This window comes from Somniosus microcephalus, chromosome 1 (genome assembly GCF_052327205.1).
Source record: "Somniosus microcephalus isolate GS21.2 chromosome 1, FLI_Smic_1.0, whole genome shotgun sequence".
Lineage (NCBI taxonomy): Eukaryota > Metazoa > Chordata > Chondrichthyes > Squaliformes > Somniosidae > Somniosus > Somniosus microcephalus.
The window spans coordinates 183,965,457-184,209,249 of record NC_140987.1 but is presented as its reverse complement, the minus strand read 5'-3'; the positions used below and the strand labels follow the sequence as shown (position 1 = coordinate 184,209,249).

General features: G+C 44.6%; 1 protein-coding gene across 3 annotated transcripts; it reads right to left on the bottom strand.

Moving 5' to 3' along the window:
• Positions 1-970: 970 nt before the first annotated feature.
• Positions 971-199,418, bottom strand: chd1 (chromodomain helicase DNA binding protein 1). Of its 3 annotated transcripts, none has more exons than XM_085987895.1 (38): positions 199,184-199,418; positions 198,073-198,270; positions 182,420-182,482; positions 119,492-119,702; positions 115,545-115,649; positions 114,446-114,522; positions 102,431-102,553; positions 94,271-94,533; positions 93,079-93,304; positions 92,182-92,282; positions 73,123-73,301; positions 71,359-71,486; positions 69,990-70,206; positions 69,106-69,195; positions 66,895-67,085; positions 63,377-63,565; positions 62,788-62,950; positions 55,671-55,823; positions 43,237-43,308; positions 40,494-40,643; positions 40,007-40,155; positions 33,016-33,112; positions 29,255-29,350; positions 27,569-27,736; positions 24,727-24,884; positions 23,914-23,955; positions 23,624-23,751; positions 20,655-20,793; positions 19,052-19,202; positions 18,113-18,232; positions 16,197-16,331; positions 15,440-15,703; positions 13,581-13,712; positions 12,241-12,419; positions 9,889-9,988; positions 6,799-6,850; positions 6,367-6,583; positions 971-5,490 (listed from the first exon to the last, which is right to left on the bottom strand). In XM_085987895.1, exons 2-38 carry the CDS (start codon positions 198,123-198,125, stop codon positions 5,106-5,108), a joined length of 5,466 nt encoding a protein of 1,821 aa, XP_085844021.1. In that variant the 5' UTR covers positions 198,126-198,270; positions 199,184-199,418; the 3' UTR covers positions 971-5,105. The 3 variants fall into 3 exon arrangements, with proteins under 3 accessions (XP_085844021.1, XP_085844030.1, XP_085844038.1); XM_085987904.1 differs by having other exon boundaries at positions 114,446-114,519; XM_085987912.1 differs by lacking the exon at positions 182,420-182,482.
• Positions 199,419-243,793: the final 44,375 nt, after the last annotated feature.

The following is a 243,793-nucleotide window of genomic DNA, read 5'->3' as shown; positions in this document are numbered from 1 at the left end:
ATCTATCTTCCCTTTCCTAATCAATCTTTTTGTTATTTTTTGCTGTCTTTTAAAGTTTTCCCAATCCTCTATCCTCCCACTAGATTTGGCTACCTTATATGCCCTTGTTTTTAGTCGAATACTATCCTTAATTTCTTTACTTAGCCACGGGTGGCTGTCTTTTCTGTTACACCCTTTTCTTCTCAGTGGAATATACTTTTTTTGGAAGTTGTAAAATAACTCCTTAAATGTACACCACTGATCATGTATCGTCTTACCCTTTAATCTATTTTCCCAATCCACTTTGCTCAATTCTGCTCTCATACCTTCATAGTCTCCTTTATTCAAGCTTAGCACGCTTGTTTGAGATACAACCTCCTCACCCTCTAATTGAACATGGAATTCAACCATGTTATGGTCACTCATTCCAATGGGATCCTTTACTAGGACATTTTTAATTAATCCTGTCTCGTTACACAGGACCAGATCTAAGGTTGCTTGCCCCCTGGTCGGTTCAGTTACATACTGCTCAAGAAACCCATCCCTAATACACTCAACTGTTTTCTATCCCTTAGCCAATTTCGTATCCATGCTGCTACTGCCCCTTTTACCCCCTGGGCTTCAATTTTGCTAACAAGCCAAATATGTGGTACTTATCAAACGCCTTGTGAAAGTCCATATACACATCAACTGCATTGCCCTCATCCACCCTCTCTGTTACCTCATCAAAAAACTCAAATCAAGTTAGTCAAACACGATTTGCCCTCAACAAATCTGTGCTGGCTCTCTTTTAGTCAGTTTATGTCCTCCGGACGTCTACTACTGTCCTCCTTGGCTCTGAAAATCAAGAAGTAGAATCAGCTTGGGTGGAGCGAAGAAACAGCAAGGGGCAGAAAACATTGGTGGGAGTTGTTTATAGGCCCCCAAACTGTAGTTGTAATGTAAGGCAGAGTATAAATCAAGAAATTAGAGGCGCATGTAACAAGGGTAATACAGTAATCATGGGAGACTTTAATATACATAGAGCCTGGGTAAAATTTGCAGTAATAGTGTAGAGGACGAATTCATAGAACGTATGCAAGATATTCTAGATCAGTATGAGCCAACTAGGGACCAGGCTATTTTAGATCTAGTATTGTGCAACTAGAAAGAGTTAATTAATAACCTTGTAGTAAAGGGGCCTTTAGGGAAGCATGACCATGATAGAATTTTATATCAAGTTTGAAACCGATTGTCAAATCTGAAACTAGGGTCTTAAATCTAAACAAAGCAAACTACGTAGGTATGAGGGGCGAGTTGGCTAAGGTAGATTGGGAAACTACATTAAAAGGTATGATGGTATACAAGCAATGGCTAGCATTTAGAGAATACATAATTTACAACAAATATACATTCCTTTAAGGAACAAAAACCCCCACAGGAAAAGTGGTCTAACCATGGCTAAAAGAGGTTAAAGATAGTATTAGGTCAAAGGAAGAGGTTTATAATGTTGTCAAAAATAGTAAGCCTGAGGATTGGGAGAATTTTAGAATTCAGCAAAGGAGGACCAATAAATTGATAAAGGGAAAATAGAATGAGATTAAACTAGCGCGAGGCATAAAAACAGACTGTGAAAGCTTCTATAGGTATGTAAAAAGGAAAAGATTAGCGAAGGTAAATGTGGGTCTCTTACAGGCTGATACAGGAGGAATTATAATGGGGAATAAGGAAATGGCAGAGAAATTAAACAAATACTTTGTATCTTCATAGAAGACACAAAAAACTTCCCAGAAATAGTGGAGAACCAAGGATCTAGTGAGAATGAGGAACTGAAAGAAATTAGTAAAAAAAAATACTGGAGAAATTAATGGGACTGAAAGCTGATAAATCCCCTGGACCTGATGGCCTACATCCTAGGGTTTTTGAAAGAGGTGGCTATAGAGATAGTGGATGCATTCCTTGGTTGTCATTTTCCAAAAGTCCATAGATTCTAGAATGGTTCCTGCCGACTGGAAGGTAGCAAATGTAATCCCACTATTTAAGAAAGGAGGGAAGAGAGAAAACGGGGAACTACAGACCAGTTAGCCTGATATCAGCAGTAGGGAAAATGCTAGAATCTATTATTAAGAACGTGGTAACAGGACACTTAGAAAGTAATAATAGGATTGGGCAGAGCCAACACGGATTTATGAAAGGAAAATCGTGTTTGACGAATGTTAGTTTTTTGAGGTTGTAACTAGCAGAATAGATAAAGGGGAAACAGTGGATGTGGTGTATTTGGATTTTCAGAAGGCATTCGATAAGGTGCCACACAAGAGGTTATTAAACAAAATTAGGGCTCATGGGATTGGGGGCATTATACTAGCATGGATTGAGGATTGGTTAACGGAGAGAAAACAAAGAGTAGGAATAAACGGATCATTTTCAGGTTGGCAGGCTATAACTAGTGGGGTACCGCAAGGATCAGTGCTTGGGCCTCAGCTATTCACAATCTATATCAATGATTTGGATGAGGGGACAAAATGTCATATATCCAAGTCTGCTACAAAGTTGGGTGGGGATGTAAGTTGTGAGGAGGATGCAAGGAAGCTTCAAGGGGATAAAGACAGGCTAAATAAGTAGGCAAGGACATGGCAAATGGAATATAACGTGGAGAAATGTCAAGTTATCCACTTTGGTAGGAAAAATAGAAAAGCAGAGTATTTTTTAAATGGAGAGATTGGGAAATGTTGGTGTTCAGAGGGACCTGGGTGTCCTTGTACACGAATCACTGAAAGTTAACATTCAGGTACAGCAAGCAATTAGGAAAGCAAATGGTATGTTGGCCTTTATTACAAGAGGATTTGATTACAAGAGTAAAGACATCTTACTGCAATTATATAGGGCCCTGGTGAGACCACACCTGGAGTATTGTGTACAGTTTTGGTCTCCTTACCTAAGGAAGGATATACGTGCCACAGAGGGAGTGCAACGAAGGTTCATCAGACTGATTCCTGCAATAGGGGGATTGTCCTACGAGGAGAGATTGAGTAGACTTGCCCTATATCCTCTGGACTTGAGAAGGATGAGAGGTGATCTCAGTGAAACATACAAAATTCTTACAGGGCTTGACAGGGTAGATGTAGGGAGGATGTTTCCCCTGGCTGGGGCATCTAGAACCAGGGGTCACAGTCTCACAATAAGGGGTCGGCCATTTAGGACTGAGATGAGGAGAAATGTCTTCACTCAGAGGGTGGTGAATCTTTGGAATTCTATACCCCAGCGGGCTGTGGCGGTTCCATCGTTGAGTATATTCAAGACAGAGATCGATAGATTTTTGGATATTAATGGAATCAAGGGATATGGGGGATAGTGCAGGAAAGTGGTGTTGAGGGTGAAGATCACCCATGATCTTACTGAATGTCGGAGCAAGCTCAAAAGGGCCAAATAGCCTACTCCTGCTCTTATTTCTTATGTTCTTATGTAATAAGAATATCATTTATCCAGCCCTTTAACAGCACATTAATGTATCTATTTTATGGAACTACAAAAATACTTTTTGTTGTACCAAGTAAAATAATTGCGTTGATCATTTCTCCTTGAAGACACATTAAGGGGTGGGAAACATGAGATTGAATGGCACAGATCACAGATTTTTCAGATCGCAATATATTTGCATATATAAACTATATATACACACATCTCTAACAGTTTATTCTGTGTAATTATTTATTCACAGTTGTGTTGTCTACTGCATTATCACTTGGCACAACTGCCAATGCCTACCAATTTAAACCACACATTTGCATGGGAGTTACAAAATTACTTTATTAAAAAGTCTGTGATACGTTCTGGCAAAACAAAGGGGATGGGAAGAGAGACTGGTCATGAATGTGTTGGTCTGTACAAATCTGACATTTTTCTTGCATGGTGAAAAAAGATGTCAGAAATCCACACATCATTTCTCTGTAAATTTAATTTGTAATATATAGTATATATTTACATTGGTGTGCATTATAACAGCATCTAGTTTCTCCAGTTTACCAATACATTGGAAATTCATCTGACTGCATAGCACATCATTTCATATTATTGCCCATTTTAATAGGGAAAACAAGAATAGGGAAGATGTTATATCAAATTCAGCTCATTTTATTGTTCTTGTTGCAGGTGGGGAGGGAGAAGTTGCTGTCTGTTTATAAAATGTATCTCAAACTATACTCTGACATCATCTGGATTGGTAAGGAATTTCTTCTCACTATTTAGTTACTATAGCAATCACAACACTGACTTTTTAAAGTAAATAAACACATTTCTAATACAAGTTATCAATAAAAAAAGCTCTACAGGACTAAATATAATGGAATTGATCTTCCCTTTCCCCTTTTACATTCTAAACAGCAATTTCATCAATGACAATTCATTAAAAACTGTAGTTCACGGATTTTATACTCATGATGTGAAGGCCTGAGTTGGTGGGGAAAGGAAAGTAGTCAAAAAAGCCTGAGAAGAAAAAAAGCTCAGATTCGATCCACTAAATTTACAATAATTTACAGTAGTACATCTTCAAAGGCATTACAATTGAACAAAAAAATATTTTACAGTTGTAAGTACAGTATTTAAATATTCAAGCTTGCCGAGAACTGGGCAATGTGGTCGCAGTGTAAAATGTAAACAGACTCAATACAAATAACTTTGGAAGGTGAACCAGAGTCCTCTGCCTTTTGAACAGTCTACTTTTTTACTCCGTTCCCAAGTTCCTGCATAATGTTGTGTTAAAATGTGTTTATAGGGATTTAAATTTGTTGTTCAACACATAATTCAGGTTGATTAGGCTGAAGACCTCCAGATCTGAGAAGAATGAATACTATGATCCAGTGCGTTTGGGGCAGTGTTCCAATATATGCAGTAGTAAACATGTCCATCTCTGAATTAAAAAAAAAAACAGGAACAAAACATGCCACAGAGTTTGTAGCACAGTGCAGCATTAACCTCAATACAAAAATATTTTCTTCTTGAGATAACAACCTTGCAACCTGTAAGGAGGAGTAACAATACTACTGCTCGAGAAGCAGCTCCTGTCTGCATGTTTTAAGTCACATAAGGCATTTACTGTGTTCACTTTTTTTATGGCTGCATTGGGTGAAGACACGGCATCACATGCCCTGTTATGTTTTACGGCTGTTCCAGATGTGCTCTGGGGTACTTTTGTGATCAGAGGAGTATTCAAGGGGAGATCTGTGTTCCAATGGTGATCTGGAGTCATAAGGGGACCTCTGGTCCAAGGGAGACCTTGGTCCACTACCAGATGGCCTATAGTCCACTGGCCAGTCTGAGTGGTATCTGTAATCCCTGGAAGATTTATGATGGCCTGAGTATTCTGAACTGGATCGGTGATCTGAATGGGATCGATGCTCTGAGCTGGATCGGTGATCTGAGTGAGATCTGTGGTCTGCGTGTGATCTACTCTCCTTTGAGCTGGCCTCTGGACCGGACCTGTGATCTCGACTTCTGTGATCATCAAGTTTTCTGTGTTTGCTTTCACTGTAGTACCTGTAAAATCGGAAGAGATCAAGTTTACTTTCTGGGTTCATGTAAATATACTTATGACATTGCCAGACCAACCAAGATTCATTGTAGTTTGTGGGACCTTACTATGCGCAAACTGGCTGCTGTGTTGTGCTGCATTACAACAATGACTACACTTTAAAATGTAATTCAATGACTGAAGTACTTTGAGGTCATGAAAGGCACTCTTATAAATGCAATCATACAGCCTAAATTCACTAGGATGAGAAAATATAGTTATGAGGACGGACTTGAGATTCTGGGACTTTTTTGCTGAAGCAGAGAAGGTTAATAGGAGATTTAATAGAGGTTTTTACAATTATGAAGGGTTTTGACAGGATGAGTAAGGAAACGCTATTTCCTCTGGTTGGGGTGTTAATGAAGGGGGGTCATCAATTTAAAATGATCAATAAGAGAATTAGGTTAGGAGAAATGTTTAGAGTTATTACAGCATGGCCTGCTTTGCCACATGAAATAGTTGAGGCTGAGACCATTGCATCTTCTAAGGAAAAAGTGTTATAAACATTTGAAAGAGGATACAGAGCTATAAATTTACGTGACACGGACATGATGGGCTGAATGGCCTCCTCCTGTGTTTCTATGTACTGTAGTTGCCAAGTCTTTAACCTGCTTGAGTACTAAATTGTTCCACTTACAATAAGTGAATACACACAAATCCACCTAACAACTTCTAAACTGTTCCATGCACTTTTACTGCTGAATATTTTAAAGCAGAACAATTTTATATCAAGTCTTTTCCACATAAAAATTAAATAAAAACTGGTAAGATTCCAAAATCCTCAAAAGCTAAAGTATTTTATAATTGAAGTGGTACCTTTTAATGTAGTTGCCTCAACCTACCTGCTATCTGATCGGTAATGATCTCTGTCCCGGTGATCTTTGCCATTGCTAAATGAGGAATATGGTCTCTTTCTCGAGGAATCGCTTTTCCGATAGGAATCTCCATGGTGCCGATCTCTGTGATGGTCGTGATAATGTGATGAGTGGTGTCGTTCAGATGAATGGCTATCCCTACTGCTATCGTCATTGTGAGAATTCTCCTTCGGTTTTTCAGATTCTGTTCAATAAAAAATAGAATCACGATTTTGTCGTCAGATACAAGTTTCACAATTTCTTACTCTGCTGTGGATTTCTTTCACAACAATAAATGGTTCTCTGTATCCATGAAGCATCTAAAGATCACCCCTGACCTTTCATTGGAAGCTGTGATTTACTGTAGAGCGAATTTAATACTTTTCACAATTGGCATGAAAAAGTAATCTGCAACCTTACCTGAGTGTTTGGCATTGTGGGTGTTGAGGCTACTGCTGTGCTGATCATTATGCTGCGGAGACAAAACACAGATGAAGAAGTCAAAGAATGAATCCAGACATAGAAACAGAAAATGCTGGAAATACTCAGCAGGTCAGGCAGCATCTGTGGAGAGAAACAGAGTTAACGTTTCAGGTTGATGACCTTTCGTCAGAACTCATGAAAGGTTCTGACGAAAGGTCATCGACCTGAAACGTTAACTCGGTTTCTCTATCCACAGATGCTGCCTGACCTGCTGAGTATTTCCAGCATTTTCTGTTCTTATTTCAGATTTCCAGCACCCGCAGTATTTTGCTTTTGCATTAATGAATCCAGACAAGTTGACAGTAGAGAGGCTCTCATGACACTTCAATCCCAAAGATATTTGAAGTATTAACAAGTTATGCTGTTACATCAGAATTGCTTATCTTTCAAGAGCTGCTTGTTAATGTTCAGGAAGCTATGTATGTGGTGTCAGCTTGGCTCAGTTGGTAGCACTATTCCTTCAAAGTCATGGGTTTAAGTCCTACTCCAGGACTGAGACACATGAGCCAGCTTGACACTTTGGTGCAGAACAGAGGGAGTGCTGCATTATTGGCAGCGCAGTATTTCGCTTGAGACTTTTAGCGGAGGATCACGCTGCTTGTCCTGGAGTTCAGGTGAATATTAAAGATTGCATGGCAATATCCAAAAGAGCAGGGAGTTTTCCCTGTGTCCTGGCCAACACATCAACACATCTCCCTCAACCAATGTCATCAAAGCAGAATTACTTTGTTCCTGTTCGTGGCATCTTGTTGAATGCAAATTGGCTTCTACATACACACTGCATTTCAAAATAATTAACTGTACGAGGAACACTGTGGCATTTTGGAGAGATGTAATGTGCAAATCTTTCCTTTTTCTATGTTGATATACCTGTAGACCTCTTGTCTCGTGTCTAATTCACACACTGGTATCAAGAGTTTTGATCACTTTTGTTAAGCCTCCCTTTGCTCAGTGGTAACACTCTCATCGGAGTCAGAAAGTAATGGGTTCAAGCCCCATTCTAGAAACTTGAGCACATAATCTAGGCTGACATCATTGCAGTACTGAGGGATTTTTCAGTCAGAGGTGTCATCTTTATGATGAGACGTTAAATCAAGGTTCTGTCCGCCTTCTCAGGTGGATGTAAAAGATCCCATGGTACAGTACTATTCAAAGAAGAGCAGCAGAGTTTTCCCAGTGTCCTGGCCAACATTTATCCCTCAACCAACATCACAAACAGATTCCACTCCTTTCCTTTCCCCCCCCCCCCCCTTTCCTTTTGTTTCTCTCTCACACCTGGCAGCTATCTTTTGCCCTGCCAGTACACTTTACACCTAATCACAGCCTATTACCATCTCGTCTAGCTTCTAATCTCTTTTACTTCTTTTGGTTCTTTAATTCTTTTGTCCGATCGCAGCCCTGCCTTCGATCTAGTTCCTTTTCTCTCCAGTTTTGAAGAAGGGTCAAACCCGAAACGTCAACTCAAATTTCTCTCCACGGATGTTGCCTGACTTGCTGAGTTTTTCCAGCATTTTCTGTTGTTATTTCGGATTTCCAACATCTGCAGTATTTTGCTATCACAAACAGATTATCTGGTAATTTATTATATTGCTGTTTGTGGGACCTTGCTCTGTACAAATAGTCTGCCATACTTCCTACATTACAACAGCAACTACACTTCATAATACTAATTGGCTGTGAATTACTTTGGGATGTCCCGAGGTTGTAAAAGGCACTATATAAAATGCAAATTCTTTCTGTTTTTCTTCTTAAAGGATAAGAAATATCTTAGAATTTAAGGAAACAAAAAATTGCGTGGGCTGGGAATCATACTTTTATTACTCATTTTGGCTTTTGTAAGAGAAACAGAAAGGATAGTTTGTAGAACGTGATCCTGAAAATACTTTAAAAAAATCTTAGAATCCCAACTTGCCTTATTCAGTCACTAAACCAGGCCTAAGAAAAGATGAAAATGTTGGAAATTTGAGCTATAAATAGAAAAGGTTAGAAATATATAGCAAGTCCCTCAGTACCTGAAAAAAGGTCAGAATAGAGAAACCCTTTGCTTAGTAATATTGCTGATTTTACGTACTGACAGGTGCAGATGATTACCATGGCCACTGGAACCATGAAAATGCTGTCTGGAATGTAGGTCATATTAGGTGGATATCCTGATGATTTGCAAAGCAATTTCACAAAGCTAGTGGTTACTTGGCTCTGCTAAGAGATTAAGTATTATTCCATAGAATAGACGAATTGTAATAGGTCCATGAAATAGGCTTAATTTGTCCAATTCTTTTCTCTCTCATTCGGTACTTTCTTATATTCTTAACACAATCATTTTCTAAATCAATGTGACTCTAAACACTTGCTTGCTCATTTAAGTCATTTCAAATTAGAACGGTTAATAACACTTGACCCTTACTTCAATTTACTGGTTACATGCTTGCTTATTGAGCTTTGTGGGCCACCAATGAGTTTACCCTTCTTTCAGCAGTCTTTCCTGGTTTAATGCAGTTTTACACGACCAAGATTGACCTGACCACGCACCATGTCCCCAGGTTAATATTCAGGCTTTTATCTTTAATCGGGCGGGAAAGTGGCGTTGAGGTTGAAGATCAGCCACGATCTTACTGAATGGCGGAGCAGGCTCGAGGGGCCGTATTGTCTACTCCTGCTCCTAATTCTGATGTTCTTATAAAACCACCCTTTGAATGCTGTTTTCACCAATGAAAGCTCAACTTTAGAAGTTGCTCTCACCATCAAAATGAATAAGAGACAGCAGGAAGGGTTTTAAAGTTACTGTGTTTTTAAAACGAGAGAAAAGATTAGCTGAAAAAAGTAAAATTAAAGTTAAAACAAAAAGGACACAGGAGAGAGAATGGTGGAAGGGACTGATGGGAGAAGCAGATGTAAAGTGCATAAAATGTTTTTATTTAAAGGAAAGCTTAATAAACCAGTCTAGCACAATGAGATCAGTTTCCTGAACCTGCCAGGAGTCTAATATTCTGCTAAATATTTTTTCCACACGCCTCAATGTTCTCATACCCGAGAGTTCTCCAGTCGTTTCTTGATTGCATGCTTGTAGAGTTTGTGTAGCTTTCTTGCATCAAATTCGGTGAACTTTGAAACAAAGATCCAGAGATTTCTAGAAATAAAAATCAGAATTATGTCAGATTAACAAAAGACAACATGAACAAAGTCCATTGCTATCTTTACTGACTCAGTTGGGGACTAATGAAGTCTTGCAAGCAGAAACTTATAACCTCCACTGATTTGGGGGATGGGAGTACTGGTCCTTCACCTCTGGGAGCTGGGTTCAAATCCAGCCCATATTGGTGGATGAACAGTCTCTTTGTTTACTATCTAAGGATTCTATGCAAAAGAAGCTTGGCAGTCTTTACAGTTGCTAGAGGGCTTAGAGTGCAAAACTGCCCCATATTCAACGCTAATTGACAACATCACTCAGACAGGCTAAGTATGGCTGATGGAGGAAATGGGAAAAAAATGCCACATTGGTGCAAGTAGAGGTACTCCTCTGATGTTGGGGTTAATGCACATTGTTGGAGCAGAGTGAAGGGCACTTTGCTCTGCTCTAGCTGTGCTTTGCTCGACCTGGGAGGGGCTTGATGTGGACACTGGGTATCTGAAATGGAAAAAATTCCAATCCCCAGAATTTACACCCCTCACCCGATGAGCAGAAAAAGAGCCATTTAAAAAAAACGACACTGACTCGCTGGCTACAAGGGGAGGGGGGAATGACATGAACAATAGAAACGGTAAATGTACATATATCCTTTGACATCCTGCTTACGGCACTACCATTGATATATAACTTACATAACTGACAAGTAATACATTGCTTATTAAAATAAACACTGAAAGGTTCCCTTGGAGAATAGTATGAAGCAGTGGACGGATTCGCAGGCTGATTAACAGTCTGCGATGTGAACACTCCTTCCATGGTCGTAACCATCTTCAGAGCAGCCAACAAGGTGATTAGTCCTATATGACGAGAGGGTTTTATGGGCTCCCGCAACCCATACGGTGAGGGGGGTGCCACACACACCCAATGGGCGCAACTATCTCGCTGGATAGCAACCCAGAATTGAGACAGAGCTTTGCTCTCCAGGACGGTCTGCAGCGGGGTTCAAACCCTGCACCATCTGACTTAGTGTCAGCCGTGGCTCCGTTGGTAGCACTCTCGCCCGAGTCAGAAGGTTGTGGGTTCAAGTCCCACTCCAGAGACTTGAGCACAAATATCTAGGCGGACACTCCAGGGCAGTACTGAGGAGGTGCCGTCTTTCGGATGAGATGTTAAACAGAGGCCCTATCTGTGCTCTCAGGGGGACGTAAAAGATCCCATGACACTAATTCGAAGAGGAGCAGGGGAGTTTATCCCTGGCATCCTGACCAATATTTATCACTCAATCAACATCACTAAAAACAGATTATCTGGTCATCATCACATTGGTATTTGTGGGAGCTTGCTGTGCGCAAATTGGCTGCCATGTTTCCTACATTCCAACAGTGACTACACTTAAAAAGCTACTTCATTGGCTGTAAAACGCTTTGGGACGCCCGGTGGTCATGAAAGGCGCTATATAAATGCAAGTCTTTTTTTTTCAGAAGTGGAAATGCTACTCCTAAGCTCGCTCCTCACTGAAAGGTTATGTGCCATCAATATTGTCAAATTTAAGTTGCTTGTCCACTCTATTCTTAATGGACTGTTCCACTGAGGTCATGGTGAAATTCTGCCATATTCCTTGCATCTATTTAAACAGTTATCACTATCAGAAGACCAGCTACAATAAAGAGCAGCCAATCACATCTCAGATGCAGGTTCAAGAATTTAAATACTGGATTTTAATAAGACACCCCTACTTGAAGTGCTAACATTTATTTCAACTTAAAAATCACAACAGGAACTGTCTACATATAAACTATGAGCATCTTTGTTCATGAGTATGCAGTACATTATTTCCACTTCGACAAGTGTCATTTAAAAAATGCACGTAAGCAGCACTTTACTGAAAAATAAATTAACTCGTGACTTCAGGGGTATGCGGGTTGTGATATCACTCAGTTCTCGCTCCCTCCCTCACCATAAACACAATGCTCCCTGCTGTTTATCCTGTATTATTCAATTGTCATTATTGAACGTGTTTTGCTATTGTTTTGATTATTGTCAAGCTGTCCCAAAAGTGTCTCTCGTCATGAACACGGAACCTTCCATGTAACTTGTCTTCAAGGTTTGTGATGAAAATACTGCTATGAAAATAAATACATTGTGTATAATTTTATGAAACTCTCAACCTTAGCAGGGATTTGTTCCCCATTGACTACTTATCTCTTCAGTAGTATGTGAAGATGAATGAAGAAATGGTTGTAATGACTTACTTTCTCCATTGTTTGATTTGTTCTGGGTTTGAGTACTCTTTCAAACACTCAGTGATGTGGTCTCCAATTTTAATCAGGCACTGCCTGGTATGCTCTAGCTGCTCTTTTTCTGAGAGGCCCTTCTCAGGCCTGTCCAACTGTTTCAATGCCGCCTTTACAGGCCTCATTCTTTCTTTACACTGAAAAAAGCACAAGTAATACATTATAATAACTGACTCATGAGTTATAGCAGTGCTGGACAAGATATAAAATTGTATTCCCCATTTTTATAGCATACAAACATGTGATGTGGCAATGGCTACCTTAAAAGTACTCTCTCTCATGTGTGACTCCCTTAAAGGATATCTGTACTCACTTTCACATGTGACTCATTTAAAAGGGGTCTGACACTTAGGGTTGACCTGGGACTTGATAGGAAGCCGACTGTCCCAAGAAGAACACACTACCAGCTGAGGACTACTACATATTCAGCTAGTAGAAATCTTTCTGGAGTTGGTTCCCAGGCCAGTTCAAAGTGCCCGTCCTCAATTAAGTAAGTAGGTACTTGAGTCTTTCGTAATTAAAGTCACTGAAATAGGTAATGAGGAAATGGTTCTAAAATGGCTGATTTCCACAAGGTTGCAACTTGATCATATTTCACTTGGGACAGCATATATTTTTATTACTACACCCTTTTCAAACAGAACTGGGAAAGGGAAGCATAGAACTTCTTCGTACAGCAATAATTCAATCAGCATGCTCCATTCTGCTCTTTTTAGAAGAAAAACAGTCTTCATAATATAACTAAGTCCTGTATTTGTAGTCTTAAATGCTGATGTCCCTTTGGATGCAGGCACCTTAGACTAGCTGCAATATTCTGTACTCAACTTGACTAAGAGAGGGCACCTCTTGTGATAAGTTACTTGGTGCAGACACACAATTCTCGGGGTGCAGGTGACATGGCAAAGTCGCAATTATTTCCCACCCCTAACTGCGAATACTAGAATCATAGAGCACAGGAGGCCATTCAGCCCATCGTGCCTCTATTTATAAAGCCAATGATCCATATGTTTTTTTTAAACTGCCTTATCAACTTGCACTGCCACCAAAGATTTCCAAACATTTACAAACAATATGCAAACTGCCAAACATGCTCCATTAACTAGCTGCAGCTGGAAACACAATTCTCACCAATTAAATAAGTAGCAACAGGAGTAAAAGGGGAAAAAAATGCCCAAGGGAATAGAATTAAACTAACACTGGTCATGGCACAGCTGAGCATTTTCATTTGGAACCCTGAGAAACAGTAAACTTTAATGTATCTTAAATTGTCAGCAGTGGCCATCAATACTTATACTTACAATACTAAACGTGTTTTGATCAAGTTCTTCTGCCTCTTCTGTGATAGGAACTGGATCATTGCTTGCGGTAATATGAACTGGGACATCAGTCTTTTTAGGCTTCTCCTTCATCTCTGGTTTAGCTTCAATTACCTACGTCAACCAGAGTTACCCATTAGTAGCAGCATTAGTCGAAAGAAAAAAGCACAAATTTCACAGAAATTACAGCACAGCAAGATGCAGCTGTTAGCATTAATAGCTCTTCACTTGGAGCTCTCAACTTTCAACCCATTTCCCTCCTCTTTCAGTGAATCCTTTTATATATTTCAAACACATCCAATTACTTTTCATTGTTATAATCTCTACATCGCTACCCATTTATAGTAAAGCATTTCATGATGCAAAAACATTGATTTTTTTTAGCTCCCCTTTTGTTTTGCTTAAATATTTTTATATTTTTCATAGTTTTGTCAGCATTATCCCCTATATTTATCATATGCCCTTTTAAACCTCAATCTCTCTACTTTATTTATCCATGTATCCCCAGCCTTTGATGCTTCCCCATTACTTGAAGTCAGTATGTATCCATCCTGTATTTAAATCTCTCTCACTGCTGCTCTGCTGTTTAATCTGCCATTCTTCCCAACCAATTAATGTGGGCTAGGTCCCCCTTTACCCCATTTAAATGAGCTAATTCCAGTCCAACACCTTTATCTTTGATGTATCTTTTTTTAATATTCATTTTCAATGTAAACTTAATTAGGTTGTGATAACTATTTCCAAGTGTTCTCCAATCTTTTGGTTGCTTACTTTCCCTGCTTTGTTCCCCAGAACCACCCTTCCTTATTGGACATACAACAGCCAGATTAAGAAACAGTCCTGGATGCATTTTTAAAAACCTTTCCCCATTTTGATCTCAAAACCTGTCTTAGCCCAGTCTACTTTAGGATAGTTAAAATCCACCATTGTTACAATCTTGAGTTTCTATAAATTCCCACAAATCTCTGCTCTATTTCCTTCTCGCTTACAGCGGTCTAGAATATACTCCCAATATGGCAACAGATCCCATATTATTTTTGAACTCAACCTAGACAGACTCCATCCAAGCACCACCACCAATAGGAACGTTCCTTTCTTCAGCTGTAGTTGTGACTTTAATTAATAAAGCCATCCTATCTTCACATTTTTCCTCCTTCATCGCTCCTGAAAATGTTATTTAAAGATCCTGGTCTTTCCTTGGCTGAAGCCTAGTTTTTGTCAAAGCTACCTCGTCATGTCCCTCCATTCGAATTAGTGCCTCTAGTTCTTCAACTTTATTTCTAATGATTTTATTTTACATTTGCAAATAAACACTGCAACCCTCTTCCATTTATACTCAATTTGCTTTTTTTTTTCTATCCTTCATTATCCTCTTTAACCGGTTTCCTATTTGCCTATGGTATTTCTCTCCATACTCACCCTTGAGCTTTCTATTTGAGACTGCTTTTCCCTTTCACTTTTAACCCCCTACCCCTCCATAGGCTCCAATAGTTGTACCCCCTCCCCTGCCAATATGAGCTGTTACTCTGCTGCATTTATTCACTTGGAAATTGAACTACTATAAAATTGAGTGGATAACAAACTCTCCAATTCACGTTTGCCATTTGGTGAAATTCCTACAATTCCACACTATACAAAAGCTGCAGCACTATATTTGGAGGGATAAAACACGTATGAAGGCGCAACTTACCGGTATGCAATTGAACACAGCAAACATTGGACTACTTTTTCTGGAAGTTAGGAGGACTGATTGAAATTGACTAATTAATGCAAATATAACATCTACAGTAAAATTTTGCATACATCCACATCAACAACCATTTTGTTAAATATAACTTTACCTTCTCTTCTTTTACTTCTTTATCTTTAAAAATCGGCTCTTTATCCTTTTCCTCCTTTTCTTTCATTTCTTTCTTGACATCTTTCTCTTTTGTTTCTTTCTTTTCCTCCTTTTCTTTTTTGTCTTTTCTGGTTTCTTTTGCCTCTTTTCTGATTTCTTTCTCTTCAGCTTCTCTCTTGATTAAAATTTCTTGTTCTAATTTCTCTTCATTTTCTTTTTCTGTTTTCAATTTCTTTTTTGTGGGCTTTGTGCCTGCAGAATCATCCTATAAATAAAAGAAAGAAAACTCAGATCATCTAAAACTCTGCTGCCCGTATCCTATCCCACACCAAGGCCCGCTCACCCATCACTCTTGTCCTTGCTGACCTACATTGACTTTTGGTCCCCCACCGCCTCCAATTTTAAATTCTCGTCCTTGTATTTAATTATTTTCATAGCCTTGCCCATCTCTTTAGCTCAGCGTTGAGCAGGATGTCAAAGCAGCACGTTGTTGTGTTTAGCTTGAGTGAGCAGCAGGGGGAGAGAGAGAGAGGGAATGAGTGGTGAGAGTTCAGTGTTCCTGATGTCAATCAAACAGGACAACTTTGGTCTTGTCAATGCTTAGTTAGAGGAAGCTCTGGCGCTTCACAGGTGATGTCAGACAGGCAGCTAGGTAGCATGGCAGGCAGTTGTGGAGTTGAGGGTGGAGATGGAGACGTATAGCCGGGTAATAATTTTCCAGTTTAATTAAAAATACCATGATCCATTTGAATCCTTACTTTGATCTCTCCTTCTTCATCTGAGCTTTTGACTGAAGGTGGCGGTGATGATGAGTCACTTTTAACCTCTTCTATCTTCACAATTTTTACAGCTTTACTCCTTTTATTCCTTGGCTTCCTTTTTTTCGAATTAGCCTTTTTAAAATAAAGCACAAAACCAGTGTAAGCAAGTCGAGTTCAACATGAATCTAACATGAAAATTTCAAGAACTAGGATCATCATCACCACTACTGTTTTACAATGATCAAATAAGTTAAATGCCATTTTTTATTAAATGGTGTGCCAGGATTTTTGGGAATCACATTCTGTCCAATTTTCTGTGAAACCTGTAAATCAATCGCCTTGAATGCATCCTGCAACTGTTCAAGAACTGACAAATTGTACCACTATTATACAAGAGGCCAAGAGTTTTACATATCGAAGTTTGGGCGCCAAGGTGGGTGCTTCATAAACATTTTCCAAATTAAGAACTGGAATTTATTCAGCACGGAATTTATTCAGCACCTCATCACATCCTCAATGTGTTCCAAGAGCTTCATAACCAATTTATTAATTATTGAAATGCAGTGACTTATGTAGGCGAATGCAAGCCCAGTCAACTTGCACACAAGGTCCCACAAACAAATTAAATAAAGAACCCGTTAATCTAAAGTGTCAAATAGATTATGTGCCTATGTCAGGAGTGCAATTTAAACCCACAACCTCTGACTTAAGAGTGCCATCAACTGAACCATGTGCATTAAAAGGTATACTGCACACAAATTTCAGACATTTTACCTTTATAACGGTTCAAATGTGGCACCTTCAGCATTATATTTTAGTTGACATTGCTTAAATTAAAAATGGGGGAAGGTACCTGTACAATTATGGTTTTTAATTCCCTCTTATTCCTGTCATTTTGTACATGAAAAGTGTCTGGAAACAACCATGTATTTATAACTGTCCCTGATGTGGAGTTGTGAATTTCCATTCCAGGAACAATACGATTGGGGAGCATTGATCACTCATTCCCTGGTCGAGATCATGGTGGCGATTGCTGTATTGGAAGCCGAGGTCACCGCACAGGCAGAATTCCACTCAAAATGCCAGTTCCCAGCTCGCCTCTAATGAGGCACGGTGTAACAATGAGCTCAATTTTAATCTCCCACGACCTGCCTGTTGGGTGGGAACGGTGCGTGGAATGGGTTAAAATTGGGCAAGACAACTTGCCAACACCCCCAGCGGCAACTTTCAAGTTGGCCTAGGTTTCCACTACAGGCAGGTAGGACTCTAATTGAAATGTAAAATTCGTGGCCCGATGAAATAATCGGTGCCACATTGCTATTTTCAGGGGAGGGGTGGGGAGAGAAGGCGTGCCTGGTGGTAAATGCATCAGAGAAACCTGGCAGGAGGCAGCAGAGTGGTTATTAGAGGCCAAGGTAAATTACTTTTTAATTTTTGGAAGGATTCCTTGGGGGCCAGGAACTGTAGGAGTGCTCCTCTGGGCCCAAAGGAATCCACCCTCCACCTCACTGTAATCTTTCTTCTACCTCTTCTGGCTGGCATCAGATGTGAACCCCCCCCCCATTAGTAGTTGACTTGCAATCACACATTTGGCTCTACGACACGGAAATCATGGAATTAAGCACCAGAACATGTAACGCTGCTCCTTTATTGTCAAAATCCTGGAATTATTTGTCTAATACCATCGTGGGAGCACAAACACTGCAGTGGCTTAAAGAGAAGGCCCACCAGCACCACCAACTCAGGCCAACTAGGGATGGGCAATAAATGCAGCCATGTCAGTGTCGCCCACATCCCAAGAACGAATAGGGACTTTCATTAGTAAACACACCACCTTAACCATCTTCTAAAATAATGTACAAATACATGTGGCAGGAAACTTGAAACAGTGAATACTATAATAGATCATGTACCTCAGCAAGCCTTTGTGCCTCTTTCCTGGCCAGGTCTTTACTAAGTAGTTTGATGAGGTAGTCAGCTCTGGTCTGCAATTGTTTGGCCTGAGGCTTCTTATCTGGATCATCAGGCAAAATCTTAAGGAGTAAGAAAATGTTGCTACAATTATCAAAAACAAAATATCAAACTTTTTCCTAATGGGAAATGGCAGCATGAGCCAAGTAGAAAAAAATTATCCCTTCATTTGTACAACTGGTCGAAATTATTATTCTGTTTTTAACGTGACAAACCACTCAACTCCTTCAAAGATGGCATCCATGATTCAAATCAATTAAGTTTATCTCAAGACTTCCAGCTATCCCTGTTACACAGGGACAGCATAAAGTTTAAAAAAAATATATTAACGCTACTGCTATCGCCCATTTTATATTCATCTTCCAAGATGCAGAACTGCTTTCAGCAGCTGATCTGGCTGGAATTAAATCATCTGTTTATGCTACAAGGTGATTTTAACACCAACCAGGGTCAAGAACCCCCCCGGGACAGAGAGTCAGCAGAGGTGGGACCTGATTGGAAACCAATGAACTCAAAATTGGTCAGTTTTCAACAAACTATCCGGAACAAATTAAATTCAGCTACTGGGAAACAGATGTGCTCAAATTGAAGTTGTGATTTATAAGAGTAATAAAGAGACACACAGCAGATTACAAATGCAGAGGCTTGTAAATAAAATTAGGACTCAGGCGGAGATATTATATCTACACCTAAGCATCATAGTTGTACCACAGAAGCAATGTTTAATGCAAGTTATTGTATTAATTTATAATGACGATCACTTAGTAATACATATCCAACTTTACAAGAGATCCAAATGCTATGCAAATTATTTTGACTTTTGCACAGTAGTTTTGTATGAAACTATCCAATTGATTGATGTTCAATGATCAATCTTGTACCTTGTGCGTTAAATTGAGGTCAGGGTCCATTTTAATCATTTCCCAGCTACCATAGCCATATTCATAGATGCCTATTAAAAGATTGGAGTCATCTTCCTTGTTCCACTCCACATCAAAGTGAGCTGCTTTAGTGTGACATGGGATGGTGTACCTGTGGTAGAAAGAAAAAAATAAATACATGAAATTGCAGTTAAGAGCAACATATTTAAAGAGTGTACTTGGTTTCTACTACCTAACACTGTTGGTCCAATACTTTTTGATTAAACAATTACCATGAATTTTATAAATTGTTTCTGTAAAAGATGTGCATTCTCTGTAAAGTACCAAATAACTTGTGTACAACTGCAATAGGCTACAAATCTACATTTTACTGTTCTTTTCAGGGAAAGCCAGAAACAGTTATTTGTGTACTAGCTGGGGAGCCCCGCGTTGCGAGGGCAATTTTGGGTCGCTTGGTCTCCCTGCCCGTGTGTCCCCCCTCTCCCTGTCATGTCCTCTCCCTGTCCTATCCCTCCCTCCCCTCCCCTCCTCCCCTTCTCCCTCCCTCCCTCCCGTCTCCCTCCCTCCCCTCGCCCACCCCCACCCCTACCCTACTCCCCTCTGTCCCTCTCTCCGGCCCCTCCCCCTGCCTAGCGCCTGAGGTCCGGTGGCGTTGCGATAGCGGGAATGCTGAGCGGCGGGGGACAGATATCGGGACAGACAGAAGAGCCGCTTTATATATATAGATGTGGTTTATGAACAGGGAACGTTTGAGCCTCTATATTGTATCATCTCAATTTATTAATAAAACACAAAATTGAGATCAACCTTCATATTTATATATTTTTTCCATTTGTTCTCAGGATGTGGGTGACACTAGAGATGGGCAATACATGCAGCCATGCCAGTCACCAAGGTGGTGGTGGACCTGCTCTTGAACCATTGCAGTCCATGTAGTGAAGGTATTCACCCAATGCTGTTAGGTAGTGAGTTTTAGGATTTTGCCCCAACAACGATGAAGGAACGGCGATATATGTCCAAGTCAGGATGGTTTGTGACTTGGAGGCGGTGGTGTTCCAAAAACATTGCTATTCCTGTCCTTCTTAGTGATACAGATCATGGGAAGGGTAATACTGGGAAGGTTATATTTAATGCCCATCCCTAGTTGCCCTAAGATTCTGGTGGATCTTCGTGAAGCAGTGCAGTCCATGTGGTAATGGTGGTCCCTCAATTTGAAACATATCTCACGCTTCATTTCTATTGCTCCCCCTCCCAGCAGTCATAGACCATACAACTAGTGTGTTAGTTCAATGGAACCAATGCCTGTGACTTTTTTTTATGGTTTATGCAGATGACACCAAATTATGAAATGAACCAAACAAGGATCAAGAGAGAAAAACATTTTTGTGAAGCCTATTTTTCTCTAGGTAAAACCAACTAAAGCAGCACAATAAAATAATCTGTTGAATACCAATATCACTCCCTTTACACATCGCATGGGGATTTTTTTTGTGAAGCCCAGTTTCTGTGAGGTACATGATAGTTGTTTAGGGATGTGAAGCACTGATAATGGAGGCAGTAATACTAATTCATAATAATGTGTTTAAATAATATAAAAACTTACTTCTTCCTGTCCTCTGGATCTGGTGGAATGGATTTGTGCAAAGGTGCCAGTTCTTCTTCGTGAGCAATGACTAGCTTAGCGTTCACCTGAACACCCGAGATGCGGAACGTAGGTCCCTTCACTTTACCACGCCTGGCAGCTGTTTCAAAAATAAAATTTCAGACACTTGCACTGCAGATGCAGAACACATGCAAAACAGCAAACACAATATTTGATTTATATTAAAAGGAGGAGTGGCCTTTGCATGGGTTTGAAAAGCAGCAACAGACTAGCAATAATTGTAGAAAAGTAAAATACTGCGGATGCTGAAAATCTGAAATAAAAATGGGAAATGCTGGAACTACTCAGCAGGTCAGGCTGAAAGTGTCTAAAGGTCATTGACCTGAAACATTAACTCTGTTTCTCTCTCCACAGATGCTGCCTGACCTGCAGAGTATTTCCAGCATTTTCCGGATAATGGTGCGATGATACACATTCAATCCTGAACGTCCTGTAGCCGTCAGACATTTACATTTTTGCCTTAGCTGCTCTTACCTTGCCAATTATTGGCCAGGCTGCTTGGTGGATAAGGCGAGGGTAGCAGTATGGACAGAAACTAGATATTTGTTGTATTTGTTTTAAAGTCAGATAGGGAAGAGAACAGGAAAGAGAGGTGGCGACTGAGGGAAAGCCTGGTGTTGTTTCTTAATTTATTCTTGGGACATGGGCGTTGCTAGCATTTATTGCCTATCCCTAGCTGCCCTAGGAGGTAGTGGTGGTGGACCACCTTCTTCGTGAAGTTGTTAAATTCAAAATACTTCATGCCAATGGGTCAAAGATTGATGGACATACTGGAGAAGCCTAAACCCAGAACTCTCCCAGCTACCAGAAAATGCTGTATTCTCAGTTTTTATTTTTGAAAAAAAAAACTCCCAGGAATTTGAGGGACTTGCATTGGACTTTTCCAGAGCGGGTAAAGTCAGAACGAAAAATGCAAAAGTTAAAAGTTTGGTGGCAATTGGAAGCCAGAAGCAGCATTTCCACTTCACATCCAAGTGAAGTCAATGTAAAAAAATGTTTTTTTCATTGGAGCACAAAGAAAGGCAAAACAAAGGTGACAATAAGCTTTTCCCATCATACGGAAACAGTAGTTGGGCAGAAGACCAAAAGCTTGGTTGAAGGGGTAGGTTTTAAGGAGCACCTTGAAGGAGGAAAGACAGGTAGCAAGGCGGAGTGGTTTAGGGAGGGAATTCCAGAGCTTAGGGCTTTGGCAGCTGAAGGCATGGCCACCGTTAAAATCAGGGATGTTCAAGAGGCCAGAACTGGAGGAGCGCAGAGATAACGGAGGGTTGTAGGACTGGAGGAGATTAGAGATGGGGAGGGGCAAGGCCATGGCAGGATTTGAAAACATACAATTAAACATATTGGCCTAGAAATTGGGTTGTGGCGCCAAGTTCGCCTGGGCGCTGATTTTTGCACAGCGTTCGGAGCATTTGCGAACGTCAGAAATTCAGTTTCAGTGCCCCTAGAGGGAGACGGGGCGAGGCTCGAGGCGCTCCGCGTCCCTCTTAGGGTGCTGAAACTGAATATCGCAGCTCAACGTGCCGCAGCGCCACACGCTGCGGTGCTGCAGGCCTTCCTCCCATTGTTAAGGGGGAGGGGCCTGCAACAGCGCGATCCCTGATCGCGAGTGCCGGCAAAAGAGCCCGGCACCGAGGAGAAGTGCCAGGCTCTCGGGAAACAGCCGGCAATGCCGCCGGGGGGGGGGGGGGGGGGGGGGGGGGGGGGGGGAGGTCAGGAGGCCAGGGATGGAGGTGCTGGCAGGCGGCCGCCCCGCACCTCCACCTTAACTTACGCCACTGCCGGCACAGCAAGGCCCCGTGAACCTGGCGCGGGTAGCGCTACCAAATATCGCGATCGGGCACTACGCACACCGATGACGTCATCGGTGGCGGCGCAGCACAACAGGCTAACGCCACCATATTGCGGAAGGCGCGGCCAGTGGCGCTAGCCACTGACTGCCCTCTTTAGCCGCTAATAGGTGGCGCTACATACCCAATTTCTCCCCCATAAACTTTAGGGATGAGTAATAGACATTAGGACTATGGTTAGATTTTTATAGTTAGGGGTTGTGGATTACGTTAGTGTTTCAGGTTAGGACTTTACGGTTACACGTCAGGGTAGGGATCGCGGTTAGTTAGGATTTTAGGTTTAGGGTTGGGGCATTCTGAAAGGGATGGGGAGCTGGCCCTGACCAGTCACCATTTCCCTTCATTTACAGATGCTCCCTGACCAGTCACCATTTTTCCTTCATGTACGCACGCTCCCCAAAAGTTCCCAGCACTTGCTGTTGCTCCCGGAGTTTGGCACTTACACTGCTCTTTTCGGCCGGGGGGGGGGGGGGGGGGGGGGGGGTGGTGGAGGGGAGGGAGAGAAGAGATCCCAGGAACCAGCACCCCGCTGCTGCCCCCCCACCCCAAAAAAAACCAGGTTTATTAACCCATTCCCTCCAGACTTCTTTCTTGTTGCGTCTGTACCAGCCAGCACCGCCCACACAGGCTCAGCTCACACTGTCCAGGTGATTGACGTGAGCTCCAGACCTATAGGAAGAGGGACTGGAGGACCAAGTGGGTCCTCCAACCAGAGTATGTGAGGGGCGGGATGTTGTGTAGAATCTGGTTATTTCTGACGGACCCCATAAAACCTTCTGGCGGATCCTGGTCGAGAACCCCTGATCTAAAAGACAGCACTGCCAACAGTGCAGTTCTCCCTCAGTACTGTACTGAAGTGTCAGCCTGGATTTTGTGCTCAAGTCTCTGGAGTGAGTCTTGAATCTACAACCTTCTGATTGAGGCGAGAGTGCTACCCAGAGCCACAGTAACATTTATATTTTGTTCAAGTTTACTATATACACATGATTCAGGACTACTGCTTCATAATCCTGTCCACATCAGTAAGTCTGGGAAGAATTATGAATTATAAATTTATACCTGTCTTCTCCTGCCCCGTGGACTCTCGTAGAGCCTTAATACAACCATTATGCACCATCTCTCCCAACCGCCTGAGGTCCACTTCCGACTTATCTACTAGTTCAGCATCTCGTGCAATTGCTTCTAACCTGTAGAACAAGATCCAGTAGGTTAGAGCACACAACAGTTTTAATTAAAATTTTGCAACTAAAATCATACTGTTATGGGTAATGGGAGAAAAGTAAACAGTTCACACAGGACTGGTTATTCCTTATTTTCTGCTCTAAACTGTACACAAGCTGGCAGCATACCTTTCCAGAGGTCCACCAAACTTCTTGTAACTCTTGATAAACCTAATGAACACAAAATAGTATTAAATTGCTATATTGAATTGATAACTTCATTAAAGTGAATCAATGCTTAAACCTCAACAGTTCACAAGTAACCCAATGTGTACAAAACAAAAATATAAGTGCATAGGTCACATTCACACTTTTTAAACTGTGATAACAAACAAGTGACACTGCCACATGAATTGCACCAACAGTCACACTGCCGTATGAGTGCAAATCACGAAAAATTAAATGCAAGTGGGTTACACAGCATATTTCACAGTCTATGTACTGTTTGTAGTAGTGTTTTATGGTACTGATTTTTCACCATTTACTAGCAGATCTCCCATGGCATCGCTCATATTAAGCTAGATCATATACTGTTTAATAAGGACAGTAGTGTCATACCATGTAATTCACAATGTATTATTCTGCTACGGTGAAACTGTGTGCCTTTAGTCCAAATTACTGTGAACACAGACTCGGGACAATCGGAATTTAATTGTTGTTTGGCCAGGAAACTGCAGATTGGAATATACTTATCGGTTTCAGGTGAGCAGCATCTGGCATTTTAGATTGTGTTGTCTGTCACAAAGTGAGATGGCTGGGCATGCTAGTCAAATCAATTCTCATGCATTAAATGTAGATGTATATTTTTGCTACCCTCCAAACCATTAATATTTTACGAAAGGAGCTTTAGAGTTTAGTAGATAAAAGTAATCAGTGTGACATAGGATGAAAAAGAGCTGTTTCATTACATATAAAAAGTATAAATTATATTTTAAAGCATACCTTCGAATCTCAGCATCACTAAACCCTTTAATATTTTCACGAGGAATTGTTCGAGGTCTCCCACGTTTTTTAGGGCGCTTCCCTTCAGAAACTGAGTCACTGTCCGACTCTGAAGATCGCCTCCTTCTGCGCCTCCCTTCACTTCCGTTGAAACTAATCTGAGGTAGAAAAAGAAACATTAGCAAAACCCTAATGCTACATTCCATCTCACCCAAAGGCAAAGTGCTTTTCCAGTAGATGAATAAACTATATAAATATTGCTGAAAATATGCAACACTCTCAGGAATTGTATTCTTCACCGATTCTGAAAAATTGGCTGCTATTCCACTTTCCAAGCAAGCTAGAGAACATTCTGAAGGAAGTGTTATTTGTCTTGCTGTTTAAGGATGCATTAATAATTGACAAAAAAGCAGCAAGATTGAAAAAAAAATGCAAACCTGTTTGTGCAATACATTTTTTAAGCCACAGGATGGCAGCAGTCGTAGAGTACATTGCATTTTTGGGAACTTACTGTATCAAAAGACTTACTTGTACTTCTTCCAATTTTGTATACTGTATTCGCTGCTCACTATGTGGTCTCCTCTACATTGGGGAGACCAAACAGAAATTGGATGATCGCTTTACTGAACACCTTCGTTCAGTCTGCAAGTGCGACCCCGAGCTTCCGGTCACTTGTCACTTTTAATTCGCCGCCCCACTCTGATCTCAGCCTCCTTCACTGTTCCAATGAAACTCAAAGCAAGCTCAAGGAACAGCATCTCATCTTTCTATGAGGCACTTTAATGCTCCTGTGAAGTGCGTTGGGACGTTTCTACATAAATACAAGTTGCTGTTGTTGTTTACAACCTTAACATTGAATTTAGCAAATTTAGATCTTGACCAGCGCTTCCATTTTCTCAGACAGCATGTGCTGATAATGTTGGATGGCTGCACCAGAGTAACTGGGAGTGGAGGTGGTGTGGGCTGGTGCTTGGGGTAGTCCACACCCCTGGGGTTTACCCACCTTTCTCCACCACATTCCAGGGTCACAGGAGCCTTCTCCTCTGACAGATTTTCCATGTTTGGTCCCCACCCCTCTGCTGTTCTGTCAAAACCATTTATACCTCTCTTGGACACGTTTTGTTTCTTTACTTGTCCCATTATCATCCCTTTTTGTCTTGCACAATCATTCCTTTCATCATTTAATCACTTTTGCCCTTCCCACCCTATCATAGATCTTTCCTTTTGTTCTTTCCTCCCCCTCCCCCTTTTCTCTGCCTCTGTACTTGCTTATAAACGCTTACATCTCTAACATCTTCCAATTGTCTTTGGCCTGAAATGTTAACTCGGTTTCGCTCTCCACAGATGCTGCCTGAGCTGCTGAATATTTCCCTGATTGACACTTCTGTATTCAGAGATACCTCAGTTCACTGGTTAAATTTCATTCCCAATTCACTGCGAGGTGGAAATTCACGGTCTGCAGAATCGTGCATATAAAATTATCAGAGAGCCTCAAAGTACTTTGGTATGTTGTCTCAAATACAGTTTGACAATGCCAGTGAGAATTAAGAACTGTTACTTTCAACGTGATGATTTATTCTTGCTTCTGTAAAAATTTGCACAGTATAATAAATTCAAATTAGTAGTTTTGGTCTGAGCTGCTCATTTATCAGTATAATGTTCGTCCATCTTTTGAGAGATCAGGAGTACACTATGACACTGTATAACCCACAGTATAGGGAAAATTGTTCAGCCTGCTGTATGCTATCTCATATAATTAACCTAAGAACATAAGAAACAGGAGTAGGCCAATTGGCCCCTCGAGCCTGCTCCGCCATTCAATAAGATCATGGCTGATCCAATCTTGGCCTCAACACCACTTTCCCGCTCTCTCCCCATATCCCTTGACTCCCCTGCAGTTCAAATGTCTGTCAATCTCCGCCTTGAATATACTCAATGATTCCGCCTCCACAGCTCTCTGGGGTAGAGAATTCCAAAGATTCAAAACCCTCTAAGAAAAAGTTCCTCCTCATCAATGGACAACCCCTTATTCTGAAACTATGCCCCCTAGTTCTAGATACCCCCACTAGGGGAAACATTCTCAGCATCCACCCCGTCAATCTCCCTCAGAATCTTATATGTTTCAATAAAATCACCTCTCATTCTTCTAAACTCCAATGAGTATAGGCCCAATCTGCTCAACCTTTCGTCATACGTCAACCCCTTCATCCGAGGAATCAACCTAGTGAACCTTCTCTGCACTGCCTCCAATGCAAGTATATCCTTCCTTAAATATGGAGACCAAAACTGTACACAGTACTCCAGGTGCGGTCTCACCAGCGCCCTGTAAAGTTGCATCAAAACTCCCCTACTTTTATACTCCATACCCCTTGCAATAAAGGCCAACATTCTATTAGCCTTCCTAATTAATTGCTGTACCTGCATGCTAACTTTGTTTCATGTACGAGGACCCCCAGATCCCTTTGTACTGCAGCTTTTTGTAGTCTCACTCCATTTAAATAATAATTTGCTTTTTCATTCTTCCTTCCAAAGTGGATAACCTCACATTTTCCCACATTATACTCCATCTGCCAAATTTTTGCCCACTCACTTAACCTATCTATATCCCTTTGCAGACTCTGTGTCCTCCTCACAACTTGCTAACCCACCTAATCTTTGTATCATCAGCAAATTCGGCTACAGTACGCTCGGTCCCTTCATCCAAGTAATTAATGTAGATTGTAAATAGTTGAGGTCCCTATGTGTGAAGTTTCAGTTCATTAATTGCACGAGTTTGCCCAACCCTATTTTTTTTGTTGAGTACCAGTGAAGAAACCCGAATTACAATAGTCCTACCACTTACCTGTTTGGCACAGTTGCGCATTCGAGGAAGCAAGTAGATCTCTTGAAGTTCCTTCTGCCGCTCCTCCTCTTCCATTCTTCTCCGTTGTACTTCTGGAATGATGTCATCCCAGTCCCTGATATTGCGCTGAGGTTCAAGATCATCGTCCATTGTGGAAAAATTTGCCACCTAATGGCGAGGGAAGAAAGTTTCAGAATGCTTTCTACGGGAGCGCACAGGTAAGGAGAAATCAATGAATTGAAAACAGCAGTACAGGCAACAAACAGCTAAACCCATAAATAAAATTAAACAGTAAATCTTAGGTCAGTAGTGTTCATTGTGTGCCACAGGGGGCTATTTACAGCCCAAATTCCCTTCTCCATTGGCACCTTGGCAAGCTTGCTGCTCCACGTGCCTCGAAGATCTCCAGTGGCTGACTGTGGGGTGTCAGCTGAGCTTGGATCCAGCGCTATGCTCCCTCCTTTCTTGTGCTCCAGCAACAGAAAGCACATTATAATAAAGAAGTTGAAATATTTTTGATAAGGGACAGGTAGATGGTTAGATTCCTTGTCCTCCAACAGACAACTTAATCTTTTTACACCGTTTTTTTGCTGTAATTTGTACATATTATTGGTTAGGCTACAGTTGGAGCATTGTGTCCGCTTTGGGCAACTTGGAATCAGACAAGAGTGATCACCCAGAAAAACAAGGAGCAAACTTCTCAAACTTTTCCTGAATTCAGTGCACCCGAGATGGGCTTCTCTGTTCAGCTTCAATTGCACGTATGAGCCCCCCAAAAAATCAGACAAACAACCGCATTCAACTAACCTCCCTCGCCAGTTTGTCATTTGGCATTACAGATTTGATATTGTTTTTGAAGCAACCACATACCTCATTCTCACACCCACAGTTTGTGGTAAGTATTAGTTTTTAAAAGGGAGGTGGATAATATGGGGAAAAAAAAGGTATGAGGTGGGGAAAGGGCAGAGGGAATGGGATTAAATGGCTAGCTCTTTCAGAGAGCTTCAAACGCTGCTATGGGCCTAAATGTCCGATTCTAAAGCCTGTGAAAGGGTGATACTGCTAATCTTTACACGCAACACACATTAAAAAAATCATGAATGTTATAGCTCTGAATGCTTTGAATGACAGTAGCTTACCCCCCAACTGATGCACCCTGATGCTAGCTAACATATATCAAGAGTATTTTTACAAGAGCACTATCAATGTTATATTACTAAACAAGTCAAAAAAAAGTTTTAAAGATTTTACTTTTGGTCTCCATCTTCCACTCTTCCCACGGCTCATTTTATGATATTTCATGTTTTAACTTTTCAATTAATTTTTGTTTTCAAATTTAAATTCTCCATATATTTTTTTTTTCATGTGCCCTTGGAATTTCACAGTTCATTCTGGACTGTAATCCAACCTGTCAAAAATTAAACTGCAATTGGCTAAAAACCAGATCCGAAAGCCAGTTCTTCAGCTAGTCAAGGTTCATGATACTGTTGATTGACCTGGCCTTCAAATTGGAACAGCAGCAATAGCAATTTTTGTTTTACTGTTTGGTTAGGTGCTCTCCTTGGTCTGATCAATGAGTTGTCCTATCAGTATCCCAGCAGCACAGGTGCTCAGTAAATCTCAAAAGCTATGGGGCTGTGCACAGGTTAGCAGATCCAGCTAAATGTATCAAATGTTTTCCAGTACCTTGAATTGTGATAACAGTTCCTCTCCTACAGTGGTAGGCCCAGGTTCATTATCACGAGTTTCAGCACGGCAAAGAATTTCATCAATATCCATTTCCTATAAACGCAATTTATATTTTAAAATATAAATATAACTGAATTGTTAGTAAAGTGTTCATTCTGCTGTTCATTGGTGAAGTCAAGCATAGGTCCCTTGCAGTCAGAATCAGGGGAATTTATAATGGGGAACAAAGAAATGGCAGACCAATTAAATACATACTTTGGTTCTGTCTTCACAAAGGAGGGCACAAATAACCTCCCAGAGATGTCGGGGATCATAGGGTTTAATGAGAGGGAGGAACTGAATGAAATCAGTATTTGTAGGGCAATGGTGTTAGGGAAATTGACGGGATTGAAGGCCGATAAATCCCCAGGGCCTGATAATCTACATCCTAGGGTACTTAAGGAAGTGGCCCTAGAAATAGTAGATGCATTGCTGGTCATCTTCCAAAATTCGATAGACTCTGGAACAGTTCCCATGGATTGGAGGGTAGCTAATGTAACACCACTATTCTAAAAAGGTGGTAGAGAAAATGGAATTATAGACCGGTAAGCCTGACATCGGTAGTGGGGAAAATGCTAGAGTCCATTATAAAAGATGTAATAGCAGAGCACTTGGAAAACAGTGACAGGATCGGACAAAGTCAACATGGATTTACAAAAGGTAAATCGTGCTTGACTAATCTACTGGAATTTTTTAAGGATGTCATTGGTAAAATAGATAAGGGAGAACCAGTGGATGTGGTGTATTTGGACTTTCAGAAGGCTTTCGATAAGGTCCCGCATAAGAGATTAGCGTGTAAAGTTAAAGCATATGGATTGGGGGCAAGGTATTGACTTGGATAGAGAACTGGTTGGCAGACAGGAAGCAAAGAGTTGGAATAAACGGGTCTTTTTCTGCGTGGCAGGCAGTGACTAGTGGGGTACCGCAGGGATCGGTGCTAGGACCCCAGCTATTCACAATATATATTAATGATCTAGACGAGGGAACTAGATGTAATATCTCCAAGTTTGCAGACGACACAAAGCTGGGTGGGAGTGTGTGCTGTGAGGAGGATGCCAAGAAACTCCAGTATGATTTGGACAGGTTGGGTGATTGGGCAGATGCATGGCAGATGCAGTATAATGTGGATAAATGTGAGGTTATCCACTTTGGTGGCAAAAACAGGAAGGCAGATTATCTGAATGGCAAGATTGGGAGAAGGGGAAGTGCAACGAGACCTGGGTGTCCTTGTGCACCAGTCGCTGAAGGTAAGCATGCAGGTGCAGCAGGCGGTTAAGAAGGCAAATGGTATGTTGGCCTTTGTAGCGAGAGGATTTGAATACAGGAACAAGGATGTCTTGCTGCAGTTGTACAGGGCCTTGGTGAGACCACACCTTGAGTATTGTGTGCAGTTTTGGTCGCCTTATCGGAGGAAGGATGTTCTTGCCATGGTGGGAGCGCAGCGAAGATTCACCAGACTGATACCTGGGATGGCAGGAATGACGTATGAGGAGAGATTGGGTCGATTGGGCTTATACTCGCTGGAGTTTAGAAGAATGAGAGGGGCTCTCATTGAAACTTATAAAATTCTAACAGGACTAGACAGACTAGATGCAGGAAGGATGTTCCCGATAGCAGGGGAGTCCAGAACCAGGGGTCTCAGTCTAAAGATAAGAGGTAAGCCATTTAGGACAGAGATGAGAAGGAATTTCTTCAGAGTGGTGAACCTGTGTAATTCTCTACCACAGAAGGCAGTAGAGGCCAATTCATTAAATATATTCAAGAAGAAGGAGTTAGATATTTTTCTTAAGGCTAAAGGGATCAAGGGATATGGGGAGAAGGCAGGGACAGGGTACTGAGTTTGGATGATCAGCCATGATCTCATTAGGTGGTGGAGCAGGATCGAGGGGCCGAATGGCCTACTCCTGCTCCTATCTTCTATGTTTCTACGTGTTTTTTAAAACTACTTTAAAACACTTCATCCTATGCCTATACAAGCAGCCTTAGGAAGCAAAAATGATGAGGTAAAAAAGAACATACAGGTATTTTAAAATGGCTTTAAGTATTGGAGAGAAATCAAGTATTTGTCCAGTGAAATCTAAAGATAACCTACCCGTTTCCACATGTTTCTGATTAATTTTATCTCTTCAAAAACCTAATTCATAGCTTGAGATGTACGAGTCTAGATTTTCCTCTATATTGGCATCACCACCAGAATTGTGATGGGGTGGGACACTTTGCCTGCTCCACAGCTCTCGGTGGTATTTCTGCCTCCAATGGATGAGGAGAAAGAGAAGGAAGAAAGGAGGCATGGAGAAATAGATGTCACTGCTGAATTTAATGCCTGAAGCAACTTAATGGTACAAGAATCAGCAACAGAAAATCTTTTTTTCTGGCAAGCGGGATTAGTTGTAAAATGACTGAGTTCAGCTGCAACGTACAACACCAAGATTTTCAGAGGCATCCATAAAAGTGCTGCTAATCCAAATTCTGATGAGGAGGGAGGCCTTGACTGTGCTCTCGTGTTCCACTCCCAGGTTGATATGCAAACAATCATGAACCATTTTGCAACAGCTTGCCTTCAATTTGGCATGGCTTTAAAAAGATGCTGGTACTCTTCCAACCAGCCACAGGCAAGGATTACACTCCACCTATCATCACTATTGGTGATCACATGCTTCAGGATATGGTCAGATTTACCTACCTGGGTAGCTCTCTGTCTAAAGACGTTCATATCAATATGGAAGCATCCTGCAGAATTGCCAAAGCCAGCTTTGCTTTGACAAACTACGTGAGCGGCTCTGAAACAAGAGAAGCATCAGCCTGCAGATAAAGCTCAAGTCTACAGGGCTGTCGTTCTGATGACCCAGCTTTATGCCTGTGAAACTCAGCCAACGTATCCACGCCACATTAAGAAACTGCATCACTCAACTAAGCTGCCTGAGATGAGTAATGAAGATCAGATGGCAAGCTAAGATCCCTGACAGCGATGTTCTTAAACAAAGCTTGTATGCCAAGCATAGATGCTCTGATCATGAAGGCACGGTTATGCTGGTCACGTCATGTGGTGCGAATGTCTGATGAACGAATCCCGATCTTTTACGGTGCACTGACAACTGGGAAGCGATCCCATGGTCCTTGGCAAAAGAGATACAAAGACTGGTTTAAAAGTGACTTTGAAACAGTGCAACAAGACCTGTTCCCAAGTAGGAACAACTTGCTCAAGATAAGAAAGCATGGCGAAAAACTGTCCATGAAGGCACCTCTTACTGTGAGACCTGCCGCAATGCTGATGCCGATTGTAAATTCCAGCTGTGGAAGTCTTGCCTGAAAAATCAAGACCCCCAACCTGGTGCATCCGGGATCCACTGTTCATTCTGACGACACTCATTCCAAGCAAAAATCGGTCTCATCAGTCATCAAAGAACTCACTGCAGAATATATGATATTTTGGCTGTCTTCTGTGATGTCGAAGGACTAACGAATTGGGCAGCAAACATAAACTTGATCTCAAGCAACTCGGAGCTGCTTACAGGAGAGATCAGTAATGCTAACTCAAGAGTGACGAGGATAGACCCGAAATTTGTAAGGCAGACACAGAAATGACAACCAACCAGTGAACATACCATGAGTGAAGGAGCAATTCCAGCAGTTTGATTAATGAATTTTTAAAAAAATGTAAATTTCAGAAAAGCATTATTATGCGAGTGTACAAAAGGTCACCCTAATGGTTTCGCTACCTGTGGTTCTTGTTCCTCTCCTTCTGGTTCTTTGAAAAGTTCCTCAGCTCCAAACTTCAGGATAGCTGCCAGTTCTTCTTTATTAAAAGGAGTAGAACTGAAATTAGAAGAGAAAAGCCAGATAAAATGCTACTTCTTGAATCCCACAGCTACAGGTGTAATGATTCCTACAAGTTTTTCGCTGCATATACAAAGATGGTGTCTTCACCCATGTAAAATGAAGGAATCCAGTGGACGCATATTTATCAGGCCATTGTTTCCAAGACTGTCACTGACCTCATCTCCTCTGGAGATCTTCCCTCCATGGCCGCCAACCTCAGTCCCCCAACCCCGCACAGCCCGCTTCTACCTCCTTCCCAAGATCCACAAACAGGACTGCCCTGGTAGACCCATCGTTTCAACCTGTTCTTGCCCCACGGAACTTATCTCTTCCTATCTCAACTCTATTTTTTCTCCTTGTCCAGTCTCTTCCCACCTACATTCGCGACTCTTCCGACGCCCTCCGTCACTTTAACAGTTTCCAGTTTCCTGGCCCCAACCGTCTCCTTTTCACTCTGGGCGTCCAATCCCTCTACACCTCCATCCCCCACCAGGATGGCCTGAGAGCGCTCCGCTTCTTCCTTGAACAGAGGCCCAACCAGTCCACATCCACCACCACCCTCCGCCGCCTGGCTGAACTTGTTCTCACATTGAACAACTTCTCCTGACTCCACTCACTTCCTCCAAATTAAAGGTGTTGCTATAGGGAACCTGCATGGGCCCTAGCTGTGCCTGCCTTTTCATGGGATATGTGAAACATTCTTTGTTCCAGTCCTATTCAGGTCCCCTCCCTCACCTCTTTTTTCGGTACATCGATGACTGTATCGGTGCCGTCTCCTGCTCTCGCCCTGAACTTGATAAGTTCATTCACTTTATTTCCAATTTCCACTCTTCCCTCACATGGTCCGTCTCAGACTCTTCTCTTCCCTTCCTTGACTTCTCCGTCTCCATTTCTGGCGATTGGCTTTCGACAAACATCCACTACAAGCCCAGACTCCCACAGCTACCTGGACTACACTCCCTCCCACCCGGCTTCCTGCAAGGACTCTATTCCATTCTCCCAGTGTCTCCGTCGCATCTGTTCTGGCGATGCCTTCCATACCAGTGCGTCAGACAGGTCTTCCTTTTTCCTCAACCGGGGATTCCCCTCTACTGTGGTTGACATGACCCTTGACCGTGTCCGTTCCACTTCCCACACTTCTGCTCTCACCCTTCCCCTCCCTCCCAGAACCATGATAGGGTTCCCCTTGGCCTCACCTTTCATCCCACCAGCCTCCACATTCAACGGATCATCCTCTGCCATTTCCACCACCTCCAACATGATCCCACCACCAAACGCATCTTCCCCTCACCTCCCCTTTCAGCATTCCGAAGGGACCGCTCCCTCCGCGACATCCTGGTCCACTCCTCAATCACCCCCAACAGCCCTTCTCCTTCACCTGGCACCTTCCCGTGCAAGCGCAGGAGATGCAACACATGCCCTTTTACCTCCTCCCTTCCCACTGTCCAGGGCCCCAAACACCCCTTCCAGGTGAAACAGAGATTTACTTGTACTTCTTGCAATTTAATATACTGTATTCGCTGCTCACGATGCGGTCTCCTCTACATTGGGGAGACCAAACGCAGATTGGGTGACCGCTTTGCGGAACACCTCCGTTCAGTCCGTAAGGGTGACCCTGAGCTTCTGGTCGCCTGTCACTTTAATTCACCGCTCCACTCCCACTCTGATCTCTCTGTCCTCGGCCTATTACATTGTTCCAATGTAGCTCAACGTAAGCTCGAGGAACAGCACCTCATCTTTCGATTAGGCACTTTAAAGCCTTCTGGCCTCAACATTGAGTTCAACAATTTCAAACTATAACCCCTGCCCCCACTTTTACAAAAGCACAGTATGTTCCTTCAATTTCTCCCCCCCGCCACCCTGTCTCTGCACCTGCTTAATATCTGTTACATATCCAGCTTTTTCCAGTTCTGATGAAGGGTCCCAGACCTGAAACGTTAACTCTGTTTCTCTCTCCACGGATGCTGCCTGGCCTGCTGAGTTTTTCCAGCATTCTCTGTTGTTATTTCAGATTTCCAGCATCCGCAGTATTTTGTTAGCATATTTATGATTACTCATTTACAGTACATTGTTATTTATATACAACTTTGATTTGTGAAACATTTTACCATTTTATAGGACAATGGGTTGACAGAACAAAAAAAATACACTAAAGAAAAACATTCTGAAATAACTGTCTTGTTCAGTGAATCTGTGAGCATCCTACTAATGCAAACATATTAAAATAGAAACAACTTAAATTATGTTTTTCATTAGAAAATGAGGATCAAAATGTATTGTTTTTTTTTTGCAATGGCGAGCTTTCAGCTACACCTTACACTGGTTAAGATACAACTACATAATGGTCAGCCTGCTCTCAAATACATCAGCACACGGAGAGCAATAACCAGATGGTGGCGGTTACTCTAACACTGCATATACTCTCAGTTTAACAAAAAAAAGCTAGACTTCAAAGTTCCTTATCCTTATGCATTAAAGAGAAACTTTAAATGGAATATTAAAGTTTAACCAAAGCAGAACACCATAGAGTACTCTTTTAAAGGGATCATGTCTAGAAACTGCTGATGGCAGTATCAATATTGTCACGAGGATTTCAGTAAAACATAATATTAGGTGCATTAAATCTTCATACTGTGCCAAGTTGGATTGAAGATTCTCTATGGGTGGCAGTGGTGGGAGCAATTTGATGGCTTAACTGTATTATACAACATTAAAATGTATTGATTTAAGTGGAATTATTCCTAAAGTGTGTGCTTGAATCTGTGCCGGACTGGTACCAATACATTAAAAAAACAGTAAGAGTGATTTTTAACACTTAGTTCTACAATGCTCCCCTGCCACTGTAACAACGATAATATCTGAGCTCTGATTAAACACAATTATTTGGATAGTTTATGACAATTCTATTCTGTAAAATCATACTTTGCATTGAAACATTACAACCACTACAAACAATTTTTTTTAATACATATGCAAGTCTGAGATGAGTTTCATGATTACTGTGGAGCATAGTTAAATGAGGAACGAACCTTATGCCGGCTTCGGCAGACAGTATGACCACGCCCTCGACTTTGCAGCCGTTTTGGGCAGAAGCTGAAGGTCGCCCCCCAGTGAATCAGCAATTCATGACATTGGGAAACATTCTAATAGACTGCAACATTTATTCAGTACAAGGTGAAATGTGACCCATTTGTACACACTCTCAAGAGTTACTACAAAGCTCTTGGGTGTTATGCTCCGGTTGTCTGCTTGCTCAGATGGATATAAAAATCGCATTCGCAAAAGAGATGGGGAATTCTCCGGGTACCCTGACCAACATTTATCTCTAAACCAGTATCACTTACTGCTGCTTGTGGGACCTTTAGGCAAATTGGCTGCCACATTTGTCTACATTACAACAGTGACTACACTCCAAAAGTACTCCATAAAATCAAGTTCCTTCTTTTCATTACACAACCAGCAGTAATTGTGGAATCCCATTACTGGTATGGTAAAAGCCAAAATATCACGCAATCAACTGCCATCTAGAAAGAACGCTCTTTGTCACTATACGAAGCAAATCATAGAATCATACTGCACAGAAGGCAGCCATTCAGCCCACTGAGTCTGCGCCAGTTCTTTCAAAGAGCAAACCAGTTAGCCCCACTCCCATGCTCTTTCCCCATATCCCTGCAATTTTTTCTCCAATTCCCCTTTGAAGGCTACTATTGAATCTGTATCCACGACCCTATCAGGCAGTGCATTCCAAATCCTAACCACTCGTTGCATAAAAAAGTTGTTCCTCATTTTGCCTCTGGTTCTTTTGCCAATCACGTTAAATCTGTTATTGATCCTTCAGCCATTGGAAACAGTTTCTCTTTATTTACTTTATCTAAATCCTTTATGATTTTAAACACGTTTATCAAATCTCCTCTTGGCCTTCTCTGCGCCAAGGAGAACAAACCCAACTTCTCCAGTCTATTCACTTAAATGTAATCCCTCATCCCTGGAACCTCTCCAAAGCCTTCACGTCCTTTCTAAAATGTGGTGTCCAGAATTGGACACAATACTCCAACTGGGGCCAAACTAGTTTTATTCAGGTTTAGCATAACTTCCTGGCTTTTGTACTCCATGCCTCTATTTATAAAGCCTAGGATCCCATATGCTTTATTAACTGCTTTGTTAACCTGTCCTGCCACCTTTAAAGATTTGTGCACATATACCCCTAGGGGTCTCTGTTCATGCACCCCCTTTAGGATTGTACCCTTTAGTTTATTTTGCCTCTCCTTGTTCTTCCTACCACAATGCATCACTTCGCACTTTTCTGCACTAAATTTCATCTGCCACGTGCCTGCCCATTTCACCGGCCTGTCTATCTCTTCTTAAAGTCTATCACTATCCTCACCGTTCACTATACTTCCAAGTTTTGTGTCATCTGCAAATTTTGAAGTTGTCCTTGTCCAAGTCATTAATATATATCAAGAAAAGCAGTGGTCCTAGTACCGACCCCTGGGGAACACCACTGTGTACCTTCCTCCAGTCCGATAAACAACCGTTTACCACTCTCTGTTTCCTGTCACGTAGCCAATTCTGTATCCATGCTGCCATTGTCCATTTTATTCCATGAGCTTCAACTTTGCTGGTAAGCCTATTATGTGGCACTTTATCAAACGCCTTTTGCAAGTCCATATACACCATGTCAACTGCATTGCCCTCATCAACCCTCTCTGTTTAACTCATCAAAAAACTCGATCGAGTTAGTTAAACACGATTTGCCTTTAACAAATCCATGCTGGCTTGCCTTAATTAAGCCACACTTGTCCAGGTGACTTAACTTTGTCTCGGATTATCATTTCCAAAAGCTTCCCCACTACCGAGGTTAAACTGACTGGCCTGTAGTTGCTAGGTTTATCTTTATACCCTTTTTTGAACAAGGGTGTAACATTTGCAGTTCTCCAGTCTTCTGGCACCACCCCCGTATCTAAGGAGGATTATGGCCAGTACCGCCGCAATTTCCTCCTTAATCTCCCTCAGTATCCTAGGATGCATCCCATCTGGTCCTGGTGACTTATCAACTTTAAGTTCAGACAGTCTATCTAGTACCTCCTCTATCAATTTTTAATCTCATCCAGTAACTCCACTACCTCCTTTTTCACTATGATTTTGGCAGCATCTTCTTCCTTGGCGAAGACAGATGCAAAGTACTCATTTAGTACCTCAGCCATGCCCTCTGCCTTCATGGGTAGGTCTCCTTTCTGCTCCCTAATCGGCCCCACCCCTCCTCTTACTACCCGATTATTTATATGCCTATAGAAGACTTTTGAATTCCCTTTTATGTTAGCTGCCAATCTATTCTCATACTCTCTCTTTGCCCCATTTATTTTCTTTTTCACTTCCCCTCTAAACTTTCTATATTCAGCCCGATTCTCACTTGTATTCTCAACCGGACATCATACGCCTCCTTTTTCTGCTTCATCTTACTCTCTCTTTCATCCTCCAGGGAGCTCTGGTTTTAGATGCCCTACCTTTCCCCCTAGTGGGAATGTACCTTGACTGTACCCAAACTATCTCCTCTTTAAAGGCAGCCCATTGTTCAATTATAGTTTTGCCTGCCAATCTTTGATTTCAATGTACCCAGGCCAGATCTGTTCTCAACCCCCTGAAATTTGCCTTCCTCCAATTAAGTATTTTTACTCTAGATTGCTCCCTGTCCTTTTCCAAAGCTAACCTAAACCTTTTGATACTATGATCTTATCCAGTATCCCAGCAACCTCCTTTTTTACCATAGTTCTGGCATAGTCCTCTTCATTGGCAAACACCGATGCAAAGTACTCATTTAGTACCTCAGCCATGCCTTCGGTCTCCAGCAATACTTCTCGATTTTGATCCCTAATTGGCCCCACTGCTCCTCTGACAACCCTTTTACTGTTAATACGCTGATAGAGGACCTTTGGATTCCACTCTACGTTAGCCAAGTGGAAAAAAATACCGTAACCTCTGACCAAACACAATGTGTGTGTGTACTGGGCAGCTTGCATGAATAGCTCCAGCTAGATAGCTTCATTCATCAAACTGGCCTACCCTTATTAAAACACAAGGAAGGCTAAGTAAGTGGACGCCAGTTTTCATTCTCAAGTATTGCACGTTAATCTTACTCTGTGGCATTAGGGTAACTGGAGGGGTGTATTAGTCATGGGGAGAAATATTAAACTCCACAGAAACTCCTTTCTGATATTTACTTTTAACTACTTTTGAAATGTTTTCACATTAGGTGCTACTCTTTAAAAATCCCAAGTACAGAGTAAATAAGCAAAAGTGTGCCTAAATTTAACCGGTTTGAGTCTCTTACTTTGCACCTTCCCTTCCCAATGTGACATGGACATGTTGCTTCTGGCCAGCTAAATACAAGTAGAGCAGACTTAATACAGATGTTTCTTTATAGGAAGTTTGGATTTTCTTTTGGTTCTGGTTTTGGCCTCCCAACTTTTGGCCGAAAGCAATTCATTATGTGAAGTGCTTTAAACATGAATGCTGTGTTCAATTCAAGTATTTCTTTTTAGAAATTAAAACAATTAATTATGACCATTTTTCTAAAATATTGGGAAACCTAGGTTCAGGGCGAAGGCCCATATTGTGGGTTACCAACAAAGTTGAATAATAAAAGATGAGGTAAATCAGGAAGTAGGTATTAAGTGACTCCATGTCTGGGCTTTAAGAATCTGCAAAAATGGGAAATCTCTTCCTTTCTCAGTGAGTTGTTAGTGCATGATGACACCCTAATTGCACCAACAAGCAAACTGAGGGCAAGAGATTTAGTTGAGTTTCCTAATAATCTTTAATAAATGACTTTTTTTTAAAGCTACTTGTACTAATACCATAAATTATATCTCACAGGAAAATGCAGCTACGTACTTTGTAGGATTGGAGCCAGTGTGTAGCACAGTTTTCCCTGTTGTATCCATTCGCTGTATAACAAGGTGATCCAGCACCATCTTCTTCTTTGCTCTTTCAATGATCTCCTCTTCTACTGTTCCCTTTGTAACGAGCCGATATATATTAACCTGATGAAAGACAAATTATATCCATTACATCCTCGCGAATGAATTTTGAATCAAACTTTTAAATTCACAAAGATGGTGGTTAGAAAGAAAAGTTCAGATAAAGCACAGAAGTTTCTAAACATGGGGCATCTTTGATTAGACATAAAGCTATTTTTGAGTTTGGAGTATGACTTTTTAAATGAGTGAAAGGAAAGTGTGTGTAAATATTTATGGAGAACTTTTAGAAGTTAACAAATTGCTTTCAATATGGTTATAATCGAGTCCCACTACAATGTTGATCATAAACATTAACATGAAGTGAAATACTGTACTTTGACCAGTAGCAGAGAAATAGTTACCTGTCTTTTCTGACCAATTCTGTGAGCTCTTGCTTGTGCCTGTAAATCATTCTGTGGATTCCAGTCTGAATCAAAAATAACTACAGTGTCTGCAGATGCCAGGTTTATACCCAACCCTCCTGCTCTGGTTGACAGCAGAAAGCAGAAGTCCTGTAGTCATAAAGAGACAAGTTCCTAAAACACAGATTCTTCTCAATAGTGTATCAGCAACATCCCCTCGCCCAGTAACCAAAGGTGAAAATTATATTCATACATTATGCTCTCATGTTTGAATAGCTACAACTAGCTAGACATTCTAATTTTCTCTCCCTTCCTACTATTGTAAAACAGAGTTCAACAAATCCCTATGTACAATAATATGTAGAAATGGACAATGCTAGATCTACAGAATTCTGCAATACCGAAAACACAATTAAATAACAAATTAAGCTTACTTTAATAATCTCTCACTATGAACAGTCTCAAAGATATAGAAGTTGTTGAATACTATGCTTATTTCATAAATGAAGATAACAGCAAATTGCAAGTGTATTATCTGAGGCTGTTTTGCAGGTGAAACAAATGCCCAATTCAATATCCGCCCATGTAGGACTCTATATTCATTTGATGCATGGGTTTCATTTTTTTTAAACAAATTTAAATAAATTCTGCTTTAGATGTTGAGTTTGATCAAGTAGGACAGTCTTTCATCTTTGAGAAGCAGTACTGAGAATGTCATGCAGGAGTCATTACAGCATATGATTACCACTTGGAGGATGGCGAGCGAGGGCGTGGTGAAAGGGTGCTGCTGGTTATTGGGGCAGATTTGATTTATTTCATTTTCGATTTAGTGACAAAAACGCTAAATATATCGCAGAGTGAGTGGTCATTATTTTACTTTTATTTGTTTACACAATATTCACATTATAAACCTTTATAAATCACTGGTTCGGCCCCAGCTGGAGTATTCTGTCCATTTCTCGCACCACACTTCATGAAGAGGGTGCAGAGGAGGTTTACTAGAATGGTAACAGGGATGAAAGACTTCAGTTACGTGATTAGAGATACTGGGGTTGTTCTCTTAACAGCAGATTTAATAGAGGTGTTCAAAGCCATGAAGGGCTTTGATAGAGTAAACAGAGAGAAACTGTTTCTAGTGGCAGAAGGGTCAGTGGCCAGAGGACACAGATTTAAGGTAAAAGAACCAGAGGTGAGATGAGGAGAATTTTTTTTACGCAGCGTGTTATGACGATCTGGAATGCACTGCCTGAAAGGGTGGTGGAAGCAGATTCAATACTAACTTTCAAAGGGGAATTGGATAACTACTTGAAGGGGAAATGTTTGCTGGGCTATGGGGAGGCGGCAGGTGAGTGTGACTAATTGGATAGTTCTTTCAAGGAGCTGGCATGAATGGCCTCCTTCAATGCTGTATCATTCTATGATTTAGAGAGAAGTTTTACATTGCCTTATTTCTTCTGCCATTACTAGAACATTTAAAAAGAGGTATTTCAGGATTTTGCCGTTTGTTATGAACTACCACAATTTAACTGGATATTTGGAAAGTATATGTGAATGCCTTTATATGCCACAATACATAAAATCTAAATGAAAATTTACATTCCAAGATAATCAGTTTCACTGCTTCCGCCACACAAAATTGTTTGTTAAATGATACAAACACCATAGAAAACTTGATGACAGTTATTGGGCTGTTGTTGCTGTGGGTGTATCTACAAGTGGCTTTGGTTATGACTTTCTCAACGGTTGATCGCTTATGGGAAAACAGTTTATGGTTATCTTGTCACATATGTGGGACCAACTCCACTTCCCACGTACGTGAGAACAATGATTAGCTACACTGGTCATATAAATATCACCACCTCGGTTACAAGCACAGTTTACAACTTCCACGCTAAGAGACTTAATATGGGCTCCCGGAGACAACATTGGTAGGGGCTGCTGCATTTCAATATATTTCTACATCAACTGTATTGAAACTTTTGCACTATTTAATCAAACCTTTGGTGTAGCTAAATTCTCTCTTGTGGCATTTTTCTACAGCTTACGGCAGTGAGTTTCCTTTTGTAGAGAGTGTGCAGCATCAGCTATCGCACATACAAGAATCTCTAAACGGTCAGAAACAATGATTTCACTAAAACAAGTAGACCTGGGGCAATCTCACAACAATCACTAACAGTAACTACACTATCATACTGAAATCTGAAATAAAGACAAAATGCCAGAACTTCACTTCTTATCTGAAAGAGAAAGATAGGTCAACATTTCAGGGATAACCCTTCATCAGAACAGTTCTGATCTCGAATAAAAATGACAGGAAAATGTTTGTAATAGTCATAATTAGAATTTTAAAAATCTGATACGACCCTTTCTATCTCATTTCAGAATTAAAATGATAGGTTCAGAAATTTCAAAATTGAATCACTTCCCCCACCTTTCTCTTTGCTCGCTGTTCAACAACATAGTAGTGAATGGAGGATGAATTGAGCTATGGTCTTGCCCCTCAATCAATGTCAGTGCCAGTCTGTAACTGGTTTGAAGATAATGCAGCAACTCAATGATGTACATCATTTATCCCTCAAACGGCCTGGCTACGAGCAGATGAAACTCATCTGAACAACATAGGCAGAATTGAGTCCTGGGACTCAAATCCACAGCCATCTAATCAGGGGATAAATCTCTACTTCTTACCCAATTGCTCTCTCTCTCTCATGCGCAGACACATGCAAAAAAACTTAAGTCTTACATCTGATCCTTCTGCATTGAAATGGTCCAGTGCTTGCTTCCTCAGCTCTCCCTTAATGGATCCATCTAGTCGCTGTAAGAGAAAGACCAATAACCATTATTGTAAGGCACACGACAGTGAAATACAGAAAAAGTCTTAAAAATGGCAGCATCCTTCAGATTTTTCTTCTGCTCATGGACTCATGTTCTGCATTCTAATGAGTAACCCAAGTGAAGGATGAGTAAAGGCTATTTGGCCCAAAGATTGGCCTTTTAATACTCAAACGTTCCCATTGTCACATCAAATGTGTCACATATAAACAAGTTTAAAAATTTTTTTTTACAAGAAGCAAATTTGGATAAACTATATAAACAAAAAAGACATATTGCAACCAATATGTATGCTGGGTACCAGTACAAAGCTGGATTTGAGCTGGGAAGTGAATCATATCATTTCATACCTTTGGAATATGAGGTCAAACAAGTAAGGGGAGCCAGTTGGATCATATTAAGTATGCTTTATGACAAAAGGAGATTATGAAAATTCCACCTTTATTCCTAACCTCTTAAATTCAAGGTTACGCGCCCATATGTTTGTGCTCATAAAAAGGTATTTCTTTGTGATTGTCACATCAGAATACAGAACATGCAAGAGTTTGACCGTCACAATTCATTAGTACCAGGGCTTTGCTTCGTGAGTGGAGATCCACATATTAACATGGTTTTGGGCAGAAAACACTCGGTCCATCTAGCCCATCTTTCCACAGTATTCCCTTGGTGCATTTCTAATAACCCTGATAACAGTTTTCCTGAAACTCCAAGATAAGGTGTTTTTAAAAAACACAAAAGATTAAAAAGCATGAGCGCTTGGAACAAAAATCTGGCAAAACCGCTCACTCTGACTGTATAAGTCCGCAGCAAAAAACAAATGATGGAAGGACAGGGATGCTAATCTGATCGGAAAATTCTGTAAAATTCAGCAATTTGCTGCACCAAATAAAGTGTGCATTTATTACAATTGCACTCTGGAATGAATTTGTAAGTTACAGCAGTGATCCTTGCAAAGGCTAAAGACTGAAGGAGGCCCAGAGGAAACAACTAATGATGTGATTCGCAGGCAAGCTATCCTGTGTTTAGTGGTCATTATAACCCATACCTTTCCAAGAAGAACAGCATGAAGTAGTGTTAAGTGATATTTTCATAGCTTTACAGCATGACTTAGTACTAAGGGACTTCCAGATTAATCCCACAGTGTGGAACAAGCATGCCATGTGAAAATTCCATTGAGTGAGATCGGCTCAGAAGTGGAGAAACAATCTTTAGCAATCAACATTTCTCACACTGGAAATGAATAAACAAATTCTCCATCACCATCCCTGGGTATGTCCTGTCCCACCGGCAGGACAGACCCACCAGGGGTGGTGGCACAGTGGTATACAGTCGGGAAGGAGTGGCCCTGGGAGTCCTCAACATTGACTCCGGACCCCATGAAGTCTCATGGCTTCAGGTCAAGCATGGGCAAGGAAACCTCCTGCTGATTACCACCTACCGCTCTCCCTCAGCTGATTAATCAGTACTCCTCCATGTTGAACACCACTTGGAAGAAGCAGAGAGTAGCAAGGGCACAGAATGTACTGGGGGGGGGGGGGGCGGACGACTTCATGTCCATCACAAAGAGTGGCTCAGTAGCGCCATTACTGACCGAGCTGGCCGAGTCCTGAAGAACATAGTTGCCAATCTGGGCCTGTGACTGGTGGAGAGAGCCAACACGAGGGAAAAAACTACTTGACCTCGTCCTCACCAATCTACCTGTCGCAGATGCATCTGTCCATGACAGCATTGGTAGCAGTGACCATCTCACAGTCATTGCGTGTTGTGTGGCACTACCACCATGCTAAATGGGATAGATTCAGAACCGGTCTAGCAGCTCAAAACTGGGCATCCATGAGGGGCTGTGGGCCATCAGCAGCAGCAGAATTGCATTCCACCACAATCTGTAACCTCATAGTCCAGCATATCCCTCACTCTACCATTACCATCAAGCCAGGGGACCAACCCTGGTTCAATAAGAAGTGTAGAAGAGCATGCCAGGAGCAGCACCAGGCATACCTAAAAGTGCAGTGCCAACCTGGGGAAGCTGCAACACAGGACTACATGCATGATAAAAAGCGGAAGCAGCATGCTATAGACAGAGGTAAGCAATCCCACAATCAACGGATCAGATCAAAGCTCCACAGTCCTGCCACATCCAGTCGGGAATGGTGGTGGACCATTAAACAACTAACAGGAGTGGGAGGCTCCATGAATATCTCAGAGGGAAGGAGAGAAGTAAAAAGAAATCGAAGTGTGACGTCACCAGAAAGCAGGTAAGTGATTGGTTGGTGAGTATTTCTCTCTTTTTAAATTTAAACTCTTTGGTTTATAGTTTCTAAGGTGTGCTATTCATCATCTAGAATCGGGCAGAGGGTATTTAAAAATATTAATAAATTTAATTAATTACATAGAATGGGAGAGTAGGTGATGTGTTACTGCTGCAATATGTGGGAGCTGGTGGACACCATTGATGCTCACGGTGATCACATTTGCAGTAAGTGTTGGCTGCTCGAGGAATTCCGGCTCCGTGTTGAAGAGCTGGAGTCCGAGCTTCAAACACAGACACATCAGGGAGGGGGAGAGTTACCTGGACTCTGTTTCAGGAGGTAGTCACACCAATTAGATTAATTAATGCAGATGTAGTCCATGGCCAGGGACAGGATGGTGTGACTAGAAGCGAGGCAGGTACGGGGATCCAGGAGGTAGTGTTGGAGGAGCCGCAGCCCTTGCTCTTGTCCAACAGGTTTGAGGCTCTTACTCCCTGTGAGGATGGGAACGGGGACTGCGGGGAGGATGAGCAACCTGGCCACAGCACCATGGAGCGGGGGGCCATTCAATTGGGGGGAATTAAAAGAAATGTTGTAGTGGTAGGGGATAGTATCGTTAGGGGGATCGGTAGGGTTCTTTGCAGCCGAGAGCGAGAGTCCCGAAGGCTGTGTTGCCTGCCCGGTGCCAGGGTTAAGGGCATCTCCTCTGGGCTGGAGAGAAACTTGGAGTGGGAGGGGGAGGATCCAGTTGCCGTGGTCCATGTTGGTACCAACGACATAGATAGGACAAGGAAAGAGGTTCTGCTGAGGGAGTTTGAGCAGCTAGGGGCCAAATTAAAAAGCAGAACCACAAGGGTAATAATCTCTGGATTACTACCTGAGCCACGTGCAAATTTGGCTAGGGTAAATAAAATGAGAGTGTTAAATGCGTGGCTCAAAGACTGGTGTGGGAGAAATGGGTTTTGCTTCTTGGGACACTGGCATCAGTACTGGGACAGGAGAGAGCTGTTCCGTTGGGACGGACTTCACTTGGCCAGTGCTGGGACTAGAATCCTGGCGAATCAAATAACTAGGGCTGTAGAGAGGGCTTTAAACTAATTAGTGGGGGGGAGGTTTTAAGAGAGCGAAAAATAAAAATGTCAGTGGAGAAGGCAATAGAGCAAGGTAGCAGTGGGGGAATTAAAAACCAGAGCGTGTCAGGAAGGGACAGAATGTATAATGATAAAGGTAAAGTAGTAAAAGGGGTAAAAGCAGGAATAAATTGTCAGAAAACATATTTGAAGTTCTTTATCTGAATGCACGCAGCATTCGTAACAAAATAGACGAGTTGACGGTACAAATAACTACACATGGGTATGATCTGGTGGCCATTACGGAAACATGGCTGCAAGATGATCATGACTGGGAACGAAACATACAAGGGTATTTGACAATTAGGAAGGACAGACAGGAAGGAAAGGGAGGTGGGGTTGCTATGTTAATCAAGGATGGAATCACTGCAATAGTCAGAAATGATATTGGGTCAAAGGATCAGGATAGTGAAACAGTTTGGGTGGAGATAAGGAATAATAAGGGGAAAAGTCACTAGTGGGCGTAGTCTATAGGCCTCCTAACAGTTGCAACTCTGTTGGTCAGAGTATAAATCAGGAAATAGTTGGGGCTTGTAATAAGGGAACAGCTATAATCATGGGGGATTTTAACTTTCATATTGACTGGACTAATCAAATTGGGCATGGCAGCATTGAGGAAGAGTTCATAGAGTGTATTAGGGACGGGTTCCTTGAGCAGTATGTAACTGAACCAACCAGGGGGCAGGCAATCTTAGATCTGGTCCTGTGTAATGAGACAGGATTAATAAAAAATGTCCTAGTAAAGGATCCCCTTGGAATGAGTGACCATAATATGGTTGAATTCCAAATTCAGTTTGAGGGTGAGAGTTGGATCTCAAACCAGCGTACTGAGCTTAAATAAAGGAGACTATGAAGGTATGAGAGTAGAATTGACTAAAGTGGACTGGGAAAACAGATTAAAGTGTAAGACGGTACAAGAGCAGTGGTCTACATTCAAGGAGATATTTCACATCTTTCAAGATAAATATATTCCACTGAGGAAAAAGGGGAGTAAAAGAAAAGACAGCCATCCATGGCTTAGTAAAGTAATAAAGGATAGCATCCAACTGAAAACAAGGGCATATAAAGTAGCCAAATCTAGTGGGAGGATAGAAGATTGGTAAGCATTTAAAAGCCAGCAAACAATAACTAAAAGATTAATTAAGAAAGGGAAGATAGATTATGAAAGTGTAATGAAATCTGTTTGTCTTGATCTTGTATTCGTTTTGCACTCATGTATATTACCCTCCCCCACTGTGTATAGTTTCACTTCCTCTTTCCCGACTAACCTGGGAGGTTCCAGGTCTTGGCTCTTGGCTCCGCCCCTGACTTCTCTTACATAAAGATCCCAGGATCTGTATGACTCATTCCTGTGAACCAGTCAACGTGTTGAGATGTTAGCTCTGATCTTAGTGATTAAAAGCCAACTTGTTTAAGTCTATAACTTCTAGTTTTGTGGTTATTGAAGGCCCATCAGAAAGTAAACTAGCAAAAAATATAAAAACAGATAGCAAGAGTTTCTACAGCTATATAAAAAGAAAAAGGGTGGCTAAAGTGAACGTTGGTCCCTTAGAGGATGAGACCGGAAACTAGTGGTGGGGAACATGGAGATGGCAAAGACGCTGAACAAATATTTTGTATCAGTCTTTACAGTAGAGGACACTAAAAATATCCCAACACTGGACAAACAGGGGGCAATGGTGTTGGCGGGGGGGGGGGGGGGGGGAGGTAGGAGCTAAACACGATTAAAATCACTAAGGAGATGGTACTCGGTAAAATAATGGGAATTAAGGCGGATAAATCCCCTCAACCTGATGGCCTACATCTTAGGGTCTTGAGAGAAGTGGCGGTAGGGATTGTGGATGCATTGGTGATTATTTTCCAAAACTCCCTGGACTCAGGAAAGGTCCCGGCAGATTGGAAAACTGCTAATGTAACACCCTTATTTAAGAAGGGAAGTAGGCAAAAAGCTGGAAACTATAGACTAGTTAGCCTAACATCTGTGGTTGGCAAAATGTTGGAGTCCATTATTAAGGAAACAGTAACAGAGCGTTTGGATAAACATAATTTAATAGGACAGAGTCAGCATGGTTTTATGAAGGGGAAGTCATGTTTGACAAATTTGCTCGAATTCTTTGAGGATGTAACATACAGGGTGGATAAAGGGGAACCAGTGGATGTAGTGTATTTGGACTTCCAAAAGGCATTTGACAAGGTTCCACACAAAAGATTACTGATCAAGATAAAAAATCACGGGATTGGGGGTAATATACTGGCATGGGTGGAAGATTGGCTATCTAACAGAAAACAAAGAGTTGGGATAAATGGTTCATTCTCGGGCTGGCAATCAGTAACCAGCGGTGTTCCGTAGGGGTCAGTGCTGGGACCCCAACTCTTCACAATCTATATTAACAATTTGGAGGAAGGGACCGAGTGCAACATATCCAAGTTTGCCGACGATACAAAGATGGGAGGGAAAGCAGTGAGTGAGGAGGACATAAAAAACCTGCAAAAGGACATAGACAGGCTAAGTGAGTGGGCAGCGATTTGGCAGATGGAATATAATATTGGAAAGTGTGAGGTTATGCACTTTGGCAGAAAAAAATCAAAGAGCAAGTTATTATCTAAATGGAGAGAAACTGCAAAGTGCTACAGTACAAAGGGATCTGGGGGTCCTGGTGCATGAAACACAAAACGTTAGTATGCAGGTGCAGCAGGTGATCAGGAAGGCCAATGGAATCTTGGCTTTTATTGCAAGGGGGATGGAGTATAAAAACAGGGAAGTCTTGCTGTAGTTATACACGGTATTGGTGAGGCCACACCTGGAATACTGCATGCAGTTTTGATTTCCATATTTAAGAAAAGATATACTTGCTCTCGAGGCAGTTCAGAGAAGGTTCACTTGGTTGATTCCGGAGATGAGGGGGTTGACGTATGAGGAAAGGTTGAGTAGGTTGGGCCTCTACTCATTGGAGTTCAGAAGAATGAGAGGCGATCTTATCGAAACATAGAAGATTGTGAGGGGGCTTGATCGGGTGGGTGTTTCCACTGATGGGTGAGACTAGAACTAGGGGGCATAATCTTCGAATAAGGGGCTGCCCTTTCAAAACTGAGATGAGGAGAAACTTCTTCACTCAGAGGGTAGTAAATCTATGGAATTTGCTGCCCCAGAGAGCTGTGGAAGCTGCAACATTAAATAAATTTAAAATGGAGATAGACAGTTTCCTAGCAGATAAGGGAATTAGGGGTTACGGGGAGGGCAGGGAAGTGGACGTGAGTCCAGATTTGGATCAGCCATGATCCTATCGAATGGCGGAGCAGGCCCGAGGGGCCGTATGGCCTACTCCTGCTCCTACTTCTTATGTTCTTATATGCCAATCCTCAGTGATGATGGAACCCAGCACGTGAGTGCAAAAGACAAGGCTGAAGCGTTTGCAACCATCTTCAGCCAGAACTGCCGAGTGGATGATCCATATCAGCCTCTTCCTGAGGTCCCCACCATCACAGAAGTCAGTCTTCAGCCAATTCAATTCACTCCATGTGAATACAGCAAAGGCTGTGGGCCCCGACAACATCCCGGCTGTCATGCTGAAGGCTTGTGCTCCAGAACTAGCCGCGCCTCTAGCCAATCTGTTCCCGTACAGCTATAACACTGGCATCTATCCGACAATGTGGAAACTGCCCAGGTATGGCCTGTCCACAAAAAGCAGGACAAATCCAATCCGGCCAATTACCACCCCATCAGTCTACTCTCAATCATCAGCAAAGTGATGGAAGGTGTCGTCGACAGTGCTATCAAGCAGCACTTACTCACCAATAACCCGCTCACTGATGCCCAGTTTTGGTTATGCCAGGACCACTCGGCTTCAAACCTCATTACAGCCTTGGTCCAAACATGGACAAAAGAACTGAATTCCAGAGGTGAGGTGTGTGACTGCCCTTGACATCAAGGCAGCATTAGATCGAGTGTGGCATCAAGGAGTCCTAGTAAAACTGAAGTCAATGGGAATCGGTGGGAAAACTCTCCACTGGCTGGAGTCATACCTAGCGCAAAGGAAGATGGTTGTGGTGGTTGGAGGTCAATCATCACAGCCCCAGGACATTGCTGCAGGAGTTCCTCAGGGCAGTGTCCTAGGCCCAACCATCTTCAGCTGTTTCATCAATGACCTTTTCTCCATAAGGTCAGAAATGGGGATGGTCGCTGATGACTGCGCAGTGTTCAGTGCTATTCGCAACTCCTCAGATAATGAAGCAGTCCATGCCCGCATGCAGCAAGACCTGGACGACATTCAGGCTTGGGCTGATAAGTGGCAGGTAACATTTGCGCCACACAAGTGCCAGGCAATGACTATCTCCAACAATCGTGCATCTAACCACCGCCCCTTGACATTCAACGGCATTATCATCGCCGAATCCCCCACCATCAACATCCTGGGGGTCACCATTGGCCAGAAACTTAACTGGACCAGCCACATAAATACTGTAGCAACTAGAGCAGGTCAGAGGCTGAGTATTCTGTGGCGAGTGTCTCCCTCCCGACTCCCCAAAACCTTTCCACCATCTACAAGGCATAAGTCAGGAGTGTGATGGAATACTCTCCACGTGCCTGAATGAGTGCAGCTCCAACAACACTCAAGGAGCGTGACACCATCCAAGACAAAGCAGCCCACTTGACCGACACCTCACACCTCATCCACCACCTTAAACATTCACTCCCTCCACCACTGGCGTACTGTGGCTGCAGTTTGTACCATCTACAAGATGCACTGCAGCGACTCGCCAAGGCTTCTTTGGCAGCACCTCCCAAACCCACGACCTCTACCGCCAAGAAGGACAAGGGCAGCAGGCACATGGAAGCACCACCACCTCCAAGTTCCCCTCCAAGTCACACACCATCCTGACTTGGAAATATATTGCCGATCCTTCATCGCTTGGTCAAAATCCTGGAACTCCCTCCTCAACAGCACTGTGGGAGTACCTTTACCACACAGACTGCAGCGGTTCAAGGCGGCGACTCACCACCACAATAAATGCTGGCCTTGCCAGCGACACCCACATCCCATGAACGAATAAAAAAATATATATATATTTGCATGAAATAGCTCAAGTGCATGATTCGGTGGGTAGGAAAATTGTTGGGAGTTGTTATTTAGCTGGAAAAGACTTAATCCTGCCAAGTAAAACCAGAAATTAAATTGGTGTAAATATTGCAGTTCAGTAATATTAAAATAAGATCTTAGAATCATACAGTACAGAAGGAGGCCATTCGGCCCATCATGCCTGTGACGGCTTTTTGAAAAAGCTTTCCAATTAGTCCCACTCCTCTGCTCTTTCCCCATAGCCCTGCAAATTTTTCCTTTTCATGTATATATCCAATTCGTTTTGAAAGTTACTACTGAATTTGCTTCCACTAGCCTTTAAGGCACTGCATTCCAGATCATCATAACTGGCAGCGAAAATAGAAATTCCACTCATCTCCCCTTTGGTTCTTTTGCCAACTATCATAAACCTATGTATCCTTCATTAAGATGGAGAGTGAAGATATGTGAAGAGAAAAAGACTGGTGAAGTCAAGCGTAGGTCCCTTGCAGTCAGAATCAGGGGAATTTATAATGGGGAACAAAGAAATGGCAGACCAATTAAATACATACTTTGGTTCTGTTTTCACAAAGGAGGACACAAATAACCTCCCAGAGATGTCAGGGAACATAGGGTCTAATGAGAGGGAGGAACTGAATGAAATCAGTATTTGTAGGGAAATAGTGTTAGGGAAATTGACGGGATTGAAGGCCGATAAATCCCCAGGGCCTGATAATCGACATCCTAGGGTACTTAAGGAAGTGGCCCTCGAAATAGTAGATGCATTACTGGCCATCTTCCAAAATTCTAGAGACTCTGGAACAGTTCCCATGGAATGGAGGGTAGCTAATGTAACCCCACTATACAAAAAAGGTGGTAGAGAGAAAACGGGGAATTATAGACCGGCAAGCCGGACATCGGTAGTGGGGAAAATGCTAGAGTCCATTATAAAAGATGTAATAGCAGAGCACTTGGAAAACAGTGACAGGATCGGACAAAGTCAACATGGATTTACAAAAGGTAAATCATGCTTGACGAATCCACTAGAATTTTTTGATGATGCAACTGGTAGAATAGATAAGGGTGAACCAGTGGATGTGGTGTATGTGGACTTTCAGAAGGTTTTTGATAAGGTCCCGCATAAGAGATTAGCGTGTAAAGTTAAAGCACATGGGATTGTGGATAAGGTACTGACTTGGATAGAGAACTGGTTGGCAGACAGGAAGCAAAGAGTTGGAATAAACGGGTCTTTTTCCGAGTGGCAGGCAGTGACTAGTGGGGTACCGCAGGGATTGGTGCTATGAGCCCAGCTATTCACAATACAGGCAACTCTCGTTTAAACGGCACCTTAAATATTGGAATTCTCTATTAACGGGCAAAATTCATACTCCGAAAACAGCTCAATAACCAGAAATGTTGCAGAGTCTGAGTCTGAGTCTCCCGTGGTGGCCGGGTTAGTCAGTGTGGGTAGTTCTCCAAACTGCCACTACTCGGCTTCTTGCCACGGTCAGAAGTCCGAACACCTCAATAACAGGAGTCTGACTCTTTGATTGTTAAAAATAGCCTCGGTAGAAACCCGCTCCATCATCTGGAATTTTTAATCAACCGGCAACACGCCGGTCCCGTCGGTGCCAGATACCAGAGAGTTTCCTGTATATATTAATGATCTAGACGAGGGAACTAGATGTAATATCTCCAAATTTGCAGACGACACAAAGCTGGGTGGTCGTGTGTGCTAGGAGGAGGATGCCGAGAAACTCCAGGATGATTTGGACAGGTTGGGTGATTGGGCAGATGCAGTATAATGTGGGTAAATGTGAGGTTACCCACTTTGGTGGCAAAAACAGGAAGGCAGATTATCTGAACGGCAATAGATTGGGAGAAGGGGAAGTGCAACGAGACCTGGGTGTCCTTGTGCACCAGTCGCTGAAGGTAAGCATACAGGTGCAGCAGGCGGTTAAGAAGGCAAATGGTATGTTGGCCTTCATAGCGAGAGGATTCGAGTACAGGAGCAAGGATGTCTTGCTGCAGTTGTACAGGGCCTTGGCGAGACCACATCTTGAGTATTGTGTGCAGTTTTGGTCGCCTTATCTGAGGAAGGATGTTCTTGCCATGGAAGGAGTGCAGCGAAGATTTACCAGACTGATACCTGGGATGGCAGGAATGACGTATGAGGAGAGATTGGGTCGATTGGGCTTATAGTCGCTGGAGTTTAGAAGAATGAGGGGGGATCTCATTGAAACTTATAAAATTCTAACAGGACTAGACAGACTAGATGCAGGAAGGATGTTCCCGATGGCGGGGGAGTCCAGAACCAGGGGTCACAGTCTAAAGGAGTAAGCCATTTAGGACAGAGATGCGGAGGAATTTCTTCACCCAGAGGGTGGTGAACCTATGGAATTCTCTACCACAAAAGGCAGTTGAGGCCAATTCATTAAATATATTCAGGGAGTTAGATACATTTCTTAAGGCTAAAGGGATATGGGGAGAAAGCAGGGACAGGGTACTAAATTTGGATGATCAGCCATGATCTCATTAAATGGCAGAGCAGGCTCGAGGGGCCGAATGGCCTACTCCTGCTCCTATCTTCTATGTTTCTAGGTATTCTGGTTACCGACCCTTCTGCCAGTGGAAAGTTTCTCCCTAAACCTTAAAATTTGGAACACCTTTATTCAATCTCTGCTTAACCTTCTTTGCTCGAAGGAGATCAACCCCAGCTTCTCCAGTCTCTGCACATAACTGAAGTACCTCATCCCTGGCATGATTCTAGCCAATCTCCTCGGTGCCCTCTCCAAGGCCTTGACACCCTTCCTAAGGTGTGGTGCCTAGAATTGGACACAATACTCCAGCTGAAGCCTAATCAGTGATTTGTAAAGGTTTAGCATAACGTCCTTGCTTTGTACTCTATGCCTCTATTTATAAAGCCAAGGATCTCATGTTTTTTTTAAACTGCCTTATCAACTTACCACCTTCCAAGATTTGTGTACATACACCAGCAGGTCTCTGTTCCTGCATCCTTTAAAATTGTGTTAGTTTATACAGCCTCTCTCCATTCTTCCTACCAAAATGCATCGCTTCACAATTCTCAGTAAATGCCACTGCAAAATGACTAGATTTTCTTCCCAACCAATGCACCCATTCCTACCATGGAGGAGAATACATAACCTACTCCCACGCCTTTTCCATTGTTGTACTGTAACTAGTTACTTGGATAGCTGAAAGAGTAACACAGAGTTAATTTGGTTCCTCTCGAGATTTTCCTCTTTCCTCTGTATAGAAATAGCTAACATCTGCTCAGTTCAGAGCTCAGATGAGCTCAGGCGATCTCTGTATGGTGAATCACAATGCCATCAATGACCTGCTGCAAAAAAGAACCGTCTACAAGCATGTAATTTGGATTATCAAAGGGCGTGGCAATAATGAGTCTGTTGGATCTGTACAATGGCAATTATGAAAGTTTTCATCTTTCTAATCATGCTAGAATGTTTAAGGCTATGCAACCTCTCACCTGCCAATACTTTTCTCCCTTGCAAGTCCTTTTTGGATCCTGCACTTCCTTGGTGCCTGCTCCTAGACCACCAATGCTACAACTGACTACATGCAGTGGGGAATGCAGGAAACTCATCATCTGATTTTCATTCAGGAAAGTTGGTTGAGATTGGGAACACAACAGAATGGGCGTGGGGGGGGGGGGGGAGGAATTAATTCTGTATGCTTTCATTCCATGATACCATATGTTAGCACTCCAATGTGCCACTGTGCTCTGCAATTTTGCTCTATTAGCGTCGGTACACATTCCAGTATAATGTGTCTGAAGAGGAGGCGATGTGCAAAACCAAATGCATTGCTATCTACAGCTTTGTATAAATTTTCCCTAATGCTTTATAAGTTCAGGGTGAGAAAACTAACCTGGAAACAAAATTGTCGGCATTTCAAATATTCTGCTAGAATGTCCAGCATCCGAACCATTTGAGAGAAGATAAGAACTCTGTGGCCTCGCTCCTTTAGTCGACAAAGCAGCTTGTCCAACAGTATCAGCTTTCCACTACTACGGATCAAATGCTAGGAAACCAAGGAATCAGGGAAAAAATGACTCAAAAAAAGACACATATACCCTTTCATAGACAGTTAAATGCATAACCAATTAAATTACCTTCAGAGACCATGGTTAAATTCTGAGAACGTTTTGTAGCATTATAATTACATTACAGGAAACTTTGGTTTATCCGGAGGTTATATGTCCGGAACACTCGATTTAACGGCAAAAATCAGGAGCCGTTTTCTATATGTTTTTTTAGTTCTCGTTGCTTTTTTTCCCCCCCAGTCAAGCACTGCAAGGTCTGTAGCTATAGCAACAGCTTCAGCTACAGACGCTTGCAGCTGCAGCCGATTGTTTTGAAGCTGTTGCTAAGCAACAGGGTTTATTGATTCACACGGAGCTTCTCAGTTCTGTATGTTTAAACATTAACTCTGGTATGTCTGGCACTTTTGATGTTACGGCACCAGCTCAGTCCCGTCAGTGCCGGATATCAGAAAGTTGCCTGTAATTGCAAATTTATAAATGGAAGCTGCAGATTTTCTAACTTTTCTGTTAACAGTTAAAAGTGAAACTAATCATAACATGCATACCAATATTTTGAATATCAATAAAGCATAGAAACATAGAAGATAGGAGCAGGAGTAGGCCATTCGGCCCCTCGAGCCTGTTCCGCCATTCAATGCGATCATGGCTGATCATCCAAATTCAGTACCCTGTCCCTGCTTTCTCCTCATATCCCTTGATCCCTTTAGCCTTAAGAAACATATCTAACTCCTTCTTGAATATATTTAATAAGTTGGCCTCAACTGCCTTCTGTGGTAGAGAATTCTACAGGTTCACCACTCTCTGGGAGAAGAAATTCCTCATCAGTCCTAAATGGCTTACCCCTTATCCTTAGACTGTGACCCCTGGTTCTGGACTCCCCCGCCATCGGGACCATCCTTCCTGCATCTAGTCTGTCTGGTCCTGTTAGGATTTTGTAAGTTTCAATGAGATCCCCTCTCATTCTTCTAAACTCTAGCGAATATAAGCCTAATCGACCCAATCTCTCTTCATACGTCATTCCTGCCATCCCAGGTATCACTCAGTCTGGTGAATCTTCGCTGCACTCCCTCCATGGCAAGAACATCCTTCCTCAGATAAGGCGACCAAAACTGCACACAATACTCAAGGTGTGGTCTCACCAAGGCCCTGTACAACTGCAGCAAGACATCCTTGCTCCTGTACTCGAATCCTCTCGCTATGAAGGCCAACATACCATTTGCCTTCTTAACCGCCTGCTGCACCTGCATGCTTACCTTCAGCGACTGGTGTACAAGGACACCCAGGTCCCGTTGCACTTCCCCTTCTCCCAATCTATTGCCATTCAGATAATAATCTGTCTTCCTGTTTTTGCCACTAAAGTGGATAACCTCGCATTTATCCACATTATAATGCATCTGCCCAATCACCCAACCTGTCCAAATCATACTGGAGCTTCTTGGCATCCTCCTCACAGCACACACGCCCACCCAGCTTTGTGTCGTCTGCAAACTTGGAGATATTACATCTAGTTCCCTCGTCTAGATCACTAAAATATATTGTGAATAGCTGGGGTCCTAGCACCGATCCGAGGTACCCCACTAGTCACTGCCTGCCACTCGGAAAAAGACCCATTTATTCCAACTCTTTGCTTCCTGTCTGCCAACCAGTTCTCTATCCAAGTCAGTACCTTACCCACAATCCCATGTGCTTTAACTTTACACGCTAATCTCTTATGCGGGACCGTATCGAAAGCCTTCTGAAAGTCCAAATACACCACATCCACTGGTTCTCCCTTATCCATTTTACCAGTTACATCTCAAACAATTCCAGTAGATTAGTCAAGCATGATTTACCTTTTGTAAATCCATGTCGACTTTGTCCGATCCTGTCACTGTTTTCCAAGTGCTCTGCCATTACATCTTTTATAATGGACTCTAGCATTTTCCCCACTACCGACGTCAGGCTTATTGGTCTATAATTCCCCGTTTTCTCTCTACCACCTTTTTTAAATAGTGGGGTTACATTAGCTACCCTCCAATCCATGGGTACTGTTCCAGAGTCTATCGAATTTTGGATGACGACCAGCAATGTATCTACTATTTCTAGGGCCACTTCCTTAAGTACCCTAGGATGTAGATTATCAGGCCCTGGGGATTTATCGGCCTTCAATCCCATCAATTTCCCTAACACCATTTCCCTACAAATACTGATTTCATTCAATTCCTCCCTCTCATTAGACCCTATGTTCCCCGACATCTCTGGAAGATTATTTGTGTCCTCCTTTGTGAAGACAGAACCAAAGTATGTATTTAATTGGTCTGCCATTTCTTTGTTCCCCATTATAAACTCCCCTGATTCTGACTGCAAGGGACCTACGCTTGACTTCACCAATCTTTTTCTCTTCACATATCTATAGAAGCTTTGAGTCAGTTTTTATGTTCCTTGAAAACTTACTCTCATATTCTATTTTCCCCTTCTTAATTAATCCCTTCGTCCTCCTTTGCTGAATCCTAAACTGCTCCCAATACTCAGGTTTGCTGCTTTTTCTGGCCAATTTATATGTCCTCTCCTTGGATCTTATGCGATCCCTAATTTCCCTTGTTAGGCACGGTTGAGTCACCTTTTTTGTTTTATTTTTATACCAAACAGGGATGAACAAATTCTGTAGTTCATCCATGCGATCTTTAAATGTTTGCTATTACCTATCCACCGTCAACCCTTTAAAACGGTGGCATAGTGGTTAGCACTGTTGCCTCACAGCGCCAGGGACCCGGGTTCAAATGCGGCCTCGGGTGACTGTCTGTGTGGAGTTTGCACATTCTCCCCGTGTTTGCGTGGGTTTCCTCCGGGTGCTCCGGTTTCCTCCCACAGTCCAAAGATGTGCGGGTTAGGTTGATTGGCCATGATAAAAATTGACCCTTAGTGTTAGGGGGGATTAAATACGTGGGGTTACGGGGATAGGGCTTGGGTGGGATGGCTGTCGGTGTAGGGACCGGGTGCTAGGGTTTGGATGATCAGCCATGATCTCGTTGAATGGCGGAGCAGGCTCGAAGGGCCGAATGGCCTACTCCTGCTCCTATCTTCTATGTCTATGTTTCTATGTAACGTTCCCCAATACATCCTAGCCAACTCTCGCCTCATACCTCATAAGTCATGAGGTGATTATGGTAGAGTTACACCTCACTTATCTAACAGACATGTATGTTTCATAGAAGGCTATCCAGAAAAATTATTTAAACTTGGTAATCAATATAATTTTCCCATAGAACAGGCTTGAGCAATAAAAAGTTGCAGATACACAACTTATATTTATATTGCGCCTTTAACGTAGTAAAATGTCCCAAGGCGCTTCACAGGAGCTTAATCAAAAACAAAAATTTTACATCGAGCCATATAAGGAGATGTTGGGGCAGATGACCAAAAGCTTGGTCAAAGAGGTAGGTTTTAAGGAGCGTCTTAAAGGAAGAAAGAAGTGGAGAGGTTTAGGGAGGGAATTCCAGAGCTTAGGATCTAGGCAGCTGAAGGCATGGTAGTCAATGGTGGAGCGATTAAAATCGGGGATATTCAAGAGGCCAGAATTGGCGGAGCACAGAGATCTGAGGATTGTTGGGTTGGAGGAAATTAGAGATAGGGAGGGGCGAGGCCATGGAGGGATTTGAAAACAAGGATGAGAATTTTAAAATTGGGGCCTTGATTAAATGGGAGCCTATGTTGGTCAGCGAGCACAGGGGAGATGGGCGAGCAGGTCTTAGTACGAGTTAGCACACAGGCGGTAGAGTTTTGGATGACCTCAAGTTTATGGAGGGTAGAGCTAGGGAGGCCAGCCTGGATTACATTGGAATAGTCAAGTCTAGAGGTAACAAAGGCATAGATGAGGGCTTCAGCAGCAGATAAGCTGAGGCAGGGGCGGAAATAGGCTGTCTTAGTGATAGAACGGATATGAGGGAGTTCAACTCTTGATCAAATATGACACCAAGGTTGCGAACAGACTTGGTCAGCCTCAGACAGTTGCCAGGGAGGGGGATGAAATCGATGACAAGGGAACGGAGTTTGCGGCATGAACTGAAGATAATGGTGTCTTCTTGATATTTAATTGGAGGAAATTTCTGCTCATCCAGTGCTGGATGTCAGACAAGCAGTCTGACAGTTTAGAGACAGTGGAGGGTTCAAAAAGAGGTGGAGGGGAGGTAGAGCGGAGTATCAGCAGCGTACATGTGAAAATTCACACTGTGTCGTCGGATGATGTCGAGGGGCTGCATGTAGATGAGAAATAGGAGGGGCCGCATGTAGATGAGAAATAGGAGGGGCCAAGGGTAGATCCTTGGGGGACACCAGAGGTAACGATGCGGGAGCGGCAAGAGAAGCCATTGCAGGTGATTCTATGGCTACGGCTGGAAAGATAGGAATGGAACCGGGCGAGTGCAGTCCCATCCAGCTGGACGACAGCAGAGGGGTGTTGGAGCAGAATACGGTGGTCAACCGTGTCAAAGGCCGCAGATAGGTCGAGGCGGGATAGCTTTGTCAGTTACATAGGATGTCATTTGTGATCTTGGTAAGAAACGTTTTAGTACTGTGGCAGGGGCGGAAACCTGATTGGAGGGATTCAAACAAGGAGTTCCGATGAAGATGGGCACGGATTTGGGAGACAACACATTCAAGGACTTGAGAGGATAGGGAGGTTGGAGATGGGGCAATAGTTTGCAAGGATAGACAGGTCAAGGGTTGTTTTATTTTTTATTTTTAAAAAGGGCGATGACGGCAGATTTGAAGGAGAGGGCACCAGTGCCTGAGGAGAGAACACCGTTAACAATATCAGCTAACATGAGAGTCAGGAAGGGAAGAACAATAGAATTTTTACATATAGTCTTATTTATACAGCACACACTGTGGGGGTAATTTTGTAAAACGGGTGATATCGGCCCAGCCGCCCTTTAAACAACTCTCGATTTTTCTTTGTTGTCCATGGAAATGAAAACCAGAAAGTATCTAACCCAAAATCAAAATTACCCCCCCCCGGTAAATGCTAGTTTCTGGACTAGCAATCCACAGGCCTGGATTAATAAACCAGAGAACGTTGAATTTAAATCCCACCATGGCAATTTGAGAATTTTAATTCTTTAAAATCAAGAAATAAAAAGCTGGCATCTGCAAAAACAAAAGTGACCATGTAGCTGTCAGATTGTTGTAAAGAAAAACCCAACTGGTTCACTAACGTATTTAGGGAAGGAAACCTGCTGTCCTTACTGGTTTGGTCTATGTGACTCCAGTCCCACACCAATGTGATTGACTCTTGGCTGCCTTCTGAAGCAGCCTAGCAAACCATTCAGTTGCATCAAACTGCTACAAGAATAATGGTTCAAGGCGGCGGCCCACCACCATCTTCTCAAGGCAACTAGGGAGGGACAATAAATGCCAACATTGCCCAAATCCTCAGAAAAAGTGCTAGTGACTTTTTTTTTATTTTTTATTAAATGAGCCAGTTGAGTATTAGTATTTTGAGTATTAGTTTGAAAGGTAGACAAGAGTGAACACCCGTTAAACTAGTACACATTTTCCCTATGCTTTGAGTATGCAGCACAATACAACCTAGACATAGGTTTTACAGATTTACTTGATTTGGATAAGCCCTACTCCACCCCCCCACAAAGAATTTGTTGTTGATATTTAATTTTTAATGATGTCATTCTCATTCCAAGTAAGTCACAGATGTTGCAATGTGAAACATATATTCTAAACACATCAGTCCAGATTTTGCGGTGAGTATGACGGCGTACTCTGAGTACGGTGTCATACCGCCTTTGAAATATACTGCAAATTTGGGATTTCCGCATGCGCTAAATCTCAAACTTGCGATCTGTCAAGTTATGTCTTGACAGATGATCTGCACTGCCTTGGAAATCCCAATTTCTGGCACAGAGTTAGGCTATTTGCCTACCAACTGCCCAGCAATTATGGACGTTTTTCTTACGGTTAGTGAAAGCAGGCGCAGGAGCCTGTTTCACATCTTAAAAGATCTAGGTATATATATTGTGTACGTTTTGGAAGAGGAAACATTTTTTGTCGGTTGAGTTTCATTTTAATTACTTGGGAAGAAGTTAAATAAAGTGAACATCTCTCAGATTCAGTGACTAGTTCAATTCTGTCCTTTCAACTCAAAACTGAACAAACAATAGAATGCATCTATAACAAGGAAAATAGATTTATCTAACACCAGTCTAAATGAGGTCTGAATAATATATTTTAATCCTGAAAATTAAAATTGAATATATGGCTGGGAATCTCTTTCTGAAGTTTAATAGCATTACTTGTAGGGGATATAAAACAGTCAGACCGTTACTAAGTATCAAAACAGGAAGTTGTATACATAGGAACTAATAAATTGAGAACTTGGATGAAAAAAATAAAAAAGGCCGAAATATGAAATAAGTCCAAGTATCAGTTTAATTAAAGGTTTTTGAAAGATTTTAAAATGTAATTTCAATAGAAGAGACTGAAAGAAGTTTCTGTGGGCGTGGCTTAGTTTTGACAGATTTTGTGGGCGTGTCTTCCCTTACACATAGGCTGTACGCTGCGCTCCTGGCCTTCCTGATGTCATATGTGGTGCACAACTTTGCAGCACTGAAGAGCAAGTCTCCGTTCTGGGCCTCGCACGAGGCAAGTTCACATTCTTTTCATAGGTTGGCGGCGCACTCTGTAGGTACGCCGCCGACCGCAATTTTTGGGCCACAAGATTTAGATTTTGGGGTAGTAATGTTGCATAATCATGTTCAGGTGTTTTGACCCAATGGAGATAAATAATGGATCAGCACAACAGTTCAACAGTCAAGTCTTAAAATGAATTTTTAAAAAAATTACTCACAAATTAATCACACTAATCCAGTGCACGCGCACGTAAACTGCACATACAGATCACCGCAGTGTGCATACACATTCCCTGCTTGCGCATGCCCTCTGAAATCATACCTGTAAGGCCTCCTGTCTGTTATAGAAATCATTATCTTCTGGCAGTTTAATGAGGTAGCAATGGTTGCAACACTTTTTAAGTTCCATCATGATATTGAGAAAGCCGGAAGTGCTGCCTTTACACCCTTTACTCAAGGCTTTGTAGTTCCTGGTTAAAATCCATCTATTGTATTTCAAGAAAAATATGGGCAATTAATACCAACATTATAACAAAAAGCAACAGTAATTACTACCAACTAACTTCAGTCTGTTCACAGCTAAACTATTTCTTACATAAAACAGCCTTCTTACATAAAACAGCCTTCTTCAGAATGCAAAACATTGCCAGTGTTCTGAAGAAGGGTCTCTATCACCTGAAATGTGAATTTACCATTTCTATTTACAAATGCTAACAGACCTGCTGGGTATTTCTAGCATTTGCAGTATTTTTTTCTTTAGCTTCATGCCTCATAATTTTTGGACATGATCCACAAATACTGTTCAAGCATTCAGTGTAGCCGATTCAAATTGCTTTTGCGTGTACCATCTTTGCCAATAAAAAGTTTGATCCTAGAATTTGAAGGAATATGTTCTATGGCTCATTACTTACTTATAGTATTGCTTTTGCACTGCACTCATCTCCACTCGCAAGATTTGTTCAACTTTAGCAGGTAGAGATTTCTCAACGTCCTTTTTCACTCTTCGCAGCAAGAATGGCTCCAGTTCCCGGTGAAGGCTTGTGTATCCAACTTCTCTTCCTTTACCATGTTCCTCTTCAAACACTTCCCAGGAAGAAAATCTTGCCCCCCCACCCAAAACAGAATTATTACTTTTATTCAGTAACATCCGATAAGCTACTCACAAATAAAATTACTTCAAGGCAATTAATGGCAGCTAATATCAGATAGTAAATTTTCCTGACAATGTTCTCAAAAGTTTTTATATTGTCGCTGCCATAAAAACAAATTCTCTACAGGTTGCTGAAACCAGATAAGTCTTTCAAATTAATGATTCAACTGACAAAAACATGCTTTTAAATCATTTGCTGTACATAAAATATTAACCAAGGCACCTTTTTCAAAAATGAATTACGGACAGCATAAAGTAAAATTCCCACTGCTATTAAAAATTACAATCATGAGAATTCAGCCGAGGTATGCTTAGACCATTTATGATCACTTGCCAGGAATGAAACCCAGTTGTAAAAGGTCTGCTTCACAGGTAGAAGAAACTGCATTGCGATTACAAAATGCGTGAAATACTAATTTGTGTGGGTCAATAAATGAATGGGTTAAACTGTTAACTTTTAATGATTGCATTACGTAACAACTACATAATTACAGCTTCTGCCACAAAATTGATGAGACTTGAACTGAGAGTTACAGCAGAGCCAAAAAGGAATCATTTTATTGGAGAACTTTAAAAAAAAAATCATATGGACTACTGTTTACCATGCATAGACATTACAAAAATGAAATGCATGCCGATTTAAATTATCTCAAATTACTACTGACTCAGAAAATTGACAAAAGCACTTGGTACATTAATATTCCCTTCTTCCTTCTCTTGGGTTTGCTGGAACGATAATTTTTCTCCTGACAGAAATGGCACTGATTCCTGTCAAGAGTCACAAAGGATCAATATTTAAAAAAAAATTCTGATGCTCTTGGTACCTAATTTTACCTGCTAATCTATGCATTTTATTTTATAAGCAGTATATTAGTTTTATAGCAACATAGGAACAGGAGTAGGCAATTCAACCTCTCCACTGGCAGCGCCAATTCAAAATGATCTCTTAAGATGACAGAGCTGTTTCACGACTATAGTACAATAGGAGTTTCACTGCAGTTGGTACAGGAAACTTTGTGCTATCCGGAGGTGAGCTATCCGGCAATCTGGAGCCACCGGCAAAAATCAGCAGCCGTTTTTTATTCTTTTTGTTTGTTTTTTTTGCTTTGTTTGAACAGTCAAGCTGTGCAAGGTCTGTAGCTATAGCAACAGCTTCAGCTACAGAGCTTTAGGGCCACACCCGAGTGTTTAGAAGCTGTTGCTAAGCTCAACATTAACTCTGGAGAGTACGGCACTTTTTAGGCAATGGCAGCAGCTCGGTCCCGTGGGTGCCGGATAGCACAAAGTTTCCTGTAATATGAAATGAGTTTGAAGCTACCACTACTATGCAATAAAGTAGCAACATAGGTAGAATCAGACACTGTGGTGAGGAGCTAAATACAAGATCCCAAACGACTTAGTGCGGTATCCAATGTAGTGTGGTGTAAAGCATGGGTTTACTGCACGGTGCTGCGCTAAATTTGCTCTTCGCCCCAGTGAGCACAGGATATCCCATTAGATATACCAGAATAAAATGTAGCCAGTACAGATGCTTGCATAAGCTCATTTACAAACACTTTATGCTGAGCGCTGAAGGACACATACTGTAGAAAAATGGACTCCACCCCACCTCTAATCAGCATCATCTGTACTTTCATATTTATTTAAAGCTGGGCTTTAAAGGCAAAGTTCTGAAAGGCTTTTTTATTTAAGTAATGTTGATGTACATTTGTGAATGACAAGAAGTTGTTAGGTAGTGTGAAAGAGGCTACAAGAATTCCTTGGTGGAGAAGGGCTTGCAAAAGTTTGAAAATGACTGCTTAACCAATGGTCCCATTGACCAATGACCCTGCAAGGAAAAAAAGTTTCTTTTCCCTCAGTTAGTTTTTCCAGTATAAAAATGAAGCCAAATTTCCCACTTCTGCTTAAATAATAAAATACACATTTGAGTATATAGGAGAAGAATATTGAGATGTTAAACTTGCTGATTCTGGAACTTTTCTATTCTTCAGCTATAGTTTTGTGAAAACCTAGGACATTTTTTTCTGTAATTATATTAGGAGCCTTTGGGAACTGGAGTGGTCAGGAATAAACCACGAAAAATTATTAGCATAAGCCAATTTAACTTTTTAATTGTGGTATCAGTCTGTGTATGTACTGAAAATATATAAGTAAAACACAGACACACACATATCCTGTAAAATTGTTTTAAACACCACTGCCTGGCAAATATAACATTAACAAGGTTTGTTTAAATTAACTTCAAGGAGAAAAAAAGATTAATCCAAAAATGAAACAAAATGTGTGGCTGTTGTTGAGTCAGTTGGATAAGCAAAAGCTCAAATGGGCCAGAGTAGGCAGAGAAAGAGTGAAACGCTAGGCAGAGAAAGAGTGAAGGGCTAGGCAGAGAAAGAGTGAAGGGCTAGGCAGAGAAAGAGTGAAACGCTAGGCAGAGAAAGAGTGAAGGGCTAGGCAGAGAAAGAGTGAAGGGCTAGGCAGAGAAAGAGTGAAGGGCTAGGCAGAGAAAGAGTGAAGGGCTAGGCAGAGAAAGAGTGAAGGGCTAGGCAGAGAAAGAGTGAAGGGCTAGGCAGAGAAAGAGTGAAGGGCTAGGCAGAGAAAGAGTGAAGGGCTAGGCAGAGAAAGAGTGAAGGGCTAGGCAGAGAAAGAGTGAAACGCTAGGCAGAGAAAGAGTGAAGGGCTAGGCAGAGAAAGAGTGAAGGGCTAGGCAGAGAAAGAGTGAAACGCTAGGCAGAGAAAGAGTGAAGGGCTAGGCAGAGAAAGAGTGAAGGGCTAGGCAGAGAAAGAGTGAAGGGCTAGGCAGAGAAAGAGTGAAGGGCTAGGCAGAGAAAGAGTGAAGGGCTAGGCAGAGAAAGAGTGAAACGGCTAGGCAGAGAAAGAGTGAAACACAAGGCAGAGAAACAGTGAAACACAAGACAGAGAAACAGTGAAGGGCTAGGGATGGAAGATAAAAAGCCGACTTGAAACTCGAGTTTTTATTTTAAAACCCACCAAAAAGAACCTGTATTTATGTAGCTCCTTTCACAACCTCAGGATGCCCCAAAGCGTTTTGAAGTGTAGTCACTGTTGTTGTTGCAAGGTCCCACAAACAGCAATGCGATAATGACCAGATAATCTGTTTTAGTGATGTTGGTTAAGGGATAAATGTTGGCCAGGACATCAGGGACTCCCTTGAGTGAAGATATTTTCCCGAAGGAAGTGAAACTTTCCAGCTGTAACACACCTTTATCCCTACATTTTTTATTCCTATATTATCAAACTTGAATTCTTAGTCACACTTACTTTTCTGGCATGATGAAGTGAAGGAGGGACCAAAGTTCTTTGAGCGAGTTTTGGAGCGGAGTCCCAGTAATGAGGAGCCTCTGATTCGATTTAAAGTCCATCATGGTTTTATAAAGGAGAGAGTCATCATTCTTGAGACGATGAGCTTCGTCCACCCCGATGAAAGCCCAATTTACACCACCAAGGAATGACTGAAACAAAATGTCAAATTACATTTAAAAGTATTTTGAATCTACATTTACTGGAAAAGGAGTCAAAACCTAGGAATGGATTTTTTTTTAACCATTTAATGCTGCAATGTTTCTATTCAGTGGCTTAAAAAACTCGAACGTTAAAAATACAGAACTGCAGAATCCAGTGATTCATGCTGGGATATAGATCCAGAAGTTGGCAATCCACCTGTATCTCACCCAAATAGCAGGTGTTTATGCATGAGCCAAGACAATATCGGCAGGATATTTTATACAGGGCTGTTACAGCTCAGCCTGATCCTGATCTCACGTGACATACATATATAAGCACTTTCCAACATAGGTCACTTGATAACAGCTGATTTTTCCTCTCCCTCGCCCAGGGATATTGTTAACTTATCAAAGATATGGGCCAAATCTTGGGCCTTCCACGGCAGTGAAAGCTGGTACCACATCACGATGTGTTTATCCATCAGAGCTCTGTTCCAAAGTGTGAATAATATTTTTTAAATGTCCAATATTATGAGCTTTCAAGTTGGATTTTTATCCATCTAATCCCAATAATGTGTCTAAACCCTGTCTGAAGAACATCCTTTTCTACCGTGTGACTTTGTTTTCCCATAGCAACTAGCTGACCACCTCTGAATCAAACTGCATAATTAGTGAGCATTCTTTTCCCTAGACTACTGTCCGTTGAAAAATGTTATATGATCAGTGCTTGCTAGATTCAGACTCATGTTTCATAGGTGAAAGGAAGCATTCAAATACACTACTTTATTGATTTTGCTACTTCCCATCCCCAAATGTAGGAAATGTATAAAAGTGTTTAGTGAGATCTGCACATAGAACTTATTTTTTTGAAATGTAACCAGGCCATTAATGAAGATATTCCATAAATCTAAATCCTGATCTCAGACTAGTATGTTTTAATGGTCCTTAGCTCCCAAATTTTTTAAGTCACACTATGTTTTATTATGAACATTCACTGCTATGAACTGCATTTCTGGACAAAGTGTCAGCTTTGCCATTTCCTTGTATATCAGTACAGGAGACTTTGGTTTATCCGGAGGTTGTATGTCCAGAAACCTCGATCTACCGGCAGAAATCAGGAGCCGTTTTGTTAGTTTTTTTTTCTTCTCGTGGCTTTTTTTCCCCCCAACAGTCAGGCTCTGGAAAGTCTCTCTGAAGCTGTTGCTAAGCTACAGAGACGCTGCCAAGGTACGGGCCGACTGTTTGAAGCGGTTGCTAAGCAACAGTGTTTGTTGTCAGATACGGAGATGAAAACCTCCGTATGCTTCAACATTAACGCTGGTATGTCCGGCAGTTTTGATAGATCGGCAACAGCTCGGTCCCGTCGGTGCCGGATATAACAAAGTTTCCTGTATAACTATGCACACTAAACAGTACTGCTTCATCAGCTAAGTATCAATAAGCATTTTAATCTTACGGATTGTTACGTTAAAATCTCCACAAATATGAAGGATTTCTGCAGTGTAGCATCCTTTTTTTAATTCATTCGCGGGATGTGTGCGTCGCTGGCAAGGCCAGCATGTATTGCCCATTGCCCTCAAGAAGGTGGTGGTGAGCCACCTTATACAACTTGAGGGCAGTTAAGAGTCAACCACATTGCTGTGTGTCTGGAGTAACACATAGGCCAGGCAAGGATGCCAGGTTTCCTTCCCTAAAGGACATTGTTTTTTTTTTTTTTTAAAAACAACAATTCGGTAGTTTTATAGCCTTTTATTCCAGATTTATTTAATTAATTGAACTTAAATTCCCCAGCTGCCATGGTGGGATTTGAACTTATGTCTCCAGATCATCAGTCCAGACTCTGGATTACTAGTCCAGTAACATAACCATTATGCTACTGTACTCCATAACTGTATCCTTACAAAATACAAAACAGTTGGCTTTTAAAGTCACCATTAGGGTGAGTATAAAGCAAGGTCTTACACTGGAAATGTTCCTTTGTGAGGATTACGACTTGAAAAACCAACCATAGAATTGGTTGCGTACCTACCTTGTCCTTCAGCAAAATCTCATATGTTGTCAACAAGATATTGAATTTCAACCGCTTAGTCTGAGGATGCATCCATTCATATGTCCTTATCTAATAAGAAATAGAGCAAATTAAAAATAATGAAAGGGTTGGATTGCACATGCTTATTGATAGATTTTTTCAATTTCACAGATTGGGGAGGACATGGGAACGTGCATTTAAACTTCAGAAGAGTTAGAATAGGCTAGATGTTAAGCTGTTCTTTTCCCAGAGTAGGGAGCCTCAGGAATGCATTGTCTGCTTGTGCGGCATGTGCTGACTCTCTGCATGCCCTCAAAGGGGGAGCTGGATTGGTTATTGGCTGGGGCAGAGATCGCATCAGGTAGAAGGTAATTGGATTAACAATTAACGTACGCATGGTCAATGTGATCTCCTAGACTGGTTTCAGTAGCCTGAGGGAGGCGGAGAGAAATTTTCCAGGTTTTTTTCCTCCCTCATTAACCCTGAGATTTTTGCCTCTGCCAGGAGATTACATGGCTGCAGGAGGGGGAGGGGATCATTTCCAGCCATCATTTCCGTATGTTCAAACATGAGTGTTACTGCGCAGAACCACTTTTGTAAAAACCTCCATAAAAAAATAAATTTTAGCACACAAAAACACTGAATGAAATAGCTTCAGACAGAAGATATTATCCCACTTGATATTTGTTTAGTCTACAAATTTAGATGAACTAATTTGAACTAGTGGATCTCCTGCACCGTCGTACATGCCAAGTCAGATGATGCATCATTTTACACTGACCACCTAATTCAGAATATGCTGTTAAGGTTAATTTGTGTCTCTAAGACCAAAAAGTCTAATTGCTGGATATGGCAATACATAACATTATCGATTAGCAATTTACCATATTACGGCTACTGATGTCCCCCAGGTAAACCACGACGTTCATTTCAGGCGCCCACATCTCAATTTCTCGTTGCCAGGAAGTGAGTGTTGAGAGTGGAACTACTAAAAGGAAAGGACCATACAGCTGGTGCTCGTGGAACATATAGCTGAGGAAGGAGATGGTTTGTATGGTTTTCCCTAGGCCCATTTCGTCAGCGAGAATAACGCTATTGTTCCTAAGAAATGAAGACAGCAATAAATGATCATTGCAAAATAGCAAATTTTAACTTTGCTTTCATTTTTTCTAAACTGTCAAGTGAATTAAAATGCAGGGAAGGCTATTTAAACCATAAAATTTAGATTGTTTAATGTTAGCTTAAGTATTTCATCACTACACATTTTACGGTCACCACTACACATGCAAGAAAGGAATTTTAACAAGTACTCCAAAAGAGAAAAATTCCTATTTGGGCAATGTGATTCTTAATGTATCTTGTTACCCATTTATATGTACATGCTAAACTGATTACCATTCCACAATGAAAAAAGAAAACTTGCAATACCATTGAGTGTAAATATGGTTAGTTTCACTTTCCTGAATAATATTAGCCACATATTTAAATCAAAATTGTTTTTTACCCCTTGCCTCAAAGATTCAAATGACAAGAAACAATCGCATATGAAACAATTAAAAATATAGGAGGTAGAGTTTCCGCTAGTTTGATCAGCGCGATCCAGGTAAAATTGGCCGAACCAGCGCAAAAGTTCGGGGAATTTTAAAACGCAAGTTACGTCAATAATAATTTTGCCCAAAGCTGGTCCCGCCCTCAAAACTGGTCACACCCTCAGATCAAAATAATGAGGATGGCAAGCTTCTGCTGACTGCACCCGTTCAAGGAGTCTTCAAATTGAGCTTGTTTTCTTAGGTGCACAAGCACTTATAGGCATGTTTCAAAAGATTTTACATATTAAAAAATATATTAAAAATCTGACTAGTGTACACCAATTAAACTAGGAATTGGTATAGTGTAGTATTTTTAAGTCATTTTCAGTGATTTAAAATCAGGTTACTCAAGTGGAGGACTGGATACTTGCATTAAATATTTTTATTTTTGTGATAAACCCATTTTCAGCTGTATTAATAAAACAGCACTCTTAAATACATCAAGGAATATTTTTTAATGCAAGAAAAAAAATTCAGTTCTATTACGCTGACCGATTGCGCTGGTTCGTGGAAGATTTTACGTTTGTGAACATGCTAATCCATTTTAGCGGAAACCTGAACTGTAGCCTAACCAGTACAATTTGCACCCAACTTCCCATTGCGTCCAAAGCGGAAACTTACCCCATAATCTTGAAATGTCTAACATGGATGCATAACTACTTACTTGCACCAGGAGTGTGCCAACCAATTTAAACCATTTAACTGATAGTCTCGGAGCTCCAATACATCAGAACTTCCAATATAGGTTGGCTGTTTCCTCAGTGTAACAAACCTGGGTCTTTGCTTTAAGACCTGCATAAGAAACATAAGTAAATGCGTGAGGATTGCTCCATGAGGCAGCCGTGTGAAATGCCATCAATTGGAATCTGCTTAATAGATACCCAGGAAGCAGCAATGGAACAAATCAAATGCCCCATCACTGGCACAATGAACAGAATAGCCTCCTTATGTGATACTACTGCTATTTACCCTTAAATTGCACCGGGAATTCTTCCCTATAAAATGGCAGCATTGTAGGATGCTGCCAATCACCCATGTAGCTATCAGTTGTTTCGTCACCAATTTGTACTGATTTGTGCACCACAGGAAACAAATTTCTGCTGAGATTCTAAGCCCTACATTGCTCACGATGAAATGTGTATTTCGAGCTCTATGAGCATCCACGCAGTGGAAATGTCATTCCATTTCCAACTAAATGAATAAAATTTGGGACAATTTCTCAGTGCAGCGGGAAGCAACTTTAGGTTAAAAACTTGATGTCAAAAAGCCAAATCAAATATGGATGATCTACAATCAGGACTTGCACTAACTTCACAAGTTAAAACTATCAAGTCCTGCTTTCTTTCTTCTGAAACTAAAGTAACCACGATTCAATCGTCTTTTGAAAATGTGCGTTTTAAAGATATTTTTTCTTAAATAAAAGGTCTCAACTGGGAACCAGAATGGACCTAACTAAGCTCAATTTCCAACTAAGTTTCATCAAAAGGAGCACCAAAGATGCAAATGGTCATGAAAGACTAAAATAGTCACATGAGCCCAAATAGCATTATGTTTTAAACCAAATGTTGAACAGAAGCTGGAGATATTTCAGACTATCCATAAGATTGGACCACCTGACTTAGTACAACATTGTGTTGTAGCGTCTATTAATTGGTGTCTTGCGAGAACTAATTACGGTACGTCCCAATAACCAGGCCATCAACTGGAATGTTTCTGGGTTTGAAAGCAACATTTGAAGCCCTAAGTGCAAGTGGAGATCTTTGCTGCAAAGCAGTGGGATCCTGTCTCTATTAATTGCCAATGTCAAAGAACTGTGCTGAGGAGTCCCCATCTGAGCGAGTCATGTGCTAAGGAATCCAGTATGTTTTGGGGTTGGTGCTAAACATTCTACTCGAGGTCAACATTAATCAACACTCCCCTTAGTGGATCTTGCATCCGCAACAATACAGCAAGAACTATTTTGTCTGCAGGATGTTCCAAATCACTCCACAGCCAATAAACCCTTTCCACTGTACTCTGGCTCATTGCAAAGTACCACAGGTCGCCGAGTGATTCTTAGTTTTGGTAAGTGGATTGAATATACACCAGCAGACATCTAGAATTGGTCACTGGTGTTCCCAGTTGATTTACAGAACACAGCTTTTCTTTCTTTTCTGTCTGTATTCTGTTGCTGACCCTGTAGTCAGGCAAACAAATCTCAAGAATACTGCAAATTTCCAATTTGTCAGGAATATAATGGACATCAGACAAACAAATCAGACCAATCAGTCCACTGTGGACTCCACGGTGCAGAATATATTACAAACTTTATCTTCTTCATAACTAAAAGTACCATACATCAGATGTACTATTAAATAAGGTATTTAATATATTAAGCTGTGTAGAAATAGTTTAACTTGTATGAACCCAAATATTTAAATTTAGCTACCTTGCACTCCTTCAAGGGGATGGATTTGCATTGGTTCCGGTTTGTATATGAATCGATGTGGGACTGAAACTTTCGGGACATAAGAGCACCATCCTCCCAGCTGCACTCAGAGTATGAAAGGCCTTGCCATTTGCACAAGTAGTCTGGATGCCCCGAAGCAGATTTCTGGTTGGAGTGTGCTAGAAACAATTAACAGTATTATTTAAATGAAGACTTGCCTGACAGAATGTCAAAAATATACACACCTCAAAAGATTCATTCTTGCATACTGTTCTTTCAACCATAATTCTCAAAGAGAGTCACACAATTTTACAAAGTATTAGAGATTACAATAAAGAAACAGGCAATTTGGCCCAAACAGATCATGTTGGCACTTGCCCTCCACACGAACAGTAGTCCTAATCCGTGTGCCCACTCTGTTCCTATATCCCTTTAGGGCCCCTTTCCTACAACCACCTATCTAAACTATTAAATTTTGACATGGTCTCTGCTTCAATCACCAACTCCGAATCAGGGGAATTTATAATGGGAAACAAGGAAATGGCAGACCAACTAAATACATACTAACAGAAGGCAGAGTTGGGATAAATGGTTCATATTCAGACTGGCAATCAGTAACTAGTGGTGTTCCGCAGGGGTCAGTGCTGGGTCCCCAACTCTTTACAATCTATATTAACGATTTGGAGGAGGGGACCGAGTGTAACACATCAAAGTTTGCAGATGATACTAAGATGGGAGGGAAAGTAGTGAGTGAGGAGGACATAAAAAACCTGCAAGGGGACATAGACAGGCTAAGTAAGTGGGCAGAGATTTGGCAGATGGAATACAATACTGGAAAGTGTGAGGTTATGCACTTCGGCAGGAAAAATCGTAGAGCAAGTTATTATCTTAATGGCAAGAAACTGGAAAGTACTGAAGTACAAAGGGATCTGGGGGTCCTGGTGCACGAAACTCAAAAGGTTAGTATGCAGGTGCAGCAAGTGATTAAGAAGGCCAATGGAATGTTGGCTTTCATTGCTAGGGGGATAGAATATAAAAATAGGGAGGTATTGCTTCAGTTGTACAAGGTATTGGTGAGACCGCACCTGGAATACTGCATACAGTTTTGGTGTCCATACTTAAGAAAAGACATACTTGCTCTCGAGTCAGTACAAAGAAGGTTCACTCGATTAATCCCGGGGATGAGGGGATGGACATATGAGGAGAGGTTGAGTAGATTGGGACTCTACTCATTGGAGTTCAGAAGAATGAGAGGCGATCTTATTGAAACATAAGATTGTGAAGGGGTTGGATCGGGTGGCTGCGGGGAGGGAGGATGTTCCAGATGATGGGTGAAACTAGAACTAGGGGGCATAGTCTTAGAATAAGGGGCTGCTCTTTCAAAACTGAGATGAGGAGGAACTACTTCACTCAGAGGGTGGTAGGTCCATGGAATATGCTGCCCCAAAAAGCTGTCGAAGCTACATCATTACATAAATTTAAAACAGAAATAGACAGTTTCCTAGTAGAAAAGGGAATTAAGGGTTACGGGGAGCGGGCAGGAATTTGGACATGAGTCTAGGTTCGGATAGGTCATGGCCCTGTGGGTAGCGGAGCGGGCCCAGGGGCCGTGTAGCCTGATCCTGCTCCTGTTTTTCGTGTGTCTAATGCTGTTAGATTCAGGAGATAGTCCTGTCATAGTGGATTGGCGGTTAGGATCAGATCAGCCATGATCTTATTGAATGGCGGAGCAGGCTCGAGGGGCCAATTGGCCTACTCCTGCTCCTATTTCTTATGTTCTTATGTTCTGTCTTCACAAAGGAGGACACAAATAACCTCCCAGAGATGCCAGGGAACATAGGGTCTGATGAAAGGGAGGAACTGAAAGAAATCAGTATTTGTAGGGAAATGCCGTTAGGAAAATTGATGGGACCGAAGGCCGATAAATCCCCAGGGCCTGATGGTCTACATCCCAGGGTACTTAAGGAAGTGGCCCTAGAGATAGTAGATGCATTGCTGGTCATCTTCCAGAACTCAATAGACTCTGGAACGGTACCCATGGATTGGAGGGTTGCTAATGTTACCCCACTATTCAAAAAAGGTGGTAGAGAAAAAGCCGGACATCGGTAGTGGGGAAAATGCTAGAGTCTATTATAAAAGATGTAATAGCAGAGCACTTGGAAAGCAGTGACAGGATCGGACAAAGTCAACATGGATTTACAAAAGGTAAATCATGCTTGACTAATCTACTGGAATTTTTTGAGGATGTAACTGGTAAAATAGATAAGGGAGAACCAGTGGATGCGGTGTATTTGGACTTTCAGAAGGCTTTCGATAAGGTCCCACATAAGAAATTAACGTGCAAAATTAAGGCATGTGGGATTGGGGCAAGGTATTGACTTGGATAGAGAACTGGTTGGCGGACAGAAAGCAAAGAGTTGGAATAAACGGGTCGTTTTCCGAGTGGCAGGCAGTGACTAGTGGGGTACCGCAAGGATCGGTCCTAGGACCCCAGCTGTTCACAATATATATTAATGATCTGGACGAGGGAATTGGATGTAATATCTCCAAATTTGCAGATGACACAAAGCTGGGTGGGAGGGTAAGCTGTGAGGAGGATGTCATGAAACTCCAGTACGATTTGGACAGGTTGGGTGATTGGGCAGAAAAATGGCAAATGCACTATAATAATGTGGATAAATGTGAGGTTATCCACTTTGGTGGCAAAAACAGGAAGGCAGATTATTATTTGAATGGCAATAAATTGGAAGAAGGGGAAGTGCAAAGAGACATGGGTGTTATTGTGCACCAGTCGCTGAAGGTAAGCATGCAGGTGCAGCAGGCGGTTAAGAAGGCAAATGGTATGTTGGCCTTCGTAGCAAGAGGGTTCGAGTACAGGAACAAGGATGTCTTGCTACAGTTGTACAGGGCCTTGGTGAGACCGCACCTTGAGTATTGTGTGCAGTTTTGGTCATCTTACCTGAGGAAGGACATTCTTGCCATGGAGGGAGTGCAGCGAAGATTCACCAGGCTGATGCCTGGGATGGCAGGAATGACGTATGAGGAGAGATTGTGTCGATTGGGCTTATACTCACTGGTGTTTAGAAGATTGAGAGGGGATCTCATCGAAACCTATAAAATTCTGTCAGGTCTGGACAGACTAGATGCAAGAAGGATGTTTCGGATGGCCGGGGAGTCCAGAACCAGGGGTCATAGTCTAAGGATAAGGGGTAAGCCATTAGGACTGAAATGAGGAGGAATTTCTTCACCCAGAGAGTGGTGAACCTGTGGAATTCTCTGCCACAGAGGGCGGTGGAGGCCAGTTCATTAAATATATTCAAGAAAGAGTTGGATATATTTCTTAAGGCTAAAGGGATCAAGGGATATGGGGAGAAGGCAGGGACAGGGTACTGAATTTGGATGATCAGCCATGATCTCATTGAATGGCCTACTCCTGCTCCTATCTTCTATGTTTCCACAGCCTCACAACACTATAAAGTTTCTCCTGTTTTCTGTCCTTAATATTTTACATTTAATCTTAAAACTATGCCCCCTATTCTACCCCTCAATCACTGGAAGCAGACTGTTTCTATCCATTTTGTCCTGTCCCTTCAAGATTTTAACCACCTCCATCAAATCACTCCTTAATGTCCTTTGTTCTAACTAAAACACCACCAGCTTTTCAAGTTTTTCTTCATACCAGGCAGCATTCGAGTGAATCTGCATTGTACCCTCTCTATTGCCTCAACATTCTTACTATAGTGTGGAGCCCAAAACTGCATAGCACTCCAACTGTGGTCTTACTATGATTTTATACAGATTCACCATTACATCTCAACTTTTATATTCTCCAACTCTTACCATAGAATCCAGTATTTCACTAGCTTTTGTATGATCTGATTTACTTGAGGTGCTGCTTTTAAGGACTTGTGAACATGAACCACCCTTTGCTCTTCGTACCAGCTCACATTTACTTATATTAATACCGCGCAGAAAGTTGAATTAACGTTTAGTGCTGAACTTGCAAGACCCCAGGTTAATATACAAATCAGCTTGGACACTCTAGTAACTAAACCCAAGATTTCAAATATAAAACTAGAATAAAAAAAAGTGATTTTAAAATCACTTTAAGGAAAAGATACTGTGGCAAATTTCCCTCTAAGAAACCTTGTTTTCTTATTCTGTCAATAACTGTACATACAATAGTAAACATAATAGAACCTGATTTTTTTTTTACCAGTTTTAAAAACCTAATTGTCTCTGCACTGGCAGACACCAGCCAAATGATCACAAATGGCAGTTCTGGATATGAATCTGGAGTTATATGATGTATGTGCAATAGACACTACGCTTCCCCAGCGGAGCGTCACCAGGACCAAATAAAAGCTCTCTAGAATTGGTCGTTATAGCATTTCAAATATGAGTAAAATCGCAAGTAACAAATAATTTAAAACAGGCCCCAGATGTGACTCCAGGATGGTATGTTGCCTCCCTGGTGCCAGGATCAAGGATGTGACTGGGTGGCTGCAGGACACTCTGAGGGGGGAGGGTGAATGGCCAGAGGCCATTGTCCATATCAGTACCAATGACGGGCAGAAAGAGGGATGAGGTCCTGCAGGCAGAGTTTAGGGAGCTAGGAGAGAGATTAAAAAGCAGGACCTCAAAGGTAGTAATCTCCAGATTACTCCCGGTGACACGTGCCAGTGAGTACAGGAATAGTAGGATAGGACAGATGAATACATGGCTGGAAAGATGGTGCAGGACAGAGGGCTTTAGATTCCTGAGGCATTGGGGCCATTTCTGGGGAAGGTGGGACCTGTACAAGCCGGACGGGTTACACCTCAACAGAGCTGGGATCAACATTCTCGCGGGGAGATTTGTTAGTGCTGTTGGGGAGGGTTTAAACTAGCTTGGCTGGGGGGGATGGGCACCAGCATATAGGAGCAGAAAAGAGGAATAAGGTGCATAAAAGAGTGATTGTGCTGGATAGTACTAGAGGCGGTAGCAGTACCATATTAGATGATAGGAGCAGACCAAGACAGACTACGAAAAATTCAAAAATGGGTTTAGAATGCATGTACGCAAAAGCACAAAGTGTGGTGAATAAGGTTGGTGAGCTACAAGCACAATTAGCTGTGTCGCAATATGATGTGGCAATAACGGAAACGTGGCTTAAAAATGGTGAGGACTGGGCACTTAATATTCAAGGATACAAGGTGTTCAGAAAAGATAGGGAAGGAAAAAAGGGAGGTGGGGTGGCAGTGTTAATTAAGGAAGACATTGTAGTGTTGGAAAGGGAGGATGTTCTTGAGGGGACAAGGGCAGAATCCATTTGGTTAGAGTTGAGGAGCAAAAGGGGTATGATCACGCTATTGGGGGTATTCTATAGGCTTCCAAATAGTGAGGAGGGAGGTAGAGGAGCAAATCTGCAGGGAAATTGCAGAGATATGCAAGAGCTATAGAGTGGTGACACTTGGGGATTTTAATTACCCAAATATCAATTGGGATAATGCTAGGGTAAAGGGAAAGGAGGGGGAGGAATTTCTTTCACTTTTGCCTTTTCCCTATGTGAGCCCTAGTCTTTCTTTTGCTCTCTCCAACTGTTTTAAAAAGATAGAATTTTAAGAGTTTACTCACTTCCTTGTTCACCGTCTGTGAGAATTCAACCTTTTGATTGGCTGCTTAGACAGCTTGTTGATGTCACAGCAGCTCGAAGAAGGGGAACCCCATTAAGTTCCGTTGAATTGAATTGAATGTTGGAAAACACGAAGTTCTTGGCACTGGGATTGCGAGATCCTTGTGCAGAGCGTACTTTGGGGCTAGCGGCGAATGCCTTTGCTTCACTGCTGACCACAAATTCCGGGCCAATCAGTGTACATGTATATTATGATTTTGTAATCCCGTGAGTGAACTTACAAGAGTGGGAAAGTTGCAATTACAATAAAATATAGTATTATAATTTAATTTGGGGGGGGGGGGGGTGGGTCAGTGATTACTAATCCATTTGAAAAGGGGTCCTTCAACCCAAAAAGTTGGAGAACCACTAAAGCATCAGCATTAAAAAAAAAATCCCTCTGGCACAAACACTCCTTTTAAGGACTGGCTGCTAGAGGCCAAGCAAATGAAGGGGCATAAAACATACAATGATCCTATTACAAGGAGAGGGTCGCCCAAGAGAAAACTTTAACTTTAAAATCAAGCCATTCTTAACATCTGAAGTGGTGCTCAGGCCCTCCAGTTGCAATTAAATAAGTTCTGGCTTTAATGAACCTTGTGCTAACGCCCTAGCATGTCAAATGTTTCTTGGCTACATCGCTATCCACTGCGTGCTTTCGGCTCGCGGTGGGTCTCAGATCCCAGCCTCGATCATGATGCTTCCTACTATATTATTGGCCCCCAAGCACCCTTAATGTGAAGATAATACCTTGTGCTAAATTTTGCACTACTTGTGATTTCATTTCTATTTGAAATGCCATAGCTACCAACTCAAGACCCTTTATGTAGATACAATAAAAAATAAATCATGTTTTACATATATTTTCCTTGGGAATGTATGAATTGTCCATTTAGAGTACAGGAAACTCTCGTTTAAATGGCACCCAAATATCCGGAATTCTCTATTAACCGGCAAAATTCATACTCCGAAAACAACACCTCAATAACCGGAGTCCGAGTCTCCCACGGTGGCCGAGTTAGTCAGTGGGGGTAGTTCTCCAAACTGCCACTACTCTGCTTCTTGGTGCTGTCGGAAGTCCGAACACCTCAATAACAGGAGTCTGACTCTCCCGCGGTGTAGGTGAGTACCCAATTACTGTATACTGCACATTTCTTGATTTTTAAATTTTCGTTTGTTAAAAATAGCCTCGGTAGATAACCCTCTCCGTCACCCAGAATTTTTAATCAACCGGCACCATCCCGGTCCTGTCGGTGCCGGATACCAAAGAGTTTCCTGTAGTTAGATTTACAGTCAAGTATTAATAATTCTTTTCAACAGATCATTTTGTTTTAAACGCCTCAGTTTAATAAATATTTCTATTTAAAGGGCTTGTCTTTAAATCCCAACTGTCCAGTCTCTGGCCCTCCACTCACCATGACATTTCTGCAGCTACCGATCTGCTCAACCACACCCTCACCACCATCTTTGATGCCCTAGGCCCTATTAAAACAATTACTCTCTCTCACCCTGGCCGTTCCCCCTGGTACGGCTCTCATCTTCGCTCCTTTAAGTCCAAGGGACACAGACTTGAACAGATATGGCGGACAACTAGTTTGGCCATTCACTGCCAGATCTGGCTGGACCACAAAGCATTATTGGGTCCTGCTCTCGTCTGCCAAAACTGCCCACTATTCCAAGATCATTCTGAATGTAAAGATAACCCCCGGCTTCTATTCTTGACTGCTAACCGTTTTCTTAAACCCCTCTCCTTTGTCTCCTCCACCCTCACCTCCAACAAGTGTGAGGAGCTCATGGACTTCTTTGTCTCGAAGATTGAGACCATCCGTTCAGCTCCCTCTGCCACTTCCCTTCCTTCCATGCCCACCGAGCCAAACTTCCTCTAAGGGTCCCCCCAGCCATAGCCTTCAACTCGCATCTTTCTCCAGTTTCTCTCCAATCTCCCCTCATGTCCTCTCCGTGCTCATCTTGTCCACGAGACCCGCTTCCTGCTCCCTCGACCCTATTCCCACCTAAATGCTGATCACCAAACTTCCTTTTCTGGCTCCCAGGTTAGCTGACATTGTTAGCGGTTCTCTCTCCTCAGGTACTGTCCCCCCTCTCCCTCAAATCTGCTATCATCACCCCCTCTTCAAAAAACACAACCCTTGATCCCTCCGTCCTTGCAAACTACCACCCCATCGCCAACCTCCTTTTCTTCTCCAAAGTCCTTGAACGTGTTGTCGCCTTCCAAATCTGTGCCCATCTTTCCCGCAACTCCATGTTTGAATCTCTCCAATCAGGATTCCGCCCCTGCCACAGTACCGAAACGGCTCTCATTAAAGTCATAAATGACAACCTTTGTGACTGTGACAACGGTAAACTATCCTTCCTCGTCCTTCTTGACTTGTCTGCAGCTTTGACACGGTTGACCACTCCATCCTTCTCCACCGTTGTCCAGCTGGGTGGGACTGCAGCCGCTTGGTTTCATTTTTATCTATCTAATCATAGCCAGAGAATCACCTGCAATGGCTCCTCTTCCCGCTCCCGCATCGTTACCTCTGGTGTCCCCCAAGGATCTATCCTTGGCCCCCTCCTATTTCTCATCTACATGCTACCCCTTGGCGACATCATCCGAAAACACAGCGTCAGTTTCCACATGTACGCCGACGACACCCAGCTCTACCTCACCATTAATTCTCTCGAGCCCTCCGCGGTCTTTAAATTGTCAGACTGCTTGTCTGACATCCAGTTCTGGATGAGCAGAAATGTTTCCAATTAATTATTGGGAAGACCGAAGCCACTGTTTTCAGTCCCCGCCACAAACTCCGTGCCCTAGCGACCGACTCCATCCCTCTCCCCAACATCTGTCTTAGACTGAACCACACTTTTCGCAACCTTGGTGTCATATTTGACCCGGAAATGAGCTTCCAACCACATATCTGCAGCATAACTAAGACGACCTATTTCCACCTCCGTAACATCGCCTGCCTCCAGCCTTGCCTCAGCTCATCCATGCCTTAGTTACCTCTAGAGCTGACTATTCCAACGCACTCATGGCTGACCTTCCACATTCTACCATACATAAATTTGAGGTCATCCAAAACTCGGCTGCCCATTTCCTAACTCGCACCAAGTCCAGTTCACCCATCACTCCTGTGCTCGCTGACCTACATTGGCTCCAGGTTAAGCAAAGCCTCGATTTCAAAATTCTCATCCTTGTTTTCAAATCCCTCCATGGGCTCGCCCCTCCCTATTTCTAATCTCCTCCACACTATAGGAAGGATGTGATTGCATTGGAGAGGGTGCAGAGGAGATTCACCAGGATGTTACCTGGGTTGGAGCACTTCAGCTATGGAAGAGAGACTGGACAGGCTGGGGTTGTTTTCTTTAGAGCAGAGAAGGCCGAGGGGGGACCCGATTGAGGTGTACAAAATTATGAGGGGCATAGATAGGATAGATAGAAAGGAACTTTTCCCCTTAGTAGAGGGGTTAATAACCAGGGGGCATAGTTTCAAGATAAGGGGCAGGAGGTTTAGAGGGGATTTGAGGAAAAACCTTTTCACCCAGAGGGTGGTTGGAATCTGGAACTCACTGCCTGAAAGGGTGGTAGAGGCAGGAACCCTCAACATTCAAGAAGCATTTAGATGAGCACTTGAAACGCCATAGCATACAAGGCTACGGACCAAGTGCTGGAAAATGGGATTAGAATAGACAGGGCTTGATGGCCGGCGCGGACACGATGGGCCGAAGGGCCTCTTTCTGTGCTGTATAACTCTGACTCCAGCCCCACAACACCCACTCCCCGACCGACATATCTGCTCTCCTCTAATTTTGCCCTCGAGCATCCCGGATTATAAATCGCTCAACTACTGGTGGCCGTGCCTTCTGTTGCCTAGGTCCTAAGCTCTGGAATTCCCTGCCGAAAACTCTCTGCCTCGCTACCTCTCTTTCCTCCTTTGATACGCTCCTTAAAACCTACCTCTTTGACCAAGCTTTTGGTCACCTGCCCTAATTTCTGCTTATGTGGCTTGGTGTCAAATCTTTTGTCTTATAACACTCCTGTGAAGCGCCTTGGAACGTTTTACTACTTTAAAGGCACTATATAAATACAAGTTGTTGTTGTCTATGCACCTACTATACTTTAAGCCAAAGGAATTCTCCCTTGGGCATCTGCTCCATAACATGGGGCAAGACTGTGTAAGCATTATTAAAAGGTAAATACTTACCTATAGACTTTAATAAATATAAACATTTATTCTACTGGAGTGCTTCTTTTAACAAATACTTGGCAGAGACACAAAATAAATTTAGCAATCTGCTTCTAAAAGAACAAAATCGAAGGACACCAGTAAAAGCATCAGACATTTCCTTAGCTAGCATCAGCCTGAACATCCACTTCAACAGAAGCTGAATAAAATAGGTAGCATACCTGGTTCTTCAAGGGAGACCAATAAATACATTGTAAAAAAGACTTATAAACACATGGGGATGATTTGCTAAACATATTCACAAGGAACAAGAGCACAAATACAGTATTAACTGGGTGAATTACAAAAATAAAGTTGAAGCAGCTGGATTAAATAGAGAATCAATAAAAGGTCATGCCTGTTTAAATTACATTAAAACAGGCTGCTGTTCTGGTCAAATGACTATAATTTTACATGCATTTGTTGCCAAGTACAAGATCAGATGTTATAAGCCTGTTCGATTAGCACTAAATACCATGAAATAATTTATTACCCCAAACAGCATTAAGTTATTGTGAATCCATAAACAATCTCAACAAGTACTGCTTGTAAATAATTTGCTGTTGAATTTCCACTTACTTTTAACTGTGAAGATCTGTGCACCAGAATTAGCCGCTCCTTTAGTCAGTTCCAGTACAACTATGACCCTGGCATCTACCTAACAATGTAGAAAATTGCCTGGGTATGTCCTAGCCCTAAAAATCAAAATACATTTAGCCCAGCCAATTACCACCCCATCTACCTCCTCCTAGTCATCAGTAAAGTGATGGTATGAGCCATCAAGCAACACCTACTCTCAAAGTAAGCTGCCGCTAACACTCAGTTTGGGTTCCACCAGAGCCAGACCTCGTCACAGCCTTCACCCAGACATGGACACAATCTCGATGACAGAGAAAAGGTTAGTGTACCCAGCCCCTGGTATCAAGCCAGCACTTAGGTGAGTATGGTACCAAGCAGTAAAACGGAGGTTAATGGAGGTCAAAAGGAAAACCTTTCATCAGCTGGAATCATGCCAGACAAAAAAGGAAGATGATCATGGTTGTTGTTGGCCAACCATCACAGCCCCATGACATTGCTGCAGGTGCTTCTCGAAGTGTCCTCAGCCCATTCATCTTCAGCTGCTTCATCAATAAGGTCATAAGTGGGTGTGTTTACTGACACCGTTACAACTCTATTCACAACTCCTTTGACAACAAAGCAGCCCAATCAGCCTATAATATGACCTGGGCAACATCCAGGCTTGGATTGACAAGTTGCAGGGAACACTCATGCCAGGTAATGATCCATCTCAAATAAGAGACAGCCCAGCCATTCCTCTTGGCCTTCACCAGCGCCATCATCGCCAAGCTCTCCCCCATCAACATCTTCAATGGTGAACCCTTGACCTAATGCTTAAGTGGACCAGTCAGATCAACATCATGGCTATGAGAGCAGGGCAGCGGCTCTGTGATGAGTGACTCATCTCTTGGCCTCTAAGCTTCTCCACCACCTACAAGGCTCAAGTGTAGCAATCTACAGAATGACCTGCAACAACTCACCAAGGTTACTTTGACAACACCTACCTCCCTCCCTTGCTATCTCTACCATCGAGAAACACAAGAGAAGCAATGTTGCAAGAACATTATCACTTCCAAGTTTTCTTCCAAGTAACACACCATCATGATTTGGACCTATATTGCTGTTCTTTCATCATCGGTGGACCAATATCCTGGAATTCTCCACCCAGCAACATCATGGGAGCACCACAAGGATTGCAGTGATTCAAGTAAAAGTCCCACCACTGCGTTCTCAGGCCAAGTAGGGATGGGCAATAAATGCTACCTTGCTAGTGTTGCCCACATCTCGAGGAGAAATAAAACAACATTCTTACCTTGTTTTTCATTAAAGGAAAACATTCTGACTTATACCCAGCAAACTTAAGTGGGCAGAATGCACCTACTTCATCATCGTTGCACCCACAGAACTCAGTCGATAGAGTTATGTATCCCATAATCTACAGCTATGCTCAGCAGAATATTCCAGCTGGTCATCAAAATCATATTTCAAAACTTAACTATGCCAAAAGATATACACATTTGGAATAAAATATAGATACACTGTTAGAACCATAGAAGCTTACAGAGCACACAAAATTCAGCCCATTGTTTCTGTGTCAGCTCTTCACTAGCACAATCCAAAACTAATTCCACTGCCTTGCTTTATCCACATAACCCTGTATCTTCCTCTGCTTCAAATGTTTATCGACTCTTCCCTTGAGGTGCCGTGGTCTCGTCTTCAACCAGGCTTGGTGGAAAAGCATTCCACACTCTTAACTCTGCATAAAAAGAATTATCCTACCCTCTCCCTCGACAACCATTTTAAATTGATGACCCCTCATCACTGACTCCCTAAACAGAGGAAATTGTTTTTCCCTATTTACCTCATTACAGGAAACTTTGTGTTATCCGGAGGCTAAGTGTCCGGCAAGCTCGAGCCACCGGCAAAAATCAGGAGCCGTTTTGTTAGTTTTTTTTTCTTCTCGTGGCTTTTTTTTCCCCCAACAGTCAGGCTCTGGAAAGTCTCTCTGAAGCTGTTGCTAAGCTACAGAGACGCTTCCAAGGTACGGGCCGACTGTTTAGAAGCTGTTGCTAAGCAACAGTGTTTGTTGTCAGATACGGAGATGAAAAGCTCCGTATGCTTCAACATTAACGCTGGTGTGTCCGGCAGTTTTGAGGGAACGGCAACAGCTCGGTCCCGTCGGTGCCGGATAGCACAAAGTTTCCTGTAATACCCATCACAATTTTAAAAATCTCTTAAATCCCTGATTAGCCTTCTCTGATCCAGTGGAAAAGTCCCTTTATCTGGAATTTTTCCTCTTAACTATAGTTTCTCATCTCTGATACCAGGATCAATACCGTATGTTCTCTATAGTCCCAATAGCCTTTCTATAATAGGGTTCCCAAACTGCACACAGTACCTCTAGACTAAATAAAAGCTTTGTATACATTTATTATCCTTGTACAAAGTTATCTTGCTCTTCTATTCTATTTACCAGTTTGTAAAACCCAAAATGTTATTGGTCTATTTCATTGCTTTATCTACCTGTACTTTCAAGAAATTAAGGACTTGATTTTAATAGGGCCGAGGCACAAGCGTGAGGCCAGAGGGATGAGCAGCAGACTTGCCCCCAATTCACCGGCACAAGGCAAGGGCCGTTTTAACTCCCAGGCTTCATAATGCAGACCCGACTCCTACCCTAATCTGACGTAAAAGACGAGGAGCCAGTGGAAGGGGACAGGGTGAGTGCGGTAGGAGGTCACCACTGGGGACCAGTAGGAATGCTACCCTGCAGTCAGGTAAGTGGATCGGGGGGTTCTGGACATAGTTGGGAAGGGGAAAGCCCAGGGCAGAGGAGGCCCAAGGCTTCCCTGTGGATTCTTCAAATAATTACAAATTTTACTTACTTGGGCTTCCTCTGACCCTGGAGACGCCTCGTGCCAGTTTCCCCAGGCGCGACCGGCACCGTGCGCAGCCCAGGATTAAAATATCAGGGTCTGAATGACATCAGACTCCAACTTTTGTATGTCAGCGAGGCCCTCGCCTGCCTGGAAAAGGACCTCGCACGCTGCCCAAAAGGCATGGGATGCAAGCGCAATGTGAACAAGACGAGTACCACGCTGCCGATACTTTAACCCCTGGCTCGTCCTCTTTTTGTTGAGTGCGGGGGATTAAACTCAAGCTGTATGTATTTGAACTTCGGGTGTCTCTCTCTCTCTGCACTGGCTTCAGCATCTTTGCTTTTCCTCCCAAGATGCATTTCCCCCACACTTCATATTAAATTGCATCTGCCAAATCTCTGCCCATTCTATTAACCTATCTATGCTCTTCTGAAGTCTGTTATAATCTGTCGCTGCTTGTCAAAATCGCAATGTAGGAAAACACATGAACGTGTATTTATAGAGCACCTTGTTAAATCTCTCAAAATATTCCAAAGCATTCCACATCCAATGAATTGCTTTTTGAAATGCAATCAATGTTGTTAAGTGGGTAAAATAGGCAACTCCTTTGTGCACAGTAAGGTCCCACAAACAGCATAAGAGATGAATGATCAGATAATCTGGTTTTTTTTGTAGTGATGGGAGGAATGTTGGCCAGCACAGGAAGTGAATTCCCTCATCCTCTTCAAATATTGCCACAAGATCTTTTACATCTACCTGAACATTCAGAACTGGCAGTCAGATTCTCAGTTTAATGTCTGATTGAAAGGTACCCCTCCAACAATGCAGCACCCCCGGAGTACTGCAGTGAAGTGTCAGACAAGGTTTATGTGCCGAGGTCTAGACTGTGGTTTGAAGCCATAGCCTTCTGGCTCAGAGGTGAATGATACTACTGAAGTGTATACCTGACGAAGGAGCAGCGCTCCGAAAGCTTGTGATTTCAAATAAAGCTGTTGGACTATAACCTGGTGGTGTGTGACTTCTTACATTTAATACCACTTGATATACCTATCAATTCATCCAATGAAAAGTGACGAGTTAAGATAGTAACTATAGGTTTTTATTGGCTAAATAACAGAGCCCACCCTCGTGGGTGATCGGGTCCAACAAGGAGGAATACCAGCCAGTCGACCACCTTTATACCTGGGCAAGCAGGCGGAGTCATGGGCGGAGTCAGCTGTGGTCAGCCCAGGTATAACAGCATGACAAGAGGTGACCTTGTGTAGTGATACAACAGTGTAAACAGTGATAACCATAGTGTAACGATATAAACAGTGATAACCATAGTGGAACGATAGTGAACGATAAAAGTGGTTTACCACATTCACCCCTTGTTTAGATTTGAGTCCGGCGGGGTGAAGTGTACTACCAGTTCGGGTATGTCAGTCTGTCCGGAGGCCTCGTAAGTCTCTCTGATCGGCGCAGCAGCGGCGGCGGTGATGCAGTATACGATGTTAATGCTGGTGTCTGCGAAGGCTCGTGGGGTTCCGGCATGCCGTCTACCTGGGGTGGATTTGGGGGGGTGGTGGGGGGTAACGGTGGCGTCTCAGGGGTGCCCGAGGGTGCAAGGTCTCGTAAGGAGACTGTGTCCTCCCGCCCGTCTGGGTATGCCACATAGGCGTACTGGGGGTTGGCGTGCAGGAGGTCCACCCTCTCGACCAGGGGGTCCGTTTTATGGGCCCTCACGTGCTTTCGCAGCAAGACGGGCCCCGGAGAAGTCAGCCATGTTGGTAGCGAGGTTCCCGTAGTCGACTTCCTGGGGAAAACAAACATTCGTTCATGGGGGGTGGCGTTAATGGCCGTGCAAAGCAGTGACCGGATGGAATGCAGCGCTGCCGGGAGGACTTCCTGCCAGCGAGAGGTTGGCAGGCCCTTAGACTTTAAGGCTAAGAGAACGGCCTTCCAGACAGTCGCGTTCTCTCTTTCCACCTGGCCGTTCCCTCGGGGGTTGTAGCTGGTGGTCCTGCTTGCAGCAATGCCTCTCGCTAGTAGGAACTGGCGAAGTTCCTCGCTCATGAAGGATGAGCCCCGGTCGCTATGTATATAGTTCGGGAACCCGAACAAGGCGAAGAGGTCGTTCAGGCATTTGATGACCGTGGTACTGGTCATGTCTGGGCAGGGGAAGGCAAAGGGGAAACGGGAGTACTCATCAATGATGTTGAGGAAGTACACATTACGGTCAGAGGACGGGAGGGGCCCCTTAAAATCGATGCTCAAGCGCTCGAAGGGGCGGGTGGCCTTGATCAGGCTTGCTCTGTCCGGCCTAAAGAAATGCGGTTTGCATTCGGCGCAGGTTTGGCAGTTCCTGGTCATGGTCCTGACCTCCTCGATGGAGTAGGGCAGGTTGCGGGCCTTAATGAAGTGGTAAAGTCTGGTGACCCCGGGGTGGCAGAGGTCGTTGTGGAGGGTCTGCAGTCTATCAATTTGCGCGTCGGCGCATGTACTTCGTGATAGAGCATCTGGGGGTTCGTTCAGTTTACCAGGCCGGTACAAGATATCATAATCATAGGTGGAGAGCTCGATTCTCCACCTCAAGATCTTGTCGTTCTTGATTTTGCCCCTCAGCTTGTTATTAAACATAAAGGCGACCGAACGCTGGTCGGTGAGGAGGGTAAACCGTTTGCCTGCCAGGTAATGCCTCCAGCGTCGTACTGCCTCCACGATCGCCTGGGCCTCCTTCTCGACCGAAGAGTGTCGGATCTCAGGGCCCTGGAGGGTCCTTGAGAAGAAGGCCACAGGTCTCCCCGCCTGGTTAAGGGTTGCTGCTAGGGCGAAGTCGGATGCATCGCTCTCCACTTGGAAAGGGATAGACTCATCCACCGCGTGCATCGTGGCCTTAGCAATGTCTCCCTTTATGAGGGAGAAGGCTGCGCACGCTTCTGCCGTCAGGGGGAAGGAGGTGGACTTCATGAGGGGTCTGGCTTTGTCCGCATAATTCGGCACCCATTGGGCATAGTAGGCGAAGAGCCCCAGGGTTCTCTTCAGCGCCTTTGGACAGTGGGGGAGGGGTAGCTCCATGAGGGGGCGCATTCTTTAGGGGTCGGGGCCTATGACCCCGTTCTCTACTACGCAGCCGAGGATGGCGAGACGCAAGGTGTTAAACACACATTTCTCCTTATTGTAAGTGAGGTTCAGCCGTTCGGCCGTACGGAGGAATTTCTCCAGATTAACATCGTGGTCCTGCCGGTCGCGGCCGCAGATGGTGACGTTATCTAGATAAGGGAACGTGGCCTGCAGCCCGTTCTGGTCAACCATCCGGTCCATCTCCCTTTGGAAGACCGAAACCCCGTTGGTGACGCCGAAGGGAACCCTAAGGAAGTGGTAGAGGCGGCCATTCGCCTCGAAGGCGGTATATTGGCGGTCCTCAGGGCGGATAGGGAGTTGGTGATAGGCCGACTTAAGGTCGATGGTGGAGAATACCCGGTACTGTGCAATCTGATTGACCATATCAGATATGCGGGGAAGGGGGTATGCGTCCAGCTGGGTGTACCGGTTTATGGTTTGGCTGTAGTCGATGACCAGGCGGTTTTTATTGCCGGTCTTAACGACTACGACCTGGGCACGCCAGGGGCTGTTGCTCCTCTCGATGATGCCCTCCTTCAGGAGACGCTGCACCTCAGAGCTAATAAAAGCTCTGTCCCCGGCGCTGTACCGCCTGCTCTTGGTGGCGACGGGTTTACAGTCGCGGGTGAGGTTAGCGAACAGGGAGGGGGGGGGCGGGACCTTGAGGGTGGATAGGCCGCAGGTGGTATGCGGTGGGCGGTTTAAAGGCTGCTGGTTGTCGACTGTGAGTGGGGGGAGGGGTCCACCGTATGCCAAAGTGACACTTTGAAGGTGGGATTGGAAGTCCAGCCCTAGTAGGATGGCAGCGCAGAGCTGGGGCAGGACGAGGAGTTTAAAATTTTTATACTCCGTGCCCCTAACCGGCAGGGTCACAACACAGTAGCCGCTGATGTCCGTAGAATGGGACCTCGACGCCATCGAGATCCGGTTGCGCGTTGGCCGGACAGTGAGGGAGTAGTGGCTCACCGTGTCTGGATGGATGAAACTTTCCGTGCTTCCGCTGTCGAACAGGCAGGTCGTGGCGTGGCCGTTTACTTTGATGTCCATCATGGACTTGGACAGGTGATGCGGGCGAGCTTGGTCCAGTGTGACGGAGGCTAGTGTATGGCTGAGCGAGCTGCTGTAGTCTGCCGGTGAGGCGGTGGTCGGGTCTGGAGACAAGGTGGCGGTCGAGTGTGGTGGACAAAATGGCGGCGCCCACGAGGTTGAATAAAATGGCGGAGGAGATGGCCGCCCCACAACTCACATGAGGCACTGCTGGCGTCGGTGGCCTTGATCAAAGATGGCCGCCCCCACGACTCGCATGAGGCACTGCTGGCGTCTGTGGCTCTCCCCCTGCAGGCCTTAGCGAAGTGGCCTTTCTTGTGGCAATCGGAGCAAGTCGCGTTTCTTGCAGGGCAGCGCGTCCTCGGGTGTTTCGCCTGGCCACAGAAGAAGCAGCCGGCGGCCCGATCGCGGGGCTCCGATGTTGCAGCTGGTACCGGGGGTGGCGGTCCCGATCGGTTCTGGGACGCAGACGCTGAGGTAGGTCCCAGAGGCGGCAGTGCGAGGGGTATTGCGGCCGGGGTCGGGCCGGAGTCCCAGGGTCGCGCAGCACAGTACCTGGAATACGCCTCGAGGTCCCGATGGGCCACTTCCAGAGAGCGAGCGAGGGCTGCAGTTATATTCAGGTCGAGGTCCTTTGATTCGAGCAGTCTTTGCCGTGAGTAGTCGGACCGAAGGCCCTTCACGAAGGCATCGCGGATATTCCTTTCAGTATTTTCTGCAGCCGTTACAGCTTTAAAGTCACAGTCCCTGCCGAGTGTTTGTAGCGCCTGTAAAAATTCATCTACAGACTCTCCTGGCTGTTGCGAGCGGGATCTTAGGAGATGTCTGGCATACATAGAGTTTACCGGGCTCCGGTACTGCTCTTTCAGCAGGTTGAGGGCGTCCTCGTATGTAGTAAGGTCCTGGATGAGTGCAAATACTTTAGGGCTCACTTGGGCGGTCAGAACTCTTAGTTTGGATCCCGGAGGCACGCCGGATTCTCCCAGGTAGGATTCGAAACAGCTCAGCCAGTGTTTGAAGTCGAGGGCTGAGTTCGCTGCCTGTGGGTTTAGATCCAGGTACGGCGGTCGGAGGGCTCGCAGCCAGGCCGGCTGCTGTGGCTGTTGTAGCTGGCCGTTTGGCTGCTCCGATCCACTCATTTCAAAATTTAGCCAATAAAATTGATATACCTATCAATTCATCCAATGAAAAGCGACGAGTTAAGATAGTAACTATAGGTTTTTATTGGCTAAATAACAGAGCCCACCCTCGTGGGTGATCGGGTCCAACAAGGAGGAATACCAGCCAGTCGACCACCTTTATACCTGGGCAAGCAGGTGGAGTCATGGACGGAGTCAGCTGTGGTCAGCCCAGGTATAACAGCGTGACAAGAGGTGACCTTGATACAACAGTGTAAACAGTGATAACCATAGTGTAACGATATAAACAGTGATAACCATAGTGTAACGATAGTGAACGATAAAAGTGGTTTACTACACTACTGAAGTAAGCTAATACTATACAAGCTGATTATAGTACAAGTTAAAACAATATTGTCCTACTCACATTCCATTTGGGGGCTTCAATTAAGTACCTGCTTATGAACTCTTACCAATTATTCGTTCCACAAATTGATATTGCCTGTGCAAGTCATCTACCAACTCCTGTTGACAGTTCAAGTATTCTATATCTTCAGGAGATGCCATTTTCAACCTATAAAGTTAATTTTTTAAAGTTTTCAAAGAAAATACACTGTTTAAAATGAAACAAGATATTCATAACAAATGACTTGGAGATTAAGTCACTGAACTTCTGCTTGAAAATAATTTCTCTCCCCCATTAACTTAATATTTATTCTCTCACAAAATATTTCCCCAAATTTACACTATATTTCTGTGGATGGCATCAATACTGCTTTTTGGGTCATTACTGCCAATAGATGTGCTCAAGCACTAAATTAAGTAGTTCCTCCCCAGGAAGATGCACTCATTAGAATAAGCCAGTATATATCCTGAGTGTTTTTCCTACACTCAAGTTACTGAACAACTGGCTGTGTATAAACAATATCATGTTTTAATTACATACCCCAACTTAAAGCTATCAAAACCTGCCAAAAATAACTGTCAGGCGGTCCTGTTACGTTACATGGAGTGATTTGCCAAGGGCTGAAATTGCCAGCTACTATACCTCAAACTCTGGTATCTTCCCAATTCAGCTCATAAAACATATACTTCAGGCAGCCTAAAAAAAAACTACTGCAATTCTAAGATAGTTCTTTAGCATTAGACTACAGGTAAAGAAGTTAATTGACCTCAAGTAGTAAAAGCCTCCTTTTTACATTACCACATAGAAAAAATATTTTGGGGGCTGTAACAATGAATTCCAACAGGAAATTAATAGTGTAAAGTTGCAACAGAACAAAACTTAATACAAAAATGTGTATGGTTTCAGCAAGTTTTATGTCTGTCAGATTTTGCTAAAAGGAAAGATTCTCATCTGCATTACATACCATCGTTTGGTTTCCTCCTCCTTTTTCTTGTAGTTCTCTAATTTTTTCATTCCTTTTGTATTCTGTTGTAAAAGTGTTTCTTCACTTTCCCAGGTGTTGTGGAGGTGGGACCATCCCTTCCATTTAATCAGATACTGCTGTTCTCCAACCTCCCTCAAGGGGTCAAACCCAGTATTGGGATTACCCTCAGCCTCTACTGCATAGGTTGTGGTGGCAGCACCAGTTGCTAAACAATGAGAAATATTTTAAATTAAAGAAATTTAAAAGAAAAATCTTTTTGTATACAATTTACATTTTTCATCTGGTGTACCTGCCAAATTAAAACAGAAATCATTTTAATTTAAAAAAGTCTAGATACATTAACCTTTCACAAGTCTTTAAAAAGATTTTGTGTAGAGTTGATAAAGACTTAGTTGCAAAAGCATAGTCAAAGACTGAAATGCTCTAAAATTCAGTCACATGCTATATCAATCATGCAGAACAAAATACGATCGCCCCATGCCTGACCACCATCCAACAACCTCTGCTGGAAGTTGCCTGTGTGGGTACAGGATCAGGCTTGGCTGTGATGCTTCTACTGCACCCATCCAATTCAATTCAAATCGCTTTATTGGCATGACAAGTTACATCTTATGTTGCCAAAGCATCGGAAAACATTCATGTTTGTTCACAAAAATACAGATCTATCCATCCCCTGCTAGCAATGCAATAGGCCACCCATATAAACTGACAAGTCTTCACATAATGGCCACTTGAGCCAAGATACTGGGGCTGCCCAATGCCAGTGGGACTGTAATCCAGCAAGGAGTAAATACCTGCAGGAGGGGAGAAGAATATTCATCTATTATCTGAAGGATCTGATAATTGAGAAGCCAGATAAGAATCAAATAGCACTGACACCCTTCTTGTTCCTGCTTCACAATTCCATTGTTTTCCAATGACTTATTGAAATAAGTACACTAAAGTTGCCAATACATTTTTGTTGTCATAGGAAACATAAATCTGTTCAATCAAGGGTGGGAACCTAATCCTAAAGTCAGGAAGGTAAGTGCATTAAGGTCATACTCATCAAGAGATGCACAAATGACCAAATTATTATATTTATATAAGCAAAACTATTTTACCAGCTTGCTAGCCAATATGTGCCATTACTGATGTAGTATTTTAATACTCCTTTGAAGATTTAACATACCTCCTTTCCGTCCTACTCGTGATTCCATTACTCTCTCTAACGTTTCAAATTCTTCTTCTTCCTCTGGAGGAGGAGGGAGATCCTCCCCACAGACTTCAAGCAAATCATCAGAATCTGTTTTAGCATCCTCATCTTCCTTGTAGCTGACATTAACTGTTGCCTGGCGACGAGAACCCCTCTTATCGTGTTCTTCGTCGTCATCATCTGATGATTCAGCTGGTCTCTTTAGTCCCTTTCCTTTCTTCAGCTTTTTTGTTTTGACCCTTTAATTATAAAGTGCACAATTATAAGTTTCCAGCTGTATATTTTCCTGACATCTCTCAAAGACTGAAATAGGCACTTAAGCAATAATGGTTCTAAAAGGCATACTTTGGGAGAGAAGCGACAATTTCAATGTTGCACATTTTCCATTCTTTGCAAAACAAAACTAGATAAGCATCTGGTGAAGAGCAGAATTGACAGTTCAGTTCATAGGTGATCAAATTATCTATGGAACTTGATTGTCCCTTCCTTACCAAGACCACTGATTAATTGTGCAGTTTGATCAGTATCCTTGAGCTTTGATAGATTACATGTAGTGCTGACGAGAAGCTTCTTTGTTGGGGGGGGGGGGGGGGGGGGGGGGGTGTTATCTGTGGGTGGTTGCCTTCCTCAGAAAAATTATGGGGTTGGGTAGAGTCTATTGGAGCATATTAAATGTGGTTTATGGAAGAATGGGCTTGATGGGCAGAGTGACCTTTTCTTGTTCCAGATTTGCAATTGTTTTGAAATGTGGCCCAAATGGACAAAGTTATTTATGGAGGTTTCAAATGAAACCTCCATAAATAACTATCTTTAAGCAAAAAGGTACATTTCAACTCTTTTAGATGAAGATCTTCATTCCTTCAGTTAAGATTATAGCCCACAGGAGAAATAAAGTCAGTTAGATATGCAGTCAAAGTGACCCTGCTTCATTGGAAACTTTTACGCAGAACTCACTGCATTTATGAGACTGCAGTCCCCTGGACACATTTGTTTCATTTCTTTCAACCAAAAGGAGGCAGCTTAGCATAAAGTTCATGGATAGAAGAGTTAAAATTCAGTCCCCTATGACCTACATTTTGATCACAATAAACAAACTTGGAAAGAAATAAAAGAGCTATTCCAAACAACATGTATTCATTATAGGGAAGCAGCACTAACATGTCAAAAACCTTGAAAACATAGAATGTAAAAAACTTAGTATAAAAAAAATTTAAATTATGGGTGCAGATCATTTCTGTAAAGATAAGCTGGGGATACTTGGAAATACCCAGGAAAAACTAGCTCCTGAATAAATATGCACAATCAAGAATCACAGTTGGTGCGGTACGCAACCGTCACTTGAAAATGAAGACTACTCTTGTCCAAAAGACAATTACCCTTTCCCTCCACATCCATTCTAACTCTTCCTAAGTAGTATACTGCAGGGAGATTTGAGACCTGGAATCAAGGACAAAGTTAACCACAGCTTTGTCAAAATGCATGATAAACCCTTTTCCTCCAGTTGAAAGAACACTGCAAGATAAGGCAATTTAATATTCTACCCTCCCCAGAATGGTGGTGGGATTTGCCAAGCTGGGATGGAGGAGGAAATCGGACAGGGTTTCTGCTCCAGATAGCTATCCAGCCAATCTCTGCGTGTGTGTAGGCATTGGGTAATGGAAGGTTTAGGCTCACTGCTCAAATTGCATGGCAACCCCTCTGCATTGGATCAGCCAGAGGGATTCCAGTGTCCAGACTCCAGCTCACGTCACTACCTGCAGAAGAGACGGAGAAATTTAAAAATGCACTCTATGATGGGTATTTCCTGATCACAGTGTCTACTTCAGAGTGTGTTCCGGAGCTTGAGCATAAAAACCTTTGCTGTTCAGACTTGGTTCCTAGCAACCTCTGCTGCTCAAAATTATTTTGTTGGCCTACTTATTGGTCTTGTTCAGGGTAAATGAGTTGGAATTCCCTTATCTGAAGTTCTCAACAAAATCTGCAGCTCCTGGAATCACCCTTCAGATAGAAACCAGGAACTGAAGTTGGGATGTTCCTGATCTGTATGATTCTGCACCACTCGAAGCAGTAGATTTACTCACTAAGACATTGTTCTCAAGACATCAGGCATATCAAACACCTGTAATGACTAATAATAAATTAGTGAAACTATCAACAATTTAATTTTTAAATCATGAAATTAGTGGGCCCAGTGAAGCAGTAAAGCCTAAATTCAAAGCTTTGAACAGACAAATTTTACAACTTCAGGACAGCTAGATTTTCCTGGAATAAAACTAACCGTTTAGTAACCTGCAGACTTAAAAAAAACTGGTGTTATTGCCAAAAGACTCATATTACTCTGCTTTTTCTGCAACAGGTCTCCTCATAATACAAATAACTAGAACTTGATTGTTATATTACGTCACACATCACCATTAGACATTCAGGTATTGATGCTTACATATTTTTCACTAAGGCTTTGCCCTCTGGTGGCTGTGTAAAAAGACTTCCAAAGACAAATAAAAGTTTACAGCACAAGAGGAGGCCATATGGCACATCATGTCTATCGGCTCTTTACTAGAGCAATCGAAAACTAATCTCACTGTCCTCCTCTCTTCCAATAACCCTGTGCCAAATATGTGTAGGTAGATTCAAATAATTATACATTATCATGCCAGATCCATAGCCTGGCAACGTAAAGAGCTCACATGATTTTGACATTTTGGCAAGATGTTTTAATTACCTTAACTAGCACTTCATTTCACAACATAATCATGGTTCTATTTTTTTTTTTTAACCAAGCATGAAACTCTAAGAATAGCCTCTTTCTGAAGATTTATTCCTGCAATCCAGACAGGGTGTGACTAGTGGTGTCCCCCAGGGATCTGTACTGGGGCCTCAATTTTTCACTATATTTATTAGTGACTTGGATGAAGGAAGAGAGCTGCATATCCAAGTTTGCAGATGACACCAAGTTAGCTGGCACAGTAAGTAGTGTAGATGGGAACAAAAAGTTGCAAAGGGACATTGCAGATTAAGAAAGTGGGCAAAATTGTGGCAGTTGGAGTTCAATGTGGGGAAGTGAGGTCATCCACTTTAGACCCAAGAAAGATAGATAAGAGAATTTTCTAAATGGTGAGAAGCTAGGGACTGTGGAAGAGCAGACAGATTTAGAGGTCCATGTACAGAAATCACTCAAAACTAGTGGACAGCTACAAAAAATAATTAAAAAGGCTAATGGTATGTTAGCCTTCATCTCAAGGGGCCTGGAATACAAAGGAGTGGAAGTGATGGTACAGTTGCATAAAGCTCTGGTTAAAATAAAGAAAAACTTGAATTTATATGGCGAGGGGCTGAATGTCCTACTCGTGTTACTATGCTCCTAAGGTTTCTCCTTTCCCTACCTACCACAGAAGGGCCTACAGGCCGCGACAGGACTTTTCTTAGGACGCGCCCATTGGTCAAAATAGCTGAAAATTGTTCTTTTTTAAAAAACACTGGGAAAAATCAAAAATTAAGTACAATAACATAATAATAGTTATGGCTAAAATTTTTGAAAACTGCCAATTTTCATCTTATCATGGAAGAAAACAGAATACCCGTTCACTTCCCAATTTTTCACTCTTCCAAAGCCATAATTCTCTTCAAGGAGTAACTTTTTGATCATTCCTGCCAACTGTCATTAAACAGGGTTTGAAGTTCAGCTTGGGATCAAACAGGACAAAGAATGTGATTGATGACTGAAGGGTCTTTGTGACGGATCCAGTCAATCTCAGCAATGTTGTAGATGGGATAGAAACATTTTTTTTCACTTTCCCCCCCAACAGACAAAGATCCAGAGTGTGAAAGAGAACCATTATTGTGCCTCTTGAGAACTGCAGTCTTTTACATGGGAGATGTACTCCTGCACATGTCTATTCTGTTATTGCACATTCAAAGGCCTGATGCAAACTAAGTTCACAACTTCAGAGTGTATATATATTTATTGATATATATCTCTTCCCATTTAAACAATAACTTGCATTTATACAGCACCTTTAATGTAATAAAATGTTCCAAGGCACTTCACAGGAGCGTTATTAAACACAAATTTGACACCGAGTCACATGAGGAGGAATATGGGCAGATGACCGAAAGCTTGGCCAAAGAGGTAGGTTTTAAGGAACATCTTAAAGGAGGAAAGAGAGGTAGAGAGGTTTAGGGAAGGAATTCCAGAACTTAAGGGCCTTCGCAGCTGAAGGCACGGCCGCCAATGGTGGAGCGATTAAAATCGGGGATGCTCAAGAGGCCAGAATTAGCGGAACACAGATCTCGAGGGGGGTTTGTCGGGCTGGAAGAGATTAGAGAGATAGGGAGGGGCGAGGTCATGGAGGGATACATAACATACTACATAAAAATTATACACTATAATTCTATAATACTTTATTATATATTTCACATACAATTTAATCTACTTGGTATAGAATAATAGAATGATATGGCACAGAAGGAGGCCATTCAGTCCATCCTGCCTGTGCCAGCTCTTTGGTAGAGCTATCCAATTAGTCCCACTCCCCTGCTCTTTCCCTATAGCCCTGTAATTTTTTTTCCCCCCTTCAAGTATTTATCCAATTCTTTTTTGAAAGTTACTACTGAATCTGCTTCCACCACCCTTTCAGGCAGTGCATTCTAGATCTCAACAACTCGCTGTTTATTCCTCCATGTCGCCTCTGGTTCTTTTGCCCATCACCATAAATCTGTGTACTCTGGTTATCAACCCTTCCGACACTGGAAACAGTTTCTCCTTATTTACTCTATCAAATCTCCTATTAACCTTCACTGCTCTAAGGAGAACAACCCCAGCTTCTCCACATGACTGAAGCCCCTTATCCCTGGAACCATTCTAGTAACACTCTTCTCTCCAAAGCCTTCACATCCTTCCTAGCTATGTGCCTGTCCATTTCACCAGTCTGTCTATGTTCTTCTGAAGTCTGTTACTATCCTCAATGTTCCCTTTAATTTTTTTGGGGTGTGCGACCCCTTTAAGGGGCTTTGTGGCCCATTCAAAATACCGTGCAAGTCTGGTCTTTCCCACAGAAAAGCCGGTGAGCCAGCTGCGCTGGAGCTTCAGTGCACTGCGCGGCTTAAAGGGAACATTGCTCACTACATTTCAGAGTCATCTACAAACTTTGAAATTATGCCCTGTTTACCCAAGTCCAGGTCATTAAGATATATCAAACAGCAGAGGTCCTAATGCTGACCCCTGGGGAACACCAGTGTATACTTCCCCCCACTTTGAAAAGCAACTATTCACCACTACTCTCTGTTTACTGTTCCTTAACAAATTTTGTATCCACGCACAACTGTCCCTTAAATTCCATGGGCTTTAATTTTGCCAACAAGTCTCTTAAGTGGTACTTTGTCAAACCAATGCTCCAGGCTGACTCTGCCCTACCTATGTCAACGTTATCGCATCATGGAACCTCTAACTTTAACTCTGGACTCCCCTCCTCTTTATTCGCTGTTTACTACCAGAATACATGCACCTTAATTTTAACCAAATAGATTCTGTCCTTGACCCCTCAACTACATCATCAATTTCCAGTGCTGTAAGTTTCTTGGATCAATATTGCCACTCCACCTCCCTTTTTTCCTTCCCTATCTTTCCTGATTAGCTTATAGCCAGGAATATTAAGTTCCCAATCCTCCCCTTCTTTGAGCAAGGTCTCTGTTATTGCCACTAGATCATAGTCCCATGCGGCGACTTGTGCCTGCAGCTCACCTACCTTATTTACCACACTATGCATATGCACTCCAAACCCATCTTAGACAGCCTCACATTTGCCCCCTGTCTGATCCCTCCTATTTCTGGACTATTTTTTACTCTAGTGCGGCTTGTCTCTCCCAGTCCTCTGTGCGCCTTGGTTCTCCACTCTATTTCAACCTGGTGCCCATTTCCCTGCCAAATTCGTTTAAACTCTCCCCGAAGCACAAGTTAACCCCCCCATATGAATTCATTTATTTAAAAAAAAACATTCGCTTTATTCCCAAACCTCAAATTATATTAAAACTTTTATATAAACAATCTATTTTTTCAAATACATATATTCATTTATGTTTATCCACTACACCCTACTTACTCAATAACATACCATCAAAATAATATTCTTCTCATCTTACTCACTGAACACTGCTACAGAAGATCCAGTGTAATAAAAATAAATTATATATTCACATACAAAAGACCAACACACCCCTGGGTTCATTCCTTGGTAACATATCTTAGACTTGAGGTAACATTGATGAGCTCTGCATTTTCATCTTGTGCCTACCAGATTTCCCCTACTAGAATTGCCTTACTAGAAATTCTAGAAAGCATTCTGTTGCTATCAATAGCACATCTGCACCTTTTCCAAGCATTAGTCTTGACAAAGAATGTGGGAAGGCTACCCAGATCATAGAATCATAGGAATTTACAGCACAGAAGGCGGCCATTCGGCCCATTTTGTCCTATGCCAGACAACAAAGAGCTATCCACCCTAATCCCACTTTCCAGCCTTGTAGGTTATGGCACTTCAAGTGCATATCCAAGTACTTTTTAAATGTGATGAGGGTCTCTGCCTCTACCACCCTTTCAAGGCAGTGAGTTCCAGAACCACCCCCCGCCCCCCCAACACCTCTGGGTGAAAAAATTTCTCTTCAAATCCCCTCTAAACCTCCGACCAATTACTTTAAATCTATGCCCCCTGGTTATTGACCCTTCTGCTAATGGAAGCAGGTCCTTCCTATCTAGGCCGCTCAATTTTATACACCTCAATTTGGTCTCCCCTCATCATCGTCTGTTCCAAAGAAAACAATCCCCGCCTAATCAATCTTTCATTATAGCTAAAATTCCCCAGCCCAGGCAACGTCCTCGTAAATCTCCTCTGCACCCCCTCTAGCGCAATCACATCTTTCCTGTAATGTGGTGACCAGAACTGCACGCAATATTCTAGCTGCGGCCTAACTAGTATTTTATACAGTTCAAGCATAACCTCCCTGCTCTTATATTCTATGCCTCAGCTAATAAAGGCAAGTATCCCGTATGCCTTCTTAACCACCTGTCCTGCTACCTTCAGAAATCTGTGAACATGCACTCCAAGGTCCCTCTGATCTTCTTCTGCACTTCTCAATGTCCTACCATTTATAGTGTATTCCCTTGCCTTGTTAGCCCTCCCCAAATGTATTACCTCACACTTCTCCAGATTGAATTCCATTTGCCACTATTCTGCCCACCTGACCAGTCCATTAATATCTTCCTGCAGTCCACAGCTTTCTTCTTCATTATCAACCACATGGCCAATTTTTGTATCATCTGCAAACTTCTTAATCATACTTCCTACATTCAAGTCCAAATCATTGATATATACCACAAAAAGCAAAGGACCTAGTACTGAGCCCTGTGGAACCCCACTGGAAACAGCCTTCCAATCACAAAAACACCCTTCGACCATTACCCTTTGTTTCCTGCCTCTGAGCCAATTTCAGATCCAACTTGCCACTTTGCCTTGGATTCCATGGGCTTTTACTTTCGTGACCAGTCTGCCATGCGAGACCTTATCAAAAGCCTTGCTAAAATCCATATAGACTACATCAAACGCACTACCCACATCGACCCTCCTTGTTACCGCCTCAAAAGAATTCAATCAAGTTAGTCAGACACGACCTTCCTTTAACAAATCCATGTTGACTGTCCCTGATTAATCCGTGTCTTTGTAAATTAAGATTTATCCTGTCCCTTGGAATTTTTTCCAATAATTTTCCCACCACCAAGGTTAGGCTGACTGGCCTGTAATTACTCAGTCTAACCCCTTCTCCCTTTTTAAATAACGCTACCACGTTAGCAGTCCTCTGGCACCACACCTGTAGCCAGAGAGGATTGGAAAATGATGTGGAAGAGGCCATAACATCCAGCCTGATCCTGTGCTCACCTGACATCCACACATGCTCACTTATAACAAGGGGCACAGGATAGTATGCTGCAAGAATGAGAAACCTATCCAATTTTTTCCTCCCTAAACTATGGAGCCTTATCATCTAGTGGAGATCAGTTAACAGCACAGACCAGTGATTGAACAGGTGCCTATCTGCTCTGTATGACTCGCCCAACTCTTAACTAGAGTTTCCTCAAACTTTTACCTGTTCTGAGGTTTCCTGCTTTTTACTTTGTTGTTGGGCTGGTAGTCAGACTCGCTGTCTCCTGAGGTACTCTTTTCTCGTTCATCTTCCTCCTCCTCAGAACCAGACATTTGCCAGTCTTCACTAAAGAGATGAAATAGCATTACAAAAGGGAATTCTCATGGTATTACAGTATTGTGAAATGCTGAAGCAGACCTACCTACGCTGATCAGTTTCTGAACACACATCATTCCTTCATCGTTGCTGGGTCAATAGCCTACTTATTATTGTGGGAGCACCATCATCACAAGGACTGCAGTGGTTCAAGACCCACCACCACCTTCTCAGGACTAGGTATGGGCAATAAATGTGGCCTTGACAAAATCGCCCACATCCAGAGAACAAATAAGAAAGCAAAAACACTCAACTTACCAAGATCCAAAATCTATTTTGTTCATATGTAAAGAGTGCACTTTTATATTTCCTCATTCCATGACAAAGTTTTTTTTTTTTTTTTTTATAAATGAAATGTATATGTAAGCCTTTTTCCCCACTCCACAGTATTTTTGTCAACATCCCAAATGCACATCCACTTTGCAAGGTCCATACAAGTCTGCAACAATTGTAGGGGGACATTTTCTTTAACCTCCAGGCAAGTTACTTAGGGAACTGATATTTGATAAATTCCATACCACTTCTGCAATAGTTCAGTTCAGATATTCATTCACCCAAACGTATAAATCAAATCTTAAAGGTTTTAAGACACTGTCTTTGATTGTCAGTCTCAGAGATCTTAATTTGTTCTGAGTCACATTTGTTGACCAATATGATAGTGAACTTATTGTATTTAACTATGGTGTGGAGATGCCGGAGTTGGACTGGGGTGGACAAATGTAAGAAGTCACACAACACCAGGTTATAGTCCAACAGCTTTATTTGAAATCACAAGCTTTCGGAGCGCTGCTCCTTCTTCAGGTGAAGTGGAGAAATGCATAAAGACACAGCTTATATAGTCAGAGAATCATGTCAGATGTTTACAGGTAACCTTTCCAACTGCCATTTATCACACCTCGGCAGAGAGATAATCACAGCAGTCAAAGGTGTGAATGGTGTCCAAACAGGTCAGTCAGGGAAACATTACATCAAAGAACAATGAGGTGGGGTCACAAGGGGTCAAATATTGCAGATGCTGGGGTCTGTATGAAAAACAAAAAAAGACAAAAAACATTTTTTTTGGCTGGAAATCACAGCAGGTCCGGCCACATCTGTGTAGAGAGAACAAGCCAATGTCGACTCGAGTCTGGATGACCCTGCATCAGGTGGGGTTACATGTAGCGTGACATGAACCCAAGATCTCTTGAGGCCGTCCTCATGGGTGCGGAACTTGGCTATCAGTTTCTGCTCGACGATTTTGCGTTGTCGTGTGTCTCGAAGGCTGCCTTGGAGAATGCTTACCCGAAGATCGGAGGCTGAATGTCCTTGACTGCTGAAGTGTTCCCCGACTGGGAGGGAACACTCCTGCCTGGTGATTGTTGCGCGGTGTCCGTTCATCCGTTGTCGCAGTGTCTGCATGGTCTCGCCGATGTACCATGCTCCGGGGCATCCTTTCCCGCAACGTATGAGGTAGACAACGTTGGCCGAGTCACAGGAGTATGTACCATGTACCTGGTGGGTGGTGTCCTCACGTGTGATGATGGTATCTGTGTTGATGATCTGGCGTGTCTTGCAGAGGTTGCTGTGGCAGGGTTGTGTGGTGTCGTGGTCGCTGTTCTCCTGAAAGCTGGGTAATTTGCTGCGAACGATGGTCTGTTTGAGGTTAGGCGGCTGTTTGAAAGCGAGTAGTGGAGGCGTGGGGACGGCCTTAGCGAGGTGTTCGTCGTCATCGATGACATGTTGAAGGCTGCGAAGAACATGGCGTAGTTTCTCCGCTCCGGGGAAGTACTGGACGACGAAGGGTACTCTGTTGGTTGTGTCCCGTGTTTGTCTTCTGAGGAGGTCTATGCGATTTTTCGCTGTGGCCCGTCGGAACTGTCGATCGACGAGTCGAGCGTCATATCCCGTTCTTACAAGGGCGTCTTTCAGTGTCTGTAGGTGTCCGTCGCGTTCCTCCTCGTCTGAGCAGATCCTGTGTATTCGCAGGGCTTGTCCATAGGGGATGGCTTCTTTAACGTGGTTAGGGTGGAAGCTGGAGAAGTGAAGCATCATGAGGTTGTCCGTGGGCTTGCAGTAGAGTGAAGTGCTGAGGTGTCCGTCTTTGATGGAGATTCGTGTGTCCAGGAATGAGACTGATTCTGAGGAGTAGTCCATGGTGAGTTTGATGGTGGGATGGAACTTGTTGATGTTATCGTGTAGTCTTTTCAGTGATTCTTCGCCGTGGGTCCATAGGAAGAAAATGTCGTCGATGTATCTGGTGTATAGCGTTGGTTGGAGATCCTGTGCAGCGAAGAAGTCTTGCTCGAACTTGTGCATGAAGATGTTTGCGTATTGGGGTGCGAATTTGGTCCCCATGGCTGTTCCGTGTGTTTGGGTAAAGAACTGGTTGTCGAAGGTGAAGACATTGTGGTCAAGGATGAAGCGGATGAGTTGTAGGATGGCGTCTGGAGATTGGCTGTTGTTGGTGTTGAGTACTGAGGCTGTCGCAGCGATGCCGTCATCGTGGGGGATACTGGTGTAGAGTGCCGAGACGTCCATCGTGGCGAGGAGTGTTCCTGTGATTATCTCTCTGCCGAGGTGTGATAAATGGCAGTTGGAAAGGTTACCTGTAAACATCTGACATGATTCTCTGACTATATAAGCTGTGTCTTTATGCATTTCTCCACTTCACCTGAAGAAGGAGCAGCGCTCCGAAAGCTTGTGATTTCAAATAAAGCTGTTGGACTATAACCTGGTGTTGTGTGACTTCTTGTATTTAACTATGACATTTGAACTAATCCATCTTCAATTATTTCATCATTTTTATCTTTTATATATCTAATTCCTCACTGTTATTATTGTACTTTTATTATTGTGCTCAACAATTTTTGCTATATTTCTCTCATGCCTTTTTTACATTCCTAGTACCTTTTTAACTCCTTTTAACATTTCCTTATCAAAGTAGTTGTTCTTTTTCCCTGTTGGTTTTATATCTTATGCTTTTCTTCCAAATGTCTATTATAATTTCTTTATTTAGCCATTATGAAGACAGCTGGGTTAGCTTGTGATTATTTCTCTTTTGTATAATTGTTTTGCATGTTAATATAGTTTTAAATGTTTTCCATTTTTCAACTTTTTTCAGGAATGTATCCTTCTTAGTTTCTTTTAGTTTATCCCCTATTCCATCAAAGTTTGCCTTCTTGAAATTATGTATTTTCATCCCAGCCCTGCTGGCACTCATTGCCAGAGAATCTTACATTTGATCATATTATAGTGATTGGCCCCCAGAGGTTTCAATACCTATAGATTGTGGATGCCATCCTGATTGCTTTCAAGTTTAGATGTGAGCCCTCTTTAATAGGGTCCATGACATATTGTGTCAAGAAGCAGTCTTGTGCCATCCTTTCCAGCTCAGATTCAATCGCTATACTTCCAATTGGGCATTTCCAATTAATACTTAACTGGTTGAAGTCACCATTATTATATCATTAACAATACACCCATCTAAACTCAACACACTGTGTTGTCTTCCTTTACCTAGAGGAATGGTGCCAGGGGGAGGGATTCAAATTCCTGGGACATTGGAACCAGTTCTGAGGGAGGTGGGACCAGTTCAAACCGGATGGTTTGCACCTGGGTAGGGCCGGTACCGATGTTCTAGGGGGAGTGTTTGCAAGTGCTCTGGGGGAGGGTTTAAACTAAAATGGCAGGGGGTTGGGAACTTGAGCAGGGGGACAGAGGAAAGGGAAACAAGGATAAAAGCAAAAGACAGGAAGGAGAAAAACAAAAGTGGCAGTCAGAGAAATCAACGGTTTAAATCAAACATGGCCACAGTAAATAATAATTCTAATAGGTCTAAGAGCGTTAAAAAAACAAGCCTGAAGGCCTCGTGTCTTAATGCGAGGAGCATTCGTAATAAGGTGGATGAATTAGCTGCGCAAATAGAGGTGAACGAATATGATTTGATTGGGATTACAGAAACGTGGCTCCAGGGTGGCCAAGGCTGGGAACTCAACATCCAGGGGTATTCAATATTCAGGAAAGATAGGCAAAAAGGAAAGGGAGGTGGGGTAGCATTGCTGGTTAAAGAGGGGATTAACACAATTGTAAGGAAAGATATTAGCTCTGATGATGTAGAATCTGTATGGGTAGAACTGAGAAATACCAAGGGGCAGAAAACGTTAGTGGGAATGGTATATAGACCTCCAGACAGTAATGCGGAGGTTGGGCATGGCATTAAAAGGGAAATTAGAGAAGCGTGCAATAAGGGCACAGCAGTCATCATGGGTGATCTACATATAGATTGGGCTAACCAAATTAGTAACAATACTGTGAAGGAGGAATTCCTGGAGTGTTTACGTTTTGGTTTCCTGGACCAATATGTCGAGGAACCAACCAGAGATCAGGCCATCTTAGACTGGGTATTATGTAATGAGAAAGGATTAATTAGCAATCTTGTTGTACGAGGCCCCTTGGGTCGGAGCAATCATAATATGATCGAATTCTTCATTAAGATGGAGAATGAAGTAGTTGACTCAGAGACTAGGGTCCTCAATTTAAATAAAGGAAACTACGATGGTCTGAGGCGCGAGTTGGGTAGGATTGATTGGGGAATGTCACTCAAAGGGTTGACAGTGGATAGGCAATGGCAAACATTCAAAGACAGCATGGATGAACTACAGAATTTGTTCATCCCAGTTTGGCATAAAAATAAAACAAAAAAGGTGACTCAACCGTGGCTAACAAGGGAAATTAGGGATAGCGTAAGATCCAAGGAGAGGACATATAAGTTGGCCAGAAAAAGCAGTAAACATGAGGATTGGGAGCAGTTTAGGATTCAACAAAGGAGGACAAAGGGAGTAATTAAGAAGGGGAAAATTGAATAGGAGAGTAAGCTTGCAGGGAACATAAAAACTGACTAAAAGCTTTTATAGATATGTGAAGAGAAAAAGATTGGTGAAGTCAAGCGTAGGTCCCTTGCAGTCAGAATCAGGGGAATTTATAATGGGGAACAAAGAAATTGCAGACCAATTAAATTCATATTTTGGTTCTGTCTTCACAAAGGAGGACACAAATAACCTCCCAGAAATGTCGGGGAACATAGGGTCTGATGAAAGGGAGGAACTGAAAGAAATCAGTATTTGTAGGGAAATGGTGTTAGGGAAATTGACGGGATTGAAAGCCGATAAATCCCCAGGGCCTGATAATCTACATCCTAGGGTACTTAAGGAAGTGGCCCTAGAAATAGTAGATGCATTGCTGATCATCTTCCAACATTCGATGGAATCTGGAACAGTACCCATGGATTGGAGGGTAGCTAATGTTACCCCACTATTCAAAAAAGGTGGTAGAGAGAAAACAGGGAATTACAGACCGGTAAGCCTGACATCGGTAGTGGGGAAAATGCTAGAGTCCATTATAAAAGATGTAATAGCAGAGCATTTGGAAAACAGTGACAGGATCGGACAAAGTCAACATGGATTTACAAAAGGTAAATTGTGCTCGACTAATCTACTGGAATTTTTTGAGGATGTAACTGGTAAAATAGATAAGGGAGAACCAGTGAATGTGGTGTATTTGGACTTTCAGAAGGCTTTTGATAAGGTCCCGCATAAGAGATTAGCGTGTAAAGTTAAGGCACATGGGATTGGGGGCAAGGTATTGTCTTGGATAGAGAACTGGTTGGCAGACAGAAAGCAAAGAGTTGGAATAAATGGGGCTTTTTCCGAGTGGCAGGCAGTGACTAGTGGGGTACCGCAGGGATCAGTCCTTGGACCCCAGCTATTCACAATATATATTAATGATCTAGACAAGGGAACTTGATGTAATATCTCCAAATTTGCAGACGACACAAAGCTGGGTGGGCGTGTGTGCTGTGAGGAGGATGCCGAGAAACTTCAGGATGATTTGGACAAGTTGGGTGATTGGGCAAAAGCATGGCAGATGCAATATAACGTGGATAAATGTGAGGTTATCCACCTTGGTGGCAAAAACAGGAAGGCAGATTATCTGAATGGCAATAGATTGGGAGAAGGAGAAGTGCAACGAGACCTGGGTGTCCTTGTGCACCAGTCGCTGAAGGTAAGCATGCAGGTGCAGCAGGCGGTTAAGGCAGCAAATGGTATGTTGGCCTTCGTAGCGAGAGGGTTTGAGTACAGGAACAAGGCTGTCTTGCTGCAGTTGTACAGGGCCTTGGTGAGACCACATCTTGAGTATTGTGTGCAGTTTTGGTCGCCTTATCTGAGGAAGGATGTTCTTGCCATGGAAGGAGTTCAGCGAAGATTCACCAGGCTGATACCTGGGATGGCAGGAATGACGTATGAGGAGAGATTGGGACAATTGGGCTTGCACTCGCTGGAGTTTAGATGAATGAGAGGGGATTTTATTGAAACTTATAAAATTCTGACAGGACTGGACAGACTAGATGCAGGAAGGATGTTCCCGATGGTCGGGGAGTCCAGAACCAGGGGTCACAGTCTAAGGATAAGGGGTAGGCCATTTAGGACAGAAATGAGGAGGAATTTCTTCACCCAGAGTGTGGTGAACCTGTGGAATTCTCTACCACAGAAGGCAGTAGAAGCCAATTCATTAAATATATTCAAGGAGTTGGATATATTTCTTAAGGCTAAAGGAATCCAGGGGTATGGGGAGAAAGCAGGGACCGGGTACTGAAATTGGATGATCAGCCATGATCGCATTGAATGGCGGAGCAGGCTCGAGGGGCCGAATGGCCTACTCCTGCTCCTATCTTCTATGTTTCTACCCTAGCTGATCTGTAGTGGACCCCAATTATTCATCCATTCCTTTGCTTTTAAAAAAAAATTTCAACAATATTGTTGCATATTCTTTCCTTCCTGAAATGTTGTTTCACATCCACATTACTGTATATCCAATCTATCATATTGTTTAACAATCTATATCGCTCTATCAAATTAACTTTCATCTTCTTGCATGAACCATATTTCTACAATCTCTATGACACCATATTTTGCTTGTGCTACATTTGCTTTAAATTATTTTCAGTATCGCACCTGGGAAGCCCCAAAGATCCTCGAACTGTCAAGGGCAGGGACATTAATAATGCTGTGACCAGGCCAAAAATTCAAGTGTACAACTATCTATATGGTCTAGGTGAATGAAGATGATCATTTCCAGAAGGGGAAATTAACAAAAAAAAACTGAATGGCAGGAGAAGGAATCAGGAAGATACATTCTCGCATGGATGTTAAACTTGCTTGTGGGTACAATCATGGTACAGGAAACTTTCGATTTACCGGCACCTAAATAACCGGAAATCTCGGTTAACTGGCAAAATTCAGGAGTAGGTTCAGGTAAGTTTTATTACTTGCCTTCCTCGATCTGTTGCTGTGCAAGGGTGTGGCTGCAGCTGTTGCTAAGCTACAGATATGCTTGGAACTTGTGGCCATTGTTCTGAACCGGTTGCTAAGCAACAGGGTTTGTTGCTTTATACGGAGCTCTTAGCTCCGTATCTTTTATTATAACTTTCGGTTATCCGGAATTGTTGATGAACCGGCACCACGTCGGTCCCATCGGTGCCGGATAAAAAAAAAGTTTCCTGTATGGATCATCAAAGTCTTGTATCTGTAACCACATTAGTAGAAGTCTCCTGGGATTGCAATGCTGCTTTTCACCCTCAATGCGGTATGGCCAGCCTCCCATCTGCCACCCTCCAAAAACTTAGTCATCCAAAACTCTGTTGCCCATATCCTAACTCGCACCAAGCCCTGTTCACCCATCACCCCTGTGCTCACTGACCTATATTGTCTCCCAGTTGAGCAACACCTCACTTTTAAAATTCTCATCCTTGTTTTCAAATCCCTCCATGGCCTCGCCCCTCCACATCTCCGTAACCTCCTCCATCCCTACAACCCTCCGAGATATCTTTGTTCCTCCAATTCTGGCCTGTTGCACATCCCTGAATTTATTCGTTCCACCATGGACGGCCATGCCTTCAGCTGCCGAGGCCCTAAGCTCTGGAATTCCCTCCCTAAATCTCGCCCTCTTTCTACCTCTCTTTCCTCCTTTAAGATGCTCCTTAAAACCTACCTCTCATCTGCACCAATATCTCATGTGGCTTGGTGTCAAACTTTGTTTGATAACGCTCCCGTGAAGCACCGTTAAAGGCAGTATATAAATGCAAGCCGTTGTTGTATCCCATATGATTTTCTGTTCATGATGTTTTGTACTTTGCTTCAATTTTATTGAAAATTTCAATTGACCCAGCATCCACAACATTTTGGGGAGCAAGTTTCAGATTTCCACTACTCTGGAAAAAGTGCTTTCTAATTTCACTCCTAAATGGCCTTGCTGTCTTGTTCTGGATTCCACCACTAGAGGATATAGTTTCTCTGTATCTAACCTATCGAATCCCGTTATCATTTTAAACATCTTAATTAGATCACCCTCAACCTTCTAAACACAAGGGAATTCAAGCCAAGCTTATGTAACGCGTCCTTATAATTTAACCTTTTAAACCCTGGCATCATTCAGGTGATTTTGTGCTGTACTCCCTCCAAGGCCAAAATATCCATCCCGAGGTGTGGTGCCCAAAATTGAACACCGTACTCCAGCTGGGGTCTGACCAATGTCTGCACAACTGAAGCACAACTTCCTCCCCTTTGTATTCCAGCCCCCTTGAGATATAGGCCAACATTCCATTAGCTTTTTTGATTACTTTTTGTACCTGTGCACTAGCTTTTAGTGATTTGCGTACAGGGACACAAAGCCCTTTTGCTCCTCCACAGTTCATAGTCTCACACCATTAACAAAATATTTTGATTTATCTTCCTCAGATCTATAGTGCATAACCTCATACTTCCTCACATTGAACTCCATAGTTTTGTCCACTCACTTAATCTGTCTATGTCCCTTGCAACTTCCTGCTCCCATCCACACAACTTACGGTGCCTCCTAACTTAGTGTCATTTAAGAAAATATTAAGGTTTGGAGGCTATAGTCATGAGGAGCAACTAGAGAAACTGGGGCTCTTTCCAAATGAATCTAGAAGGTTAAGAGACAATCTGATAGGTGTTCAAAACTGAGGTTTTTGATAAAGTATAAATAGTTTTTTTTAAAAATATTCACTGATCAGAGCATCAGTAAATAGGGGGCATGAATTTAAAACCACCACAAAAAGGATGAAGGGAGAGGTTAGGAGAATTTTTTTTAATGCAAAAGGTAAATCGTGCTTGACTAATCTACTGGAATTTTTTGAGGATGTAACTGGTAAAATAGATAAGGGAGAACCAGTGGATGTGGTGTATTTGGACTTTCAGAAGGCTTTCGATAAGGTCCCGCATAAGAGATTAGTGTGAAAAGTTTAGGCACATGGGATTGGGGGCAAGGTATTGACTTGGATAGAGAACTGGTTGGTAAACGAATATGATTTGATTGGGATTACGGAAACATGGCTCCAGGGTGGCCAAGGCTGGGAACTCAACATCCAGGGGTATTCAATATTCAGGAAAGATAGGCAAAAAGGAAGGGGCGGTGGGGTAGCATTGCTGGTTAAAGAGGGGATTAACACAATTGTAAGGAAGGATATTAGCTCTGATGTGGAATCTGTATGGGTAGAACTGAGAAATACCAAGGGGCAGAAAACGTTAGTGGGAGTGGTATATAGACCTCCAAACAGTAATGCGGAGGTTGGGGATGGCATTAAAAGGGAAATTAGAGAAGCGTGCAATAAGGGCACAGCAGTCATCATGAGTGACTTTAATCTACATATGGATTGGGCTAACCAAATTAGTAACAATGCTGTGGAGGAGGAATTCCTGGAGTGTTTACGGGATGATTTCCTGGACCAATATGTCGAGGAACCAACCAGAGATCAGGCCATCTTAGACTGGGTATTATGTAATGAGAAAGGATTAATTAGCAATCTTGTTGTACGAGGCCCCTTGGGTCGGAGCGATTCATATGATAGAATTCTTCATTTAAGATGGAGAGTGAAGGGGTAGGCCATTTAGGACAGAAATGAGGAGGAATTTCTTCACCCAGAGAGTGGTGAACCTGTGGAATTCTCTACCACAGAAGGCAGTAGATGCCAATTCATTAAATATATTCAAGAAGGAGTTGGATATATTTCTTAAGGCTAAAGGGATCAAGGGGTATGGGGAGAAAGTGAGAATACCAAGGTCAAGGAAATAGAAACAAGAAACTGTGAAGGCAGCAAGTAGTAAAATAAAAAGGCTAATATGATCTTTGGCTGCTAATATGGCTGGCACCCACAATGTCACACCTTGCTGATAGGAACAATATAAGGCAGCGTGCAGAAGTTATACAGACAATAGGCGATCAGAAAACGCATTACCATGATTGCAAACGCATTACCATAATGTTTAGGTGATCGTGAACACATTACCAGGATGTTTACTTAGCTGTAACCCATTCAGTTAAATGTGACTTCTTTATTTCAAACTGCCAGGCCAGGAAATCAAATTAAATGTATACGTGCACAGCTCAGGATTGGTGCAGGAATATACGAGGTGTTAATGTCTTCTCAAATGCAAGTATAATAATGTAGCACACTGTATGACAAATTGCTTGCTCTGTTGGGTTTGTCAGACTCTTGCAGGAGTCGGTGCCGACATTTCAGAGTAAGACTCCGCGGAAAATAAATCGTTTGAATTCTCCAGTTGCATTCGACTCGGTGATTACTGAACCAGACTGAGGGTAAAAGAATCCGTTCTATCATTAGCAGGGACCGGGTACTGAATTTGGATGATCAGCCATGATCGCATTGAATGGCGGAGCAGGCTCGAGGGACCGAATGGCCTACTCCTGCTCCTATCTTCTATGTTTCTATTGTTAGGACATGGAACCCCCTATAGAAACAGTGGTAAAAGGAGAATCCATATCAGCTTTTAAAAGGGATGTGTGTAAATATTTAAGAAAGAAAAATTTAAAAAGTTTTGGGACTGGGGTTGGAACTAAATGGCTAGCTAACTCAGAAAGATGGTGCAGGTGCAATGAGCCAAATGGGCTCCTTCTGTGCTCTAAAATGCTATGATCTGGCTACCCTTTCTAGTCAAAGATTTCTCCTGGAAATCACATGTATTAAAGAGTATTTAGTTATCTTCAAATTGAGAAACCTACGTGAAGGGTCAAAGCCATGGTACAGGATACCAAGGTATGAAGAAATTAAGACAGACAAAGCGATGACAAGTTTGGGTTTAAGTGCCTGCTAACTAAGAGAGAAAAACAAGGCAGAAAGGAAGAGGTCCCCTATTTTGAGGTCTTGGGAAACACTGCGTTACAACACAGTGAAGCTACAACATGGAAACAGGGCACTCAGCCCAACCAGTCCGTGTCGACGTTTATCCACACGAGCAAATGAAAGTGAATCGAAGAAGAGGAATATCTAAATTTGTACAGTTGGAGCGTACAAGAAGTAAGGAAGTTGCATGGAGTAATGACTACATAGAAGCACTGACAAAACAGAAACAAGAAAGATGATGGGGAGTTTGGGGGGGGGGGGGGTGGGGAGGTGCGGGGAAGAGATAACGAGAGAGAGGCAGAGAGAGCGACCGCACGACAGAGAGCATGTGCGAGCAACAGCGAGCATGAGATTAAAGACCAGAGAAGACAGAAGGATTGCTTTTCAGATGATATGTATTGAGTTTTGAATTTTGGGGAGGAAGGTATTTTTAAGACTTTATTACAACCTATACTGCATTCAAAGTGTCATATGAAATCTTAAATTATAATGAGCTCTGTTTCTGTTCATCTGCCATTCTACTATAAATCTTATTCAAAATTACTTTCTGCATACACAGACTTCAGTAAACTTTCTGCAAATATGCTATGCTAAGAACAGATCATCTGTGAAAGACAATAAAAGCCACACTTAACCATAAACAATCAGTAGAAATATAGGCTTACTCTCTGCGTTTCACATGTCTAGCAGTGTTCTCGGAGGACGAATCATCCTCAGAATCTTCACTGCTTGATGATTCCTGCTGAAACATAAGACAATGCAAAATAAATCTGCCCTGTAAATGCACGGAGCTCAATAGCTACAGTTGTGGAGGTGAATGTTACTTTCACCAATTTAAATTATACTGCAAAAAGACAACACAACCCCTGGTCTTTTATAGACTCTTCAAGGGGGCCGGGGGGGGGGGGGGGGGGTAGATTTCATAACCGTCAAGTCCAAGAAACCAATTTTAATGAATTAAAGGTTAGACTTTAAACCTAGTTTATGTATTTAACAATTGGACCCACTAGAAAATCATCAAGCTCAAATCCAATTTGATGAACCTTTATCCATAACAATTGCTATTCAGTATAGTTCAGTTACTGTACAAGATCAATTCATTCACACTGCAGCAGTAAATTTTGTTCCTTTTTTCAAATTCCATTATAATTTAACAGCTGCACCTTAAATCTTGGATATATTATTTTTAAGGATAAGGGATGACAAAAATTAGAGTACCTGTTCACTGACATTAGAGACATGCAGAGCATGCACTGGGGATACTTCATAACATTTCAAGATGAAGTCTTAAGCAAGAATTCTCTGTAAAAATGAAGTTGACATTGCTTTGATCTTGAATGTTTGTAAAATTAGGCACCAAAAGTAGATCAGGCTCTGTTAGGTTTCTTGGAGAACTACTGTAGAGGCACTGGATAGATTTCCAGTGGTCTCCATAACCCCCTTCACTGTGCCCGGTATTGAATACTATAATTGTAAACGGTAGGAGGGCAAGACGAAGACAAAGCAGACCACGAGATGGACCTTGCTTGGAATTTCATTAAAAAGAAATTAGCTTGGTCCCAGCGGCTAATGATTTTATGTCCAAATTGAATTGAATGACTATTATTGAAGCAGAATCAATGTGAATTCCCAGGTTTGCTGTATTGCTTTGCTACAAACTCATTGCTGTATGAGCTCATGTTGGTAGCCTTATCAAAGTTCAATAATTGCCTGCTCTAGTGTAATAAAAGCCTCTCAGCTACTAATTTTAATCAAATTTCAAACCTCTGAACCGTTGTTTGAAGAAAGCTGCTGCTGTAGTTGTTGTTGCTGTTTCCTTATCATGGCAGATCTCTGAACAGCTAAAATACTTGGATTTGATTTCCAAAACTGCAACAAGAGAGAGAGAGGAGGGATCAAATTTCAAAACTTACAATGGTCATCTAAACCCTTGAAATGTCGATACTACAGAAAATCTCCCATTGCACACAATCTGGCATGCTTGCAAGATTTCAGGTCAACAGTTTTTTCTGCAGCCACCAGGATATGACTAATTCTGGCCTTACAATTTTACTGGCAATCTAAAGGTTAATGCAAACATTTAAAATTTTCCTGCCCCCAATTACAGGAAACTTTGGTTTATCCGGAGGTTTATGTCCGGAATACTCGATCTAATGACAAAAATCAGGAGCTGTTTTCTGTAAGTTTTTTTAGATCTCGTTTTTTTCCCCCCAGTAAGCCACTGCAAGGTCTGTAGCTATAGCAAGAGCTTCAGCTAGAGACGCTTGCAGCTGCAGCCGACTCTTTAGAAGCTGTTGCTAAGCAACAGTGTTTGTTGTCAGGTACAGAGATGAAAACCTCCATATGCTTCAACATTAACTTTGTATGTCCGGCAGTTTCGATAGATCGGCAACACGCCGGTCCCGGATATCACAAAGTTTCCTGTATTATATATTTTTCACCCAATTGTAGTTTTTTGTCATTCATTGCATCATGCTAAATGGGATAGATTCAGAACAGATCCAGCAGCTCAAAACTGGGCATCCATGAGGCACTGTGGACCATCAGCAGAATTCCACCACAATCAGTAACATCATGCCCCGGCATATCCCTCACTCTACCATTACCATCAAGCCAGGGGACCAACCCTGGTTCAATAAGGAGTGTAGAAGAGCATGCCAGGAGCAGCACCAGGCGAGGTGCCAACCTGGGAAAGCTGCAACACAGGACTACATGCATGCTAAAAAGCAGAAGCAGCATGCCATAGACAGGGCTAAGCGATCCCACAATTATTCACAATTTGATTCACTCCATGTAATATCAAGAAATGGCTGAGCGCACTGGATACAGCAAAGGCTATGGGCCCTGACAACATCCCAGCTATCATGCTGAAGACTTGTGCTCCAGAACTAGCCGTGCCTCTAGCCAAGCTGTTCCAGTACAGCTACAACACTGGCATCTATCCGACAATGTGGAAAACTGCCCAGGTGTGTCCGGTCCACAAAAAGCAGGACAAATCCAATCCGGCCAATTACCGCCCCATCAGTCTACTTTCAATCATCAGCAAAGTGATGAAAGGTGTCATCGACAGTGCTATCAAGCGGCACTTACTAATTACCTGCCCAGTTTGGGTGCCGCCAAGACCACTCGGCTCCCGACCTCATTACAGCCTTGGTCCAAACATGGACAAAGGAGCTGAATTCCAGAGGTGAGGTGAGAGTGACTGCCCTTGACATCAAGGCAGCATTTGACCAAGTGTGGCATCAAGGGGCCCTAGTAAAACTGAAGTCAATGGGAATCGGGGGGAAAACTCCCCACTGGCTGGAGCCATACCTAGCACAAAAGAAGATGGTTGTGGCGATCATCACAGCCCCAGTACATCGCTGCAGGAATTCCTCAGGGCAATGTCCTAGGCCCAACCATAGAAGATAGGAGCAGGAGTAGGCCATTCAGCCATTCGAGCCTGCTCCGCCATTCAATGCGATCATGGCTGATCATCCAAATTCAGTACCCTGTCCCTGCCTTCTCCCCATATCCCTTTAGCCTTAAGAAATATATCCAACTCTTTCTTGAATATATTTAATGAACTGGCCTCCACCGCCCTCTGTGGCAGAGAATTCCACAGGTTCACCACTCTCGGCGAAGAAATTCCTCCTCATTTCAGTCCTAAATGGCTTACCCCTTATCCTTAAACTATGACCCCTGGTTCTGGACTCCCCGGCCATCAGAAACATCCTTCCTGCATCTAGTCTGTCCAGGCCTGACAGAATTTTATAGGTTTCGATGAGATCCCCTCTCAATCTTCTAAACTCCAGTGAGTATAAGCCCAATCGACACAATCTCTCCTCATACATCATTCCTGCCATCCCAGGTATCAGCCTGGTGAATCTTCACTGCACTCCTTCCATGGCAAAATTGTCCTTCCTCAGGTAAGGCGACCAAAACTGCACACAGTACTCAAGGTGTGGTCTCACCAAGGCCCTGTACAACTGTAGCAAGGCATCCTTGTTCCTGTACTCGAACCCTCTTGCTACGAAGGCCAACATACCATTTGCCTTCTTAACTGCCTGCTGCACCTGCATGCTTACCTTCAGCGACTGGTGCACAAGAACACCCAGGTCTCTTTGCACTTCCCCTTCTCCCAATCTATTGCCATTCAAATAATAATCTGCCTTCCTGTTTTTGTCACCAAAGTGGATAACCTCACATTTATCCACATTATTGTGCATTTGCCATTTTTCTGCCCAATCACCCAACCTGTCCAAATCGTACTGGAGTTTCACGACATCCTCCTCGCAGCTTACCCTCCCGCCCAGCTTTGTGTCGTCTGCAAATTTGGAGATATTACATCCAATTCCCTCGTCCAGATCATTAATATATATTGTGAACAGCTGGGGTCCTAGGACCGATCCTTGCGGTACCCCACTAGTCACTGCCTGCCACTCGGAAAACGACCCGTTTATTCCAACTCTTTGCTTTCTGTCCGCCAACCAGTTCTCTATCCAAGTCAATACCTTGCCCCCAATCCCATGTGCCTTAATTTTGCACGCTAATCTCTTATGCGGGACCTTATCGAAAGCCTTCTGAAAGTCCAAATACACCACATCCACTGGTTCTCCCTTATCTATTTTACCAGTTACATCCTCAAAAAATTCCAGTAGATTAGTCAAGCATGATTTACCTTTTGTAAATCCATGTTGACTTTGTCCGATCCTGTCACTGCTTTCCAAGTGCTCAAGCAGTCCATACCCGCATGCAACAAGACCTGGACGACGTTCAGGCTTGGGCTGCTAAGTGGCAGGTAACATTTGCGCCACAGAAGTGCCAGGCAATGACTATCTCCAACATGCGAGTGTCTAAACACTGCCCCTTGACATTCAATGGCATTACCATCACCGAATCCCCCACCATCAACATCCTGGGGGGGGGGGGGGGGGGGGGGGGGTGACCATTCACCAGAAGCTTAACTGGACCAGCCACATAAATACTGTGGCAGCAAGAGCAGGTCGGAGGCTAGGTATTCTACAGCGGGTGTCTCACCTCCCGACTCCCCAAAGTCTTTCTACCATCTACAAAGGCACAAGTAAGGAGTGTGATGGAATACTCTCCACTTGTCTGGATGAGTGCAGCTCCAACACTCAAGAAGCTCGACACCATCCAGGACAAAGCAGCCCGTTTGATTGGCACCCCATCTACCACCTTAAACATTCACTCCCTCCACCACCGGTGTACCGCAGCTGCAGTATGTACCATCTACAAGATGCACTGCAGTAAGGCTTCTTCGGCAGCACCTCCCAAACCCACGACCTCTTCCACCTAGAAGGACAAGGGCAGCAGACGCATGGGAACACCAACACCTCCAAGTCACACACCATCCTGACTTGGAAGTTTATCGCCGATCCTTCATCGTCGCTGGGTCAAAATCCCGGAACTCCCTACCTAACAGCACTGTGGGAGTACCTTCACCACATGGACTGCAGCGGTTCAAGGCGGCGGCTCACCACCACCTTCTCAAGGGCAATTAGGAATGGGCAATAAATGCTGGCCTTGCCAGCGACGCCCACATCCCATAAAAACAAATTTTAAAAATGCAGGAAACTGTGTGTGGAATTCCAAGGACAGATACGTCAACTGCAATTTCAAGGACCATTTCTTAAAATCAAAATTGAATCTAGCATTATGTTTTTCAGACAAATATGAAGTAGTCACACGAACACACTTGTTATATTCACCTCTGCTCCATCAGTTTTTGGAACTTTGCTTTCAACTGGTCTCTTTCCTCTGGATGACGATGCATTACTTTCTGAGCCAGATGAATCGGAATCAGATTGGCTGCCCGAGTCTGAACCGCTGTCAGAGTCACTGGAGTCATTGCTATCTGATTGGCTGCTGCTTCCATCACTGCTGCTCCCAGAACTTGAGCCAGATTCCTTGTCCGATTGGCTAAAAAAAAAAAATCTGCATTTTACTAATACAAATCAGCCGATACACACAACTTGATCAAATCTTCTCTGCAATTAAATTTTGCCTAATATTTTGAAATAGATTTCTGCAAACCGGTCTGGAGATAAGAACAACTTGCATTCGAATAGCACCTTTAACGCAGTAAAACATCCCAAGGCGCTTCACGGGAGCGTAATGATACAAAAACTGAGAGCCAAAGAAGGAGGTGCTAGATCAGGTGACCAAAGGCTTGGTCAAAGAGGTAGGTTTTAAGGAGCATCTTGAAGGAGAGCGGTGGAGAGGCAGCGTGGTTTAGGGAGGGAATTCCACAGATTAGGGAATGGACACCTGAAGGCACGGCCACCAATGGTAAGTTGGAGGAAGTGGGGGATGCACACGAGACCAGAGTTGGAAGAACGCAGAGTTCGCGGACAGCTGTAGGTCTTGAGGAAATTACAGAGATAGGGAGCAGGGATTTGAGCACGAGGAAGAGAATTTTAAAATCAAGATATTGCTGGACCGGGAGATAATGTAGATCAGCTAGAATAGGTGTGATGGGTGAACAGGGCTTGGTGCAAGTTAGGATATGGGCAGCAGAGCTTTGGATGATCTTAAATTTATGGAGGGTGGAAGCCAGGAAGCTGGCCAGGAGGGCAGAGTATGGAGTTTGTGGCAGGGAGCAAAGACAATGGCTTCAGTCTTCCCAATGTCTCATTCAAGAAAACATCATCTCATCCAGGACTGGATATCAGACAAGCAGATTAACATCACAGAGGCAGTGGAGGAGTCGAGATAGAGTTGGGAGTCGTCAGCGTACATGTGGAACCTGATGTATTTTTGAATGAAGTCGCCAAGGGGCAGCATGTACATAAGGAGTGGGCCAAAGATAGGTAATTGCACAGGAGCGGGAAGAGAAGCCATTGCAGGAGATTTTCTGGCTACGACTGGATAGATAAGAGTGGAACCAGGCAAGGCAGCTTCTCAGCTGGACAAGAGGAGAGACATTGGAGAAGGATGGTGTGGTCAACTGTGTCAAAGGTTGCAGACTGGTAGAAAAGGATGAGGAGGGATAGTGCACCATGGCTGCAGACACATAGAATGTAATTTGTAACTTTGACTAGGGCCACTTCAGTGCTGTGGCAGGGGCGGAAACCAGATTGGAGAGGTTCAAACATGGAGTTGCGGGAAAGGTGGGCATGAGTTTGAAAGGCGACAACACTTTCGAGGACTTCGGAGAGAAAAGGAAGGTAGTTTTCAAGGATGGGTAGGTTTTTTTTTTTTAGGATGGGGGTGAAGATAGCAGATTTGAAAGAGGGGGACAATACCAGAGGAGAGAGAACAGTTTGCAGTATCAGCTAGCATGGGGGCCAGGAAGGCAAGTGAGGTGGTCAGCAGTTTCGTGGGAATAGGGTCGAGAGAGCAGGAGGAGGATCTCGTGGACAAGATGAGCTCAGAGAGGACACAAGGATAGGCAAGAAATTAGAGGAAGATGCAAGTTCTGGACTAGGGAAGGGGGGGGATCCTTGAGGGCAGTTTGGCTTGGTGGGGAATGGGATTGGAGGGTTCTGTCAGAGGTAGCTGAATGAATGGTCTCAATCTTAGTGATAAAGAAGTCTATGAGCTCCTCGCACTTGTTGATATCAGGGAACTTTCTTCAGTTTATGTGATCATTATGCAAATTAGACAAAGGTAGGACAAACACTCAAGTGATTTTTTTGGGGGGAACCTTAGTTTCAAGTAATGAAAAAATATTAACTTGATCCACTGATTATACTGGTCTGAATGCTTATTATTTCCTACAGAAAATGTGATGAACTGTTTTAGCACTTTAAATGTCTTTATACGGGGAGAAATTATTTCTGGAAGTTACACCCGAGAAAGAAATTGTGAAGCAGAGGGAAGGAAATGGGTGACTGCCTTCAGGGTGAGATGACAGGAGGATTAGTACAGGAAATTCTGTGGGTCTGCATTAGTCTGATAGGGATATCGTTCTCGTTACCTATGGAGGAGGACACAGATGCAGGCACAACGGAGGGTAAAGCATGGTATCATAAAGCAAAGACTTACCCATGGGAGAAAAGGGAGAGACAGTATTTCAGAACTGGCACATGCTAGTAATGAGGGATGGACAGCAATGACCTGAAGGCCTAACTGGTGCTTTGCCTCCCTATTGCTATTGTATGAGACATAAGAGCAGAAAGGATGAAAAACTCCTGGATAGAGAGAGAAACTAGACAAATCATAACTCACATAATAACCAAAGTCATACATTGACTTGATTATGTCAATGCTTGCTTTGCTAGTCTGCCATTGTCCACCCTCCACAAACTCCAATTTGCCCAAAACTCAGTGGTCCATATCTTGTCCTGCACTTAGATGCACTCTCCCATCCTCACAGACCTACACTGGCTCCCCACCGCCAATTTAAAATCCTCATCTTCATCTTTAAATCTCTCAATGGCTTTGTAACCCCCCCTACCTCCACAACTTTCTCCATATAACCCCCCCCTTCCCAGAGCTGGTTTTTCTGCCCACTTCAGCCTCCTGTGCAGCCCACCACCCTTTGTTACCACAGCCCTACTCTGGAACTCCTCCCTGAATTTCTTTGTCTCTCTAGTTCTGTGTTAGTCTTCAAAACTTCCTCAAAATTCACTTTCAAACTAGCCTTCAGTCACTGCCCCAACCTCCTTCCCATGACTCTTCCTCCCATGATTCCTTTGTAAAATGTCTTGCATTTATGTAGTGCCTTTAACATGCAAGTTTTTGTTAGAGAATGCATGCCTTGCAGAGGGAGCTTGGAGCATTAGGTTCTAAATTGAAGTGCAAGATTTCAATGAGTGTTAGAATAAAATTTTGCTGGACAAGATTTTGCTGGAAAAGACACAAACAACAAATTCGCTGACTGGGACTAATTGAATCACTGCACAGTGAGACATGCCACGCTTACACATGGCTGGAACAAAGTTCATCTCGTGTCCTGACTGGGACTAATTGAATCACTGAGGACTAACAAGGTTCACTGGTATCCTATTATCGAACTAATCACATTCCGCCGGTGACGCGGACAGAACAAGACGGAACGAAGACCTGAAGAGGCAGAATTGGCAACACAAGTGTGTAAACTCCTGACTGGAGGAAAATAACGATATGCGCTAATAAACGAATTGATTGGATGAATGTAAATGATCTAAAACCAACTTCTTGGAATTGTATATAAGCTCGGCACGTACTACAATCGGGGAGAAGGTGCTCTCGCAGACCGCGTGGTTGCAGACGCTTCTCCCAGAGCTTTGTCATTTAATAAAATTGTCTCTCTTACTCAAAGTCTAGTTTCCAAGGAATCATTTTTCCTACAACAATAGCAATATTCTAATTATTTCCAATGGCACATGCAGAACCAGTCAGGCAAGAACAGGTTAGGCATGCCAATGCATGACGAGCAAAATAGTGTAGAAGGGAAAGTTGTATAGATTCCTAGAACATTGGAACAAGTTCTAGGATGAGGAAAGCTGAAACCAGTATGCAAAGAATTACACAGAATATACAGCACAGAAACAGGCCATTCGGCCCAACTAGTATGTACTGGTGCCTTTCAGCATATCTTTCTATTCCCTTTTCTCTCATGTACTCGTTTAGTTTCCATTTGAAAGCATCTAAGCTATTTGCCTCAACCACTTCCATGGTAACATGTTCCACATTCTAACCACTGAGTAAACAAATTTATCCTATTTCCCTATTGGATTTATTAATAACTATTCTGTATTTATGTCCCCTAGTTTTGAATTCTGTGCAACCCATTCATAATTCTAAAGACTAATGGGACTGACGCCCATGCATGATTTGATTTAATTTAATAAAAATTGCAGGAAACTATCTATCTGTATTTTTGATGTTGGTACAGGTAAGCAGTTATCCATTTCAAATATGTGACAATTACTCCAATAAACCTGTTAGTAGAGTAGAAGCTAATTATAACTATTAATCTAAGCCTATTTACCTCAGTTGTTCTAGAATACAACCCATCGAAAGTAACCTCACATAATTTATCTATAGGATAGCCACTTGCCATTACGAAGGTCCAGTAATGTATATGGTTATGAAGAAAATGAACCTTTCACAACCTCATGATGACCCAATGCGCTTCACTGCCAATGAAGTACTTTTGAAGTGTAGTCACTGTTGTGATGTGGGAAACGCAGCAGCCAATTTGCACATGGCAAGGTCCCACAAACAGCAATGAGATAATGATCAGATAATGTGGTTTCTTGATGTTGACTGAGGGATAAATATTGGCCAGAACACTGGGAGAAGTGTTCTGCTTTTCTTTAAATAGCGTCATGGGATTTTTTTTATTGGTTTAACGTCTAACCCAAAAGAAGCACCACCAAAAGTATAGGATTCAAGACTCTGAAGGGGGGCTTGAACCCACGACCTTCTGACACGGGGACGAAAGTGCTACCACTGAGCCATGGCTGATAAGAGTGGCACAGAACCAAATCTTTTGAAGTCTCAATATTTTGGGATGTGCCAATTTTGAGAAGATCAGTAGAAGTGTTTTATTAGCTAAAGCTAAAACAGAATCAAGGGTTTTCTTATTGGAAATTGACAGTGAAAATTCACATTAAACACATTTGAAATTGCTAGAAGTTAATCTAAAATTTTAATTTCAATTGCTAATTTTAAAACAGGCCAAACTGCACGGGGTGGATGGACACAAACCAACATACTTAAACTAGCTAGCAGTTTTGCTACAAATTGGTGAGGGACCAAGAGAAGCGGCTAATTTGGTTATGGTGCCTGTTGCATACCAAACTGTAGAAGAAATGGGAAGCACTCCCAGTTTGCAAAGGAGCATATAAACAGAATGAATCACTCATTTTTCATGTTCAGCATTATGCTAATACATTGCCTACTTTTACCTACGTTAAAGATGGCGGGGTAAATTTGGGATGTGGGGCACTTGCTTCATCAAAAACACTCTTTTAAAAAAAATTTGTTCTTGGGATATGCTTAACGCCAGCAAGGCAGCATTGATTGTTCATCCCTAGTCATCGTGAGGGCAGTAAGAGTCAACTAGAGTGTGGGACTCGGGTCACATGTAGGCCAGACCAGGTAGAGATGAACCAGCTGGGTTCTTAGGATAATTCAGCAGCTTTCATGGTATTTTTTTTTTTTTTTTTTAATCAGGTGCCAGCACACAAATTACCAGATTTACTGAATTTAAACTCCCAATTTGCCATGGTGGGAGCTCTCGGCGGTTAGTCCAGTATTATAACCACTAGACCACCATACTCCTGATACTATAATTGCAAAATACTGCGGATGCTGGAAATCTGAAATAACAACAGAAAATGCTGGAAATACTCAGCAGGCCAGGCAGCATCTGTGGAGAGAGAAACAGAGTTAACGTTTCAGGTCTGGGACCCTTCATCAGAACTGGAAAAAGCTGGAGATGTAACAGATATTAAGCAGGTGCAGAGACAGGGGGGGGGGGGGGGGGGCGGTTAGGAGGGGAGAGGAAGAAATAGAAAGAACATCCTGTACTTTTGTAAGAGGCAGGAAAGATAAAATGTTGCAAATGGGAATGGCAAAAAATCATACTGCATGAAAAATGGGGGCAGGGATTATTATCTGATATTGTTGAACTCAATGTTGAGTCCGGCAGGCTGCAAAGTGCCCAATCGAAAGATGAGGTGCTGTTCCTCGAGCTTACGTTGAGCTTCATTGAACAATGCAATAGCCCGAGGACAGAGAGATCAGAGTGGGAGTGATGCGGTGAATTAAAGTGACAGGCGACCGGAAGCTCAGGGTCACCCGTACGGACTGAACGGAGGTGTTCCGCAAAGCGGTTGCCCAATCTGCGTTTGGTCTCCCCAATGTAGAGGAGACCGCATCGTGAGCAGCAAATACAGTATATTAAATTGCAAGAAATACAAGTAAATCGCTGTTTCACCTGGAAGGGGTGTTTGGGGCCCTGGACAGTGGGAAGGGAGGAGGTAAAAGGGCATGTGTTGCATCTCCTGCGCTTGCACGGGAAGGTGCCAGGTGAAGGAGCAGGGCTGTTGGGGGTGATTGAGGAGTGAACCAGGGTGTCGCGGAGGGAGCGGTCCCTTCGGAATGCTGAAAGGGGAGGTGAGGGGAAGATGTGTTTGGTGGTGGGATCACGTTGGAGGTGGCGGAAATGGCGGAGGATGATCCGTTGAATGTGGAGGCTGGTGGGGTGAAAGGTGAGGACAAGGGGAACCCGATCGTGGTTCCGGGAGGGAGGGGCAGGGGTGAGAGCAGAAGTGCGGGAAATAGAACGGACACGGTCAAGGGCCGTGTCAACCACGGTAGAGGGGAATCCTCGGTTGAGGAAAAAGGAAGACATGTCAGAAGCACTAGTATGGAAGGTGGCATCGTCAGAACAGACGCGGCGGAGTCAGAGAAACTGGGAGAAAGGAATAGAGTCCTTACAGGAAGCGGGGTGGGAGGAAGTGTAGTCCAGGTAGCTGTGGGAGTCGGTGGGCTTGTAGTGGATGTTTGTTGAAAGCCGATCGCCAGAAATGGAGACGAGAAGTCAAGGAAGGGAAGGGAAGATCCTGATACTGCTGTAGTTGGAGCTGCAATGGGTATTTTTAATGTTAAAGACTGGGACACAAAATAGCTGCTATTTTCTAGTGAGTCATCTCAAGACTGCGCAATCTGGCCACCATCCCTCAAAATACTTTCTGAAAAATTTTTCAGTTGCCATTTACCAAAATAAAGACAAACAAAATAGAAAGTTTGAAAATTACATATTTCACAACATGATTAAATTTATTCAGTGAATTATATTTGTATCTTAACACCTTCATTGAAGTTTTTCCATTTGAAAGCCTTAAGCTCTCCTCAAAACCTGGGCTGGCAGTTGATATTTTTGCCCAGAGCCAGGACTCTGCGAGCTGAATTTGAACTGTACAGTTTGGTGGGAGGAAGAGAGAACAGGCTGGATAAGGAAAGGGGGGGTGGGGGGGAAAGAGAGGAAGATGGGAGAGGGAAAGGAGAGGGAAATGGGAGGGAACCTGGTGGGCATCCATCCTAGTATAAGTGAGTGGGAGTGGGAAGTGGAGCGAGAGTCAAGGGTAGAACTTAAAGTGAAGGGAAAATACAGAGGTTGAACACATAGTTTATAGGGCAAGAGGTTGGGGTAGCAGTGTGAGTGAAGGGGTGGTAGGAATGGTAATGGACAGTGCGTAGGTGAAGGAGTGAGGGGGGAAATGCACAAATGATTGGAGTAGGGATGAAATGGGAGCTGCTGAAGGCCATATTCTTTGTACAACCCCCACCCGTGTGATTGGTGGCTCCTTTCCCCACCATACCACTCATCACCACCTATCCAAAAGGGGAGGCGGGGGGCGGGGGAAGCGAGAAGCGGAGGCGGGGGAAGCGAGAAGCGGCGGCGGGGGAAGCGAGAAGCGGCGGCGGGGGAAGCGAGAAGCGGGGGAAGCGAGAAGCGGAGGAAGCGAGAAGCGGAGGCGGGGGAAGCGAGAAGCGGAGGCGGGGGAAGCGAGAAGCGGAGGCGGGGGAAGCGAGAAGCGGAGGCGGGGGAAGCGAGAAGCGGAGGCGGGGGAAGCGAGAAGCGGAGGCGGGGGAAGCGAAGCAAAAAGCAATAGAGTAGAAAGAGATACATAAGTAGAAGAAACACAAACAGCAATCTTGCATAGAATATATGAGCAGAACTGTATAAAACACTAGTTAGGCCATAGTTGGAGTACTGCCTACAGTTCTGGTCACTATATTACAGAAAAGATGTGATTGCACTAGAGAGGGTACAGAGGATATTTACGAGGATGTTGCCAGGACTGGAGAATTTCAGCTATGAGGAAAGAGTGGATAGAAACATAGAAGATAGGAGGAGTAGGCCATTCAGCCCCTCCAGCCTGCTCCGCCATTTAATAAGGTCATGGCTGATCATCCAAATTCAGTACCCTGTCCCTGCTTTCTCCCCATATCCCTTGAGCCTTAAGAAATATATCTAACTCCTTCTTGAATATATTTAATGAATTGGCTTCAACTGCCTCCATTGGTAAAGAATTCCACAGGTTCACCACTCTCTGGCTGAAGAAATTCCTCCTCAGCCCAGTCCTAAATGGCTTAACCCCTTACCCTTAGACTGTGACCCCTGGAATGCTGGGTTTGTTTTCTTTGGAACAAAGGAAGCTGAGGGAGACTTAATTGAGGTGTTTAAAATTATGAGGGGCCTAGATAGAATGGATAGGAAGGACCTACAGGAAACTCTTTTTTATCCGGCACCGACGGGACCGGCGTGGTGCCAGTTTATCAAAAAGTCCAGATGAGAGAGAGTTATAATTAAAAGGTACGAGAGCTCCGTACACAGCATCAAATCCAGGCTTCCCTGTTGCTTAGCAACAGGTGCAAGAAGCCCAGCCACAGACCAAGCGTCCCTGTTGCTTAGCAACAAATGCAGGAACCCCCAATTACACAGCCAAGAATCAAGAAACGGCCACTAATATGAAGAAAAACTTAACTGAACCTACTCCTGAATTTTGCCGGTTAACCGAGATTTCCGGTTGTTTGGGTGCCGGTAAATCGAGAGTTTCCTGTATTTTCCTGAGCAGAGGTCAATTACTAGGGGGTATAGATTTAAATTAATTGGTAGAAGGATTAGAGGAGAGTGGAGGAGAAATGTTTTCACCCAGGAGGTTGGTGGAGATCTGGAACTCGGTGCCTGAAAAGGGTGGTAGAGCAAGAAACCCTCATCGCATTTAAAAAGTACTTGGATATGCACTTGACCTACAGGGCTACAGACCAAGAGCTGGAAAGTGGGATTCGGCTGGCACGGTGTTTTTCGGCTGGCACAGACACAATGGGCCAAACGGCCTCGTTCTGTGCTGTAAATTTCTATGATTCTATATGACGACATACAAGACAAAGTGGCCACATTCTACCATGTGTAATGCCACAGGAAATCGACTAGTATTAAATTTGATACGTAGGATGCGCGCTATCATAAACAGTCACGTGCACATTCTTCCCAACGATAAAAAGTATTATAGTGCTTGGATTACCGGTTATGTCTATATAGGTGGCACTGTGATGGGAGCTTTAAACGCTAAGGATGGCACAGATTCACCCATTCTGTTGTCCCATAGAGTAGGGGATACCAAATTTATAAGGTAAAAATACATGTAACTAGTTATCTTAATTTCTTAGTAGTTTCTACTAAGTGATTTTTAAATCGTTATGTTTTTATATGCTTTTTCCCCTTCTAGACCTCCTGATCCTGTTTGTCACTTACACTTGCCTCTGGATACCCATAAGACAAAGTACAGGAAATTTTCTGGTATCCGGCACTGACAGGACCGAGCTGGTGCCGGTCGATCAACACTGTCGGAGAAACGAGTGCTAATGTTAAAACATATGGAGCTCAGAGCTCCGTCTGAAGCAACAAACCCTGTTAACAGCCTCAAAACAGTCGGCGCAGCTTGCAAGCGTCTCTGTAGCTAAGCAACAGCTTCAGCTAGACGCTTGCAGAGCCACGAATGGAGAAAAAAAGCAACGAAAAGTAAAAAAAGTTATCTGAACCGACTCCTGAATTTTGCCGGTGGATAGAGCATTCCGGATATTTAACCACTGTTTAAACGAAAGTTTCCTGTAGTCCATTATTTCAGGTAACCTTTGGTCTTTCCTCCTCTACTCTCCACATGGTCTCTGCCTATTTTTTTGAAGAAATCTTATTTTATTTTATTTTTATTTTTAAAAAGTGGAGTTTCTTCAACTTCAAGCCACCCCGCTTGACCTATGATGATGTATGTTCTTCTCATGCCCATAGGTGATTAGTAAACTCTCACAATTACATTTTTTAAAATACAAATTTCCTCAATAATTTAAAACAAAGAATGCTTCCAACAAATGTTCCATGAGGTTATAAAAGGCACGATATTAATGTAGTGCTTTATTTCTTCCCTCTCCCCTCCATTTCCCCCGTGGGCCCATTATTTTCTTGACCTGAACCCTGCACTTGGCCTCACCTCCTTATGTGCCATACCATGGGAAATCAACTAGTACTTGTATATCTAAATAAAGCTACAGAAATAGTAGCACTAAAAATCATCTTTGCATAGAACTATCTTGTCAGAGACGGTCTTGACAGATTGCTGACAATCTTTTTAGCATTGGTTGAGTGCTTTTTGTTTTAAACTTTGATTTAGTAGCATACTTCTTTATTGTAATGCATTACTGAATGGGCCAAACTCTCTCCAAACTCAACCTCAAAAGGTCCAAAGCTTCAAGTGCCGTAATTCTCCAAACTCTGACTGATGGACAAAGCATGCAAAAGTTAATTGCATCCTATTGTGGTAATAATAGCTCAGTCGAGGTAACATACACAGTGCAACATCCCAAAATTCCAGGACTGTAGTTGATAGATGGCACTAATCCATAGCCAAAACCACTAGTTGGACGATATTAATGCCCTTTTATCAGCAGTGGACATACCGGCATAAGTAGCCTCCAAAAAGTGCATGCACAATGTGGTGAAAATGGCAATTTCAGAACACATTAGTTCTACTACTTCAGTGACACCTTTCAACACTGGCGTAAAGTGCTTCAAAAAGTAAGTGTTCCTGGTGAAACCTTGATCTTAAGATGAATTGTCAAAGAGTAGAACATAAGAACATAAAAAATAGAAGCAGGAGTTGATCATACGGCCCTTCAAGCCTGATCCGCCTTCCATAAGATCATGGCTGATCTTCTACATCAACACCACTTTCCCACCCTATCCCTTGATTCCCTAAGTGCCCAAAAATCCATTGATCTCAGTCTTGAATACAGGAAACTTTTTTTATCCGGCACCGACGTGATGCCGGTTCATCAAAAATTCCGGTTAACCGAGAGCTATAGTAAAAGATACGGAGAGCCAAGAGCTCCGTATAAAGCAACAAACCCTGTTGCTTAGCAACAGGTGCAGAACAATGGCCACAAGTTCCACGCGTCTCTGTAGCTTAGCAACAGCTGCAGCTATACCCTTGCACAGCAACAGATCGAGGAAGGCAAGTACAATATGAAGTAAAACTTACCTGAACCTACTCCTGAATTTTGCCGGTTAACCGATATTTCCGGTTATTTAGGTGCCTGTAAATCGAAAGTTTCCTTTATATTCAACGATTGAGCCTCCACAGTCCTTTGGGATAGAGAATTCCAAAGATTCACAACCCACTGAGTGAAGAAATTTCTCCTCATCTTAGTCCTAAATGGTCGACCCCTTATCCTGAAACTATGACCAATGTTTCCTCTAATTTTATTTTTGGCCATGTGGCCCCTTCAAAAATGCGTGCACGCGCGTTTTTTTGCATTTAAAAGCCGGTGAGCCGCCTGCGAGGGAGCTCCAGAGCGCCGCACGGAAGCTCACGAGGCTGCGCAGCTTAAAAGGAATGTTGCTTTTTTTTCCCCAGTCAGGCTCTGCAAGGTCTGTAGCTAAGCAACAGCTTCAGCTAGAGACGCTTTTAAGCTGCAGCCGACTGTTTTGAAGCTGTTGCTAAGCAACAGGGTTTGTTGATTCACACGGAGCTGAAAATCTCCGTATGTTTCAACATTAGCGCTGGTTTGTCCAGCAGTTTTGATGGGACGGCAACAGCTCGGTCCCGTCGGTGCCGGATATCACAACGTTTCCTGTAGTTGTTTTATTCAAAGGTTATAGTGATTAAACAGGAGTGGGATTTGACTAGATGGTTCATGTGGGAAAAAACACCAGCAGAAACTTGATAGGTGAAATGGGCTGTTCTATATCATATTCTATAATGCTATACTGAGATCTCCATGATCAACATCCCTTAAGCTCAAACTACACAAGGATTCACCTGTAAAATTACAGCTTTCAAATAGTGACATGAGCAGAGATCTGAAGGAGGGCATTTGCCTGACACCAGAGGTAATATACTAGAGAATGATATATGGTCACAGGCAATCTAATGCAGGACAGATAAAGTTAACTAAAACTCTGGGCTTCTAATAATCTCACTATCTTCCCTCACTAGTAGGAACCATGATATCAAGAGCTATGATATTCAAAAGCAAAACATTAGAGAAGACGAATCTAATCAGGAGGGAAAGAATTAATAAGCTGGTTTGAATTGGAGATTGTTCCCCACAGTAATTAAGCTGGTAAATAATAGTAATATAAACAAAGTTTCCACAATGCAATTTTTAAACAAGGGCAAGTCATTTACACGATAGCAAAATACTGCGGATGCTGGAAATCCGAAACAGAAAACGCTGGAAAAACTCAGCAGGCCAGGCAACATCCATGGAGAGACAAACAGAGTTAACGTTTCAGGTCAAAACCCTTCTTCAGAAGGTTCTGAAGAAGGGTTTCGACCTGAAACGTTAACTCTGTTTCTCTCTCCACGGATGTTGCCTGGCCTGCAAGTCATTTACAGTTTGGTTCAAATCTAATTAAGTCACAAAACATGTACTCAGTTTTCAGCCTGCACAATGCTGAAGGGAACCAAGTGGTGAGGAACCATTTGTCAGATTAGGTGACAATTTAACATCAAGATATTCTGGTGCCACATTAGTTTAAGTACAGAACATTCACAGTGACTGAAGGAATGGCTCCAAGCATGCAAATTTGATATGCGTTGGAAGATAGAGGTAACATCTTGTTAATTAGATACGAGAGTGGGGGGGGGGGAGAGACACGGTGAGCAAGTCGGAAAACAAAGTGCCCAATGACAAAAGACACTTTTAAAGTTAGTTTAAAATCTGCTGGAACATGTGTTATATGGACAGATTAAACAATAAAAATATTCTTTCAAACACAACAGCATACCAATGTGTAACTGAAAGAATCTCTAATCCCGATGATATTCCTCCTCTTAGCCTCAAGATGTGCAACCTACAATTAATTACCAGAAGGCATCACTTGATAAAACTTGCAGTGAGTATGTCAGCAATTGTATGACTGTCGTCACACATTAACTGGATGAAGTTTCTAGGCCAGAGTCTGTCATTACCACAAATTAAAACTGGTCTTGAGATTCACAATATATACAAGAATAAAGGAGATTGGTTTTAGGATAGTAAACTCATTCAGACACTCAGATATTGCTATGCATTTCTTAATCTTTGTAATCTTTAGCACTGGTCTCAATACTACCTCAATTATATATTTGCCTTAATCATTTGTATACATGACCACCCCCATATTAAATTCACAACAGTATTGTTTATCTTAAAACCCTATCTTTACTCACCCAGGGCACACATCAGTCCCAATTTTAGATTCACGTGTATTATTTTTCTGTAAAATCTTTTCTTTCTGCCAGTTAACTTCCTCTTGCAGCCCCAAAATCAGGATATTTCAATCGTTGAGTATAAAACACATCGCTTGTGCTCCATCCACCAAAATGATTCTCATCTGCTACCATGTGAAAAGAATAAACAAACTTGCACTTGTGCAGTACCTCATCACATTCCTTAGGATGTCCCAAAGTGCTTCACATCTAATTTGTTACTTTTTTCAAAAAGACTGCGGTCACCTGTTATTTTGTAGGCAATCACAGCAGCCAATTTGCATGCGGCCAAGTCCCACAAGCAGTGAGAGAGATATATGGTCAGTTAACCTGCTCGGTGAGGTTAGTTGAAGGAGGAATGTTGACCTTTAATTTCCTGAACAATATTAGTTCTACATATCGTTAAGGTGCACATACCCTTTTTAAATGTATATTTGGTGCTCGCTCCTACGTTACAAAACTGCCTGTCTTGACAGATTTTGATCTTAATATACAGGATGTGACATCAGTGTTTTGACAGCGAAAGTTAAATAGGTATGAACCCTTCTGATCAACTTATATCAACAGATTATGTTTAAAAAATTAGTGCAAGAGCAACAACTATTAAAGTATTTACTAGTTTCCAACTTAAATCATGTGCTCACTCAAATAGGAATGGCTTACTACTTGTTACATTAACTTGACACTATTGCAGCACAACTGATTTAGCAAGATAAGCTGCCACAAAATTACAGTAACTGGCTTTATCAAAATTGACAAAATTAAAATGGCTGTCTTCAGTAACCCAATGAGAACATTAAGCAAAAAGCACAAACTTATTGCACAAAGCCAATCAAGGGGCTGGGCGTAGCGAAGGTGATAATAAAGATCTGCAAAGACAGATGAATGAAAGGCTTATCTCTGCTGGCTGCAAGCAAAATGTACTGAGGTGGTTGAGACCAGATCATAGTTCACATAATTGAACAATAGGCTGCAAGAGGAAATGGACATCTGTTGCAACAAAGTAGTACAACAGTGGTCTCAAACTGATCACACGTGATCCCAGGCTGCACTGGGAGAGAAAGAGCACCGACAGTTAGCTGGTGAGGAAAAAAGGAATGGTGCAGAAATTCCGATCCCTACGGGTGGGTACACGCTGTGTACTCACCCGTAGGGACATCGGAAATGCCGGTTTCAGGCATGCACTGGAAACCGGCATTTCCGATCTGTTGAGAAAGCTCTCGACAGATCCTCTGGCTGCCTGGGAGAAGCGTCTCTGCGGGCGGATAGTTCCGCTTTTTGGAGACCCTCCGTCCGCAGAAAACACGTACAATTCTTGCGCCTGGTAAAAGCAGGCGTGGATAAGAGCAGAATTTTTTTTTTTTTTTTTAATTTCCACTGATTTATCATTTAAAAATACTTTAAAGAAAGGTAAGTTTATTTTTAGCCCTGTTAAAAACTAATTTTTTTTTCAAAAACTAAAATTTTTGTTTAAAATACTTAATTTATTATAATTTAAAGTCATTTTAAAAATGTGATTTTTTAAAAAAGTTACACTGTTTTGGGGGTGGTCGTTATTCATATATTTGACAGGACTTCCGGTCAAATGTATGAATGGAGATTCCCTTCTCTGATTGACTCCCCATGGCCCACGTGATCCCAGGGATGCTGCAAACCGCCTGCGCCTCTGGGATACGTGGGCCCTGCACACCGGCAGTTTGGAGGGGCCCAGGATCGGAACGCTGCGTCTCCCGGTAGCCCTCCAGTCTTGGCGCAGATTTTTCCAGATCGCAGCCCTCTGCCCGTGGGAGGCCGGTGATCGGAATATATGGGCCAATAAATAGGAAAAATTAGCATGGTGGTCCAATCAGATTACAGGTGAGCAGAATATCCAATGCATTGCTCTATGCAAATAAAGTTTGGGGCTGTTTTCGAGTCAGCACAAAGTCATGGGAGGGCATGTTAGTTCTGGTGTGCAACTGTAAGAGGAGTAAAACTGGATTAATTATAGGTTTTGTTTATCTGTCCCACCCTTATGCAGTCACTGAGTTTATCACCTGTCTGCTGCCACCTCTTCAGCTGCCGAAGTCCACTCTTCTGTACGTCAGCTACAAGCAGCATTGTTAGTGTCAGAGCAGGAGCTGCCATGCAAAGGATCCTGTGCGCCATTTTAGGTCGGAACCATAGGCCGTGTACTCTCCAACCGGTTTCTCTACCGTTACGCCATCTAAGTTATTTCTGCTGGGCCAGGGGAGCACTCCTGCTCCTCCGGGCCCCACAAAAATAATGTGGGGTATTGCCACCCTGGGATCACCTCTCTCCACATTCGCAACCAACCGCCACCCACCGCCCCCCCCCCCCACCGGACTTATCTTGCTGCAAGCTGGGTAGCCTCCGGGCCGTCCGATATTGCACCAGCCCAAATCCAGTGAGCTGCATCACAATTGGAGCGGGCAACTCGCCAGTTCTATTTAAATGAGGCGTAGGCCTCAAAATGACTTCAGCCTCTGTTGCCAGAACAGGCGGCTGGGTGGCTAGTGCGCTCCACCAGTCAGCTGCCCAACAGTTACAATCTATCCCAACATATCTAAACTAATTGAATTAGCTTTAATAACATTAAAGAGAGAGATTTCTGTACCTTGGAAGTAATTAACTGACACCGTAACATCACTGCATTTCATTCTAGGCATCTGAAGAAGTTTTGCTTCAGTGGTTCATAACTGATACACAACACAAAGAGAAACCGAAAGAAAGGAGAGCAAGAATGATGCAAGCTCTGCAGGTTTACTGGTACCAGTATCTGTAGGTGGTGGAGCACAAAATGTAAACAGGAAGAGAAAGACCACATAATGGTAAGTAATCTGTAAGTATCCACCACTATCTCTCCAAATGTTAAAAATGACAACTGCTTATAAAATACAGGGTCAATACAAAACTCCAAAAAAAAGTTCATTTCCCCAGACAGCAAAACTCAAGATTTACCTATAAATCAAAGAGAAGTGAAGAAAAGAACAAGACCAAAATAAAAGTGAACATTTAACAAGGTACCATGATTTCAAATTGGTAATCTAATCCCAGAAATGTAAATGATTGATTACCCAATTTACTGGTTTATCCTCATTCTTTGTACAGAAACACTCTACATGCCATCCAGATAAATCCAGGTCACCAACAGGAAGAAGTGCATTTAAGAAGTTTCCCAATACAGATGTTAGATTATTCATCTAAAAAAGTTTTTCATTCTTTCAAAAGCAGCACTGCCCACAAATTAATTTGCTTCCTAAATACAGATTCCTCCCTCACTTCCCTTTTTTCTTCTCACTCCTCCTCCTCATTTCTTCTTGTTGTTCCTTCACTGCTCTTTTTTGACTCTTAAGACAGGAATGCTGCTCTACCTATTTTAAAGGTGATTGGCAGAAGATCCAAAGGCAACATGAGGAAAAACTTGTTTTCACAACGAGTGGTTATGATCTGGAATGCACTGACTAAAGGGAGGCAGACTCAATCGCGGCTTTCAAAGGGGAATTAGATAAGTACCTGAATGAAAAAAAATTGCAGGGCTACAGGGAAAGGGCGGGCAAGTGGGATTAGCTGAAGTGCTCTTGCAGAGATCCGGCACGGGCTTGACGGGCCGAATGGCCTCCTACTGTGCTGTAACGATTCTATGATACCACATCATCCCATAAATATCAGAGAAAGAGAGAGATATTGTGCTAACCATGTAAATGCTTCGAGTAAAATGGCCCTTTTTCAACACATATATATGCTAATTAAATTGGAAAATTGAGATTAAAGCCTAGGGTGGGTGCCAACAAGACGTGATTTATCTACCTTGAGCTCTGCTAATTTACCCAGAACAAATTCCTTTTTTAAAGTTATCTCCAACAATTCTTCCACATCCTCCTCTAGTATCCCTGCATTCTCATTTCCACCTTCATTAGTGAAAACTGATGCTAAATATTTATTCAATATTTCCACCATACCGTCATCCATCAAAACTAAATGTCCTCCTTCAGCAGCAGTAGGTTTCTCTCAGCCAACAGGGACTTTCATCTCATCAGTAAGGTTAAGTTAAAACTATAGGTGAAATGACCATGTCCAGCCTGCGACCCCCTGAGCCCTGGAAACTCACTCCTTTTTGTCTTTGTATTTCTTGTTTGCTGGTTTGTTCTGTAAATTGGGGGCCTAAAGGTTAGGAAAGGGATGTTTTTTAGTGTGTTGTCTCCTTGGTAGATAAATCCTAAATCAAAACACCAAGACCGGTTAGTGACAACAACTTGAAACTTTGCCTATTAATGGGAACATGAATTTAAATTTAATTTGTGGCACCCGAGACTATTATACATCTATGCAGCACTTAGGAAGACAAATTCTTAATCTAACCCACTGTGTACATAGCACCTCAACATAAGATCATAAAAAAGTGTTTCTTTAATGGGAAAACAAAATTGAGTTCATAGGCACGTAGTTTGTAGACACAGTCCTTCTATCCCTCCCACAGCTCTCTTCCAGATTATTGAAATAGAGCAATAGGAAGGTATGATCATCTCTGGGCAAGTGACTCTGTTCCTAGGCCTCCTTGCAAAGTGATGTGACTTGGAAGTGAGAATGCATTCATGGTGCATGACAAATAGATTTAAACGAAGAGTGCATTCATATTTCATCCAATGATTTATACAGGAAACTTTGCGATATCCGGCACCGACGGGACCGAGCTGCTGCCGATCTATCAAAACTTCCAGATAGACCAGCGCTAATGTTGAAGGATATCTGACAACAAACACTGTTGCTTAGCAACAGCGTGTAAACACTCGGCCCCTACCTTGGAAGCGTCTCTGAAGCTGTTGCTAAGTTACAGAGACGCTTTCCAGAGCCTGACTGTTTATATAAAAAAAAAATGCTAGAAGAAAAAAAACCTAACCAAAACAGCTGCTGATTTCTGCCGTTAGATCGAGGTTTCCAGACATACAACCTCCGGATAAACCAAAGTTTCCTGTATTTAATTCTTAGAACAAAATGTACAAAGAACTGCTCAGTAAACTCACTTTCATCCTGTCCAACAAAATAAAAGCCAAAAAGTTGCTTTACGTCAGAGTGTTCTTTTTTGTAACTTAATGCACAAGGAGATCGCCAGCCTTCAGGCAACCATAACAGAAACTTCCATGATCTCTCAAATAAAACCCAGTGTGCTTACCACCATCATTCTTAAATATCAGAGAGTGAGATAGAGTTAAAAACAATCAACTTTAATGAAAGGATCTATAGAAAATTTTAAAAAATTGGTCAACCCCCTTATATTTGGAAGAACTTCCCACACAGAATGGAACTGATGATCATAGGGCATGATTCCTGCTGATTTATGCCTTCCAGCAAGTTATTTGTCTAACCTTAGACTCAAAATTTCAAGCACCCGACATAAGCTTCCAGGTATGGCTGGCTATAAGGCAGGCATGTGCTCCCTTCTTCCCCATCCTCCATTTACACAAACACACAAATGACTATATATCCTTAACACAAGAATGATCTTATTCCCCAAAATCAACGGCCTCTCCTATCAGTTGAGTTGATCATGCCAGACACTGACTTGGAAACAAGCTTCACAATGTAAGGAATTGGGTGCTGTTGGAAGACAGCAAATTTTAAAAACAGGAGCCAACATGGATCAGTACTGCCACAAGTTTCATTAGGTTGAAATAAGCCCTAGCTCCAAAGAGCATTGGTAAAAGTATGAGTAAATGTTGCAAGAGCCAAAACTCTCCTGTGAACTAGGCTGCTACTCTCGAGGATAAAAAAAATCTGAGAGACCATCAAATGCCGAAACAAATTTTCTCCGTTGTGGTGGACAAAAGAACTATTTTTGAGGCTGTAACTATTTTCAACACCAAAGTTCTGACTGGTCCCCTTGGAGGACAAGACACACCTAGCAGTTTGTCTCAAATGTGTAATTAGATTCTGCTGGAGTAATCAAGATCTTTGCAATGTGTAATTTGATTCATTTATTGTGACAGCCAGGCTTCAGAGCTCACAGTGCTAACACTACTGCTTTCAGAGTGCAGACAGGGCTCACCCTCCCAGGTTAGGAGCACTCACACTGCCGAGTTCAGATAGGAAGGGGTGAGGCCATGGAGAGATTTTAACAGGACGAGGAGAATTTTAAAATCAAGGTGTTGGTGGACAGTGTTCCCCCTAATTTTTTGGGGGGTACACAGTCCCTTTAATGGGCTGCGCAGGACCTCCAGACAGCTGCGCAGCTTAACGAGCACAGGGTTGATGGGGGAGTGGGATTTGCTGCGTGTCAGGACACATGCAGCAGAATTTTGGATGAGCTGAAGTTCATTGAAGGTGGAAGATGGGAGGCTGGCCAGGAGAACAGTGGAATAGTCGAGTCCGGCAAATAACACATAAATGTAATGTTATGTATGTTGTAGGACTAACACAGAATAAACACTCATTTTTTTTAAATGTATTTATTTATTGCCCATCCCTAGTTGCCCCTTAGAGGGTGGCACTGAGCTGCCTTCTTGGGGGTGGGGCGGTGGAGGCAGGGGCGGAGAGGGAGAAAGTGGTGCAGGTGTAAAGAGGATGGGGGTAGAAGAATGCGATCCAGGTCTAACAGAGGATGGGACAACGTGATCTATCTTCCCATCTGGATCACATTCTTGCTCTTAGTCTCCTTCCCTTTACTTTAGACCTGGATCACATTCTTTCCCCTCCCCGTTGTTCTCACCGTGCTTCCCCCACCCCCCTCAAGTTCCTCACCTTCTGAGTTCCTGACCTCCCCCCCCCCCCCGAGCTCCTGACCTTCTCCTCCCTCTCTCCGAGCTCCTCACTGAGTTCCACTCCAGCCCCCACCCCAACCCCTTCGAACTCCTCTCCACCCTCCCCTTCGATACCCTCTCCTCTCTGATATTGCGGATCTGACTGGAATTACAAACTCCTGTTGGGATCCAGTTATGGCTGCAGAAGAGAGAGAGGCTGGAAAAACAGCACCGCTGAGGGGCCGCTGTCAATTGTTATTCTTGTTCTTTCGAGTCCTGGTTGCAGAGCTACAATATGGCAGTCAAAGTTCTCGCCTTTCTGTTGCTGCGCACATTTTCATTTTCCTCTGCAAGTGTTCGGGCTCACCGCCACCCCTGGCCCGGAACTCCCACCCGCCCGCTCGCTCGTTGCGCCCATGGCATTGGCAATTAGAACCAAAATCAAGTGTTCCCAAGGCTACCTGTTCGATCCCCTCCATCCAATCCCCTGACCTCCGCATGGAGCCTTAGAAAGCGTGGCAGTGCAGGCCGCAGCCACCACACCGTTGGGTACTGCGCATGCACAACCGGATCGAGTGCGCATGCGCAGTACCAAATGGGCGTGCAGAGAGGGACAAAAAATGTCGTGCAAATAATCACACCGCTTTTTTTGATCTATCAGCAGCAAACATTGGAGGAGGTTGTGGCCCAGGACTCAGCCTCTCATACAACAGAGCGTGGGATTATAGGTGAGATTTTCTTAAAGGAATACAATACCCAGAAGTGGTGATGTTGGTCATGACTAATACTTTGCTTCATATGGAGGTTTAACTAATAAATTATGCAACCTCTTCTCTCCCCTCCCTGCAAGAAAATTGAAAATCAAAAGGTCCCATTGTGCTACCATATCAGGATCTGATACCTTTGGGTTGATGACAAGTATAGATAGATACATAAAACCCATAGCGAATGTACAGCATAGGTTCACTAGGATGACACCAGTGATGGAAACTATAATTATGAGGAAAGACCGAGTCTATTTCCACTAGCCGAGAGAAGGCCAAGAGGATATCTAATAGAGATTTTTTTAAATTATTGAAGGCGTCAGTAGGGTGGAGTGTGAGTCGAGTTCAAATCCCACCGTGGCAGCTGGGGAATTTAAATTCAGTTAATTAAATAAATCTGGAATAAAAAGCTCGTATCAGTAATGGTGACCATGAAACTACTGGATTGTTGTAAAAACCCATTTGGTTCACTAATGTCCTTTAGGGAAGGAAATCTGCCATCCTGGCCTATATGTGACTCCAGACCCACGGCAATGTGGTTGACTCTTAACTGCCCTCTGAAATGGCCTAGCAAGTCACTCAGTTGTAACAAACTGCTACGAAACACAACAATGAAACTGGACGGACCACCCGGCATCATAGAAACATAGAAGATAGGAGCAGGAGTAGGCCATTCGGCCCCTCGAGCCTGCTCCGCCATTCAATGTGATCATGTCTGATCATCCAAATTCAGTACCCTGTCCCTGCCTTTTCCCCATAACCCTTGATCCCTTCAGCCTCAAGAAACATATCCAACTCTTTCTTGAATATATTTAATGAACTGGCCTCCACCACCCTCTGTGGCAGAGAATTCCACAGGTTCACCACTCTCTGGGTGAAGAAATTCCTCATTTCAGTCCTAAATGGCTTACCCCTTATCCTTAGACTATGACCCCTGGCTCTGGACTCCCCGGCCATCAGAAACATCCTTCCTGCATCTAGTCTGTCCAGACCGGACAGAATTTTATAGGTTTCGATGAGATCCCCTCTCAATCTTCTAAACTCCAGTGAGTATAAGCCCAATCGACACAATCTCTCCTCATACGTCATTCCTGCCATCCCAGGTATCAGCCTGGTGAATCTTCGCTGCACTCCCTCCATGGCAAGAACGTCCTTCCTCAGGTATGGTGACCAAAACTGCACACAATACTCAAGGTGCGGTCTCACGAAGGCCAACATACCATTTGCCTTCTTAACCGCCTGCTGTACCTGTATGCTTACCTTCAGCGACTGGTGCACAAGGACACCCAGGTCGCTTTGCACTTCCCCTTCTCCCAATCTATTGCCATTCAAATAATAATCTGCGTTCCTGTTTTTGCCACCAAAGTGGATAACCTCACATTTATCCACATTATAGTGCATTTGCCATGTTTCTGCCCAATCACCCAACCTGTCCAAATCGTACTGGAGTTTCCAGACATCCTCCTCGCAGCTTACCCTCCCGCCCAGCTTTGTGTCGTCTGCAAATTTGGCGGTATTACATCCAATTCCCTCGCCCAGATCATTAAATATATATTGTGAACAGCTGGGGTCCTAGGACCGATCCTTGCGGTGCCCCACTAGTCACTGCCTGCCACTCGGAAAACGACCCGTTTATTCCAACTCTTTGCTTTCTGTCCGCCAACCAGTTCTCTATCCAAGTCAATACCTTGCCCCCAATCCCACGTGCCTTAATTTTGCACGTTAATCTCTTATGTGGGACCTTATCGAAAGCCTTCTGAAAGTCCAAATACACCACATCCACTGGTTCTCCCTTATCTATTCTACCAGTTACATCCTCAAAAAATTCCAGTAGATTAGTGAAGCATGATTTACCTTTTGTAAACCCATGTTGACTTTGTCCGATCCCGTCACTGCTTTCCAAGTGCTCTGCTATTACATCTTTTATAATAGACTCTAGCATTTTCCCCACTACCGATGTCAGGCTTACCGGTCTATAATTCCCCGCTTTTTCTCTACCACCTTTTTTGAATAGTGGGGTAACATTAGCTACCCTCCAATCCATGGGTACCGTTCCAGAGTCTATCGAGTTCTGGAAGATGATCAATAACGCATCAACTATCTCTAGGGCCACTTCCTTAAGTACCCTGGGATGTAGACCATCAGGCCCTGGGGATTTATCGGCCTTCAGTCTCATCAATTTTCCTAACACCATTTTCCTACAAATACTGATTTCTTTCAGTTCCTCGCTTTCATCAGACCCTATGTTCCCCGGCATCTCTGGGAGGTTATTTGTGTCCTCCTTTGTGAAGACAGAACCAAAGTATGCATTTAGTTGGTCTGCCATTTCCTTGTTTCCCATTATAAATTCCCCTGATTCTGACTGTAAGGGACCTACGCTTGACTTCACTAATCTTTTTCTCTTCACATATCTATAAAAACCTTTAGTCAATTTTTATGTTCCTTGCTAGCTTACACTCATATTCTATTTTCCCTTTCTTAATTAATCCCTTTGTCCTCCTTTGTTGACTCCTAAACTGCTCCCAATCCTCAGGATTATTGCTTCTTCTAGCCAATATATATGTCCTCTCCTTGGATCTTATGCTATCCCTAATTTCCCTCGTTAGCCACAGTTGAGTCACCTTTTTTGTTTTATTTTTACGCCAAACTGGGATGAACAAATTCTGTAGTTCATCCATTCGGTCTTTGAATGTTTGCCATTGCCTATCCACCGTCAACCCTTTGAGCGCCATTCCCCACTCAATCCTACCCAACTCGCTCCTCAGACCATCGTAGTTTCCTTTATTTAAATTGAGGACCCTCGTCTCTGAGTCAACTACTTCATTCTCCATCTTAATGAAGAATTCGATCATATTATGATCGCTCCGACCCAAGGGGCCTCGTACAACAAGATTGCTAATTAATCCTTTCTCATTACATAATACCCAGTCTAAGATGGCCTGATCTCTGGTTGGTTCCTCGACATATTGGTCCAGGAAACCATCCCGTAAACACTCCAGGAATTCCTCCTCCACAGTATTGTTACTAATTTGGTTGGCCCAATCTATATGTAGGTTAAAGTCATCCATGACGGCTGCTGTGCCCTTATTGCACGCTTCTTTAATTTCCCTTTTAATGCCATCCCCAACCTCCACCTTACTGTTTGGAGGTTTATATACCACTCCCACTAATGTTTTTTTCCCCTTAGTATTTCTCAATTCTACCCAGATTCCACATCATCAGAGCTAATATCCTTCATTACAATTGTATTAATCCCTTCTTTAACCAGTAATGCTACCCCACCTCTCTTTCCTTTTTGCCTATCTTTCCTGAATATCGAATACCCCTGGATGTTGTGTTCCCAGTCTTGGCCATCCTTGAGCCACGTTTCTGTAATCCCAACCAAATCGTATTCGTTTACCTCTATTTGCGCAGCCAATTCATCCACCTTATTACAAATGCTCCTCGCATTAAGACACAAAGCCTTCAGGCTTGTTTTTTTAACGCTCTTAGACCTATTAGAATTATTATTTACTGTGGCCACGTTTGATTTAAACCGTTGATTTCTCTGACTGCCACTTTTGTTTTTCTCCTTCCTATCTTTTGCTTTTATCCCTGTTTTCCTTTCCTCCGTCTCCCTGCTCAGGTTCCCAACCCCCTGCCATTTTAGTTTAAACCCCCCCGAACAGTGCTACCAAACCTCCCCGCAAGGATATTTATCCCGCTCTGGTTCAGGTGCAACCCGTCCGACTTGTACAAGTCCCACCTTTCCCAGAAGCAGGCCCAGTGATCCAGGAAACTAAAGCCCTCCCTCCTGCACCAACTCTTTAGCCACGCATTCATCTGCTCTATCCTCCTATTCCTATACTCACTAGCACGTGGCACCGGGAGTAATCCAGAGATTACAACCTTTGTGGTCCTGCTCTTTAATCTGCTACCTAGCTCCCTAAATTCTTGTTGCAGGACCTCATCCCTCTTCCTACCTATGTCGTTGGTCCCAATGTGAACCACGACCTCTGCCTGTTCACCCTCCCCCTTCAAAATGCCCTGCAGCCGTTCAGTGACATCCTTGGCCCTGGCACCAGGGAGGCAACAAACCATCCTGGAGTCACGTCTACGGCCACAGAACCGTCTATCTGTTCCCCTTACGATAGAATCCCCTACCACTATTGCTCTCCCACTCTCTTTCCTCCCTTCCTGAGCAGCAGCAACACCCCCGGTGCCAGGAAGTTGGCTGCTGCTGCCTTCCTCTGGTGAGTCATCCCCCTCAACAGTATCCAAATTGGTATACCCGTTTGAAAGGGGGATGGCCACAGGGGTCTCCTGCACTACCTGCCTGCTTCTACTGCTCCGCCTGGTGGTCACCCATTTCCCTCCTGCCTGTGCAGCCCTACCCTGCGGCGTGACCAACTCATCAAACGTGTAATCCACGACCCTCTCAGCATCGTGAATGCTCCACAACCCATCCATCCGCAGCTCCAGCGCCTCAATACAGCCCGTTAGTAGCTGCAGCTGGATGCATTTCTGGCACACGTGGTCATCAGGGACACTGGCAGCGTCCCTGAATTCCCACATAGAGCAAGAGGAGCATAACACGGGGCTGGGCTCTCCTGGCATGACTTACCCCTTTAATTAATTTAAATTAATTCAATACCACCAGTTAAAGATATACCTTATTTACCAACTGTCCCCACTACACCACAGAGACCCAAGAAAATATAAACCGCATCGGTACCTGCAAACCCAGCCCAGTCGACCCTGCAAAGTCCTCCTCGCCAACATCTGAGAACTTGTGCCAAAATTGCGAGAGCTGTCCCACAGACTAGTCTTCTTCGGCAGCACCTCCCAAACCCGCAACCTTTTCCACCTAGAAGGACAAGGGCAGCAAGCCCATGGGAACACCACCACCTCCAAGTTTCCCTCCAAGTCACACACCATCCTGACTTAGAAGTGTATCGCCGATCCTTCATCATCGCTAGGTCAAAATCCTGGAACTCCCTACCTTCACCACGGACTGCAGCGGTTCACCACCACCTTCTCAAGGGATGGGCGATAAATGCTGGCTTTGGCAGCGATGCCCACATCTCATTAACAAATAAAAAGAGAGGAGTTCACTGTAGAAATTTTTGTGACAAAGCACTGCTGGGATCAGGTAACTTATACAGACCAGAGATCCAAACTGCAATCTTTCTGGTCTGTATGGCTCATCTACTCACTGCAATTCATGATGTCCCAAAGTGCTTCACTGCCAATTAATTACTTCTGAATGCAGTTACTGTTTTCAAGTAATGCAGTAGCCAATATTCGCACACCAAGGTCCCACAAAGTGAATAACCAGTTAATCCGTTTGGTGGTGCTGGCCGAGGGACAGCTGTTGGCCAAAGCACACGGTGAATGCCCTGCTTTTCTCTGAATCCATAATCCACGATCCATGGGATCTTTTAGTGTTCACTTAAACAAGATGAGGCTTCAGTTTTATGTATCATCCAAAAATTGATAAACACTTAAGCAGCACAATTTTCTTGGCAGCAAATGAATACATGCATGGACATTTCAGAATTAAACATTTTGCTACACTGACAGGATTCAACAACTTCCACAGAGAAATAAAAACTGTTCAGCTTTAAAATGTAAATTTCAAGAACATTTCAACAAAATAAATTACTCAATCTTGTTGCATTGCATACATACTCTGTTTAAACTATCATTTAAATGTACATAACAAAATTAACAATTGACTTTTTTTCTGATAAAATGTGTAAAAGGTTTTTGCCTGCCAGTTAGCATACAATGTAATAATAATTTTTAAAAGGAAAATGTGAGCGCAGCAATTATACAAACCTTCCAAGAGAACACTCACACACAAACTTCCAATGAAGGCTTGAAATTATAGAAACATAGAAAAATTGGAGTAGGCCATTCGGCCCTTCGAGCCTGCTCCGCCATTCAATATGATCATGGCTGATCCTCTCTCAATACCATATTCCCGATCTCTCCCCATACCCCTTGATGCCTTTTGTGTCTAGAAATCTATCTATCTCCTTTTTAAATATATTCAGTGACTTGGCCTCCACAGCCTTCTGTGGTAGAGAATTCCACAGGTTCACCACCCTCAGTGAAGAAATTTCTCCTCATCTCAGTCGTAAATGTCCTACCCTGTATCCTGAGACCCCTCGTTCTAGACCGCCCCAGCCAGGGGAAACAACCTCCCTGCATCCAGTCGTCAGAATTTTATATGTTTCAATGAGATCCCCTTCATTCTTCTAAACTCTAGTGAATACAGGCCTAATCGACAATCTCTCCTCATACAACAGTCCTGCCATCCCAGGAATCAGTCTGGGGAACCTTCGCTGCCCTCCCTCTATGGCAAGTATATCCTTTCTTGGGTAAGGAGACCAAAACAGCACACAGTACTCCAGGTGTGGGCCGTATAACTGTAGTAAGACATCCTTGCTCCTGTAATCAAATCCTCTTGCAATGAAGGCCAACATACCATTTGTCTTCCAAACAGCTTGCTGCACCTGCAGGTTTGCTTTCAGTGACTGCTGTACAAGGACACCCAGGTCCCTCTGTACATCAACATTTTCCAATCCATCGCCATTTAAATAATACTCTGCCTTTCTGTTTTTCCTACCAAAGTGGATAACTTCACATTTATCCACGTTATACTGCATCTGCCATGTATTTGCCCACTCAACTTGTCTAAATTGCCTTGAAGCCTCTTTGCATCCTCCTCACAACTCACAATCCCACCTAGTTTTGTGTCATCAGCAAACTTGGAAATATTACATTTGGTTCCCTCATCCAAATCATTGATATATATTGTGAATAGCTGGGGCCCAAGCACTGATCCCTGCCGTACCCACCGCCTGCCACCCCGAAAAAGACCCATTTATTCCTACTCTCTGTTTCCTGTCTGTTAACCAATTTTCAATCCATGCCAGTATATTACCCCCAATCCCATGTGCTTTAATTTTGCACACTAACCTCTTATGTGGGACTTTATCAAAGGCCTTCTGAAAATCCAAATATACCACATCCACTGGTTCTTCCTTATCTATTCTACCAGTTACATCCTCAAAAAACTCCAGTAGGTTTGTCAAACATGATTTCCCTTTCATAAATCCATGTCGACTTTGTCTAATCCTGTTGATATTTTCTAAGTGTCCTGTTATCACATCCTTTATAATACTCTAGCATTTTCGCTACTACAGATGTCAGGCTAACCGGTCTGTAGTTTCCCATTTTCTCGACCTTTTTTAAATGGTGGGGTTACATTTGCCACCCTCCAATCTGCAGGAACTGTTCCATAATCTATAGAATTTTGAAAGATGACAACTAATGCATCCACCATTTCCATGGCTACCTCTTTTAGTACTCTGGGATGCAGATTATCAGGCCCTGGGGATTTATCAGATTTCAGTCCCATTAATTTCTCCAGCACTTTTTTTTACTAATACTAATTTCCTTTAATTCCTCCTTCTCACTAGACCCTTGGTTCCCTAGCATTTCTGGGAAGTTATTTGTGTCCTCTTCCGTGAAGACAGAACCAAAGTATTTGTTTAATTGCCCTGCCATTTCCTTGTTCCCCATTATAAATTCTCCCGTTTGACTGTAAGGGACCTACATTTGTAGTCACTAATCTTTTTCTTTTTACATTCTTGTATAAGCTTTTACAATCCGCTTTTATGTTCCTTGCAAGTTTACTCTCATTGTTCTGGACCGATGGACATTGTGACATTCTGGACATTTTTACATGCAATAGCACCCTCTGGTGGTGGTTATTGTGTTAACAGTTTGTAAGCTGGAAAGGTCATCTGTTCCTTTCTTCCTGTGAGGTCATTTGACCTTCTTACCTTTCTTCCTGTTGACCCCAGGAAGCAGTTTTGCCAGGAAGAACCTGACTTGAGTAATGGAGAATTTGCTATGAGAGGTTCCATTTACAATCCAGTGTAATCTGACTTCGTATGTTAGGCCAAGCGCAATATCTGAGTATCTTTAGTTCTTAGCATAATAGCAATGTTGTCAGAGTAATATTTTGATAATACTATGTTTATAAAAGGTTAATATTTAATAGTTACAGAAGTTAGTTCAAATGTTAGTTAGTTATACAATTAGTCCATTCTACTGTTGTAAATATGTTTATATCTTGTGTAATATCAAATGTGTAGTACTCAGCTTATGTACAAAACATACTTTGTCTTTGTTTACAGTTTCACAAATTTGTTCAAGTAAAAGCTTCAAAACAGCAACCGCTTCAGGAAGAATTATTTTGAATGAGTGTTTAACTTGCTGGATAGCTAGATAGGAGCACGTCTAGAGCGGCCAGTACACTCATACTCTATGTTTCCCCTCTTAATCAATCTCTTGGTCCTTTTTTGCTGAACTCCAAACGGCTCCCAATCCTCAGGGTAGCTACTTTTTCTGGCAACTTTATATGACTCCTGTTGCATTGCATAGAGTACTGTGAAACAGGATAATTATGTTGAAGTTATCTAATTGTACAACATTCACCTGACCACACCATAGGAACAGATTCCAAAATTCCTGTTAGAAGTCACACTCTTGGAGTGCACTGCCAGCAAGCAGCCTGGAATTTCCATCAATGCACTTCCTGCGAACACAGTTTCCTACTGAGAGTGCAGGATTAGCTCTTATACATCTCAAATTCTATATGTATTTATTCAATAAGAAACTAGGACACCATTATCCTTCAAAAGGGACTAGCTGAAAATCACTCCATTTTCACACCAATGGTACAACAGGCGAAGACATTTAGAAGTACCCACTGCTCACTTCAGATTGTAAGGTCACAACTGCAGCAAGTAACTTTAATAATAAAGAATGGAATGATAAAGAATATTTGGCTCCTCAAGCTAGCGCATCAGACAATGCAAGACTTTTCACAGCCTTTCAAGAGAAAAATGGCTTGAAATTTTTTCCGTGTCCTTTATCTTTTCCTCAAGGCAACATTACCACTATCCCATCAAGCCCCAGACAGTCATCATCTCCTCTAATATGCCCAGCCACCCAAGCTCGAATGATGCTGCTTCTACCCCTCACACAAATTCCTACCTGTAACTGCCTCTAAATCAGCCAGTTAGAGATAAAGAAAAAGGCGTAAAACCAAAAGAGTAAGGAAAGGAAAAGTAAAAGAGCAGAAGGAGGCAGAGACAGTTAAATAGACAGAGGGATAAATGAAGGTGGAAAGAACATGCATGTGTTGGTCCAGTACCATAATCACTCGGCTATCAACCTAGAGATTGTAAAATTGAATTACATTTAGTAATTTGTGGGCTGGCATCAGAAAAAATGATCACAAAAGCTGCCATATTGTCTTAAAAACCCAACTGGTTCATTAATGTCCTTTAGGGAAGGGACTTACACCCCTACACAGACTGACCTACATAAAATTCCAGTCTCAAGCAATATGGCGGACTCTTAATCTCCTCAGAGCTACGAGGGATGGGCAATAAATACTTCCTTGTAGGTGTCCTAAGATTACATCAAGAAACTAAAGCGAACGAAGAGGGAAAGGGACAAGTGAATGAGACCAATCTTGGGCACATTTGCAGTACAAGTGTAGCATCAGGATAAAATGGTTTCTGTATCTCTCCCACGCTCAAGTTATAGTTTAAATATATCAGATGCAGCCCACTCAAGGATCCAACCACTGCTCCAAAAGGGTGGACACCCTTGACATATTGAAAACAGTGTGTGTAGTTTGACACTCCGTCTTCAACAGTTTGCAATGTATTGAAGAGGGTTCAGAGAACAGCGACGGAAATCATTGTGACATTGGACTCTTATGGGGATACACACATTTGGTTGTTGCCTTTCTGGGCATATTTCCATGGTCCCAGCAGTTCAGGAACCATCATAGCCAACACAGCATTTGATCATTATGTGTATTTAATTATCTATCCTTTCAATTCATAATTCAGTTTCTAAACAGATATACATCCAGCCATTTTATAGGTGATAATTGACAAAGCACTAATCGCTTTAACGGAGATTATATTCCATGTTAAAAAAATCCATCAAATCTTCGGTTTTGCTCCAAGCTGGTTATAGTTTGTTACTCATTCTCCAGCTGTCTGTTCACTGTTCCAAGTCAAACAGCCTGCTTACACCATCAACTATTATATACAGTACCTCAAAGCACGGACAATGCCTACCTCTAAGTTACGGAGAAAGGTAGGGTTTAATGTCTCAATGATTTCCATCTCTGTTTTGGGAACCCTCTTCAGCACATCAGTCAACTGTTGAAAAAGGGGTCAAACTACACACAATCAAAAACCTTTGCAAATGCAACAAAGTATCTGATTGACCCAACAGCTTCACACTCTGGACAAATTGTAAGACTGTCAGATTTATCGATCCCGAAATAATGAGAACAGCAAAAACTGAGAATGTAGCTAAAGATCCACAGAAAGATTTAGATCATGTATCCAATTGGACAGGTGGCAGCTGAAATTTAATACTGAAAGTATTGCACACTAGATAAAATAACGTGACATAAGCACTAAATGAATAAAATAGAATTAGCGCAGGATGACTCGGAGAAAGGCCTGAGAATAAAGGTCTAGTCATGAGTTCTAACAGGAAACTTTGTGATATCCGGCACCGACAGGACCGAGCTGTTGCCGTCCCATCAAAACTGCCGGACAAATTAGCACTAATGTTGAAACATACGGAGATTTTCAGCTCCGTGTGAATCAACAAACCCTGTTGCTTAGCAACAGCTTCAAAACAGTCGGCTGCAGCTTAAAAGCGTCTCTAGCTGAAGCTGTTGCTTAGCTACAGACCGTGCAGAGCCTGACTGGGGAAAAAAAAGCAACGAGAAGTAAAAAAAACTTATAGGAAACGGCTCCTGAGTTTTGCCGGTAGATAGAGCTTTCCGGACTTTTAACCTCCGGATAAACCAAAGTTTCCTGTAGTAATCATATTTAGCTACTCTTCCTTTGCCACCTTTATAAAAACACTGTCCAGATTTCCTGTTCACATAATTTGGTCAAGATCCCCAAACTCTATTCAGTTCCACTTTTATTTCCTATATACAAAGCATAGCATAACTATATACCACTCATCAGAAAGACTAAAATGACCAGAGTCATATTGTAAAAATCAATTAGCATAGAATTTACAGCACAGAAACAGGCCATTCGGCCCAATTGGCCTGTGCTCCACATGAACCTCCTCCTACCCTACCAAGCATATCCTTCTATTCCTTTCACCCTCATGTACTTATTAGCTTCCATGAACCAGAGTTATTTGTCACAATGCAACCCCTCAACATGGTAGATAATGAAAGCCGAGTCTCCAAAGTATATCACTCAAAGGGTTGACGGTGGATAGGCAATGGCAAACATTCAAAGACCAAATAGATGAACTACAGAATTTGTTCATCCCCGTTTGGCATAAAAATAAAACAAAAAAGGTGACTCAACCGTGGCTAACAAGGGAAATTCGGGATAGCATAAGATCCAAGGAGAGGACATATAGGCCTAGAAATTCGGTATGGCCCCGCCAGGTCTTTTGCGCCCGAAATTTAGCGCTCGCCAGGATTCCCGTAGCGCCCGCCTAAAATTCAGTTGCGACGGGCCAAGACGGCGGCGGGCGCTATTGCAGGGTTTGGCCGCCTCGCTAGGGGCGTTAAATGTCACTTTCAGGCGTTCAGCTCCCGCTGCGGCACCCGATGCGGTGCGGCAGGCTGGGGTACTGCAGGCCTCCTCCTTCTCTAAAGGAGGAGCTGCCTGCAGCCGTCAGATCACCGGTGGATTCCCCCGGCACCACGGAGAAGTGCCGGGCTCGCGGGACACAGACATCAGTGCCGCGGGGGGGGGTGGGGTGGGTGGTGCAGGAGTCTGGGGAGGGAGGTGCAGGCAGGCGGCCACCGGGAAAGCAGCCGGCCGCCACTCCACCTTTATGCGCCGGCCTTTCGGAGCTGCAAGACCCCGTTTCACAAACGCTGTTTGCGGCTGCCACGGGAGAGGCGGCCGCAACTGAATTTGGCCATCGGGCCGGAATAGCATTGCAACCGGGGCGCTGCGCACACCGATGACGTCATCGGTGCCGGCGCAGCGCTACCGGCTAACGCCGATGTTAGGGTCCATCTGAATTTCGGGCGGTAAAAAACTTTAGGCGCAAACCACTTTATAGCCAATAAGTGGGCGCAAACGCAACTGAATTTCTAGGCCATAAAAAGCAGCAAACCCGAGGATTGGCAGCAGTTTAGGATTCAACAAAGGAGGACAAAGGGATTAATTAAGAAAGGGAAAATAGAATATGAGAGTAAGCTTGCAGGGAACATAAAAACTGACTAAAAGCTTTTTATAGATATGTGAAGAGAAAAAGATTGGGGAAGTCAAGCATAGGTCCCTTGCAGTCAGAAGCAGGGGAATTTATAATGGGGAACAAAGAAATGGCAGACCAATTAAATACATACTTTGGTTCTGTCTTCACAAAGGAGGACACAAATAACCTCCCAGAGATGCCGGGGAACTTAGGGTCTGATGAAAGGGAGGAACTGAAAGAAATCAGTATTTGTAGGGAAATGGTGTTAGGGAAATTGATGGGACTGAAGGCTGATAAATCCCCAGGGCCTGATAATCTACATCCTAGGGTACTTAAGGAAGTGGCCCTAGAAATAGTAGATGCATTGCTGGTCATCTTCCAACATGTGATGGAATCTGGAACAGTACCCATGGATTGGAGGGTAGCTAATATTACCTCACTATTCAAAAAAGGTGGTAGAGAAAAAGCGGGGAATTATAGACCGGTAAGCCTGACATCGGTAGTGGGGAAAATGCTAGAGTCCATTATAAAAGATATAATAGCAGAGCACTTGGAAAACAGTGACAGGATCGGACAAAGTCAACAGGATTTACAAAAGGTAAATCGTGCTTGATTAATCTACTGGAATTTTGAGGATGTAACTGGTAAAATAGATAAGGGAGAACCAGTGGATGTGGTGTATTTGGACTTTCAGAAGGTTTTCAATAAGGTCCCGCATAAGAGATTAGCGTGCAAAATTAAGGCACATGGGATTGGGGGCAAGGCATTGACTTGGATAAAGAACTGGTTGGCGGATAGAAAGCAAAGAGTTGGAATAAATGGGTCATTTTCCGAGTGGCAGGCAGTGACTAGTGGGGTACAGCAAGACTCAGTCCTAGGACCCCAGCTGTTCACAATATATATTAATGATCTGGACGAGGGAATTGGATGTATTGGTGGGAGGGTATGCTGCGAGGAGGATGTCGTTGTGAAACTCCAGTACGATTTGGACAGGTTGGGTGATTGGGCAGAAACATGGCAAATGCACTATAATGTGGATAAATGTGAGGTTATCCACTTTGGTGGCAAAAACAGGAAGGCAGACTATTATTTGAATGGCAATAGATTGGGAGAAGGGGAAATGCAAAGAGACCTGGGTGTTCTTGTGCACCAGTCGCTGATGGTAAGCATGCAGGTGCAGCAGGCAGTTAAGAAGGCAAATGGTATGTTGGCCTCCGTAGCAAGAGGGTTCGAGTACAGGAACAAGGATGTCTTGCTGCAGTTGTACAGGGCCTTGGTGAGACCGCACCTTGAGTATGTGTGCAGTTTTGGTCGCCTTATCTGAGGAAGGACGTTCTTGCCATGGAAGGAGTACAGCGAAGATTCACCAGGCTGATACCTGGGATAGCAGGAATGATGTATGAGGAGAGATTGTGTCGATTGGGCTTATACTCACTGGAGTTTAGAAGATTGAGAGGGGATCTCATCGAAACCTATAAAATTCTGTCAGGCCTGGACAGACTAGGTGCAGGAAGGATGTTTCCAATGGCCGGGGAGTCCAGAACCAGGGGTCACAGTCTAAAGGATATGGGGTAAGCCATTTAGGACTGAAATGAGGAGGAATTTCTTCACCCAGAGAGTGGTGAACCTGTGCAATTCTCTGCCACAGAGGGCAGTGGAGGCCAGTTCATTAAATATTTTCAAGAAGGAGTTGGATATATTTCTTAAGGCTAAAGGGATCAAGGGATATGGGGAGAAGGCAGGGACAGGGTACTGAATTTGGATGATCAGCCATGATCGCATTGAATGGCGCAGCAGGCTCGAGGGGCCGAATGGCCTACTCCTGCTCCTATCTTCTATGTTTCTATGGCCATTTGCTGCTCTGAATTCTAAATACACTTTCTTACCAGCCTACCTCAATCTTCACAGAAGCATTCCCCTCCTTTCCTCTGCTTCTGGCAGCATCATCAGCTGACCCTGGAACAGGTGATGTTAAATTCCACTGCTGTCCTTCAGAATGATCTTGAGGGAAGGACACCTGCCGCCCTTACCCAGTCAGGCCTATTTGTAACTCCTGTCCCACACCAATGTGGTTTACTTTCAACTGCCCTCTAAAGTGGCCTAGCAAGCTACTCAGTCATATCAAACCAGTACAAAGAATAAGAATAAAACCTAACAGACCAGTCAGCTGCGACCTGGGCACTGAATTAGGACACGACAAAGGCACACCCAGCCCAGTAGACCATGCAAAGTACCCCTCACTAACATCTGGGGACTGGTTCCAAATTTTGGACTGCTGTTCCACATACTAAGCAGTCAACAGCCTCACATATTCATATTTATACTCTCAGAATTAAACCCATCAACCAATGTAAAAGAGCATGCCAGGAGCAGCACCAGGTGTACCTGAAAATGAAGTGACAAGCTGAAGAAACTACAACACAGGGTTACATGGATGGTAAACAGTAAAAGCAGGATGCTATAGACAGAGCTAAGCAACCAACAGATCAGATTAAAGTTTTACAGTCCTGCTACAGCCAAATGCGAATGGTGGTAGACAATTAAGTAACTAACAGTAGGAGGAGGCTCCATGAACATCCTCAATGATGGCAGAACCCAGCACGAGTGCAAAAAGCAATGAACCACTTGCAATCATCTTCAGCCAGAAGTGCAGAGTGGATGATCCTTCCTGTGGACTCCAGCATCACAAATGCCAGCCTTCAGCCAACTCGATTCACTCCACGTGGTATCAAGAAATGGCGAAGTGCACTGGACACAGCAAAGGCTACAGGCTCTGATAACATTCCAGCTGCAGTGCTGAAGACCTGTGCTCCAGAATGAGCTGCACCCCTAGTTCCCATACAGCTACAACACTGGCAACTACCCAACAATGTGGAACAATGTGGGCATAACCTGTCCATGCCCACATGCAACAAGGCCTGGACAACATCTAGGCTTGGGCTGATAAGTGCCAAGTAATATTCACACCACACAAGTGCCAGGCAACAACCATGTCCAACAAGGGAGAATCTACCCACCTCCCCATAACATTCAATGGCATTACCAGCACCAAATCTAGCACCACTAATCATGGTTGAATAGTTACTTTGCGTCAGATGTACAGTACAGGAAGAGGATAGCATGCCAGAAATACCAAGAAACTAATATTGAATTAGGGACAGGGACTCAATAAAATTAGCGCAAGTAAAATAACAGTAATGAAGAAAATAATGGCACTAAAGAGTGACAGATTCCCAGGACCAGATAGTTCCTTTTAACCCCTGGGATAAAAACCAAGGAGCACATTGCAGATGTCCCAACTATAATCTCCCAAAGCTCTCTCGATTCAGGAACCATTCCTTCAGGTTGGAAAATTGCGCTTGTCACTCCACTATTTAAGAATGGCGAGAGGGGGAAACCAGGGAATTATAGACCAGTTAGTCTAACATCTGTTATCGGGAAATTACTAGAGTCTATAATTAAGCATAGGATGACTGAACACCTCAAAAATTCTCAGTTGATCAGAGAGAGCCAGCCTGGTTTTGTGAAAGGTAGGTCATGCCCGAAAAGCCTGACTGAATTTTTTTTTTTTTTTTGGGAGGTGACTAAAGTAGTGGACAGGGGAATGTCTATGGATGTTATTTATATGGACTTGCAGAAGGCATTTACTAAAGTCCCACATAAGAGACAGTTAACTAAGGCAGAAGCCCATGGAATTGAAGGCAAATTATTGACCTGGTTAGGCTGAGCAGCAGGAGACAGGCAGTAGGGATAATGGGCAGGTACTCAAATTGACAGGATGTGAATAGTGCTGCCTCGCAGGGATCTGTGTTGGGGCCTCAACTATTCACTGGATTTATTAACGACTTAGATGATGGTATAGATAGCCATATATCCAAATATGCCGATGACACAAAGATCGGCGGCATTGTAGCCAGCGTAGGTGAAAGCATAAAATTACAAAGGGATAGATTAAGAAAATGGGCAAAACTAGCAAATTAATTTCAATGTAGGTACATGCAAGGTCATCTACTTTGGACCTAAAAAGGATAGAACTGGGTACTTTCTAAATGGTGAAAAGCTAAAAACAGTGGAGGTCCAAAGAGACTTGGGGGTCCAGGTACACAGATCATTAAAATGTCATGAACAGGTACAGAAAATAATCACAAAGGCTAATGGGATGCTGGCCTTTATATCTAGAGGACTAGAATACAAGGGGGTAGAAATTATGCTGCAGCTGTACAAAGCCCTGGTTAGACCACACCGGGAGTACTGTGAGCAGTCCTGGGCACCACACCTTAGGAAGGATATATTGGCCTTGGAGGGAGTGCACCATAGGTTTACCAGAATGATACCCAGACTCCAGGGGTTAAATTAAGAGAGATTACACAAATTGGGGTTGTATTCCCTGGAATTTAGATGGTTAAAGGGTGATCTGATCAAGGTTTTCAAGATATTAAGGGGAACAGATAGGGTAGAGAGAGAGAGAAACTATTTCCACTGGTTGGGGATTCTAGGATTATGGGGCCTAGTCTAAACATTAGAGCCAGACCTTTCAGGAGTGAAATTAGGAAACACTTCTACACACAGAGTGGTGGATGTTCGGAACACTCTTCCGCAAACTACAATTTTTTTTGTGGGCGTCGCTGGCAAGGTCAGCATTTATTGCCCATCCCAAATTGCCCTCGAGAAGGTGGTGGTGAGCCACCTTCCTGAACCGCTGCAGTCCATGTGATGAAGGTACTCCCACAGTGCTGTTAGGTAGGGAGTTCCAGGATTTTGACGGATCTGCAATATACTTCCAAGTCAGGATGGTGTGTGACTTGGAGGGAAACTTGGAGATGGTGATGTTCCCATGCATCTGCTGCCCTTGTCCTTCCAGGTGGAAGAGGTAGCATGTTTGGGAGGTGCTCCCGAAGAAGCCTTGGCGAGTTGCTGCAATGCATCTTGTAGGTGGCCACAGCACGCCGGTGATGGAGGGAGTGAATGTTTAAGGTGGTGGATGGAGTGTCACTCAGGCGGGCTGCTTTGTCCTGGATGGTGTCGAGCTTCTTGAGTGTTGTTGGAGCTGCACTCATCCAGGCAAGTGGAGAGTATTCTGTCACACCCCTTATTTATGCCTTGTAGATGGTGGAAAGGCTTTGGGTGTCAGGAGGTGAGACACTTGCCGCAGAATACCTAGCCTCTGACCTGCTCTTGTTGCCACAGTATTTATGCTCGAGGGGCTCAATGGCCTACTCCTGCTCCTATGTTCCTGGAGGGATTATGAGTGACCAGAAACTCAACTGGACCAGCCACATAAAAGCCATGGCTACTAGAACAGATCAGAGGTTGGGTATTCTGCAGCAGGTAGCTCACCTCCTGATTGTCCAAAGACTCGTCAACACCATAAGTCAGGATTATGATGGGATACTCTCCACTTGCCTGGATGGGTGCAGTTGCAACAACACTCAAGAAGCTCAACACCATCCAGGGCAAAGTAGCCGCGTGATTGGTGCCCTCGCGGCTGAACTCGATATACACCCCACCACCACCAGCTACACGGTGGTTGGTGTATGTACCAGCTACAGGATGCACTGCAGCAACTCGCCAAGCTTACACGGACGGCACCTCCCAGCTCTGCAACCTGCACCGCCGAGATGGAATTCAGCAGCAACGTAATGGAAACATATTCTCTCCAAGTCTCACACCATCCTGACTTAGGCATACATCACCGTTCCTTCATCGTTGCTGGGTCAAATTCTTGCAACTCCTGACCTAACAGCATCGTGGAGTACCGTTACCAGGCAGACTGCATCAGTCCAAGGCGGCGGTTCACCAACATCACCTTAAGCACAACTAGGGATTGCCTTGCCAGTGACACCCATATCCCAAGAAAGAATAAGCACATTTTCTGTTCATTGGTTTAAGAACGCGCTTCAACATGCTGATGTTACAGTGGACAGCATTGTGGCTTTGGTGCCCATCTCTTTAGCGTGGGAGGATACACAGTGAGGAGCTTGGTGAAATTGCTGAAATCAGTGCGCTTACAAATACATTGGCAAAGATATACCTAAGTTTGTATACAGCCTGATGGTTTCCAAAATGATACAACTGATCTGAATGCATTTTAAGTCGTTATTGGGGGAAAAGAGTAGATCATCACTGTAGCTTATCATAGTTGAATATACTCCAGCTCACAAAAGTATGACGACAGAAAATGAGGATATACCACTGAGATTTGAAAAACGAATTTAAACTGAAAAGATTCAGAATTTAAAAGTTTACCGATATATATTTATAAAAAAATAAAGTATTAACTGGACCCTTCTTTAGCGAATAGTCAAAAGTAGCACCACACCTGTAATGACTGAAAAGACTTGACTGGAAGTTGAAATGAAACTTCTGTTTTAAAAGTTTGTATTAAAACAGACAAATCAGGTCCAATGATTTGTATGTCCAAACACTAGAAGGTGCAACTGGCTGAACACCTTGCGTACAGCAAGACACTGCATTGCTCGTGACAAAAGCCTGGCATAAAAAGAAATAAAAGCTGGAATCTCTCTGCACTAATTACAAGTGACCGGAGAAAGATACCAATGGGTCTTTGGAGTGCGTTATTAGTGAGAGGAACTGCTCCACAGCCCTCAAGAATACACACACCATTGTTATACCTGGACAAACGATGTCCACCATAAGTAGAGCACACTACAGTATATAGTTAGAGCAATATTCTAAAAAAAAAATCAACCACCAGTTCTGCATCTTAATTTCAAGCTCTTCAGATAAGTAATCAGAAAAGTTGATGTATAGAGACAGAATCATATACTCAACCCCTTCTAAGCATTAACATCTAAACTAACTTTTTCAAACCTTTCACAATTTCTAAAATCAATGTGCTATTTTTCCTAAATTTATCCCCCAATTGTCAGAAATTATAAAACATTACTGCTGCTGTTTGTAAACCCCAAAACTGCAGCTTAACAAGTTACTTTGAATGTTCAAAGTTGCCAGCTCCAACAGTCTATGAAAGAAAATGCTACCATAAGGTCAATTCCCGCTCGACAAAACCATGAACCAATTACAGGCAACTCCTTACAGGCTTCACAGGTCCCAAGTGAATCTTACTGAGAAATTGTGCAATTTGAATAGCGCAGTAAGTAATCTTTCATGCTCACATTCAAATAAAACTTTAATTTGAAAAAAACAAGGTTCCTTGATGGAACTAAAGCAGAAAATGCTGGAAACACTCAAAGGCAGGCAGCACCTGTAACAAAAGGAAAAATGTTAACATTTCAGGCATAACCCTTCATGAGGATTGCTTGTAAGAAGGAACAGAGCAAGGAAAAAGGGGGGTGGGGGTGGGGGGGAGATCACAGCCACAAGAAAAGCAAAATAAACGGCTTTAAAAAAAGTGATTGGATTGGAAAACGGGAGATTGTTAAATGACAGATGTTATAAATGAAGAAACTTACAAAATTCTAACGGGACTGGACAGACTAGATGCAGGGAGGGTGTTCCCGATGGCCGGGGAGTCCAGAACCAGGGGTCACAGTCTAAGGATAAGGGGTAAGCCATTTAGGGCAGAAATAAGGAGGAATTTCTTCACCCAGAGAGTAGTGAACCTGTGGAATTCTCTACCACAGAAGGCAGTAGAGGCCAATTCATTAAATATATTCAAGAAGGAGTTCAATATATTTCTTAAGGCTAAAGGGATCAAGGGGTATGGGGAGAAAGCAGGGACAGGGAACTGAATTTGGATCATCAGCCATGATCTCATTGAATGGCGGAGTAGGCTCGAGGGGCCGAATGGCCTACTCCTGCTCCTATCTTCTATGTTTCTATGTAATCTGAACTGGCCGCCAATATGATCTTGAGGCTGTGTGTGTTCATCTGCATCGTCTAGGAATTGTTTTGCTCTCTGTTTATGGCTGTATGCATGAGCTTGTGTTTTTCTGGTCAAGTCTCATACCTGATGTAACTGTTGCTGTGGAAAGAGCAATGTGGGCTGAAGGAAAATGTTTTAAATGGCTCAAGATAGGGGAGCAGAGCAGAAGCAGCAGGGCAAGTTCAGAGGGTGCAAAGAGCAGTGAGTTGCAGAGGCAACAGCAATGGGCAGGATACTAGGGCCAGGAGCTATTAAAGAGAAAATTAAAAGAAAACCTACTTTAAAGTTGAATAACAAAATAGTGAACAAAACTAGGTGATTTGCACCACAAGTGCTTTTGCAAAGGAATACCCATTATAAATGTTTACATAGTATTTTACACTGGTGACAATATTAACATAAGAAAATGAATTGAAAAAACTCAAGAACAGGAATAAGATTTGCGATGGATGGGTAATGAATGAGGCCTTTCTAGAGTTGTCCACATCTCGAAAACAAACTAAAAGTGGAGGTGCATGCTATATGCAAGACATTTTAAATACATTCCACCCTCTTCCCCTCCTCCCCCACCCCACCCCACCCTCTGACATCTGTAGCCAACATCTCCAAACTTCATACCCAGTAAGAACATAATATCAGAGAGGACTGTAATGAGGTTATTGAGACTGTAGTCACCTTTGTTTAAATATGTGTTGAACCAAAGGATTTGGAAATGTCCAGCGCATTAGGGCCAATCTAATGCTGTTAACTATAACAACGAGAACTGCATTTATAGCAAGCCTTTAATGTAATGAAATGCCCAAAGACGCTTCACAGTAGCGTAATTAGACAAAACCTGATACCGAATCATGCAAGACCAGGTTTTAAAAACTATACGCGGTTTGGTCAGTATCTCAAAATTACAATATGCTGTTAAAATACAACATTTCTGGATTTTCAATATTGTTTACTATGATTTTATTGAACTCACATTAAGAGGAACAATTTTGCACATTTCAAGAAAAACAGACGGAATCATAGCCCAAGAGCACATCCATACAACAAAAGCCAGGCTGTATATAAAGACTGCCATCAATACCAGCTGACTGGTTGGGCACTGCAGAACTCTACAAACTCGAAAAGCAGCCACTCAATAGTTTTTCCACATCATACAAATAAAATTAACGCTTGCAATATACAATAATGTAAAACTCTAAAAAGATTTTTGTTCAGTATTCTGGATGATCACCGACTAATGTGGCTTAAGAAGCATAATCAGGGTCCTTCCACTGAAGCACTGTTCCACACCCAACTATAAACTGACAAATTTTGATATTTTTTAATAAAGCAGTGTATACACAATAGAAGACTTGTCTCTTTAGGATTGGAAGTGTGCCTTTTAATTGCAGCTTGTGTTCGAAAGAACTAACAATCATCAGAGTTCAATGCAAATTGGTCACATATGAGTAATACTACAATCGGTTCATTAATGTAACCCAGATGTCATTATTTACCTGTGACGTGATCAGTGTAGGAATTTTTTTTTCAATTGTAAGATTTCTACTAAAGCAAACCGGCCATGAACTGAACAAAACATACAACGGTAATAAAATAATTTGAATATTTCCATTTGGGATATGCACATATGTTCAAAGCCAACTTGCTGTTCTCCAATATTTGAGTCGAGTTGTATATTTGGAGTGAGCTTATAAGGCTTCATAAGACATGGTGTTGCAACCATTTGCATTTATATAGTGCCTCTGACAACAACAACTTGTATTTATATTACACCTTTAATGTAGTAAAACATCCCAAGGCGCTTCACGAATGTTATCAAACAAAATGTGACACCGAGCCACATAAGGAGATATTAGGGCAGAAGAGGTAGGTTTTAAGGAGCGTCTTAAAAGAGGAAAGAGAGGTAGAGAGGGGTGATGTTAGAAGTCAAAGTCGGTAGCCTTTGTGATGAAGAGGACATGAATGAGATTAGTAGAATGCTTTTCATTTAAGTTCCATGGCCATAAATTAGACCTGAACTATTTAAAAATCCTATGCTTCTTCAATATCAATGTTTTCCCTATACTAATCAATAATAAAATGACTGAGGACGTAGCAGAAACAAAACCAGACTAATTCCCAGCCCTGCCAGTAAGCTACAACTTGTACGTATACACACACACTGATAGTTTCTACTTTGTTTGCAGGCTAGATTCACCACTGACCCTACTGTCTAATGGTTCTGCAGCCTTTAGAGCTATCTAGAAGGAAAACTAAAAATGATCTTTTGATCGGGACAGTGTACCAGACAAGTGTATTTAGACCTTGATACGCCCAACAGTGTCATGGTGACACTATAGCATAGTTCTGCTATATTCCTCAGAGGTGTGTACTAAGCAATGGATCCTCAGATCAGAAACAAATCTCTCTCATTTATGGCAAGCTTGACAAATATACAGATAAAAGACAAATAAAAGACTCTGACCAGAATACAACCATTTGAAAAGTATTAGTTTACATATGGGTTCTATATATCTTAGCCACTTCCACAATAATCCTGCATTATCACACCACTGGTATGAAACGGCAATCTTCCACGCCATCCATATAAACAATTCTGAGATCTTTTTCAGATTTCCAGGATCCACAGTATTTTGCTTTTGTTTGAGGCCTTTTTCTTGCTTCTGATTTAAAGAATTTTAATTGCGCTATTGAATTTAAATACTGTTCATTATCAAAAAGTAAGATCTTTAATCTAAAAATTGGGGGTACAAAGCCTCGTGCAAATATTAAGGAACAACCCATGTGGGAATTGGATGGTGTAGTAGGTTACTGGAACCTGGAACTTTGGTTCAAATCCAGCCCAGACTAAATAAGATGCAAGAGTCCTACATGGTGTGTTTCAGCAGTTTCGATCCAGTTTGTACTGGGTATGGGCTCATAGCACAAAGCTGCCTTTACTTTGGTGTTGAATAAAGACCTCACCCAGAGGCCACAATATGACTGGTGTAGGAAGTAGAAAATTAGTGCACTCTCATGTGCTCTTGCAGTTGGAGCTAAGGTACATTGTTGTCTAGAGTGGAGAGAACTTCATTCTGTATCCAACTGTATCAGGCTGTGCCATACCTATCTGGGTGCGCTTGAAGGCTGCCCAAGATAGAAAGCGTGCTACTCCCAGCACTAAAATACCTCATATTTATAAATACAAATAAATATTTAAAGTAAAGGGTTTATAAAAATCCTGCTATTTTCTTAGCATAGCCACAGCAATCTTACCAGAAACAAAAGTTTAAATCCAAACTGGGAAATAAAAATAAGCAACATCATAAACACACTTTCATCTTTTTCTGTGTCAAGCATGACTCCAGATTAATTTTCATTCGGAGTTCTGTTTATTACAGTAAAAACATTTCTCTGTCATGGCATTTCTTAAGGGGAAGTTGTTCCATTTACAGATGCAATATACTGTGCATGAGCAAAGACGAGGACAGCAAGAAGTTAACAGTTCTCCCATCCTTAAAAAAGTATCACAGTAGTACAAAAATCAACAAATGTATATATTTAAAAAAATGAAAAATGTACAAGCACAATAAATGTCAGATGACCAATAGCTTAGTGGACAATGTTAAACTGAGCCATGTAGACTAGACGACTCAGACTGTGCCACGGTCACTACTCACCTCGACCGCACCTTTGGATCATCCTCTGCTGATTCATGGTCGACTCTACCTCCACACCTCCTTGGCCCTCTATTTTCCCACTGGACAACCGCTAGCAGTGCGCCCACTGATACTCTGCCCCACAAAAAACTCCTGCACTCGATCATTTGATAGGACCGCCTCCAAACCTAGACATTAGTCCATTGATGCTCCAAGTTTCATCTTTATCTCACCACAGGACCTCAGACTTTATCTTTAAACTTTTTCATATTGACTCCTCCCTGTCCTCTGTTTACAACAAGAACATGTCTCACCTAATCTTTGCTTTGCCTATGTAACACAAATTCCCTGTGGCCATTTATGTGAACAGTTTGGTTGCTATTGCAGGTGCAAGGCCATTACTTCCGTTTCCCTTTTTTTTTCCTTCAGGCCCTTTTCTCCTGTAATTTCTCCCCTCTCCCGCCCCTTCACCTTCATCTCTACACTAACCCATCACTACTCTTCTGCCCTCTTACTCTCCTGCCACCATCCCAGGCTTAAAGTTTTCTTGGATAAGCCCATACCAAAGATGTGCGGGTTAGGTTGATTGGCTATGATAAATTGACCCTTAGTGTTAGGGGGATTAAATACGTGGGGTTACAGGGATAGGGTGGGATATGTGTTGGTGTAGGGGTTACGGGGATCGGGTGGGATATGTGTCGGTGCAGGCTCGATGGGCCGAAATGGCCTCTATCTGCACTGTGGGGTTTCTGTGATTCTGTGAACTCACCTCGGTGCCTCTCTCAGCATCCTCTGAGGGGCCCATTGAGGCACCCATTGCTGCCTCCTTAGGAGCAACAATGGGTGCCTCACCTTCATCAACCATCCAGCACAGCACAACCACTGTGGGCTAATCATGTCAACCTCCTTCACATCCTATTTACCCATCGCACCGTTGACTCCTTGGACTCTGCCTGTGGACAACAACTAGCACAGCTCTCTACATTTCCCTCCCGAATATCGGTTCACTCGTGAACTAAACCTTGGTCATCCACAACATTACTACCTCTTACTGAAGCCTCCACACCTGACTACACTTTCCATCATCCGTCCCTTCCAAACTGTCACTGTGACAGTGTAGCCCTCATCACCAAATCACACCGTCTACTCCTCTGGCATCTTCACCTCCTTTGACCACCTCACCATTTCCATCCCTATAACCCCTTCTTTAAAATCTATACCACCCCCAAAAACCCCAGCCAGATTTTCTCACAGATATCCTAACATCTTTCTTCCCTCAGCCTCTGCACTGAGCAACTCCCCATCCTCTGTGATTTCAATCTCCATCTCAACTCAGACTGCCTTTTGTCCTCAGATTTAACTGCCCTCTTAATCTCATTATAAACTCTCCTATCATTACTCATAGCTGCATCCACGATGTTGCCATCTCACGTGGCCTCTCTACTCCCACTGTCTCAATCACAGACAAGGCCACTTCTGACCACTTCCTTGTATCCCCCACCACCTACATTCTCCATCTCTCTTCCAGCCCTATTTCCTTCTGCATCTGCCCCTGGAATAGGCTCTCCCAAGTCACATAACTGTACTCTTAAACACCCAGCTATCTAGACTTTGGACTTCAATTTGCCACGATGCTTCTGTAGTTACTGGTCTGCTCAATCACACCCTCACCTCCATCTTTGATGCCCGTGTCCCAGTGAAACACTTGCGATCTCCCACTCTGGCTGTTCCCTTGGTATGGACTCCATCTCCACTCCCTTAAATCCAAGGGATGAAGATTTGAACGTTTATGATGCACAACTGGTTTAGCCATTCCTCGCCAGATCTGACTGGACCACAAAGCACCATCGGGCTTTGCTCTCCTCTGCCAAAACCGCTAACTACACCAGGATCAACCTGGAAAGCAAAGTTAACCTCTGGCTTCTTTTCTCCACTGCCAACTGTCTCCTTAAGCACCTCTCCACTGTGCCCTCCAACCTCACCTTCAATAAGAGCAAGGAGCTCATGGACCTTTTCATCACTAAAATTGAGACAATCCATTTAGCTCCCTCCATTGCAGCCCCTTCCCTCTTGCCCACCAAGCCCAATCTCCCCCTCTGCCCTAGTGCTGAATGCATGTCTTTCTCTAGTTTATCGCCCATCGCCCCTCATACCCTATCTAAGTTCATCTTAGCCATGAGGTCTAGTCTGATCCCTTGACCCCATTGCTACTGAACTGATTACTCAACTTCACTGGCCAACACTGTAAATGGACCCCATCCTCTGGTGTGGTATCCCTCCCTTTCATCACCATCACCTTCCCCCCACCCCCTTAAACCCCAACCCCTCAGTCATTGCAAACTACTGCCCCACCTTCAACCTCCCTTTCCTCTCCAAAATCCTTGAGCACGTGACCTTCCAAATCTGTGCCAAGCTTTCTCGTAATGGCAAAGTCTCAGGTTGAAGCAGATTGTTCGCAGTCTCTGCATCCAATTTGACCCCAAGATCAGCTTCCAACCCATCATCTCCATCGCAAAGCCCGCCTACTTCCACCTCCATAACATCACCCGTCTCTGCCCATTCCTCAACTCACCTGTTGCCGAAACTCTCATTCATGGCTTGGTCACCGCCAGGCTTGACTATGCCAATGCTTTCCCGGCTAGCCTCCCATTCTCCATAAACTTCAGCTTATCCAAAACTCTTCTGCCCATACCCTATCCTGCATACACCATTAACCCCTATGCACGCTGAAGTACAGTGGCTCCCGGTTCCCCAACATCTCAGATTTAAAATTCTCTTGTTTAAATCCCTTCAAGGCCTCGCTCCTCCCTACCCAAGTAACCTCCTCCAGCCCTGCAACCCGCTCAGAACTCTGTAATCCTCCAACTCTGCCCTATTGCGCATTCCCTACTCCCTTCACCTCACCATTGGTTGCTATGCCTTCAGCCGTCTAGGCTCTACGCTCTTGAATTCCTTCCCGAAACCTCTGCCTCACCAACTCATTCTCCCCCTTTAATATATTCCTTAGGCTCAGTATCGACTTTTGCCTGATTACGCTTCTGTGAAGTGCTTTAGGAGGTTTTTCTAAATTAAAAGCACCATATCAATGCAAGTGGTGGTTGTTGAGTTAACTTATCTTTGCAGTTGAAACACTAATTGGATTCCTTGAAATTACTTGTCTAGAAGAACAGGATTGGGATGGGCTGTCATGCCCGACATGGTTAATTATCCCACCAATACTCGTTATCTAGGCTCACACGTGACAAGTAGTCCTTTGGCCAATGTATGAGGGTTGCCAGTCCCCATGAAACTATACCCATGCAAGAATCCATGCTTTCAGAAGGGGAGACAAGTAGAAAAATAAAGAGTTGGATGGAAGTCCAATCCAACCATAGAATAGGAGATGACATCTTGAGGCTGACCATAACTGACGTGCAATTGTCATTATTGATTCAGTGCATCCTACTTTGGGGATTAAAAAAAAAATCAAGTTGGGGGCAAGGCATTACAGACAAGGTTTTTGGTCATTTCTATAGAAGACTAATGCATTGTTGGTGAATACTGAATTGGTCTTTTAATCTTCACTAATCAGGCAATCATGCTTTGTCTTGGCAGAACATGTTTATTTAAGCAAGCTTAGGAACATAGAAGATAGGAGCAGGAGTAGGCCATTCAACGCGATCATGGCTGATCATCCAATTTCAGTACCCTGTCCCTGCTTTCTCCCCATATCCCTTTAGCCTTAAGAACTCCTTCTTGAATATATTTAATGAATTGGCCTCTACTGCCTTCTGTGGTAGAGAATTCCACAGGTTCACCACTCTCTGGGTGAAGAAATTCCTCCTCATCTCTGTCCTAAATGGTTTACCCCTTATCCTTAGACTGTGACCCCTGGTTCTGGACTCCCCGGCCATCGGGAACATCCTTCTGGCATCTAGTCTGTCCAGTCCTGTCAGAATTTTATAAGTTTCAATGAGAGCCCCTCTCATTCTTCTAAACGCCAGCAAGTATAAGTCCAATCGACCCAATCTCTCCTCATACGTCATTCCTGCCATCCCAGGCATCAGCCTGGTGAATCTTTGCTGAACTCCTTCCATGACAAGAACATCCTTCCTCAGATAAGGCGACCAAACTGCACACAATACTCAAGATGTGGTCTCACCAAGGCCCTGTACAACTGCAGCAAGACATCCTTGTTCCTGTACTCAAACCCTCTCGCTACGAAGGCCAACACACCATTTGCCTTCTTAACCGCCTGCTGCACCTGCATGCTTACCTTCAGCGACTAGTGCATAAGGACACCCAGGTCTCATTGCACTTCCCCTTCTCCCAATCTATTGCCATTCAGATAATAATCTGCCTTCCTGTTTTTGCCACCAAAGTGGATAACCTCGCATTTATCCACGTTATATTGCATCTGCCATGCTTCTGCCCAATCACCCAACCTGTCCAAATCATCCTGGAGTTTCTCGGCATCCTCCTCACAGCACACACGCCCACCCAGCTTTGTGTCGTCTGCAAACTTGGAGATATTACATCTAGTTCCCTTGTCTAGATCATTAATATATATTGTGAATAGCTGGGGTCCAAGGTCCGATCCCTGCGGTACCCCACTAGTCACTGCCTGCCACTCGGAAAAAGACTCGTTTATTCCAACTCTTTGCTTTCTGTCTGCCAACCAGTTCGCTATCCAAGTCAATACCTTGCCGCCAATCCCATGTTCCTTAACTTTACATGCTAATCTCTTATGCGGGACCTTATCGAAAGCCTTTTGAAAGTCCAAATACACCACATCCACTGGTTCTCCCTTATCTATTTTACCAGTTACATCCTCAAAAAATTCCAGTAGATTAGTCAAGCACGATTTACCTTTTGTAAATCCATGTTGACTTTGTCCGATCCTGTCACTGCTTTCCAAGTGCTCTATTACATCTTTTATAATGGACTCTAGCATTTTCCCCACTACCGATGTCAGGCTTACCGGTCTATAATTCCCCATTTTCTCTCTTGCCACCTTTTTTGAGTAGTGGGGTAACATTAGCTACCCTCCAATCCATGGGTACTGTTCCAGATTCCATCGAATATTGGAAGATGATCAGCAATGCATCTACTATTTCTAGGGCCACTTCCTTAAGTACCCTAGGATGTAGATTATCAGGCCCTGGGGATTTATCGGCCTTCAATCCCGTCAATTTCCCTAATACCATTTCCCTACAAATACTGATTTCTTTCAGTTCCTCCCTTTCATCAGACCCTATGTTCCCCGACATCTCTGGGAGGTTATTTGTGTCCTCCTTTGTGAAGACAGAACCAAAATATGTATTTAATTGGTCTGTCATTTCTTTGTTCCCCATTATAAATTCCCCTGATTCTGACTGCAAGGGACCTACGCTTGACTTCACCAATCTTTTTCCTCTTCACATGTCTATAAAAGCTTTCAGTCAGTTTTTATGTTCCCTGCAAGCTTACTCTCATATTCTATTTTCCCCTTCTTAATTAATCCCTTTGTCCTCCTTTGTTGAATCCTAAACTGCTCCCAATCCTCAGGTTTACTGCTTTTTCTGGCCAATTTATATGTCCTCGCCTTGGATCTTATGCTATCCCTAATTTCCCTTGTTAGCCACGGTTGAGTCACCTTTTTTGTTTTATTTTTATGCCAAACTGGGATGAACAAATTCTGTAGTTCATCCATGCGGTCTTTGAATGTTTGCCATTGCCTATCCACCGTCAACCCTTTGAGTGACATTCCCCAATCAATCCTACCCAACTCGCACCTCATACCATCGTAGTTTCCTTTATTTAAATTCAGGACCCTAGTCTCTGAGACAACTACTTCACTCTCCATCTTATGAAGAATTCTATCATATTATGATCGCTCCAACCCAAGGGGCCTCGCACAACAAGATTGCTAATTAATCCTCTCTCATTACATAATACCCAGTCTAAGATGGCCTGATCTCTGGTTGGTTCCTCAACATATTGGTCCAGGAAATCATTCCCGTAAACACTCCAGGAATTCCTCCTCCACAGTATTGTTAATAATTTGGTTAGCCCAATCCGTATGTAGATTAAAGTCGCCCATGATGACTGCTGTGCCCTTATTGCACGCTTCTCTAATTTCCCTTTTAATGCCATCCCCAACCTCCGCATTACTGTTTGGAGGTCTATAAACCACTCCCACTAACGTTTTTTTCCCCTTAGTATTTCTCAATTCTACCCATACAGATTCCACATCATCAGAGCTAATATCCTTCCTTACAATTGTGTTAATCCCCTCTTTAACCAGCAATGCTACCCCACCTCCCCTTCCTTTTTGCCTATCTTTCCTGAATATTGAATACCCCTGGATGTTGAGTTCCCAGCCTTGGCCACCCTGGAGCCAGGTTTCCGTAATCCCAATCAAATCATATTCGTTTACCTCTATTTGCGCAGCTAATTCATCCACCTTATTACGAATGCTCCTCGCATTAAGACACAAAGCCTTCAGGCTTGTTTTTTTAACGCTCTTACAACTATTAGAATTATTATTTACTGTGGCCATGTTCGATTTAAACCGTTGATTTCTCTGACTGCCACTTTTGTTTTTCTCCTTCCTATCTTTTGCTTTTATCCTTGTTTCCCTTTCCTCTGTCTCCCTGCTCAGGTTCCCAACCCCCTGCCATTTTAGTTTAAACCCTCCCCCAGAGCACTAGCAAACACTCCCCCTAGGACATCGGTCCCGGCCCTGCCCAGGTGCAAACCATCCGGTTTGTACTGGTCCCACCTCCCCCAGAACCGGTTCCAATGTCCCAGGAATTTGAATCCCTCCCCCTTGCACCATTCCTCTAGCCACATATTCATCTGAAATATCCTTCTATTTCTACTCTGACTAGCACGTGGCACTGGTAGCAATCCTGAGATTACTACCTTTGAGATCCTATTTTTTAAATTTACCTCCTAACTCCCTATATTCAGCTTTTAGGACCTCATCCCGTTTTTTACCTATATCGTTGGTGCCTATATGCACCACAGCAACTGGCTGTTCACCCTCCCCTTCCAAAATGTTCTGCAGCCGCTCTGAGACATCCTTGACCCTTGCACCAGGGAGGCAACACACCATCCTGGAGTCTCGTTTGCGGCCGCAAAAACGCCCATCTATTCCCCTTACAATAGAATCCCCTATTACTGTAACTCTACCCCTCTTTTTCCTCCCATCCTGTGCAGCAGAACCACCCCTGGTGCCAAGAAGTTGGCTGCTGCTGCCTTCCTCTGATAAGCCATCCCCCTCAACAGTATTTAAAGTGGTATATCTGTGAGAGGGGGATGTCCACAGGGGACTCCTGCACTACCTGCCTGCGCCTACTACTCGGTCTGTTGGTCACCCCTTCCCTTTCTGCTTGTATTCCATTCATTGGTACACAAATACTACTTACAGGAAACTTTCTGGTATCCGGCACTGACGGGACCGAGCTGGTGCCGTTAGATCAAAACTGCTGTATAAACCAGCGGCAATGTTAAAACATAGAGCTTTTCAGCTCCGTGTGCATCAACAAACCCTGTTGCTTAGCAACAGCTTCAAAACAGGCAGCTGCAAGCATCTCTAGCTGAAGCTGTTGCTTAGCCCTGACTGGGAAAAAAAAAGCAACGAGAAGTAAAAAAACTTATAGAAAACGGCTCCTGAATTTTGCCGGTAGATAGAGCTTTCCGGACTTTTAACCTCCGGTTAAACGAAAGTTTCCTGTACTACCCTATGTAGTATGAATGAATGTACATATAACCAGGATTGCTATTTCTGCTATGCTTTATATTAAACTATGAGAAATCAATCACTATAATTTTGTCTGTGACAGTTGCTTCAACTGATTACTGTAGTGAATGAGCAGCCTTAATAATTTATTGAGCTAGTCATTTCAACATTTGGACAGGCTCAGGTCTGAGGTATCCAAATATTCAATTAACGATTTAAATAAATAATTGCCCTGATAGGACTGAATTCTGCAGAGTGTATGATATAAAATTGCCATTTTCAATACTGGACATGGTGAGATGATAATATTTCTCCTAAATTTAATGCCTTCGCCCCACTGTTGGCAGCCGTGCCTTCAGCCATTTAGGTCCCAAGCTCTAGAATTCCCTCCTCAAACCTCTGCCTCTCCACCTTTAAAACCAACCTCTTTGACTAAGCCTTTGGTCACCTGTACTCCTTTTGTGGCTTGGTGTCAGGTTTTGCCTAATTACACTCCAGTAAAGCTCCTTGGGACATTTCAATACTTTTAAAGCACTATAAAAATGCAAGTTATTGTCTTTGCTGTTTAACACCTTGTCAATCGACTCTTAAATCACGTGCAAATATTCATATAATTTTATACTGACAATTAATGTTGCACCTTCAACAATACGTAATCATTTTCATCATCAACTTACCCAAATCAACACAGTATTTTTAATGACAGACAACAAAGGGGAAAAAAAGGATCTCCCTTCACACAGCAGTGCGAAATAGCGAGCATTTCACAAGTGGAGAGAGTCATCAGACCTCATTACTGGCCGTGGCATGTGGCCGTTCATAATGATGGCGAACTAACAGCGTTCGCAGTCATTCTGCCTTTGAAACTGACCGCAACTTCGGGATTTGGCGCATGAGCAAATCCTGAAGTTGGGGCCCGTCATTCACTGCTCTGAAACAGGCTGTGCTGTGCCCTCCACCCCCAAGCCGGCAATTTGTGTAATCACTCAAATCAGGCAAACTGACAAAATCTTCGTCTCTTCTGCAGTAATTACGCTGTTAAATTTCCCATTAAAAGTTAGACCCAAAGGGATTAGGTGTACCTGGGGTTTTAACAGCATATTGACTGCTAAATAAAGGTTATGGTTCTGAAAAACTAATTTTAATTTTGTTCAGTGTGAAATTTATCCATTTTAATAAAAATTTAAATTAAGCATTATTTTAAGACTTTTTTTTTTAAAGTTTGTTCATCTTTATTTCAGGTTTGCCTTTTCCCCATGAGAGCCCCAATCCTTGTTTAGCTCTCTCTAACATTTCTAAAAAGTTTTAATTTTAAGAGCTTACCCATTTAATTGTTTGCAGTCTATGAGAATTCTGTATTTTGATTGGCTGCTTAGGCAGCCTGTTGACATCACACCAGCTTGCACAAGGGGATCCCCAATAAACTCCGTTGATTTTAATGGAGCTTCAGAAAACCGCGAACTGCTCGACACTGAGATCGCAAGATCTTTGTGCGAAGTATGCTTTGGGGCCAGTGGCAAATGCCTTCGCTTCGCCACGCCACTGACCGCAAATTCCGGGCCAAAATAACAACGGATACCCAAGAGTGAATACAAAGCAGCGTTCTCATTGAAGAGTTCACACAGCATTCGTGAGCAAAACTTTGGTGGTTTGCTCCCGTCATGCCCAATCCGAGGTGAAATGGCATCTCACAAAACACAAGGTATATTTGTTACAAAATTCATGGGGATGTTTTATTCATATTTTGATAATTCAGTTAACACCACCTACACTTAGATTTATTAACTGACATAATGCAAGTTTATCAATAAACAGCAGCTGATTACCAGGTAAAGACACGCAAAATATATATTTTTACATAAATTTTACATTTCAGGATATCTTGCAAGCAAACTTATTTTGATGGTTCTTGCATTCCTAGATCGCACTCTAAATACAGTTGGGAAGTAAAACAAACAGGCACGGCCTCCCTGACTGGTTACTTGCTTACATGCATACTGTAGCCCACGGTTTACTTGGGACTAAACCCGTGCGTAATTTGCAACTAGTTTCCTCATGAAATACACTGAAGGCCAAGAACCTAATTTTAGGGTAAACTGTTAAAAAAGACAGTATTTTGAATTTACCAACCATACAATGCCATAGTACTTTACTCTATAAAATCCTAATTACAGTTCAATAGTCATTCCAGTGATCCATGTGTCATAAAATTCTTCGACTGGTAATCTCCTTCTTTGTCAGAGCAATCCTTTAAAATTAGTATCTCATCCCTATAAAGAAGCAATACACAAGAGTTTCCTTTCGTTGGTGATCAAAGACAGAACAGATAAGGGATGCCAAATGGCCTATCCTAGCTCATCCATCCAGACAAAAGCACCACCATCACCGCATCATCCAACTACTACTAAAATTATTCCAAGGCTTTTGTCTCCACTGCTTTACCCAGAATTCTATTCCATCACTCTGCGAAGAACTTCCTGACATTAGTCCTAAATTTGCCAGTTTGACCCTGTGCTCCCTTGTCCTATCAGCTGTTTTTTAGACTCCATATAAATGCAAAGAAACCGCCAGGAAAAATAGCAGTCCCCTGAAACATCAACCACTTCTGATCTACTTGCCCTGGACCAGCATTGATAATCTAACTCCTAGCTCTGTAATTACTAAAAATTGGGCAGAGCACTAAATATCTCCCCATGAAAAAGGATTCTCATTTCTACAGGTGAGGTAGATCAACAGCTTGCAAGTAATGAGGTCAAAAGTAAATTATAGCCAGATTATTAAGGGGCGGTTGGGGGGTGGAACACATTTGAGGGTAGCAAAGAATACTCGATTTATTACAATTTTTAATGGTTTTCAGATATGGGTAAGCTGACAAAGCAGAGAAAATTACTAAAAATGAGCCAATGAAGTATGGAAAATATTTTCATAGATGGCACTTTGTACAATAAGAGATATAACATGTCCTGACCAAAATACCTTTAAACCTTATGAATACTTACTTGCACATTTAAAGTCACCCAGGCTGTGTCAACCAAGTAACAAAGTCCTATATTGATTATGCCAATTAGATACAAACAATAGAGTTTTCTGGTTCAACATGTGGTCACGGAGCAACACATCAACATTGTACTGAGTGAAACAAATTAAGAGTAGTTTTCCAAAGGCCACTAAATGCTGCAGCTAGTTGAACCGGTCTTTCACAACTGGGGCCTGGGTTCAAATCCAATCCAGACTAAAGTGATCAGGATCTGGTGAAATGAGTTTGGGCCATTAGTAGCCTGCAGCACAAAAATATCCTAATTCAACACTGGTGGCTGGTGTGGGAAATGTGAAAACATCACACTGGTACAGCACAGGGCACTCTTCCGAGTTGTGCTGAAACAACATTGTTCGGGAAGAGCAGAGGAAACTGCATAGAAACATAGAAATCTGATTGTGCTGTACCTAACCTGACCTGGGAATGCGCGATTGCGACACTGGGGCCGGAAATTTTTCGGGAGGCGGGTTGGGAGATTTTGGCGGGGGGGGGGGGGGGGGGGGGGAGCTAGGAAGCGGTAAGGAAAACCGGGAGAACGGATTTCCTGCAGGCCCCGTCGAATTTAATGGCAGGGCCCGATTTGCATTTGAAACCTCTGTTTCCCACCTGCAGCCAGCCAAATGGAGGGGCTGTGGGGGGGTAGGCCTGTGGCACTGTGCCGCAGAGAAGGGAGGGAGCAATTGGATGGGGGCCAAGGGGTAGTCGGGTGCTGGGAGGGGGGAGAGAGAGAGAGAGAGAGAGAGAGAGAGAGAGAGAGAGAGAGAGAGAGAGAAAACGAACATTCACAGAATCACAGAAACCCCACAGTGCAGATAGAGGCCATTTCGGCCCATCGAGCCTGCACCGACACATATCCCACCCGATCCCCATAACCCCACGTATTTAATCCCCCTAACACTAAGGGTCAATTTATCATAGCCAATCAACCTAACCCGCACATCTTTGGACTGTGGGAGGAAACCGGAGCACCCGGAGGAAACCCACGCAAACACAGGGAGAATGTGCAAACTCCACACAGACAGTCACCCGAGGCCGGATTCGAACCCGGGTCCCTGGCGCTGTGAGGCAACATTGGGGCACTTGGGGGGTTAAGAGGGCAATCGGAGGCCTCGAGGCAGGGGTTCTCCGATCATAGGGGGTGGATTAGGCAGGGACACTGGATCCAGCAGTCCTCGCCTTCCATTGGCTGGCAGGTTTCCCAAGGCCTGTGAAAGCCAACCAGCTACAGTTAAATTTGAAATGCTGGTTAAATCTGAGGCACACCAGCCTCATTATAATATTTAAACGGGAGACCCGCCTCCTGTGAGTGGATTGGCTTCACGCCTCCCATCCCGCCTCCATTAAAACAAAGTGGGCGGGTTCTGGTCGGGATTCTGTTTAACACTAACTTCCCACCCGGCCACAACCAACCCGTCTTTTGGGGTTAAAATCCCACCCCCCCACTTTTCTGAAATAGGAAAATCTTAATTTCCCCAGCACCAACATCCCTCATCTTGATTATTTCTAATTCACATAGATGCTAAGGTTTCTATGAATAGTCACGTCAACCACATAATCAAAAACAACTTTTGGTGTTTAATTGCGATAAAGGCAATATTCTTCAGCGTACAACCTAAAAGCATTCACCACTTCCTGATGCAAAGGTAATTAATTTTATTTGCTCTGTCAAATCAATGCATACAAGTCTATATAAGCCCCCAATATTCTGCAACATGAAAAATATTGGGCCAAATATTGCTGTACCAGGGCATCCAGCAGCATCTGCTGTTAGTTAGACTTGCCAATGCCCGTTTTAAGTGTTTTGATTTTTTGAGCAGCAAGTTGCTGAAAGTGCAAGCTAATCACGTCGCAGCAACTAAGGAACAAGGAATCTGGAACCTAAGTGAACAGGCAAGCAGCTGTGTATCCCCTTAACCAATCAGATTGAAGGATTATGACATTAACAGTGCAAGGGCGGCGAAGGAAGTGTCAATTAGAGGGGATGAAATCAATGTCAAATCAGGTAGAGAGAGAAATAATGAGGGAAAGGAAGACTGGATTGAGAGAGAGAAAAAAAGAGCCAGAAGGGAAAAGTAAAAAAAAAAGCGACGGCAGCGGACCTGCAGGAGACGAGGCGGCTGAGCAGCGGCGAGTTTAAGAGGCAGCGGCAGAGACAAGGTAGGCCTCAGAGCAGCAGCAGTGGACCTGTGGGAGATGAGGCAGCTGAGCGGCGGCGAGTTTAAGAGGCAGCGGCAGAAACCAGGTAGGCCTCAGAGCAACAGCAGTGGACCTGTGGGAGATGAGGCAGCTGAGCAGCGGCGAGTTTAAGAGGCAGCGACAGAGACCAGGTAGGCCTCAGAGCAACGGCAGTGGACCTGTGGGAGATGAGGCGGCTGAGCAGCGGCGAGTTTAAGAGGCAGCGACAGAGACCAGGTAGGCCTCAGAGCAACGGCAGTGGACCTGTGGGAGATGAGGCAGCTGAGCGGCGGCGAGTTTAAGAGGCAGCGGCAGAAACCAGGTAGGCTTACTAATTTCCAATCTCCGAACTCAGAGGGAGGGAGAGAAGTAAAAAGTAATCGAAGTGTGACGTCACCAGAAAGCAGGTAAGTGATTGGTCGGTGAGTATTTCTCTCTTTTTAAATTTTAACTCTGTGGTTTATACTTTTTACGGTCTCTGTGGTGTAGCAGGGACTGCTGGTAAACCAGGGCCCTTAAATATACCATTTAACTGTAGTGTAATTGGTGGGATTGATTTAAACTAATTTAATTTCAATTAATTAAAGGGTAAGTCATGGCAGGAGAGCCCGGCCCCGTGGTATGCTCCTCCTGCGCTATGTGGGAACTCGGACACTTCCCGTGTCCCTGACAACTGTGTGTGCAGGAACTATGTCCAGCTGCAGCTACTGGCAGACTGCATTGCGGCGCTGGAGCTGCGATTGGATACATACTGGACCATTCGCGATGCTGAGGACGTCGTGGATATCACGTTTAAGCAGTTGGTCACACCGCAGGCAAAGGTTGGACAGGCAGAAAGGGAAGGGGTGACCAACAGATAGAGTAGTAGGCGCAAGCAGATAATGCAGGGGTCCCCTGTGGACATCCCTCTCTCAAACAGGTATATCACTTTGAATACTGTTGGGGGGGATGGCTTATCAGAGGAAGGCAGCAGCAGCCAACTTCCTGGCATCAGGGGTGGCTCTGCTGCACAGTACGGGAGGAAAAAGAGGGGTAGAGCAGCTATAGTAATAAGGGATTCTATTGTAAGGGGAATAGATAGGCGTTTCTGTGGCCGCAAACGAGACTCCAGGATGGTGTGTTGCCTCCCTGGTGCAAGGCTCAAGGATGTCTCAGAGCGGCTGCAGAACATTTTGGAAGGGGAGGGTGAACAGCCAGTTGTCGTGGCGCAAATAGGTACCAACGATATAGGTAAAAAACGGGATGAGGTCCTGAAAGCTGAATATAGGGAGTTAGGAGGTAAATTAAAAAAGCAGGACCTCAAAAGGAAGTAATCTCAGGATTGCTGCCACGTGCTAGTCAGAGTAGAAATAGAAGGATATTTCAGATGAATACGTGGCTAGAGGAATGGTGCAAGGGGGAGGGATTCAAATTCCTGGGACATTGGAACCGGTTCTGGGGGAGGTGGGACCAGTTCAAACCGGACGGTTTTTACCTGGGCAGGGCCGGGACCGATGTCCTGGGGGGAGTGTTTGCTAGTGCTCTGGGGGAGGGTTTAAACTAAAATAGCAGGGGGTTGGGAACCTGAGCAGGGAGATAGAGGAAAGGGAAACAAGGATAAAAGCAAAAGATAGGAAGGAGAAAAACAAAAAAGTGGCAGTCAGAGAAATCAACGGTTTAAATCAAACATGGCCACAGTAAATAATAATTCTAATAGGTCTAAGAGAGTTAAAAAAAAACCTGAAGGCTTTGTGTCTTAATGCAAGGAGCATTCGTAATAAGGTGGATGAATTAGCTGCGCAAATAGAGGTAAACAAATATGATTTGATTGGGATTACAGAAACATGGCTCCAGGGTGGCCAAGGCAGGGAACTCAACATCCAGAGGTATTCAATATTAAGGAAAGATAGGCAAAAAGGAAAGGGAAGTGGGGTAGCATTGCTGGTTAAAGAAGGGATTAACACAATTGTAAGGAAGGATATTAGCACTGATGATGTGGAATCTGTATGGGTAGAACTGAGAAATACCAAGGGGCAGAAAACGTTAGTGGGAATGGTATATAGACCTCTAAATAATAATGCGGAGGTTGGGGATGGCATTAAAAGGGAAATTAGAGATGCGTGCAATAAGGGCACAGCAGTCATCGTGGGTGACTTTAATCTACATATAGATTGGGCTAACCAAATTAGTAACAATACTGTGGAGGAGGAATTCCTGGAGTGTTTACGGGATAGTTTCCTGGACCAATCAGGCCATCTTAGACTGGGTATTATGTAATGAGAAAGGATTAATTAGCAATCTTGTTGTGCGAGGCCCCTTGGGGAGGAGCGATCAGAATTATGATAGAATTCTTCATTAAGATGGAGAATGCAGTAGTTGACTCAGAAACTAGGGTCCTGCATTTAAATAAAGGAAACTACGATGGTATGAGGCGCGAGTTGGGTAGGATTGATTGGGGAATGTCACGAAAAGGGTTGACGGCAGATAGGCAATGACAAACATTCACAGACCGCATGGATGAACTACAGAATTTGTTCATCCCAGTTTGGCATAAAAATGAAACAAAAAAGGTGACTCAACCGTGGCTAACAAGGGAAATTAGGGATAGCATAACATCCAAGGAGAGGGCATATAAATTGGCCAGAAAAAGCTGTAAACTTGAGGATTGGCAGCACTTTAGGATTCAACAAAGGAGGACAAAGGGATTAATTAAGAAGGGGAAAATAGAATGAGAGAGTAAGCTGGCAGGGAACATAAAAACTGACTGTAAAAGCTTTTATAGATATGTGATGTGAAGAGGAAAAAGATTGGTGAAGTCAAGCGTAGGTCCCTTGCAGTCAGAATCAGGGGAATTTATAATGGGGAACAAAGAAATGGCAGACCAATTAAATACATATTTTGGTTCTGTCTTCACAAAGGAGTACACAAATAACCTCCCAGAGATGTCGGGGAACATAGGGTCTGATGAAAGGGAGGAACTGAAAGAAATCAGTATTTGTAGGGAAATGGTGTTAGGGAAATTGACGGGATTGAAGGCTGATAAATCCCCAGGGCCTGATAATCTACATCCTAGGGTACTTAAGGAAGTGGCCCTAGAAATATTGGATGCATTGCTGATCATCTTCCAACATGCGATGGAATCTGGAACAGTACCTATGGATTGGAGGGTAGCTAATGTTACCCCACTATTCAAAAAAGGTGGCAGAGAGAAAAAGGGGAATTACAGACCGGTAAGCCTGACATCGGTAGTGGGGAAAATGCTAGAGTCCATTACAAAAGATGTAATAGCAGAGCACTTGGAAAACAGTGACAGGATTGGACAAAGTCAACATGGATTTACAAAAGGTAAATCATGCTTGACTAATCTACTGGAATTTTTTGAGGATGTAACTGGTAAAATAGGTAAGGGAGAACCAGTGGATGTGGTGTATTTGGACTTTCAAAAGGCTTTCGATAAGGTCCCGCATAAGAGATTAGCGTGTAAAGTTAAGGAACATGGGATTGGGGGCAAGGTATTGACTTGGATAGAGAACTGGTTGGCAGACAGAAAGCAAAGAGTTGGAATAAACGGGCCTTTTTCCGAGTGGCAGGCAGTGACTAGTGGGGTGCCGCAGGGATCGGTCCTTGGACCCCAGCTATTCACAATGGCCCAGAAATTCGGGTCTCCACGGGTGAGTACGCACGGGGTACTCACCCGTAAGCCCAATGGAAGTGCCGGTTTCCTGCATGCACTGCGCATGCGCGGGGAAACGGCACTTCCGTTCCCCTGAAAGCAGGGGTTCAGAGGTCGAATGCGTGTGCAGGAGGCTGTGCGTGCGCTTTGAACTTACGTGTTTTTATTTTTACAGGTTTTTCCGTGAGGGCAAGTCTTTAGATTTTGGAAATGTAAAAACCAGGCGTAAGGACTGCATTTTAAAAGGTAAGTGGTCAATTAATTAAAACATTTTTTCCACAGGTTTGTTATTTTTAAATACGTTAACGGTAAGTTTATTTTTATCCACGCTTTTTTATAAAATTATTTTTTTCAAAAATTTAAATTAGTTATTTAATGTAATTTATAGTTTATTTAAAAAGTGTGATTTAAAAAAAAAAATTATTTGAAGGTTAACTACTGTTTTGGGCCCTCAGCATTCATACGTTTTGACAGGTCTTTCTGTCAATCTTTTCCCTCCTCCGATTGGCTGCCCATGGCTCACGTGATCCCAGGGGACGCATCGCACTAACTACGCCCCTGGGACACGCCAGCACAGCGCGCCAGCCTCTGGGCCAGGCCCCGGAGAGGAATTATACGCAGGCCCAGAGCTCAACTGCCGGCGCGCTAGGTAAGTGTAGGTCAGGGACTTGCACCCGCGGGAAGCTCCCGACCCGAATTTCTGGGCCATTATTTTTAAATACTTTAAAGCAAGCTAAGTTTATTTTTAGCCCCGTTAGAATTTTTTTTTTTTTTTTTTTTTTAATTTCAAAAATTTAAATTATTGTTTAAAATAGTTATTTCATTTAATTTATATTTTATTTAAAAAGTGATTAAAAAAAAAATTATTTGAAGATTTAGTGATGTTTTGTAAGAAGGGGCCCGTAGTATTTCTCAGCTTGACAGCACTTCCTGTCAGACTTATGAATGGAGCATTCCCTGCTCCGATTGGCTGCCCGTGGCCCACGTGATCCCAGGGGACGCATTGAACTAACTGCGCCCCTGGGATACACAAGCACTGCGCGCCGGCAGCTGGACCAGGCCCCGGATTGGAATTCCACAGGGGCCCATAGCTCAACGGCCGGCGCACAAGCTAAGTGTGGGTCGGGGGCTTGCACCCGTGGGAAGCCCCCGACCCGAATTTCTGGGCCAATATATATTAATGATGATCTAGACAAGGGAACTAGATATAATATCTCCAAGTTTGCAGACGACGCAAAGCTGGGTGGGCGTGTGTGCTGTGAGGAGGATGCCGAGAAACTCCAGGATGATTTGGACAGGTTGTGATTGGGCAGAAGCATGGCAGATGCAATATAACGTGGATAAATGCGAGGTTATCCACTTTGGTGGCAAAAACAGGAAGGCAGATTATCTGAATGGCAATAGATTGGGAGAAGGGGAAGTGCAATGAGACCTGGGTGTCCTTGTGCACCAGTCGCTGAAGGTAAGCATGCAAGTGCAGCAGGCGGTTAAGAAGGCAAATGGTATGTTGGCCTTCATAGCGAGAGGGTTTGAGTACAGGAACAAGGATGTCTTGCTGCAGTTGTACAGGGCCTTGGTAAGACCACATCTTGAGTATTGTGTGCAGTTTTGGTCACCTTATCTGAGGAAGGATGTTCTTGCCATGGAAGGAGTTCAGCGAAGATTCATCAGGCTGGTACCTGGAATGGCAGGAATGACATATGAGGAGAGATTGGGTCGATTGGGCTTATACTCGCTGGAGTTTAGAAGAATGAGAGGGGATCTCATTGAAACTTATAAAATTCTGACAGGACTGGACAGACTAGATGCAGGAAGGATGTTCCTGATGGTCGGGGAGTCCAGAACCAGGGGTCACAGTCTAAGGATAAGGGGTAAGCCATTTAGGACAGAAATAAGGAGGAATTTCTTCACCCAGAGTGGTGAACCTGTGGAATTCTCTACCACAGAAGGCAGTAGAGGCTAATTCATTAAATATATTCAAGAAGGAGTTGGATATATTTCTTAAGGCTAAAGGGATCAAGGGGTATGGGGAGAAAGCAGGGACCGGGTACTGAACTTGGATGATCAGCCATGATCGCATTGAATGGCGGAGCAGGCTCGAGGGGCCGAATGGCCTACTCCTGCTCCGATCTTCTATGTTTCTATGTTTAACAATAGATTCCAGCATTTTCCCTACAACTGATGTCAGGCTAACTGGCCTGTAGTTCCGTTTTTTCTCTCCCTCCTTTCTTGAATAGTGACGTTACATTTGCGACCTTCCAATCTGTTGGAACCATTCTAGAATCTAGGAAATTTTGGAAGATCAAAACCAATGCATCCACCATCTCTTCAGCCACCTCTTTTAGAACCCTAGGATGTAGGCGGTCAGGTCCAGGGGATTTATCGGCTTTTAGTCCCATTAGTTTCTCTAGTACCTGTTCTCTACTTGTATTAATTACGTTAAGTTCTTCACCCTCATTAGACCCTTGGTTCCCCACCATTTTTGGTATGCTTTTTGTGTCTTCTACTGTGAAGATAGATACAAAATATTTGTTCAACGTTTCTGCCATTTCCTTATTCCCCATAATAATTTCTCCTGTCTCAGTCTCTAAGGGACCAATGTTTACTTTTGCTACTCTCTTCCTTTTTACATACTTGTAGAAGCTCTTACAATCTGCTTTTATATTTCTTGCTAGTTTTCTCTCATATTCTATTTTTTCCCTCATCAATTTTTTGGTCATCCTTTGTTGGTTTCTGAAACTCTCCCAATCCTCAGGCTTACTATTATTCTTTGCAACATCATAAGCTTATTCTTTCAATCTAATGCTATCCTTAACTTCTTTAGTTAGTCACGGTTGGATCACTTTTCCCGTGGAGTTTTTGTTTCTCAATGGAATGTATTTTTGTTGCAAATTATGAAATATTTCTTTAAATGCTAGCCACTGCTTATCTACCGCCATACATTTTAATCTATTTTTCCAATCTACCTTAGCCAACTCGCCCCTCATACCTATGTAATTGGCTTTATTTAAGTTTAAGACTCTAATTTCAGACTTAGGCAAGTCACTCTCGAAATTAATGTGAAATTCTATCATACAGGTTGAGCGTCCAAAATCCGGAATGTTCCAGAATCCAGGCGATTGGTGGCAGGGTCGTCCAGAATCCGTAAAATGTTCCGGAATCCAGACACCCTGTTAAACCGCAACCTGGGCCCAGGCATTTCCAGACTCGGAACGTGTTTCTGATGTCCGAAGTCCGGAAACACCTGAGCCCAGGTTGCGATATTTCCGGACTTCGGACATCAGAAACACGTTCCAAAGTCCAGAAAAACACGAAAACCGGCTTGGCCTCGGTCCCGGATTCAGGACGCTCAACCTGTATTATGATCACTCTGCCCCAGAGGATCCTTTACTATGAGGTTGTTAATTAACCCTGTCTCATTACACAATACAAGATCTAAAATAGCCTGTTCCCTGGTTGGTTCCATGACGCATTGTTCTAGGAAACTGTCCTGAATGCATTCCATGAACTCGTCCTCCAGACTATCTTTGAATTGTCCAGTCTATATGAAGATTAAAGTCCCCCACAATTATTGCATTACCTTTTTTGCAAGCTCCTACTATTTCTTGATTAATATTCTGTCCAACTGTATAGCTACTCTTTGGGGGCCTATATACTACTCCTACCAGTGTTTTCTGTCCCTCGTCATTCCTTATCTCCACCCATACTGATTCTACTTCCTGATCTTCCAAGCGGAGATCCTTTCTCTCTGCTGTCCTTATGTCACCCTTTATTATCAGGGCTACTCCCCCTCCTTTTCCATTCTTCCTGTTTTTTCAAAACCTCAAGTACCCTGGAACATTTAGTTCCCAACCTTGGCCACCATGTCTTTGTAATGGCTATTAGATCAAACCCATTTATCTCTTTGTGCCACTAGTTCGTCTATCTTGTTATGAATGCTTTGTGCATTCAGATAAAGTGCTTTTAATTTAAAGGTTTTACCATTATTCCCTGCTTTGACCTTTTTCTCTGCTGCACTATTACCATTAAACTCTGTCCCTTCCTGTCACACTGCTTACTTTTACCCAAATCACTACACTGCTCTATTGCCTTGACCTTTCTCTTTAGATTTCTAAATTTCCCCACACCTGACCCCCCCTTTTTTTTTTTTTTTAGTTTAAAGCCCTATCTACAGTTCTAGTTATAGAAACATAGAAGATAGGAACAGGAGTAGGCCATTCGGCCCTTCGAGCCTGCTCCGCCATTCAATGAGATCATGGCTGATCATCCAAGTTCAGTACCCTGTCCCTGCCTTCTCCCCATATCCCTTGATCCCTTTAGCCTTAAGAAATATATCCAACTCTTTCTTGAATATATTTAATGAACTGGCAGAGAATTCCACAGGTTCACCACTCTCGGGTGAAGAAATTCCTCCTCATTTCAGTCCTAAATGGCTTACCCCTTATCTTTAGACTATGACCCCTGGTTCTGGACTCCCCGGCCATCAGAAACATCCTTCCTGCGTCTAGTCTGTCCAGGCCTGACAGAATTTTATAGGTTTCGATGAGATCCCCTCTCAATCTTCTAAACTCCAGTGAGTATTCGATTCGTCAGGACGCCGGTCCCAATCTGGTTTAAGTGGAGCCCGTCCCAATGGAACAGCTCCCTCTTTCCCCAGTACTGGTGCCAGTGCCTCACGAATTGAAACCCCTTCTTCCCACACCACTCTTTGAGCCACACATTTAACTCTCTAATCTGCTTGACCCTATGCCAATTTGCGTGTGGCTCAGGTAGTAATCCAGAGATTATTACCCTTGAGGTTCGGCTTATTAATTTAGACCCAAGCTCCTCAAACTCCCTCAGCAGAATCTCATTCTTAGTTCTACCCGTCATTGGTTCCTACATGGACCACGACAACTGGATCCTCCCCCTCCAAGTTCTTCTCCAGCTGCGAGGAGTTATCTTTAACCCTGGCACCGGGCAGGCAACACAGCCTTCGAGACTCTCGTTCGTGGCTGCAGAGAACAGTAACTAGCGCCCTGACTATACTGTCCCCTACTACTACCACATTCCTTCCTTCTCCCCCACTTGGATGGCCCCCTGTACCACGGTGCCATGGTCAGTTTGACCATCTTCCCTGTAGTCCTTTTCCTCATCAATACAGGTAGAAAGTACCTCGGACCTGTTGGACAAGGTCCTCCATACTACATCCTGGGTCCCCATACCTTCCTGACTCTCAGTCACACCCTCCTGTCCCAGACCACTGAATAACTCTAAAGTTCTACTTAACCTAAAGGGTGTGACTGCCTCCCGGAACAAAGTGTCCAGGTAACTCCCCCCTCCCTGATGCATCATGTCTGCAGCTCGTACTCCAGCTCAACAATTCTGAGCCGAAGTTCCTCGAGTTGCAGACACTTATTCCAAAAGTAATTCATTGTCAAAATATTTCAAAGCACTTCACGCAATGTCATTACGCTAAATTCACTGGCCTTAGTACAACAAACTAGGGCTAATGTTACACGCTATAATCAGTGGAATATTACTGAATCTTCTTGCAATTCACCATACAATGGGGTCTTGAATCAGGCAGACCACGTGTCACAGAAAATCTGATGGCAATTCAATGCAGCCACCAGTTGAGTAGCATCGATGAGTATACTATTATAGTCAGCACTTCTCTGAAATGTTCTCTGATTGCTCAGAGCTCCAAGCGTTTTGCTCTACATGCTCTTTTGCTTCCCTGTATCCTCAGTGCTTTAAACTCAGGGCTCTTTGCACTATTTCTACACCAACTCATTCTTTTCCAGCAATTCAAACCTCTCAGTGTTTCCTTCTTCTTACAATCTTCAGAAACCCAGGCTTGGCATCATCAAACGGAAACAACTTTCAAAATTCCATCCAGTATTTCAAGCAAAAGCTATCTCAATGCCTCTGTCTAATACCCAGTTTACACCAACACCTCGCTTAAATCTGCCACCTGAGCATCACTATAAAGTCATAATTTTACACTCCAAACTGACCCCAACAGTGAAATAAATATAAATTCTATCTGCACATGCAACAAGATACATCAATGCTCCCTGGTATAATAAACTAAACTGGTTTATTCCATCTACCAATGAAAATGTATTTACTGAGCATATAGGTGTGATTTCCTCACCAAATTTTACTGTATGGTATGGCAATTAAAGGTATTGACCATATCTTGGCTTGAAGTACAACTTTCATTTGTATTGTGTACAAAGATACATCGGAGTCATTTATAGGGTAGTGGATAGCAAGTGGACAGCAGGTCAAGGAGGGGAAGGTTTTAAGATGATTCTTGAAGGCAGAGAGGGAAGTGCAAGCTGGAGTTACTGAGGGAGAAAGTTCCAGTGAGTGGGATAAGGTGGCTGCCGAAGGTGGAGCACAGGGATCATGGAACAGGAAGTAGGTTGGTGTTGGAGGGCAGAGGGTGCAGGCATACAGGGACAAAGAGGAAATCATGGAAGCTGTGGCGCAATTTGAAAGTGAGGAAAATATCCTTCAAGTCAATTCTTTGGGGCACAGAAAGACGATGGCGTTTGGTGAGGACAAGAGTGATACGAATACAAGCCTTAATGCAGTGGAGAACACTTGCAGTTTATGAACAGTAGAAGTAAAGAGGCTGACAAAATGAACATTGTAGAAATCCAGCTGTGAGGCTATAAAATCATGGAGTAGGATTTTGGATGTAAGCAGAAGGAGTTGGGTGGAGCAGACAACGTTACGTCAATGAAAGAAAGCAGTCAAATTGCTCCACAGCTTCCATGGTTTCCAAAAAACAAGGAGTGATGTCACAGGACAGCAGGTAGGTGATTGGTTGGTTGGTGAGTATTAACGTTTTTTTCTCTTTTCTCTGTAACCTAGGACATTCGTTTAAACTAGGTGCGGGAAACTACAAAGTGCTGTATTAAATGTATAGCTTAACTAGTTAAACTAATTAATATAGCTATAAATTAATCGTTGAATAAAGACTTAACTAAAAAAATAAAATATGCCTAGACTAAGATATGGCAGGGTAGGTTGTGTGTCTGGGAATCTGTGGACAGCGAGACTGTCCCGAGCAAACACGTCTGCAGGAGATGTCTCCATCTCCGGCTCAGAGTCATTGAGCTGGAGTGCGAGTTGGAGACACTCCGACACATAAGGGAGGGGGAGGAATTTCTGGACAGTTTTATCCAGAATACAGTCACACCCCAGAGGAAAGCACAGGTTCAGGAAGAGGAGGGCGTGACCGTTAGGGAGCTGGGTAGTGGGGATTTAGGAGAGGTTGAGAAGGAGGTCCCGCAGACATTGGTCCTGTCCAACAGGTATGACGGACTCGCTACCCGTGAGGACAAGAAGACTGCAGGGAGGACAACCACATTGTAGATCAAGGCTCTGTGGCTAAGAAGGCTGTCCTCTGCAGCCAAGAACGAGAATCCCGGTGCCAGGGTAAGGGATATCTCACAACAGCTGGAGAGGAACTTGGAAAGGGAGGGGGTAAATCCAGTCGTCATGGTCCATGTTGGAACAAACGACATAGGTAGGAACAGGGAGTATCAGGAGTTAGGCTCTAAATTAAAAAGCAGGACCTCGAGGGTATTAATCTCTGGACTATTGCCCGAGCCACATGCAAAGTGGCATAGAAGCAGACAGATCCGAACAATTAACATGTGGCTAAAGGGCTGGTGTGGGAAAGTGGGTTCCTTTTCATGGGACACTGGCACCAGTTCTGGGGCAGGAAGGAGCTATACCAATGGGACGGGCTTCACCGGACCCAGGATTGGACCCGTGTCCTAGCAGAAAGGGTAAATAGGGAGGTGGCAAAAGCTTTAAACTAGTAAGATGGGGAGGGGGATCTACAAGAAACATAACCAGCCTAATTATAAACAAAACAGAAAAAGAGGACATAGGAAAGAATAAAAGGGAGGACATTCATGGCAAGAGAATAAATAAGAGTTATAGAACAGAAATCTAAAAAGATGGTTAAACATAAAAAGTGAGGCAATCCTATTAAAAATGAGTTAAACTATCTGTACAGCAATGTGCACAGTGTCTGTAATAAAACAGGGGAGCTGGAGGCAATCATATGTCACGAGGAACCAAACATAATACGGATTACTGAGAAATGGCTACAGAAAAATCAGGACTGGGAATTAAACATTGCAGGGTATAACATATTTAGAAAAGATGGGGAGGGAAAAAGGGGGTGGAGTAGCTGTACTTATTAGGGATAACAATGGCAGTAGAAAAAAGTGACGCAGAGATCAACAAGACAAAAATAGAATCAATATGGATAGTAATAAAAGATAATAAAGGATCAATCACACTAATAGGCGTAGTCTGCAGACCACCTAATAGTGGAAGGGAGGTGGAGGAAGAAATATGCAGACAAATTAGGGAAATGAGTAACAAACATAGAATAATCATGGGGGATTTCAACTACCCTGATATTAATTGGACAGAAGTGGTAGGTAAAGGGGATAAGGGAATGGAGTTCCTACAATGTGTACAGGACTCCTTTCTAACCCAATGTAAAAATCCCAAGGGGAGGATTTGCCATTGGATCTAGTAATGGTGAATGAACCAGAGCAGATAAGAGAAGTAAAGGTATGGGAACATAGGCAACAGTGACAATATAATATGCTTTAAGATGATAATTGAGAAGGACATAAGTATGACAAAAACCAGGGTAATAGATTGGAGAAAAGCCGATTTTGAGGGGCTGAGAATAGAACTTGGGAAACAAAAATGGGCAACAATATTGGTAAACAACGATGTAGAACAGCAATGGGAAACATTTAAAATGGTGTTCAACAGAGTGCAGGAAAAATATATTCCGCTAAAAAAAACTAAACTATAATGAGGCTCCATGGGTGAATAAAGCCATAAGAGAACAACTGAGGGTAAAGAAAAAGGCATATATTAAGTACACAGACAGCAGAGGAGTGCATGATAAGAGAGAATACGAAAAGATTAGGAGGAGGAGTCAAATAAACAACCAGGGAGGCAAAGAGGAACTATGAAATTAAATTATCAAGGAACATAAAACAAAATAGTAAAATATTTTTATAGGCACATCAATTTAAAAAAAGGTTGGGATGGGAATAGGCCATTAAGGGATAGTCAGGACAATACCACAGCTAACGATAGAGAGATGGCAGAAATATTAAATAATTATGTTGCTTCAGTATTTACCAGGGAGATAGAACAGGTGGACATGACATTGGATGATGAGATTAGTAATGAGATAAGTGCATTTACAATAAAAAAGTGAGTATATTAAATAAATTAATCAAACTCAAAGAGGATAAAACCCCTGGTCTGGATGGATTGCATCCACGCATTTTAAAAGAATCTAGGGAAGAGATAGCAGAGGCATTACTATGCATATTGAATAATTCGTCAGAAAAAGGTATAGTGCCACAGGACTTTCAAACTGTGCTTGTAATAGTTGTAAAAACATGTGTGTTATAGAAGTCCAAATGCATTTGAAGCACAGTATCTTTGCTTTTGCTCACTGCCGAGTACTATAAAGCCTCAAAAGTCAAGAAACTTTCAGCCATCAGTTCCTTCAGTGATGAAGATGCTACTCACTCCAACCAATACACTTTTCACTCCAACCAATACACTTTTCACTCCAACCAATACACTTTCCTTTTGTTATGAACTTTACAATCTCTTTTCATTTTTACAATTTTATGGATTATCTCATCCGAGGAATCCTTTATGCCTAGGAGCTGATGGCACCATTGAAAATATAAATGACTTCTAAACTATCTGTTCTCAGATAGCATGAAGTGTTTTTAAGTGAGAATTTCTAATTTGCAAGTCAGAAATTCCCAACGCCAGATCTTTAATAAGCTTTATTGTTAGTAAGTCAGCTGCTGCCGTATTATTTTTCAAGTTATCGAGATTCACACACTGAGCAGACTGCTCCAATTCTAGGCAAGTGTATTTTTAAGAACTTATGAGGATGGCTTGTATCTACTTTACTGCACTTTTTAATGCAAAAGTACTGAACATAAAAGCAGATTAATGTAAAAATTTCAGAAAGACAAAGTTGAGAATGGGAAAGAAAAGGGAAAATACAAAGTATTAACACAATGAACAGTGTAAAGTCAGAGTTGATAAGTTGCATTAGTGCAAATGTTGCTTTTGCTATTTTTTTGTCAACCAGCCATAAAAGCAGTATTTAAGTCTCACCTGCAAGTTTGTTGATCATAAAAACCTGCATAAGATGCAACCTCTACAATGTTTATATCTACCACCAGAAAATAACCCTTAATACGACAGAGCAAGTAATGTGATTCCCTATACCTTCAGTTTTTAAGGATATCAGATTTTAAGGATATCAGACCTTTTTCACCTATGTTATTTTGCCTACATTATTTCACCTCTACTGCACCTATACAACAGAAGTCAAAATAAGTGCTTAAAAAATGTAAACATATCATGCATTACTAGCAAGTGCCTTGCAAAGAGTTTAAAACAGTATTTCAATCTTCACAAGAAATACAACACCAAAACTGATTCTTACTTGTGTGGTTCTTGATCATTTCCAATATACTGTTAGCTTTTATAGGTAATTGCTAATTCTAATATCTTATTAAAAAATACTGCATGAGTGATGCGCTATCAATTACTCATAAAAGACTGAGAGTTAAGAGAGTAACTAAAGGCTTTTATTAACAAAAGAATGAAGGTCTGCCTCGAGTGGTCGACCGGTCCAGAATACAAAAGGGGCTGGGGAGCAGTCACCTTTATACTAGCACTTGTGGGAGGAGTCAGCCGAGGCATGTACACAGTGGAATACAAACAGTGGTTTACCACAATGAGCATCTAGCAAGAAATAGGATTGAATGTTATGAGGGTAAATTTAGACATACAAGTGATTAGTTAATGGAGCACTTTATGGTATGTTATTCAGTATATAAAAAGAATATTTAAGGAAGTTTGTTTGGGATTTTCAGGAAGTCATTCCTGGTTTAAAATGCCTTCAAGAAATTTTGGATTGGGTTTAGATGGAGTCAATGACAGTACAGTATACTGTTGCATGGTAAATTGGAGGGAATGGGCTCAATAGGCCAAATTTTTTTCTGTTTCATGATTTCTTATGCTCTTATTTAAACAGTAATAATTTAGCTACACAAAGTACTACCATGGTGACTAGCGGTAGCAGTTAAGAAGGCAATAGTTTGGTTTCTGGCGTAGAATAAAATAATGAAAGGGCAATACTGAAAACATACATGTAAGGGAGTACAAAATAAGATACAATTATAGACTGAAAGGTTTAGCAAAAGTATGTTGCCATTTTGTTTTCTCCTCTCCTCCCTTCCCCACCCACCTCAGCTTCCCTGTACTGTGCCCATTTTCCAACTGAGAGGGCAATCCAGCCACTCTAAGATAAGCAAGGGCAAACTGCAGTAACTTGCTCACCTAGAAGTCGTCCATTTGGAGACAGATATTCTTCTTGCAGATATAGGTGAAAGTAAGGCATTACCATATAAGGGATCAGAGACTCAAAGCCACATCCTACCACTAGCTGCTTAAAACTTTGATTATCAGACAACCTGGTTTATTTTTCTGTATTACAGAATGCATCAGAAGTTAGTGAAATGTGTGTACCCCAACTAAGGGCATTTGTTTTATTCTATTTGTAAGAATGTGTTAGAGAATGGGTAATTGCAACATATTATGACCATTGTTTGATCAATATGGGAGTGACTAAAAAAGTGGCCAACAGTGCAAAAGGTACTAGCCTGTCATTAAAGTTATTTAATTTCCCTTAACAGTGCAGATTACCACATCTGCTTTTTAACACACAAGTTTGGTACACAAAATGAAATGACCATAAGCCAAATAAATAGGACAGAAGTTTCTCATCTAAGCTGACAAGTTTAACTAAAAGTTTACAGGCAAAGCATACCATAATGTCCAGTTCCTGAAAACGTTTCCTATTGAGTAAACCAGGAAATATTATTAAGTCTAAAGAGAAATCCTTCACAGTTAATGTATTACTCATAACAATCTGCACAACTACTTCAAGATTATTCATAGAATCACAGAATGCCACAGCACAAAAGGAAGCCATTCGGCTCATCGTGCCTGTGCCAGTTCCTTGGTAAAGCTATCCAATTAGTCCCATTCCACTGATCTTTCCCCATAGCCCTGTCATTTTTTTCCCTTCAAGTAGTTATCTAATTTTCTTTGAAAGTTATTATTGAATCTGCTTCCACCACCCTTTCAGGTAGTGCATTCCAGATCATCATAACTCGCTGTGTAAAAAAAAGTTTACTCACGTCGCCTCTGGTTCTTTTGAAAATCATCTTAAATCTGTCTCTTCTGATTACCAACCCTTCTGCCACTGAAAACAGTTTCTCCTTACTCTACCAAAACCATTCATAATTTTGAACACCTCTATCCAATCTCCTCTTAACCATCTCTGCTCTAAGGAGAACAACCCCAGCTTCTCCAGTCTCTCCACATAACTGAAGTCCCTCATCCCTGGTACTGTTCTAGTAAATCTCTTCTGCACCCTCTCCAAAGCCTTGACATCCTTCCTAAAATGTGGTGCCCAGAATTGAACACAATACTCTAGCTGAGGGCTAACCAGTGTTTTATAAAGGTTCAGCATAACTTCCTTGCTTTTGCACTCAATTCCTGTATGAATAAATCCAAGGATCCCATATGCTTTCTTAACAACCCTGTCCTGCCACCTTCAAAGATTTGTGTACATACACCCCCAGGTTTCTGTGTTCTGCACTCCCTTTAAAATCGTACCATTTAGTTTATATTGCCTCTCCTCATTCTTCCTACTAAAATGTATCACTTCACACTTCTCTGCGTTAAATTTCATCTGCCATGCGTGTGCCCATTTTACCAATGTTACTATCCTCCTCATTGTTTACTACATTTTGTGTTTCGCATCATCTACAAAATTTGAAATTATGCTCTGTATACTCAAGTCCAAGTCATTAATATATATCAAAAAGAGCAGTGGTCCTAGTATCAACCCCTGGGGAACACTGGTTGTTTTTCAGACTGAAGGTAAGTATACATTCACCACTATTCTCTACTTTCTGTCCCTTAGTCAATTTTGTATCCATGCTGCCACTGTCCCTTTAATTCCATGGGCTTTAAATTTTGCTAGCAAGTCTATTACGTGGTACTTTGTCGAACGTCTTTTGAAAGTTCATATACACATCAACCGCACTACCCTCATCAACCCTCCATTATTTCAACGAACTCAATCAAGTTAGTCAAACACGATTTGTCTTTAACAAATTCATGCTTTCATTTATTAGCTCATACATTTCCAAATGCCAATTAATTTTGTCCCAGATTATTGCCTCAAAGTTTCCCCACCACCGATGTTAGGCTGATTAGCCTGTAGTTGCCTGATTTAACCATCTCCCTTTTTAAAAAAAACAGGGGTGTAACATTTGCAATACTCCAGTCCTCTGGCAGCACCCCCATATCCAAGGAGGATTGGAAGATTGTGGCCAGGCCCTCCACAATTTCCCTCAGTAACATAGGATGCATCCCATCCAACTGGATGAGTTTCTACTTCGAGGACTGCCAACCTCCTCTATCTATTTTTATCCTATCCAATATCACTACTGCCTCCTCCTTTACTGCCACATTGACAGTATCCTCTTCTCTCGTGAAAAGGGCTGCAAAGTACTCATTTAATACCTCAGTCTACTATATGTTGACCTAAAATAATGGGATGCAATTGTTTCTATTTGTTTTTGGGATGCGAGTAACAATAGCAAGGCCACATTTATTGCCCATCCCTAGTTGTTCTGAGAAAGTGATCATGGGCTGCCTTTTGACCAAAATAGTTTGAGGGGCTAATCCAGGGAGCATTAAGAGTCAATCACATATAGGCTAAACTAGGTAGGGGTACCAGATACCGCTCCCCGAAGGTCATAGTGAAACAGTTGGGATTTTATGACAAAACAGCAGCTTTCATGTTTATTTTTTGAGTCTCAGCCCACAAATTACCATATTTATTGAATTCAATTGCATAATTTGCTCTGGTGGGATTTAAACTCTCAACCTCAGGGTTGGTAGTCCAGTACCATAGCCACTGCACTACTGTATGTAAGTAATATCACATAGTCTTTAGATAGATAAAGGGTACATGACCTATCAAAGCAGAGGTATAGCAACATTTAGCAAATTACATTTGTATGACCAATGCACAATATGCATGCAAATTATTAAATGGTTATTTTCACTGAACTGTAAGCACCAAACTTTTTAGCTCTTTAACCACAATGATAACAGCTATGCAAGATCTTCAGAGAGCTGCAATCCTGATCATTACTCATCGGGACCAAAATTCAAATGCAAGTTCCTGATCATCAGTGGGCAAAACCAACACGCAACTGAATTGGAGAGTAAATTGTTAAATAAGCCAATCCATTTACAATACATAGTGGTTCGGTAATTTTCCAGAAATATTTTCCTGTAATACTGGTTCCTCCCATCACATGATTGGATATACCAGAAGTCTTTCAGAATTTAAGCTGTACCTTCCCCCTCCACTGGCCAGGCAACACAACAACTGTTATCTGCTGAAGACATTGACAGACTCCATAGCCCTATAACCATTTACAATTACAAAAATAATCTAGCCACTACACATTATATTATGCAGTTGTGTTGGAACAAGTTATGGGCTGCCATGCAACTTCAGAGTTCATTAACTCATTAATATTTCCTTTCATCCAGCGATGTCATCACCCCACCTACCCAGCAAACTGTATTAAACCTCAATACACTCCAACCCAAGTTTTATTTTCACATCACATTTCTTTTTCTGACAGAATCTTGAAAATGGTCTGTAGAAAAGAGAAAGCTGAGGGGTGACCTAATAGAGGTCTTTAAAATTATGAATGGGTTTGATAGGGTAAGCGTAGAGAAAATGTTTCTGCTTGTGTGGGAATCCAAAACTAGGGGTCATAAATACAAGATAGTCACTAATAAATCCAATAAGGAATTCAGGAAAAACTTCTTTACCCAGAGAATTGTTAGAATGTGGAATTTGCTACCACAAGGGGTAGTTGAGGTGAATAGCATTGATGCATTTAAGGGGAAGCTAGATAGGCACGACAGATAGGAATAGAAGGTTATTCTGATAGGGTTAGATGACGTAGGGTGCGAGGAGGCTTGTATGGAGCATAAACACCAGCATAGGCCAGTTGTGCCGAATGGCCTGTTTCTGTGGTGCAATTTCTATGTAATTCTATGGTTTGTTCACAAAAGGGTTCCAGTGATTCCCTTTGTTTAATCTCTTTGGGCAACTTTGTATATCAAAGGAAAGATAAATCTTTGATGCATAATAAATTGTATGACAGAGTTATAAAAAAGCGCCTTTATGTGATGGACAAGAAAATCAGGTAATGCCACAGTTATTGCTCTCTAATCCATTTGCTGAACGGATACTGGCAATGGACCACATCTGTAACGCAACACAACGTTCTGGCAATAATGCTAAAATACAAAAATAAGGATTAGCAGAGAAACTGTGTGTGCAATATTTGGGTATTATAGCATGCAACTGTATCTCATCTCAACAGAGGAACAGCAGTTTAGTCCAATATCCATTATCTATTTGTACTCTTTAACATAGTTCAAAGATCACTTTACATAATATTGGAATTTAACGTGGTCTAAAACTACAATTTTATCTCAATCTATTTATTTCAGAATCTAGAGATATTATATCAATGTTTACAAAGCATCAATTTTTTTTATGAGAATGTTCTCTCTTTCCCTCAAGGTGTTGACTTCATGCTAGTTCCACAAGATCCATATCCCTCCAGCACATCATCCAAGTGGGCATTAATTATGCACAGCGCTTGATTTTTGTTTTGAGGGGGAAGAACAAAAACAAGTTTGCTGTTCTTCTTCACCCCCCCCCCTCATTTTTTAGCAGCAACCATTATTTGGGAGGTGCCTTTTGTTAACTGGATGGTATCATACTTCTACACAGTGTCACCAATGTGTCCCCAGGAGGCATGCTTGCAATAAAAAGAGCTGCAGGTTTTATTTCCTCCTTCTGAGAAAACACATCTTGCAACAATGCCATATTATATCAACTGAAAAGTGATTTAAAAAAAAATCCACTCAACTGGTGGCAGCAGAATTTAAAGTAGAAGTTTATCACGATACGAGCTGGGAAACAGGCACTACCAGCTATACTGTGACACCCCATCCCCTTAATTAAATCCCTAATTGCCTTTATTATAAAATAAGGATAACCTGCATCCAAACCAAAATATGTACATTCAAAGCAGCTAAATCAATCTGGGCAAGTATAAAATTATGTTGTGGGTGTGGGACACTTCCCAGTTTGTGAGATATTGAAAAAATAACCCTTGTACAATACCATTCTCCAATGAATTAGTATGATGTGGCCTGATGCAATTTCACAATATTTTGCATACTTCACACACGTCATGGTTACTTGATTATAATTGTGGTTTATTCACCAGTAAAAGGTATCCAAAATGACTTCAATGAATAAAGTTATAGTTTCACCCATTTTCGTGATTCTGTAGTCTCCCACACCATGAACCTACTCCAGCTACTGGAAGATGCACAAGGCCACACCTTTGATTCCTCTTTCTGATGACAAACAGCTGAAACATGTTGCCAGAGAATTGACGAGCCCAGAACTCAGAACTTATTTTAAAAAGTAGCCAGATGCTGCAACGGGAAGAGAGCAAGACTGTATCCTGGATGAGATCAAATGGACTTTCTTCGCCAAATGCCTCTTGTAATCTCTGTTGCAACTTGCCTGTGCCCCAGTCAGCAACCAGGGAATAACTGATATAGGAACTCTCTGCATGGCAAATCAGAGACACAAAGAGGCCACAAGGCATGGAAATCCAATGAACTATGCCACTCACTTTAAGTATGTTACTTGAACTTGGTTTTGCTGCAACACACTTGAAGGGTCAAGATGTTGAACTACAAAAGCAAAAAAAAATCCTAAAAGAGCATTACAGCCTTGAATTCAGATTTTACATTTTTGGAGCTTTCGCTTTGGGAATTTTAACCAGAATTTGCATCTCCTGCTAGCATTGGTATCCAAATCAAGATTTTCAGCACAGTGCAGAGACTATGGTAGATTATTGGGAAAAATACATTCCCATCTTTATATGCGCAACCCACAAGGATTTACCACTTAAACGTGTTAACATCTTACTGCTACACTACAGTAACCCAGTATATTTCTGTTGCTTAGAGTTAAGAGTAAAGCGTTTAATACCTCGAGTCTCCACTGCTGTTACTGACGCTGTCCTCGTCACCGTGACCCTCCATTTCCAGGTTTGAAAAGGAAAGTATCAGATGAGAACCTTCACTGAAACTTGGAAACTGATAAAATCCTACTCCGAAATAAAACTTATTTATCGGTCCACAGTGGTTCTGTACTTCTGCTTATCCTCCAAATGCGAACCCCACGTTTCTGCAGTAAAAGAAATTTAAGTATTTAGGATAGTCTCTACGATCTCAAAAACTGCAGTTATCCAAATTACAGATAAACACGGATCACGTATTATGACAACAGTTATCGCTGCCTGAAAATCAAATCACTGGCATCGATTGCGCACGTAAATGTCATAAAACATTAAAAAAAATTAGGAAACAAAATGTTCTGCTTTCGTTCATCTAATCGATTTCGATTGTCTAGGTTTCATTTTTATACTGTGTGGGATCACCATGCGGACTCCTACTGTTACTTGCAGAATAAATGTAGATGTAAAAGACAATCTTGATAATCGAAACAAATGACCACATTGTAATGTCGCTTCCACCATTAACGTCTAATGAAGAGTTATTTTTGCAGGAGAATACCAGACACGACATTGGGTCGTCATCGAGCACGGCTTCCCCCGATTCCCGGGAAAAGAATAAGCCAGACAAAGAAGGTGTGGGGAAGAAAATCCCAAAGAGAAAAAATATAATTTGCTTCTGTAAATGCCTGCAGTCTTCTGATACAGCCGGTTACCATTTCGGCGCGGTTGTACGCTGGGCCTTGGGTGAATAACAAAGCGCCTGTGGAATTGCACCGTACACCTCTTCCCAGGCCTGGGCCTAGCGCGCTATGTGTCGGTGCCAGTCCGCCTGCCTGTCCGGGCAGCCTCTCCACAATGCTGCCGCTGGAATGTGCGGGGGCTGTGTGGGTGCACGAGACCCCCGCGGCGTTCTCTTACCGGGTCCGGCACATTCCATTGGAACACCGCGCTGACCGGCCGAACCTGAGCCCGGAGCTCGCGCTCGCACTTGTCCGAAAATTCTATCCGCTCCCCAACTCGTCCCTGTCCCCCTGTGCGAGGACTCTAAGAGGGAGGGAGGAAAGAAGGAAGGATATTTCTCACCCGGCGCGTCTGTTTTGTTCTCCTTGAGTGTTATTGTCGTGTCCCTGTTCCTTTTTTTTCCTCCCTGTAATTTTCCCTCCTCGCTCTCTCTTTGGCTGCCGACAAATAGTTTTATTTCGCACACACTATCTCCCTGCCGGCATACACCGCCGCCATGACTCGCGTTCACACTCCGGGCCGGGACCTACTCGGCACTGACGTCACCCGCACACCGAGGGGCGGGACGGGGACAACAGGCCGGAGGAGGTTGGCCTTGCTGCCCCGGGTTGACAGACACGGTCCCCAGCGAAACACTTGCAGCGACGATGCAGCAGCGTCAACAGTTCCACCAGTGGGCTAATAAAAATGTAACTTTGCTCCATCATAACCCGAACGGCACACTGTACGGAAAATACTGCACATTTTACAGAAACAGAAATTTAAAAAATCAAATGTTTGAAATATGCAGGAAGTCTGTAAGGAGAAAAAAACCGAAAACGTTTGAAGCATGGATCCTAGGTCAAGGTCCGCACGTGAAACATTGCTACCTTTACAGATGCTGACGGAGCTGCTGTGCATTTCAGCTTTAAGAATCGTTAATTTCCTAAAACAGCCACAAATTAAATGTTTCCTGCCATACAAAATAATGGAAACGTCAAAATCTATCCAGTGTGGCAGTTGACACCCCGCCGATATCTGCGCTCCTCTAATTCTGCCCTCGAGGATCCCTGATTATAATCGCTCAAACATTGGTGGCTGTGTCTTCTGTTGCCTAGGCCCTAAGCTCTGGAATTCCCTGCCTAAACCTCTCCACCTCGCTACCTCTCTTTCCTCCTTTAAGACGCTCCTTAAAACCTACCTCTTTGACCAAGCTTTTGGTCATCTGCCCTAATTTATCCTTATGTGGCTCGGTGTCAAATTTTTTGTCTTAAAATACTCCTGTGCAGCGCTTTGGGACATTTTACTACATTAAAGGTGCTATATAAATACAAGTTGTTGTTGACTAATAAACCTGCCTTATATATATTTCAAATAATGCTACTGCAATCTTTATGTGAAAACGTATTTAAAAGATAACAATGGATTGGTAATTAGTGATGTTATAGCATTTCTCCTCCTGGACCCAAAGGTCATGTGTGACTTGCCCCAGAGTCCATTCTTGGTTTCCCTTTATTTATCATCAATATGCTATCTTAGCAACACTAGCCCCAAACATAGATTCAACTTGTAAGTATGAAACTTCAAAAGTTTGGCTTTCTGTTCAACCCAGAGCTGAGCTTCAAACCCCACATCAATAGAAAGCAAAATCAGGCAGGCTGTAAAACAGGTGGCTGAAGCATTGCCACCCGTTTCCCGCCCAGTGGGAATGGTTAAAATCGACCCCTTAGCTCCACGTCTACAATATCACCCACCATCGGCACCATGTAACCCACACTTCCACTGAAACCCTTATCCACGCTTTATCTAGACTCCATTTCCAATCTCCTTGTCAATCTCCTAACCTCCATCCTTCATAATCTTCAACTTGTTCAGACTCAGCTGCCTATATCCTGCCTCCCACTAAGTTCCACTTGCCCATCATGCCCATCCTCACTGACATACAGTGGCTCCCTGTCCCCAATACATTAAATTTAAAATCCTTTTCCTTGTCTTCATATTCAAATCCCACTCCAGCCTTGCCCCACCCTTTCTTGGCAACCTCCTCCAGTTCTGGCACCATTCAGTCCTCCAACTCTGACCTTTTGTGCAACCCCTTCCGTTCTACCAGTGGTGGTAAAGCCCTAGCCAGCTGTACCCTATTATTTGGTATTCTCTTCCAAAACCTCTCCACTTCTCTTTCCACCTTCTCAAAACTCATTTTTAAGTCACCTCTCTTAACTGTCGCATTGCATCTCATTGTCCATTCCTTTACTATTTTTATCTATCTATAATTTTATCTGTGTGCAGTACCTTGGGACATTTTCTATATTAAAAGCACTATGTAAAAACGAGTTGCTGTTATATTTTATTGTTGTATGATAATATCCAACCCTAACACTCCAGTACCACCATTGACTCTAAGGTTGTTACCATGGTATCTGACTGTCTGATATGCAGTCTCAAATAAGCCAAAATTTCTTTAGCTCAATGTAAAGAAAGAACTTGCATTTATACAGCGCCATTCACGACCTCAGGATGTGAGGAATGTTCTCACTGGAAAAAAGGTTGAGGTGATATGATTGCTGTTTTTAGGATTTTAAAAAGGGACTAGATAATGTAGACCATGACAAGCTTGTCCAGAACAGTATAATCAGAAGACACTGCCTGTGCTTGAAGGGGAGGGGGGGCTAAATCCAAAATTAATCTGTGGAAACAATATTTCAGTGAGAGAGTGGTCAACCTCTGGAACACTCTAGGGAGACAGCGCAAGCAGTTAGTATTGATTAATTCAAATGCAAATTAGATAGATTTAGTTCAGAACATAACATTTTGAAATACAGTATATGAATAATTTGAGACATGACATGAGGTAAGTGTAGCGGGAAGAAAAAGGTGGCTTTGGACCTATGGTTCCCAAATCTCTCCACCACTAGGGTTTCCTTTGTGTCATTTCTGGGTCTGTAGTAGATTAATTGATAGAGATTGATTACTATGATTAGTCAACAACTCCACTATCATTGTATCAGGCATTTACCAGGATGGAAGAAGGCGAACTAGATGGATCTTGGTCTTTTTTCGTCTAGCAATTGCTATGTTTCTATGTCCCAAAACATTTACAGCCCATTAAGTATTTTTTGAAGTGTAGTCGCTGTTTTAATGTAGGATACAGCACAAGACATTGAAAATTCCCTTTAGACTTATGTGCTAATGAACCTGGATGAGGGATGTTATGTCTTAGAGGTTGCTCTTTTCTTGCCAATTTTCTCTGCTCCTCTCCACTATTGTATTCATCTGGGGTACAAATTCACATGCACCAACAGCCCACCAGTAACACAGTGGCTATTCTTAATGAATCTCGACAATTAAACTTGGCAGGCTAATCTATCGTGGGGGGCATTGGAGCTAACCTCGAGCCTGTCCTCACTTGACAATCATACATGCCTACGTTTGTGGGACAAGGGGCAAATGCATCTCTAGCCTGTTAAAGCCATTTAAGTTGTGGGACATCCCTCTGATCACATGAACTTTGGCAGGTTCAGTTCAGTAGTGGAGGTCTGGGGTAGGAGCATGCAGAGATGCACTGCCCTGCGGAGTTTCAGGGCCCTTATCATAGAATCATAGGATCTTACAGCACAAGAGGAAGCCATTCGGCCCATTGTGCCCATGCATGGGATCAGAGGGATGTCCCACAACTTTGAAAGAGCTATCTAATTAGTCCCACTCCCCTGCTCTTTCCCTCTAGCCCTGCAAATGTTTCATTTTCAAGTATATATCCAATTTATTTTTGAAAGTCACTATTCAATCTGCTTCCTCCACCCTTTCAGGCAGCGCTATCCAGATCATAACTCGCTGCATAAGAAATTCTCCTAATTTCTCCTTTGGTTCTTTTGCCAATTATCTTAAATATGCATCCTCTGGCTATTGACCCTCCTGCCAGTGGAAACAGCTTCTTCTTATTTACTCCCTCTTACGTGCTATGACCGTGTTTAAAGAGAAACCTACCGAAGCAAAATAAAACAAAATACTTCATTTTGTCATTTCTGTCAATACCAGTTTGGTGTAAATGCTGCCAATATCAGAATGCAATCAGCTAAACGTGATATTAACTTTATAATCTAATGAAAGTACTTTGCAGTTACTTCTTAAAATGTATAATTCTGTGCAGGTAAGAAGCTGTAATGCCCCTAATGATTTTCATATTTGGTTGAACATTCCAGAAGGTATTATTTATATTTAAGTGGATATCATTTGGTTTTGAGAATATTGAATTTAAATGAGGGACAATGCAACAAAATCATTTGTACCTCCAGAATGCCCAACCACAATCCTGACACCAATACTTTGCAATCTGAATTATTATTAAATCATGAACAGACAGCATACAAATTGAAATAAAATTAGAAATCATAAATTGTTGGTTTAATTAGTCTCATATCACTGATGTGTGAAACTAATTATGTCAATAGTTTATGATTTCTAATTTTATTCCAGAAAGGGACAGGTATATTTGCAAAAAATAACTTCCTACCACATTGTCTAATTTGGCCAGCCATCTGTCATTGAATGTGTCATCTAAACAGTCACATTTTATAGATTAGAATGATTCCTAGAAGGAAAATTTTCACTGTTAATTATTTAGAGTGAAACTGCAGCCACAGAACCTGACAATATGTCCACATTGCAATGAGGTACTAAGTTTAACTGGAGTCATAGAGTCATAACGGCACAGAAGGAGACCATTTGGCCCATCGAGTCCATGTCCGCACTCTGCAGAGCAATCCAGTCAGTCCCATTCCCCCGCTCTATCCCCGTAGCAAGTTTATTTCCCTCAAGTGCCAATCCAGTCTCCCCTTGAAAACATTGAGTGTCTCCGCTTCCACCACTTCCGTCAGTAGCGAGTTCCAGGTCCTCACCACTCGCTGCGTAAAAAAGTTTTTCCTCATATCCCCCCTGTATCTCTTGCGCAAAACTTTAAATCTGTGTCCCCTAGTCCTTGTACCATCAACTAGTGGAAACAGCCTTTCCCCATCTAGCCTATCCAAACCTGTCATAATCTTGTACACTTCTATCAAATCACCCCTCAACCTTCATTGCTCTAATGAAAACAAATCCAGCACCTCCAACCTGTCCTTGTAGCTAAGATCCCCCATCCCCGGAACCATTCTGGTAAATCTCCTCTGCACCCTCTCAAATGCCTTCACATCCTTCCTAAAGTGTGGTGACCAGAATGGATGCAATACTCCAGCTGTGGCCTAACCAGCACTTTATAAAGGTTCAGCATAACTTCTCTACTTTTGTACGCAATACTATTTATGAAGCCCAAGATCCCATATGCTTTGTTAACCACTCTCTCAATATGTCCCGCCACCTTCAGGGACCTATGCACATTAACTCCCAGGTCCCTCTGTCACTCCATACTCTTTAAAACTGTGCCATTATGTGTATATTGCTTCTCCCTGTTCCTTCTGCCAAAATGCATCACCTCACACTTCTCTGTATTAAATTCCATCTGCCACTTGTCTGTCCATTCTGCTAGCCTTTCTATGTCCTGTTGCAGTCGACTGGTATCATCCTCACTGTTTGCCACACCCCCAAGTTTGGTGTCATTGGCTACTCTGTATTCCAATATCCAGGTCATTTATATATATATCAAAAAAAGCAGTACCCCCAGCACTGACCCTTGGGGAACACCACTGTCTACCATTCTCCAGTCTGAAAAACAGCCATTTACCATAACTCGCTGCTTTCTGTCCTTAAGCCAATTCCTTATCCAAGCTGCCACTGACCGACCTATTCCATGAGCCTCAATTTTGTTAGCCAGCCTTCCATATGGTACTTCGTCAAACGCCTTCCGAAAATCCATGTAGACAACATCCATTGCATTCCCTTCATCAATCCTCTCTGTTACTTCACCACAAAATTCAGTTAGATTGGTCAAACACTGTGGTGTATGTGCCTTTAAGAGCCCCTGTGTACTGTAATGCCGGTAGTGGCCACTCGGGCTATATAAGCCTGTTTAGTTCACCTCCAGACTTTGTTCAGTAAACACCTGTTAAACCAACTCCTGCATTCCGTGTCTCCATTAACACACGGATACAACAGTGGCGACGAATTGGAAATGGACTTACCTGCAATTCGGCAGCACCTCAAGGAGATCGATTCCTCAGACGAAGATCGAAGAAAAAAGAAAAAGAAAAAACTGTGGTTTCACCAGCTAGCCGGGCTGGTGGCAGGTACTGCAATAATCCTTCCTGGGCGGCGGGCTGGGGCTCGATCGGCTGGCTCTGCAGCGGGGCCGAGCAGCGAAGGCGGAGGCAAACAGAGACGGAGGGTGGAGCACTCGGGAGACGGCCAGCGCTGCAAAGCAGGTCGGCGTTCGGACCAAGCAGAGGGAGGGAAAAGTCCCAGAGAGTCCGGCGGGAACGAGTCTCCAACTATTAAAAAATATCTGTATAAATAAAAACCGCGGAGAACAGCGTTGTCAGCAGCGGCAGCGGCGGGAAAGCGCGGGAGGCGCCATTTTTTCTCGGCAGGGAAGAAAGGAAAGCGCGGGAGGCGCCATTTTTTTTCAGGATGTCTAAGACTGGCAATATTACTGCTTTCGATAGTGATGTACAGGATTGGACCACATATGTGGAAAGAATGGAGGTATATTGCACAGCGAATGAAATAGAGGATGATAAAAAGGCATCGGTACTTCTAAATCTAATGGGCGCCAGAACATACGGGCTGTTAAGAAACTTAATCACTCCAGCCAAACCGATGGACAAGAATTTTAAGGAGATTGTTGATACCCTACAGGAGCACTTAAACCCAACACCGCTGCTGATAGCGGAACGATTCAAATTCTTCAGGAGGAATCAGCACAAGAATGAAAGTAACGCTGATTACCTTACCGAATTAAGGAAGCTGTCAAAGCACTGCCAATTCGGGGCAGGACAGGCAGATTCTCATCGAGACAAATTCGTCTGCGGTCTCCTAAGTGAAGGAACACAGAAAATGCTACTTTCTGAGAAAGATTTAACACTGGACAAGGCTTTCAGTGTGGCTGTATCATACGAAGCAGCAGCAAGAGGAGCTGCAGAGATACAGCAAAAGCCACAGGACTTCGGCACCCATGAAATGATACAGGGTTTCGAGAGATGTTATCGCTGCGGCAGATCCACCCATGACCAGAGGGACTGCTGGTTCAAGGACAAAGCATGCAGGCAATGCGGAAAGTTGGGACACATTGCACGTGTATGCCGATCTGGAAACAAAAAATCCACTGACAGAAACAAAATCAACAAGGAAAAGTACAGAAAGGTACAAATGATGACGGACAGTAGCTCCGAAGACCAGAAGAACGATAGCAACTCCGGAAACAAGAGACTAAGCTGTCTCAAATTACATAATGTAATTGCCAAAGAAGATTACCAGACCATTTGGGTTACCCTCACGATAGCAGGGTCCCCAGTTAAAATGGAGCTAGATACAGGATCAGCCCTGACTGTCATAAGTCGACGGGATTACGAGCGGCTATTTCCGCATGTACCTTTGAAAGACACATCCATTATCTTAAAAACATATACGGGGCAGAAAGTATACCCCAGAGGGAAAATAAGGGTGCCTGTTGTATACAACGGCAAGGAAATACAGAAGTTGTATTTATACATTCTGCAAGATGGTGGTCCACCGCTGTTGGGACATGAATGGATCAGGAAGATACGTTTAGACTGGCACTCCATTCAGGCACTGACGGTGACCAGTAAGAAAAAAAATGATGATGACGTCATACCTGAACGATTAAAAGACATCTTGGCCAACGCCAAAGAAGTGTTTCAACAGGAACTAGGAACCTTGAAAGGCGTCACCGCCTCAATAAAAGTGGAAGATGCGGCAATTCCCAAGTTTTTTAAGGCAAGGCCGGTGCCATACGCAATTCGTCCAGCAGTCGAGGCAGAGCTGGAGAATTTGGAAAAGGCAGGCGTGTTATCCAAGATAGATTGGAGTGAGTGGGCAACACCCATCGTCCCAGTCATGAAGAAAACGTTGAATAATGATAAATCTGAAGAACAGAGAAAAATTCGCATCTGTGGGGACTTCAAGGTGACTGTAAACCCGGTCCTTCACACGGTACAGTATCCTCTTCCGAGGATAGAAAATATTTTCGCCTCACTATCCGGAGGGAAACGTTTCACCAAAATTGACTTGGCACAGGCATATCTACAGATGGAGGTTGAGGAGGCCTCTAAAAAGTATCTCACGATAAACACACACAAAGGCCTGTACCAGTACAATCGACTGGTTTTCGGAGTAGCATCAGCTCCAGCTATCTGGCAAAGAGCTATGGAGCAAGTCCTGCAAGGGATTCCGGGGACTCAATGCTGCCTAGACGACATCCTTGTAACAGGAGAAAATGACAACGAGCACCTTGCCAATTTGGAGCAGGTGCTCACTAGGCTGAGAGAACGGGGCCTACGAGCAAATCGCTCCAAGTGCGAATTTTTCCAGAAACAAATATCATATTGTGGCCACATAATTAACGAAGATGAGTTGCATAAGTCACCTGAAAAAATTGAAGCGGTCATAAAAGCCCCAGCACCTGAAAATGTCTCACAATTAAGGTCGTTCCTGGGATTGATAAATTACTATCATAAATTTTTACCGAACTTGTCAACTATTCTGCACCCTCTTAACGAACTGCTACAAACGGGAGTAATTTGGAAATGGAGCGAAGACTGTAAACGTGCCTTCCATAAATGCAAAGTCTTGATCACGTCCAAGGAAGTTTTGGCTCATTACAACCCATCACTGCCAATCAGACTGGCATGCAATGCATCCCCTTACGGCGTAGGAGCGGTATTATCGCATAGATTCCCTGATGGCTCGGAGCGGCCGATAGCTTTTGCGTCACTCTCATTGAACTCAGCTGAGCGTAACTATGCCCAGATCGACAGGGAAGCACTCAGCCTGGTATGGGGAGTGAAGAAATTCAACCATTACCTACACGGACAAAAATTTACCTTGTTGACTGACCATCAACCCCTCGTCTCCATATTCAACCCTAAAAAGGGCGTTCCCATTATGACAGCGCAAAGGCTACAGAGGTGGTCCCTTTTCCTAGGGGCACACCAATATGACATAGAATACAAAGGATCAAAACAGCATGGAAATGCTGACGGGTTATCGCGTCTGCCGTTGCCAACGGTAGAAGAGGCACCTACAGTGGACCCAGTGGAGATGTTCCACTCAACCATAGTGGAATGTCTACCAGTAACAAATTCTACCATTGAAAAGGAAACGAGAAATGACCCGACTCTCTCACGAGTCTACGATTTAACGGTGAAGGGATGGCCAGCACATGGCGAACCACTGTTGCCAGCATTCTCGCAAAGAAGAGAACAGCTGTCAGTGTGCCGAGGAACCTTGATGTGTGGATCCAGAGTGGTGATTCCACCCAAACTCCAGGATAAAGTGCTAAAGGAGCTTCACGAGGGGCATCTGGGTGGAGTGAAAATGAAGAACCTAGCCTGAGCGTATGTGTGGTGGCCAGGTATCGATGGAGACATTGAAGAAATGACCAAGGGCTGTCTAGGATGCCAGAAGGTCCAAAACGCCCCACCACAAGCCCCTCTACATCCATGGGAGTGGCCCTCATCTCCATGGCAAAGGGTACACATCGACTTTGCTGGTTCATTTATGGACTCAATGTTCTTATTCGCGGTTGATGCACACTCCAAGTGGCCGGAGGTAATAAAGATGTCCTCCACCACCACGGAAAAAACCATCACAGTATTAAGGACCATATTTGCTAGGAATGGGCTGCCTGAACAGATCTGTTCTAATAATGGACCGCAATTTGTGTCCGAAGAATTCAGGAAGTTCTTAAAAAACAATGGGGTTAAGCACTACACGTCCGCCCCATACCATCCCCCCACCAATGGATTGGCTGAAAGGTTTGTCCAGACCTTCAAGAAGGCCTAAAGGCCATGGGTAATGAAGACATAAATCTACAGCATAAGGTAGATAACTTCTTGTTTGCATTCAGGAATGCAACACATGTGGTTACAAACCAAACTCCCGCCATGATGTTTTTCAATAGAAGACTAAGATGCCGGCTGGATTTGATCAAGCCAAACATCAGAAGGGACGTAGAGAACCGGCAATTTCAAGGCATGAATGAAAGGCCAACTAGAACCTTCCAGATAGGTCAACAAGTTTTGGCCCGGGACTACCGTACCGAGAAATGGCAGCCTGGAACTATTTGCACACAACTAGGACCGCTGGTGTATGCCGTGGACATTGGAGAAAGCATAATAAGGCGCCATGCTGACCAGATCATAGTCATCCGAAAAGGGACAACCTACACCACAACTCTATACGCCTAATGATGAAGCAGAGATACCCATAGTATCTACCTCCGATCCGGTGATACTGGAACCAGATGAACCCGACACTGGCATTCAAGCCAAATCGACCTTGCCAAAAGAACCTACTACACCACCGAAAACTACTACACCACCGAGGCGTTATCCGGACCGAGTCAGGAAGCCTCCAGAGAGACTGACTTATAATTGATTAACTGCAGCAAATGTGTAGATTATTGTTCTTGTAAACATGTTAATTAATGATTACTTAAAATGTTATGTACTGGTTGTCTAAAAGGGGAGGAATTGTGGTGTATGTGCCTTTAAGAGCCCCTGTGTACTGTAATGCCGGTAGTGGCCACTCGGGCTATATAAGCCTGTATAGTGTCTTGTATCTTTTAGTTCACCTCCAGACTTTGTTCAGTAAACACCTGTTAAACCAACTCCTGCATTCCGTGTCTCCATTAACACACGGATACAACAAACACAATCTGCCTTTTACAAACCCATGTTGGCTCTCCTTAATTAGCTTAAACCTCTCCAAGTGCCCATTAATTTCTTCCTTGATTATTGTTTCTAAAACTTTATCCACCACAGATGTTAAACTGACTGGCCTGTAGTTACTAGGATTGTCCTTTCACCCTTAAACAATGGTGTCACATTTGCCACTTTCCGATCCTCAGGCACCTCCCACACATCTAGGGAAGATTGAAAAATTATGGCAAGCCCTTCCGCTATCTCCTCCCCCAATTTCCTTAGCAAACTGGGATGCAAGCTATCTGGACCAGGTAACTTATCCACTCTAAGCATACCCAGCCTTTCTAGTACATCCTATCTATCAACGTACACCCCTTCCATTGCTTCTATCTTTTCCACTTTTACTGATATTTTGTCAGCATCCATCTCCTTAGTAAACACCGATACAAAGTACTCATTGAGTATTCCAGCCTTGCCCTGCGCCTCTAAGCATATATCACCTTATTTGTCCCTAATAGGCCCCACCCCGTCTCTTTTTAAGGGTGGAAGATGCCTGTGCGTGAATTCTTTTAACGTGGGGTGGCCGTTGCACACCAGCTACCACACGGGCTTGACAGAGCAAGGTCTTGGTCCAATGGCAAGGGGATCCAAGATGATTGGAGACCAGGCTCTGCTACATCAGCCTAGCACACACACACAAACATAATGCTACTGTCCTCCTCCTTCCTTCCTGCAGGTCCTCTCTGCCTGGGTTTCGTAGAATGCATTGTGGTCCTCCCGCCCTCACTGTTGGCCCGTGCCGCATCTTCCCTGGGCCCCGACCCTGCTGCTGGTCCATGCTGCGCCACTCCTCGGCCTTGACCTCGCTGCTGGGCTCGTCCTCGCTCCTGGGTCCTGGTCTTGGACATGAATGATGTTTTCTCTCACAGGATCAAATTAGCACTGATATTTTCGCGATCCCTGACCCCGAACTCCACTCGCGATCCACTAGTCACTAGATCACTAGTCTAGTGGAGAAGCGTAGTCTTGACGGTTACTACCCGCTTACTGTTTACATGCCGGTAGAAGATTTTTGGGTTCCCTTTTATGTTAATCGCCATTCTACTCTCATATTCTCTCTTTGCCAATCTTATTTTCATCTTCACTTCCCCTCTCAACTTATTGTATTTAGTCTGGTTCCCTTGAAGAATTCAGCTGACATTCATCATACACCCTCTTTTTTTGTTTCATCTTCTCTATCTCCCTCGTCATCCAAGGAGCCCTTGCTTTGGTTCCCTTACTCTTCCCTCTTGTTGGAATGTACCTAACATCTCCTCCTTAAAGATCACCCATTGTTCCGTTACAGTTTTTCCTGTCAGTCTTTGGCTTCATTTTACCCGGGCTAGATCTTTTCACATCCCATTGAAGTTAGCCCTATTCCAGTTTAGAAGTTCCACTCTAGATTGTTCCTTACTCCTCTCCATTGCTAATCTAAATCTTATGATACGATGATCACTCGTACCCAAGTGTTCTCCCACAGACACTTGGTTGACCTGGCCCACCTCACTCCCCAGCACCAGATCCAGCAATGCCTCCTTCCTAGTTGGGCCAAGAACATACTGGTCAAGGAAATTCTCCTGAACACATTTCAGAAATTCCTCCAACTACTTTCCCTTTACCCTAGCATTATCCCAATCGATATTTGGGTAATTAAAGTCCCCTAATATCACCACTCTATAGCTCTTGCATATCTCTGCAATTTCCCTGCAGATTTGCTCCTCTATCTCCCTCACTATTTGGAGGCCTATAGAATACCCCCAATAGCGTGAGCATACACTTTTTGCTCCTTGACTCTAACCAAATGGATTCTGTTCTTGTCCCCTCAAGAACATCCTCCCTTTCCAACACTACAATGTCTTCCTTAATCAGCACTGCCACCTCACCTCCCTTTTTTTCCTTCCCTATCTTTTCTGAACACCTTGTACCCTTGAATATTAAGTGCCCAGTCCTCAGCATTTTTAAGCCATGTTTCCGTTATTGCCACAAAATCATATTGCCACACGGCTAATTGTGCTTGTAGCTCACCAACCTTATTCACCACACTTTGTGCGTTTATGTACATGCATTCTAAACCCATTTTTGAATTTTTCATAGTCTTTCTTAGTCTGCTCTTATCTAATATGGTATTACATCCGCCTCTAGTACTACTTTTTTCTCTAGTACTATCCAACACACTCACTCTTTTATGCACCTTATTGCTCTTTTCTACTCCTATATTCTGGTGCCCATCCCCCTGCCAAGCTAGTTTAAATCTTCCCCAACAGCACTAGGAAACCTCCCCACGAGAATATTGGTCCCATCTCTGTTGCGGTGTAACCCGTCCAGCTTGTACAGGTCCCACTTTCCCCAGACATGGTCCCAATGCCTCAGGAATCTAAAGCCCTCCCTCCTGCACCATCTCTCCAGCCACGCATTCATCTGTTCTATCCTACTATTCCTGTACTCATTAGCACGTGGCACTGGGAGTAATCTGGAGATTACTGCCTTTGAGTTCCTGCTTTTTAATCTCTTTCCTAGCTCCCTATAGTCTGCCTGCAGGACCTCATCCCTCTTTCTGCCTATATCGTTGGTACCGATATGGACAATGACCTCTGGCTGTAAAGCCTCCCGCCTCAGAGTGTCCTGCAGCCACTCAGTGACATTCTTGACCTTGGCACCAGGGAGGCAACATACCATCCTGAAGTCACGTCTGCATCCAGAGAAATGCCTAACCAATGAATCTCCTATCACTATTGCTCTTCCACTCTTCTTTTTCCCCCCCCCCCCACCTCCCCCGTGCAGCTGAGCTACCTGTAGTGCTGTGGCCTTGGCTCTCGCTGCTCTCCCCAGTGGCAACATCACCCACACCAGTTTCCAGAACTGTGAACCGGTTAGCGAGTGAGATGCACTCTTGGGATTCCTGCCCTACCTGCCTGGTCCTCCTTCTCTGTCTGGTGGTCACCCATTCCCTCTCTGCCTGCACATTCTGAGGCTGCGGGGTGACTGATGTAAAAAGACTACTGTAGTGTATGTAACCTGTACCACCTTAAGAGGATACCTTAAGGTGATGGACTACTTTTTGATGGCTCCTGTACATTGTAGTACCGGTGGTGACCACACCGGTATATAAACCCTGCGGAACAAAGTGTATCCCAGTTCAGCCCTGACCCTCAATCACTAAACACCTGTTTACTTACTTCTGTAGTCTGTGTCCTCTTATTCAGTATAACTGCAATTGAAACCACAGACTCAACAGTGGTGACGAGTCTGATCTTACCTTGCGGCAGTTTTGCATCAAAGGAAGCTTCGTCCTCAGAAACGGGCGTCGAAAAAGGGCATCCACCCTCAACATCCTGCATCGCACGGGAGGCCATCGGAAACCCGGGTTGGTTTGCTGATCACGAAGTCAAGCATCAGTGAGCAGCCCTTCTACGACAGCGGCGGGTAAGCCCGATCGAGCGGCACGGGGGGGAAGTCGACCGAGTTGTCAGTGGGAGAAGGGGAGGGAAAATGACGAAAAGGGCGGAGAACACGACTGCAGTCGGTGTCAGGGGCCGGACTGCAATTGGGCAGAGACGCGCAGCAGCCAGAAAAGCGTTTATGGCCACAAGGACCGCGGGAGCGGCGGGGAAACAAGAGCAGCAACGCAGGGGAAAATAAAGGACCGCTGGGAGGCGTGGACGGCAACAGCGCGGAAATCACCATTTTGAGTCGGCGGGGGAAGAAGACCAGCGCGGGAAAAGCCGCCAAGCGCGGGAAAAGCCGCCAACTTGGAAAAAAAATAAATAATAATAATAATATCCAAAGGGGAAGGAGAAACTCAGCAAGGATGCCAAAAACGGGTAACATCACTGCTTTTGATAATGATGTGGAAGATTGGGCCACTTATGTGGAATGCATCGAAGTTTACTGTACAACGAATGAGGTACCGGATGATAAAGCACTCACCCTATTAAACTCAATGGGTGCGAAGACGTACGGGTTATTAAGGAACCTTGTAACACCAGACAAACCGGTAGGAAAGAGTTTCGCGGATATTATTACTATCCTGCAGGAGCATTTAAACCCCACGCCGCTGCTGATAGCGGAATGATTTAAATTCTACAAAAGAATTCAACTTAAAGAAGAAAGCAACGCTGAATTCCTAACAGAACTGCACAAGTTATCAAAGTACTGCCAGTTCGGAACAGGACTAGCAGACGCACTGAGAGATAAGTTTGTGTGTGGGCTCCTAAGGGAAGGAACCCAGAAGCGACGGCTAGAGGAAAAAGACCTTACGCTGGACAAAGCTTTCAGCATTGCAGCATCCCACGAGGCAGCAGCATGGCATGCTGCAGAGATACAGCAAAGGCCATTGGAATTCAGCACCAATTAAATGGCATTGGGCACAGTAAAGTGCTATCATTGTGGAAGGACAACGCATGACCAGAACCAGTGCTGGTTCAAAGATAAAGAATGCAGGCAATGTGGCAAACTTGGTCACATAGCGAGAGTATGCCGGTCCGGAAAGAAGACCAGCAGCAAGAAGTCACCGCAGGAGAACTACAAAAAAGTACACAAGGTGACAGAGAACAGTTCGGATGAACAGAAGACGGATTCAGACTCCAGCAGTAAGCAACTGGGTTGTCTGAAAATACATAATGTGGGTAACACAGCAGACCACCAAACTATCTGGGTCATGCTTCGGATAGCAGGAGTCCAAGTGAAGATGGAATTGGACACTGGGTCGGCATTAACGGTCATGAATAAGCATGATTACGAAAGGTTATTCTCGCACATTCCCCTGAGGGATACGGAGATTGTATTGAAAACATACACGGGGCAAATAGTATACCCCAAAGGAAAGATAAAAGTAAACGTGGTCTACAATGGTAAAGAAAGTCAGAAAATGGACTTGTATGTGTTACCTGATGGAGGTCCGCCACTACTGGGATGGGAATGGATCCGGAGAATAAATGTGGACTGGCATTCCATACAAGCACTGACTGGAGATGCCTGTAAGGAGGACGACGTCAAACCTAAACGACTGTCCAAAATCTTAGACGATGCTAAGGAGGTGTTCCAACAGGGACTTGGAACACTGAAAGGAATTACGGCAACCATGAAGGTTGAAGAACATGCAAACCCAAAATTTTTCAAAGCCAGACCGGTGCCTTATGCGATACGACCTGCTGTGGAAGCAGAGCTGGAAGGGCTAGAACGTTCAGGGGTACTGTCCAAGGTGGACTGGAGCGAATGGGCTACACCCATTGTTCCTGTCATGAAGCGTTCGTTGAGCAACAAGCCGGGGGAACCTGGGAAGGTTCGCATCTGTGGCGATTTCAAGATCACTGTTAATCCGGTTCTTCACACGGTGCAATATCCGCTTCCGCGGATTGAAGATATCTTCGCTTCGCTGTCTGGCGGGAAACACTTCACTAAGATAGACCCGGTGCAGGCGTACCTACAGATGGAAGTTGATGAAGTGTCACGTCAGTATCTCACGATCAACATGCATAAGGGCTTATATCGGTACAATAGACTGGTTTTTGGAGTGGCATCGGCTCCAGCGATTTGGCAAAGGGCCATGGAGCAGGTATTGCAGGGAATTCCGGGCACACAATGCTACCTGGATGACATCCTGATTACAGGAGATAACGATAAGGATCACCTCGCGAATTTGGAGCAGGTGCTCATCAGATTGAAAGAATACGGGCTCAGAGTTAATTGCCAGAAATGCGAGTTCTTTCAAAAGCGAATCTCGTACTGCGGCCACGTCATTGACGGGGAGGGGCTCCATAAGTCACCTGACAAGATCGAAGCTGTTGTAAAAGCTCCTGCACCGGAGAATGTATCCCAGTTGAGGTCGTTCCTCGGATTGGTTAACTATTACCACAAGTTTCTTCCAAATTTATCCACGGTGTTACACCCGCTAAACACTCTTTTGCAAATGGGAATACCATGGAAGTGGAGCGATGATTGTAAGCGGGCTTTTCAAAAGAGCAAGGCACTGACCACCTCTAAGGAAGTGTTGGCTCACTTTAACCCAACGCTGCCTATTCGCTTAGCTTGTGATGCTTCTCCATATGGTATTGGGGCGGTGCTCTCACATAAGTTTCCAGATGGCTCGGAAAGGCCAGTCGCGTTCGCATCCAGATCATTGACCTCCGCAGAGCGCAACTATGCTCAGATAGATAGGAAGGCTCTCAGCCTCGTGTGGGGAGTTAAGAAATTTATCCATTACCTGCAAGGCCAAAAGTTTACGCTGCTGACAGATCACCAGCCGTTGGTTTCCATTTTCAACCCTAAGAAGGGTGTTCCGGTAATGACGGCGCAGAGGCTTCAGAGATGGTCCCTTTTCCTAGGGGCACATCAATATGATATTGAATTCAAAGGTACAAAACAACATGGTAATGCTGATGGGCTGTCGCGCCTGCCACTACCTACAGCGGAAGAGGCACCGGCAGTTGACCCTGTCAAGATATTTCACTCGACCATCATCGAATGCTTACCAGTCACCAATGCGGGTATTGAGAGAGAGACCCGAAATGACCCGACACTGTCTCGCGTCTATGACTTGACAGTGAAGGGATGGCCAGCACATGGCGAACCACTGTTACCAGCATTCTCAGCCAGACGAGAACAGCTGTCCGTATGTCAAGGAACATTGATGTATGGAACAAGGGTGATTATTCCTCCGAAATTAAGAGAGAGATTTCTGAAAGAATTGCACGAAGGTCATCTGGGGGGAGTCAAGATGAAAAGCCTTGCTAGGGCTTATGTGTGGTGGCCAGGTATCAACAAACAAATAGAGGATCTGACTAAAAGCTGCTCAGGGTGCCAAAAAGTTCAAAACGCACCTCCAATTGCACCGCTGTATCCGTGGGAATGGCCTTCAGCCCCATGGCAACGTGTGCATATCGACTTTGCAGGTCCATTCATGGATTCCATGTTTTTGATAGCAGTAGACGCACATTCTAAATGGCCAGAAGTGATTAAGATGTCGACCACTACCTCTGAGAAGACGATCGCAGTTCTAAGAACCATATTTGCAAGGAATGGGTTGCCGGAGCAAATATGTTCAGACAACGGACCACAGTTCGTGTCAGAAGAATTCCAGAAATTCATGAAAAAGAATGGGGTGAAACACTATACATCTGCCCCATATCATCCGGCTACAAATGGGTTGGCCGAGAGATTTGTACAAACGTTCAAAAAGGCGATTAAAGGCCATGAGTGAAGACCATATTCCACTACAACACAAGGTGGACAATTTCCTGATGGCGTATCGAAACGCCACGCATGCAGTGACAAATCAAAGCCCTGCCATAATGTTCTATAACAGAAGGTTGCGGTCCCGGTTGGATTTGTTAAAACCCAATGTGCGAAGGGAAGTCGAAAACAAGCAATTCTAGCATGTAAATAACAAGGCCACTCGTAGTTTCGAAATAGGACAACCAGTGTTGGCCAGGGACTATAGGGATGATAAATGGCAACCTGGAACAATTCGTGCACGACAAGGACCCTTGATGTACACGGTAGACGTTGGAGAGAACGTAATACGACGTCATGCTGACCAACTTGTGGAATCGAGAACAAGGGTTGACCCCATGTCTACGGCAGAGACACCAGTTGAAGAACTTATTGAGCCTGTAGCATCTACCTCAGATTCGAACGTACCTGATGATGTTCAATCCATAGGAGATCAAGTGGATGAATCACCCCAGCAACGAGAACCAGAGACCTCTGAAAGGCGTTATCCCGGCCGGATCAGGAGGCCTCCTCAGAGACTGAATCTTTGAACAGTTGTGTGTAAATTGTATATATGTTATCCATGTAATGTATAATTTGGGGTGTACACTGTTAAGCTAAAAGGGGAGGAATTGTAGTGTATGTAACCTGTACCACCTTAAGAGGATACCTTAAGGTGATGGACTACTTTTTGATGGCTCCTGTACATTGTAGTACCGGTGGTGACCACACCGGTATATAAACACTGCGGAGCAAAGTGTAGCCCTGTTCAGCCCGGACCCTCAATCACTAAGAGTCTTCATTGCATTTCTGGCTGTGCAGCTGCCTCAGTCAGCAGGAGGAGAAGGAGCAGCCAAACCAAGAGAGTGGAGAGTGGAAAGTGGTGGTCTCCTGACCAGGAAGAGGAGGAGAACGATAGACCACCACCTCCACCTCCTCCACCATCATCATAGCAACTGAGGTGCCTGGAGAGATAGGACAGAGGAGGAGAAGGAGAAAGGAGGCCAGCAACAACACCAACCAGGGGAGAGGCCTTTCCATTACTGCCTCCCCAAATTGGCCTCCACTTCAGGAGAGGGAGAGAGGGGAGAGATACAATCAACAACCACCAACTGTTTGGAAGGAGGGAAAAACAAAATCATCTCTTCTGAACATCTACAGGTGGGTGTTATTTGGGGCACTCTCCCAAAGACTTTGTATTTTAGGCGGGGGGAGAAAAGAAGAAACAAGGCCGGATCATCAAGGGGTGTAGTGTGTGTGTGTGTGGCTCTTGTTAAAAGCTAGGCCACGCACACCACTAATAAGCACCCCTTCTATTGTCTGGCCTGGGACAGCTGGAGCTGCCTAGGTGAAGTCTTTAATTTAATTAATTGCATCGTTAAGACCTGCTGCAGGACTGAGCCTGGGCATCTCCAGCTTTCCCAGGTGAAGACATCTTCTCCCCCTGCCAGAAGACCACCACCACCAAAGACTTTTAAATCCCATCGGAGAGTGCACCCCTGCCAACACCCACCCACCATCCTGAGTGGCAAGACTGCCCTTGCGGCCTCCCTCCTTCCCACCCCCCTCTCTCTCTCTCTCTCTTTGTCTCTCTCTGCCTATTTCTCTGAGGCACCTCATTTTTCATCTCTTTTTTATTAATTGCCTATTGAGCAGAGGGGAGAAGGCCCCTCTCCCAATTTAAATCAATAAGGGGAGAGGTGTGTCTTCATTTTAATCAGCTCCCTCTGCTCAATAGAGGAACAAAAAAATACCTGAGGCCATTAAAACCTTCAGGCCTGTGACTTGGGGTGAGTGTAGCCCTTATAAAAGCACCCCAGAATGGCGACTGCATCTTCGCCGGTGGCGGGGCAAGCCAGGACTTATGCGGGAGTGGCAGCCACAGCCACAGCTGCTCCCGCTGCTTCTGCTGCCCCGTCACCATTCAGATTAATAACAAAAAAGCTTGGGGTGAAGAGCTACACTCACCCCACTATGACCATTGAGGCCTGCGTTAAAGCCATGGCTGGGGTTGTCGGCCTCTCAGCCATCGTCGCGGCCTCAAAAATGTATGGGAAGGCTGTGTTCTTCCTGGGGTCGGAGCGGGCGGTGTCCCTGGCCGTCGCCAAGGGGCTCACCGTGGGCGGGACATTCCTGCCGGTGGATCCTCTCGAGGCCACCGCGCAGAAGATCGTCATTTCCAACGTCCCGCCCTATGTTCCTGGTGAGCTCCTCCTTCCCCATTTATGTCAACTTGGGGAGGTGAGGTCGGGGATCACACCCATTCCGCTCGGCTTCCGGGAGGCCAGCCTTCGCCATGTCTTCTCCTTCCGGCGCCAGCTGTTTATCCAGCTGGCGCGGGAGGAGGACACCGACGCGGCGTTCGTCGTCCTCCACGAGGAGACCGCCTTTCGCGTCTTTTGGACATCGGACGGTGTGCGGTGCCATGCCTGCAAGGAGGTGGGGCACATCAGGAAAAACTGCCCCGCCTCCAAGGCCGCCGGATCATCTCGTGCAACCGAGGATGGCGCCGCCGCCGCTCCTCCCCCCGGATCTGCCCGCGCGTCGAGAACGTCTGATGCGTGGTTGACGTCGGGGGCTGATGCCACCAAGGCCTCCGGCGGGGGGGAGGGAGCGTGTCCGGCCCGAAAGGCGCGGGGAAAAAATAAACACCTTAGGGCAGGTCCCCCCGTGGATAGCCAGCCCTTGCCCCTGGCGCCCCTTACACCTGCGCTCCTCGCGGAGTTAATCGGGGCAGACGCGAGCGGGAGGGGCCTCGTGCCCGAGCCTGTGGCCGCAACCACCGCAGCGGTAACGCCAATACCTGCGGCCGGGCTCGGGCCCGAGGAACCCGACAAACCTGCTCCGCCGGAGGGAGCTGAGGAGGAGGCCTTTGCAGACGTGGAGGTCTCCCTCGCTCCCTCCGTGCTAAAAAGGCGTGACCCCCTGGAAGAGGAGGAGGACCGGGAGGAGGAACGTCCCTCCGAGCAGGGGGAGTCGTCGCCCGCCGCGGGTACTGCGCACCCCCCCCCCCGCTGTCGTCATCACCAGCGATCAGCAGGGGTCGCCTGTCCCTCAGGAGGCTGAGGCAGATGTGTCTGTCCGGTGCGTGCCTCCCGGGGATGGGGACGAGACCCTGCCCATGGGGGGGGTCGCGGAACAACCCACGGCGGAGAATGAAATTGACATTCTATCGGTGCCGTTACCCCTCATCGGGTCGGGCGGCCTGGGGTCTGGGTCGGGCGAGCTCGGGGATAATGAGCTCGCACAATGCGACCCGGACATCTCCCAGGAGCTGCTCGACCTGGTAGAGGTTTTTATTCAAAACACCCCATCCGCTGGGTCGGGGGTTGGTGGCGGGGAGGAGGATGGCCCCCTGGCTGCGTCTCTGGTGCAGGACGTACTGGAGGAGCTGGGAATTGTTCTCTCCCCGGTTTCTCCGGTCGTTCCGGCGTCTGGGGCGGCGGGGAGCTCTGAACCGCCGCCGTTTTCTGGCCCAGCATCCCTAGAGGAGCCCAGGGAGGAATCCTCTGCCGCCGATCCTGGGGGTGGGATCCGGGCGGAGGCGGGGCTGGCTGGTGCGGCCGAGCCGTTCGCTGCGCACTGCGCGGCGGACGGGTCGGCCGCTGGTGACAACCCCCTGGAGGAGGATGGGGACTCGGTGATGGGCACGGAGGACGATTCGGACTCCAGCGCCGACGAGGCGATGGATGACCTCGTGCCCCTTGCCGAGTCTCCCCTCATTCCCGTAAGGGAACTCCGGGATTTTATGGCCACGTCCCTGGGTCGGCGCAATAAGGCCCTCGACAGGTGGTCGGAGCTGGCGCTGCTCATCGTATCCGTCCGCGCCGCCGTTAAGATCATGGGCGCGGACGAGGGTGTGAACCCGCTCGAGCTGCGTCGGCTCAGAACGTTTCTCACTGGGCTGCTGAGGAAGTGGCGGCTGACCAGCGGCTGCGCTTCCTCCCCCCGTTAGGTGTAGGTAGAGGTTGCACTATGCTTCTGACATGAAGATAACCATAGCCAACCTCAACATCAACGGCAGCAGGGAGGCGCGCCGCAGATTCAATAACTTCTCGGTCCTTCGGGACGGGAAGTATGCGGTGTGCTTCCTGCAAGAAACCCACACCGTTCCGGGAGACGAAGCCACGTGGCTCCTGGAGTGGCAAGGAGGGGTCAGCATGAGTCACCTCTCCAACAATTCCAGCGGGGTGGCTATCTTGCTGGCCCCGCATTTTCAGCCGGAGATCTTGGGGGTCAAGGAGCACGTGCCGGGCCGCTTGCTCCAGGTCACTGTTCGCCTGGGGGGCGTGCCGCTTCATCTAGTGAACGTGTACGCCCCTCAGGCCGGTGCGCAGCAAGTGCGCTTCTTTCAAGAAGTGTCCGCTCTTCTGGGCTCCATCGATGTGGGCGAGTGCGTCATCCTCGGGGGGGATTTTAACTGCACCCTCGAGGCGAGGGACCGTCCGGGTCCCCCGCGATGCCCGGCGGCGATGGAGAAGTTGAGGGACCTGGTCGGGCCCTTCGACTCGGTGGACGTCTGGCGAAATCTTCATCCCGACTCCAGCGCCTTCACTAGCGTGAGGTCTGGAGGAGGAGGGTCCAGAATCGACCGCCTCTACATTTCCCGGGCGTACGTCTCCTGTGTTCTGGCGGCTTCCATGCGGCCGGTGCCGTGCACGGACCACCAACTGGTGTGGGCGGAGCTCGTTCCGCTGCGCACGCGGGGGGGGGTCCGCGTAATGGCACTTTAACAACCTGCTGCTGGAGGACACGCGGTTCCGGGATTCATTTCGTCGTTTCTGGGCCGACTGGAGAAGGAAGCAGGGGGGCTTCCCCTCCTTGAGGCTGTGGTGGGACGTTGGCAAGGCTCACGTCCGTCTCTTCTGTCAGGAGTACGCGAAGGGGTCGACCAAGAGGCGGGAGGCCCGGGTCGGGCGGTTGGAGAAGGAGGTGCTCGACCTGGAGTCCCGTCTCGGTCAAGTCGTCGGGGACCCGGCCCTGCGGAAGGTGTACGAAGAGAAGAAGGGCGCGCTGAAGGACCTGCAGCTCGTCGGGTCCTGAGGCGCGTACGTGAGGTCGCGGATCCAGCTCCTGCGGGACCTGGACCGCGGCTCCCCCTTCTTCTACTCGCTGGAAAAAAGATGGGGGGTCCGTAAGCAGCTCTTGGGGCTGCTGGCCGACGACGGATCGCTGGTCTCGGATCCGGAGGGAATCAGCGCGGAGACCCGCGCCTACTACGGGGCTCTGTTCTCTCCGGATCCGTCCAGCGAGGATGCACGCAGAGTTTTGTGGGAGGACCTGCCGAAGGTCAGTCCGGAGAGCGCCGAAAAATTGGACGCTCCGCTAAGCCTGGCGGAGCTTACCGGCGCCCTCCGCCAGCTCTCTAGGGGAAAGTCCCCGGGGCTGGATGGGCTGACCGTTGAGTTCCACAGGACGTTCTGGGATGTCTTGGGGGGCGACTACGCGCGGGTCCTGGGGGAGTTTGGCGACCGGGGAAATGCCCCTCTCTTGGCGCAGGGCGGTCATTGTCCTGCTGCCTAAGAAGGGCGATCTCCGCCTCCTTAAGAACTGGCGCCCGGTCTCCCTCCACAGCACGGACTATAAAATCTTTGCCAGGGCCATGTCTGCTCGCCTTGGCACCGTGCTGGCCCACATGATCCACCCCGACCAGTCCTACATGGTCCAGGGCCTGACCATCCACGATAACATCCATCTGGTCCGGGACCTGGTCCACCACTCCCAGAGGGCTGGTCTGTCGGTCGCCTTCCTCTTCCTGGATCAGGAGAAGGCGTTCGACAGGGTGGATCACGAGTATCTCTTTGGGACTCTGCGCGCATTCGGGTTCGGGACGCATTTCGTTGCCCGGATCCGACTTCTGTACGCTGCCGCAGAGTGTCTGATTAAAGTTAACGGGTCCTTGACGGCGCCCCTTCGCTTCGGGAGAGGGGTGCGTCAGGGATGCCCCATGTCCGGTCAGTTATACGCCATTTCCGTGGAGCCATTCCTGCGCCTCTTGCGGAAGAGGTTGACGGGACTGGCTCTGCAAGGGCCAGGCGTGCAGGTGGTCCTCTCGGCTTACGCCGATGACGTGCTCCTCACGGTCACGGATCCCGCTGACTTGCGGAGGATGCGGGAATGCCAGCAGATTTACTCGGACGCATCCTCCGCCAAGATCAACTGGGAGAAATGTTCCGGACTCCTGGTGGGTCAGTGGCGGGTGGACTCCCTGCCGGAGGAGTTCAGGCCTTTCGCCTGGAGCACCACGCACCTCCTCTATTTGGGAGTCTACCTTAGCCCTGCCGAGGACGCCTGGCCGGCGAACTGGCAGGAGCTGGAGGCCAAAGTCACCGCTCGCCTAGGACGCTGGACAGGACTGCTCCGAGTGTTGTCCTACAGGGGTCGAGCGCTGGTCATAAACCAGCTGGTGGCCGCCATGTTGTGGTACCGATTGGTCACTTTGATCCCTCCCCCTGCGTTTGTCGCCAAGATGCAGAAGAAGCTCATCGACTTCTTCTGGGACAAAAGGAAGCACTGGGTCTCTGCCGCGGTTCTGTGTCTCCCGCTTAGGGAGGGTGGTCAGGCGCTGGTGTGCCTTCACACCCAGGCTGCGACTTTCCGTCTTCAGGCGCTGCAGAGATACCTGTACGTCGAGAATCCTCTGAGATGGTGTGCGCTGGCGACGTTTTTCTTCCGCCAGCTGCACGGCCTCAATTACGACACGCAGCTCCTGTTTGTGAAAGTGGGCGGCAGACCTGCCGACCTGCGGGAGCTGCCTGTCTTCTACCAGGAACTACTATGGGTTTGGAACTACGTCGCTTCCAGGCGGAGCTCTCCCCCGTCGGGAGCGGCGGCTCTCCTTCGGAGCTGCTGCTCAGGAATCCGCACCTCCACGAACGCGGGTTCGGGTGGCTGGCGGAGGGCAGGGCTGTGCCTGGCGGGGTGACCAGAGTCGGGGACCTGCTCGATGGCGGAGGAGTGGGCTGGATGGCGCTGGAGGAGCTGGCTTGGCGCCTGTCCTGGGCCAACGTCCGGCTCGCGGCCGAAGCCATCGAATCGATGAAAGCGGCATTGGGCCCCGACTCCACTAGGTGCATCGAGGCGGCTCAGGCACGTGGGGCGATCCCGTCCGAGCTTACCCCCGTCCGGACGGAATTCCTCATCGGCGCCCGGCCCCGAAACTCCCCTCGGGAGCCGGCGCCTCACAACTTGAACCGTCTCGAGGAAATACCCTCGGTGCCTTTTCATTCCGCGCGGAGGGGTTTCCTGTACAGGCTGCTCCTGCACACTCTCCACTTTGCCATCTTCGTCTACCGTCCGGACACGCCTTGGCGTGGCGTCTTGCCGACTGGCGGTGGCGGAGGTCCCCAATGGAGGGCTCTCTACGCGGGAGTCCTCCCTTGTTCCATCGGGGACTTGGCCTGGAGGGTGTTGCACGGAGCGGTCCCGTGCAATAAGGTTCTAAGTAGGTTCACGGACTCCCAGGCCGCCTGCATTTTATGCGGCCTGGAGGAGTTCGTGTTTCACGTTTATATGGAGTGTGAGAGGTTGCAGCCGCTCTTTCACCACTTGAAGGGGCTGCTCCTCGATTTTTGGTTGCACTTCAGTCCCACGCACTTGAACTACGGTCACCCGGTGCGGAGGGGAGCGGACAGGCTGGAGGACCTCCTTGTGGGCCTGGTCCTGGGCCTGGCTAAAAGAGCAATCAATTGGTCCAGGCAGCAGGCAGTCGAGGGGGTCGTCCAGCCGGATTGCCTGCCTCTCTTCCGTGGCCATGTTCGCGCCCGGGTGGCCCTGGAGATGGAGCACGCGGTGACCGCCGGTGCGGTTGAGTATTTCCGCGACCGGTGGGCGCCGCGGGGACTGGAGTGCATCATCAACCTGGAAAACCAAATTTTAATTTGATTTGTTAAGATTTAGTTGAACTTTTGTTTATTTACAGTCCAATTGGGTTTTTTGGGTCCAAACAAAAAGAGGACCCTCAATCACTAAGAGTCTTCAGTGCATTTCTGGCTGTGCAGCTGCCTCAGTCAGCAGGAGGAGAAGGAGCAGCCAAACCAAGAGAGTGGAGAGTGGAAAGTGGTGGTCTCCTGACCAGGAAGAGGAGGAGAACGATAGACCACCACCTCCACCTCCTCCACCATCATCACAGCAACTGAGGTGCCTGGAGAGATAGGACAGAGGAGGAGAAGGAGAAAGGAGGCCAGCAACAACACCAACCAGGGGAGAGGCCTTTCCATTACTGCCTCCCCAAATTGGCCTCCACTTCAGGAGAGGGAGAGAGGGGAGAGAAACAACCAACAACCACCAACTGTTTGGAAGGAGGGAAGAACAAAATCATCTCTTCTGAACATCTACAGGTGGGTGTTATTTGGGGCACTCTCCCAAAGACTTTGTATTTTAGGTGGGGGGAGAAAAAAAGAAACAAGGCCGGATCATCAAGGGGTGTCTGTGTGTGTGTGTGTGGCTCTTGTTAAAAGCTAGGCCACGCACACCACTAATAAGCACCCCTTCTATTGCCTGGCCTGGGACAGCTGGAGCTGCCTAGGTGAAGTCTTTAATTCCATTAATTGCATCGTTAAGACCTGCTGCAGGACTGAGCCTGGGCATCTCCAGCTTTCCTAGGTGAAGACATCCTTCTCCCCCTGCCAGAAGACCACCACCACCAAAGACTTATAAATCCCATCGGAGAGTGCACCCCTGCCAACACCCACCCACCATCCTGAGTGGCAACACTGCCCTTGCGGCCTCCCTCCTTCCCACCCCCCCCTCTCTCTCTCTTTGTCTCTCTCTGCCTATTTCTCTGAGGCACCTCATTTACATCTCTTTTTCTTAATTGCCTATTGAGCAGAGGGGAGAAGGCCCCTCTCCCAATTTCAATCAATAAGGGGGAGAGGTGTGCCTTCAATTTAAACAGCTCCCTCTGCTCAATAGAGGAACAAAAAAATACCTGAGGCCATTAAAACCGTCAGGCCTGTGACTTGGGGTGAGTGTAGCCCTTATAAAAGCACCCCAGAATGGCGACTGCATCTTCGCCGGTGGCGGGGCAAGCCAGGACTTATGCAGGAGTGGCAGCCACAGCCACAGCTGCTCCCGCTGCTTCTGCTGCCCCGTCACCATTCAGATTAATAACAAAAAAGCTTGGGGTGAAGAGCTACACTCACCCCAGTATGACCATTGAGGCCTGCGTTAAAGCTGTGGCTGGGGTTGTCGGCCCCTCAGCCATCGTCGCGGCCTCAAAAATGTATGGGAAGACTGTGTTCTTCCTGGGGTCGGAGCGGGCGGTGTCCCTGGCCATCGCCAAGGGGCTCACCGTGGGCGGGACATTCCTGCCGGGGGATCCTCTCGAGGCCACCGCGCACTGGATCGTCATTTCCAACGTCCCGCCCTATGTTCCTGGTGAGCTCCTCCTTCCCCATTTACGTCAACTTGGGGAGTTGAGGTCAAGGATCACACCCATCCCGCTCGGCTTCTGCGAGGCCAGCCTTCGCCATGTCTTCTCCTTCCGGCGCCAGCTGTTTATCCAGCTGGTGCGGGAGGAGGACACCGACGCGGCATTCGTCGTCTTCCACGAGGGGACCGCCTATCGCGTCTTTTGGACGTTGGACAGTGTGCGGTGCCATGCCTGCAAGGAGGTGGGGCACATCAGGAAAAACTGCCCCGCCTCCAAGGCCGCTGGATCATCTCGTGCGGCCGAGGCTGGCGCCGCCACCGCTCCTCCCCCCGGATCTGCCCGCGCGTCGAGAACGTCTGATGCGCGGTTGATGTCGGGGGCCGATGCCATCAAGGCCTCTGGCGGGGGGGAGGGAGCGTGTCCGGCCCGAAAGAAGGCGCGGGGAAAAAATAAACACCTTAGGGCAGGTCCCCCCGTGGATGGCCAGCCCTTGCCCCTTGCGCCCCTTACACCCGCGCTCCTCGCGGTGTTAATCGGGGCAGACGCGAGCGGGAGGGGCCTCGTGCCCGAGCCTGTGGCCGCAACCGCCGCAGCGGTAACGCCAATACCTGTGGCCGGGCTCGGGCCCGAGGAACCCACAAACCTGCTCCGCCGGAGGGAGCTGAGGAGGAAGCCTTTGCAGACATGGAGGTCTCCCTCGCTCCCTCTGTGCTAAAAAGGTGCGACCCCCTGGATGAGGAGGAGGACCGGGAGGAGGAAGGTCCCTCCGAGCAGGGGGAGTCGTCGCCCGCCGTGGGTACTGCGCCCCCCCCCCCCGCTGTCGTCATCACCAGCGATCGGCAGGGGTCGCCTGTCCCTCGGGAGGCTGAGGCAGATGTGTCTGTCCGGCGCGTGCCTCCCGGGGATGGGGACGAGACCCTGCCCGTGGGGGGGGTCGCGGAACAACCCGCGGCGGAAATTGACATTCTATCGGTGCCGTTACCCCTCGCCGGGTCGGGACCCTGGGGTTTGGGTCGGGCGAGCTCGAGGATAATGAGATCGCCCAATGCGACCCGGACATCTCCCAGGGGCTGCTCGACCTGGTAGAGGTTTTAATGCAAAACACCCCATCCGCTGGGCCGGAGGTTGGTGGCGGGGAGGAGGATGGCCCCCTGGCTGCGTCTCTGGTGCCGGACGTACTGGAGGAGCTGGGAATTGTTCTCTCCCCGGTTTCTCCGGTCGTTCCGGCGTCTGGGGCGGAGGGGAGCTCTGAACCGCCGCCGTCTTCTGGCCCAGCATCCCTAGAGGAGCCCAGGGAGGAATCCTCTGCCGCCGATCCTGGGGGTGGGATCCGGGCGGAGGCGGGTCGGCCGCTGGTGATGACCCCCTGGAGGAGGATGGGGACTCGGTGATGGGCACGGAGGACGATTCGGACTCCAGCGCCGACGAGGCGATGGATGACCTCGTGCCCCTTGCCGAGTCTCCCCTCATTCCCGTAAGGGAACTCTGGGATTTTATGGCCACGTGCCTGGGTCAGCGCAATAAGGTCTGGCTGGCCCTCGACAGGTGGTCAGAGCTGGCGCTGCTCATCGTATCGGTCCGCGCCGCCGTTAAGATCATGGGCGCGGACGAGGGTGTGAACCCGCTCGAGCTGCGTCGGCTCAGAACGTTTCTCACTGGGCTGCTGAGGAAGTGGCGGCTGACCAGCGGCTGCGCTTCCTCCCCCCATTAGGTGTAGGTAGAGGTTGCACTATGCTTCTGACATGAAGATAACCATAGCCAGCCTCAACATCAATGGCAGCAGGGAGGCGCGCCGCAGATTCAATAACTTCTCGGTCCTTCGGGACGGGAAGTATGCGGTGTGCTTCCTGCAAGAAACCCACACCGTTCCGGGAGACGAAGCCACGTGGCTCCTGGAGTGGCAAGGAGGGGTCAGCATGAATCACCTCTCCAACAATTCCAGCGGGGTGGCTATCTTGCTGGCCCCGCATTTTCAGCCGGAGATCTTGGGGGTCAAGGAGCACGTGCCGGGCCGCTTGCTCCAGGTCACAGTTCGCCTGGGGGGCGTGCCGCTCCATCTAGTGAACGTATATGCCCCTCAGGCCGGTGCGCAGCAACTGCGCTTCTTTGAAGAAGTGTCCGCTCTTCTGGGCTCCATCGGCGTGGACGAGTGCGTCATCCTCGGGGGGGATTTTAACTGCACCCTCGAGGCGAGGGACCGTCCGGGTCCCCCGCGATGCCCGGCGGTGATGGAGAAGTTGAGGGACCTGGTCGGGTCCTTCGACTCGGTGGACGTCTGGCGAAATCTTCATCCCGACTCCAGCGCCTTCACTAGCGTGAGGTCTGGAGGAGGAGGGTCCAGAATCGACCGCCTCTACATTTCCCGGGCGTACGTCTCCTGCGTTCCGGCGGCTTCCATGCGGCCGGTGCCGTGCACGGACCACCACCTGGTGTGGGCGGAGCTCGTTCCGCTGCGCACGCGGTGGGGGTCCACGTACTGGCACTTTAACAACCTGCTGCTGGAGGACGCACGGTTCCGGGATTCGTTTCGTCGGTTCTGGGCCGACTGGAGAAGGAAGCAGGGGGGCTTCCCCTCCTTGAGGCTGTGGTGGGACGTGGGCAAGGCTCACGTCCGACTCTTCTGTCAGGAGTACGCGAAGGGGTCAACCAAGAGGCGGGAGGCCCGGGTTGGGCGATTGGAGAAGGAGGTGCTCGACCTGGAGTCCCGTCTCGGTCAAGTCGTCGAGGACCCGACCCTGCAGAAGGTGTACGAAGAGAAGAAGGGCGCGCTGAAGGACCTGCAGCTCGTTGGGTCCCGAGGCGCGTACGTGAGGTCGCGGATCCAGCTCCTGCGGGACCTGGACCGCAGCTCCCCCTTCTTCTACTCCCTGGAAAAAAGACGGGGGGTCCTTAAGCAGCTCTTGGGGCTGCTGGCCGACGACGGATCTCTGGTCTCGGATCCGGAGGGAATCAGCGCGGAGGTCCGCGCCTACTACGGGGCTCTGTTCTCTCCGGATCCGTCCAGCGAGGATGCGCGCAGAGTTTTGTGGGAGGACCTGCCGAAGGTCAGTCCGGGGGGCGCCGAAATATTGGACGCTCCGCTAAGCCTGGCGGAGCTGACCGGCGCCCTCCGCCAGCTCTCTAGGGGAAAGTCCCCGGGGCTGGACGGGCTGACCGTGGAGTTCCACAGGACGTTCTGGGACATCTTGGGGGCGACTACGCGCGGGTCCTGGGGGAGTTTGGCGACCGGGGAGATGCCCCTCTCTTGGCGCAGGGCGGTCATTGTCCTGCTGCCTAAGAAGGGCGATCTCCGCCTCCTTAATAACTGGCGCCCGGTCTCCCTCCTCAGCACGGACTATAAAATCTTTGCCAGGGCCATGTCTGCTCGCCTTGGCACCGTGCTGGCCCACATGATCCACCCCGACCAGTCCTACACGGTCCCGGGCCGGACCATCCATGATAACATCCATCTGGTCCGGGACCTGGTCCACCACTCCCAGAGGGCTGGTCTGTCGGTCGCCTTCCTCTCCCTGGATCAGGAGAAGGCGTTCGACAGGGTGGATCACGAGTATCTCTTCGGGACTCTGCGCGCATTCGGGTTCAGGACGCATTTCGTCGCCCGGATCCGACTTCTGCACGCCGCCGCAGAGTGTCTGATTAAAGTTAACGGGTCCTTGACGGCGCCCCTTCGCTTCGGGAGGGGGGTGCGTCAGGGATGTCCCATGTCCAGTCAGTTATACACCATTTGCATGGAGCCATTCCTGCGCCTCTTGCGGAAGAGGTTGACGGGACTGGCTCTGCAAGGGCCGGGCGTGGAGGTGGTCCTCTTGGCTTACGCCGATGACGTGCTCCTCACGGTCACGGATCCCGCTGACTTGCGGAGGATGCGGGAATGCCAGCAGATTTACTCGGACGCATCCTCCGCCAAGATCAACTGGGAGAAATGTTCCGGACTCCTGGTGGGTCAGTGGCGGGTGGACTCCCTGCCGGAGGAGTTCAGGCCTTTCGCCTGGAGCACCACGCACCTCCTCTATTTGGGAGTCTACCTTAGCCCTGCCGAGGACGCCTGGCCGGCGAACTGGCAGGAGCTGGAGGCCAAAGTCACCGCTCGCCTAGGACGCTGGACAGGACTGCTCCGAGTGTTGTCCTACAGGGGTCGAGCGTTGATCATAAACCAGCTGGTGGCCATCATGTTGTGGTACCGGTTGGTCACTTTGATCCCTCCCCCTGCGTTTGTCGCCAGGATGCAGAAGAAGCTCATCGACTTCTTCTGGGACAAAAGGAAGCACTGGGTCTCTGCCGCGGTTCTGTGTCTCCCGCTTAGGGAGGGCGGTCAGGCGCTGGTGTGCCTTCGCACCCAGGCTGCGACTTTCCGTCTTCAGATGCTGCAGAGATACCTGTACGTCGAGAATCCTCCGAGATGGTGTGCGCTGGCGCCGTTTTTCTTCCGCCAGCTGCACGGCCTCAATTACGACACGCAGCTCCTGTTTGTGAAAGTGGGCGGAAGGCGTGCCGACCTGCGGGAGCTGCCTGTCTTCTACCTGGAACTACTATGGGTTTGGAACTACGTCGCTTCCAGGCGGAGCTCTTACCCGTCAGGAGCGGCGGCTCTCCTTCGGGAGCCGCTGCTCAGGAATCCGCACCTCCACGAACGCGGGTTCGGGCGGCTGGCGGAGGGCAGGGCTGTGCCTGGCAAGGTGACCAGAGTCGGGGACCTGCTCGATGTCGGAGGAGCGGGCTGGATGGCGCCGGAGGAGCTGGCGTGGTGCCTGTCCTGGGCCAATGTCCGGCTCGCGGCCAAAGCCATCGAATCGGTGAAAGCGGCACTGGGCCCCGACTCCACTCGGTGTATCGAGGCGGCTCAGGCACGTGGGGCGATCCCGTTCGAGCTTACCCCCGTTCGGACGGAATTCCTCATCGGCGCCCAGCCCCGAAACTCCCCTTGGGAGCCGGCGCCTCACAACTTGAGCTGACTCAAGGAAATACCCTCTCCATGCCTTTTCATTCCGCGCGGAGGGGTTTCCTGTACGGGCTGCTCCTGCACACACTCCACTTTGCCATCTTCGTCTACCGTCCGGACACACCTTGGCGTGGCGTCTTGCCGACTGGCGGTGGCGGAGGTCCCCAATGGAGGGCTCTCTACGCGGGAGTCCTCCCTTGTTCCATCGGGGACTTGGCCTGGAGGGTGTTGCATGGAGCGGTCCCGTGCAATAAGGTTTTAAGTAGGTTCACGGACTCCCAGGCCGCCTGCATTTTTTGCGGCCTGGAGGAGTCCGTGTTTCACGTTTATATGGAGTGTGAGAGGTTGCAGCCGCTCTTTCACTACTTGAAGGGGCTGCTCCTCGATTTTTGGTTGCACTTCAGTCCCACGCTCTTGATCTACGGTCACCCGATGCGGAGGGGAGCGGACAGGCTGGAGGACCTCCTTGTGGGCCTGCTCCTGGGCCTGGCTAAAAGAGCAATCAATTGGTCCAGGCAGCGGGCGGTCGAGGGGGTCGTCCAGCCGGATTGCCTGCCTCTCTTCCGTGGCCATGTTCGCGCCTGGGTGGCCCTGGAGATGGAGCACGTGGTGTCCGCCGGTGTGCTTGAGTATTTCCGCGACCGGTGGGCGCCGCGGGGACTGGAGTGCATCATCAACTTGGAAAACCAAATTTTAATTTGATTTGTTAAGATTTAGTTGAACTTTTGTTTATTTACAGTCCAATTGGGTTTTTTGGGTTCAAACAAAAAGAGGACCCTCAATCACTAAAGACCTGTTTACTTACCTCTGTAGTCTGTGTCCTGTTATTCAGTATAACTGCAATTGAAACCACAGACTCAACAACTACTGAGCACTTGGTTTGAGTATAAAACAAGGTTTTAATTAACTGTTTCAAAACCATGAGATTTCTAGTTACATCACTAGTTCCTGGTTACAAGTGGATTAGGCAGACCACGAATAGCCGTAGTCTTTTAGATCTTCGCTTGTGGCTGGAAGGCACGTCTCCTCGGACCGTGTCTTGGTCCCTGGGTCCGTACTGGTAGATCGACGGGGCCCGTGTCACCTTGATTGACCTGCGGAAGACTGGGGTGATCGTGACTCCGGGTGCGGGTCCCCACAGGCGCAGAGCTGGCGTCATCTTGGTGGGTAGCCAGGGATTGACTAGCATCCTAGCTTCGGGTGGCCATCCGATGGGAAGCGCTCGGCTCCCCGAGTTGATCCAGTGGAGTAGCCGGCACATCCTTTGATGTCCCAGGTAGGGCGTAATCCTCAAAGGAGCGCAGAGCGTCGGCACCATTACCATGGGTTCCTCTACCAGTTGAGTCCATGGGACTGGTTAGACAGAGAGCCAGATCTCGGAGTGAAACAGTGGACTCCCAGCCATCAGGTTACCGCACGTGCGCGTAAGTGGGATTAACATCCGTTAGTTCAACCTCGTTGACGTGGGGATTGTTTTTGGAAGATCAGACGAATCTTTGGAGCAGCACGGGGCTGGGAGCTGCCAACCATGATGGTAGGGACGTCCCATGAGTGGAGCGATGCTGGAACCTGAAGAATCGCTCATGAGGAGTGACATTGGTGGACGTAGAAAGAAGAGACCTGATGGAATGCAATGCATCAGGGAGCATAGTTTCCCACTGCTGGTCTGGTAGGCTGCGTGACCTCCGTGCAAGATGAACAGCGTTCCAAGGGATAGCGTTGTATCTCTCAACCTGTCCGTTACCAATGGGATGATACAGTGTCATTTTGCTTGTGGCGATTCCCCATTGGGAAAGATAACTTTTGAGTTCGCTTGACATGAAGGAGGCACCCCGATCCGAGTGGATGAAATTGGCTGTACCGCAAAGGGAAAAGACCTGATCGAGGCATTTGATCACTGTGGAAGTAAGCATATTGGGACAGGGGAAAGCAAAGGGAAAGCGTGAATATTCATCCACCATAGTAAGTAAGTAGGTGTTTCGTGTTGAGGAAGGCAATGGCCCTTTAAAGTCAATGCTGAGTCGCTGCATAGGCTGCATAGCATGTATGAGCGAGCCATCCGATGGACGGATGAATTGCGGTTTTAATTCCGCACAGATTCTACAGGTGGAGCAAGTTCTTTTCACATCTTCCGTAGAAAATGGGAGATTTTTAGAACGCACAAAGTGCAACATATGGGTAACGCCAGGATGGCATAAGTCAGTATGAAGGTCCGCAAGAGTCGAAGTTGATATAGAAGAGCAGAATGCACGCATGAGGATATCCGGGGCCACATTCTCTTTGCCGAGTCGATAATGTATGGTGTAGCCAAAGGTGGCCAATTCCATCCTCCAGAGTTGTATTTTGTTATTCTTGATCTTAGTGCATTTCCGGTTATCCAGCATAAAGGCCACGGAGCGCTGATCGGTTATAAGCGTGAAATGACGACAAGCGAGAAAATGACTCCATTTACGTACTGCTTCGATGATAGTCGTAGCCTCCTTCTCGACAGGAGGATAATGGAGCTCGCTACCCTGCAAAGTTCTGGACAGAAATGCAATGGGTCGACCACCTTGATTCAAGGTAGCCGAGATTGCCACATCCAATGCATCGCACTCGACCAGGAAAGGGAGATTTTCATCAATGGAACGAAGCGTGGCTTTTTCCAGTTGTCTCTTGAAAGCTGAAATAGCCATTGCCTCCAACAGAAATGACGTTGCAGGGGCGGGATCTTGTCGGAGAAGTGGTGTATCCACTTTTCATAATAGGTGAACATGCCGAGTGCCCGACGAAGAGAGCCGAGATTTGTAGGAGGAGAGAGCTCCTGAAGCGGACGAAGTCGCTCCGGATCCGGTTTGATGACACCGTTGCCCACCCAGTAGCCAAGGATGTTGACTGATGGTACTGATTTCACAGATTTGGACTCATTTAAGGTTAAGTTGCGACGACGGAGAACGTCAAAAAAAATTTTGAGTTTGGCATCATGCTCCTTCTGGTCATGACCAGCAATGGTGATATTATCCAGATATGGAAAAGTGTCCGTTAAGTTCTCCTGTTTGACTAGGCTATCCATTGCCTGTTGGAAGACGGCCACCTCATTGGTGACCCCAAATGGAAGGCGGCCAAACTGGTAAAGCCGACCATTGGCCTCAAAGGCCGTATACTTTTTGTCAGAGTCCTTTAACGGTACTTGATGGTATGCGCTCTTTAAATCAAAAGTTGAAAATACCTTGTAGTTGGCAAGGTTGTTGACCATGTCATCGATGCGTGGTAGTGGGTAGACATCCAGGTCGGTATACTGGTTAATAGTTTGCGAGTAATTGATGCAAAGGCATTTCTTGTGTTGCTTCAGAGGATTTTTAACAACAACGACTTGAGCCCACCGGGGAGATGAACATGGCTCAATGATACCGTCAGCTAGAAGGCGAGAGATTTCTGCCTCGATAAAGGATCGATCATCTTGGCTGAAACGTCGTGATTTAGTGACTATGGGCTTACATCAGGGGGAAAGATTGGCTGAAGGTACGATACCAGTGTTTCCATACCTTAGCAGTTGTAGGTGAATTTGAGTCCAGGTCAAGACGGGCGGGTCTCTGTAGTTTGTCCATGATGGATTGATTACTACGTCGGAGTTCCTTTCTACAGTTGAAGTCGTAGCTGGCTGTTCCCGAAATCACTCAGAGCGTGGAGCCGATACACAGTTGATTAAATTGATGCAAAAAGACCACTGAGCACTTGGTTTGAGTATAAAACAAGGCTTTAATCAACTGTTTCAAAACCATGAGATTTCTAGTTACATCACTAGTTCCTGGTTACAGAAACATCCTGAGCAAGCTGGGAGTATTTATACTCCTTGGACGGCGCCACCAGCTGGCTGCCCAGTGTTACTTCATGAGTCATGATAAGATTCATGACAGTGACCACTTCTAGAAACGTGCTTTCCAAGTATTTCTCAGCCTCGCGGATGCACTGTAGTGACTCCAGCTGCCGCTCAAGCTCCGAAACCCGGAGCTTGAGTTGCTGCAGTTGGCGACACGTGGTTGTCCAGGCCGCAAGAAGTCATGAATAACTTCACTTTCCATGAAACCTTATTTATTTTGATGGAACATTTCAGAAGTCAATGTAAGAACACAAAACTATGAAAATGAATTAATTCTTTTGTTCTCGACTATATACAAAAAAAGCCAATTAATATACGATGGGCCTGAAAATCCTGGTGGATCGGTGATGCAAGTCTTGTATTAGAGACTCACAGGGATGGCAATTTGGGCTGTGTCCAGAAATCCCAGGTCTTCTCCCATAAGACTAGAGGCAGGAAATTTGTGTTGGGGCATGGGGTGGGCGGAACTTCTGTTTGCGCCAAACATGGCTCCTGACGACACAGGAGATGGAGCAAATGGGAGGGCTTTCCCATGCAGAGAAGTTCCTCGGCTCCAGCCTCCATTGTGCCCAGTGATTTGGATGCCAGGAACAACACTGCATACAGCTCACTGTATGGGTAGAAGTGGGGCCCACCTAGGTCTCCAGGCTAGGGTCATGGCATCCTGCAACTTCAATATTTGGGCTAGCCTTCTTATCCAGGGATCAATCAGCTTGGCTGCTTGCATTTCAGGAGGACTGCCGGCAATGCCCCCAATTGGTCATCGGCGCTGTCTCCCCCTTCTAGCAGCTCCCCAAGATGTGTGCCTGCTGAAGATATGTTAATGAGATGACCACCACCTTGACCTCAGATACTCTCATGGAGTCAAGAGCAGAAGTCAGCAGTGCTGCACTTATGCTGGCAGAGCAGGGCTGAGGATTTTCGGGGCCCCTATCATAAACAAGTGAAAATGCGGTGGTATTAAGATCTATTTTTGTTATTAGTTCACGTACGTAACATATAAAATCAACCTAATTTCTATCAGTCATTTATAATTAGCCTTCCCAAAATCTCTCCCAAATAGACCAACTAGATGCACAGAAAGTGGGATATTGTAGGTATTCGGGTTCACCTAAGTAGGTATTGGACGAATGCCTACTAAATAATCGAGTTCGACTTCAGGAGAACAATCAATAAGTTATTTAATGCAGGAAGCAGATGTTATACAGCAGACAATGGAGTTGGATGCAGGAGAGCCAGTAGGTACGTCTTAACCCAGCGGGGACGCCACGAGGACAGAGTTCGCAGTCCCGTGGGTTGCGTGATGACGACGCGTTTGCCCACGCTTGGGCGGTCATGTGACCCTCGTTGATACATCGGTGCGTTTACCCGGCACTGTGGCTGGCCGTTGCGGCCGAAGTCGCGAGAGTGGGAGGCACCCGGCACTGTGGCTGGCCGATGCGGCCGAAGTCGCGGGCGCGGTAGGCCGAACTGTGCCGGCGGCCGTTATGGGAGGCCGAGACGGGCCGGCGGCCGCCGCGCGTGCGTCACGTGATGCGCGACGTGACGTCAGTGCGTTACGTCGTGTTCTTAAAGGGGCAACGGCCCAAACAGGTAAGTTATATATACATACATAGGTAAGTTAAAGTGAATTATGTACAATATAAGTAAGGGACACTCGGTATTACCGCCAAAATATCAACAATATCTCTACATGACTAGAGATAGAATGAAAGAGAATGCAATTCCTTTAGTTACACTTTCATTTCCCCCTAACATCAGCAGCTGTTTTTATTCTACAACTTTTGTACACCCTTTGTGTGCCAGATCTAAAAAATACACAAAATAAAAGTTTAAAATGTTTGTGGGGTAAAAATTGATTGTGGCCCGTTTTTGGGCGCCCCGAACCGGGAAGCTCAAAGCTGGGCCAAAATTGGGCCTCAGGCCTCACTTACGTTATTCGGGCGAGCTGCCGCCACCTGTCACGCAACCACAGGCGGCTTGCCCATTTTAAACAGATGAATGTTAGTTTGCTTGCTTTGCAGGGGAAGGGCCGATTGAGAGTAACGTGGAATCTGGGGAGCACTCCTACTCCTGGCTGCACAGCAATGTTTTTTGAAAATCTTTGTTAATAAAATGATCTTTTGTTGGCGCAGCGGCTGTAGAAGAATCCTGAGGAAAGCCGGCCTGGCGGCTGCTCCGCTCATCACAGCCCAATATCTGTAAGGCAGCCTAAAAGAGACAATCGGCTCCTCATTTACATATGTAAGGGGCCGAACACCTGTTCTCATTTGTCACTATGGATGCCTGAAAAATAACCCGATCCAATATCGGGTTAGACGTCTTTCAGGCTTCTTTGGGGTGCTGGACTTTGGTCCCTGAAATTGGTGTGCTCGTTTTGCGCTTGTAAACCAGGTGCAATAAGTTACGAAATCTACCCCCATATCATTCTATTTGGCATGTTACTTCTTTCCCTTCTCTTCTGTGTATACATTTACATATAGACACATTTGCAAAAGAGTCAGCAGGACTCCATACAGATAAGTCTTAAAAGGCATCGTACATAATACATTAAAGATTTCTGCATATATAATAAGCCCAAGTTATTTGGGGACAAAAGTGATGTTGTTTTGACGCACGGGATTGGAAGTTGGGCTGTAAGTCCGTTACACCTGTTTGAATTCCAGTAGAAATGGTTGCTGGCAAAAGATTTGCCTGCCGCTAAAGTGCTGCACATATCAAAATGACAGGATAATGAGAACAAAATTTGCTAACCCAGAAATTCTGCCATTTACATCAGAATTGCACCTGTTTTAAGTTAAGCTTGTAGAAAAGAGAGATAAGTTACCTGCATGACTTGTCAAACCAGGAAGTGGTTGAATGTCCACAAACTGTCAGAAACATCAGCTTTGACTGAAGCGATTAGAAAAATATTTTCAGTTTTACTACTCAGAAAGCTCTCTGCAAGCTGCTGATCAGCAGCTTCAGACATGGAAATCTTTTGCTCCCCACCCATCTGTCACAGAGCCCTTAACATGGGTTCACCATGTATTTCCATGTATATCCTTACAATGAAGACAAGACAGGAGCAAGAGGAAGAGGAAATATACATAGAAACATAGAAGATAGGAACAGGAGTAGGCCATTCGGCCCTTCGAGCCTGCTCCGCCATTCAACGAGATCATGGCTGATCATCCAAACCCTAGCACCCGGTCCCTACACCGACAGCCATCCCACCCAAGCCCTATCCCCGTAACCCCGTAACCCCACATATTTAATCCCCCTAACACTAAGGGTCAATTTTTTTATCATGGCCAATCAACCTAACCCGCACATCTTTGGACTGTGGGAGGAAACCGGAGCACCCGGAGGAAACCCACGCAAACACGGGGAGAATGTGCAAACTCCACACAGACAGTCACCCGAGGCCGGATTTGAACCCGGGTCCCTGGCGCTGTGAGGCAACAGTGCTAACCACTATGCCACCATGCTGAAATGACAGAGGTATGCAAGATAAGGCTATACCAATGGAGAAGACCACCTAGGAGTAACATTCCACTTGACACTACAGACCTCTCTTGATGATACTGTAGAAGAGGTTTGCTTAAGGAGGCAATAGTTCAGTAAGGAGGTATAGAAAAATCTTGTCTCCTGTTACAAATTAACCTTCAAACATACTCTCAAACAGGAAGAAACAAAGAACAGACTTACTTCTTACCAGTGGTTTTACGGTACACATGTATATTTACAGCCACCTCCCTCCACAAAGTACGTACTACGTTTTTGGTAGGTCTTCAGCCCCCGATCCGAGACAGCCCATCCCTTATGCACTGTCTCCCCATTATGAAGACCTCTAGGTCTGGTTCAGTAAAGTTTGCCACTTGATTTTTTGATCAGGTTGCCATCCTTTTCACCTAGGTTGCCTGCTTCCTCCTGTGCTGCCATTGCCCTTTAAGCAGCAGCAGGTCTGTGCCTTTCATGCAGTCTCCATCCTTCTAGGTACTTTTTGTACGCCCCCTTTCCCATTGCCAGCCATTCATGTCCTATGTGGAGCCTAAACACCAACTCTGCAGGAGTTTTCTAGCCATCCCCCACCCCCGCTTGCATGAGGGATTTCTGTCTGTATTTAGACTCCCTGCACACCCCTGCATATTTAAATTAGCTACTCTACAGTTTACTATAGGTCAATGCAGCAAACTCAAGGTGAGTCCTGCCATACCTCAGTTCTGCAATCACAATGGTGCCGTTTAAATTTTGGGCCCAGTGTCTTTAGAAAATAGATCATATTTTTCAACTGATCCTATTATAACCTTCATCAAGTATCATAATCTAAGTGGTGGCAATGAAAGATACAAACTTTAATAGGTTCACCACCACCTTCTCAGGCGTAAATAGGGTTGGGCAATAAAGCTGGCCTTGCCAGCGATGCCCACATCCTATGAATGAATTAAATAAAAATCATAGGGGAATGCTCAGACATTTTTAAATAGCCCAAACAACTATGGGCGCCAAATTCCTGGGTTGGGAGAGTGTATGAGTCTGATTGCTACTGAGGAGGGTCGCCTGGAATATGGGCTGGAACACGGTTCCACCATGATTCCACTCTGTTTTCCATGCTCCTTTATGTCCTTGAACAACCTTAGTGGTTCTCACACTAGTTGAAACCTAGGACTGAATTTTAATAGGGAAGGCGGGCTGGGAGCATGTGAGGGAGGGCTCCGATGCGGTCGGGAAACCTGGGAGAATGGATTTCCCACAGGACCTGCTGAAATTAATGGCAAGGCCTGATTTGCATTGATTCCCACCCATAGCCAGTCAGCTTGAGATGCTGGCTGGCTGCGGGCAGGTAGGCCTGTGGCACTAGGCTTCAGAGAGGAGGTAGGGATCATGTGGGGGCTGAGGGGCAGCTGGAGGAGCACAGGGAGGGCCAGAGGAGGGGGGAGGGTGGATCGGGTGAGGATTGGGAACCAGGACCAGCATGGGGGGGGCGGTTGTATGAGGATCGGGAGCCGGGTCCAGCACGGGGTGGGGGGGGTGGTGGTGGGAGTTAAGGAACGATCGTGCCAGAGGAGCATGGAAGGACCAGAGGAGCGGTGGGGTGGGGGTCAGCAATGATCGAGGGCCGGAGGAGCAGATCGGCAGCTGGAGGAACGGTGGTGGGGGGTGTTAGGGAACGATCGGCAGCTGCAGGAGCAGATTGGGGACCAGAGGAGCATGGGGTGGTGGGGTGGGGGTTGGGGGCGAGGTTGGAGGCCTAGGGAGGATTGGAGGCTTTGTGGGGATTCTCCTGTCATGGGGGGGGGGGTGTTAGGTAGGGACCCTGGATTCAGGAGGCAAGTGTAAAGGCACTTACCTCCTGGATCCAGTAGTCCTCATCTTGCATTAGCTGGCGGGTTTCACGTGGCGTGCAAAGCCCGACCAGCTAAAGTTAAATTCAAAATGGAGGTTAAAGCAGAGGCTTCCAACCTCATTATAATATTTAAATAGATGACCCGCCTCCTGGGAGCGGTTTGGCTGCCCGCCCTCACTCCCCCATCCCGCCTCCATTAAAACTGGAAGTGGGCGGGTTGGAGGCTGGTCGGGATTCAAATTTTTAACTTTCCATATGACTCCAACCCACCCGTTTTATAGGTTAAAATTCCCCCCTAGTGTGAATCACTTTGAGACTTTCTGAAGGTTCTTAAAACTTTACTAGGATGAGAGACGAGGATTTACCAAAATAAAATTCTTTAGTTCATTGGGGCCTTTTGGAGCTTCATGCAGAGTGGTAAGGTGCTGCTCTGACTTACAAGGGCAGATGAGGTTGGGTTTGTTCAAATTTTGTTTCAAAGCATTCTTGTGAAGCGCCTTGGGACAGTTAACTATATTAAATATGCTATACAAATGCAAATTGTTGTTGTTGTTGAATGACTAGCTGCACAAGTCTTCCTTCAAACTGCAATATGTTTAGGGATTCACTAACTCTGTAACTTACAGGAGGTGTTTCCAACTCCCCTAAAAATCTTCATGTAGAACCTTACCCTTTCTCTACTTTAACAAGGTGCTACCATCAGACCTATAGGCCGGAATTTTAATATGGAGGCGGGTTGGGAGCGGGGTGGGGCTAGAAAGTGGTCGGGAAACCTTGATGTCAAGGGCAGTCACTCCCGCCTCACCTCTGGAATTCAGCTCCTTTGTCCATGTTTGGACCAAGGCTGTAATGAGGCCTGGAGCCGAGTGGTCTTGGCGGAACCCAAACTGGGCATCGGTGAGCAAGTTATTGGTGAGTAAGTGCCGCTTGATAGCACTGTCGATGACACCTTCCATCACTTTGCTGATGATTGAGAGTAGACTGATGGGGCGGTAATTGGCCGGATTGGATTTGTCCTGCTTTTTGTGGACAGGACATACCTGGGCAGTTTTCCACATTGTCGGATAGATGCCAGTGTTGTCGCTGTACTGGAACAGCTTGGCTAGAGGCACGGCTAGTTCTGGAGCACAAGTCTTCAGCACGATAGCCAGGATGCTGTCGGGGCCCATAGTCTTTGCTGTATCCAGTGCGCTCAGCCATTCCTTGATATCACATGGAGTGAATCAAATTGGCTGAAGACTGGCTTCTGTGATGGTGGGGACCTCAGGAGTAGGCTGATATAGATCATCCACTCAGCACTTCTCGCTGAAGATGGTTGCAAACGCTTCAGCCTTGTCTTTTGCACTCGCATGCTGGTCTCTGCCATCATTGAGGATGGGGATATTCGTGAAGCCTCCTCCTCCTGTTAGTTGTTTAATGGCCCAGCACCATTCACGACTGGATGTGGCAGGACTGCAGAGCTTTGATCTGATCCTGTGGCGTACCGATCACAGAAAGGACACAATCCGCTTTCCGGTCCGTAGACTATAAATCAGGCGTCATGCCTTTAAGAAGGATCACACCTTTAAGAAACTCGATCTGCAACATAGTTAAGCCCAGAGCGGGGGAGGAGCAGTCAAAGCTGTGCACTGATGAAAGGCAGTCGTACTTTGTGTAGTCTCTGACTCGATTTTGTGTTCAGCATGCAGCCTCAACAATTAAGCCTTTTCTGTTGAACCTCTCCGAGTTCAGTATTTTTTGCTAGGAGTACGTAGACTCCTACATTGGTGACCCCGATGCTCAGGACGACTCCTAAGCGTAACCATGGCTGACACAAACGCAGTTTCTGTGAAGCTGCCGGAGTTCTGGGAGAACCTGGCCACCGCCTGGTTCCTTCAAGCCGAATCGCAATTCTGACTCCGCGGCATCACCGCTGACGTAATGATGTACGACTACCTCCTCGCCTCCCTGGGCAGCTCCACAATCACGAAAGTCTGGACAACACTACAAAACCCTCCGGAGGAAGGCAAGTACGCACATCTCAAGGCCGCACTCATTAAAAAATTCACAGCCTCCCAATTCTTGCGCAACTGCCACCTCCTTGACCTCCCGGGCCTCGGTGACTCCACGCCGTCAAACTTGCTCTCACACATGCTTGCTCTGACCGACGAGAAACCGCCCGGCTCCCTCTTCCGCACACTCTTTATCCGCCAACTACCTCCTAGCATCCGCCCGGCAATCGTGGCGTCCAGCCTCACGGACCTCGAGGCCCTGGCTGATGAAGCCGATAAGCTCCTGTCCGCCAGCTCCAACCACGCCATCACCCCCGACCTGGCCTCCGCAGTGTCGGCGCGCGCTCCACCCTCTATCGCGCGGCCACACAGCTCGGCCACGAGGCCCCCCAGGCCCCCACGTCACCCAAGCCCTCCGACCCAGGGCTACTGCTACTTCCATACCCGGTTCGGCGCACGGGCACGCCGCTGCAGCCATCCCTGCACGTTTCCAACCGCCCCCACACCGGCCTACACGATGGCCGTGGGGCAAGCAGGCGCGCTGCTGTACGTTGCGGACAGCGCCTCCGGATGCCGTTTCCTATGCGACACGGGCGTGCAGCGCAGCATCATCCCCGCGTCCGCCCTCGAGATCCAGAGAGGCGGCCGCGGCCCTGCGCTGGCTGCCGCCAACGGCACCGACATCCGGACGTACGGCATCCGCACCGTCACCATCGACCTCGCAGGCCGCCGCTACCACTGGGAGTTTATCACCGCCAAGGTGCTCTCCCCGCTCCTCGGTGCGGATTTCCTGTGTGCCCACGGCCTGCTGGTCGACATGCCTCGGCGCCGCCTCATGGACATGAACACCATGTCACCTATCCCAGGCGCCATGGCCACCCCCAACCCACCGAAATGGCGTGGCAGTGCCACGCCCGCTCAACGGACGACTACTCAGCATTCCTGGCTGAGTTCCCAGCCCTCACCAACCCGACCGTCTCCGCGAAGGTTGCCAAGCACGGGGTAGAACACTTCATCCTCACCACAGGCCCACCGGTGTATGCCCACGCCCGCAGGCTGGACCCGGCCAAGCTGGAGATCGCGCGGGCCGAGTTCGCCACAATGGAACAGCTCGGCATCATCCGCCGCTCCAACAGCCCCTGGGCCTCCCCACTCCACATCGTCACCAAACCCGACGGGGGATGGCGCCCCTGCGGGGACTACCAGCGCCTAAACGACGCCACCACGCCGGATCGGTACCCCATACCGCACATTCAAGACTTCTCAGCTAGACTGGCCGGCCGCTCAGTCTTCTCCAAAGTCGACCTGGTGCGCGGTTACCATCAGGTGCCAGTCCACCCCACGGGCGTTCCCAAGACAGCCATAATCACCCCTTTTGGGCTATTCGAGTTCCTCTGAATGCCCTTCGACCTCAAAAACGCGGCCC

Bases quoted from the DNA above. Each gene is read 5' to 3' on its own strand.
- chd1 (XM_085987895.1), bottom strand. From the start codon at position 198,125: ATGGAGGGTCACGGTGACGAGGACAGCGTCAGTAACAGCAGTGGAGAC. The intron at 73,302-92,181 runs GTAAGAGTTCAT...AATTGTTTCTAG, and splicing joins ATTTGTGGAACGAATAATTG to CACACTCCAACCAGAAATCT. The intron at 55,824-62,787 runs GTATGATTTCAG...TTGGTTTCCTAG, and splicing joins ACAGACAGGAGGCCTTACAG to CATTTGATCCGTAGTAGTGG.